A 244,513-nucleotide genomic window follows, 5' to 3' on the forward strand; every position below is an offset into this window, starting at 1 on the left:
ACTTCAACATTTTTTTCTGAATGTAAATTGCTGTAGGCTTTAAAGGATTCCAGATCTCCCTGGGGTAGGTACAAACTATTTTTAAAATGGATTTGATACGACGTCTGTTTTAAAAGTCAATTTGAAACAGAATATGTTTTTGCTAATGGGAGTAAATGGGATTGTGAAACATACGCTGCAGGCCTTTTCTTTTTAAAGTATGTGAGAATGTAAGCAAACAAACAGTAAAAATAATAGCAATACTAATTTAATGTGTATTCCAGTCACTGCGTACACATCCAAGTGTATTGACGTCATGACAGAGACATACCAGGCAGCTGTCTGTAAGTCGCACAAACTCTAGCTGAATTCCATGCTAACAGCAGCCAGTGCATAGCATGGGGGCAGAGAGGGTTCCCTCACGGAAAAGGTTACAAAAACTATTTTATATGCAGATACGCACATATATACATATATATACATACAGACTTTTACATAGATGTATGCACGCGCATCTATATATATATATATACAAATATATGTGAGTGCACACACTTTCTGGACAAGATTTCTACAGTAGATTTCAACTTACCAGCAAAGTGTCAAAATACCAGCTGTTCTCCAGCCACTGATATATTCCCATCTTTAAATGTCTCTCATCTGGGCTCCCAGAGGGCACTGAGCATCCCCAGAGGCACACAGATGCCTCCAGCAGTAAGGTAAGGCAGCGCCTCAGGGAAGTTTGTCATCTCCAAGGAAGGTGGCTCCTGTCTGAGGGAACCCACTGCCTATGGAGTGCAAGAATCCCAGGCTGTCAGTCCTGTGAGATTCCGTCTATTTGCAAAAGACGTCTTTGGCAAAACATGAAAATGAAAATAAAACAAATCCGTGCATTTTAAAATCAGGTAGCAAAACTTCCATTATTTTCAACAGAGACAAGGATTTACCAGTTTTCAAAAAGCCCCATTGGCTGCCTCAGCACAGTGGTGGATGAAAGGGCAAGCAGCAGTTTCCCAGCTGCATGACCTGCTTGCCCTTGTACAGGAACTGGGACGTGTGGAAATTGTAATTTTGTTTGGTGACTGCTTCTGGCTCCATTACCATCCATTCATCCTTTCTCTGCCAGCATCTGCAATCACAGTCTGCCAAACTCAATTCTCTCAAAAACAATTAAAAAAGAATAACATTACCTTTTCTCAAAGAAAAACACACAACAAGGAAAAACAAACAAACAAAACCAAAACAATGAACCAACCAAACAAAAATACACCACAGAGTAAAGAACAAGAGAAAGGAAAAGGGCACTTTAGAATACCTTAGAGAATTAAATTGTCACATTTACTCTGAATCATTTATCTCATAGAAAATACCTACCTGCACTCATCAGCTTGTTCTTTATCCTTGATGCCACTTCTACAAAACTATGCTATAAAACAGTGGGCTTAAAATGGCTGTTTCAATCATGTTTTATGAAACTGCATGAAGCTGTCAATCCACCTGGGTAAATCCCCTTTAAAGAAAAAAAAAAGCAACACAAAAAAAGACAACGTGCCACTATCTTGGAAGAGAAAGGAAAACAAAGCTATGCTTTTAAAATTTTTTCCCCTAATTAAATGCTTTAAATGTCTCCAGTAGGGGTAAGTTTAACACGTTGAAAGCTTTACCTCTGTCCTTACTGCCAGACTCCTGGTAGCTCTTTAGGTCCCACAACTCTTTAGGTACTTCTCAGCTTAGCTAGTGAACTCCCAGAGAGCTTATTTTGACTTGCTTATAATTTCTTAGAAGTGTCCAACATGCAGAAATGGACATCTATCTCCTATTCTAAACCTTCGTTGCAGTGTACGCCAACATGAATAGCGACCTGAATGTCGTTTTGGTTTGTCACCAAATCATTAGAAGTGATGGGAGCTATCACTCTTCTAGTAGCAATGGCAGCATTTAAATGGTAACGGGAGCATATAAGTGAGCAACCAAAGTCTTCCTTTCTTCCCCATCAGAGAATTTTAACCAAAACTGTGGTGCTAATATGTCAGTGTCACAGTGCCTAAACAAGTCTGGGCTCCACCACAGAGCTCCACCATCAGCAGCAGGACAGGAAAAATTCTTCCACTTCTGAAGTGTAAGGGACTGAAGACTGGCAGCACCCCTAATTGCAGGCTGGTACCATGAGTTAACTCTTACTGTCAGTATAGGAGAATTAATAAAGAACCTGATTTTAACGGAACAGACAGGCATTTATGAAACCTATGGTAAACCAGGAAAACATCCCTGTAGGCAGAGCCATCAAGGCTACAAAAATCTGAAAGTAAAATTGGTGTAAATAATTATCTGGAACCAATGAGGCAAGAAAGACAGACAAATACAGTAGGAGAGAATAAAGTACAATTTTAAAACCCAAGCTGCAGGAAGCAAGACACATGAAAGCTAACCATTGCTAGAAAGTACAAGATAAGAGGAACAGTGTTGAAGTGATTCTATTCCAGTAGAAAAAATGGTACTATGAAAAACAGTTAATAAAATCCAGAATATTCATACATTGCTAGTTAATCTAACTTCACTTCTCAACTGTTCTTGTTTTCCATTTTAAATACAACTAAAGAATATTAATATGTAGATTAATCTAATCCTGGAATTAATTTTCATTATAACTGGTGAATATCTGTACAGCAATAATATATTGCTGAAACACACCCTACACTTTCAATTTAATACTGTGAATCCATGAATGCCCCTTTGGACTGAATTAGTGGAACCTTTTAAAAGGTTTATACTCTGACGTCAAGTGCTTCACATAGATGTTTCCAAAGGGAATGCAAAAACCATCAAAGTGAGGTTATCTGTGCTTCATATCCTTACATTTGCTGGCTTACATACCCTCGCTGCCGCACAAGCCTTCGGGACTGTTGTTAACCTGTGCCTAACAGGGCCCAATCTTTCTTACCTTTGTTCATCCTGTCCTGGCAGGCTGAAGAAACATCCTGCCCCTTCTTCTCAGACACGTTGGTCACTCAGGACAAATTCCCACACTCATCTTTTTTCTCCCCTCTCCTTCTTTCCTACTCCTCCACCTGAGATGAAGCCTTTTTGCCTAACCCCTGAATTCTTGAGCAGGTAACAGCTGGTTATTTCTGATGAGCCTCTTGGACATCACGGGGCTCATCCCTGCCTTGCTTCCAGACTGCCTCTCCTGGGGTCCAAACCACAGACCAAGAGCAGTGACCACCACCTCCCAAAGCTGCTGACATCCCCGCGAACCACTTCTTCCCTGTCTCCTCTAAACATTTTCAGTTCCTGCACTGGAAAGATTATAAGCCACATGATCAGCTGGATGTCAAAAATAATAAACTCGTGGATTTGTTGCTACACTCAAAATTGCCCATATCAGCATCTACAGAAAGGAGATACTCATGGTGCTGGGGGCCAGGGCCTTTAGTATCCATTCACATGAAATTCAGGAGCCACAGCAAATGGAGCAAAAAAAAAAAATCTTCTTCCTTGCTGAGACCTCATAAGCGGGAAGGCAAAAAATATTTTCTTCTCTGTGTATCTCAGCAAGATATTGCTGAAGGCATCTGTCTTCTGAGAAGACTCAAAATTAGAAGAGCAAGAAGATGCTGAAGGTCATAGAGGTATTTCTCATATCGCTGAGGCCAGCAGCTCTGCCAAGGAAGATCAAGTCTCAGATTTCTCAGCTGGCAGGGCCAGTGCAACTTCAACACTGTACCTCCATGGTGCTTGTTTTGGTCTCAGCTTTGAGGCACAGAAACCGTTTAGATCCCCCCACAATAAGCTACATTGCACTGAAACTAAATATGCATCTATACACAGTTCATTAGATCACTGTGATGGGAATGTTTAAGAGACTGACAAATCAGGCCGGAGTTAAACTTAAAAAAAAAAAAAGAAAAAAAAGAAAAAAAATTTAAAAAACCAAACAAACAAATCACTACCAGGTTTATTCTTTAACAACTCACTCTTGCTAATGCTATTTTGCTTAAAATTTGGTTACAGGGATTCTGTTTACATGTTTTCCCATGCCTCCTGTCTGTAACTACACAAGTCTCTGTCCATTCAGTGCCAAGTTGCTCACACACCTTTGTAAAATGCTTGAACGTTGTGTCTTGCCATCACATCATCACAAAATACTTATATGCAGTTGTGGATCACACTGTTTTAGAGCACTTATATTTAGGTTCAAAGCAAGCTATTATTAATTATATCCTCATTAGCGCATTTATAATTTATGGACACCACAGACCCCTGCTGGGACTACAGTTTCATTTGCTGGCACTTCTTTGATTTTGTACTATTTCGAGACACAAAAGCTTTCTTATTTTTTTTAATTTCCAGCTTGTAGGCTACTGCTGCATGTGTTGTTTACAGCATATATGCCCTGCAACAAATAGGGGTTTTTTTAAGCCTCTCATTGAGGAAGGTGACAGTCATATGAAAATGGTGTGAGAAATCCACTTTTACAGACAATAAGAGGATTGTCTAGAAAGAGACTAGAGAGACAGAAGTGAAGTGATGGAAAAAGAATCTCAAGGAGCTAGATGAAGTTAGGCAAAAATACAAGTCTAGGACATAAAAGAAAAAAAAGTGGAAGGCAGAAATGGGAAATGTATTTCTCACAAAAGGTAGATGTGGATATCTTACAAGGAAAAATAAAAAAAAAAAATAGAAGGAAAAGTAGGAGAATTCTAGTGAGAATGAATGGTCATGTATCTGAGGCAAAACAGCCTCAGGGAAGGAATAGGGACACAAAAGTCATATTGCTTTAATCATGCTATGTAGTTACACCAGTAAAACCTCCTGAGCATAGACTCAGCAGCGTGTTCGTATCAATAGAGCATACTAGTAAATGAAATGGAAAATCTGCAGGGCAGGAATACAGCTAATAGCAGCAAAGGCAAAGCAACAGTCAGGTTGGAAAAAAAGAGATAAAGAATTGCACATTCTACTCAGCAGTAACAACTGAGCAGCGTTTTAATAGTGCCTCCTGAGTTTTATTGCAGAAAGGATTCACTTCTGCAATCAAACAATAAATTTAGCTTTCAAATAAAGGTTTCCAAATCTTGCATGGTTGCCCCTCATGCCAAGATAGTTCAGGCACAGACTTAGACTGCACACTTTCTGGTACATTTGCCTTGCAGAGAATATTCTCATCAACTTAGGCAATTGCATTTGCCCCTCACACACACTGTTGAGGTTCTGTGGAAAGACTTAAAGTATTGGGCTTCCAACTTTAGTCCTCTTCTCTGCAGTTAAACTCCGGGTCAAAGGCAGATGGCAGGATTACCCACCCGTACACTGTGCTGGGATCCACTGCAGTCAATACTGGACTCTGGGGAGGTAATCCTATATTTTTATATTTCGAACACATTTTCAAGTGCAGTTTTAAATCACACCAACAAGAACAAGGCTGTTGTACAAACTAATCCTCTTTTCTCTTGAGTTTCAGAGCAATTACACTGCATTTGAGGCACCGTGGATTTCAGCAGACTGAACTAGTGACTGGACACCAAAGGCTTCTTGGTAGATCTAATAAGGCAAATAATTCATGCACAGTTGAACAGCAGTTACTGCTACGCTCATCCCTTTCTACCATTAATATTTTTGCAGCTGGCTTGCTTTCTTAGATAGGGGATAATAAAGATTCACATGACAAAGACAAGGGTCTTTATTATTAGTACGCAAAAGCAACCTTCAGTAATGTCTACTGACAGCATGATCATTTAAGTGACTCAGTCTGGTGTCCTTCAGTCGCGGACTCTTGAGGTCCAAGGCTCTCTCTGTAGCAGCAGGGACCACTTCGGCACTAAACACTGATGCTCAGTTAATCCAAGTTCTAATTAATTGGTTTTCTTTTACTGTGTATTCATGTCCAAAAGGGATTTTAATATCAATTTATCACATTTAACAAAGCAGCACAAAGCAGAGTTAGAGCCGTTGTGATTATTGTATTTTTTTTGACAGCGAGTGAACACAGGGCATCCATTTTAATTCTAGTGTGAGCAGGTGCATCACCACAGAGGCCTGTCTTGATGCGGGGATGTGGAGCAAGATCCTGGGTAGGTCAGTCTTAAAGGCTACAGGACTCCACTTCATTGCATTATGTATTCATAAACCCAGTCCAGCAGAGCCAGACACATTCCTACATTACAGAAATTTCCATAATGAGGCATAATCAGTGGAGTTAAACTCATTAACAACAGAGCTAAGTGTATTTTAACACAGTAACAGGTAAGCTAATAATTATTAGAGAAAAGCTACTTCTGGAGACGCAGATTTGTGCTTCCATCAGGCTGCTAACCAGCCATTGTCTCAGCGATATAGATAGAGGGAGGGTTACGTCTCATTCTCTTTGTCTCGAAAAGATGGGTGCTTTATAATACAGGCACAATAGATTTGCCAGCCAGGGTTTCTCTGGGCAGTAAATACAGGCTGATCTTTCTACATTTTGAGTCACAAAGGTGTTACCATTAAGTGTGAGAAAGGTAACCTCTCAGCAGGCTTTATGTGTCAGCTTTCTCTGACCCCTCTTGTGAGTTGCCTATAGACGTCTGTGCAGTCACTTTATGTTAGTGTATTGGCTTGCATCTCATCAGATGAGATCCTAGGTTTCCAGAAAATAAACTAAATTTCAATTCCAGTTGGTAGCTTAGACTTCTAAGTACAATTTCATTTAACACCAGCACAAATTTACGATATTTCAAAGCTATTAGCTTACAGGATAAGATCATTTCTTCTGCTGGAAGACTTGGAAAGGTTCCTTCTCCTTGGAAATAAACAAGAGAGATGAAAAAGCTCTTGCTACATGGGGAGAAAATGAGCATTTTCAACAGGACCACTTTAGGGCTTCAGGTACTTAGCTGAACTAGGTTTAAAAGGTCAGAACATAAAGTTATTTTGGAAAAAAAGGCTGTAGCTTGGTCAGAAGAGTTAGGATTGGACCAAAATACCTCCTAAACAGAGAGTGCACTAAGCTCTGTACATGCTAAAGTACTGCCTCAAAACTATTTACCCAACTCATAGTCACTTGTGTGTATTATACTTACTAGACTTATTTCCAGACTCAAGATGGGCATAGGCTATCAGCCATCCTTGTACCACGGGAATCTCTTGTTCCTCCACAGTTCCTAGGTTTTATTTACCATTTACACTATCCAAACACTAGATGCATGTACAAGAAAGAGATCTAATCCTGCACAAGATTTAATGGGTGACAAGTGAATTCATTGGCTCCTTCTTTGCACAACCACTTACTCCTGCACAAAATCAGTATTAAAACCCACCTAACAGTACTTGCACTGACATAAACAACTGTAACTGCTATTGTACCCTGCAGGCTTTTTGATCATGGCTCAGTTATCCTTTACCTTCCATAACAGTTGTGCATGAGAGAAATTGCCTTAAGAGACACAATTGCTCCAGCTGCTCACAGCCACGAAGCCTCATCCCAGCCTCCACAACCTCTGCAGCAGAGAGCAGGTCCTTCCAGCAGACCAAACGATTCAAATCTTTTATTTCTAGGAAGCAGAGACTAGTGCAGCCAGGACTTTATTGGTGCTTTTCTTGCATCTGTCTTCTCCTGTGAGCTTTTTTTGTGTATGCTGCCTTTTGCTCCTTCGATGGTCCCCTTGGCTGTCCTGAGCAGACATTAAGAACCATCATTGGAGGCAATGACTATAAAGTTTCAGCAATACAGGACAACTCAGTGTGAAATGAAGCTGCTATCAGGAGCCACTGGGATTTGTGACCCCCAGGACGGTTTGGTGGGGGGAGTTGTTTTCATGCTACCAGTCAGAACTGGTTCCTGAGCACCACACCAGTGGCAAAGTCCTCCTTCTTGCTCCATTGCAGCCTGGGAGAATCCATTGCAGAGTCCTAAATCAGATGTCCTGTGAGGGGGAGACACAAAGCCCACCAAAATGCAGGCACAAACGTGTCTCATGTCAGAGTAATGGCTCCATCCCGAAGGGTTATTTTGGCTCATGAATGGGGCTGGAGAAATCCTCTCTCTCTTTCATTGCCTCCCTTGAGCTTTGTCATTCTTCAGTTACCAAAGCAAATGTCACTGCTGTGCTGTTTGAAGCAGCTCTGATTAATTCATCTCCCGATATAATGATGATAAAGCCAACAGAAGTGAAAAGCTCACAACCAGCTGCTAGTCACCAGCTAGAAATGCAGAAAAGAGAGCAGGTCTGACTCTTAACTGCCCTGTTAAATGGCATGGAGATAGCAAACTGAGCACACATTTCTCATTTGCTGCATCAAATCTCTTCCCATCCCTTTCCTTCATCATCCTCTGAATTGTAATGAGACACAGTGTCTTCACTGCTGACTACATCCCGCAATTACAAGACATTTTCCTTTTAAGCACATTGAAGAGCTAAATGTGTATTTATGGTATGCAAGCTACTTTGCCTAGCATTATAGAGGAGAAAACGGTATAAACCCCTTTATGTTCTATCACTGGGGTGTGTTTATCATTCCACAATCAAATGTAATGCAAGTTGGCACCAATTCTACTAAGAATAATAAGCCAAAATGTAATGTGAATACATAAAAAGTGTTGTTGACAGCCTGTTTACAAAATCCAGGAGTTTAATGCAGATTTTGTTTTAGCACAAAACCTATTAACATAATAAGAATACTGTCTGCTTCAGACAGGCTGTTATCCCTAGCTGCACTTTTTTTTGAGGAAGTTGTACATTCTCAGACACACTGAAACTTTGCTTACACAAAGTTCTTGCTGCCTCTAGTCCCATGGATTTCTGAGGATTTTATGAAGGCTTCTGTACCAACTGGTATGGCTGTTCTTCCCATTTCCCAGGACAGATAGATACGTTTATTTTATTAAATGCTTATACTTTGGGTACACATTATCTTGTAACCCTCCAAATTCAGATTTGCATGTGCAAATAGGGTAATTAGATACACATTTCTATGTGTCAGCACATTTTCAGGGACAAACTCACTCTCTTTCTCCAAGTGCTGAGCATCAAAGTAATAGTACCAGCATAAATAATCTTAAATATCCGATCTAAGACACACCTCAGGAAAGCAGTTACTTAAGTGTTTCACCATTCAAGAAGAGCAGAGATGCTTTAAAAAAAAACGCATGTAAATGTTTTATAAATAAAAGTGTTTTCCTGAATTAAGGACTTTTTCTGAAGAACATCTACTTAATATATCAGACTGGGAGAAGCAGCTTCACGAGAATTTTCCTGAGCTTTTTTTCTTTTAATCTGGTGTCTTTATTAATCATTATAACAGAAAACAAAACCCATACATTTGAAATCCAAGGAGGACTGCTGCAGGCAACACTACACAAACAGAATAAATACAGCCATGTATCAAAAAGGTGGTGCATAGGGCCCTGTTTTAGCTGTAAAACACAAAGGAACAAACCAAAGCTTGGGTGTATAACTTTTATTTCAGTGTTCTCCAGCTCCCAAGTGCTTACCTTGCAAATTCTTTTAATGTTTGTCTATGGAACATGCATCCATATTGAATCTTATATCCATCTCAAGAAAAGAAAAAAGTATTGATGTGGTGATTCTTAAATTAGTTCCAGTGAGAAATGCCAAGTTTGATAAATCTTTTACATAGGCAACAAAAAAATCATGTCTAACATGGCCCATAGAAAAAGTATGTAAAATTTAATTATGTTAAGGGAAACTTACAGTAAAATTTAAAAACCACTTATATCGAATGCTAAATCCAAAATATAAATATTTACAAATTTAAATACTTAAATATCTCCTGCCTGTTTATACGCAGAATATATATGTTCTCTGCATTTTTTTGTTATCTAAAGCTATTTACAGTAATGGACCAAAAGAAATCCAGTTTCTGTTGGTACTGTAGAATATTTATATTAATTTTGAGTCCTTACTTTGAAACAAATTTCCAAATCTAACCTGCATTGGAGAAAATCTGAAAATCTGACAACTAACTTATTTTTCCAGTCTGACAGTGGAAATAAGATTACAGTATTTTATTGCACACAGGAAAAAGAAAGAATTTGAAAAGACTGTAGAATCAAGAAATACCAAACTAAAAGTTTTACATTCAAGTTAAAGGCAGCTTCTTTATTCATCTGCTTTATCACACAGTTTTCACTTTCGTGATTACATAATTTTTTCATGGAAAAAATGCAGCCCTCTAGTCGACAACAGCTATGAATAACTGTTTGGCATGTTGCTTTACATCAATTCATGATGTAGCCACACATTATTCATTGAATATTGTTCAAGCTTTTTCCTCATATCAGAATTGCAGATTTCCTCAGAGACATCCTTGCAGAGCTTCACGAACCTCATTCAACTTATTTGCACAAGAATCCTTCAGCTGGATAGACGAAGTGAGACAAAGACGGTTTAAGGAAAAAAAAAGCTGTTTGCTAACTTGCAGTTTGCAACCGTGACTAACCAGCATGTCAGGAAAATCAGGTAGTAAATTCTCAGGTGAAAGCCTTGCTCAGCCTCCAGCGGCGCCCAGATGCAGTAGATGCACTGCAGATACCGTCTTAGGGGTTTTAACTGCCAGCCTAAGCAACGGGTAAGATTTTTCAAAGGCTTATGACAAGGTCAGCTTGGAGGACTTTTCTTATAAGACACCTACAACTATGTCTATGACAGTACCTCATTCTCTGACAAATTTCAAACCCTGAAATCTGCTTCTGAAAATCATGAGAGCACTAAAGATCTTCAGCCAAGAGGATTGTGGGATAAAGTGTTCAATATTCATCTTCCCTTAATCTTGCCCTTGACAAATAACTTGAAGTGTCAATTGGCCTTCTTTACTGGCAACGCTGAAAACTGCCTCTAATGAAAATATTTATTACCTGGAATACATCTTGTCAAGATTTTGCTGGCACTCATCATGCATGTTTTGCATGCACATGCCTTATGTGCTGTGCAGTAGTTGAACAGAGGTCTTTGAGCTCAAGCAAATTACATTTGGACTCTTCGCTGACTTCAGATGGTATGGTACAAAACCTCAGCGTGTTATTCATATTCTTCTTCAGTCTCACATTAATACTTCTTCCCATTTTCACACAGTCAGGACAGAAAAATATCTTCTTCATATATTTTGGCCAGTCAAGTCACACTGCTTGGGCCCAGAGCTGATGGATCTACACGCAAACATTTTGCTCAGAGGTCAGAGTATATGCTCACATTACGCCCAAAATGGTTTTTCCAACCACCTCTTAAAAATGAATATTCAGTCATGTGTTTCCTGAGGTCATAGACTGATCGTTGCCTATGGAAATACACACACCTTTAAGACAGAGAATGTATGAAAGAGATTACATTACCCACAGCTTTAGTCACCACTAAAAATCTGGATCAAAATTAAGTATTTCCATCTACCAATTTAGTTACTCATAATTTATAAACCTAAAAAACCAAAAATTATAGAATACTTCACAGGATTCCATTTCTCAGGAATTCTGGGAGCTTAATAAGTGAATTCACTGTGGCCATCTGAACTCAAAAGTGAATGCAGAAAAAACAAGAAGAAACAAAATACCCTGAAGCATTGGCACTTCTGAGTCAGTTTGAGGAGAATCTAAAGTTTCCAGTTTATGTTCATGAGCCCCAGCAATATCAGACTTCCTGTGATTTTTTATCTCAAATCAATGTCTGTAACTTTTTTCATGACCATTACATGAAATGCACATGAGAACTTATGGGTTGGAAAGTGTAATAGGTAAATAAATAGAAGGATGAAGACAAAAAAGGAGACTGCACTGGTAACTATGCACATCACTGACATTAGGATATTTAGGAAAAAGTAACCCTTTTCCCTATTGTCCTTAACACTGTTTGTTAAGTAAGAGGTTTTTTTCACTCCCCTTTTAAAATTTATTAAGGGTAAGTAGGCACAGGCCATCTGGAGAAAGCAGCTGGAGACAAAATAAAGAAGTTAGGGATTTGTTTGTCAACTAGTGGACTGGAGGAACAGAATGCAAATGACCAAGGAGTAAAGTTCAAAATAGCAGATGTCTAGAAAGACAAAATATCTGCTGTACAATAAATTCAAGAGGGAAAGGGGAGACAAGGGAAGAAGCAGGAAAAAGAGAAAAATCTATAACTCCTGACTGATTGTGCCTCTTGTTTATAGCATGCTGCAGCTCCCTTCCTCGTATTATCTTGCACAGTTAGGGCAGCCCATACATCATGAATAAAGCAATGTCTGTTGATTTTCTTAAAAATAGCAGCAGGTCTTTTGCTCCAGCCAGGATAACAGTAATGATGGCCAAGACTACATCGTGAGGGGGCTTTCTTTCCATTACTGATTCCTTAGGCAAAGCACTAATTGAAACTACTGCTAATAAATCACTGCTGCCTCTCAAAGTTGCAACAGCAGCCTGGGAAAAAAAAAAAAATAAAATAAAATAAAATAAAATAAAAATAGCATGTGATCGACTTTAAACACAGTGCAAAAACGCTTATGCTTCTTATTATTTTGAGTGGCATTGGATATTGCTAATCCCATAATATTATCCCTAATAAGAAATGTGTGAGAAAAGGTTGCTTCTCTCATTCTCTCCCTCTAGAATATCTACAGAGGAAAATTTTAATCCTTCTCTCAATAAATCTCCAACACTTGTTGATTATCTGTTGTCCTTAATAAATCACTCAGATTTTCATATGCTGACTTCATCTGAGGTGGTTAGCACTTATTCTGAATTGCTAGAATTTCCTGTTGTAAATTCACTTCAGAAATATTAATTTAATGCTTCAGCTATTTCATTTTGGTTTCTGGCTTGGTTCCAAATAATTTTCTTAGCTTCCCATTACAACAAAAACAGAGGCTCATGCTTAGAATATTTATTTTCTGTCTGTTTCAGGTGTCACCGATTTTCTGCCATTTGGAACCTATGAATTCTTTAATGGTGGTTAAAGTAAGAAGTAACCATCTGATAGCTGTTATGCTGATGTTTCCACATTTTTAATTAGTATCTTTAAAATAATAAATGGTGTTTGCATCTAACTCTAATTCCCTGCTATTTGATCAACGGTATTTATTTCTTTACAAAGACCAAAGCATCCGTATGGAAAATCTACCCTTTTTAAAGCACTTCAGAAAACTGGGTAAAATCAGGAAACAAACAAACAAATCCATTGACTGTAAAAGGTTACACAGAAATTAGCAAGACAGAAAGAAACAGAAGACTTTTCTTTCTGAATATATACCCATACATTAAATATAGAATCATTCTGAGTCACTGGAGGAAGTCTGCAGTGCAAGATGTCTGAAGAGAGTTTTTGCAAATATTTTGCAAATAACATTTGATTTCTTAGGTGAGACCTTCCTCTTTCTGGGTGGTCAACTTTCATTTCTCACTGTGCCTTTAAAATGTGGTTTCTTAGAAACGACACACTTTATTTTGATCTTTGTTAGGAAAAGCAGAATGACTTTCTAGGACTAGATTTGATGTTAATGCAGACATGGTACAAGAAGCTTTAGTATGGTCTAAAATAAACTTTTATGAGTAGCTATGGAACAATCCATTCAATTAGGCAAGTTTCCTTCTATAGATATGAACTAGAGTTGGCTTACTCCCCAAAGAATAAATCACTATATCTTTTTCAAGACAGTTGGATGTTTCTGAATCTTCCAGTATAATTCAAATATTCTTACAGAAATGAGAAACCCTTTTTCAATTATACCAGAGTAATATCTGCTAGCAAGGTGTTCACAAAGCTCACTGTGCAGTACAGGAAAACATTTCCAGCTTTTAAACTCATTTTGATCTATCTGCAGTAAAGAGAGAGAGTAAATATATCCAGTCCAACAGCTCTTAAAGAAATTAAACTACCACAGGATAAGGGGTATGGCCCTTCCATGGAGCCCTAGAGGGTGTCAGGCTGGCTCTGCAATGGTCAACATACTTTCAGGTGGTCTAGATTTTGAAGTAAAAAGTTAAATGTGAAAGTCCTTGGGTTATTCAGGGTAGCTGAGACAACAGTTAATAGTAAAGAACTACAGAAAACCCTTACAAGAGCAAGTTATTAGGAAAAATTAGCCTGTGACATTCACTGTGGACAGGAATGAAGTAATTTAGACAGAGAAGCTAAAATATCTTTAATTTTATGTAATAAATAATGCAAGTTAATAATTATTACTCAGGAAATGCATCTTGCTATTAGATGTTCTTATATAAAAACACATTTCCCATCTTATTTGTCAATAACAGTCCAAGAATTAGATCTTGACAATTATCAGGAATAAAATGGAAAAGCAGAAGAAATCAGCAGGCTGCTGTGTAAATCCATGGTGCATTTGTGTCTTGGTTAATGTTTATACCTCTCATCCTTTCAACTCAAAAAGGCCATAGCGAAACCTCAGTAATTGAAAAAAGGAATGAGCAAAGATATGAGAGAATTTCCATATAACAAATGAGCAAATAGGCTGTGATCACCAGACTGGAATTAGGTCTATAAAATAATGATTTTGAAAAAGGACGGTTATTCATTATCCCCTTCCAATCAAAGGATTTAGGAAAGGTCTTGGGAGAGTGGTGTCATAGAAATTAAAGTAGCAAAGGGCAAGTTCAAAACAAACAGCTGGAATATTTTTCCCACAGTGTATAGTTTATCTGTGAAACTCCCTGTGACAGGTGTTAAATTTACACAGATTCAGCAAGGAGCTGGCTAAGTTTGTGGAAGGAAAATCCATAGGGTGCAATGCAATATAAAGATACCATCTCTCATTCAAGAAGTGTCTGAGTCACAAAAATCTCTGAAAGTTGGGATAATATTCTGGGAAAACATTATTTTATGTTTACTCTTATGTTCTTCACAGGCACCTACTATGTCCCATTGTCAGAGAGAGATGCTGGGCTGGGCAGATCCTTGGCCACTCTTATTGCTGTTCTTTGCTAGATAGTGCAGTAATTGGTGAAGTTCTAGTATGTCCCTGTTTCTTTCTTTGCTTTCAGTAATTGCCCTGCTAATCTACTGGAGATGGTTTCTTTAAATGGGCTTTGCTTACATCGCCCTGCAGTGTCATAATTTATATATTGTTGTCTGACTGCATTTTACACTATTCACAAAGGGTAAATGAATCTCAGAGTAGTCATATATTTATATTTACTCCATGGCTTAAAACAAATGTCACCCAAAAGGCTAAGGGGATGTCAATGAAAAATGAGAATCCCATCCTCTTGAGATCAGCCATGAGTATCTAAAGATGATACAGTTTTACATAATTTATTACTTAACTAATATTTTGTTCAGCCTTTAAGAGAGAATTTCACTGCAAAAATAAATTCCACCCACTCTTCAAATTCACTCAATTTTTATGAGATTCCATACACTAGTTATGTCACTGTAACTTGTGCCTTTCTGATGTGCAGATTAGGTTGATAACTATAATGGAAGCCAATGAAAAATATACTTCATTACCTTGAAATGATCTGAAGTACCTGGGTAATTTTCATTTTAGCAGATTGTCTGCTAATGTGAGAAACAACAGCAAGAGGCCAGAAAAACATGTTTATCACTGTTATTTTGCTGGTTATTGAACATTAGATTACACTCACGTAGAGACCTGTGCAAACAAACAACTTTATCTTCTTTTTACAATGAAGCAATATAGTTGTTTAAAGAATGAAAGCCAGTTTATTTGAAGGAAATCCTCAGGAAAATAGTATATAATAAAAAACTTCTAGAAGCAGAATGAATTTAGCCTGAAGTTTGGTTGTCTAAAAGTGCGATCAACATGATCTTGTACTCCCTGTGCACTGCTTGCCTTCTTTTGACAGGACAAGTAACATAAGGGGAAGAAAATCTCATTCGAGCCGTGTTGATGTATCATTTCTGAAGCCAGTGAGATCTCTCTCACACCATAGTGCTCCAGAGCATCGGCCAAGATGAGTGAGTGGAAATGAATTGCTGCAATTCTATCTTCCTCCTTCCAGCAAACTGTAAATGCAGACATGCATTTTCATGTCAGCTAATGTGATCATATTGTTAGCATGAGTTTGCTTAGGATTGGCAGGAGGATCAGGTTTTCTTTACGTTTTATACTCCTTTAAAAGAACAATAAAAAAGAATTAGTAAGTTATGCTGTTACAGTCTCATTTTTATACTCCTACAAGCCAACGGTGTTTTAATGGAAGAGAAAAGAAAATAAAAGCTTAAATTGTTTGAGTGAAAAAAAAAAAAGAAAAAAACCCAATCCACTCGAAACAGATAAGAACAAATGTGTTTTATCAGAACCTGATTTTGCATTCTCCAGGGCTTAATGCAACAGCTCTTGCACAATCAGTGACTGTACCAAGATTGCTCCAATGTGAGAAATGCTGAGGGCTAGAAAATATTTTGTGAATATTTTTAACCAGGGCTCAATGCTAAGCTGATTAGCATAAATGTTTCTTTAATTGAAACAGAATTCCATTTATTACAGAGTGAACTGCTCTTACAAAGAAAAAGTCTCCACATTGAGAGTGAGACAGGCCAAATTCAATTTCAGATAAATTGTCTGAAGGAGTATCTTTCAGGCTCACCCATTTGTTTTGTGTTTTAATCCAGACTTGTTGCAGGGATTTGGTTTGGGGCGGTGGGAGGCTGTTTATTTTTTAATATTATATAAAAGTAAGTGTAGGTTATGCTGGTTCTCGGCAGAGGATCTCGTGATCTGCAGCAGGTCACTGTTAGAACAGCCTCAAGGTTTCTCAACAGTGCTGCAAAACTCAGTCCTGTCACAGGAGACTTCACCAATCCAGGGGGCCCAAACATGGATGGGTCTGGAAGTCTCGGTGGGAGGTTTTGGGGCAATGGAGAAGACTCTTCACCTCCCGCTTCCACATGCTTCCTCTGCTACCACTGAATCTACCAGGAGGGGGTGAGATCCAACCTGGCTTTGCGTGGGTGCTGTGACTCATTTCCATTAGCCTTTTAACATCCTATTTCAGAATTAAAAAAAAAAAAAAACACCAGAACTCTATATGAGGGCTAAAACCTGCTTATGAGTAAAATGGGATCTGTGATTAACACACCCTCTCTGGTAGAGATACTGCCTCTTTCTCACCAGGTTATCTTGAGGACTAAGCACAAGTAAAAGCCACATTTGATCATCTTTACTGGCTCCCTGTAATTCAGCCTTGTTCACTTGGGTCACACTCACCAGATTGGCAATTTCTCCGACTCAGGATGAAATAGACCCACCGATAGTTCAGACCACTCCCACAAAGGTATTGAAAGAAGAGGACTGAGACCTTGAATGCCTCACAGGTCTTAACATAATGAGAAGTTTGACCTATTCTGGCAGCCAATTATACAAAACAATATATGTGGTTTAACACATTATTATCGGAGAGAAGGAAATCAAAGCCAAGGTGTGATCTCATTCTTTCATATAGTGTATTAACCCATTAAAAATCTAGAGTACTCCATCACAGAAGTGAATTAATAATTAAATGGAAGATGTCCAGTGCTTTATCACACTTTATGTCCATACTTTGCTAAGAAGAGGGGCATTAGTTTATTCTAAGAAAAAAGGCAGTTTAATGCTGATTAGGAGCCTTAAAACAAAAAAACAAAGCCTACATAGAATGTAATCCCAGTTGCAAAATAATAACTCTTTCCAAAGCACATTTTCAGGAGATGTATTTATTTTTAAATGTAAATAATGATACATCCTTCATAGTGTACAGACTTTCTGCTTAACTGTCTATTATTACAACTTGAATATTAGTTACTTTAATACAAATAGCTAAATACATTGACAAAGACAAATGAAGACCTAAAAAGAAATTACTGAACCTCTGCTATTGTGAATGAGTTTTTCATTTGTGACTATACTCAGATTGTGTCAATACAAACTTTCAGGCACAACATATTCCCTTCTGATGGTGCCTTTTCATCTGCACAATAGTTGTATTAATAATTAAATATATGGATTCTCTTAATTTTGACATTCTAGTTTTGCTGATTGTTCACAAGACAGAAAGTTAAGAATGACCAAACCCGATGCTGATGCTGACAGTCATTTTGATTGATACCATATGTTGGGGCTTTAGACATTTTGTTGCTGTTATATGTGTTCTTAGTGTTCTGATACATAAACTAAATGAAAGAGAAAGCTTCTTTGAGTCTTGAAAGCATTAATTACTATGAGTTCCAACCTACTACGACATGAGCAACAAGAAGATAGCACATCCCGATGGTACAGGACACAATCATCATGGGGAAACCTAACCTGAAACAACAATAAAATAAAGGAAATATCAATAAGGATACAATACTTTGTTCTTCAAGCAATCTATGAAAAGGAAATTTAAGTTATCCTACACATTCCAAGCCTCAAACATGATTATAGCTGTGCCAAAAGCATGGATGTACTGAGAGTATGACAATGTCTAGGAGTCTAATAATATTCAAGCTCACATTTCTATTTCCAGCCTATTTAAGAGTTAAGTGGTCAGAATTAGCACAATTTCGTCGGCTGCAGCGCACCTCTTCCAATTTACTCTCAGCATCTGGCATGCCTTGTTGGTTTTTTTTGATGTTTCCCCATAGACAATATGCAATTATACAGGTAAAATAACAATTCTTACAAATTACACAACATCAGAATATATCATCCAGTGCGTATAACTTCATATTACGTGTATAATCCTGGTATGGCACTTATAACTTAGTCTAAGGCTGAAACTCAATAAATTGTTTCCCCAACAATCTGTAGTGACTTACACCTGGTATTCCTCATCTGTACCTCTCACCAGGTTTAACAGACTTGAATATTGATGGACTGTTGGAAATAAACCACAGACAGCTGTAAAAGTGCTCAAACTTTGCTGTTCTGTTGAAACAGCTGTTTACCTTTCACCACAGATTAACCTTTTCAGACAACATCGAGATTTTATAGCTTTCCTTAGATTGACAAACACAGGCAGCAGAGAGACAACTGGAAAGGATGCTGTGGAGCTGGTCAAGTCCTACTCTGCTAGATTTGTGGGTTTTGCATATGTGTGAGAAGAAGGGAGTTTTCTTAAACTTAAAAGCATTATTGTATGATACTGAGGGAAAGTGAACAACTGCTGTGATCACACTCCTTTGTTTTGTGTTACTAAAATCACAGGGAGAACTCAGATGAGAAATGATCATGCTACAAATAACCCTCCTTACATACTTTCTTTTGCCCAGTTCAGCCAGGAGTTTCCATAAACCTCATTAAAGCATGCAAATGTTCTCTGGAGTACAGCACTTTATTTATTCTCTTCCTTGAAGTAAGACCTGTTTATTACATGTGGGTATACTAGTTGTGCCTTTTTGCCTTGCTTGTTAGGAGCCCTCAGGAAGGTTCCTTGAGCCTGTTCCCTTCTGCCACTGCTGATCAGAGCACTAAGGAAGAGGTGCCCGCTTAGTAGGTGACAGGAGGATAACACCTTCTGAGCTAGGGTGGATGAATAGCTCCTTTCTTTAGGAAGTTACAGCTAGAGGGGACCTCTTGGGGCAGATAAGTCTGGCCTTCACTTTCTTGGGATATGAAACCACTTGTATAAAATGAAAAACTTCTCGATGGCTCACTGCAATCTGTTCTTTCTACCTGCAGCTGCAACATTACTCTGAACCTTGAGATCCTCATATATAATGTTTCTTTCATTGTTGTTTTACTGAAAAGCTGACTGAAGAAGGCATAGACGTGACCAGCAGACTAGAGGTGCTTTCACCTTTAACAGCCATTGGTTCAAGTTACTGACAAGGGAATTATACCAGGAAAAAGGGTCACTGCAAACACAAAATAATCAGCCCTGACCTGTAAAGTTTGCGGGATAATTAGGAAACATATAAAACCTAAAAACGCTAAAAAGAATGTTGAAATTATTTAGTGAAAAGCAAACTTGTCCATAATGCCTGCTTCATGGCCTCTCTTGACCCATTATCAATGTAAGCCTATCTCACATACTGGTAGAAATAGAGGCAAACCAAGAACAAAAGAAAACCTTTGCAAGGCTGGAAATGTACAAAGGGCAAGACTGTCATGGCTGACAGATCATCTCATTTCTGTCTCCTTGACATCACCCTGAAGAAGATGGTGTGTCCCTGTGCCCATGACCAAATATTGTCTGCAAGATCTACCCCAGCAGGACAGTTCCTATGCTTGGCTCCAGAGGTGTTCTCCTCCATCTCTCTGGGAGTTAAGACCTGGTGCGCTGGTCTCTTCTGTTGTTCTGGTAACAGGAATTAGTATCATTATTTTATTTTTCAAAGGCATTTATGTTAGGCTGGTATTTGGAATTGAGAAAAGAGAAAGGGAGAAGAAGAGAGAGGGAAGGGCTCGGCATGTGCAACTGTCGAAAGGTACGAAAAATTGTCAGAAAGGTCCATAAGATTGTCACAGATCTCAAATATTTCCTGAAAAGTCTGAAATGCATTTGGAAGATTTCTTTTTTTTTTTTTTTTTGTTCATATGAATATGTACAAATACGCTGCAGGTAAGTGTTACTTCTTTTCCAGACTGATGGGTCAGATCCTTGGTTTTGAATGACTCATTACTTGAAAGAGCTAAATCATGGTCTTTTTCAACCTAAAGGACTCTGTGATTATTCAGTCATGAAACTATGATCAAGCTGATACTATTGTAAAAGAGCAGAGCATCTCTTGGAATTATATTAGAAAAAAAGCAAAAATAATTAATTAATTTGATGGCTAGCCACCTGCTTCTCAGACCCTTTCTTTCCTTCTCTCAGCAAATCTAATCTCTGATCTCTCCTAATTTCACTAGATAAAAGTGTCCAGATAGGACAAAAAAGCAAAACCAGCAGTGGCTGTAGGAATAAAATAGCATGGCTAAAAAATCCTTTGACATCCTTCAGTATATCTCATTAATGATCCCTGCAGCAGTATCCACATGACAGGCTGGTGAACCGGAGATGGCTGCAAGTCTCATAAGAAAACCGGCTGTAGTTTGACGGAAAATGGAATTTTATTGACCTCACAGCAAACAATGAACTGGTACTGAGAGGAGTGGGGACAGCACAGGTCTTCATCTGTACTGATGCAACCTAACAGATGTCCCTGAAGAACACATAGCAGCTCAGCAGTGAATGGCAATATAATGCCTTTGTAAAGACTGGCAAGGGGAGGGAAGGATCCAAAAAGATTCAAAGACTACTTGACCACTGGAGAGGGAACAGAAAAGCTAGCTCCAGCTTGGAGGAGGTCCCTGCAAGAAAATGGCTGAATTATACAGGGCCACATACAAAGATGCAGGAATTGTGATCCTACCCCAACTATCACTGTGCCAGTCCAATGCACAGCTGGAGCCAGACACAGCGAGCCCAGGGAGGAACCTCATTTCACTTAGTGTGGGTGCTCGCATTGGGCACAACTGCGACACCATGGTTCTCATTGCATGGACAATTACCCCTCAACTTGAGGCCTGAATATCAGGCTCACTGGCCTGAGCACTAATGTAATTGGATCAAATTCAATGTGCAATTTGTGTACCAGAGAGAGGGGAGATAAAGCTCAGTCAGTAAGTATTAGTTACTGCAGAGTTAATCAATTACTTGAGTTGATTCAGTGCGCTATTATGTTATTATACTGCTCGTTGCTTTCCCCCAAAGGAAGATAGAGCTGCGATACAGCCCAGGCCACATACAACATAATGCTTAAGTACATGCGTTTTGTTTAGTTATATCAAATCTAAGAATGCATTTTAAATAATGCAAAAATTACTTCCAGCAACTCTGATTTTCAGCATATTCTCTGGAGTTAAAAAGCACCATGTCATTCTGTTGCTCTTGCCCAGGAAAAAGAACCAACAGAGTTTAGAAGTCACGGAAACCTTTCTTGAGTTAAAACTTCAGATTCATAAAAAACACTAATTAGCATCTTTGCCATTAAAATATATTTTTACATGACCTTGTAACAGCATCTGACATGACATTTTTATGCACAAACTAAGGGAACAGGGCAGATGGATCCTGCACTGGGCAGCCTTTTCTTCCCTCTCCTCGGCAGACAGGGAGTTACACACATACTGCACAGTACAAAAGGTTCATCCCAACTCTCCAGAGTCAGCTCAGGGAGTTTTCACTGCAGTAGAGAAGAAGTGGGGTCAGACGCAAGGAAAGGATGGATGACAGGATCTGGCATTCATCCTACTCTTACCCCCTCCTCTTTGTACTAGAAGCTTATACATAAAGCTACGATCTAAATGAAATCACACAGCTTAAATATACACAACAACCAGATGTTAGTTCAGTGAAAGATAATGAGAGTGTTTCAAGTGAGAGCCCCAGGGATTCGTCTTGGACAAAACTTTACTTATTAATAACTTCAGTGATGCAGCAGTGAAAACCTTGCAAATTGCCCCAGCGCAGGAGAGATGCCAGACTCCATGGAGAACAGAATTCAGCATGTTCTTGACAAATTAAAATGGGAATTTGAAATGAACAAGATGAAACTGTGAAGGTAAGTGTGAAGTATGTATTAGAAGTCAAACATGGGCACAAAAACAGAAAGGAAAGTGAAGCTTTTCACTGGTAATGACCTAGTTATTTCTGATCCTGCCTCTCTGCAAGATTTATGGCCCTATATTTACTTAGAAGAAAAGGAAACTGGTGCATGATTCTTCTGGGAATAAATCCCATTTCTAATGAGTATCTACAGATGTGAATACTACAGTTTTCTTAGGTTATAAATTCATTCAATATTATTTGCTAAACAAGAGCAACAAAGCCTTTGTAGTCTAAATTGTGTTTTCCTGGACAAACTGATTTCCTACAGTACCTTGCAGGTCTATTTTGTGATGCTTCGAGAGCCAGCAGGACCTGAGATGCACAAGACCCAGGTCCAGTGCCCTGTTCTGCCTGATTTGGAACATGACATATGAAACATTCTCTCCCAAAAAACCACACCTACAGGCACTGCCTTCCTTGACAGCTCATAACTTACACAGTCAGGGCATCCTCGGGCAGATCTGTGGAAGAACCATGCCTCCAAGGAAACAGGGAACCTTCAGTGGTTCCTCAGTGGAAAAGCGACAGCAGAAATCTCCCAAGACCAAACCACTGACAGTGAAAAAAGCTTGGTGGTTGTCAGGGGTAAGAGTTAAAAAAGAGTTAAAGCTAACTTCTAATCTGGTTTGTATTTGCAATTTAATGTGCAATTTAATGTATGATTTAAACTCAACTTATAGACTTTTCATCAGACTTAAAATTTTGCTTTTAGTGCTTCATATCAGTTTCGTATTGTGAGTGCTGTAGAAGGTATAACCTTATCTTTGCAGAAAAGGTCCTGGGGGTCCCGATGGACACCAAGTTGGACGTGACCCACATATGCATTCTTGCAGCAAAGAAGGTGAATGGTGTCTTGGGCTGCATTAGGTAAAGTATTGCCAGCAAGTTGAGGGAGGTGATCCTTCCCCTTTACTCAGCACCGGTGAGGCCAAACCTGGAGTGCTGGGTCAAATGTTGGCCTCCCCGGTACAAGAGAAACATGAACATAGTGGAGAGAGTCCAAAAAAGGGCCACAAAGATGATTAAGGGACTGGAACATCTCTCCTATGAGGAAAGGCTGAGAGAGCTGGGACTGTTCAGCCTGGAGAAGGCTCAGGAGGAACTAACCAATGTGTATAAATGTCTGAAGCGGTGCTGTATAGAAGACAGAGCCAGGCCCTTTTTAGTGACAGGACCAGAAGCAAAGGGACTGAACTGAAACACGGAAGGTTCCCTCTGAATATCAAGAAATGCTTTTTTATTGTGATGTTGACTGAGCATTGGCACGGGGGAGATTGTGGAGTCTCCATCCTTGGAGATGCTCTGTGAGCAAGTTCTTTTTATGTAACTCAGCTAGGATTACATAGCGAAGTGAAATCCATTTTCGGGGAAAAAGAAGAGGGGACAAAATTACCTTTATAAATGTAACACTTGCTTCTGAATATTGTATTTTATGAAGTTCTCCATATTTTTCCAGATTTATCCAAAACAATCTATAAATTATTTGTACTAACATTCTTAGATATATAACTCATTTTCTTTGTGATTATTTGCTGTCAAATTCTCCTATGGAGAGATTTTTCTCAAAAGTTTATTTTGACTTTTCATCTCAAATGTTTAAAAAAAACCTCAACAAAACAAAACAAAACCTCAGAATTCCTTGGGAAAAAAAAATAGGTCTATTGATTAATTCCCTACCTTAAAGGAAATATTTTAAATTTGTTGTCTGCCTTACTCTCAAAGCCACTAGGAATTTTCCTCTTGGTCAGTTTCTCTGTTCTTATTATACCTGAGGTCACCTTCCTGCCATCCTATATCTTCTCTCCCTTTCTTTCAATGCAGATTACTTTATGAATCTCCTGTTATTTTGACTGTGTCAACCTTTCTATCATTCCAACTCTGGCATACTGATCCAGTTTACCTGAAAGGAAGGTATGGATTTTACTAAGAAATTTAAGAAAACGGATTCAAAGTGTTTATCACATGCCCATGACACCTGTTGTAGCTCAGAAAACAGGTGGCTAAAACTGCAAGTGATCATTAATGCAAAATTAAATTGCTGTGAATTTCATATAGTCTGGAATTACACAAAAATTACAGTCTGGTTACCTACTAGTTTCCATACACAGGAGTTACTGTGTCATTTAAACCACAGAACAGAACAAAACCTATAATCCTATTTTATTCTGATTGCTAAAATTATAATAATTTCTCCTTATATTCTATCTGTTTTGAGTCTATGCCAAGATTTCCTGTACAGTCACTGCCAGGAGTGAGCCTGAGATAGGTAAAATCAGATCATGAGTGAGAAAAAGGTGTTAGGTTTTGCCTCCCACAGTCTAGAACATCTTCCTGAAGGTGTTTTCCTGTAACCTCAACACTTTTACATGCGGAATGAGCAGCGGGCCTTTCATTGTAAGAGAACAGCTACTCTGTCAGCTCCACCTGGAAGATTCAAATGACTAGATGTCTATCGGAGCTGAAATACAGAACAAGTGACTCTGATAACTATCTAAACCTATACATATATGGTAAGCTAGCAAACTGGATGAAACACCATGAAAAAATGGAATACACATCAATTCTAGTAAAAAAATACTCTGATTATTTAGAAATCATCAAGACACTAGTTATTAGATGACAATAGCATCTGATCTTTCTCTTAAAACTAAACATACAACTCTAATACGAAATGCTGAAATCCTGTAGACAGCCAGGGAAGAACAGAAGCTCAAGTACAGAAACAAACCTGAAAACACAGGCAGAACTAGCAGTGACGTTTTACTGGGAAGGAGCAACATAAGACTGATATATTTGTGGAAGTTATTTTTCTACTATTGTTGTGATGCTAATACCCCTTTAAATGAACAAATCTGTATTAATAATTTGGCAAGCTGTTCAGAACCTTGTACCTAGGTGACAAAGGGGCAAAAATAGTAACTTTCCACATTGGGCCTTAAGGGCCCCATGACCAACATAAATGGCTCACATTTAAAAGAGAAAGAGAATTATTTAAGTCAAGTTCATTGGTGTGACAGGATGTAAAGGAAACTAGATCAAAACCTTTGCACATGTTAAGATGCATTTTACTAAATTTATATAGCTCACTCAAATCGAGATTACCTCGGGCTATAGATTAGGCTTTGATGGGTTATTGCTATAGAGAGACATGCACAAGCCAATGGCCTGAAAAATGTCTTAAATCACTTGTTTAAGCATCAGAATAATTCCACTCTAACTCAGAAAACACATTTAAGTGTTTTGCTGGATCAGGAGTCGAACAGACAAACCAAGCAAACCCCAGATATCTCATCTGTAGTCTCTTTTGGAAGATCTCCAAAGGCAGGAAAGCCAATATAATGATAAGACAGTATGATTCCTCTGTGTAGCCATCTTTGCTTCACTCACAGAAGTTTAGGCTTTTCTCCATCTATTTGCACTATGGTGTGAAACACTTGTCAGGGTCTTCAACAGATAAACTGCAGCTTAAAGTAAAAATTTAGTTACTCTTGACATGAATGATACAATTATCCAAAGCAGCTCACAAGACTGCCTCAAGACAGTATCCCTTTCTACTTGACTACCAATATGGAGAGTGAACCAACCGTGTTTGGACGTGGCAGAGACATCCTTTCCCCAGGAAGGCTTGCACCAACCTTCAGCCAAGGTGAAAGTCAGGAAAAGAGTGAGCAGAGGAAGCTCTTGCATTGAGGATGGCCAACTGAGCCTGCTCTCAAGACTTTCCTTTTCCTAAGATGTGTATAACTGGTATAATCTGTATAACAAGAGAGATAGTACGAGGTGGCCATGGCAACCTAATGCACCCAATTTACTCAGCTGAAACCGATTGTCACAAACTAGTCCATGGATGGAAGGTCATTTGTTCACACTTATGCTTGAAGTGGGATGATCTTTCCTTAGCACCTAGAAGGAAGTAATCTCGTACACTTGGGTACAATGTTCCAGCTTCCAGACAGGCTAACCGAACTCACACTTTGATAGAGAAAGGAGCCTTTGCAAAGTCAAGACTAGACTGTCAGTCCTCGTTCGCATGGGGAACTCTTGCATTCAGACCTTCTGTGCCATTACAGCTTTAAAATACAATTACAGCAATCCAGTTTGAGTGTTGCTAAACCTCTAAAATTATTAACTACTTACAGAAAAGATCTTAGGTTACACTAGTTGCTTTCCAAATTCCAGTCCACTAACTGGAAGGACTGGAATAATTTGGAAACACCTTTCCACTTCGTTGTTCAGAATTTCACTTCAAAGATAATCAATATTTTATTCACTTCTTGTTTGCCTTGTTTGGTTGGTTTTGTTGTTGTTGTTTTGTGGGGTTTTGCTTGGTTGGCTTTGTTTATTTGTTTTTCTAAGCCTCTATGGAAAACAGAAGAAACATATAGCAAAGTAAAACTAAAATTGCGTGGCATTAATGTTTTAGTCACTATATTTTCTGTCGTGCATATGGTCTCTTTAGAGTTAAAAAGGTCCTTCAAGACAGCTTTGAATTTAAGACATTTCCCCTAAGTTTTAGTACTGCTAAAGTGTGCATAGCTCTTTAAATCACAAATTGCTTTAATACCTAATTTTCTCAGTAATTCAATCTCTATAGTCCATTGAAAATAGTATATTGTCTCTTTTTTCCATTAACAGATACTCCCAAGAAACGTACACTATACAACATTAAAGCTCCAAAATGAGTTGTCAAAACTATAGAACTTTATCATCAAAGTAATAACTCCATTCTTCGCCAGGCAGCGTTGTTGTGACTCTTTGAAAAACAGTGCTCTTATACACTCTATGTTGGCAAAAAGGAATATGTCACAGACTGAAATTTAGCTTTGTTTTAGTCAGATGACTTTTCTCCATGCTGCAATGCAACATACTTGATTTTGTTTCTAACATTTGTGCTCCAAAGAGACCAAAGCACCACAATATGGTGTTTATTGTTACTGCCAATGTGCAGCTAGGCAAATTGTTTACCATTATACTTACCAGAGATGAGATAAATTCTGCAAGCTTAAATTTGCACACCAAAAAAATTCTACTAGTAAATTTAGTTTCAATAACTTGGATTCACATGAGTTTCTGGTCCATTAATGACTTTTTTTTTTTTTTTTGCCAAGACTATTTGAGTCCACAAATAGTCCTTAACAATCCATTACCTGGTGCTTTAATATGAAAGTCCTAGAGGCAGAGTAGATTTTCCCTTTATTATTAGGGGAACATATATAGAAAGACTAGTTTCCTTTCTGTCCTACTAAAGAAGTAGGATATGCCATGATAAGGTGTGGCATAAAGATTCAAGATGATCTGCTAGCTATTTTTTCAGTTTATCACAACTTCGTGTCACCTTTGGATCTATTGCCATATATTAGCAATATATTTGCTCTCCACATCCCCCAGGCAGACCCCAAAACAAGTTTTGTCCTCAATTTGTTGCTTCTGTTTTTGTTATGAAACCTTCACACCCTTCTAAAGTCTAGGAAATGCACATACATTACATTGATTCCACTCCTTGGGAAAGCCATACTTATTCCTCTCCTTACACATCTGTGTAATGAGGTGTAGTTGTGAATCTGAGCTTAAGAAGATTAAAATTATCATGATGGCTAGAAGAGAAAATCAGTGAAGTATTTCTTCTCTGACAGTACTTCAAGAGACTCATGTACAGGTTGTGAGTAGAAACCTCAATATTCCTGGTAGTGAATTGTTCTCTTGAATTGTTTGAATGGTTCTGGTACCCATATTCTACTAATGAGATAGATCTATACAAAACTAGTGACACTTACTGTGGAAAAATGAGTGCATTGGGACTGCTGAAACAGGTTTCGCAATGTTTACAGTTAGTGTTTCTGTATTTTATGAAACATTTAACATACTGTGAACTGACTTTTGATGATTATAGGCTTTTTGCTTTACAAAAACAAATCTGAGGCTTATCCACATTTTTGTTAAGATATCCTTTTATAGCTCAAACCTCTCTGTTGTAGAAATGCCTCAAAATAATATTTTGTCTATTTTTGAAACAAAATGTATCTATAAAAAAAGTTAGCCTACATTATTTTTCTACATAGTCCAAGGAAACCAAAGATAATGGATAGGGCAGAAATTAACTGTGATTTCCTTTAGTTCCAAAATGTTTCAAATTAAATTACCTTTACTGACTCTGTATTATCTTGCTTTTTCTCAGTGAAGATTCAGGAATGGAAGTTACCTGAATGTTATTTCCATTAATTTCCTTAATCCCAGTCCCCACAAATGGCATTTTAGGGCACTTTTCTTAGGGTTTGGTTTTGGGTTTGTTTTGGTGTTTCATTTTTTGGTTTGTTTGTTTAATTTCTCTTTTTTTCCCCAATATGCTTTTATTTTGATTAAAGCATGAAATTAAAAAAAATATATATATATTTTACATTAGGGATTAAACAGTGAATTATTTAACAATTTCAGCAGAGCACTGTCAACTATTTTAGAAGCCCTGGACTTTGCTAAAAAGCCAGATTTACGTAAGAAATAATATGTTCCATCCCATTCTCCCTCTCTTTCTCACCACTTTGAGACTCCTATTCATGTGTCATGTAATAATAGAGAACTCATGTACAGCAGTTTACCAGGACAAAGGAGCAATGTAATTGCATTTTGAATTAAAAAGCAGAAGGATGTTTCCTGTGCACTAATGATTATTTTTCATCATGAACTCAACAGACGCCTTCTGATAAAGGGTTACTGATTTTGTAAGGCCAGTAAACTTTCCACCACAAACTCTGTGCTTCAGGCCACTCAGTCTAAGACAAGAAAAGACAGTGGAGATTTTTCCTTCCAGCAGGGTGCACTTGGAGGCTTCTCGCCAGCCCACAATGAGATGCAAACCAAAGGCAAAAAAGGGGGCAGCTGGAACCTCCCAAGCCATCCCTGCCACCACGGTGCACTGCAGTGTACAGGTCTTCCTACCTCAGAAAAGCCCCAGATCTGAGCTCTTATGTGCTCACTATGAGGAAAGCTTTTATTAGTCACAAGTCTAATTTTAAGTGCACTAGAAAACTAAAGTTAAATCAACTGAATTGTATTTCAAGTGCATCAGCTCCTCAGCATGTTAGAGCTCCCAAATACAAAGCATTAGACAAATAAATATTAGACAAACATATTCTTTCAGATATACCAACTTTTCTTAGAGCACTACTTCCTTTGAGCAGTTCTATTTTCAAATGCATTATAATGAAAATAACGTAAACACAAATCCTCCTTTCTTCTGACCATGTTGGGAGACATCATTTAGTAACAGAGGGCAAATCACCTTGCTAGCTCAATTAAAAATATCAAACCATTTGAGAAAATGAAATTTCATAAAGAACTACGATTCTGATGTAATTCCAAATGTCTGTATGATGCTTTAGCAAGCAAACATGAAGCATGAGATCAAGCAAGCTCAAGCTGAGGAGAATTAATATACTCTCTCCAGAGGCTTGTTAGTCATGGTTCATACAGCAAACGTATGAAAGCTTCATCCTTACAGCATTCTCTTAGTTTTCCAGACTTCATGTCTCTTCCTGCCATTTAAGTTAACTCTGTGTTTGGATCTCCTGCAAATTGTTTTTCAAAAAAACGTTTACAGATATAGAATTTCTCCAAGCAAATATTCTCAATCCAACACTTTCTGACTAATTCTGGTAATTGCTAAAGTACCCTTTTGAATTAGAAAATCACATTCTAATTTCAATAATCTTTGAACAAAACTCTTTTTAAGCAACTATAGTGACTGTCTAATCAAATTGAGGATGTTGTAATTAACTGGAAATTTGGCACTTAATGTAATAACTATATGAAACTGCAAAAACTAATAATTTTTTGGATAACAAAAACTGTTTATGCCAGCACATATGACATTACATACATGAGAATTCAAATATATCTTACTCATACAAACAGCTGTACATTAATTTTATATCTTCTCCCAGGTGGAATAAAAACATTAATCATTCCTCCCTGCATCTTCCTAAAGCTGAGTGGCACTTCTGCTTTGCTGCATGCCATTCCCCAATTATTTTTGATGCCATCTCTAATAGAAACTCTACATTCTCTCCTGCATGCTTCATCACAACTATCCTTACCAAGGTAATTCATGTATATGTGAGAAAATAATCTATGTCGTGGGACAAACCTGTACACATTTATATCTGAGCTACTGGCCTTTTTAAGATAGAATTTGTTTTACCTTTATTAATTTTTGTGTTAGGATGAAATTAATCACCTTCTAAAACTTATTTATCTCTATTGACTACAATGAGAGCTGGACATGGAAATAAAGATATCAACACTGCAGAATGGAAAAGTAAGGTGAGATGAACCTTTCCTTTACTGACAAGCAGCTCTATGAGCACTGGAAAATAATGAAGCCTTATTTCCTACCAATTTGTGTCTTGAGTTTGACTGACTTTCTGTCTGAGTAGAAAGCTTTAGCTGAAGCTTTCTTCCATAACTTATAACGACATTCACCTGCATGGATTTTTTTAAGTGTATAAAGAAGTGTGGGCTCAGACTGCACTTTCCCTCACTGGGAATACTAATAGGGTTTCTTTTTCTCTTCCCAGCCACCGACTTTGATGAAAATTCAGGGATTTTAATTATATTTGAGAAATCAAGCCTCCTTTCCCCACCATCCTTTCCCCTGTCAGAAGTGTTTGAAGTTGCTAAGCACATTCAGAAGTTATTAGGTGGGAAACACAGAGACACATTCACAGCAGCATGTTTGCCCAGGAAACCAGATTAAAAGTTGGGTTTTGATGGAACGAGGGGAACAAAAAGCTTTTCAAAAGCATTCTTTTTTTTTTTCCTGAAACGTACTTGTTAGAAGCAGCTAACTGATCCTGAAATGTGCCAGAGGCTTACCGTGATATAACTCAAGAATGATTAGAGAAAAGGATCTAGCTTTGCATGTGCTTACATTATACGGTTCTAGTCTCCAACTTACTATTAGAATGCTTATAGGCGTGGGAAGGTAATGGGAAAGAGAAAGAAATGTGAAGTTATAAGTCAGTATGAATTAGCATACATATTTATATGAAATTTCATGTAATCCCTAAGGAATTGTTAAGTTAAATAAAAAAAACTAAAATTCAGTTAACTTATAAAATAAAAATTATCACAGTCCAATTGTAAATTTCAAGGCAATCTTAACTAGTGGGCTGCTGTTGAGACTCCCACAGTACATATCTTAGACTTTAGTAAGAAATAGAAAAGCGAAATTCCATTTTGCAAAATATTTTAAAACGGCTATATGACTTAATGAATGATGTCTTAAAAAGTTCAAATAAAAGGAGCATTTTAATCAATTTACTATTCAGATGTATACCTACTGAACATGAAAACATTGCTGAAGTAGGGAATAATTTATCATTATTGGTCAAAATGATAATACTTCTGCATGCAGTCTGTTTTCTGAATAGTTAGATTCTGAATACTGTTCAGAAATCTCACAAAGCCAAAAAATAATATTCCAGCAGTGTACCTCATAACTGAAATGTCAAATTATTCTTCCTATGAAGAATAATATATGCCAAAATACAAAGACCAAGTGAACTGCTTGTGTATCTTGGTTGAAATTATTAAACGTGAAAAATGTATTTGAGGGTTTTTTCTAAATGCAACTGCATCATTAGTTTGGATGAAATATATTGTGCCCTGGCAGTTACAATGGAAATAAACAACTTGCACAAGTGTCACTGAAGTAATCTATTTAATTATAAGCTTCAGCACATATTTAGTGTTTCAAATTCTTCTGTGCATTGACATACTAATTGCTCACACTTCAGAATATACACTGACTGCATATACTTTGTGTCAGAACAATATAGTCAGTAGATTTTCTGTGCAATGTTCAAAACATGGGGTAATCTTAGTAACCATTTAAGTGAGAAGATACTTATTCTGCAGTCCGACTAGTACAATGACAGAGCATCAAAGTCTATGTAAACATATGAAGTGATTGTAGATTTAACCAATAGCTTTTTGGATGTCGGTGTACCAGACATAAAGCTTCTTTTCCTTGGTGTGTATGCATATGCATTTACTTCAGGGAAAGGAAATCAGTTTACCCTGTAAGACAAAAAGCCCTGCAGGTCATGTAGCTCTCCTCCAAGTTAGTGTATACATATGTATTAGAAAACAGGATTTTCCTCGACTAAGCTGTAATGTAAATTACTACAGTCAAATGCAGACTTCATTTCGGGCCAGAGCTTGGCCCTCAACCTATTTATTTATTTATTTTTCTTAAGTGAGTGACAGAAACTTTGAAAATACTTTATAATACCAGAGCATTTCAGTTTGTTACCAACAAAATCACTCTCACTAAAGTCCACTCCACGGACCTCTTCAGTGAAACTAGAAGCAATGTTTCTTCCTCGTCCTCCTAGCAGAGTCACTGGCTTTGACACGGCCACCTGTACCATTCTTGACTTTGGAGGCTGCTTCATCTTCCAGCTCTCCTCTGATGTCACTTTGAATGTGTGTCACTGTGTCCCTTTGCTTTTGAGATTCTGTCCTTTACCCTCTTCTCCCTCTTCCTCTGCTTCCCATCTCCAGGTAATTTCACCACAGACTACATTCAAGCCAGCAATGTTCCCTGTGCTGACAATTCACTGATCTCCATCCCTCCAATTAAGCTAACCTCACTCTCTTCAAATCAGAGTTCAGTGCCCTCCTCTGCCAGGTCTTTACTGATGTCTGGCTATCAGTTTATTCTCCATGCCAGCCTGTACGGTTCTCATTTCCCTCCCCCTGCAAATCTTTCCATTTATTTCCTTTTTTCATAGCACTATCATTGTACTCCTTATCCTCAAACATCATTTTAGTCAGCTTGGGTCTACATCGCTGTTAAGAGCTTTACATTCAACCTACATCTCAAACTCTTGCAGATTAGCTCTCTGTAACAGTTCTTTCCTACCTATTCACATAACTAAAATGCTAACCTAGAGCGCTCTCACTTCAGTTTCTCAATGTCCCTTTCTTTCACCTCAAGAAATACCAAGGATTATTCTCTAGCTCCAACAGTTCAATCATTGCAAGACTCTCTTTGCATCCCTCCACTAGTTCTTTTTTGAAGAAAGCAGCAGCTTTGCTAACTTTCATAGACTTGTAAGGTGGGCTGGTTTTGGCTGGGATAGAGTTAATTTTCTTCATAGTAGCTAGTATAGTAATATGGGCCTATGTTTTGGATTTGTGCTGGAAACAGTGTTGATAATAAAGGAATGTTTTGGTAATTACTGAGCAGGGCTTACAGAGAGTCAAGACCTTTTCCATTCCTCACACCACCCCACCAGCAAGGAGACTGGGGGTGCACAAAAGGTTGGGAGGGGACACAGCCAGGCCAGCTGACCCCAACTGACCAAAGGGATATTCCACACCATATGACATGATGCTCAGTATATAAAGCTGGGAGTAGAAGGAGGAAAGGAAGATGTTAAGAGTGATGGTGTTTCTCTTCCCAAGTAACCATTAAATGTGATGGAGCCTGGCTTTCCTGGAGATGGCTGAAAACCTGCCTGCCCATGGGAAGTGGCGAATGAATCCCATGTTTTGCTTTGCTTGCATGCATGGCTTTTGCTTTACCTGTTAAACTGCCTTTATCTCAACCTATGAGTTTTCTCACTTTTACCCTTCGAATTCTTTCCCCCATCTCACCAGGACGAGTGAGTGAGTGTCTGGCTGGTGCCCAGTTGCCAGCTGGGTTAAACCAAGCACAGGGCTTCTGCCACCTCATTAATTCTTTGCTTGGTCACAGTGCAGGGTGTCCAGCTGCATCCTGGTGTCAGTCCTCATCACCATTTGTCATATTTCATGTTAGTACCTCACTCCCATAATGCTTCCCAGCACTGGTAGTGATCCCCTACGATTGTCTGTAAAGTCACCTTGTCAGTATTCCTCCATTACATTTTGCCTTAGCACAACTGGCAGTACACAGTTGTCTTCATTGCAGTTTCAGTATTACATTTCTTTGTGTTTCTCTCTCAGTCGAACTAACATCACCCAACATGGGGTGTCCAAAACTGAGGCATTCTGAACTGGACTGCAGTTATCAGAAAGAGATCGGCACTCATATGCATGCCTGAGCATTGTGATTCCTATATATCTTGCACATTTTTTCCAGTTATACTTAATAAGTCTGAAAAGAATTTACTTCTTTCTACAAATCTTGTCCTTATTATGACCCCAAAACATGTGGCAATGTCTCCCAAGAGTATAAGCACAGGATGACAAGGGAGGTCCTACACGTATAAACACAAATCACAAAAGGTCAATTATTCATGGTCGAAGGGAAGCCACCTTCAGGGACAGGCAGAACTGGTTTTAGGGCATAATAAAGAGAGCAAAGAAGATGTATGTAGTGTATGTAAAACACCATATGTATGTTTAAAATGCAAAGGAGGTAAGAAGAAATTATAAAAGCTCCGATACGAATGATAGCAAATGAAGAGAAGAAAGAAACAGCTCCAGAATGGGATCCCACACATCTGATCAATGCCAATACTTACGTGTTGGCAGGGCCTTCCTCACATTTGGTAGAGAAAGAGCCCTGCTCTCCCGTTTACCTTTCACAAAGTTTTGCTACCACAACTCCATAATCATTTGTAGCATATTATCATTTACTATATAACTAGGCTAAATAAATTATTAATTCTAAGGAGATGTGTTTTCTGCTCCAACCTTCCCATTTGCTACAGTTACTGATATTTTAAGGCCAAGTGAAATTACATGCAGATACAGTATGACATCCATGAGTTTTCTGTTTATATTGACCACACAGGAGGTACAGGGCAGGTTAAACACCTCACTTTAGTAGCCTAAATTAGGCGAGAAGAACCCTACTTTTTGTATTCATTACTGTTGAACAATCCTATACTCAGATTATGTAATCCAAATTGGCTGAACAGGTACCGTGTTTTTGATCAGCCCTTTTACAGCTCCTCTCCTTTTTACTGTGCTGGGCCTTGGCAAGTACTGGGCTCTGTGGTAACAACAGCTGCACTAATCAGCACAACAAACCCATGTGGGGTCGGCAGCTCTGGGTTAAGAACATGCACATGAATGCAATCCTCATGAAACTGCCTGCACAGTAACCCCACCTTGTACTAGCACAGCATAAATCAGAATCACAGTATGTTTCTAAATGAAGCCAAAAGAAGCACTTACGAGAAGAAACACAGTCCTCTCCACAAACTGAGCTGATATCAAAAGAACAACAAAATATTCTGCAATACTGAAAGATTTTGCCTAGACTGTTTCAGTTCACAATCCTGACAACCAAGAGCAATTTAGCTATCAAATATTATGCTAGCCTCAGCAGCTGACAGATAACTCCTACAGTCTGGGGAAGTGAACTTCTGTTACATGAATTTATATACCTGCATCTTATTTGATAATGTATGTTTCTGTGAATTACATTTAAATTAAACGAGCACTGGAAGAAAAAAAGGTGGTATCAGCAACTAACAGACTCAGATGTTACTAGGTTAACCAGGTCATTTTGGTCCCAAAGCTAGACAAACGTCCCGAGAGCCATTTGCTGTTTTACAAGCAGCCCTGTAATCACCTATATGCAATGTACAGTTCCACCTGGCAGAAGACAATATCTTGCGTTAGATTTCTTGTATCACCTCCTAGCTCACCCCACATTACTGAACCATCTCATAAACTCTGTATATAACCCAACAATGCCAACAGTGGCAGCACACAGTCTAAATGTTTGCACTAAGGGAAAAAAGTGCCCTTTCACAGGAAGAGATAGAACAAATGTACAAGAGATCCTGGAAATATCATTAAACTGCAAGGAAAATACTTTTTTCTTGTTCAACACTATCATCAGGGCTCATATTTGCTCCAGAAACGCCTAACCCTTAAAGAGGTATGAGCCACAGCTGAGTATATCAAAAGAGCGTAGTCTGGCCTAGTTCTGCCCTCCCCAAACTCACTGAAGAATGCCCCTTAACTTCAGCTGAGACATATTAGGCCACCAATGTCACACAATGTGCAATCACAGTCCTCACTGCTTTATTTTAAAAAATGAGACAGGATCGGCCTTGGCAATAACAACAAAACCAAACCAGTTCAGCCTCTGATATTTCCATCTGTCTCAGAAACAAGGTTAAAAGCAATGGTGTGTGACATGAACCTCAGCACAATGAATGAAACGGAGCTTCCTCATCACGAGCACGTGTTCCTCTGTGCTTCAGCCGTCCCAGCTCATGGCCCCTACTCCCTGTCATTCACCAGCACACTTAAAGCCTGAGGCTTGCGGGACATTGGTAACAGCTGTCGCCTTAAAATACTTAGCTCAGCCATAGAATCATAGCAGTGTCCTGAAAAAAAACCAAACCAAAACATAACAAAATACCACCATCCCCTCCCCCCCCCAAAAAAAAAACAAAAAGCAAAACCAACAACAACAAAAACGGGTATTCTGTCAGTCTGAGGATTTGTTCCATTGTCTCTGAAGGTGCTTGTGGTGTGTGGATATGCTGTCAGTTTCGGTTTTCCACTCTTTGGCTTATGGGTATTCGTCCCTGGATATACACCAGTTGATGCATGTGCCCTAATCTAAAATCAGTCGGATCATTCCTTTGTCAAGAAAACAATGGCTTTCCCGTTTTCCACATTCTGCCACAGCTGCCATTAAAAGTATGAATTTTTTTTACAGCAAGAAAGTTTTCTTGGGGTATACTTCACCACAGTTACGCTAAAGATCATAGCGCAAGGTGGATGGTGTGGGCAGGGCTGAGATAGCATTACATCTACAAGCAGAGGCACCAGCAGCAGTCTAGTCTCAGCATCATGGAGCTCAACGCATTCCGCTTCATTAGCCATGGAATTGTGATGACACTGCTACAGCTAATCAAAGGCATGAACATCTGCATTACACTGAAGTCACCTGACATGACCTGGACTGTGGGATTCAGCTCCAGATTCAGTCTGCTATAAAGACATCTACATGGGAGGTGGCTCAGTTCTCACTGCAGTCCGTGGGGACCAAGTCAATACAGCAAATGGAAACTGCGGAGGTGTCTGTCTCACCTTGCTCTGTATTTGGTAAGATAAGGAACTTTTTAGAGATAGCCGAAACACCTCTGAGGAGAAAGATTTTTTTTTTTTTTTAATTGTTTAAATAGACTGACAAAGTAAAACTTGGAAGTATTTATTTCAACTTTCCTTATTTTTCTGTAGTTAAATCATGCCTTCCTTCCACTATGACTTTGCATAAAGCTGCATAAAGCACAGGCTATCTCTTTGTAGAAAGCCAGCTTTTGTGGCAGTGAAATTAGAAGATAAGCCAGACAAGTGTATTTTCTCTCACTGTCACCACATCCAAGTGCCCCTGTTATTATCTAAGACTTACTTGCTAAGCAAGCCCATTCATCATTCATCCCTAGAGTAGTAAACAAGTCTTTTAACCCTTTTAAACTTGGATATTTGGGCTCCTTTTAAAGCAAGGACGTATTCATTTTATAACTCTATATATCAGGAGTTTTCTTGTGTTTACTGTGAATTACATACTTCCCGTTCTTCTGTGATATACATGTGTGGCACTTGAGCTGCATGAAGACCAAAGATTTTCTGGTAAATTTTCCCTGGCCTGCTAAATTAATTGTATCTTCATATAAAGTAGCAGGTCCTTGGCCAATTCAAGTAAGTATGTGTATGTTAGTGCAGTTAGAAAAATCATCTGTTAGATGGAAAGACAGTTCCAATCTCAATCACCTAGGCATTATACCTCCTGCATCAAATGTTGAAGGAAAATAAAAAGAAATATCTTCTGAGATAAATCCTGATCCATACTAATAAAAATATTTTTAAAATATGTATTAATTACTTGCTAGCAAAATAGTCCTGTTTTATTTCTAGCTAATGAACTATAAATATGTCCAACAGACCTTACTTTTAATTAGATAAAATGTTTTAAGAAATGAGATGCCAAATTGAAATAATAAAACAATATTGATGTATTGTCTCCAATAGATCCTCTGAGGATACATTCTCCTTCAAAGCCGGTCAAGTAAACAGAGGTTATTGCCAGAACAGATGTTTTCACTTCAGATTACCATTTTTGCAACCCGAAATAGCAGAACACCTAGATAGCAAAACATACTTCGTGGACACTGGTATGTGGAAGACTTCCCAGCTGAAGCAAATTTTAAATACATTTTTAAAAAACAAAATTGGCTGAACAGGCGAACATCACAAATTATGCATGCTAAATTCCAAATTCAAGATTGACTTTATTAAGAGTCAGCAGTAGCCACTGCAGCAATAATATAGAAAGAAACTACTACAGGAGGAAAAAAATTCTCTATTGACTAACAATTTCCTTGTGCTTGTGAAGCATTTTAGGAGGCTATTTGAGGAGACCACAAAGCTAAAATGCTACTGAAGGAATCATTAGACAATTTCTATGCAAAAGCCATGGAAAAAAACATTTCATTGATGTGAGTTTTAATTGAAGCTGAATCCAATCTTCAGGTAAACTATTGTATTGAGAATCGTGATACTTTTGTTACACAAAGATTAGCCAGAATAACAATTGTATTAAAATCGTGCATTAATTCACTTTTTGGTTCTACACTTTTCTGGAATAAAAATAACTTTTTGTGTGTTTACATTGGTCAATAATATTTGAAGATTGCATTAGAATGATTTGAAATCTAAATTATTTCAAAATCAATATGGGTTTGATCTACTTGTTTTTCAATTGAAGTGTTGATTAAAATTTGAAATGCTAACTTTTAATTAAATGCACTATATTAATGTAGAATTACTCTCAGTTACTATGCCTTTCATTGACATATGCACATTCATGCAATAATTCTACTAAAATCGTCAAGATAAATTAATTGTTTTACCCTTTAGCTCTCATGAATCTGAAAGTAGTAAAAGTAATGTCATGCATCCTTATTTCTTTTGTATGTGTGCTATACTAAGAGCTGCTAAAAATTAACTCTATAGATGGTTTACCTAAGGTACAATTTGCATTATTTATCTTTGAGACACAACAGTATAGCATTATTTTTAGTCAGCTGAAAGAAAGAGACTTCTAGAAGGTAATTCTTCCCATCTCAGGATATCCCTTTAAGATGTCAGGACAAGTATTCCCTTTTCCTCTCCACTGATTGCAGATGGAATATAAATGAATAGGTTGAATGAAATAGATTAACTCAGGTGTGATGAGTCACATTTCAAGTCAAGTATCCTAAGAGTTTTCTTGTTTATAAGGAAAATTCTGGAGTTACACAACGCTAGAGAAAAACTATAAGCTCTCTGAGGTGAAGGTTCACCCAAATGGTAACCAAAAAGTCACTAACCAGCCTAAACTTTTTTAAAATACTCATACTCATGAGTTTAGGAGAGATTAGGTATGCAGTTTTTTGTGTTGTGTCTTACTACTCAATATGCACAAGATAGAACAGCCAGCAGACACTGCTCGTGTTGGTAATTCATCTGATTTCCAATTACACTGCAAAGCTGCCACAGCCACAAGGGCACCAGTGGCCACACTGTCCCTGAGCAGCCACCCCGCAGCTCCCGACCCACTCACGGCCCAGGACCCCCTTCCACCTCCCTCCACGGCTCCTCCACCCAGACATTCTTAATGTCAGAAAACCGTGTTGTACATGAGACAGCAGGGTGTTTTAGCAAATGGTGGTTTTTTTTTTTTTAGCAATCATCTGCATTAAGAATTTTAATCATTTTTCTATGTTACAATAGTCCAGAAATCAGCTGCTTTTCTGAAAAGTATTTTTGAAATTTCTACATAAGAAGAAAATTTAAACATTCCCAAACCTGTAATTCTACTCCATCTGCAACAGTAGTTACAAGCAGCATTGTCTTATCATGCTTTTCTTAATTATTTCGGTAATGCTTGTTGATTGTATTTATTAATAGTCATATTCACTGTCTCAAAACTTATGGAGAAGCTGACCACTCATTTTGAATTTTATTCTATCTCTTCCTATCTGCATAGTCATAGAAATTAATCTTTTTTATGGCAGTTTACTCTGTGCATAAAGTGTTGAATAGTTTTAACCTCTAAACTAAGAGAAGACACACTGTCTGTTGCTGAACTTTTTGAGTTTGACATCAATTAGAGTTCTCCCATTAAAAAGGAGTTATTAGAGCAATATGAAGACTTACACAACCTGTCAAAAAGATCTTCCTGTAAAATCTTCAAAAGAAAATCTTTCTTGTCAAACAGGCACAATTTGTGGGTGGGAGGCTTTAACTTCAAAATTAAAGGCCAGAGACCCCAAAGACCCTACTTTGCTCCCTTGTCTGTGACAGATAAAAGCAATTAAAATTAAGTAATAAAATGTGACAGACTGTGTATTATACAGGAATATAGCCATGTTTCTCATCATATTAGCCACTAGGCCAAATAATCCATACGGTGATAAACCTAAAAATGAGACATAATCTAAGATGCCCTTAGACTCACACAGTTTATTTAACTGTATAATATAGAAAATACTATAATTATATTATAGTAAATTAGAAAATATTATATTAATATACTAATGACCACATGCTGGTTGCAATAGTAAATGGAAATAGTGCTTGGAAATATCACTATCAACAACAATCCAAAGTCTTGTGAATTTAAAAAAAAAAGACCACTGATTACAATGATATTTCCCTGAAGCAGTAAAAGCAGAGAACTCCCTGAGCAATAAATCTGTGTTGGCCTGTTCTCCTAGTCACCGCAAATAGCATTTAGTATAAACAGCCTTTATCGATATGTTATATTCAAGAAATACAACAGATATTTTTTATTAAAAAAATCCTGGGTTTTGGCTTTTGCTGTTTTGGAATCGTCTCAAGTTTGTGTTCACTCTCCCTGGTTTGATTATTCATAGCTATACAGCTCAGCTTCTTTCTTTTAACATTTTATTTATCACTATCACCACAGACAGACCTTCTGCTCTTGCTAAGAAAAGCACACTTTTCAGGCTCAAAAAGCTCCTCGTTACACTGGGAGAAGTAAAAATGTAACTCAGTCTATTTCAAAGTGAATCCCCTTCAAGACACACCGTCTCAGTCACAATGAAACGAATCAATAAACAAGGTTCCCATGAATAGTGGGGGAAACATCTGAACATCAGTCAAATCAATTTTTTCAAAGAGTCTGGCCAGCACCTGGGTAAGGCAAATGCTCTCAGTTATTTAACAAACTAAATAACAGTGTTTCAGCACAGCTTCTGAATTTTTTCAACATACATGAATTTAGGCAAAAGGCAACAATTTAGAACCTCCCTAGAAGACACCTTGCAAGAATAAAATGAAAATTGTAAGATCAAGAGAAGCATATGCAGTAGCCACTGTCTTTCTGACGAAGAAATGGGAAAAGAAATGGAAAAAAAACTTAAACATGAAAGTCACAAAATGCACACAGCTGTGAAACTGATGTAAAATGGCAAAAAGGCTTCCAGCAAGTACTGTTCCATACACAAGTTTATACACAGAGAACTTGGAATATTTTACAGGATTACAATTAACTCATTTTTTCTTCTTTATGGGTGGGCTATTTACACTGGCCTGAATGGCCATAACATATGGCTGCCCAAAGGCAGCATCTGACCCGATCACCTGAATGACAGAAAGCACACAACTTGTATGCTTTCAATGAGAGAGAGCCTTGGGATCAGCCATGCCAACCCCAAAGCTAACCTCAGCATGATTAACTACTTCTGGACCAGGTGTCATTCAAGAGCAACTAACGAACCACGAGTGGGCAAATTGTTTAGTTGTCCGTGAACAGGCATTTCAACGTACAGTATCGACTATAAGGACTCAAAAAGATGGATTCCCTCCCAAAAAGTCAGAGGGAGGGGAAAGGGGTTTGTACCTCACTGAAGCACTTATTTACTGTTGGATCAGGCACAGGAGATGGATGACTCCTAGAATAACAATACCATGGAAGGAAAACAACTTGTACTCTAATGAAGAGAATAACATGATTATCTTCTGCCTAAAGAGAGGAGTTTCCAGTGAAAAATAAAGTCAGACTGGACTATTTGAACCCCGATGGTCACAGGGAGACAGTGAGGGGGCACAATAGCTGATGCGATTTCAGAAGCAATCTGTACATTTCAGAAAATTATACTTGCAACAGCATGGACTTGCTCTTTTTTTTAAGGTTTCTGTTCCATTTCTTATCATATTTTACCACTGTAGTTTAAAATACACCAAAGGCTTCCCACACTTGTGGCAAACATCTCATTTTTATAAATATTTTCTAAACCACATTAACTATGATTATGATTTTGCATTATTACATTTTGTCCCCTTGCATAACATACAGCTCTTTTACCACTACACAGCACACAGTTCAATCGGGCACCACATCTGTCAAAAGCAGATCCTTTCCTTTTCCATGCACCACATGAACTGAGATGTCAGCAAGAAGAAATCCAGCCCAATAGTTAGTTCCAAGACATGGTTGAGGAAAGCAGCAAAGATATTCTTCTAATCTTAGCTAGCAAAGCTGGCAATACCAGGTGGGCATGACCATCAGTGAGTGCAGTCACTCTAAAGAGGCTGTAGACACTCTCTCCTGTCTTCTTGCGTGAACCTACTCATGGCTTGTAAGGCACTACCAAACCTTTCATTTAATGAGCTGCAATGAAATATGAATGCTAGACCACAACACCAGCAAAGATATGGACGCGCTAACTCTTGACACATGGCCCACATTCTCGTTAGCACTACTGACATTGATGAATTATCTAGGAAAATAATGCACTGATCTCTTTTAACTACAGAAAACCTCTCTGATTTAATAGGATCCATGGGTTTTTTTAAATTTTTAAATCACAATCATGACAAGCCTAACAGTATAATGGTACATATGACCTTCATTTTGTGCCTTTTAGCATTTAGCGAAAGCATATTTACCTCAATGCAAAGGCAAAAAGGCTCCAAATTAACTCCTGCCTTGATGCGTTAGAAGTTTAATCAACTAAAGAGCCTTCCTATTTTCACTCCAGATGCCCCTAAAACTGGATACACCTATTTTAATTATATCTTATAAAGAACCATGAAATTCTATACATTCAGACACAGTACCACTCAAATTAGCTTTAGAGGATCTAGTAGAAATCAGACTCAATGAAATGAAAAATGAGGTAATTTACTTGCCTTTTAAAAGCTTGCTAGAAAGGTGAATATTCTCAGCTGATTTCAGGCCATATTAGTCGTGGTAAAATATGAATCTTCATGGCCAGACATGTCAGCAAAGAAAGAGTTTTTATTTAAACTCCATCACCTACCAGTGAAAAATTGTTCCCTGCAGAATTTTCTAGTAATTCATTTTTTCAGTTTTTACATGACTAATATGTAAAGAGACACTGAAGAAGCACTACACTATTCTTTGGAGCAGACATTCTGATTTTCAAATTCACTTTTCAGCAGAAATCATAATCTGCTATTAAAATCCTGGGCTTTGCAGATAATTCTAGAATCTTTTCATTAAAATGTTTCTCTTCATTTTAAGAAAAGAAAAGTATGGTGTAAAAGTTTCACCAAACACTTCCCCAAACCTATCTATCTCACCCACCTAAACGTAGACTTTTTCTTCTCTTCAGCTTCCTTTACAGATTATTAGAAAAATAAATACAAAAATACTTGAGTAGTCTAAACAAAAAAGTCTATAAATAAATAATATATTTCTTACTGCAATATTCAGTTATGTAACAACTATCATAGCTCTGTAACTTGAAAGCAGAATTAATTCAGAAAATTTATACAACCTTGTCATATGCAAAAAGTCAGCTATGGAGAAAACAGCATTAAACTAGCACCTAAAGAAAGACAAGATTTTAAATCTTTCACAAATGTTAAGCCAAGGCAAGAATGAACTTCTTCAAAGATATTGTTTAAATCCCCATTTTATAAGAGATCATTTTTAATTCAGGACTTCTCTAAAAAAAAAAATACAATAAATGTGATTTCTTATGTATAAGTTAAAATACAAATCCATAGAGTGAGTTAACTGTGGGTTAGCTACAGGAACCATCCCATCCTGATGCACATCTGCTTTAGCCTGTGTGTTTCAACATTCATCTGTCTGTCAAAACTCATTAAATTTAACAATTCAACACAATGTCAGTAGAGAAGATGGCCAAGAAACATACAGGTGAAGACTATGAAGCTAGGTGTTAATAGCAGTACAAGAAGCCTTGCTCTAGAACGTGAGCAAATGAGTCTCTAAATGAGCTGTGCTCTAGCCATGTGCCAGCTCCAACCTGGAATGGGACCTGAGTGCACAATGACCTCTCTCATTCTTCCTTCTCTATCTTCACCTCTTTACCTCTTCTCCCTCTACTCCCCTCGCCGCCCCACCCCCCAACCCCCCAATGTCTATAGGAAGAAAACATAAATAGGAATGCTAAATTAGAAATGCAGCACATTTGGATCAATTTCTCAAGTTGGAAGACTTAGGGACAAGGAGCTGAGGGTGAAGGGCCATGTTACCGCATATCTGCACCATGCATCTTTAAGTCACTTCAAGTAAAATCACGTTTTTCTCCAAAATTCAAAAAATGACAATTTTGTTCCTTTTTCTAGTTATGCAGCTGCCCTATCATTTCAAAATATGAACCAGACAAGTATGAAGTTTTCGATCAACCCAATTTAACACTTTTGTTTTCTATAACCAGACGCAAAACAAAGTTCATGACAGGAATGCATCTTTTTCTCTTTGCACAGATCCTTATGATGGGTTCTGGTAACAAGACTATCACAGAGTAGTGAACAAGAAAGTCGTCGTTAACTGTGTTGGAAGTTAAAGAAAGCCTGTATATGTTTAAAAGTTGGTGATACCAGCCAGATGTTAGCTAAGCAGATGAATATATTGTTCTTTTATCAAAAATGTGTGATCATTTCTTCAAAATACTTTAGCAAAATACATATTACGAGAAGCAAAAAGGCATTGCTGTTATGTCCTTGCCTTTTCCACTCCAGGGAAAAATCACTAGCATTTTTATGCCGGACTGCCTGAAAGCTGGTTTATGCTTCCAGAATGCGTCAGCATAGCTCTCAGTTTCTTTAATCTCACATTTCCCTTCCTGTTCTCTAGCTTCCACTTGCCATCTCTACTGAACATGAAAACAATGATTGGAGTAGACAAGAAAGGGGTTCATCTTGCCAGATTTTACCTGTGTACAGGTGACAGGCTACCTCTATGCTCAATATAGCTACAAGTATGTGCACAGAGAAAAATCCATTACGTGTATTTTAAATACAAAGCTTGGAAGATAATTCTTTCCAGGTGTACTTAGGCATCTTTTTAATGTAGATTAACACTGTAGAATACTATAGATGAACATAATTATTGAAAGATGACTCCCATCCCAACAGGTTGTATCAGCCTGATGACATAACTAGTGCAGGTGCACTGGAGGGGGAATTTTATGTCTTTTCTTCCATGAAGGGAGACACAATTCAATATCTCTTCAAAAGCCTTTGCATGAAATAGTTTGTATAGAACAGAACTGTACAAATTCAACAGAATATCCATTTTCTGAAATTGCCAAAATATCTAGAAAATATTACTGTTAAAATTATTTTAATTCCAAGTGCTGTTGGGAAGTTATTAGGTATTGATTCAGTTGGTAGCCTCTATTTAGAAAAGATGACCAAGTATCTGTTATAGTCAATGTTACAAAAATATAGAGATATATTACATTTACTACTCTCCACATTGTTCATTGATTGGTTTTTAAATGTTAAATTACTTTGTACTGTTTGTGACTTACAGCACCCATTGCATGCAATTTCTAACAGAATACTCTATAAACATGATCACTCCTATAATCTGCACATCTAGTAGAAGCACTAATGTGATCATAAATTCTCTATTAACAAACCTAATTCTTCCATCCTTACTGAACGCAACTATTATGTTTTTTTGGAATAAACCAGGATCAGTATCCTGCATTTCAGCTAATAATAAAATTTAAATTCCCAGCTGGTTTTAGTGTGATCGAAAACAGTTTTTCTCTCTATGCTCTATTTTATTGTGGGTGTTTATTTTCCTTGCTTACTTTAGTGGTATGTAATGTCAGATATTCTGAAGTCCCAGGAGATTATAATCAGACCTCCTAAATGGACTGCAACACTTCAGAATTTAAAACAAGAACATTTTGGAGCATGAAAAAGTTGATCTGGCTCTTATCTTGATATGGTTTGTTTTTATTATTCAGCTTGCTTTACTTTTTTCTCTAAAAAATGAATTTATATATCTGATAGTCATTCCACAGTCACCTATCTTCATGATATGAGGTTACAATAATTCTACCCACTTGAGGTACTAGCATTCATGCTTGGCCACTCCTGATCCCTACTCAAAATTTATGCCAATAAAAGTTTAATTAGATTTCTTCATGTACTTCATGTATACATATATGCATTGAGTATACAATTCATAATTGTTTTTAAATCATTCTTGGAACCTTTAGTGTGAAAGTCTTAAAAGGAAGGATTTTATGACACATTCTTCAATTAATAATGCTTTGAACAAGTATCATACAAATAGAACATTGTACATTTTTGTTAATTCATATCTTAAGCTAAATAAATGTGTTGCATATATCACATTTTACTATTACTTGTTTCCTTGCTTGAAAATGTCACTTAATGAAATCATGCAGTGTGTCATGGTTTAACCCTAGCTGGCAACTAAGCACCACCCAGACACTTGCTCACTCCCTCCCATCCACGCCCCTGGTGCAATGAGGGAGAGAGTTGGAAGGGTAAAAGACAGAAAACTCATGGGCTGAGATAAAGACAGTTTAATGAGTAAAGCAAAAATCATGCGTGTAAGCAAAGCAAAACAAGGGATTCATTCACCACTTCCCATGGGCAGGCAGGTGTTCAGCCATCTCCAGGAAAGCTGAGCTCCAGCATGCATAATGGTTACTTGGGAACACAAATGCCATCACCCCAAACAAGCCCACTTTTTTCTTCCTCCTCTGATTTATATACTGAGCATGACATCATATGGTATGGAATATCCCCTTTGGCCGCGTGGGGTCAGCTGTCCTGGCTGTGTCCCCTCCCAGCTTCCTGTGCACCTGCATCTCACTTGGCAACAACCAAAACATCAGTTTGTTATCAACGTTGTTCTGATAATAAACCCAAAACACAGTGCTATACCAGCTGTTATGAAGAAAATTAACTCCATCCCAGCTGAAACCAGGACACAGTGCAATAATTAATTGGATATAGGCTATTTTGTTGTCAGTTCTATTACTTGAAAAATACTTGGAACATTTTTAGGTTGTTTTCAGTTTTTTTGGTGGTCTTTTTTTTTTTTTTCAATTATTCAAATAATTTAAATAAGATCAACACAGGAGATCAAACAGTTCAAGCTCTTCTACTTACATGTAAGGCTGAATCAAAATTCCCATTTCAACTCGAACAGATATTTACAAAGAGTTTCTTTCTTATATTGGTACCATTTTGAATACTTATACTGGATATTATTGCATACCACAACAGTCGTGCAAAGTTTCGCTGGAAATACTAAATCGTAATCTTACATTGGTTGAAATGGTAGAAGGTAGTACCACCATCCTGCAGGACTTGGACACACTGGAGGAATGGGAAGACTTATAAAGAATTATTGAATTACAAAATTCAACGAGGGCAAACGTCATGTCCTATCCAGGAGGACAAAAAAGTCCCTGAAACACCACCATCTGGAGACAGAGTCTCCTGGGAGCAGCTCTGCGAGAAAGGCCCTAAGAGCGGTGATCTGCACATAAGCCTGCAGGAACCCCAGCAGCAAAGGCAGCCAACAGCCTCCCTTGGCTGTATGAAGAGTGGAATGGGCCTTAGATCTACGGAAGGGGTTGTTCCCTTCTATGTAGCACTTGTTAGACTATGTCTAAATATCACATTCAGTTTTGGGTCCTCCAACACGTGAAAGACATGGACAAACTGGACAGAGTTGATAGGGGGTCCCCAAGGCAGTGGGGTTTGGAGCATTTGCCCCATGAGGAGAGGCTGAGAGCTGGGCTGAGTCAGCCTACAGAAGAGACAACTACAGGGGCACTAACAGTGCCCCTGGCACCTAAGAGGGGTGACTGAGAAGCTGGGTCCATGCTCCTCAATGCAGCACATGGCAGGAGAGCAAGAGAAAAACAGCACAAGTTTAAACAAAGGGGGAGAAACATTTTCCCCGTGGAGACAGCCAGACAGTGGAGCAAGTTGTCCCAAAAGGTTGTGCTATTTCTATGCAGCCCATAACTGACCCTGCTTTGAGCTCAAGGCTGGACGAGAGACTTCCTAAGGTCCCTTCCAGCTTGAATTTTTCTATGATGCTATGATTAGCAAACAATGTTTGGCAGAGCAGTGTTAATAGCAAGAAATAGATGAAAATGACACTGAATTAGCAGGAATGAACAGGACTACAGCAGTCTAACACATAATCAAGTAGAGACACTTTCATGGCTTTACAGAGCCTAATGTTTTTTGAAAAAAGAGTTATTTTCAATAAGTTGTGTGAATAGGATACACAGTGGGCAGCAAAGAACATTACATTTGTCCTTCCACATACATGAATGACGGTTCTCACAGGAAGCACTGTTTCACAGTCTTTATGGGTTAGTGCAAGGGCGAAAACCATGGACTCCACACAATCCAATGTCAATCAAGCTGAAGCCATTTATTGCTTGTTACAAGTCTCCTTAAGTATCTTGCTGCTTTGTTCACGCACTTACAGGCTGCATATGATTGGATAATAGCTATTGTCCACGCGCTAAAGATCCAAGTGATTGGATCTTGACAGCACGAGCTCTAGCACTCAGCGAAACCTCCCTACAAAATTGCTGACTTGCTGACTCTTGATTTCTTCAGTGGACACACTTCCTCTTGTTCTCGCTCAAGGCTGCTCGAAGTCACGTAGGACACGTAGGCTGCTCAACTCTGCTCTCCTAGTTACACAGGCCTCACAGGCCTACTCAGTTCAGTTCCATATAATGTCCATTAGCTTCAAGAAAATCCCTCAATTCTCCCGCAGGTTAGTGCTCTCAAGCGGATATAAATGGGTTATTCTACTGTAAATATTTTTGCTGTGACTATCTCCCAAGACAAATCCCATGATGAAAATAAATTCTTTCCTAAGCTATTATCAGAAACCAATACTTTTTGACACTTCCAAATTATTGTTACTCACAGAGAAGACAGAGGATATTAATTCAGCTCTTCAGATGGCATATAAAGGGAGAGTAATGACATAAAAATGCAAAACCTGAAAGTATGCACAATGCTTTCAGGATCATGCCCAGCTGACATTACCACTGTAATTTAAATTAGGTCCTTAGGCTCATATCCTGTTCTTCTGGGCAGACTGATTTCCTCATGTATCAAATCATCTCATATTCTTATCCCATTACGTAGAGTTATCCAACCCATTCTTCTCTTACCTGTATATCCCACACCATGATATATTCACAGTCAGCCAAAATTTGCTTGAAATAAAATTAGACTATTTCCCATAACACTCGCTTTCTTTTTGTGTCAAATAGATTCAACATTTATCTGTGATTCTTTTTATCATATCATGCATCACAGACACGCAGCGGTGATTGGCATTGAATTACAATAGGATGAAGGAACATGACTTATTTTATGTTTGAAATACTATCTATCTTTATAAGGTTATAAATGCCTCTCTTAAAGAGAAAATAAAGATCAAGCTGGAAAATTTATTAGCAAGTGAAAAGAAATAATTCAAGCCCCTACAGCAATGAAAACTTCTTATGGTCTGAAACTGGAACCAAATTTTTCATCGGTAACAAAAAGATTTCTGTGAGTCATTTTCATATTTCATAGGGTGGATCGACCTAATGGAATGCTATACTGGAACAAACAAACTCAGAGACAAATTAGTGAAAATTTAAAAACTAACATGAAATGAAGCATCAAGATTAGAAGAGACATCTGCAATGCTATTTCTTTTATCTTTTTCCTCAGGAAAAATAAAGCTCCCCTGATTATTCTACAGTCCTAATCAATATAAAATCACTATGTTAACCTCTGGAAATCATTCAGGCAACAAGAATATACTGTCCTTATCTGACCATTTGCCAAGAGAAATAGTACTGTCCTACATTTGGAAATTTCCTTTATGTTAAGCTCTTATTTATGATTTAATATTTCTCTGATAAGTAGGCTAAAAATCATAATATGCATATTATCTTTCCCTGCCTTCTGCTTATTCATATATGCTGTCCCTGAGTAATTACCTTCATATTATTAACACATTAACACATATTAACACATATTAATACATATTATTGACCCCTAAGTGGTCAAGACTAAAAAGCAACCTGCTCTTTTCTCCAGAGTCCTAATGCTCATTTGTTTGCTCTGATGTTTACCCTTGGTCATGTACAGCAAATATCCCACTGCTCTCTATCGTCTTTTCCAAAACGCACTGACTCACAATTATTTCAGTTTTTATCACTTAAATATTTTTCTTTGTGTTCATCCTCCAATTCACTTACTAGATCACCTAGTACACCAATTCCCTTTTGTTTCTGCCCATTGATGATTTGTTAATTAGAAACACAATGTAGGCAAAGTATAAGAACTTGGTGGAGAGAACAGATACACTCACACTCAGCTAAGTAACATGAAAGCTGAAAGAGACTTGGATTTAACAGTGAATCACAAATAAAACAGGGATTTAAAATGGCCTAGATTAACAATGAAAAAACAAATAGCTCCATATTTTGCATAATCTTACATTTGTAAAATGAGAAAGAAAGTAAGAGGGCTGTGCCTGGAATATTGTGTTCAGCTTTGCCTTCTGCATTACTAGAAGAATAATGAAAAATTAGGGTACATATAAGATTTTTCAGGAGGAAAGATTAAAACACATAAATACAGTTTGATGACTCAGTTTTCATGGTGGAAAAGGAGTGTAATTTGGCTGGACTGACTCCAAAAATGCAAGAGCATCTTTAACCAAATTGATACATCTGAGCTTAAACTTTCGATTTTATTTTTATATTAACATTGCTTTCTCTCCTTTGAATTTGTGGTAGTCCAAATGAATCACACAGTGGCAATTCTTCATTGTTTGCCTACAGATTTCTTGGGCTGGTTAAGCTAAATCCCAGAATGGCTGAGCTTGGAAGGCACCACTGGGGATCACAAGCACCTTGGGGAGCACCACTAGTGCCTGGCCTCCAGCTGGATTTTGTGCTGCAGATCACAGCGCTAAGAACCTCTATCTTCTCCACATCCCTTGTCAGCAGGTCATTTCCCCATTCATTGGCAGGCTCACATGTCCCCTAATCTTCCTTTTGCTGCTAATACACCAGTAGAAACCCCTTTTTGTTGCCCTACCACCACGTATTACAGATTCAAAGGTAAAAATACTTCCATAGTGATAAAGTTTCTTACAGTATTTTTATATTCTAAGGGACATGGGAATCTTTTTATTTTGGAGGAACATAATAAAGTGTCAAGACAAGCTCACAAGGGCCAGAAACAGCAAGCTGATTTTATAGCAACAGAGGGACCTTTTCTCACAGGCAATCTTGCCCTTCCCCTTGTGAGCACTGTTCAGACAGAACTGGTTTCTACATGTGTTGACAGGTAATGTGGGCAAAAGGAACAAGACCTGAATGCATTCTGGGTAAGATACTTGGTGACACTGGCCAGCACACTCACAGCCAGCTATGTATGGTTGGGACCTGGTATCTCCTCAACCAGCAGTGTACTCTGGACACCAGGCTGCCTTATGGTGCTTCAGGGAGGGAGGATGTATGCCTTTCACCGTCCTTTCTCATTGTAATCTTTCCCACCTACATGGCACCCTACTAGGATCTCCTTATAGGTGCTGCATTTCCAGCACATGGGCCTGAGTTGTGTGGATGTTGGGACACCAGGGCTGGCTGTCCTCCCCTTACATCCATCTATACCCAGAAGTCTGGAAGGAGATAAGTGCTCCCAGGTGCTTGGGCAGGTTTCATTCTTGATCTAAGGAAGAAAGCAATTAGATGTGGTTCTGAAGGGTGACCTTCCCCAGGATACTAGATTTCTGATAGACTATAGCATTCATGGTCATTTAGGCATGCACCCCCCTGGCACAGGATTTCTTCTGCTGAAGGCACTACGGATAGTAGCACATCGAGTTGGTCAGACCACAGCTTTTGGGGCAAGTTATGGCACCTGGCCACCTAAGGCTTTGGCTGGGTAGCAGAATAGCACTGTACAACACATCAGCTGGGCTGCCACTGCTCCCTTCTTAAAAAAAAAAGGGCAGAGGAACCTCGAACCACACCAAGTGCCACTGCACAAAGATCCACATGGGAAAGGTCATGAGCCCATCATCCCACTTACAGGACACAGAGACTGGTTCTTGCCTTTTTTTTTTTCTCTCCCTACATGTAGAGTCATCATGATGCCTCTCACCACTAGGCTCCCACACCCTCCAGAGGCTCTTCACCCCTGTTGTGTCAAGGTGTACTCACCAGCCATGCTTAGCAACCCTGCCCAGAGTTTCTCCTCAGACCACCATGTCAAAACATGGTATGCAGATAAGCTGCTTCTAGCAAAGGCCCTTGAGAAGGACAAAACAATGCCAGCTCATGTTGCACCGAAGACACCTCAGCAAAAGTCAGGCAGCAGAGAGCCATCACGTCCAAGAGGTCTGTTAGTTATCATTGTATACTGTGTAAGACTGTACTGCAGGCTCAAAGGTCCTGACAACCAAGACTTTGATTTGGTAGGCATTCTGCCTTTCTAAAGCATATCATCAGAAAACTATGGGTGAAGAGATATACTGTGCTGTGAGCAGCACATGCTCATAGAAATAATTTTAGCAAGAACGCTTCAGACTGTCTTTTTTCTTAACGTTATAATTGGCTCTGGTCTAGATATTCCCGTACGATTAATCATATCAATTATGCAGGTTTGAAGGCTTTGAGGTAAACAATATAAAGGAAAGCTGAGAAACTACAAAATATTGGCTTGAATTTGACAGTATGCTTTTCCCTAAATATGCAGAAAAATAAAAAGGAATTACATTTCAGTTAAACCAACTATATTTTAACTTAATATCTAGTCTCCTATTCGCCAGTTTCCCTTTACACTTTTCAACCACAATCTCAAAAACTGGAGGTGTTTGGAAAAATATTAAACTGTTGTGTGCATTAAGTACCTTAAGTACACCTTGTCCTTTAAATTTCTGCTGATGAATGATCTGCAGAGGAACTTCCATTATTAAACAACCATGATTAATTATTAATTAAACAATTATTAAATAACAACTTGAGCTCTTACTAGCTGCTCATCGCACTTTCACTCACACCTGCTAAACAGTTGGTTGAAAGAAATAATTGCTTCTAGATAAATAATTTTACTCATGGGATCATGGAGTAAAGTTCTACCCATTCTAAACTGGGACATCCCACTTAGATGGAATATCTCTGAAAATGGGCAGATGAGAATATATGTTTAAACTGTATTTAACAACAAAGCAACAATTTAGTATCAATACAGAGCTGAAGATAAGTTTGAGGGTGATAAAGCAGGAATTTCTGAGGCTTTCTTTCTCCTGGGATTCCACTGTGTTCCACCACCTTTATGCATTCTATCCACAGAATGCAAAAATAAAGTGATCTGCCCTCCACACACATTTCATTTGCCAAAAAAAATTAGGAACACGGGTCTATTTTATAGACCCTTTCTCCAGATTTTCTACTTGGAGGATCCATTGTTTGCCTATGCCTAGAGAAATAAAAAGTGTCAGATTTAAGGTGAGAAGCTTAAAATTGTACCTGAAAAACTCCATGAAAGAGAAGCCATAACCATGTTGTTCAGCAATTCCTGCACAAACAACGTTCGCAGATGCTCCAATCAATGTTCCATTACCTGCAGTTCAGAAAATAAATACCAGTTTACAGTTGTGCTCTGTTTGTCACCCATCCTCTGTTTATTCTGCACTAAATTCCCAAGATATACCAGTTAGAAAAGAAAAATCCATTTCTGTTGCATAGGCTTGAAAACATACAGACTGTATCTCCACATCCTATAAAAACTTCACGCTTTGAAATATAAGCCTGGTATCATTCTCTGATTCAACGTAAGTCAGAAAAATAAGGAAGGAATTTAACACCAATCTAGTAGTTGTCAAAATGACACCAGAGACTTGCATTCAGACAAACTTGCTGGTTTTTGGTTTTACAGACACAAAGGTGGCACCAGAAAACATCACCATCTGAAAACAAAGGATGAAATAGTTTGAGGATGCTAAGAAAACTGGATGTCTTTTTTCCTCACACAAACTTAACACTGAGAAACTAGTGACCTTTTTATAGAGAGGGTAACTAATTGCCAAGATTTTTTTTTTTTTAGCAGAAATTTAAAACACAATGAGTGGCACAATGAAGGGGAATGGATCTGTTTCACATCCCTCTGGTAAGGCAAGAGGATCATCACAGATACAAAGTTTTCTTACTAAATTGCAATGGTTCTTTATTACATAAAAGAGTATAACTGCATTCACTGAATTTCACCAAATTATATTATACAGGCCCCCTTAAGAGAAGGGTACACCAAAGGAAAATAATCTGTTGTGTTTATAATGTGCATCTATCCTTTTGGAAGAACTACATGCTTCTCTTTGCTCCTTAGCCTTTTCCTGTGTTTTCTCTAAACTTTTGACAATCTGGCAGAGAAGTCAGGTATTCAGAGCTCAGAAAGACCAACCTATTTTCTATAGCTTTTCCGTGAGTAATACCTCAGACTAAAATGCTGTATACTTGGCTTCCACAAAGCAGACGTCTTCAATAAAAGTTTCTCATCTAAGGCACAACTCAGGAAGTGACAGTGACTCCTACATTTTACTCCTTAACTTAAATTTTGTACAAAAGCAGTAACAATCTAGGAGAAAAATGTGTTTGTACTATGGCAAGTCATCTCTTTTGTCATATACCATGATATCAACAATCCATTATTCTAAGCACAAGTCTTCCTTGACTCCCATTGGCACATACTTACCCTTCTTGTTATGTCCCTGTTAAACACTACAGCTCAGTGGATATTCTTCTGGTCTGACTTTGAGAGAAACAGTTCAGAAGACAAGTAATACTCCAGTTATTTTTTTTGACTTAGTAAATGTTTGAGGTCAGCCAGAGATCAGTTTACCAAAAGACAGGTTAGAATAAAGGTAGGATTATTCCCCTATGTATTCACACATGGCACCCATATGGCCTTCTGCACCTGAAAGTGCACACAAAAAGAGTAAACTTCTAAAAATAATCTTTAAAAATAATAGAACATGCTCAAAGTCAAATAAAATTAAGTGATAGAGTTCAGAAGTAAGGAAAATGAGAGATAAGATGTGATGTGGAAGGAACATTGGGGGAAAAGAGATCTTCCTCTTCCAATAAGAAAAGGAGTAGGAGAGAGAGCTTGATTGAAAATATTTTCAAAGCCATACCAGTGTCAGTGGACCGTCAGACTGACCAGTCAAAAACCTGTATCTCACTATCCACTGACATCAGTATGGTTTGAATTCAAACTGGGAAAGAGCGACAACTTAGAGAAACAACTAAAACTCAAAAATGTGATCAGGAGTTGTTTTTATTTTAAACTTGATTTCATGAAAACCAAAGCTTTCCAAGAAAGAGCCCTCGTGTGACAAAATATTTTTCAAAATTGGCTCCAAAGAGAAAGCATGATTTTTATTTACTCCAGGATGGACAGTTATTATTGACAAAAAATAGGCAGCAAACTGAGATTTTCATCCTGGAGTTGAGATCTAAACATGGATATCTGTTGACTCAGCTGAGTGGCCTAAACAACACCTGTTAGGAATGGGAGACCAGTTTTGGTTTCTCATCAGGAGCCTCAAACAGCTCTTGAGCTGCTCCCACTATGGAATGAGAAAGAACCTGATATCTTGCAGACAATGTGAGATGAGAAAAGCATGCCTCTCCACTCCCTGCATGTCTAAAGATATTAAACTGAACTTGGAACATCACCATTCCTGGTAGGCTCTGGCAGGTGAAAGCCAAGACACAAAGTATGTGGTTTAATGCAAAAACAGAACAAATGAGCACAGCTGATGTTATTAGAGAAGTCAGGCAGGAACACTTAAGGAATTTTCAATTCCAAAACTAATCAGTAGTCTACAGCCTCCAAATATTTCATAAGAGCTTTCTGCTCTACATGTAGCACAATCAGATATCACCATCAGAATAATATTACTGTAGACAAGGAATATAACTCTGGCTTCAAATTAAAGAAACAGGACTGAAACTGCACTTGCCCCATGGCTGTAACTAGATATAGTCAAGATCTCCAAACAGCACATGCTCTCCTATACTGTACATAGGCTATAGTAATGCCTTCACATAATGAAGTATTACAGAAAGAGTTTCTGCTTCAGCAGTGAATTGATTTCCCCAAGTAGATTTCACTTGAGGAGAAATTGTCACCGTAAATGTTATCTGAAAGGAGCAGCATTTATTTTTCATTTGTTCAGAGCATGTGTGCAGTTTAATGAGTTATTGGCTCAGCAGGCTTCAAAGAACTACATGGAAATTAACAGCAGAGGCAAACTTTTGTTTCTCCTCCCAGGAACATCTGTCTGCACGGCAGACATTTAACTCAGGAGTGAAGCAGCAACACTGTGACCTCTGAATCACAGAAAACCCAAGACTAGATTAATGTACATGGAAACCTACAGAACTTAAATTCATTCCAATTAATGCAAATGAAGGATAAGCATTTTCTAGAACTTCACCCAGTCTTGACTTCATCTTTACTTCATCTTCAGTCTTAGGAATAATAAAGCTTTATAAGCATAGCTTGTTTGTATACTCAAAATGTTATAACACATGGGTGAACTGTATTAAAGAACAATGTTGTAATAACCAATCTGTTTTGATGACTCGTATTGAAACTTTTTTTGATGACTCCTACTGTAACTCATCGTTTATCATAAGTCAGATGGTTATTAAGACAACTGGATTCACTACAATTAATTAAATATTGTATTTCTAATATCAATGTTATGTGAGATGTATGAGGTAAGCCATACATTTTATCCTACATATCTATTCTGCCTTTTATTATTTGTAGACTACATGCATTATTGTCAATACTAATAAATCATAAGCATGAAATCAAGAAATACTTTTTTCTTAAAGAAAAACAAACAAACAAAAAACCACCTCACTTTGAAGTACGATCATAGAAAGACACGGACATGCCACCTGAAGTGCTGCTGCTGCTGAGGTTACAGAGAAGAAAATAACAGAGGAATCTTCATGGATCATACTCATTTTTCCACGGACCTGCCCTAGCTTTGCACGATCATTGCAGAAGCACAGTAGAAGGTCTTCTGCTGTTTCTGTCCAGAAGGGTGACATAAAAATATCTTTCTGATATTTCTCAAGGCAAATTACTTTGAATATATTTAGGGAATGTGAAATCAACTCCGCATATAATGAAGTCGTCAACAGTTTTTGTTAAGGATAAATCTATCAAGAAAGGTTCAAAACCAAAACCCACACTTTAAACCATGCCTTTGCATCTCGAGCTAACTTAGAGGTACAAGCAGGATGTTGACAAGGTTTGGTAAGCCTGATCTGATAACTGCAGTGTCCACCAGCCTCGATTCTTCCAGCCTTGTGCTTCCATTTGTAGCTACTTATTCTCAAAGCCGTGTTCAGTTATCACTCTCTGCTGCATCGCTCCTTCAGAGACTGCCAAGTTCAAATCCAGAACCCACACACCACACGTAATGCACCTCCTTGGGCTCAGACAGCCTCTCCCTCAGTAAACAGAGTTTGCCCAGGTGACTATAATCTGAAATGCACTGAAAATCAATACCGGGAGAACTCATTAAGCTTACTAAAGGCAGGGGCTGGGAAAGTGGGGTAGAATCATAGCAAGAAAAGGGAGAGAGTTTGTATCAATAACACGTTTCCTCTCACTTTAAGCCTCATTTTCAGCTCTTGATTTTTGCTTGTCAGCAGCCCATCTATCATATCTAAATACTGTTAGTTCTCAGGACTCCCTTTGGTATTGCCCAATTTTGTTTGCTGAAAAGCAAGCCTAACTCTTGGGTTTGCTGCATTAATATGTTTGCCTGGAGAATCACCTCAAAGTGCCTGGCAGGATTAGTGTTTACTATTCAAAGCACTGAGAAATCAAAGAGAAAGGATTATCACTAATAAAGCTATTTGTCCTAGCATGAGCAGCCTTCATAAACAGTAACTTTCTCAAACATAAAGGTGATAGTGCCTTGTGCAACAGCAAACAAGCTTAAAAGGGGATTGTTTATAGAAAAGTGTTGCTTTGTTGTGAGCATTTCAGACCACTTCTCCTCCATGTGGTCTGGCAGTGGATAATGCTACATTTGTGTTTAACTGAGAGACTTTCTGAGTCTTCCCTGTATCTCTGGCTATCTAATGCAGAACCAAAAGACTACCCTGTTTCCATGTCAACACAAGGCCTGAAAACAGTTTTTCCCTGGCTGTGGACAAACATCTGTGCAAGGACCAGATTTACGCAGGCACAGATGTTTGCAGTGCTTCATCCCAGGCAAGGGTTCTCACTCTGAAACCAGGAGTTTGCTCTGGAGACATAGGGTGAGGATCCTCAGCCCTGCTTTTTGCTGTAATCAAACCATCCCATTACAGTATCAAAGCAAAACTTACTGAAGGAAGCCAGCTTTCTGTCCCTTTTCGAAAGAAAACTCTGTGCAGTCTCCCACATGCTTTAAATCATTAAATAAAGGTAGACTGATTGTGCACCTTCTTTCTATAGCATATTCCACTTCTCTATTTAAAGCACAAACTGAGCAAATGTAACGTTTGGCTACAGAAGTGAACACTGGACAGGGATGGTTTTGGTTAGCCTTACAGGAGACAGCCTTCACAGTTTTCAGAAATTTTCTGTTTCACATAAAACTAATCCAGATTTTCCTCATTAAACAAAGCCATTTATATTCATCTGTTAAATGTACAAGTCTTGAGTGCCTTTTAATAATTTTTATGTGTAAAATTAACGAGCCCTGGATAATCAAACTTTCCAGTCAATAAAGAGCTACAGAATCAAGGTCAATTAAACCATTAACAGTTCCTAAAATAACAAGGAACCACGAGTCATAGACAGTAAGGGGAAGAAGGCATGCATGAATTCATTCAGCATTGTTATAGATTGCAGTCATGTGATATCAACTTTTTAAATTGTATCAATTTGGAAACATTTTGAATGGGATGTTTCTGCACAAATACATACATACAAAGTTTATTGGAAAAAGAAAAAAAATGTGAATCAAAGTTCTGAGTCGAGTCAACTTATTAAAAAAATTCATTGAAGTGTATTCAATCCAACACTTCTAATCAGGTAAACTTTGCCATTTTTTATTACCACTACTACACCACCAGCAAGACAGTTACTGTAAGTATTGCACTATTCAACGCTCATTACTTTCTTTTGCTATAAGAAGAAAAGGTGAGATTTAAATTTGTCACGTTTCTACCACAAGTGTGAAATAAATAAGGCAGGTTGCTGAAGTTCCTGTACTTGCTTTAATGGCATAAAAAAAATCCATAAGCTTCTTTCAAATCCAGACATCTGTAAGAGACAAAATCTGAGGAGAATGACTAAAGACACCTCTCTCCTCAAAGGCAACTTGCACAGTACAAGGGTAAAATAAACTGGTGTAACAAGGGATAGTGTCAGTAGTGTACTCTGACATGCCATTCCCTCATGGCCTGAAACATATATTCAAGTAGGTTCCATTTAGAGCCTTTAATGCTGCACACAAGCCCCAGTTTGCACATTTTCTTATTTCTGATTTTAGATTCAGTGGCTAAAACTGTGTCAGCTCAGTTTCACAGCTTCTCCACGCATGGCACTATTAAGGATCAAATACTGCAAAATAGTATAGACACCTGGCATAAAAGTACATTATTCATCTTTATCATAACTTACTTTGAAGCTGAGCAGAACAAGATGATGTTAATTAAAAATATATATATATATGTCCCTCCATTAAGTTATTTTAGAATGTTAAGCTGCTTTAAATTTAGATTCTGACTTAAATCAAATTGATTTTTGATTGGAGCCTTCCTGTTATTTTTTGCTATGGTTCAGATGCCTTGTTTAAACAGTTTAACAACTCCTGCTACTGTCCATTTTTGGTTTAAGTGTGTTAACCACAACTGTGCTATTTATTAATATTTATAGATAAAATATCTAGGGCATGATTATAACTTTCTTTAGCATCACACAGAGTGTCTGATTCATCAATATAAATCAATATGGATATTGCAGGCTGAGATTTTTTTTCTCTTCTCTGCGGCATCACTCAAGATACAGAAAAGGGGATATTGTCTGGAAAGTGTCTCCAGAGGAAGGAAAGTAGATAGTCCGGTACTATCTTCTGCACTTAAGCATTTTGAAGCTTACTATAGCTTCCCTGTCTTGTTCTGTCTGATAGTCCGAGTGCTACCTTCTAACTGAATATGCCTCTTCCGCTGGCAACAATGCAGAGTCTGTATTCTTGTATTGCAGTGACTCACCAATACAATGTAATGAGTTTGAATGTCCTATATTATTCTGAAAATAGAAGTGAGCAAGGCTTCTAGAAAGAACCTTCTGTAATTTATGATAGACAAATGCACAAAGCAGGTAAACATAATTAAACAAAACTGCACATATGCTTTGTAGGAGTCTCCGATGTCATCTCTGATCATTATGCTATCTCTAATTTGCAGAACTTCATAGTATGCAGTTATTTAACACAGACTGAAAACCATTGATACAAGCATTTCAAATTCATGAGTAAGACAAGAGTTATAATCAAATGATTTTGATGTTTGGTATAAATTATTTTTCTAAATCAATGTAAAATAGAATAGAATTCTACCTATTACAGAAAGCTCTCTTCCTTTCCATTTCAAAATCTAAGATTTACCATCCAAACTATAAATCCTCATCAGTACAGATGAAACAGCATCCTTTACCCCATAAAGTTCATCTTTCATCCTTAATAACATACATACATTTATATATGCATGTCTGCCAAGGTAACTCTTTCCAGCCTTAGAAAAATGTCCTTGCTCAGAAAAATTGATGAGGTTCAATATGCTTTGGGTTTTTTTCCATATTAACCCAGTGTCTTAGAGGCAGGCAAGCAAGTCTCTGATATTGCCTTAACACAGACAAAGGTACGTCTATCAATAGTACACACTCAGTTTTAGCTGTTTTTACATCCTACATTCACAACTTTCTTCTGTTTATCTTCCATGCCACAGAGGATTATCTTTGGGAATCTTAAAGATTAGAGAATCAACTTTAGCTGCGACGGCTCTGGTAATGAGGCTGGTTCTCACACCAAGGACTTTACAGAACTGCTGGGCTTTAAGGATTTCATGGTGAAAAAGTATGAATATGGCCCAGAGTTTGAATGTCATGAAAGAGCTAAGGAAAACAGCAGGTGGATTTTAATATAATGTTACACATTCTGGCTGTTCCAGAAAACTGCAAGAGGACAGTTTCGACACTCAAATATCAATAGAGATAAAAGACTCCTTGTGCTTCTATCTGATGATGTTGTTCTTCATGTTACAACAAAACCCCAAAATTTTCAGTTAACACCTGAATGAGTTCTTCTTTGAGAACAAGCAACTAGAACTGTCATTGAATGGATAGCAACCACTGTTTAAGTCTGTGTTACTTATTCCATCGTTGCAAACATCATAGACACAATGCAAAGAATATTCAGAAAGTCAATCAGATATTTAGTGTAAGACATACAAAATATCTGCTGTATTTTGCTTCTCAATCTGTAGAATTTAGAGGCACTGCTAAAGACTGCACTGAGCTCTTTAGAGAAAAACTGAGAGACATTTCCTAAATTTCCTTGTTTGTTTCGCCTACCATTTAAAGTCAGGAGCAGTAACATCCTTTTCTTTTTGAAAGACCTTAAGTCAATCCCGTTGCCCAAAATACCACTCTTTGATTTGGATTATGAGTTGTATATCCATAGATAAAATATTTATCTAAATCAGGGCTATCTAGCCGACAAGACATAAAACTGAGCCCCAGGATTTCTCATCATTGAAAGACTACAATGGCCTTTAGAAACAATAGGAACTTTCAATATCAGTGACCTGCTTAAATTCAAGCTCACGTAAAGACATTCTCTTCACTAAAACTTTTTCCTACAGATTCAATTACACATTGTATACAACAATTAAGTTCAAAACCAAATCTGAATAGTGGTCCTCTTAAATAACTGCTATATTTTTACTCCGTACATTCCGTTCTTGATAGACTTTTTGAATCTTTCAAATTGAAAATTGTTATACAAATTTAATCTATTGTAACTGTAAAAGAACTTTGAAGGATATACAGTTGTGCTTTTCTCATAGTATTACTTATTCTATATTTTAATACATTTTATGTTTTATTGAAGGCTACCACTTTTCCCTCATATTGCAAAGAAGGAGGGTTAGTTTAGGAATATAAATAATATTTCTAGGTTTATACCTTCATTGTGTCTGGAGCTTTAGAACTAGTTTAGGATTGTATTGAGAAGGATCAGCAGGAATAATAAATCAGTGATACTCCACTGTGCAAGGCCCCGTGTGCATGGGGGACTGAAGGAGGGGTGCCAAGAGACAGAATAGCTATAGTGCTGGACCACTGAGAGAAATCCAACTGTTCAGCTACACTGTGGGTTGCACTCCTTTAATAGCTGTAATTAGCACAGTGTCCTGTGGATAATGGATTTTATTCGCACCTGGATTTTGACCCTGTAAGGTTAGAAGAAAAGAGCCAGCCATCCCCTCCTCCTACCTCCTTTCTTGAAGCAGAGCCTACAACTGAGATTGTGTGGCCAAAATGACACAGCTGTATGCATCCTAGAGATTGCCTCTTTCTGCAAAAGTGTGACAATTATGACTTTCTGGTGTCATCCTCCAGGAAAATATACAGAGAAGAAAAATAGTGAAAAACTATACACTGCAGAATATATCCCCTTTGGACTTCAGTGATAGTCACTGCAGCAGAGATATTTTTTGCACTTTTCTACACTAGCAAGTGAGAACTCAAAAGGTAATGACTTTCAAATATGAACTCAGTCATTTTTTAACTCAAGCTGTTGTTTTGGTTTGGTTTTTTTTCCAAAAAACATACTTTCTATAAATCATAGAAAAAAAAGAAATATATAAAAAGACAAATAAATGCCAACTCTTTAAATGTCAAACATAAAAAGACCCTTCAAATAATACCTTAGCAATAACCTCTTCAGCTCAGTGAAGAATCTAGTTCTACACAGTTGAACGGTCTTAACAGAAGGATTTCTGACTGTGTACTTACACAAATTGAGTTGAATCCTTATTTCCTGTTACTTTAAAACTTATGAACCAATAGAAGCCATGCAACTAAATATCCTCTTGTTCTGAAATTACTGGAGCTAGCAATCTTCATTTATCCTCCAAAATTTTAGGGTAGCATTCCCTAGACACTTTTGGAAGATCTATATACAACTCAGTTTCAAGAGGTGCCATAATTTTGTCATGTACTAGAATAGGAAGCCTTAACAAATAAAGCTTCATTCAATGTCCTCACCCACCAAAGAAATACAGATGCAGATTCATCACAGATTCACCACAGAAAACAAGTGAATTCCTTGTTAATTTCCTTTAGTTTCTTTTAAACTTCCTGTTTTCCTTCCCTTTATGGCCAAAACATAATTGAAATCCTGGCAGATAGTACATAAAAAAAAACTATGAGGAATACGATTTTTCCAGCTAGTACTTAACCTGACCATTAATGTCCAGACAGGTGTGAACTAATTGGGTCATCTGTCATTCAGAAGTCCAAATTCGTTTGACCTGTCTTTGGGCATTCCTCACAGTTGCTGAAGTTCTGCACATGAGGGGCTCTGATGTTCTCTGCAGAGACCATCTGGCATTTTCAGTGGATAAAAAAACCATCTATTTCCTGGACATGCTGGCCTATCCAGCATCAGAGAGCCTGGAGCAGCCAGACTCCTAACTTACCACTCAATTTGAGTTCTTAAAGATAGCTGGGACAAATATAAACCTGAGTTTCCAGAACCAGATGCCCTGAAAAAATTATCACATTTATTTCTTAACTGCATAAGATTGACCTGACCTGAGCAAGAAAACTACTGCCCGAATAGAACTGGCAAATTCAAAGGAAGACCCAAAGATTTCAAAATTGTGACCATCTCATGAGGAATTGTCCATGGCCATCACTGACTGACCCCAGCTTCCTTGACTAAGAGACAGGATTTTTCATCCTTTCTCACTTTCAGAGACACATTTTACAGAGCAAAGAGCTTCTACACAGTGTTCATTTACACCTTATGTCTGAGCCAAATGCCACGAAAGACAGAAATTTGATAGCAGCAGCTCTCTCTTTTGGGAGACACCACTGAAGATGACAACAATGTGGCAGTTATACTGGCAAAGGTCTCTTCATCTTGCTTGAGACTGATCAATCCTTTCATTTCCAGGACAACAGCTAAAGCGGTGAAGGAAAATTACTGTCCTTTCTCATCTTATCATCTTCCAAAGCCATGGCTGCCTGTGCACTTTGTGACAATAGAAAAAAGTAATTGCATCCACTGGAGAATTTTCAGGACAAAATGTTTCATGGCATTTTCCAAGACAGGCGTAAATGGTGACGCTCTCTTCATGGACACATAAGCATACATCAGTGTTTACTCTGAACCACAGAAATGCTACCAAATGACAAGAATTTAAGCTCTGCATTATTTAGTAAACAACTAACCCTGAAATGTGTAGTTATAATGTATTATTTTTTTCAGACTCTTCTGCAAAATGTTTTGTTTGCCAAGTTCCTTTTGTTGCATAAGCAGTCATAAGGTCCAACCTTTTGCCTTAAGCAGCAGGCAGTAATGATATAATTGTCATCTACCCCTACCACAGTGGGATTAGCCTACCTTGAGGATTCTTTCACACCACTTCAGTGCTGACTTTTCTTTTGGAAATAATTTTTAAAGGTCATCAACACTTTCTTTAAAAAAAAAAAAAATCCCTTTTCCCCCCACTTTTGGGGGCTATGAAACCCTTCAAAGCAAAAGTTTTTCTACACTTTCCTTAAAAACAAGCTGCTGTCTATTAGCTTTTAGTTTTGACATGGAAAGTCAGAAGCATATCAATTTTCAGGCCAACACTCCTATGAGACCTTTGCCAGTATAACTCAGCATATGCTCAGCTTTATCGTAATAGAGCAGAGTCTGGAAAGTTTAAGCTTTTGCTAAAAATTATAATAATCTAACTTTTTATCCAAATATTTGTATGGAGCCTATCTGAATACCTGGGCACTTCTTATGGATCTTTAGTGCCTTTAATTAAAATAATTCCCATGGTACTATTTATATTTTTACTTTTGTCTCATACTGCATACACACAGAAGTCACTGTTAAAATCCCAGGACTCCTTCAACAAATTAAATTAAAGTAATTTGGGTTAAGATGATAACTGATACTTTAGGAAAATTGGCTGAGATTTGTAAAGGGTCCAAGGCTGGTGAAGTACCTCCCACTCAGAATATGTCAGCGTAAACTGGCCAACTTTATATTCCTTATGAGGTGTTGTTGTTGTCTTTTTTGTTGTTTTTTTTAATCGGAACGTTTAATGAAATCAGAATATGTTTGGTGATTAGCAAATTGTGAAGAAATATGATGTTTTTGTGGCAAACATCTATACAAAGGTATTCTGATTATTCAGATCACTGGTTTTAAAGAGGAACAGATTAAAGCCACAATATAATGATGAGTAATTATAAGTACAAAAAGATATTCCTCCAATGAACAACTGTTGTTTGATATAAATTGTCCTGCCTTTGCAACATGCTCTTAAAATTCAACCTCTAAATTACATCATTATGATCTTTGTGAGGTATTAAGATCAGTGGTGCTAGCAATCAGTTAGCTAAATAAACAAGCTAGAACTTCTATTACAGGCAAAACTGGTTTTAGTTTTAATCTCTGTAAAGTCAAGGAAACTATGTAGAGGGGCATAGAGGGGGAGAAGGAGTGGACTCATTTCAGAATACTGTTTTTTCCATTTCAACTTTATTTAACCTGGCTACCTAAATATTTGGGGGTCAAGTCACAACCCAACACAATGCAATTAGCATTAAATTTCTCAGTCATTAAAAAAAAAAAAACAAACCCACACTCACAAAAACACACACAAAAAAACTCACACAAAAACCAAAGAAACCACAAACCTTTCTCTCTCATTAAAAACTTACACATTTTAATTGCACTTAGTACACTTGCTGCTTGGAAATGTTGCAACACCTTCATAAGCCACTTGCAGAATGAAAAAAAAAATAAATAAAGTAATCAAGTCTAAACGTTAATTTAAAAACTAATGGATGACTATTCTCCATTATTGTTATAACAAATAGGGAGGAAAACCTGGGTCTACAATATTTACATGGTACACTTTCAGTTAAAAAAAAAAAAAAAAGTAATGAAACCACCTGCTTGTTTTCTGTTAATGCACTGACAATGCAAGAAACCTCAGTTAACACCAAGATAGGTACTAGGAGAATGGCTATTAGCTTTCATTATCAGAGGTACATTTCCCAAAGGCTTCAAAAAGACTTTCCATAGAGTAAGAGGTGCTAAACAGGTGAGCAAATGGATACTCAAACCATTTCTGTAAGTCAGCCAGAAAACCTCCAAGTGACTTCAGCAGACTTTGAATCAAACCTTCAGATCTCAGCTATTATACATTTGCTGCATCTCTGCAAAGAGCAGCGATGGGTCCCTGTTCTGAAAGCTAAATGTGTCTTTGCATTTTCTCTCACAAAACATCAGAACCCTATAAGCACCATCTGCTTTGTGCGTCTGTACTTTATGCAGATGTGGCCTTCAAACACGGAATGCAAAAATCCTATTGTAGCAGCAGGCAGTGGCTCGGATCCTTATTCCGGAGCCCTTTGAAGTCAAAAGAGGCTGGATCAGGCCCTCCCTATGCTTTTGCATAATAAAATCATTGAACCTATTGTGCCAGTTTATACATGCTATAATTGCATATCTATTACCTTGTGTCACCTTTCTCATATAAACTCTTACCTCCAAGGCATGCACCCATGGCCAATGAGAAGATTAATGGTTTCATAGGCAAGTTAACATCAGGATCTTTACTCAGGTTGAGAAGCACAGGAATCTGTGGTTTAAGAAGAAAAGAGATATTCAGGAGATATCCAACCATCAGCACAACATAAATTAAATTCGTTCTAGTAAACAAATTAAACCCCCAGTAAGTTCAAAGAAAAACTTGTGAGTGTTTTGGTTTTTTCTCTCTTTTTTTATTTTACTTAGTATCGTTGCATCATATTCTTAATCTCTGCTCACTTTCCCCCACTGTGCTAGTCTCACAAGCCACAGAGAAGGTATCTGCAATGTTATGTCAAGCCTGACACAGGTACTGCTAACAAAACTGAGGATCTCATTAGGTTATAAGTGCCTCCCATTAGATCCTTCTGGTTCAACAGGGATCTGCAAGTGACTAGAAATCAATTTCCCCTCCATTTCTTGAAACCTAACGGACAGAGCTATATCTCCTCTTCCTGATGGACGCAGCTGTCAGAGATGCCCAGACCTCCATCATCAAGATGCCTGTAGACCATTTGTCCATAACTGAAAAAATCCCAAATGCTAGTTATAATGAAAGTGTCTGATCTGTTAGGGAAAAACTGAGAAAGATCAATGTGGCAGGCTTCTGAATTCATAAGAAGTGCTGAGATATTTTACTTTCTATTTACCAGAGAATGTAGATTTAGCTCATGGGAAAATGTTTGCAAGTTTTATGAGTTTCATTTAATCGTATTAGCAAATAAAATAAAAGAAACCCCCTGAAACATCAAATGAGGCTTGTAGGGAGACATAATAGACTTCATTAGGCAATTGGTATAGAGCCCAAAAATACAGCAGGCAGGTTTTCTAGTAGAACCAGATCTTAGTCAGTAACACCCTTCAAATCTAAACAACTTTCACCTTAATTGGGAAAAACTGGTTTGTGTTCAACTTAATTGTGTAACCACTTGGTTTGAAAGAAAGGTGCAATCAGTACCTGTGGAGAGAATGTCATTAGCAAGGGGAGAGGTGATAATGTTATTAACCTGTTTTTAATGTGTACAGAGGTTTATGGGACCAAAAGGAGACAGAAAGAATAAGTAACCATGGAACAGCAAGAGATCAAGCAGGAAAGGATTTGTGGAAATGACTGGGATATGCCTTAAAATTAATGCTTTTTCAGAATCCAGGATTTTCAGTGGTGAATACAGTGAACAAAAGACTTTTAATCCTTCGATTTGTCATTTGAATATATTTCACAGGTCCGCCTCAAGGGGTATGATTTCAGAGATGAAATAGCTGCTTCCTGAAAAATGTTTGCTCTTTGATGACTGAGTGATGCTCACCTCAACTGACCGTGTGTTCTTTCAGTATGGAGCAATATATAGACTTTATTAAGAACTACAACCCTTTCCTCTTCCCTCCTGAATCCTGTTAATTGATTAAGCTGGATAAGTTAATATTGAAACAATTATTCTTGAATTGTACATTGCCCGAAAATGTCTGTTTCAATTTTAAGGCCTGAAGAAGGTTCAGCATGCCCAACATCTTATCTGTTTTTTTCCATGAAAGTCACAAAAGGTTTAATTTCTCTCACAAACTTTGTTTCTCTCAAACCATCACTGCCAATTCAATTGATACACAATTCAAACTGCAGTTGTATTTATTGCAAAACAATGCCATATTTCAACATAAAACAAAATTTAAACACAAATACTAAAATCACAGGATAAGCCGTCTTGCTCAATCTAAATAAACCATCTTTTCCTGCTATATAATTTTGATCAGAGAACCCAAACCAACTATTTAGTTCCTCAGATTTATTTGCAAGTATCCTGATGCACTACAGTAACTCAATTGTTGCAGGACACAATCCTGAACTGTGCAGACTAGCAAAAGCTTTTTAAATTAGACAACTCCTTGTACAGCACAGAGAAGGTAGTTAGGCAGAGGAGATTAAAATGATAATCCTATTTTCTTGCTGTTGAGATCAGTCCTAAAGCTGGTGCCAACCAGCTCCCAAGTGCAGAGCAAGTAATGCCATTTTCACACCCCACAGGTGAGAACCATGTAGAAAGCAGAGCTTCTACAGCCCTCCAGAAGCCCCCTCCCTAATTACAGTGCTGTGAAGGACAGGAGAAGAGGGAAGCAAAACAGAGATCCCAGGCAGAAAGTCCATGAGGTAATACTCTGTTAGGTATTTGCAGTCCTATATGCATAATACTCCCATCAGAAAATTTGCTTCTCTGTTTAGTGACGGAGCTCAGCGTCAGGAGCTCTCCATGTCCTGTAAATCTGTTCACTGAAGACACAGAAACTGCCTAGAAGAAAGTCGCTGAACAAAGGTTTCAACTCACTGTGTCTTCTTTTAAACACAAAGATACATTGCAACGTACCAAGAGAAGGTGCAATGATGTAATGTGCCTGAATCTTCGTTTCTTAGTTTTTTTAAACCCAGCAAAGTATTTTAGGAGCCCAAATATGCACTTAACTGCATTGGTTTTATTGTTCTCTCCTTGACATAGCATTGTTTTTAGAAATACTGTGAATTCTTTTGAAATGACTTTGTAATAATTAATCATCTGTGTTAAAATTGTCACTAGTGATCTCCTCCTCCTAAGAACATTAACAGGCAGTAGGGCTAGGTCAGGAGTCTCTGCTTCCATAAATGTTGTTTTTTCTGGCAGGGGACAAACATTGAAATGTGTCTTACCAATACACATTTTGGTACACTTAAATTGAATATTCCCCTACTTAAAGGAATTAATCTCTACCAAAGAATAACAGTTATAAGTCATAAAGGGAACCGAAGTCCTACAGACTTCTGACACATGCTTGAAGTTAGATTTAGCATGAAAATACCCTTTGTAAATAAAAGGTATTTCTAACAAGGAATGATTCGCCATAAGTTTCAATTTTGAATACAGGGATGAAAGATGAATGCAAAACATTCAGTTAAATTTCTAGTGTTTCAGAGAGAAATATTTAGTTGATCCATAATGTACACTATTTTTTTTGGCAAACATTATGGATTATCCTGTGTGACAACTGTATGGCACAGTGTCTCCAAAAGTCACTGGTATCTAATTATTTTGGTCTAAAAATAGGCATAATGCAAAGAGGTTGTTCTAATTTCCATCCCAAGAACTCCCCTGCTCCAAAAAATTGAAGAATTAAGAAACAATCACCAGTAAGATGCAAAGCACTTAAAGCCAATGGACATTTATCTGTGCTTGAGCATTTACATTTTAAATATATAAGGAATATGCACAGGCTCAGTTACAAAGGAATCTGCTCTCTGTTTTCCCAAAAATCACCTTTAACATTGTAACATTTGTTTATGCAATTATGTGTTAGGTGTGCTCTACAAATATCTCAAACCTCAGTTTCCTCTACTGTTATAGGTAACCTGAGCACTAAAAAACTAAAGACAGAAATGCAAAATATAAAGAGGTTAGAAGGAAACTTTTCACTGTAGTTTTCAGTGGTTTTGAAAACCTGAATTGATTATAGAATCATGGAATAGTTTCAGTTATAAAGGACCTTCAAAGGTCACCTAATCCAACCCCCTGCAATGAGCAGAGACATCTTCAACTAGATCGGGTTGCTCAGAGCCCCGTCCAGCCTGGCCTGGAATGTCTCCAGGGATGGGGCATCTCCCACCTCTCTGGGCAGCCTGGGCCAGTGTTTCACCACCCTCAGTGTAAAACATTTCTTCCTCATGTCTCGCCTGAATCCCCCTTCTTTTAGTTTAAAACCATTGCCCCTTGTCCTATTTTAACACGTCCTGCTAAAAGGTCTGCCCTCAGCTTTCTTTTAGGCCTCTTTTAAGTACTGAAAGGCCGCAGTAAGGTCTCCCTGAAGCCTTCTCTTCTCCAGGCTGAACAACCACAGCTCCCTCAGCCTGTCCTCATAAGTTCTACAACTCTTTCTGATTCAAGTCGAAGCATTTACAATAGCATCAGAAGCACTCCAAGCTAGGATGCTTTGCCAACTCTGGTATAGTTGGCTGTGATACATATTGCACAAAAATCCTGCCATATTGATTTAATTTATTGGGATGCATATTTTTTCATGGTTGTAAGAACTACTGTCCCTCACCAGAGAGAAAAAGAGAAAAACAAAACAAAACAAAAACCCACACGTTAAAGCTCATGAATCCTCTTGTTTTCTTAATTATTCCCTCTTCGGATTATGTAAACAGCACCCTTATCAATATTAGCGGGAGAATAATAATGTTTTATAAGGAGAATATCTTTTATTTCTTATACTCTTTATTTCAAAAGTCTTACCAGGATAAATCTCTGTTAGATTAGTTTCTAGAAAACTTGCTAATTTTGTTGGAAAGTTTGATACTGAACCACCCCACATTGCTGTTTGATTGACAGGATTTAGACAAAATGAGTAATGTAGCTTAACAGAGCAAAGCCAAATCCTTCTTACGCACTCATCATAAGATTCTCTGTCTCCCAGTATTAAAACAGAAAAATGCAACTGTAAGAAATAATGGTTGTACCCGGAAAAAAGAGAGTGTCTTCAAAGACTTGATACAGAAAGGAAATAGCCTTTAATCTTGAGTCTATATAGGGTGTTATGTGTATTATATATATCTGTAGGATGTAAGCCGATGCATAAAGAACAATTCTAGCACCTACAGATGTTGGCACATTTGTTTATATAACTATTCTAATTGAAATCAAACCTTGTGAAGAAAATGTTTGTTTACACCATGAACTGTGGAAGTACATAAGATATGTTACAAATATAAAAAGAATAAAACCAGAAAGGTATATATTTGGGTGCCCTGGTGACAGAAGATACAGAGAAGGCAGAACTACTGAATGCCTTCTTTGTCTCTGTCTACTCTGCCGGAGGCTGTCCTGAGGAGCCCCGTACCCGTGGGGCCCCAGAAGAAGGCAGAGCAACGGAAGAGTTTGCCTCAGTTGATGAGGACTGGGTTAGGGACCAGTTAAGCAATCTGGACATCCATAAATGCATGGGTCCAGATGGGATGCACCCACGGGTGCTGAGGGAGCTGGCTGAAGTCATTGCTGGACCACTCTCCATCATCTTTGCCAAGTCTTGGGAAACGGGAGAGGTGCCTGAGGACTGGAGGAAAGCAAATGTCACTCTGGTCTTCAAAAAGGGCAAGAAGGAGGACCCGGGCAACTATAGACCGGTCAGCCTCACCTCCATCCCTGGGAAAGTGATGGAACACCTTATCCTTGGTGCCATCTTAAGACATATCAAGGATAAGAGGGTCATTAGAGGCAGTCAACATGGCTTCACCAAGGGGAAGTCGTGTTTGACCAACCTCATAGCCTTTTATGAAGACATAACAAGGTGGATTGATGAAGGCAGAGCGGTGGATATGGTCTACCTTGACTTCAGTAAAGCATTTGACACCGTCTCCCACAGCATCCTCATGGCTAAACTGAGGAAGTGTGGACTGGACAATGGGGTAGTGAGGTGGACCGCAAACTGGCTGAAGGAAAGAAGCCAGAGAGTCGTGGTCAATGGGGTGGAGTCTGGTTGGAGGCCTGTATCTAGTGGAATCCCTCAAGGGTTGGTACTGGGGCCAATATTATTCAATATATTCATCAACGACATGGATGAGGGAATTGAGTGTACTATCAGCAAGTTTGCTGATGACACCAAGCTGGGAGGAGTGGCTGACACGCCAGAAGGCTGTGCTGCCATCCAGCGAGATCTGGACAGGCTAGAGAGTTGGGTGGGGAAAAATTTAATGAAATATAACAAGGGAAAATGTAGTGTCTTACATCTGGGCAGGAACAACCCCAGGTTCCAATATAGGTTGGGGAATGACCTATTAGAGAGCAGTGCAGGGGAAAGGCCCTGGGGGTCCTGGTGGACAGCAGGATGACCATGAGCCAGTATTGTGCCCTTGTGGCCAAGAAGGCCAATGGCATCCTGGGGTGTATTAGAAGGGGGGTGGTTAGTAGGTCGAGAAAGGTTCTCCTTCCCCTCTGCCCTGGTGAGACCTCATCTGGGATATTGTGTCCAGTTCTGGGCCCCTCAGTTCAAGAAGGACAGGGAACTGCTGGAGAGAGTCCAGCGCAGGGCAACAAAGATGATGAAGGGAGTGGAGCATCTCCCTTATGAGGAAAGGCTGAGGGAGCTGGGTCTCTTTAGCTGGGAGAAGAGGAGACTGAGGGGTGACCTCATTAATGTTTATAAATATATAAAGGGTGAGTGTCACGAGGATGGAGCCAGGCTCTTCTCGGTGACGACCAACAGTAAGACAAGGGGTAATGGATTCAAGCTGGAACACAAGAGGTTCCACTTAAATTTGAGAAGAAACTTCTTCTCAGTGAGGGTGACGGAACACTGGAACAGGCTGCCGAGGGAGGTTGTGGAGTCGTCTTCTCTGGAGACATTCAAAACCCACCTGGATGCCTTCCTGTGTAACCTCACCTAGGTGTTCCTGCTCTGGCAGGGGGATTGGACTAGATGATCTTTTGAGGTCCCTTCCAATCCCTAACTTTCTGTGATTCTGTGATTCTGTGATATTTTCATCTTTCACAATGTTTTTAATCTTGAATCAATATTCCAAGCTTTTAAAAATTGAATGAGATTTTATTCCTGTTATAAATTATCCACCTTCCTGAGAAAATCTCATCTATCAAAAATTGATAATAGTAGAAACTAAAAAAATACAATTCTGCAGGACAGTGTATTTCTTCTTCTCCCTCTCAACTCTCTACAATATCCTGAAAATTTAAGCCAGATGAAACAATCAAAAAGAAAGCAAGCTCACATTTTACTTTAAATAACTAAAACTAGCCAAGAATTATATACACCAATTATTACTAAGCTAAATTTCATTAAATACTATTAGTTTTCTCATAACAATCCTTACATTTATATTGAGGCATGTAGTCCTCTTTTGTTAAAAGAGACTGGTGGTGATGTTTGCACATTTCAGTTCGGTTGTCTACTTGACAGAGGAGGTCTACTTGACACTTCCCAAACCTTGTTGCTTCCAGTTTTCTTTGTACAAAAGTGGAACGAAGAGTCTTGAATATTTTGCTTTCACATTTACCTTGGTACATAGACTGCATTCTTTGTAAGTAAAACCATAACCAAAGAGTTGACATTTTCACACCTTGCTGTCACATCCTCTTTTCCAAGACTCCAAACTACCAAAGAACACGTTGAACCAAGACCTTTATCCTCTTCACCTATTTACAACAAAAGCTTCTCATGAGCATGGCATTCCACTAGTCAACGAGATGAAGTAAGTTTTGAACCTATGAAGACCTTCGGAAATACTAATAGAAAATACGATTTAGCTTTACCAGCTGGACCCTGGATATATGGAGAGGACACCAACGAGGAGGTGCGTTAGTCCTTCTCTGTCAGTGAGCATCTCCTCCTGGGATGGCAGGAAACTCATAAGAACAGCAGAGTGAAGGCCTCTCAGCTACTTCTGCTTCCCAAAGATAACACTTGTACAAGTAATCGCATATCTCCATTGTGCAAGAAGAGTAACTTAGACAAGTTCATCCGATACCTATGCAACGCAGAAGGCATCAGCTCATAGTACCCATTTTGTCTATTTGTGCAAAATGACAATTAAACAGCAATTCATGTCTTTATTTTAGGGATTCATGGCTGCTCAACACCAGGGGATTTAACAGCACACTCTTTGCTAAGAACTGCATGTGGTAAAGATGTCTTCTGTGAAAACTGCAGAGAATATGCATTCATAGAAAAAAGCCTATTTGTAGTTTCCCAAATTATTGATGATTGGCTTGTCTTAGCAGACAGCTACGGCCCAGTCACATTTTTGTCAAGCATTTAAATGCACAACATAGAAAACTCCAGTAGGGCAGATAATAAAGAAAGCCTAAAAATAAAGCTGTCACTAAGAATATGAGATACATATGGAATATTCAGTATTGCAAATGAAAAGCCTCTGATAGTTTTAGAGGCAGTAAATATTGGGCAAAAAATATTCCATTTTCTAACAAAGACCTGTGAAAGACTAGGTCACCTTGCCAGCCAGGTGGTTAATGGAAAATGGTTGTCACACTATATTGAGGAAATAGTATTTAAAGTCAGCTAAAATGGGGGTTTACTATGGCTATATTTTTGGTTCTGGTAATAAAAGAAAAATATAAACAGATGGCTCCAGCATACGTGGCTGATAAAACTTGTCAATTAAACTAAATAGCATACTGGTAATAAAATCATGTCACCTAACATTCTAAGGGCAGAAATCCATGCCTATTTAAATGACAATATTAGGAAAGTGCAGGCCTTAAAAATGAATAAGTCTGCCTGTCAAAGTATGTCATTGTGAGTTTAGCCTCTTGGAAAAGGAGGAAAACTATCAGAGCATTAATAGAATGGCAGAGCATCACTACATGATTCACTACATTTATTCTTCCATGAAAGATGGATACTCAACATGAAAAAAACCCTTGCCATTCAAGAATTAAAATGTGTGAGACTTAATTTATTTAATTTATTAATTGTATATGCACAGAGCATTTTGTGGGTGTGTTTTGCAAATCTCAGATATATCTATATATATTAAATCTCCTGCTGGCAACATAGTCTTTTGCACACAGTCAGAGATCGTGGAGTTTGTCATAAAGTATATCTCAAACTCGAAATGTTTTGCCACCGTACATTTTTTACACATTGGCAAAAAATGTTTGATTTTCCTATCATGATTGCTAGGCATGCTTATGCAATGAAGTACAATAAACACTCATATAAACATATGTTTAATTGGGGAGCTGGATCTTTACTCTCCAATGCTTAAAGAGAAGGGAAAAGTCTGGGAATTACAGTTCATCAAGCAAGTTTCAATCTCCTCATCTTGTTTTGTGGCAGTTCATGATCTTTGCATTCAGGACAAATTATGTGAAACGAGCAATTGGAAGATACTCTGAAGACTGTTTTGTCTTTGTGTGGTTCCAATGTTTTTAGTTTAACACAAACAGAATTTCATCAAGACAGAAACAGTAATAGCAATCAACCTATGATGAGCTAAGTGTCCCTAGAAACACATTCTACTGCTTCTTGTACGCAATTATCTTTCTGCAGCATCCTCTGCAGCATAAGATACTTGCTATGTTCTGAGCTCTTTGCAGAGATTTCATTTTATCAACCTCTGTATGTGAATTCCGTATGGTACTGACATTTTTGATGGTGAGGTTATACCAGACTTATCCTTGTCTAGAGCAAAGAAGAATTTTATGAACTACAGTGTTGCACTGAAAAGGTATTTCCAGGGTAAGATGCTTCAAATACTAAGCTAATCTAATTATTGTAATTTCAGAATTTTTTAGTAAGAGAGAGTTCTTCTCCACAATGCTGGTGCTGAAGGCTGCTGGAAAGCATCACTGTGTTCAAAATGTTTAAACACATGAATATTTTGCACCTTAAAACATTTCCATCTTAAAATAACTGAAAATATTTAGGTTTTGTTCTTAAGACTGCAGATAATGTGTTGTGTTTATGTTTTTGGGTAAGCAAGGATTGTAATTTATCTGTGTAGATACTGAGTAATTCTTGAAACTGCTTAGATATTCTTCTAGGGAAGCATTTTCTTTGTATATTTTCTTTACTTCAATTCATAAAACAGTTTGTTTTCCAGAATTATTTGTAATGCTAGCTCACATATATTCATATTCTAATTACCTTTTTAAAATATTGATTTACAGCTTCCACTTTTGACATCCGATTAAGGTAAGAATCAGCAAGCTATACATTTTAATGCTGTCAAATCTGAATCTTAAAATGGACCAGTCAACTTTATATAAACACAGATAAAATGAAATTTTTAGTCTTAAGATCCATTAATTAGACATTCACACTTTCTTCATTTTTATTTTTTCTATACACAAAGCCAGTCATTATGAATCTGATTATCCCACTAGTACAAACAAAGAAGGTGAAATGAAAATTTGGACAACCATCCTTCAACCTGATTTTTTTTTAAAGAAACACGGTATCACAGTTATTAACTTTGACATATATAGTGATAAATAGCCTTTCAAAAACAAATGTTGCTTGTTTTGATAGCAGGAACCGAGTGCCAAAGAAACAAAAATAATTTTAAATGAAAGTTTACACAATGTTATATAAGAACTTGAGACTTTTACTTAGGAATTTTCTGTAAGTGTTTTATAATGTAGAATGACAAAGACCAAAGTATAAGCCCATTCATTGAGCTAGATGTTGCTAGGTCTCAACTTTAGTGTTCCATATAACATATTAACGTCTTAACACCTCAGCTAATGACTGCTTTTGCACAGGTGAGAATATGCCTACATTTTTCTTTCTTCCTGTTCCCCTCTTTGCCTAGTTAAAAAAAAAAAAAAAGTAACTGTCTCTTAGGTTCATCTCAGAACAGAATGAAAAAGATATACATTTTAAATGTCTAATATGTTGGCAAGGATCCTTTCCTGTCCACCTGTATTTCCCTCCACCAAAGATACAAAAGTGGTCTTCAGGCACTCAAAAAATTCCTTTATTTTAGTCTCATTCCCCAAAACATACTCCTTTAAAAGAGAGTTCTTTTCAAAACCTGTAAAAGACCTTTTGGTTAATATGCATGCAGGTTCTTTTTGGTGTTGGTTCAAATCGGTTTTTCATAGACTGGCTGGATATGAGGCAAAACCTTCCAAGCTAAGATTTCTACATTTTTGCTTAATAGTCCTGAAGTGTTTGCTGGGAGGTGACTCATCCTGAACCAGTCTTTCCTTTCATGCCTATTTCTTGCAGTCTGTTGTTGTTAAATCAATATAATTCCACAGGAAACACCACACTAATCAAACCAAAATACCATATTAACATATTATTATAGTGCAGTTGCAAATCTGTCCAACCTGTCATATGCCCGATAAGAAATGTCTTAAACCTTGGTGCAGGTTAATGGTGGACATGACCACCCAATAACAATGGCAGAAAAAATTATACTTAGCTGAAAACAAGCTGTAACAATGAATCATTCCTACAGGATAATGAAGGGATTATTGCACTTTAAACAGAGAACTTGATTGAATAAACCTATCTGATCATGCCCTAATTTGTTATAATTTTATACTTTTCTGATATTAAAACTCAGCTGCTAAGACGCATTTGTTATGCTTAACCTTATTTGCTGGTTTTTAAACTAATTACTTAAGCAAGGTAGCAAGAAAAGGTTTGGGTGTTAAAAAAGCATTAACATACCTACACAGTACATAGAGGGAAAATATTGATAGCAGTGGATAGATAGCAACAGTTTCCATCAAAAAGACAATTTTACTTCTTAGCACGGATGTGGATATAAGAGGGAAAGTGCAAAACCACAGTTAAAACTGCGCCTCTAGTTCCCCAGCTAACTGCAGCTGCTGGCAGCAATGTCCGGCTAGATGCCTAAATGGTACGAATAAGCTTGTAATAATATTCAGTCTCGGGGGAGCAAGTAAACAACAACACAGAAGAGGTGAAAAAAAACCAAATTGTAATCAACAAGCTCAGCTCCCTCGCCAGCACCAGGAGGAGGCTGTGCAGATCCTACCTACCATTGTAGCCGTGAAGGGGATGTTGTCGATCACGGAGGAGGCCAAAGCGGACACCCAGAGCACTAGAATGATGGCCACTGCCAAGCGCTGGTCCTCGGGAACCCCCTGGAATTGAGAGCAGTCAAATTACAACGTTGATGAGATCAGCATTGCTCTGTCCCCACCGCGGCATAATTGCACGTTCTTCACAGTTTTAATTTATCAAAATTTATTACTCCTTCAGGCTCCAAGATAGGAAAAGCATTTTAAAGAAAACAGCCCAACATTCAGTAATACAATTATTGTTCTTTTGCCAAGAAAATTTGATCAAAAAGAAATACAAAGACTGCTATTTCTAATGCTCATACTTGCACATTTCTAATACTCCTACTTGCATTTCACACAAGAAATAAACTGTGCAGCTCTAAATTTTCCCCTTTTACTCTTTATATTTTAGCGGTTTTTTAGACTGCAGAAAAGTTTTCCCTTTTGCATTTGTAGCTATGTTGATTCTGGCTGCGGACAGATATATACATATTAAATATCCCCCGTGCCAAAGTATAACGTGCTTTCTTGATACTGCTGATGTAGGCATGCAATCATTAACATTAAATTCAAAAGGAAAGTATGCATTATTCTACTGGAGTAAAACTATTTTCCCTATGTGTTAAAAAGCTGTAAATGTTTTAAACAAACCTTTATTAACAAAGCTGTCTGCTCTCCTATATAGTCTATTAAGTGCAGATTAGCCAAAGCCTAAAAAAAATAAAAAGACATTGTTATCAACTAGTGAAGTTCCTAATGCAGTTTCTTTTTTTCAGTGGATGTAAGAGAATACAACAATTCTTTCCCATTCACAATTCATTGATATTCATCTCAGGTAGCTTCTATAACAGCTTTGCAAATGGTGGAAATAAAAGACAAAAACAAAATTTGTAGCTAAATTTGCAGAAGTGGGTCAGTTGTACTGGAACGACTGGTGGGATTGCTTAAGAGTGTGGGGCAAAGGCATCAGAGAGTGGCTGAAATTTAGTAACGTTCTTCAGTGGATGCATGTTTTCCTGAACACCTGAACACAACCGGTTTTAAACCAGCTTCCCCAAAGCCACAATATAGATAGAAGTAAATCATGTGTTTAAAACGTCAGATGAAATCTGACCATGCTCAGTCCCAGATGAAGAAAAGAGAAAGCAAAACATATTTTTCTGTTAAACATCTTCCTGAGACCCATTAAAAAAACAAACAAACAAACAAACAAACAAAAAACGAACACCACACACAAACCCATCAACCCATCTGTAAACTAGGCCAGAGATCTTGGGTGAATGGAAATTGGCACAGAAACAGCAGCACCTGAAAGGCAGGAAAATCAGGTCTCTGATCCCCATGTCAGGCAGCCAGACTGAGGCGAGCTCTGTAAGCCTTGGGCCAGGGGACAACCTGAACCAGGTCACTCTGTCCTCCCTGTGAGACTCATTCACATTTTTGTACAGGGTGCTCAGATAGCATCCTGTACAACCATGGTTACTACCACGTGTGAAAAGACATAGCAAGGCTCCAGCCTAGTGGTGGTAACTCTTATCTCTCCTTGGGCAGACAGGAGAATATAAACTGAGAACTCATGCCCTGGGATCTATTCCATCAAACCACAAGGTAAAAGAGGAATTTTAACTCATGAGATCTACACTTTAATACACTTTGATTTTGTATTCTTTTCTTATAAGAGTCCAGAATGAAGTACTATTTCCAGGTTGAATGGGGTACATCTATTTTATCACTTCTCGGTTTCTTAGAGGAAGAAATCACACCATTTTTGGTTCAGCCTGAACCAAGCTGGTTGGCTTGCTTTCATTTTTCTTCTACCATGACAAAGAATCGGTCAGCTGCAATGTCTCGCTTACTGAGTCCATTCCTGCACAGAGCCACAGAAGTCAATATTCACAGCTCCATGTAACACCCACACCTGGCCATCAGACAGAGCCCTTCAGAGACAGCAGTGAAAAAAAAAAAATCATTCAACTCACACACTGTCAAGTTCCATGACAGAGATGAACAAAGATCCTAATAGGCACTGAGTGGTGTGGTATAAGACACAATAATGTCGGAGCAACAAAGGGGCTGCCATTCAGATCGACAGTTCCTGTACCTGCAGCTCATTGAGGCAGCAGCTGAATGCTAGTGGCTTGGGTATCACCACATGTTAAATTTGTCCCAGAAATTATATTTCCTTTAAACAATGCATTGCACAAGAAAAGATAGATCTACACTTAAAAACACAGCATGCAGAAAACAAGTGATAAGGCATTTAGATACACAACCCCCTCCCTTACATAAAAAAAAAAATAAAAAAAAATAAAAAGACATTTCATTTTTTCATTACTTTAACTTCCCAGGAGAAACTTTCCTAAGAAACGAATTCTTGCTGGTAGTTTTAAATTACTGTTTTCATTCTAAGCTGTCTACCTCACTTTACCAATTCAGAGGTTATTACAGGGACTTCTAAAATCTATGTAAAGTCAGTATTTCTAATGAACTGTAATTTTTTTCGGCAATTGCTTTGTGTTCACACTTTAAAATAAACTTTTTAGCACATAGCTGTCAGCAACCAGGGCTCAGAGTTACATTCAGTTAACATTGCTGCCTTATTACTTAATTATCCATTAACACAACATATTACTTGTCAGCAACACTCGAAATTTATTCTGGAATGCAGACATGGTACCACATATTCAGGAGATATTCAGGAAAGAGAGAAGGGAGTGAAAGGCACGCACATGGCTCCTGCAAGACACTCAAGGCTGCCCATCATGTTAGAGATGATGACAGAACTAATCACATAACCAACTTCGGGATGTCTCTACAATATCCAGGCTGATTGCCTGCAAGCACCCAGACAGAAAGTCACTGGTTAGCATCCTGGCACTGGCCTCCTCTGGGTGTAAACCACACAAAGGGCCTCCTGCATATTCCCGTATCTTCTAAGAGGAATAAGTATTATTGCACTAACTTATGCCCTCAAGCATACTAGCTCCTGTCTGACAGCTCAAAATAGAGTTTTACTGCAGAAAAAATAAAGCACCATTTTAGATCAAAGTTTAATTTATGCACGGCAGTTTGCATGAAACCCTCATATGGACGGCATGTCATGATGACTGTTGTAAATACACTCTGCCTGAAGGGATTAAGGTAAAATGTCAATTTTGATAATAAAATTGAACAAGATCCTCTATGCTGTATCCCTGAGAGGCACAGGAACTTATATCACAAAGAGACAGACGGCGAAAGATTTTATAGCCTGTAACAGCCAGTTGTCAACAAGGACTAAAAAGACAGTTGGAAAGACGAGTTACAAGAAGGGCACAATAGAAAACAAGGATTTCTGGCTTTTTCATTGCAAAAGATCTACCAGACCAGACCAATAAGCACTCAAAGGCAGAACCTCCAAGAGTTCCTCCATGGCTCTGGAACTTAATTCAAATTTTCCAAAATGACTTGCAGCCTAAGTCGTACACAGGCTTTTAAATGTGCTTTGTAATAGGAAAGGGAACATTTATAGCAGTAGGAAATAGCTTCATACTGAGAACCATCGAAGATGAAGGATCACCAAGGATGAAGAATATGAGTTGAGGACTCCTGAGTGCCTAGTTCATGGAAAGATTTCTTATTCTTCAATGCATATCTTGGTTTTGACTTGTTTCTTCTTGACATTGTTAACTTAAAGGAAAGAAAAATGCTTTGGTAAGGACTGTCATCTCCTCCTAACCCAAAGGGTAATAGATTCAGACCAAAATTAGCAGCAATGATACTTAGAACATTTTTCTCATTCATTTATGGGGAAAAATTTAGTGTGTCTCACTTTTTTCTTTATTATGTGTACGAGTTTCTTTCACGACCTTAAACTGCTGTTATTCCAAACTATTCACTGGTGACCTGAGAAACCATAAAAATGAAGTTCAGTGAATTACAACAGTCATATTTGAAGTCTGGCAGTCAATGACAAATAAATTCCTATGTGTTTTAATATCTTATTGTGCAGCCACACAGCACCCAAATCAAAACTGTTCAATCCAAGCTAAACCAATAAATACATCAGGGAATGCAACTAATAAACTGTTACAGCAATAGCAGAGAAAAGAAACATGGTTTCAATATGGATTCTCTATGAGAGCTACAAAATGCAAGGATATATAGAGCATGATAGCACAGAGAACTAAAAATTGTCTGTAGTAATGGGTGTACAATAAAGTAATATTTCCTGATTAATTTTAGAACTACTAGCTCTCAAATAAGCTTCTAAATGATAATCAGAGTTTCTATTCATATTCTCAGAGGTTACTAGATTTTGACTTCCACTTTGGCATTAGAGTTGGTTGAATTATTCACTGTTTGTACTTGGTTCGAATTTCATCCCTTTTACTGCTGATGTTTTTTTGTTGGTGGTGGTGTTTTGGTTTGTTTTGGTTTTTTTATAATAGATCCCAGTTTACAAATTCTTGGGCTCCTTGCGATAACTGGGGTTGAGGGTGAGGGAAGGAGGCTGTGCAAACAAGTTTGTTATAGAGGCTTTGCCCAGGCTGTTCACTCAGACAATTCACTAGCCATGGCAGTGCCAGTGGTCACTTGAGTTTTATCAGTGATGTTTCTACAACATAATTACATCACTTAAACCCAATAAAGAACAACTGAAAAACACAAAGCATCTTATGGAATGCACAGAAGCCTAATTGACAACTGAACGTAGGTATTCATACAATTATCCAAATATTCGGGGTAAAAATAAATCCTCTCAGGCTATACAAAGGTTTCAAACAGTAAATAAAACAGGATACAAACATGGATGGACTGTTTCTGATAGTCAAGCAAACAAATGAAAAGAAACTACACAGCAAGATATCCAGGCATTCCGAGTACTGAATATCTTTTTAAATTACAATTGCAAACTGAAATTCAGTTATATTATCCTTTCAAAGCATACTCCCATGAAATCTCTTAGGCCATTTGGTAGCCAGCATGTAGCACACAGCATCAGGAGCGTTTTTCAACTTTGGTTTATTCCTGTTCTTCTATTTTTCCTATGACTTATCTAAGTAATTGCAAAGCAAACACATAAATACTTATAAACTATCTGCACACAAAAACCGCTGACAAATCTGGAAACTAAAATTCCACTTATGGGAAATGATTGTGTCAGATATATTCAGCAAATGAAGCAGAAAGAGAGAGAGAGACCAAGCCTACAGCGAAAAATTAAACCTCAAAGAGGTCCAGCCAGCTTCCACCACTCTGCAATTTCTCTCTGTACTACTATGACTACACTCAATCTTCAATATTCCAGTGGGACTGAATCTGCAGGAGGCCTCTGCCCAGGAATATAATTCACATTTTAAGTCAGTTGTAAGTCTTCAGTCTTTAGAAATCACAGAATCTTACCTCCATGAGAACAAACAATGCTGCAAAGAAAAGGAGGGTCGCCCACTCAACTCTGTTCAATATCATCTCAAAATCATGGATGTCTGCTAGCACTAGCAGCCAAATGGCTCCCAACATGGCAATCCAGCCTACATGAGAAAAAGAAAGAACAACACTTTATAGTACTTCACAGACTTGTTATATACTGCCAACATAAAAGCTACAGTATTGCGATTTTCAAAGATTCTTGCTGTACTTTTGCTCTTATAGTGTAACAGGGAAAGTTCACAGATACTCCAGGATGCATGGTCTCTGTTTGCAAATTAAAATAAATTAGAAAAGGGGGGAGGGGGAAAGAAAAGGCAAATAAGGCATATTTGGGTTACCCCAAATAATCACTGTGTTTGCGTCACAGAGAAACCTTTAGGTGTTTAGGAGGCAGACTGAGGGATTCTGCAGCCCCCAAAAGTCTGGCTGCAGCCCCGCTTGAAGACTTATTGGCTATGTGCATGAGCAGATAAACAGAGGAAAGGAAAATCTCTTTAAAATAGAAGAGGGACTGACTTTAAATAGCAAAATAGGCTCTCTCCAGACAGGTTCCCTCTATACATCCTGAAGTGTTTTAAGGGACATATTTAGGTAACTGATTGAGAGAAAATGCAAATCAAATGCACAATCAGCCAGAGAATGTAATCAGCAAATCTTCCATTCAAGCAAGACTCACTTTCTCTCTGCACAGTTAAAATGCTTTCTGGAGCTGTTTGATTCCTCTGGCACTTTTATCTTAAGCAATAGAATAGTATTTCAGAACGTGAAACAAAAAGATTTGGGGTGGCTTTTTCCTCAGAATGATACTCCCCTTTCTGCCTTTCTTCTCTATTTTTTCCCTTAATAGCAGACAATTTTTTTACATATAAAAACTGACACATGCTTTTAGGTTTTCTTTAATTCATTTAAATAAAGCCTTCCACCTCTTCAAGTTATTTCTCTCTTCGTTGTGGTTATTTCATACATCTCACCCTATTTCATACATTCAGACAGAAGGTGATAGATTCACAGAACTGCAGAAAAAGTGAGGAAGAATAACAATCTCTGCTGGCAAACAACTCTAAGTCACAAACTTATAATCAAATACCAAATGTGAGTTAGGGAGAATATGCCTCTGCTAAAAAGTAGATAGATTAATTAAGTGAGCCCTCTCCAAAAGCCTTCAACAACCATGGTTGTAAGAATATAAGATAGAAGACTGATTCATGTAATTTTAGGCCATTCAACTTACAGTTTATGCATAGTGTTTTTCCATTAATGTAAAAGAAGAAAGTGATCCAAAACCATCCTAGTTTAAAATTAAGCTATATTCCTTTTAAATCCTATTTAAATATAAGATAAATAAAGACAACAAAGGTTCTCACTGTTCATGAAGCTGTAAATATTAACTATTTTCTCTGAAAAATCCTATACAGTGTCACATAAGTATTCCCTAATCAAAGCATGCATCTTGCTCTCTCAAGTACATTTTAGGAGTTTTCAGTGTCAGACTGCACTCTTTAAATGAGAATTTCAGGTGAACTATGACCAGTAAGCAACATCTGCTGAAAATATTGCAGTTCAGTGCAGGCAACCAGACCTGCCCAAACACCAAAACTAGCAGCTCAGGAGTTACTCTGGTTCACCTGTTTGGTAAGGAGAGCTAAACCAGCTACCTTGACACCAGCTCCAGCATTCATGCATTGAGATGGTTTTATTTTCTTCTGCGGTATTTGAGCAGCAGTGGTATCACACTTCTTGCATTGTTTGGCTCCAAAAAACAAACAGCCCTCAGTGACACCAACTCTTCAGCCAATGACCTATTTCTTTTGTCTCAAGCATCTCCAAGTGTCATCTTCTTCCCACTTCAGCTCTGCTATTGATGCCCCTAATTTGCCTTCTGTCCTCTCCGCTTGGCTAAAACCATGTTTTCCAGTAGTACAAACAGCTTCTCCCTTCCCTAGCCCTCTCTCCATGATCCTCCTTCTTGAAAAACTTTGACACGACTGATTGCACTGGTCTTGCCTTTTCCTTGTAAAGCAGCCCTCACAAGAGTTTTTTTCTTCAGCCTGGTCCAAACCTAACCTACAGTGAGATGCTGGGAAATCCTTGTAAGGAAACAGGTATGAAGGACAAGGATATAGTTTTTTGGCAGAAATACCACTATATAGGTAGAAACTTAGCCAAAGCCAAGCAGAGAGCTGAAAACTGAAGGAATTTTGTATGTCAGATTTTTTAACTTCAGTTCCTACATTGCTCCCAATACAAATTTTGAGTATAATCCGATCTGAGTGCCTCACTGGATCCAAAAAGACATGTCTCACAGCCAGCTCTGTTCACTTCCAAAGACAGAAATGCTGCCATGCTGCAAGCTGAGCAAGTCTGTTCCCTGCTTTGGTCACCGTGATCTAATCCAAGCATGTGGTTAAAGATAGCTCATGCATGAGCATCATACTGCAAGCGAGGAGAAGAGCAAAAACCACCAAAGAAGAGAACAGGGTGTGAGTAGCTGGTCTCTCTCACAAATCCCTTCCTAAAGTCCAGCAGGGAGGTAAAGCTGTTCTCCCTTCCTTTCAGGGAAGCCAGGCTCTGAAAGCAAACTGTCCTTTGGCCATCCTTTGCCCTAGGCAATATGAAACGTGGCACAGGCAGGATGAAATCCACCCCATGTCACGGAAGCAGGGAGAGAGATGCCAGGTGCTAGAAAAGGTTCAGTTTGGCTGTATGAGGAAAGCTGGGTGTGGTGCCCTGGGGTAGAGCATGCATGCCCTTCATACTGTTATGGAGTCTCTTTCTTCATGAAAGCTCATTTTTTGGAAAATGAAAGAAGTGCTGGGTCACAACCATCTCAGCCTTCCAAATTTTGTAAGGGGCTAGAGCAGCTGCCCTCCTCTATTCCCAAACATATACCTCAGCCACTTTTGTAGCTTCAGGTACCACAGCCTTGTTTCTCTTCTTTCCAAAGAGCTGCCAGATTTTCCTGTGAAGAATGGCATTTTTACCACCCATTGGAAAGAGATTCCAGGACTGACTGAAGAGTGGTAATATTCCTTACTGCTTAGGATGAATCCTGGATTCTGGCATAAGCTGAAAATCTATGCAGTTTTTTTGTGCACCAGACTCTGGGTATGTGTGTAGCTTGAATGTTCAAATGGTAAATGTCATACAGAGGATCTTTGAGGAAAATGTTCTGAAGGTTCTTGATAATCTCAATCATATCCAAGTCAAATCAGACTTGGCTAAAACAGTTACACACCCTAGGAACAGGACTGCTCCAGGAGTTTCCAAAGTTGCAAAAGAAAGGGAGGAGAGAACTGTCAGTTCATGTCTACCACTGGGAAAAGCACTGGCTAATTTTCTTGTGACTGTCAAGTCTTGGCTGTTCTCTGAATTCCAGCAAAGAACAGTGGGTTCAGCTCTACCTTAAATAAACAAAGATGATAGCAATTCCTATGAGAGCAATACTGCCAGGGGAAGAAGATATGTGCGTATCAGGAGCTCAGCAGCAGAATTTTAATGCTATTTTTTACAAATGTAACTGACAACACTACATTTTGTTACATACACTTTGTATGCAAGTACAACAAAGTGAAGAATTAAAGAACAGCAATTTTCTCAATCGTTCTGGAACAATCTGCGATAATATCTTGCCATTATTTCTACCCCCCGCCTCCAACAAAAACAAATCAACTTGAACATGCTATACAGAGATAACAATTATTAGCTAAAAGTTGAATGGCACAAAAGCTGGATAGAGCCAGGCATTTTCTTGCACCATGAGTGTTATCAGCACTTATTAGCTCCATGTACATGGCTCTGCATGAGAGAACACTGCCCTGCCCTGCAATATTGTTCTCTGAGAATATGGACAGGCAAGGGACATGTCCCCCTGCAGTGCTCTAGCAAGCACAGTTCAAACACGTCAGCTGCCAGTTTTGGCTGAGCAGAGCTTATCTCAGTCTACACACGCAGTCTGTTCAGAGTATATTGGCTTTCCTTGCTATGCCTGCAATGAGGAGATGCAGTTACTCATCTCTAAGAGGGATCCGAGAGGAGAGCAAGGAGGAAGTATCTCAAGGAATTTGGGGCATTTTATGCAACATCTCCATTCATGGTGCCTTGTAGTAGCACAGTTTCACCTCAAGCTCCCTGCAGCTGAACAAGAGTGAAGTTTTCTTCTGAAGCCTGAAGGCCACAGCAGTTAATCTCTGCCATAACTGCTTGACTGACAGCTCTCTGCTGAACTACTTGCCAAAGTTAACTACAAAGTTAAGGAACTCACGACAGCCTGCTTTTCCAAGGGGGCAGCATTTCTAAGGCTTTTCCAAGGCCTTCCTAAGTACGTTCATGACAGCGAACATATTGTGTCAGGGTTTTACGTATTTGGGGAGCTTTGCTTTTGCCCTGGATTCAATTTGAAGCTATTCCTTCCTTTTTGTAGAATTGAAAGAACTAGGATACATTAGAGACTGGCTTCTCTCTTCATTTATTTTCTAGCTTACTGGGCCACAAAAGATAGCCAGGAGGAAGAGAAATCGAAATAATTTCAAAAAATAACTTCTCGTTACTATAGTGAAAGCAAAGTCCATTTCTAGTTCCACAGACCACTTCCTTTACTGCCTTTTACTGCCTCTGTTTCACAACTATTGATGTTCTGGAAATATAACATGGAGAGAAACTGAATCTAAATTCCATTTCTGCACTTATATGGTACCTGTTGAAGATAGTGATGGTTTCTATTTATTTTAGGAAAAATAAGAGGAAATTTTATTATCAAATGCACCTTGAAAATTCATAATGCATTCTTCACACAAAAGATTCCTGTGTCTTCTGCCTGGGATCAGAAAAAAAGGTACAGCAGAAATAGCTTGAGTGCTCTGCCTTTCTTGCACAGTTTACCCAGTAGGGAAAACCATCTTTGGAACAATAAATAGCTCATGATGAGAATACAATTGCAATTCTACTAAAAAAAAAAAAAAAATCCTTATTTTGAAATAATCAGAAGAACTTGAAAATAGAAAACAATCTGATAGAATCAAATAGAAGCCTAGAATATGTGGGAGGAAGGTAGGTGAAAGAGAAAAAAATGAAAGAAAAAAATACTGTATAATCTGTAGACCTTTCAAATGTTCATTACGAAAAATTTATATTCCTTAGTAAAAGTAATTTTGTCTGACCTACTACCAGCTTAAAAGCATAATAAGCTCCCTCCTAACAATGTGAACATGTAGACACTGTATGTTCACCTATGTGCACAGAATTTCAAATAATGTCTTTATGAATACTGAAAGCACACTTAAAATTCACTTTTGTGGAAACTGAAATGGCACTTGAGATATTTGCACTGAAAACCAAAGCCAGGACAACATTGCACCATCTCAGTGCTGGACTAGTCAAAATGTTGTGCTGCTCAAGAAAGACACGCGCAAGAGTACTACATTTGGGCAAGAAGAGTTAACACTGCATAAATCTAAGATGGGAACCAACTGGGTGCCTAACAGTCCTGCAGAAAACACTTGAGAAATACAGTGGATCACAACTAAATCTAGTTGCTCACTGAAATACAGAGTAAGGACAATAAATGGCAAATCCTGTGAAGCAACTTCTGCTCTCTTCATCCCCAGTAAACCCTGAGAAGATATACTTTAAGAAAGATGCGTACTCATTGGAAAATACAACACAAAGAAGTAAGTGCAATCAACAGTCCGAAAAGTTGAGTTTTGAGGAAAAAAAATTAAGAATCCAGGATATTTAGCTCAAAGATAAGCAGATTAAATGGGTCCTAGTAGTCTTTGGGTTTGTACCAAACTGCTCCAGAGGGCAGAGAGCAACCCGCTCAAGGCAGCAGTAGTGGGTGGGACAAGAGGGAGTGAGGAAGAGGTGTAATGGCAGTGAGGAAGGTTCAGGCTACACAGTATTCAGGGTCACATATTCACAGCAGTAGAGAAATGAGTTTTCTGAAAATCAGCTAGACTACTGCCTACCAGATGAAAATATAATACTCCTATCTGCTAACAATGGGATGGATACACTGATTTTTTAGACATGTCACTGAGCAAAGTATGATATTCTTTTTCTGTGATCTTAACAACTCTGTTTGTCAAAATGACCACAGCAACTTTTTGTGAACTGTAGAAACACTTTCAGCCCACAATGTCTACAACAGGCATATGAGCTGAAAATATTTGGCCCTTACCTTTGATTAATTGTTCACACAGCATGTTATTGAACATACAAGGAAGTAAAATCCATCACTGTGTTCCAACAGCTTAATCAGAAGCCTGATAAGTCCACACCCCCTCAAAATTTAGCCTAAGGATCTATGCCAGTCCTTCATATGCTATGGTGTAGTTGTAATGTTACGTAAAGCACACACTCAACTATATTCTTATACATGCATATAGAAAAATTTGGGTGAAAAAGTTAAATCAGAGACATATTTCCAATAGTGTTTGCTCTACTTGTGGAGTATGTTTCATCAGTAGTTCTGAATGTGAATGAAAATGTCCTGTATTTCAGTTTCTGTATGTTTTTGCTGTATTTTATCAGGCATCCCTGAAAATATACATTCTGAAATTGTGCCAAATATTTATAAGTAGTACTTGCTGTCAATTGATAAGCACTGTTTTAGCTTTAATAGTCTTCTTTAATAAAGTTGCCCTCTTACAAAGCAACTTGCTGGGCTTTTGAGCTGTCTCTTTTCATAGGCTTAGTTTCAAAGAAATCACTTTCAGTTATTCTGTGCTGTTTGTAGCACCACAGTTTAAGGTTACTTTCCGGGGACGGTGACACTCCAGGACAGCTTGCACCGCAACAGGAAATTCTTGGTACAATACAGGAGGATTGAAAGAACATGAAAAAAAGTTGGTGGAAACTATAACCCCATGCAAGGCAAAAGAAACAGACGCCTATACTGACCGAAGGTAATTGTGAAGTAAAAACCAGAAGAATAGCATAAAACAAGGATACAAAGGACTATCTACTTTGTAATCACAGATCAGCACATGTGCATTAGGAAAGGATGGGCTGGACTTTGTGGCATAACTCTAATACTGTGAGGTCAGAATGCAGAAAATCACATTCACCTTTGTATTGCTATGTCAACACCAAACTGTGTTATTTCTGCAAACACGATTTCATAGATGAGATAGGATGGCATTCACAATAGAACAATGTGAGAAAGAAACCCTGGTTAGAGGTTGCTATAGCTAGGCACTCTATCTACAGGGAAGATGTGTTGACAGATATAAAGCTGTGTACATTGCACCAATCCATAAGTCTAAAAAATTTACAGAGTTATCCCAGTAAAGGTCACTGCAAAACAACATGCTCCATTGCCATGGCCTCATTGACTTTTGTGAATGAAAAATAATTTCAAAATATGCAAATATCAAGAAAGAGGAAAGGTCAACTTATCTAGAAGTAAGCAATAAAGCGCAAAAACTGCACTAGCAGATACAACTGTTACTGGTTCTTGTTTTTCTCGCATCAAGTATATGGGCAGGTGCAAGCACAGAGGATATTTTCCATGCTTAATTACATGTTTGTAAAGATGACTGTGCAATTTCAAAGGCAGAATTTTTTTAAAACTATCCTAAAAAAAATGAGACTGCAAGGATCATGGAAAACAGATTTCTCTTATTTTCAGGAGCAAAGTGCTGTGCTAAGAAGGAGGAATAACTAAGATCTGGACCAGACTTTCAGAGTCTGAGTCAACATGGACTGCATCAGTTTAGTTCCATTCCAACATTCTCATTATTACAAAATAATTGTCAAATTTATTTTTAACTCATTTTCACATACACTGTACCAGGAATTTTTCCAACATAACTATGAATCAAAGATGTACTAAGTCTCTTAAATACAGTTATGTCCATTCTAATTTTAAAACAACACCTTATATCTTCATGGTGTAACCAAATTTCCATAGCACATACTCAGAGGCCAGCAGGTCAGCCACATGCAGTGCTCTTCTTGACCTCAAGGTAAAAGCACTAGACAACTTAAACGAACACCACTGCATGCCAGAACAGATAAAACAGTAGATGAATGAAGCAAGAGCAGGGAGGCTAAGAGCAATAAATAAGGACATATGTGTCAAACTCCACGGACAGTTGTTGCTGATTCCACCTGGGTAAAGGGGCAGCAGATCAGCCACTGCAAGCACAACTGCAAGGACCTGGAAAGGTCTCCAGAAAGGGTTGAGGTCTTTCAAAGAGGAGTGCCTAAAGGTATGGCTCTAACCTTATTATATTTTACTACATCAGGCTGGACACCCTTGTCAGATGCTACAATTTGCTGATCTGTTTACCATTATCAGGCCAGGAACTAAAGAAAGCACTTTAGTCACAGCAAACAGTGTCACAGCTTTGTGTAGGTGGAGTGTTAATGGAAAACAGTAAGAGAATAAAGAAGTTTCCACAGATAAGAGTGTGTAGGATGAGTACTTGCAGCTAAAAAGGGATGCACAGGTTGATACCAAAGGCCTCAGGTTTATCAGCAACTCAAAAGTGGTTAGTCATGGATGATGAAGCAAAACTTAGAAGATGGTCTAAACCCATTTTTAGGGGTAACAAAAAGCACAAGAAACAAGTACGTAACATACACACAACATACCTCATATGATAAAATTAGGTATAATACAGAGCCAAAGACTCAATTTGAAAAAGCAAGCTGTAAAGCTTTAGAAAATTCATGAAAAAGAGGTCAAGGGGACCCAAGCACAGAGAGGAAGAAACCATCAACATCAACGCTATTCACCTCCTGGTGAAGAGAAGCAAGACACTTCTATCACGCTTATCCCAGAAAAGACCTGAATATATCAACACTTTGTTGTGACTCCTCCCCACCTAAGCCAGTGAAGTTTGGCAACCTGCAGAGTATCAAAGGGTGACCCCAACATCAGAATATAAGGGGGAGATACTGTGACTATTTGGAGCGGGGTTTGTCTTTTTTTTTTTTTTTTTTTTTACAACAGTTTTAACTGCGTATTGTTTGAGTTTTGTATTAACTAGGTAATTTGAACTGTGTTAGTATTCTCTTAAGAGGACTAGAAATATCCATTTGTCATGTTTTGCTTACGCTGATACAACTTTTAATTAGAATAACAATAAATTCTTAGCTCTGGTTATAAGGAATGTTCCCCTTTTTGCCCCCAATATCACAAGCATAACATCACCAATGATATTTTGAAAGCCGGAGCCTGCTGGCATACACAAAGAAGGCATCCCTAATCCAAATGTTTTGGGGACAAAAACCATTTACTTTACTGAAATGTGTGAAGGAGTTTCCAGGCAACCACAGACTATTCAAGCTGATATTTTTAGCTGTATAGAAAAGGCCCGCAAATGTTGCTTCCTAGTCTTTGCATCTGGTTCCTTAACTTATCAAACCAGGTTGGAAAGCTTTGCAAAAAAAAAAAAAAGGGGTTGATAATTCAGTATTATTTGAGCAGTCAATACCTACAAGCTTTCCTCAGCTAAAACTGATTCATATCATAGACCCTGGATAATCTGGAGATAAATGTTAGATTCAGTGGCAAATTAAAGAGCAAATGTGCACTTTTTACACTGATGACACAGTTATATAAGATGTGAAATATAAGTTGTGCTAAATTTAATTATGGGGCTTTTGACATTAAGCCTATGCTTCCTTAAATCTGTCATTCACCAGTTTTTACAGTTCAATAGCTGACTGTCTCACCAGGATTTCCTTTTCTCTTAAGTACTGAACTATTATACACCAGCTTAATTAATTGACCTGTTTTTTTCAAACATTTTATAAAATAACTCCTCAGTGACATCGACTAAAATGAACCTTACTTTTTAACTATTGCACAAATTCACCTGAAACCAAACATTTCCAAAATATGAACAATTTCTCTTTTCCTCCCTCTCTATGACTACAAAGACTTAAATTTTGAGAGCTAAGTTTGTTTATCTCTGCACATATTATTTTATTGCTTGTAAACAGTGTCAGATTTATACAACTCCACCACCATATAGGATAGTAGTTTAACAAAGTTTAATCTATTTATCACTGATAGCAGATGGGAAAAAAAGTTTGAGAATAACCATTTAAAGTGTCAAAAGAAGAGCCTTATGGATGCTTTGACTTTGACACCCCTTTCAGACTAATGGAATCCATCCACACCTTTCTCAGCCCTGTGCTCCTTCTCCATGACTATTTATAAATCTTTTGGTCCTAAGAAGTTCTGGTGCACACTGTCAGGCAGGATCTTTCTCACAGAGCTGTGGGGGAGTGGTTCAAGCTTAAAAACATTTCCACTTTTCTAAAGAAACTTCTTAGCACAAGTTAAAATGCACATACATACTCTATCCCAGGGCACAGATGAAAGCTGGGGGAAAAGCTTATTAGAGTTCATCTTCGGCAGTTTCCTAGGCTGCACATTCAGAACAAACCCACACAGACTACATTTATTTCACTTGTGCAATATTAGTTCTTTTTTAGCTTATAGCATTAAATAATTTAGCCAAAGATCTCTATGTTTAAGGTTTCCATCATTGGATACAGAACTGCTATCTCTCGTGCAAGCTTTTACACAGACTGAAACACAAGAGGTTCCATCTAAACACGAGCAGAAACTTGGTTACTCTGAGGGTGCCAGAGCACTGGAACAGGCTGCCCAGAGAGGTTGTGGAGTCTCCTTCTCTGGAGACGTTCAAACCCGCCTGGACACATTCCTGTGTGATCTGCTCTGGTGACCCTGCTTTAACAGGTGGGTTGGACTAGATGATCTCCAGAGGTCACTTCCAACTCCAACCATTCTGTGATTCTGTGATCCTGTGGATCAGTCTCGAAGTTGTAAGGAATTATCATTGCTGCAGTGAACTCATTGTGGAAAACACTGCAGAAAAGAAAGTTGGTAAATTAGTTATTAAAATATTAGTAGGCTGCAGTAATGGAGGACTAGCTACGTTGTTTCTAAGCCAAGTAAGTAACCATATGGAACTTCTGACATTCTGTGATTCAAGAGCAAATTTAAGTAAGTTTGAGAAGCTCTCTAAGGCAATGCAGCCCTTTCTTCATCACTAAGCAAGCTACCAGACAAGTGTTATTCAGTCCCAACTCTGTTATAACTATTGGTTCACCTAGGTAAATTACGTGTAAGCTGAAAATCATGCACATCCACTTCAACAAATGCAGCAAGAAAATCAAGAGAAATTATATGGGAGAAACTTCAGATCCAGTCCAGTCTCCTGAATTTGAGGTATCACACTTCTCTGCAGGTTAAAGACAAAATTTTTGCTATAATTTGCATAAAATTCTCTGTAGATGTAATTTAGGTTCTTTTTTGTTCTGCTGAAGCCCTTTCCAATTATTTAATATATCTGGTGTATTTCAACAATTTTTCAGTAAATTACGGAAGTTAGTCAGAAAATATGACAACTGGTATACAAAGGAGTGACTATAAACCAGGAGTCTTTTGTATCTACAGCAACTGAAAACTTTTCTCCATTAATTCACCAGCAATAAAATAGAGTCCTGCACATCATGGTCTACCAAAGAAACAGAAGTCAGTTCAAATTTAAAATGAAAACAATTATTTCTCTACTTTTCCACTATTTCAATCACAGTTTTAAAATGTTTCAATTATGCCAGATACAAATGGTTAAGATAAATTGCAAAAAGAGAGTTTCAGATCCTCAAAAGTATCTGCAGCAGAATTTGTAGACCAAGACTGCAGTCAGAAGTTAAACCGCAGTGAATATAGAAGAGAGAGTTTTCCAAGAGAAGCTAGATTTAACTATATAAATGAGGTGTCATCAAACAAGATAACGTAGGATGTTTGCTTCACAGAAGTGATGTAGAGTAGTGACTCACACAGAACTTGTCGTAATGCCCAGAAAGGTGATAGTGATCATGTTAGTTAGTTAAAACAATAAAACCATAACTTTTTTTAAAGTTCATAAGCTTGGGTTTTTTGCTAACACTGCTTTAGTTAATAACATCAACACTGATTTTGGTTAGAAGGGAACCCCCCAAATAACTAATTAGCAAATCAAATGTCTATCTAGCTATCATGTTTTTTCGTATTAATTGTCTACAACCAAAATTTTGTATAGCTTGAGATGATGCCTTCTGGCATATCAAGACTGAAGTGACATAGGGTAAGGCGAATCGTTCCATTAATTTGACCTTTAAAGTAGCTCAGATGAATCACAGGTGTTGATCACCTCTACTGATCATTGACCTCCTCCAGAAATTATTTTAAGGGCCACTGGAGGTGATTAGATTAAACACTGACGTCTGAAGCATCATAGACATCGAAGCACCAAAATAACCAGAATGGAATCAGGTAATAGCGTGAGGACTTAACTACTCTGCAGAAGCAAAAAAAAAAAAACCACCAACCCAAGATAACTCACTCAAGGTTTATGATTTGAAACTCTCAGTCTTCTGCTGGGGCTGGAGCAAATAGCAGTCCTAAATTATAGAAGAATTCAGTGAATCCAAAAATCTCTCCCTTTCACAAATAATTACTTCATCAAAGGAAGATGAGAACAGCCATATATGGTAATACTAAAGATTCACCTAGACATGAGTCCTGTGTCCAACAAGGACAGTAGTAGCAATGATGTGCGAATGAATACACAAATAAAGCAAACATACAATTGCATTTCTACTGGCATAACTTTCCAGCTTCCAGCAGTCTGCAGCCAATATAGAGAGAGTATCTCTGCTCTGAAACCAGCAATATCTCTTTTGTTTGCTCTTGGGTTTGCACCTTGTTTCTTGAAGATGGGAGGAGCAGAGTTTGTGGCAACCCTCTAAAAGGAGGAGAGGACCTTCCCCTACCTCGGAAAGTACTGAGCCTGGCCCTGGGAAACAGATGTCCAGAGGTGGAAGAGAGCAAGAGCGAAGAGGTCTGCAAGGAGCAAGCTGTCTGCGTTGCAGGCAGAGATCACTGAGAGGGGCAAACAAAAGCAGGGCCAGAAAGGTGATGGGTCCCTCTGCGTGGATACCGGAAGGAACTGCACAGAGCTCACAGCAGCTCAGTAACTCATTGAACTGGCTGAAATCAAACCAAAGGGGAAGGACCTGCCCCACAGAAGCAGAAGGACGTAGGATATAAATTGATTCTGTCTATTCCTTCTGACCCAGTGGCTTTGAGCATACTCTATTAAAAATAAAATCTAGTTGATGTTTCGACAAAATCTTGCTTTATTTTACTTGAAAAATCCTTTGTCACTTTTGGGGAATCTCATTACAGTTCCAAGCTCTAGCCATGACTCCCCAGAAGTTAAAGAAAAGATAGGAGTCGGGTACAATCCTCAAAGGGGCTTTACTTCCATCTTTTGTCATCTTTTCTCAGATGCTTTATCAATAAAGTAAAATCCCATGGGGCAGAATGTACTGTAGAAGTTTAAAGTTTTTCGTATCTGTTTATTTAAAGTCTGAGTACTAAGCTTTCATTACCATTGATACTCCATAGGATTAGACTAAATAAATTGATGAACAGATAAAAAAAACTGAATAGGAAAGTGTTCTGCATTTTAAAAGGCAGCTAAGTATGCAAATTTTATTATTTAAATTAAAATGTCAGTTCCCTCAAATTATATTAATGATTCCAAGTTCATAATGGAAAATTTGTATCAAGGCTGGGGACTGATAAAGAATTCAATAATCTTTCTAATTCACTCTACCAAATGCAATTAAAAGTTATTAGATTTCTAACAATTCAGCTTCTATATAAAACATTATTCTGGTACAAAATTAAACACTGAACTATAATCTACTTTCATTTTTATGAGAAAAACACATTGAACAAATTTACCCAAACCATCAGAGTACAAGATGTACTGTATTTTAGGAAATTCATTTCCATGCACTGGAGAACTAAAATCCATAGAGACTCACAGTGACACTACTTCAGTAATAATAAATAAGTGACAGCTATCATCAAGATAGTGGAATTCAGGAGTCACCAATGAGATCTCAGTATAAGTTCACAGGTTCCATTAATTGTTAACAGAAATTACAGATATGCTTTAATAACATTTATTCATCAATCTGGCAGGTTTGCCTTGAATACGGAACAGGGAGAAATTATACAGAACATGTGCAGCCCCTATTTACTTTCAAGGTTGCAGCTGAAGATCAGCTTGTGAATAATAGAAGCCTGCACTGCCAACCATGCCAATTTTTTTTCATTTATTTTATTGATATAAAGTAGGACAAAAAACAATCACCAGTCATTAAGTTTCTTCTAGTATTGACTCCAACTACTTTGTAGTTTCGAAAATACCTTACCAGGAACATATGTAACCAGTACTATATGGTCTTCACTGACTCACCATGGCTTTTCAAAAACCATTATAGATGTTGGGTTTAATTCAAGAAATCCTACATGGTTCAGTGCCTACCTATCTGAGACAGAAAAGTAAGGGTGAAAATTGGTTTCTTAAATTGCCAATGTGAATGCCTTCCTTATGTTCTTAGCCACCATGACTTCAAGTGTCTTCAATTTTTGCATCTTCCTACACCTTAGTAACACTAAACCGTGTCCCTAAGAATCTCGTCTAAATGCCTTTATTGGCTGAAATCTCCCATTTCCATGGCAAATACACAGGCAAGCTATCACAGCAGCTGTGGCACTGTCTAAAACACCAAAGAAAGCCTTGTTGTCATATCCCCTTTCCCAAACTCATATATCTCCAGGGCACCAGGACTTCCACTGCATGCCAACAAGGTCTTGCTGGGTGTATCGACACTGTTAGATGACTACTTACCCTAAGCCCACAGCAAGGTCCTGGTCCCCCAGAGGCCCTATTCTGTAAGTGTCGCTTTGCTCCCAGGCTCTTTTGCATTGACCCAGCTTATTTCATCTGAGAGAAAAATAAACTAAGGTGCAGTTTTGGAGACAATTAATTTCAGGGACCACACCCAAACAGCAACATGGACGAGTCTGAATTAGGTTTGGGTCTCTGTTCTGTACAGTTACTCCAACATTATCCCAGGTGGCTTTATGCATTCAAACTCCATCACACGTACCAAATAATGCAACATATGCCCTCAGCCTCATAATCTTAAAACACAGCTCTTCTAGCCTACAACACTGCCCTCACTGTGAAATTAAAAATTAATTAAGCCATGCATACAATGTCAAGAGTAAACATGTGGCCAGTTGCTGTGCTGTGGAGATATGTTCAGCCTGCTCTGAAGAGACAAGGTCTGAGCAGGGTGGACACAAGCCATCAGGCAGCTCTAAGGCCTGGGGGCTGGGGATCAGTCCCTGGAACAAATGCATTTAGCAGCAAAACTGTGCCTACGAAAACACATTGCTCCGGACACAGTAGCCTATCCTCCCACTAGTGCCAGCAATATGCAACTCTGGTGTTTCCCTAGGTCTCAGCAGAGAGAATAACCTCCTGCTACCAGTACCTTTCTAAGCCAGTCAATACACCAGAAGTGTCAGCAGCAGATATAAAAGGTCTTGTTTACAACTTGATCGCCATTGTACAGCTATAACTAGCGCTATATTGTGCAAAACAAAGATGGATTTCAATGTAGTATCTGTGTAAATGATGATGCAATCAATGTTTTACTGATTATGAGTTACTTTTCTTCAAGACTGTTGCATATTTGAACCACTGGGATGGATGTACATAGTGGGGGAATTCAGATTGCATGAAAAAAACATGAATCTGAAATTCTATAACTTTCAAGTGCTCAGCAGCCAAAAAAATATTTTTAACTTTTTGTAGGGCAATGGACAGGTATGTTTTATGACTCTCATTCAGTTAAATACGAGCTTTAATTTGGTTCTGGTTTTAAGATATGCAGAGCCCGTCCTCATACAAATATACAGCTATTTAAAAACCTGCATGTGTAGGTATATACATAGAAAGTATGCATACAGCTACTTTCATTTGACACATATAACAGTGTCTTCCTGACTTTATTTTGGGAAATATTTTATTCTAGAGATAAAGTAATAGAGACAGGAAGTTATACAAAGAGTTACCTGTAATTAAGAAGTGATGCCAGACTACTTTTTTGTTCTTCCATGGAGTGATTATTTTCTGATCTCCCTAATGCATCTTAGTCATTCACTCAAACCTACAGTGCAATTATGCCAAGGTCAAATTTGCTTATTCTATAATGTTTAGCCAGCTTGTTAGTATTAGGAAGTCAGAAAAATGAAGTCATGAGCACTGTTATTCCTCCTGGGGTGACTGGGACATGACTGCATTTTGAAAACCCATTCTGAGAAACTGTTCTTCTGATTAACCTGATGGGATTGCAAGGCCAGGCACATATGAGAAAGGGCTTTCTGAACAGATCCAGACTCAGAAAAATAAAGTTTGTTTTACTTAGAACAAATCTGTAAAACTTACCAAGATCTAGGTAGATGCCGGGAACAAATGAGTTGAGAAAAAATGTAAGAATAACACATCCCAGCACAGCCAGGCATTTGACGAGAAGAATTTTGTCTGTTATTCTGTGCTGTAGACAGGAAGAAGAAAAATTAACTGTATTACAGAAGGAGCCAACTATTATGCATAGAGCTCACAAACGCATGGGTGAAGTGCAAACTTCTGTTCTTATATTGCATATTCCTCTTCAGCATAAAAGACAGAAATATTTAAATTGAAGCATTTCATGCATACCTAGAAAAACCAGGAATATGTGGCCCAGTGTGACCTAAGAGATACAAGTAGCTAGCACCTGCTGAATAGATTCAGCTGTGTTCAGCTACCCCATCACAACTTCACTTCAGTAGAAGTAGGGTTGAAATGCAATTCCTACTACAGAGGGCACTCTGTGGTTTCATGACCCTGGACTAAATCACCCTTTTTTGCACATATGCCTTGAAAACCTATAGCCTAGCCTAGAGGTCAGATCTTTCACGCCTCCTGTACAACTCTCATGGGCCTGCCAAGCCCATAATCCTTGTGCAGCTTCTGCACCGCCGTGCCCAGCTCCTGCATCCGCATGCCGAGCTCCTCACCCTCCATCATGACTCTGCCTCTCTGCTCTGATCTCACTTTTGCCACCAACCCAGGGAACCACCTCCCAGCCTGAGTCTCTCTCTCATTTCACATAGTTTAAAGCTCTTCTAAAGTACAAGTAAGTCTCTGTTCTTTAAAAAAGTTGTCTTTTATGCAATACCTTGAAAAAGTTGTAAACTCTAATGAGAAATCCTGTTGGTTTTGTTCTGTTCTGGTGTGACATGTAGGACAGTGATGTCCCAATCAAGGACTTGAGCTCCCAAACACAGGTCTGGATTCATTAGTGATGCCAGTGGGGTGAAGAGGATGTGACATTTAGACAATTAAATTTAGGTGAACTTAATCCCACTACAGAGTTTACATCTCATCAGACCCAGCTTCAGCAGAAAGACTTAGGTGGTATTAAAGTGTGCACAGCAAAGAGAACGGTATTTATCTAAGTGGTTTATCTCTACTTGAATAATAAAGCAGGCATGTCATAGACAGCATAGTAAATCAGAGTTGGTATTCGATACATCAGCGGGAGTATACTCTATTGTCATGCATCATGGCTATAAACAACGTATTGACAACTTCTGAGTCTTTCTGGCCACGGATTAAAAATTTAAGATGACATTGCTGGATAATGTATTGATCCTTTAAATTGTATTTTTCTAAGGAACAAAAGTATAAGACCTAACAAAAACTCACAACGTAGTTCAGTAACCCCATCCCACAAAGAAGCCCACCAGTCTGCTTGCTAGTTCTTCTGCTGTCATGAGAGTTATTAAATTTGCATTAGATTCAAAGCACTCTCTCTGTATAAAGGCACAGGCCTGCTCACACGCTGAGAAAAACTGTCATCTACTTACTTTTTTCTGGAGTTCCTGGATATTTGTTTCCCAGTTTCTATCTTCTTGTGAAATTTGCCTGAAAGAAAATGACACCTGCTTTTTTCCAGAGTGAAATTGAAGCTCTGCCAAGAGCATTGGAATAAATCCCTCTCATCACAAATAGATCACCCTTTCCCCCATATGGAGCAACTCATACCACAAAGGAGTCATGGCCTTCTTAGAGCCAGCAGCAAAATTCTTATGAGACTTCACACAAGTGTCCACTTCTATAACACTCTCCAGTAATTCACAAGCCCTTCAATTCATGAAGAATGCAATAGGCTTAGAAGGAGCTGGCCTCCAGAACATGGACCCCAGCACAGGATCTGGATATATGCAATATGTAGTTCCCTTAGTAGTTTCAGGAGTTGATGTATGCCCTGTGGCAATAAAACAAGGGTCATGTGCCAATATCAACAAGTCAGAACACGTATATTTTATATTTCCATTTTATAATGAAGCTTTTAAGATCCAAATAACTTCATCGTGTTATCAGCATAGCCAGCCCTCCAGCAGAAAGCCTTGGGATTCGCAGTTCAGGAGTGCTGTTGTTAACACTAATGAATTTTTACATTGCTCTAAATGTACTGTGCTGGAGGAATCCTGATTTTCAAGATCAAATATACAATTTTTATTTATACTTCAAAAGTATCTTCTTTAGAGTGTCATAAAGTCCAATAATCTGCCATGATCTCTTAAAAAAAAGAGGTAATTTTAAGTAGCCTTTTTGTTTTTAAGTAATAATAGGGTCACTCCACTCAAAGTGCACAATATCGGCAAAAATGATATAAATAAAAACCATCTCATTACTAGAGATGGTTTAAAAAAATCATATATTTACACGTCCTTGTCCATACTGCCTATTTAACATGTTTATTAATAAAAATTAATTATTCGTTTCATTTCAGTCAATCACTTTCAAAGTATTTATTACTGCTATTCTCAGTCATTAAATTTCACAGCATAAGAGTTGTTTTTGCCAGAACATACACAAAATAAGGTTAGAACTTTTGTCAGTCCCATTTATAAAAACTTTTCCTTTTCTATACATGAACAGTTAATTATGCCTACCGTCACGTTCACATCAAAGAATTGATTATGAAATTACTTTAAAATTTGGCAATTCACTAGTGATATATTTTTCAAACTCAACAGTTCACTGAAGAACACTTAAATTTTTCAGTTAAAAAAATACTATTTTACTATGCTGAAGCCACTATTACAAGAAAAAATCTAAATTTTTCTAATGATGTATTTATGATCTTTTTAAATGAAAAACTACCTTAAATTTCTAGGCCTTGAGATATGGGGCACATTGACATATATTTTCCAGGCCTTAGACATCAGTTTCATCCTGAAACACCTTGTGTTTAACTGAGGCTGAGGATGGGTCTTCATGTCTGCCTCAACATGTCTCTGACCAAGAGACAGCTAAAAATATCGGTATCATCCCAGAGAAAATCCCTGAAAGCCTTAACTTTCAGCTCTGCCTAAAATTACTGGAGGTAAGTCCTCAACCCGTTGACCAAACCGAAATATCACCCCTGATGTTAACAAAGCCACATCATCATCCCCAGCTGTAGGCTGAGATGAGGAAGAGCTCCCTGCTTGTGCCTGGGGCTTGTCCCCACCGAGGGTCAGAGCAGGGGAGGTGGGACATGCTGGTCCTTGCTCACCTGTGAAATGTCCTCAGCTTCTTCCTCAGGAGTGTCTCCAGAGTCAGCACCTTCTGCATCAAGAGGCATTTCACAGCAGTCTCCTCTCTGCTGGCTGGGTTAATGCGCTGTGCGGTCAGTCTCCAAACGTAGATCTCATGTTTCAGCTCTAAAAAAGAAGCAAAATCACTTATCTTAAAGCAGGTGTAATTCATATGAAACCAGGGACGCACAAAATATCTGTAATGTGCCCTGGGCTCAAAGCTATTAAAATTATAGGAATGATTGCCTAACGATTTCCCAAGTAGGAAGTTCCTTTTACCATTCATTTTGCAGAGCTCAAGGGAATGGAAAATATATAGAAACATTTCAAAATTTTAAATAAATTAATCTCAAAGTCTTTTTCCAAAGAAAAAGAAGCACTGTCTTCAAACACCTGCAAATGCCTTCCACAAGCTTTAGTGCTGAAACTATATCACATTCATTTTCCATCAGAAAATAAACTGTCAATATACATTGTTATACTGCTAACAAGATACTAATCACTTTGTAGTTAGGAATTACAGCAAATGCTCCTTCACTGTATTCAGAATGGACAACACGATTCCATTCACTCTGTGTTCATACAAGCAATTTTATCAGCGTAAGGCAAAACTAAAATTTAGCACTGTCTCATGGAAGATTGATTAGTAGCATTTTAAAGGTTTCCTAAGAGGATTTAACTCTTGGGCACTGAAAATACCTATAAATACAGCTACCATCACCTATGTGCAGACCTGAATGATATCTGATCCTGTGTAACTTCAGACAGGCTAATTAACACCTGAAATAAGCCTCCAAAATCTTGTCAGGATTTTCAACATGTTTTTTCTCTTGCCAGTATTGTCAAGGCCTTGGAGAATGACTGAAAAGCATGTATTCCCATTCAGGAAGGATCTTAGACTGGGCATGCCAAAAAAAAAAAAAAAAGGTTTGGATTTTCCAGGAAATCATTAAAGAAATAAAAGTAGAATATTCATTCAGAAACTGTCTGCACAAACGCTTCCTGATGAAGCAACAGGGTGTTTCCTCATCCTTCATTTCTGTCACCCAAAATTCATGTCATTGAAGACAATGCATCAAGAATTCATGGCTTTATATCTTAAGATCCCTGTTCAATAAGCGAATTGTTCTTACCCCAAGAAATGGATGTGGAAGTCTTTGCACCATGTAGACAAACTAAGAACATTATTTATTAAAAAAATAAAAAGTAATAACATAAGAAATATTGAAACACAGTTTGACGTAGGCAGTGATACTAACGTTTGCACCTGCAAATCCTTAGTGGTTTGTGGTATCTACTATCAAAAAGAGCACTAAATGTGTTTAGTTCCCCCACTTTCTTTGTGACCGAGTATTTATAAAGATAATACAGTGAATGATGTAAAAATTGACCATAAGAGGGAATTAGACTTGAGAGAAACTCAGATATTTAAAAACAAAAGTCAGCATGTCCAGAGCCTGCATAATTGACACAAAAAAGGGATCTGAACAGCAATTGACTCACATTTTCTATGGTTCATAACCATAGACGAGCACACATCCATCAAAACGGTAATCTTTGCCTGAGCTTTACAGTGCAAGACCAGAAATGTAAATTCACCCTATATAAAGCCCAATGACTAACCCAGGTTACTAAACAACTGATGCCTGGCTAAAGCTTTTTCTCCAAGAAGGGATTCATACCTAAACCACAGATATCAAAGAGGTGCAGAATCTACCACTTTTCTATGTAATATATTTGGTGATTCTTGCCAGGAGCATAATCTGACAGTAAATTACAGTAAAACATGGATAGGTCCTGCTTATCAAAGGATCCATGTGACTTTGTGTGGAGACTCTGTCCTGGCCATCATTTATTTTTCATCATTCATGACAAACACAACAGTATCAGCAGTGATTTTTCCATTCTTTTCCAGAACAAGAAAATGGCAGAGCTTTAGGCCGCAGCTGATCTTCTGATCTTCACTATAGGGGAAAAAAAGGACCACATCAAATGAAACAAAAACAAAACCACTTTTTTTGAGGATTAGAGTGGATGGGAGCTATGCAAAACCACCTAACTTTAGACCACAGGAATTGTGGCTTTTTTTTCTTTAATAAAATGGTGAGATTAAACTTTAAGCCTCTGAATTTGTAAGCAACGTAATTAGTAATTTCTAAAAGAAGTTAGTGACCACATGTTTGGGGTCTGCTTCAGCTCCACAGTTTCTGCTCAATGGAGAAACAAGCTATTTCAATTGGCAACTTCCACATCATGGCATCTACCTTGAAATTGTGATCTGGGAAGTTGCTCATTCCCGTATAGATGAGCAAGAGTAAATGGAGAAACGTCGAAACATGGCTTTCTTGCACATTCTCCTGTGCAACTTCCCAGGCGATTTTTTTTTTCTTTGAAAAAGTTTCCAGAGCTTTTTGGGGTGAAAGAAATATTTCTGTGATCCTACATGCTGCCTTAGCCTGAAAGAGATAGAAACTTTTGTATTTAATATAAGCAGGTGAAGTGGGTGAATCGCCTCAGTAGGGGAATAGTCCTTTCTGTACTGTTTTCTCATACAATTTTCAGGTCAATTGGACTTTGAAACTGTCTGTCATCATCAGCCCAAGAGTGTGTTTTTGTCTTTTTCTCTGGCAAATGCTCATAAAGAATGATTATCCAGTTCACCATCCTGCTTTTTGACAGTTTGTCTTTGCTGCAACACCTTTCCTGATCATGTCTGTTCATCCTGCTAGAGCATTTCATCCCCTCATTTCCAAGTGAAACTTCACCAAGGGTCTTGCTGATGAAGGAAAGTTGAATCTCTCATCATCTAACCAAGATGCAGATCCCCAGCAGGTATTTTTATACAAAGAATCTTTATCTTCTCTCCTTCAGAAAGGGGCAGCTAGTGTCACTGTGTCTGTGCCACAAATAAACCCACAGAGCAGATAGCACTACAAGTTGCATTGCAAATTCTTGTTCCATATCTGAAGTGCCATGGGGCTAATCTCCGGGTTCAGTAAGGTCAGCCTGGTGCTTTCTAGTCTATGTTAAAAAATGTACACTTGTTTTCACATGGTTTTGATCTTGTCTTTATGTACAGCAAGTGCATGCTTGATTGCTTAGTCCTTAGTTTTTTAAAGATCGCAAGGATGTGAACATCCAGCTTTCTGTGGAATTTACTTCAGAGCAGAATGTCCTTTGAAAATCAGAACAGTCGATGCATCTTTTATACTGCGACTCCTGTTGCAGTAGTAATTTGTGAAGAGGTTTTCTAGGTCATCCCACAGAATATTTGTCCTCTTTCTCTTTCATGCGTGCTCTTATTGTAATAGCCCATTATGGCATCAGGTGATGCATGTGCATTAGCAGTAGTTTTTGCTTTGAAGGAAATATAATGCAGGACCCTTGAGGTCAGTGAGAACACTGAACCTGGCCAAAAACCTTTGGGCCTTTCTATACTCCTCCCATTTCAGGTCTGCAAACCCTAGAGTTTGGGAACATCTAATATCTTATGACATGCTGTGTTACACATCATGGACAAGGGCTTAATGCAACTGCAAGGTCTTACAATCACTTTGAAATTATGGCTAAGGCAGCATAAACACAGCATTTGGCTGCCCCTGAATGGGAAGGTCTCACACCCCATTTTCCCATGCCCATACGTTCCTGTCCTCTCCTCAGATGGGATCTAATAGTCATGCTACACCAGGGCGAAGTCACTCCATTCACCCCGTCCAACAAAACCCAGTCTGCAGGTTTTTCACAGAGGTAGCTTCATGGTGGATCAGCCTACTAACCAATTTATCTTACCGTAGCTAGGTCTGTTGCTGATAATTTAAATGGTATGTGTGTTAGGCATGTGTCTTTCATGGCAGTTTATCATTAAAGCAGGTGAATTAACATTTAACTGCAACTGTAGTAACAGTAGTTAAAGCAGTATAAGCAAGACAAAGTTTAGTGTGCAGTGATATGGACTAAAAGAAAACAGGAGAACTGCACCTCGTTTGGGGAATTCAGACCATTATGATATTAAAATCTTTGTGAACATGGTACTGCTCATGAAGCCCACAAGGCAGCATGTCAATATACCTAGCATCTTTATTTCACAAAAATTTTCCTCTTTTCTTTTCCAACAAGAAAAGAAAAAAAAAAAAGGCTTAGTTCTAGGATCACATAAAGGATCAACAAACATGTAAACCCTATGCTGCTAATCTGTTCTGGTTTTGTCATTATCGTATTTTACCATGGAGACCACAGAGAAGATGTCCCAGACCCCCTGAATTTAATGGATTTTCAGCTACTGACCTGAGCTGTGACATTTTAGAAAACATGAAGTTTCATTTAAAAATTTATATTCTTCCTGCAATCTGATAATTAATAGTCAGACTGATTTTTCATTTAAGCACACATTTCCATCCACCTGACTGCCAATAACAAAGACGACATCCTCAAAAACTGACTGTAATTAATTCACAGTTTCATAATTTGAAGAGGACAGTCTTGTTAATTGAAGATACTCAGAAGAGCATGACCAGCCTTGATGAGATAAGAATTATCATAAAATGGCAATTCTTAACTTGCAGTTGTACTAAATACTTTAACTACCTTTCTGCAAGCAACACAAGTTTGCTCTCCTGGGCTGGGACTAACAACATGCAAAGCATGTTCCTCTGAATGCGTTTTTTTCTTTCTCCACATGCTATTGTAGCTTAACTTTTTTTAAGCAAAGCAATTATTTTTCTTAGCTAAATTCTTAGAGCAAGAATACTTCTGTTTAAATGTTAACTGAAAAGCAAATTAAGAACCATGAATTATAGCTTAATCTAGTAATAGTAATATCTATAACCTTTAGTAATTTTTAAAATGCCTGATATATAATTAATTCTCTAAGCATTATTAGACAGTAAGTGTCATCTCCATTTAAAAAGCACAGAAACTAAGTCAGAAAGGTGAAACCCAAGTGTAGAAAGAATTCACCTCAAGTTATATTCCAGCTGAACAACTTAAACCTCTCTCTTAGGAGACAAGCATATGTCTCTAATTAAAGAAGAAAAAAAATGCCTGAGATGTCCTCGTCTTTATTTTTTTAAGTAATCCAGTTTATCAATCATGGATAAAGATAAGCAGGGGCATAAATGATGGAGTGTCTTCAAAAGTGCAATAAAACACACGTTGCCTTATCCAGCTAAACTATTGCTAAGGAATGCAAGAACTCTGCACAATGCTGCAGAAAGCAATATGGAGCATTTATACAAGCCTTCCAACTCAAAGTCTGACAGCTGGGGCCCCGTTTGGTCACCTAATGCCAGTTCAGATGCCCAGCATGGGCTCGCATCCATGGCACAGGATTTACAGGACGTTCTCATCCCTGCAGCAAAGCAGCTGGAGCCCGGGCAGAAAACTGCAAAGCTCAGATGGTGCTACGCACCTAAGTCAACTCCCAGGAGTCTCCTTCTGGGCAAGCTGGGGCAGGCTGCAGCAGCCCCAGGAGTCAGGCTGTTCAAAAAGCTGCAAAACAGCAAGTGTCCTTCTCCTTCAAAATGTAACTGGAATTTTTCCTCGCTGTGCTTAGGGTTTCCCCCCTGTAATTTTAGCTACTGAAAGAATCTACACCACTACAAGCCTACTCTTTGTACTTAGTAAGAGAATAGTCAATTTAATACTTCTACAATGGTCTCGTAACACTCAGATGGAGTAATCTGCAGTTATTAAGGAGGGTTAGATCTCTCAAAACATTTCAGGATGGTTGATTAAAGACATATATAGCTCTTCAGCTGGTTTGTCCCTGAACAAGGGAAGGGATCTCTCTCACGTGACACGGGCTCTGTTCTCAACCCTGGGTAAGTCACACTTAGAGCCACAGAGTTAATTCAGTCCTTGTGGTTTTGTCCCTTAGCTTCCTCTACTGCAGTTCCACATCTTTTAAAAGCAGAAATCTGAGTATTTTTAAGTTTCACATTTGCTCATTAACACTTGCCTAACGTGATCACAATACTCTCTTCTGTTACACTGAGAATGGCACAGGGTCATGAGAAGCAGAGCCAAGTACTTTGAGCATTCATTTACCTAACATTCCAGTGTAGTTTGTTTCAAAAAATTTTCAGGAGGTTTAAAAGCTAGAAAAATAATTCCAGTTTACTCACTATCAAAAAGTTTTAACTCAAACCACCAGACTTACCTATGAAAACCAATTAATTTAGTCCATGTTTTGTGTTAAAGTACAAGTCCCACAACTAAAAATAAAGTCTGTTAAATTCATTATCCTCTGCTCAAAAGTGAATAGATGCATTCTAATCATAAACCATTTTGCACCATATATAACTAATTCTGAGGCCCTTTCAATACCAGCAAAAAAGAAGGGGGAGGAAAAAAAAGCAACCACTTAAACATGGTATTCCCAAAGTCCTATTAATGAAAATAATCATGAAAAGATACAGCTTCAAGACAACAAGTCCCATAATCCAAAAGATAACGCCTCATCTAATGCATTTAATAGGGCAAAATGAAGGGCAAAATAATGAAGCAGACTTCAGACTCACCATATCTTTTAGGAACTGGTTTAAATGTAAAAATGGTGACTAATAACTTCAGCTCCTTTTGATAAATAAAAATGGCAGGAATAATTTAAAAATCTGTCAAGGTTACACATTTATTTGAAACATCATCACAGTGAGAGTGCTCTGCAGCAAGCAGATACTGAGCAGGTGTTAAATTAACTTAAATTGTTTTCTTAAGCTCTGTATATCAGGAAGATCTCGTGAGCTTCAGAGCCATCCAAGTAAAATGAAAAATGCTGTCATAGCTTCACCAAAACACTGTTAATGATAAGACCAGTGTATGTCTATATAATCATCCCACAGCTGTGATATGCACACAAAAATCCAGGGGGCCAAGTACTGCAAAAGAAATAGGAGGTATCACTTCCTAAGTTTGAACCTCCCATCAGTGATTTTTCTATACTGATTTCCTTCCATGAAAAATGTATATAATAAAAATAAGAAGTGCTGCTCTATTGATTCAAAATGCCACTATATTATACTTTCTTTCTGCATAAGACAGGTAAAATAATATTACAGTGGCCTTCTTGTGATGGCTATATTATCAATGCACTAAACAAACGAGACTATCATATTTCCTTATTCTGCAATGTCAGTATAATATTTTCATCAAGAAGACAGATTAACATTTTCCTCTTTCCAAGGAGAATACTCCATCAACTCTAAAGCAGTACAAAGTACATATACAGGATTCGAAACATAAGTGATCCAAAATGTTTAAAAGTATGAAAATCTTGAATCCGTGTAAAGTAAATAACTGCACTTATTTTCATTCCTGATCATTAGAAGACCTATTAGGCCCACAGGAGGGCCACCAAGATGACCAGAGGGCTGGAAAACCTCTCCTATGAGGACAGGCTGAGAGAGCTGGGGTTGTTCAGCCTGGAAAAGGCTCCAGGGAGATCTTATTGCAGCCTTTTGGTACTTAAAAGGGGCCTATAAGAAAGATGGGGACAGACTTTTTAGAAGGGCATGTTATGACAGGACAAAGTGTAATGAGTTTAAACTAAAAGAGGGGAGATTCAGCCAGACACGAGGAAGAAATGTTTTACACTGAGGGTGGTAAAACACTGGCCCAGGTTGCCCAGAGAGGTGGTAGATGCCCCATCCCTGAAGACATTCCAGGCCAGGCTGGACGGGGCTCTGAGCAACCTGATCTAGTTGAAGATGTCCCTGCTCATTGCAGGGGGTTGGACTGGATGACCTTTGAAGGTCCCTTCCTACCCAAACTATTCTATGATTCTATGATTCTGTTGAAGCTGCAAATAATAAAAGATATTTTCCTTAAATTTTCAAGCATAAAACCATGACCCTCGTAGATCCTGATATATTATCCAAAATGGAATATACACAAAGTTTGCAAGGACCATATGACTACCTTGCTCCTTTGAGACTGAAGTCTTCCACTTCCTTAAAATAAAAAACACAATATGTACCAGAAAGTTATGATCTTAGATCCCAAGATAATTTGTAAGAAAGTTGCATCTTTTTGTGTGCTGTCATCCACAGCAAGAGAGTTAAAATATTAACTATTCATTGTTAATGAAGGCGGTGGCAGGGGGAAGCTTTCCTGTACCACATTGTTTTTCATGATCTAAAAATGCTTCCCATATATTCCCAGGATTTTAGCATCTTGGGTGAGGACAGCAATGCATATTGTGAAACTGTCAACCAGATAGAGCTTGGAGTTGAACGCCTGAAAATATCTTGAACTATCCCTTTCTTTGGTCATTATTCTATGCATAATCTGCCTGCTGGTTTTCTCACATGAACCAATTTGCCCACTACTTTCAACAGTTAAATAAAAATCACAGAATCACAGAATGTTAGGGATTGGAAGGGACCTCAAAAGATCATCTAGTCCAAACCCCCTGCCAGAGCAGGAACACCTAGATGAGGTTACACAGGAAGGCGTCCAGGTGGGTTTTGAATTGAACGTCTCCAGAGAAGAAGACTCCACAACCTCCCTGGGCAGCCTGTTCCAGTGTTCCGTCACCCTCACTGAGAAGAAGTTTCTTCTCAAATTTAAGTGGAACCTCTTGTGTTCCAGCTTGAACCCATTACCCCTTGTCTTACTGTTGGTCGTCACCGAGAAGAGCCTGGCTCCATCCTTGTGACACTCACCCTTTAAATATTTATAAACATTAATGAGGTCTCCCCTCAGTCTCCTCCAAGCTAAAGAGACCCAGCTCCCTCAGCCTTTCCTCATAAGGGAGATGCTCCACTCCCTTAATCATCTTTGTTGCCCTGCACTGGACTCTCTCCAGCAGTTCCCTGTCCTTCTTGAACTGAGGCGCCCAGAACTGGACACAATATTCCAGACGAGGTCTCACCAGGACAGAGTAGAGGGGAAGGAGGACCTTTCTCAACCTACTAACCACGCCCTTCTAATACACCCCAGGATGCCATTGGGCTTCTTGGCCACAAGGGCACAGGGCTGGCTCATGGTCATCCTGCTGTCCACCAGGACCCCCAGGTCCCTTTCCCCTACACTGCTCTCTAATAGGTCATTCCCCAACCTATATTGGAACCTGGGGTTGTTCCTGCCCAGATGTAAGACTCTACATTTTCCCTTGTTATATTTCATTAAATTTTTCCCCACCCAACTCTCTAGTCTGTCCAGATCTCGCTGGATGGCAGCACAGCCTTCTGGCGTGTCAGCCACTCCTCCCAGCTTGGTGTCATCAGCAAACTTGCTGATAGTGCACTCAATTCCCTCATCCAAGTCGTTGATGAATATATTGAATAATACTGGTGCCAGTACCAACCCTTGAGGGACTCCACTAGATATAGGCCTCCAACCAGACTCCGCCCCATTGACCATGACTCTCTGGCTTCTTTCCTTCAGCCAGTTTGCGGTCCACCTCACTACCCCATTGTCCAGACCACACTTCCTCAGTTTAGCCATGAGGATGCTGTGGGAGACGGTGTCAAATGCTTTACTGATGTCAAGGTAGACCACATCCACCGCTCTGCCATCATCAATCCACCTTGTTATGTCTTCATAAAAGGCTATGAGGTTGGTCAAACACGACTTCCCCTTGGTGAAGTCATGTTGACTGCCCCTAATGACCCTCTTCTCCTTGATATGTCTTAAGAAGGCACCAAGGATAAGGTGTTCCATCACTTTCCCAGGGATGGAGGTGAGGCTGACCGGTCTATAGTTGCCCGGGTCCTCCTTCTTGCCCTTTTTGAAGACCAGAGTGACATTTGCTTTCCTCCAGTCCTCAGGCACCTCTCCCGTTTCCCATACCTGGCAAAGATGATGGAGAGTGGTCCAGCAATGACTTCAGCCAGCTCCCTCAGCACCCGCGGGTGCATCCCATCTGGACCCATGGATTTATGGATGTCCAGATTGCTTAACTGGTCCCTAACCCAGTCCTCATCAACTGAGGCAAACTCCTCCATTGCCCTGCCTTCCTCTGGGGCCTCAGGGGTACGGGGCTCCTCAGGACAGCCTCCGGCAGAGTAGACAGAGACAAAGAAGGCATTCAGTAACTCTGCCTTCTCTGTATCTTCTGTCACCAGGGCACCCACCCCATTCATCAGTGCGCCTACATTGCCTCTGGTGTTAGTTTTATCTGCCATGTATTTGAAGCAGCTCTTCCTGTTGTCCTTGACCCCTCTCGCCAGGTTTAACTCTAAGGAGGCCTTAGCTTTCCTAGTTGCCTCCCTACATCCTTTAACAACAGCCTTATATTCTTCCCAAGTGGCCAGCCCCTCCTTCCATGATCTCTAAACTCTCCTGTTCCACCTGAGTTTGCCCAGCAGTTCCCTGTTTAACCACGCAGGTCTCCTGGCTCCCTTCCTTGACTTCCTGCGCGTCAGGATGCACTGATCTTGAGCTTGGTAGAAGCAGTCCCTGAAAGTTAACCAACTATCCTGGGCCCCTTTACCTTCAAGCAGCCTTGCCCACGGGATTTCCCCCAGCAATTGTTTGAAAAGGCCAAAGTTGGCCCTGCTGAATCCAGGGTTGCAATTCTGCTTGTTATTCTGCTCCCGCCACATGAGATTCTGAACTCCACCATCTCATGGTCACTGCAGCCAAGGCAGCCCTCCAGCTTTACTGCTTCAACCAGACCCTCCTTGTTAGTGAGGACGAGATCCAGCAGTGCACCTCTCCTAGTCGGCTCTTCCACCATTTGCATCAGAAAGTTATCATCAATGCACTGGAGGAACCTCCTAGACTGAGGCTGGCTGGCTGAGTAGTCCTTCCAGCAAACATCAGGGTAGTTAAAATCCCCCATAACAACCAGAGCCTGTGACTGAGTGTTTTACTGGCAGCTAGTGAAGTACCTACACCAGTACAGATGTACCTCAGGACTGAGACCTATCAATGTACTTAATCCAGCTAGGTACTTGAACCTCACTGATTCTAGCAAAAAATGGTTCCTACGGCTACAAATATGTTAGTAGTTAAAACAGGGCTTAGAACTGTTCCCTGACCCTGAGGAGTGCATATAGCCGTACTGATGCTGCATAACTCCTTACCCTGGGTGGCCTCTGTGCTCCTGTGGTGTCCTTGCGGTCCTGGAGATTAGTATTATTTTATGTGGGCTTTTTTCAATTCAAACAGTTTCAAGCAGCATTGGGGTTGGCTTGCAAGTCATCAGAATAGTTCTTCCCCAGCATTAAACTGAAAGGTTTTACGTCACACTCTAGGGCATGACGTGAGGGCATGCACCACTGTTAGAGGATGCAGAGACCACCCAGACATCCCATGACCTGAGAAAAGAACAAAGCTGTTACCGCCTTAACCATGGCCACCTGCCCTGGGGAGCATTCCCCCAGGCAGGCATCTCAAAGCTGTGACAGGGAAGGGACTTCACATAGGCAAAATAATGACAGCACTGAGCTATACCTTGTGTTCAATTACAATTACAGTTGGTGATACCTATGCTTGTTCAGTCTCGTGCAGCACGAAGTACTATAGCAGACACTATGGGACACAGAGGGGAAAACTCGCTGGACATTAAATGAGTTTTTGAGTTTTACATTTTTTTCTCTCCTGACCTTCACCTTATCTGTGTCATGCTTTGGATGTTTTCACACAAAATGAGGCCCCGTGTGAGCAGAACTTAGCCAAGTCCAGGAACAACGCCTGGACTTCTTGGGTCTGCAGCCACGTCGTCCTGTCAGTTGCACATGCCGGACAACCCTCAGTTATCGCTCCCTGACTTCTTTCCTTTTCTAGACTTTCTACCTTTTCACTGTCAGTTTTGTAGATCTTTTTCTCCTCCTTCTCCCCCATTTCTTCTCTTGGAGAAGCAGCTGTAAAACTCCACATGGAAGAAAGAAACAGACTCACTCACTCATCTGATTACCACATTTCACATCGTGGGAAACAGCACCGTCTTTTTCACACATGACTATGATTGATTAGAAAATTCCTTCTGTTGTATGCTTTACATACTGGCTATCCTACTATCTGTAGCCGTATTTTCCCAGCTACTGCAGACAGTGAGCTACATCAGAGGGAATAACATGCTCCCCCCTCTCCTGGCATCACCACTTCAATGGCGGGTCTCTCGTCCAGCCAGTGAAACAATCAGAAACTGGAGCAAGCAACACAGGAGAAATGGGGACTTGGTGCCAAATCAGTTGTAATGCTGAGAAAGCACTTCCTCTTTGGCAAAAACTGCAGTATTACTACTTGTCACTTGACCATGTGCCACCCACTGACCTGGGGACAGCGAGCTCCTCTAACATCCACATCTCCACAGCTGAGACATAACAGTGAATCACGCTTCTCAGGGACTAAATAATGTATTGTTAACTCTAAGGGAGGTAAAAACTTTGGTTTCAAGTAAGAAAATATTACAGGGGGAAGAAGGAGAACAGCAATCTTAATTCCGCTTCCACTTACATATTACTATTTCTCCCTTACATACTCTTTTGGGAAATGATACGTATACCTTCTAAACCTTCTCAGCTTACTGCCGTAATCCTAGCATCTTTTTCTGCATCACACAGAACAGGGTACAAGTTTATCAGCTGAAAGTGGCACTCAAAAATCTTCAAAATATCACTTCATTCTTAAAAAGAAATTTATTTTTCTCTCATGTCTGAGTTCTTCAGATTCTTTTTTATTCTGCCTCACTTCAAGCTACTGCAGGTATACAGTGGCTCCTGGGGAAGGAACATGCATTTTTTCTGTTGCACAGGTGCTGCAGCTCAGTCTAAAGGCCAATAATTTAAAGACATTGGCAACATACAGAATTGAAATTAATCTGCCAAAGTATCATCAGAATAACAGCATTGCCTGTTCTTAAAATTAGTGCTTATCCATTCTCAATGTGTGTAGTCCAAAGCAATAGAAAAACTTAAAGCACATGGCATACAGTGAAAAAAAATCTGAGGAGAATAATATACCAATTAAGTCTCACGTGTCTTGTTTAATTGCTAACGGGGGGCAGGCTGAGGGAAGGCTGATATTTAGTTGATTAAAACAGCTGCTTCAAACAAGCCATTCAAAGTTATCACAAATTCACGGCAACCTGAAATGGAAGGACACCTGAAAGGACCTTGGAGCACATTCTGCAAATCCAAACCACAACAGCTACCTCCTAGTGGAGCTGTGTTGATCATTATCTGTTCCACTTTAACAGAAAGTTTCAAGAGAAAGACTAGTGCTTTAGCATTTGCTCTAATTGAACAGCTGCTGATTACCTTCACAGCAATGGAGGAGCAGCTGATTATGAGAAAGAACACATGGTATACTGATTGGGAGACTGCTATATCTGAACATACAAGGCTGCGAGTGACAAAGATTACCGAGATGAATTGAGGGAAACGTGCCAGCTCCTTAGAAGTATACAGTGTTTGACTGGCAAAAATATTATGTCAGTAAATAAATTGTACTGTTCAAATTAATAAAAAAAATGTTATGCATACTTGATTTCTTAAAAATAAAAAATACATGCTTTAAAAGTTTATATATGAAAGAAAATATTTTTATTTTCTAAAATGTATATTCACAAAATAATGCTATTATGTCAGAATCAAAATTGTTCACAGTTGGCAGAATAAATTGGACTGTTTGGATATTACTTATCTCAAGACACCTTGCAAGCTGGCACTTTTAAAGAAAATTAAAGTATCTAATAACTCTGGTTATTCATGAAACTGTCCATGAAGCTATGACTTTTATTAGAAAATAAGAAATGAATAAAAGCAATTGAATTCTTTTTAAATAAGAAAGTTAGGAAGTTACTGAAATGTGCTGAATACCAAAGATTTAATAATATACTTCCAGGTAACAAAGAAAAGTAATCATTGTTATAAGGATGCATAATTACAAAGGTTTTTATCTGGGAGGTTTCAAGGGTTCCTTTCCTCCCCAACAAAAAGATAATCTTTTCCACAAAGGATTCTCATTTTTGAGCCCTGTGTAGAACAGGCAGGAACTTGCTCTGTATTTAGCATTTTGATACAGGATTGTAGAACGGTTTGGGTAGAGAGGGACTTTCAAAGGTCATCCAGTCCAACACCCCTGCCATGAGCAGGGACACCTTCAACTAGATCAGGTTGCTCAGAGCCCCATCCAGCCTGGCCTGGAATGTCTCCAGGGATGGGGCACGTACCACCTCTCTGGGCAGCCTGGGCCAGCGTTTTACCACCCTCATTGTAAAAAACGTATTCCTCGTGTCCAGCATTGTTTATATCTGTGGTACAAAGTAAACCCTTTAGTCTCTTGAAGTTCTCCAGAGGCTGCCAGTTGACCTGAAATTATGTACTGTGGAAACATAGGTTTGGAAGAGCCACAGAGGCAAGCTGGAAAGAACTTGGAAAGTTCCTCTACTCTTGATGAAATACCCTTCAGTGATGACAGACCTGGAAAAGATTGCTGAAAAGATACAGTGGAAGAAAGCCAGCAATGAGGGAAAGCACCGGTGTACTTCACCCGTCAGAAGGGAAACCTGGGATATTTCTAAGGCTAGATTGTGAACTCAACACCTTGAGTAAATGTTATCTGTTGTGATGCAGAACACCCCGGTATTCAAGCCTATGGCTATAAATGATGCAAAATATCCCTATAAATTTTGAAAGATATTTAATAATTCATGTCAACACCTCAGCCTTAGCACCGGAAAAACATCCATTTTAAAAAGTCAGAAAATATCACTACTAAAAATAGAATCTAAATTATTAGTTTAAAAAAAATATATCATTCAGAGACTGAAAGGAGAGTGGGTACTTTCATTTGAGGACAACATTGGAATAGGCACTATTCATTTTCTATTTAACGCATATTCAATGTAGTGATAATAAAAATGTTTTCATGCTCACACTCACCAACAATTTCACTTGGTTCCTTATTGTAAAGTTTTTTGTTCCAGTAAAGAAGTCTGAGAAAAGGAAAGGAGACCAGAACAACAAGGCATATACCAACAAACATATGTGCTGTGAAGGCTGCGAAATCCAATCCCTAGAAATATAAATGAAAATCTAAATTAAAAATCAGTTATTTTCCCATATTACCTACAGGGAAAAGTATTCGACTATATGTATTTTAGCAATCAATAATAAATATAAAACAATAAAGTAAGTTCCAAGTATAGCTTATGCTGTATTTTGTCTATTTCTAGGAGATGAGCCACATCACAATTTAATTCAGAGAATTAAAAAATAGAGTTGTGTTATTCTGAAATACATCTAGTGTTTCTGACACAGATAGAAAAACAAAAACCAAACTGAATCATTAACTTTCACTTTCATCACTTAAATCACCATAAATTCATTTTAATTACACTGAGTCACGTAACTAGTTAAATTTTAATGACCAGTTTTTGTTTTAAACTGATGACAACGTAGATTTTTATGACAATTCTATCTGAACCAAGATTTCATCTAAATTCACAAATACTCTTCTACAATAAAAACATATGTCAATACTTCGTTTATTTTTCTGCCTGCTTAATAAATGGGCACATTTATTTACGTTTTGCACAATGAAAACCTTTAGTGAAGGTGTTTTCAAAAAGGTTAGGCAGAATATATTAAAAAGCTACTGTTTTAAGCAATAAGAATGAATAGGGACAACCCACCCTAAAACTTTGAAGTTAGCCATGCTTTGAGTAGGACGTTGGACTCCAGGGCCCCTTTCAATAGAATTATTCTGAGATTCCATATTACACACACTGTAGTGGATCAGAGTTATCCTTTGGGCTGGGATTTTCTGAAATAGTCATGACTTGCCTTTCCAAAAATAAGTTGTACATGAAGCTCCAAGGCCGATCACATTCAGCGACTCCGGCAGCAAGGAACTGTCTTATATTCACAGAGCAGAGGCTGTCTGAACTGGTAAATCCAGCAGAGCAGCCCTCTGACATTTGGAAGAAACCTTGGTCCAAGCCCTGGATAGCTCAGGTTGTCCAAACTGAATTTTCAGAGCATCCACTGATTTCCCAGAGACTCTAGAAAGTCATAGGATCTCCCTGTGACACACCTCTGTGCCTCTGCAAGAATGACAGTGACTTGCCTTTTGCCTAATGCCTGTGTGCTACCTACGAACTTTCTGTAATGCTAAGGCAAATTTTAGAAAGCTATATTGCCTCCTACTGAAAGACTTTATATGGAAATACCCCAGCCAAAATGTCTCTGGTTCAAAAAAGGAAAAGTTTTTCCATTGCACGACAGAGCATAAAAATAATACACAACACAAGAAACTGATTAAAGTCATAAAGAACTTTTGTAGCTAGACAAAGATACTCTTTTGCAAAAAATCCATAGTTTGCAGACAGTTAAATCTCAAACATAAACATGCAGACCTAGGATTAGAATTTGGTTCTATTAAAAATACATATTTCAGCTTCATGAGCTAGATACCATCCTTAGTTGCTATTTAACGGTAGATTCCTTACCTCTTCTACTCTCCAGCCAGTAAAGGTGAAATTCTACACCTGTTCATTCACTGACCTTTCATTATAACCCAGCTACTGCCATTTCTTTCATGAAAGTAGAAAGACGACTCTTCAGGAATTGGAATAAGATTATTTTAAGAATTGGACAGAAAAACGTGATACCACAAAGGACAATAATATACCATCATTCAGTTTGCCTACATAACAGGTCAGCCAGTCAAATGTCTGACATTTCTACAAGAAAGATTTTACAAGTCAATTTTTATATATGCTCAGAAAGATTGGCCTCTGGGTATCAAGCGAGAGATTCAGAGCTATAGGAGACATTTCTATGAATGATGAAATCGACATTCACAACTCTAGGAAAGTTACAAATAGCAATTAAAAAAAAATATATAAGTGAAATTTTGCAAAGGCTCAATGTTTGTAAGACCTGCCCCCAAAGTATATAAATTACATATCCCACATGTCTATTTCCTTAATTTCAGCCATTTTAAATTGCCAATAAATCTAATTTATATATGGATTGCCTCTAAGATTGCAGCCAAAAAGAAAAATCAGAATATTTTAGCCAGAAAAATCAGAATCCTTAAAAACAAGGTGAACCGGTCTTGATTTGGAAATTGCTCAGGTATTGACAATGTGCCATTAAAGAGCTCAGGAAGTATGGAAAATAAGTATTTCATTTTGTATGGTCTCTAAAACCACCTAAGGAGAGATAGAAAGCTGAAAGGAACTAAGCTTTAAAAACATTGAAGCTACAGCAGCATAATAATTATGTCTAAATCTGACTGGAAAACATTTTATCTTCTGAAAAACAAAATGACTGGGAAACAGCTAGTTGAGGAGCGATAAAGGAATTAGAGGTCGTCAGAATATACTTAACCTAGAATTACCAGAATCAGGAAAATCACTTTTGCATTCAACCTAGTCTTAAAAAGAGCAGTGGACATGAAGCTTTTCTTACACTGGCAGCAATGTGCCCATGTCATAAAGAAGGAAGCCAGCTACCAAGTAGAGTATATCAGCAGAAATTCTCTGCAGAGGTACTCAAGTATAAAGCTAATTGCTAATGTAGGAAATAAATTTTAAAAAAAGATAAATACGAACCCAAAGAATCCTTGGAAACTCTCAAATTTAAATATGTGATGTCTCCATCATATGTTAATGGGATTGAGTTTAAGTATATTATTGCAAACAAGCACAAAGATTTACAAAGGCACTTCCTTCTATCTTTTGAATATCACACCATTTTCAGAGAAAAACAATTGTTCTTTCTTACTGAAATGTCACAATGCAGAAGATTCTTGAATAAAAAATAAAGCACAAGAAATGTACTGCCTGAAACTCACAAAACTAATTTCTCTATGAAAACAAAAATTGCATCAACCTAGAAGGCAAACTAAAATGTTGTGGTTAAGGAGGTCTCAGGTTTGACTGATATTTGAAAGGAATTTAAATAAGATGGACATCACAATTCTTTTTTTTAAAAAAAAATCATCTTTAACACAGCTTCATGACCTAAGGGCTGACATAGATGAGCCTTAGAAGTGATTTGGAGACATCAGTACAAGAGAAAAACATTGTTTACTAGATATTTTGGCATCCTATGCAGGACCTCACCCAAACTTTTCAAAGAGTAGCTGGGCTGAGATTCGAGATTTTGCAAAACTTCTCTAATATCACCCTGTTGATCTTCCTTAACTCTGAGAACCCTGGGGGAAAAAAAAAATATGTTGCTCTGCTGCAACTGCAGAACAGCTTTCCAATTCAGCTGAAACAAATTGTTTTCTAACAGGGAGAATGCCTATTTCAGGTACGAGCTTGCATGACAATATTGTCTGTCACAGTGCAAGGCTGGATTCAATTCTCTTCTCATCCCTCACTCTTGGCTTTCTTTCCCATTTCCTTCTTGCATTGATTCACAAGAGGCAGTGAGTGAAAACAAATCCTGACCATCACTAGCCTTGGACAACTTGTACCCTGTTGCCATGAGGAGGCTGAGGACTATTAAGTACACTCTTTTTTATGGCTGCTATCAGAAGGGCTCAGGTGAAAACCAGTTCACTGCCCACCCTGATGCTTTAGGCTGGTTGCTTAGTGCCAGCCTCTCTGCATCACACAAAATATACTTTCAGTGAAGGAAAAGGCAAATTTCACACCAGACATTGTCAAGTAGCTCATAGTCAACTGACAGCCTCTGGAGAACTTCAAGAGACTAAGGGGCTTACTTTGTACCACAGATATAAACAATGCTGGACACGAGGAAAAAGTTTTTTAAAATGAGGGTGGTGGAACACTGGCCCAGGTTGCCCAGAGAGGTGGTAGATGCCCCATCCCTGGAGACATTCCAGGCCAGGCTGGACGGGGCTCTGAGCAACCTGATCTCATTGAAGATGTCCCTGCTCATTGCAGGGGGTTGGACTAGGTGACCTTCGAAGGTCCCTTCCTACCCAAACTGTTTTGTGATTCTATGATGCAGCAGAGGATACTAAGGTGGTGATACAGTTACTTCATCAGTTGTTCCTGGTCCCTTTCCTGCACCCTTGAAAGGGCATGGAACATCTCCACAGAGCCTACATTCATACACTTTGTGGCTGCGGATAACACATTTTGTACTTCCTGAGTTCTCTGCACTGCTGGGGCCAGGATTCAGCATTGTAAAAACACATTAAAGTACTCCACATGCCTGATGCATACAACAAAATGTCTTTTTCATAAAGATTTTCTTTTTCCTGCACAATAGACTGAAATAGAATTGACATGCATAATAGGCAAGAAATACTTTTCTTCCAGGAGATTTCAATCCATCAGATAAATACAATGCATGCTTCAAATGTCCCTTACTTGAGGCTATGCTGATTGTGTTATATTTCTTCTGCTCCCCAGTCAACAGAAAATCTAAAGATTTTGTTTTAGAAAGAAAACAGCCTAAAGGTTCCACTGCCTACCAATTCAGAGCTGAGACAGAGTGGGCATCTTTCCCTGGTTTATAAATTTAAATGCAAAGTCTAATATATTAATTTCATATTTGGAGCAAGTATCATACTGTTTCCCTGAAATACTAAGTTTCTATCATCCTGATTGTTAATTTGTTTTTGCTTTTGGAGGTGTGAAATTAACTTCTAGCAATTCAGACCTTTCCAGAAGAAATCTGACATTTTAGAGCAAAGAGAAAACAAAAATTATAGCTGGATGCAGCAGTTCAGGGAGCAGAAAACACTGTCCTTCTAGCCAGAATGCCCTTTACTTAATATTTTAAAACTAATAAAATGAGGAAGAGCAAGACTAATTTATTATTTCTACACTGGTTTAAACATCCCTTCTAGCTGAGTGACTGAGATCTACGTTGTCTCAGGGGTGACTGCTCATGATGTTGCTGAGCCAAAAATCACGGAAGGTTTAACACAGTTACATGAAGATAATACTTATCTGAGACACAGGCAAACATCCTTTTTTGTCTTGCAATATATTCTTTAATGATTACTACATGCAGAGTTGGGAAAAAACCTGAAATTAGCCATAAACCCATAAATTTTATTTCATATTCCTTACCTAGGATTTAATTTTTTCTTCAGAAAAGGAATCAATGAAATATTGACAGAAAGAACAGGAGTTTTGCAAATTGATTAAAAGTTTCTACAAGCTTGTATCCAGCAAACTCAACAAAAATAGCCTAGTAAACTATGGGAATCCATTTCACAGTCTGCCCGTGCTTGAAATACCTTTATAGATACATACACAGGATTTTCTCTCTTCCATTTTTCAGAATTGTCTACTTTTCTTCATATATTTTTGATACCACAATTTTTCATGAAGTATAATCAATTAAATATTGCATCATGTTAAATTTCAGCACAAAGGCTGGAAGTCTCTGAAAGGCAGAAGAGCAGAACCTGATGGCTGTCCCTTTTCCAGGGAATTCCTTTTAAATGGCAGAAATAAGTGGATGCTGAAACCCTAAGATCCTCAGCAAACATCAGATTAATAGTACAATCTTTATCACATGCTAACAAACACAGTAAATAATCCAGTGGCTAGCACATGCTAAAACTGCCTTTGCTCTTCTCATTTCCTCTTTTAGGCAGATTAAAGCTCAATACACACTCGCACACTATGTTCACACCATTGTTTTGCTCTGGAGACCTATTCACCATGCATTCCCTAAAGAATTTGTAATCACAGCCTAAGCTTAGAGCACAGGCAACTTCTGATTTCAAAGTCATGACTGTAGATACCTGTGACATTCCGAAATATAGTGGACTTAATATTCAAAATTTCAGAAAGCGATGACCATTTTGAATATGTTCATACCCAATCATGCTTATAAAAATTGAGTTCTCAAAGTCTGAAGCACCTATCTCTTCACCATGAAAATATAATTTTGCTAACAATGGCCTGTACTCTGAAGGTAGTAAAAAAATTTTAAAAGTCTTGTATTCACTGAATGAGTTTTCCATTTGTTCTTAATGAAAACTCTTATTTTCCTTCCCTAAAATCACAACATAAATACTATTTTGTGAAACTTCTTCCAAGTCCAAGAACAAGCAAGAGCACAACAAATTTTCCTCTCCTATTATGCAAATGTTCCTCTGGTTCCAGGCATGATGGTAGGGAATATGTCAGTATTATAAATTAACCATTCTTACAAAGAAAAAATCCTTTTGGCATCCATTTGTATCTCAAGACAAAGAATCAGACTTATCCCTACATTTTAATGAGTAAACTGTAACAAAAATCTTATTTATTCAAGCACACTTTGAATAAAATATTCTTAATATGACATGAGTTTTCCCCAGAAGCTGGGGAGAAAAATCTCTCCAGCACTACAGTAAACAAAGACTAAAGCATTTCCAACACTATAACCCAATAACAACACCCAAAGTAACAAGGCTGTACTTCATTTTGTGTTGATTTAAAAACCAAGGTTTCTTAAGAAAGTGTAAATTTGCATAATATCTTACTAGGCTGCTTTTAGAGGTTGATGCACAACAGTAAAACTTTAGGAAAATTGGTAAAATTCTCCTCTTGATCACACCTAATAGAAAAACCCATCACCTACATAGTGCCATATGCTATTCAGCCTCCTATAGGGGAAGTTGTCCAAGAACTTCTGTATTTACTATGCAAAAATAACACTGAAAAGGAAGTGCAGGAGGATGAAAAGGGGAATTTCAATGACCATATCAAGCAGAAAAATTCCCTAGAATGGGAAAAACATGACCATAATGCTAAAAAGAGGTAAAACCCAGGTATTTTCTGTAGAAAGCATCATAACAGATACTATTAAAAATTCTGCATGAAGTGCTGGTTCCACTTTACTGCTTAAACACTTTAAAAAAACAATAACTTTTTCTTGGTACGAACATAGCAGAGATGCTATGCATTTTAGAGGCAGATTTAGGGTCGATCATAAAACCCTTCCTCACATCAGCCTTTGCTAGATGAAGTTTCAGAAACAAGACAACAGTGTCTATGTTTCTTCTCCTGCTGGAGTGGACAGACAAAATTAAGAATCATGCTATCAGTTCAACAGCACAGAGGACAGATTGTCCCGCCCTCAGTCTTTGCTTTATCCAGTTACTCCTGTCAGTGCTCTCCCAGGAAAATCTCCTTTAGAGGGGGTGAGCCCTAAGCAATGAGGACATAAGCCACTCCATGTCACTCAGTCTCAGAGCCAAGTATAGGCCTTTGACCCTCTTGTATTTATATACAGAGATATAACATTTTAGAATATAGGAAAGAAGTAGAAGCCCCATGGTCCTGTGTTGAATCTGATATATTTTCTTACATCCTTATTTCCGTGATGCAACAGAGATCTGAAAACAATCAGGAGTGAAAACATTTGGAAAGTTTTTCTGCTTGTTTCAAACACAGAATTCACTAAAACGTCACATTTGCTAGGATATTTATATAATACATCTCAGTCGTCCTAAAATTACCAATATCTCATTCAAGAGAAACGTAAAATTGTTCCCTTTCCATGTGATTACTTAATTGCTTCCCATGTTTATAGCCACTTCTAAAGGTTCTACAGAGATTATGAGTTTCTGAGAATTTAGGAAAATGACCTGCGTGGCATGTGATCATTATTCTCTTTTAGAAAATATGGTTTAAATAGTTGCATAGATTTCATATTTAAAACTCTAAAATTTAGCTATCAAGTCCTCAGCTAGGAATTTTACAGAGTCTCAAAACTAATTACAGCACATTTCAAATATTTTGAAGGTAAACATTCAATTTATTAAATACTATGACCTTTCAAATACATTTTCCAACCTGGAAAGTCCTTAATTAATTTGAGTGTATTCAGTTAATTAGAAGGCATTCTTTTTTTGTAAGAAATAGAAACATAATTGACTCTAAATAAAAAAAACCTAGAATCTTATACTACAATTCTCTAACCTCACTTGTGCAGGTATTTTCACACTAGCCCATACACTACAATGAATTATTTTAAACTTATATATTTGGGGGGTTTACAACAACTGAACAAAACAGAAAACACATGCCTGGTGTCCTGACAAGACTTGCCTGTTACATTACTGCCCTTCCCATCTTGATGCTTTGTGGTGGTGGTGGTGCAGGGGCAGGAGAGCAGAGATGTCCAGTTCCAGGAGAGGCTGCCCCCTCCATCCCAAGCAGACCGCTCCCTGCTGCCCTCAGCATGCCAGAGATGGGTGACACACCAAGGGATACCAGTGTTGTCCCAAAACCAGGTTTCTTTACCAGTGTGCATACAAATGAGCTAAATTTAGCACACAGAGACGAGATACTGTTTTATTACAGGGTTGTGCAAGTGTGGATGCTGGAATAAAGCCAGCATGCCAGCAAGAAAAGTAAAAGGCATTAATTATATAGAAAATCTTACCACTACAGTCAAATCCTAAAGAGCCAATTGGTTACACATTTGTATATTGCATTACATAATCCTTTTAGCATCTAATGAGCAACATTCGGCTAAAGGACACTTTATCCAACAGTCTTGAGATATATGTTAAAGCAAGACTCAACTAATTGTGCAGGCTTCAAAATGTCTAAAGTTGCAAGGTCAGTAGCGTCTGTAGTTCATGATTAGGTGTTTTGCAAGTCACTCTTATCTTTGTTATATGAGCAGACTGACCTAAAACTGAAAGTATTTATGTATCTTTAGGTCAGCAACTGCAGACAGGATTCATTCTTTTAAGTGATGACAACACTGGGGAGCACAGTGCCAGAGAAAGAAGCAGGTCTTGGTGCCTTCCTGCTCAGGGGTGGCAGGGACAGCTGAAAGCACGGAAAACTCACACAACCAGCTCCATGCAGAAGCTGAAGGCTGCAAACGTGAACACCTGCCAGAAGTGGCTCTGCCCATCCACAGGGCAGAGAGGGCTATGTGGGTGGGAGGAGATGGTGGAACCAGGACGGTTCTGCTGGCAGGAGTCCTGCAGTCGCACCCAGCACCAGCCACCATAGCCTCCCGTTCCCTTTGGCACCAGTCACCCAGCAAAACGACACAATTTTATCTGTAAATAGAAGAGCCAACTGCTGGAAGTTAAAATCTGTCACTGCAGCCTGGGGACACCACAGTGTTGGCAGGAGGTGGGAGGCAGCTGTGGTCTGTGCTGCACAGGAGGAGACCTGCTCTCCTCTCAGCGCCACATCCCCTTGGGCTGCAGCTGAAGGACAAAGTCTCTGCCTGCAGTGGAGATTTGTGTGACGTGTCTACAAGGACAACGCAGCGCCTCATGTTGTGGGGGTTTGTGTATGGACAACTATTTCTGGTTTGAAATTTCTGAAAAGGAATCAAATTGTCTCAATATATTTAACTTTTGAGAGAAAGCCTATTCTGAAACAAACAAACAAAAAAAATCTTGGATTTTTATCTTCATTTTCATATTTCTTTTTTTCCTAAGTTGTTGCCCTCCATTGTTTGGCTTCCTTCTTCCCTTTTCCATTGACAAGTAAACCCTCCTCCCACACTAAAAAAAATAAAAAGGGAAGCTGGTATTCTCAGCCCATATCAAAATGTCTATTCTTCATTGTAATTTTCTCCCCAAAAGATCACTCTGTTCTGTCTGGTCATCCTACTAAGAAAGGAATAGCATAGCAGAAAAAGTGAATTGTGTTGTGTTTATACGGCTGTTCAGAGGAAGAGAAGGTTCAACACTGCATAAGTCAACATGTGTACTTAAATTTAGTAGCCAAACAGCTTGCAACACATACCTTCTTTCTCAGCTCCTCCTTTGAAACAATAATCACATTCGGAGGATCTCCAACAGCTGTGGCAGCCCCCCCAATATTTGTAAAGATTACTTCTGCAATCAGGACATGCCTAGGATCAAGATTAAGTACTTCGCAGAGCCTGTGGCATAAAGAAAATGAAATTAACCTCTTACTCTATGACTAAATTACTTCAAATATGAAAAATTATAAAATTTACAAAATAGTAATTCCACTGAAAAATTACAGGATTTTAAACATTCGTATTTGTGTATGTGTATATTGTTAAAGTTTTAATTGTGCTATATTGTATGTGTTACAGTAATTATAGCAATATAAAGGAAAAAAAAAGGTTTTTTACATTTATAATGCAATAATTAATGGTAACAAAATTGATGCATTCAAAAAGGTATTTCATTAAAAGTAATCAACTATTAAAAGAGTTGGACTACACAGAAAATATCATTTCAAATTTTCAGTGTCATACAACTTTTTAAACCACAGTCTCCAGCTTACACTGACCTATGGAAAACTATGCTGGGCAGCTGCAGGCTCTGCACTCACTGTCAGTTATTAACTTTCATGAGGGGATCAGTGGTAGAGGACTGCACAGGCAACCTATTAGCTATGAACAATCTGTTAGAAACCTCAGCTTTCAGCCTAAGTTCATCCAGTTTATTCTATTGGTATTTTTCCCCTTCTGTAAAAGCTCGATCATGAGTATTTCTATTTGTAATGAAAAAAGAGTAGAAAATACATTTTCTTCGCTATTTAAAAAAATCTCAAAATATTTTAGCAGTTAAAAATATTTAATACTTCTTTAGTAAGATGCTTTTTTAATAAGTAAAATTCTTCTTTAATAAGAACCATCTTAAGTACTCTGGCAAATTCTGGGATTGATTCGGCAACCTCATGATCCATTTCAACTCAGAGTCCACTTACACACAGTAATCTTCACACAGATTTCTTCTTCAACTAGCACAAATTACATTTACGCACGGGTCCGCACAATGCACTCATTTCTGAAGGACACGTTTGACTTTAAACTTGGGCTGTGGTATTAAAGGCTGAAAGTTAAGGTCACACCTAAGCACCCTGAGAATAAGGAACGACTCCTCTGTTCATTTCTTATCAAAATGTTGCTCTGGTGTGTCAGGATGCAATCCATGTTTAAATTATTGTCCCCTCTACCTAATACAGGGTGGGGAGAAGAGTGGGCATCAAGAATGCTTTCTTAGGACTGCTTTCACGTTTCCCTGTAGGAAGAGCTGAGCTTTACTGTTCAGTCTAAGCATGTATTATTAAAGCCTATATTTCAAAGAGGAAAGAGTGTATTGCACAGAAGCTCAACTTGATAGACTTACACTGTCACCAAGAGTGTCATCTTAAATCTCAGAAAAAACACTGTAAGGTGACACATAGATCAGCACGTAAAAACTCCAGAACAAAATAAGTGTGCAAAAATACACTATTTCATCAACAGTATAAAATTATGCTGTTGAAGAGTACTTTCTTGTACTACTGGCCCAATTGTACCAATTGTGGTACAAGACCAAAATCGTACTTGTCATTTTATCTCCATCACACCTTGATTTCTGAGTGTTTCAAAATATAACCTTAGTTTATATTTCACTTTCCCTTAGTGATTCTTTTGATGGGCCTAGTGATAGCCTGAAGAAAGAAAATATGCCAAGAAAGGCCAAGCCTAAATTATAAAACCATCAGAATGTGTTAGCTATTATATATGGTAGGATCAAACCTCTTCGGTTTACTTACCCTAGTTGTATAATTTCCTATGTGAACAACTATTAGCCTTTTCCAGTTCCCAGTTAAAAGTAGTTTGAAAATACACTATAGCTAAAAGGGGGTAGTTATTAATTTTTTTATCAGCTTACAACTAAATGCAGAGTGAAATAAGAATCATGTTTTATGCCTTATTATCAGAAATATAAATCCTTATATTCATAGAGTCAGTAGGATTTTCTGCAAGCTTTATCTCCATGGCAATGACAGCACGGTGCAACCTAGTGAAGCTGTAGACAAGGGCTGAAGACAATGGCAGTAAGATAGAAACAAAAAATTACCCCTAGTATGAAGCTTTTAGAAACAGGCAATTATTTAGTTTTACTAAGCAAGATATTTTTTTATTTTAGCTTTGATATTGATTCAAATACAGATGTTGTTTCCCGCATACTGAATTTCCCCTTCTTCAGTGTTAGAAACTCATTTAGTGTAAAACTAAAGTACTTAGTATACATTTAGTATAAAACTCCAGTACTTAAAGTGTGGCTACAAAGACAGAGACCGTTTCTTCACAAGGAGCTACATGGAAAAGACAAGGGGCATGAGTACAAGTTGCACTGGGAGAGATTTTACCTCAACATCAGAAAAAAAAACAAAATGATGAAAACAATCACTGGAACCACCTGTCCATCAATGAAGGTTTTCAAAATGTGACTGAACAGTGTGCTACATGATCTCATCCAGGCTGCCTTTCCCATGAAATGTTGGACCAGATGATCTTTCAAGGTGCTTTCCAACCTGCGCTGTTCTATGATTCTTTGAAAATCGAGTAAATGCTACAGTAGCTCTGCCTGTGAACAGTAGTTCATGATGCACTGATGTCTGGATTTCAATCTATTCCAAACTATAGATAATTCAAAATATTCTGCAACACAGCTAAAGAAAAGTTGGTGTTTAATAGTTCCAGTGATTTTTACTGCTACAAGTGAAATTATTGATTGGAGTCAGGCAAAGTGATCTCTTTAAAATATAATCTGACAGAAGACAAATGGAGCTTTCACTCATCGGCTGTTTCCCAATGTAGAATAAATTCCACTTGCAAAATTGAGTTTTACTGCTTTACACTACATTTTAAAGAGGAAGCATATCTTAACAGAATTTTGCATACTTTAATGTGATGGTGACTGCAAATATTACATCACTCAGGATAGTTTTAAAAACACACTAGATCTTTCAGAAACTGAACTGGATTTACCAGATTTGCCTGGCCAGGCACAGGTTAAATTTGGGTTAAACAGTAATTTATAATCACACATTGATTAAATGTAGTTGCAAATTATGTGTTATTAATTTACAGATATATGAAGTAATTAACTTCACTGTTCTCTATTAAAAGTTCCAAATATCTAATCTCAAATTGTGGAATTAACCAGTGGCTGTATCAATGTCATGATCCCCATCAGAGTCTCATATTCCAAAACAAAGCCTTGAGTTGAAATCTGGGGATTTTTAAAATTTATTTGTCACTAATATTAGAAGGGATAACAACTTCACTAAAACATAAATTACTATCTAAAATTGTATATCTATATTAGCCAGTAAGGGACATGGCAGCTTTAATTAAAAATTTCTCTCTGCTTACAGGAAAAAAAATTTCATTTGGTGCAATATGCTATTGCAGTTCAGATATGCAGACAAACCAGAAAAGTTAGCTGCTAAGGCAGTACAACAGGCTTCAAATATGCGCTCACTATTAACACAAAGGGAAAGGCAACTGATCCCTTTGAAAATGTTTGTTCTTTACCCTGCTACAATAGGAGTATTTGAAGTTTTGATTTCCATTTAGATGATCAAAAAAAAGTCCAAACAAGCACTATGCACTCATGTCTACTGCTAATTGCTGGCCATAAAACACCAAATCCAAACCCACAACAATAAAGTACCTTATGGTTACTGGAGTAAAGAGCAGCATAGTGGTAACATTGTCCAAAAACGCAGAAAGAATTGCAGCAATGAGGCACAGAAGTGTAATCATGGCCCACACCCTGCCTCTAGAGAATCGATACGCCTAATAAAATCAAACAAATAGAAAAAAATTAAGAGAATGATCAGTCCATCTTAATTTCAAAATATGATAGATAAAACAACTTCATCAAAGATGAGGCAAGAGCGATCTCAGAGCACTTACTACTTCATACACCTCCAACAGCATCCTCTCCAACACTAACTAATTTAGCAAGGAAATACTTTATGGAAGCGGGCAAACATTTATATCGTGCAGAGGAAGAAACAAGTCTGAAGAGGCAACGTGCTGTGTTACCAGGCACGAAGAGGGTCTGTGGCAGGAGCAGGGCTGAGCCCCCACCTTCTGCCTGCAGTCGGGTGGGCTGAGGCAGTTCAGACTTCTCACCTCCTCCACATACTGGGACACCTTCCCCATAGGATAGGGCTGCACAGTCTGAGCATCTATGTATACAGGGGTTGTGTCCATTCATGTTTCTTTCAGGGGTTCTGTGCTCAAAACAGTCCTCCTTGTCACTTCTGTTTTCTTTCTTTCCACCCTTTTTAAAAATATTAAGCTTTGCAGCAGGTGAAGGAATCTCTCATCGTAGCTAGCATTTTGCAACCAACCCATCAGAATTACCCTTTTCATGTAATCTTTGGTTTTGCTACTGTGCAAAGTTCTGTGGCCATTTAGCATGTGTAATTGTAAAGCTAATGATAGTTTCCATACTTCCTCTCTTCCACTATCAGGCATAAATACAGAGTTCAGTTATAGAGGAACTGCAGTCCTGGGGAATTCAGTGAAATAACTCAGCTTTATATTGTCCATGTATTTACGTACCCTGCTGGGGCCTTTGCCTTTCTCCTATAGAAAAAGAATTGCCTTAAAAACTTCCTTTCATCCATAAGAGACTTCTCAAAATTACAAGTTGACGACTCTCCTTTCTAACATTATAAGTACACACTGCCCTAAGAAAGTTTCTTCAAAGAAAGTGCTTGGTGTAATAGATCTGATCAAATACCAACTTAATTAATCCAGTTACAGTTAAGAGTACCACAACAAACCTACCTTTACTGCACAGTAGTCAAAGAATCCAGTCTCTGAAAATATGGCCACCAAAATCATCTACCAAAAGATGAAGGAAAAGATAATATCTTGCAACTGAATTATTACATAAAAACAAAGTGATGTAGTTTGTGATCCTGGCAAAAGTCCTTCTTAACTGACTGTGCTGGTTTGACTGAAAATGAGTTAAAACTTAGAAACCTTCCTTTTCCACAGCTAGCATGGTCATTGTTTGGATTTAGTTTGAGAACGAGAAGGTAACACACAGGGACAGAGTTAATTTTTTAAATCCTGGTCTAAAAGCCAAGGCCTCTGAGCTCTGCCCACAGGTGTGAGGCAGCCAAGAAGGGGGGCATGGATAGGGCAGACCTTGACTGACATCCAGACTGATCAATAAGAGTATTCCACCCCATTAACGTCATGCTTCATATCTAAGAAGAGTCGGGATCTTCCAGCTAGCTCTCTCTGGACAGGTATGGAGACCTGTTCTAGTTCAGCCTTTTGCCATCCTGCCATTCTGCAGAGGCCTCTGGGCCTTTCTGCCCTTGTCTCTCTTTTCTCTCTCCGGAATCGGCTGTTTGGGACCAGGTGCTGCTGCCTGGGACTGGCTGCTCGGTGCGGATGGAGTTTGTGAGGAATTGCATTGACTATCTTTTCTTTTATATTCTATTTTCCATTTTATATATATATTAGTAGTAGTAGCGTATTAGTGTTATTTTTTATTTTATTAAACTGTGTTTATCTCAATCCACAAGTTTCTCCCTTCTCTTTTGATTCTCTCCCTTATATGGGAGTTGGGCGTGGGGAGTGAGCGAGCAGCTATCCTGGTTATATTGCTAGCTCAGATTAAACCATGACACTGACACAGTCCTGAGAATCTGATCACCTTCCTATTAGGATATCCACTATAGCTGCCAAATATCTCTTGTTAATGCATCATATGGTAAAATTTAGTCCTCAACATAAACAGTCTATAAATGTCATACTAGTCTGGTTGAATCTTATCTGTAGTGACTAAGTGCGTATCATACATTAAGTACTCAATGTATTTCCCTTATGTCATTAATCAAGAAAAGCCAATAAGTGTGTTTGCCTTCTGCAGTAATGCTCTACAGAACGCAGAAGACAGCAGTTGCAATATTTACTTGCACTTTCCCACGTATTTGAGAGGTTTCCTGCCCTTCTGGTTTCGCTCCCAACAGATTTTTTTTTTGGCTTTCTTTTTCTGTGGGGAAGGAATTGAGCAGGGAGCAGTGTCAGGAAATCAGAAAAGCTCAGAATGGCAACTAATTGTAATTTTGTCTCTTATGTTGTATATTTTGTGTTAGAGTTTAATAGCACTTGGACAACTCTACCATAAATAGCTCTGGGCAAAGTGATTACAAAAATATATTATTATAATCTAATCAGATATTTCTCCTCCATTTCTGGTTTGCTTTTTTTTTTGGCTCCAAACGTAGCACTAAGAAAAAGAAAATCACTTTTCCAACAGAGTGTGTATGAGGAAGGTTTTGAGTAAACAAAATCAACAAGATAAACGAGAGTGATAATACTTGGCATTTAAACAGGTCTTTCCATTTATAGACCTCAAGGATGTTTTCAGTATGTTATTAACACAATTTTACAAACAAAAAAAATAAAAACGGATCAACATTTTCAAAAGGCTCCTTCAGAGGTCTGATCATCTTCCTTTTTGATAAATCCCTTAAGGCCCACATTTTCATCATAATATGTCTCAGTAAAGTACAATTAACAGGGAAACGTCTCTATATTGAATGTAATTATTTCAGCACATTTAGAGCAAAAGATACATTTTAGTTACCATTCCAAACAGCAATGCCAGTGTCTCATAATCAATCCACTCCACCACTTTGACCATACTTGGCCTCTGCAATCAAAAAATACAATCACCAGTGAATGCCACGAAACACCCAATTTGTGATTAGCTATGAAATATAAACTCCGCTTAATTGAAGAACCATTTAAATAAGCTATGATGGAAATTAATGTGTTCCTACAAGGTACACAAAAAGGACTCTTTATTAGTGCCATTATTACTATTATTATTACTACTTTTGTTATGATTGTTACTAATCTAAAGTACAGCCGGCATCCTAAGCGGGTCATTATTGAAAGCCTGCATTAGGCTATTGGTTTCTCTAGCTGTTCCTTACATAGCTCTACAGAAATAAAAGATAAATGAATTATATGGTACACTTCAGTTTCCCTTTTGGTAAGAGAAGAAAAGCATACTGCTTAACCTGTGAATAAACTGGAGGGAATTTAAAGGAACATAGAAATGATGTGGTGGGCAGTTATGAGAAAAATTGAGTAAATCAATCAGAGGTTTCATTAAATAACAACCAAGTGTAAGCAGGGGGGGAAACAAAAGGATTGGACGGTGTAAGCATGATGTGTAATTATTTAGGATAGTATAAGGCAATGTATTTCCATTTAGGTTTGCTTGGTAACCTAACATTACTGAAAATAACGGTGTTAAAATAACTCTGAATTAAGCTGAAAATGGTTGTACTCAGCTTCCTGCAAATCAGAACAAAATAGCATCTACTGAATTTTTTCTCCTCTTCTTGCCTCTAGCCTAGCCAGACTTGTTTTCCCCAAGATGCTTCCCCTTCCCAATATCTGCCCTAGCATCTCTCTCTTATGAAACACTTCTGTGTCATGTGCCCAACACAACAGTGCAAACACTGAAATTTATGATATCATACCCAAAACCGAAGTGAGCCCTTACAGTTTGTCAACTTACCTCCCCAACAGCAGCTAAGGTGGCTAAAGCTGCCAAAGAGCCCAGCATTGCTGCAAGGGTCCTGTGAACAATCTGCAACAAAGGGCAAGAATTGACCAGAGACACCTTCAGACATCTTACTATTAGAAAGGAGGAGGGAAAAGGATAAAAATTATTGTAGCTGATTCTTTTCTTCGGTTGGTTTGTTTGTTTGTTTAACTTATTCCATCCCACCTCCCTTCAGAAAGACCTGACCAGAGAATGACTGGTTACTTTAACTCACTATAGGATTTCATATTAGGGAGAAAAAAAAGAAAAAAAAAAAAAAAAGGCAGCTATACCTGTGGTAAACCCTACTAGTGGGTCTCAGCTCTGATCTCAAGGCAGAGGTGGGACCTGGACACCAGATTCTCATATCTGCCAGTTGGTGACCCAAGAAGGAAAGAAATTCATCTTTCCTAACTTAAGGATGAAAATGCCCAGTCCTGTTAGCTTCCTTTCACAGCCCATGGGAAGAAGACGAGGTTCCCAGGAGGTGATCCACCTCATTCTTCATAGGTGCTTGTTCTTTTTCTAATGCCTACAAAGCAATTCCCAAGAAAATAGCTCAGTCCTGGGCAGATGAATCCTACAGAGACATACCAGACTTTGAGTTTCCAGGTCCAGTTTGTGGTCTGGGGCAGAGAAGCATCCAGTAAGCCTGCTCGCCTGTTTTCTGTCTCACACACACAGAGTTTTCTTCCTTCATAAAGTGTTTTTTTTACATAGGTGTTTTCTCTGCAAAGTGTTTTGACTTCAAGAAAGCCGTGTACATCAGCTAGAATCTGCTGGACACCTTTGCCACAGTTTCCTTAGTTCCTCAAAAGCTGCTTTCACCCACATATAGACTAACCTCACCTTGAACAGTGCTTCTCCCCCATCTCTAACGTTTCTTTATCATACAAGCAATGCATCTGAAAATAGGATCCAAACCTCTGACCACAACACATTCGTTTAATACTGTAACAATTACTACAGGATATGGACGATTGTTCATGTCTATGTATCTAATGAATAAATTGCAACTCAAATTCTCAAGGAGAAAGTATAAAAGCAAGCATGCCCTGAAAATATGTTTTTTCCTCCAAGTGCTGATTTGTAGTTATTTAATCCACCATGTCTGGAAGATCACAGATTGTGTAAAATAACTCAGTTAAAGTAAGAATCTGATTAACGAAAATCACACTAAAAAAGACTGAATCTAATTAACAGCATTTACTATTAATGTGTTTAAATATTATTCAGACACAAGTGAGAATTATTTCTGAGAAAGAAATAAGGCAGTGTAGAAATATTTCGTTTACTGCTAATTTCATAAGAAAAGTTTTGCTGATACAAAATAATAAGATGTGAACACCTAAAGGCCCAATCGCCTGCCTGTAAAGCAAGATAAAAAAGGAAAGATTTGGCTTTGGTTTTTTTCCTCAAATATGAAATTTTAACAGTAATGCTAAATGACTAAGCAATTTACCAAATCACTAGAAAAATAAATATATAAATTACTAATTTAGGAGGCAAAGGAAAAATCTGTCTTGTTCTCTGATGTTTTTCTTCAAAATGCAGTGGGGTACAATCTATTCGTAGTGACAAAGCAGGAGATCAGACCAAGGTTTTTATGTTTTAATGACCCATGAAGTGCATAGCACAGATTACAGGTTCCACCAGCTCCCACAGAAATGTGTGTGGTAAGTCACGGTTTCATCTTTGACTACCAGCTTCAGAGCATTGATATGAACACAGATGTATGGCCCTTCTGATTCTACAAAAACAGGAGAGATTCGATAATATTCAACAGTTCTTGTGGCTGATGATGGAGGGCAGCAACCAGGTTTTACAGCTCCCTCCAATAAAAGACACGAAGAAAAGATATTGGTTAGGGGAGGAGATCAGCTTCTCACCAGGGCAAAGTAAATTCAAGGAGAAGCTGCTGGGGAATCCTCAGCTGTCCTCAGACTGGAAGCTTTCTCCTCACCTAATCACCATCCATGTTAGACAGCTCTTTTGCAGTTCTCAGAAAGATACCCTGGGTTTTCTGAGATTTGATTTGGTTTAGATTTTTTGTATACTACTACACAAGCACTTTCCCTGTCATCATTGTATACTTAATTGCATGCATCAGGTTGACTGCATTTTCTATTTCCAAGAGTTTGCTGTCACCTATGGGTGAAAATTGCTTTGATTTCTAGAGAAAGATGGGAGGAAATGCTGTACAAATGGAGTCATCTGTCAGTTCCTTCGTGCTGGTGATTTTTTCAAGAAGGATATACAAAAGTATATCCTGAAGAATGAAAAAAGGACTATTCAGGTGCAAGTCTATTATAAAAAACTTGTCAATTGTACAACTCTTCATTCCAGCAAACTAACCAGTTGAAGTTATACAGTAACTTGAAGCCTAGAAAACACACTTCTGTAAACTCTGAGGCATGTAAATATTCAAAAGTTGAGATTTGGGGAAATTTAAGAAATAATGGATTACTCTTTAATTTTCTTTTCATGTTAAGCAAACCCTAAACAGATAATGTATTTGTAAAAGCATTTTTAAAAGTTTACAAATGGAGACATTAAGAGATATAGGTTATAAGCTGTGACATTCTTTGAACCACAGTTCCTACATTTGGAGGGCATTATATTAGGTAAAATTCCATTATTATTCTTTTGGAAAACACTACAGACCTGGTCCAAGCCCTTTTGAAGTCTGGAAGGAGGATGAATATCATTTCAGGATAAATCTCAGAGTGGATCCATAAATAAAAGCTCAGGTACAGAATTGAAAGAGCTCAGAAATAAATTAACACAGAGATTTAACCCCAGGAAAGCCGAGAGCTTTGATGGACTTCTGAATCTAAAGACATTTTGAAAGATGAAGTGAGAAATTATCTGTATTTATTTGATCCTTCTCATGCTTGAGAAAGTGCATACCTTTGTGCATTCTCTTGTAAGCAAAGGCAATTACACTGGAAGAATGAGTTTCTCTTTCAAATAGGAATCATCTATAAGATCACAAATTTGGACTGGCTGCATCAGCCTGACTGGGTAGAGTTTCCATTTTACAAGCTAGGAATGAAAGCAGAAGGAAATGGTGGGCTAAAAGTTACTTCAGTAACAAGAGCTGCTGAACACAGGTACAAGACTCAGCAGAATGTGTCCTCATCAAAGACACTGAAATAGTTGATACCTTTTGTGGATCTTATTACAGTACCTATGTTTTCCTCTCTGTTTCATCTCTCTTTTTGAAAATCTATCTCCCAGCACAGATGACCTCTTGCCTGGACCACTGTTCGACTTCATGGTACTCGTTCCTTTGACAAAAACCATCACTAAATTTTTTTCCATCCAGCACATCTCTTAACAGCTCTTTTTCTGTCCCATCTTTCATTCTCTCTCCAACTTGCTTCTTATCTGCATTTCTATTTCCACCCTCTTGCACATAAATACCTCCTCACATGCGGTCATACTCTCTAGTCCTTCTTATGTTGTCAAAGCCATATGCCAAAGTGACCTTATTTTTTCTTGCTATTTCTTCCATCTCACAATTGGATCCTCACATTTCAATGTAAAATGTAGTTATTATAAAATCTCCTTGCATTATTTCCCTGAAAGGTTTCTTAAAAAAAACAAGCAATGGCCACTGAGACAAAAAGAGGCAGAAAAGACAAGGAAAATACAAAGCTTTTAGGCTATGCATTTTCATGCTAGAGCTCCCCATCCCACAACCCAACTACAAACCTTTCAGGCTCTTCATGGAAGTGGCATTTTCAACATCAACATCGTATTTATTTTTTTCTGAAGAATGTATGGAAGTGCTGACTTAATGAAATAGCAAAGAATGGTGCTTGCCTTTTACAAAGGAAGAGTTATCTCGATACAAACTGTCTCTGAAAACAACGCAGCCCAGATTTCACTCTTTACAATGCACAACTCAGTCATGGAGCTCACTGAGACAGGATACCACTAGGCTGAAAGCTGAAAAGACTTCAAAAAGGGGAATGGATATTTACAGGATTTTGTAAAAGTATTGAAAATACCCAAAACTGCAACAATGGAGGTTATTAAAAATAACATCAATAATGTAGTGTTGGTGATAGCAACATCATAGGTTCATGCCATAGGATCAAATCAGAATAGGAAAATATTAGAAAAACCTTCTATAGCAATTTTTTTTTGTAGTTATCTGTAAAAAGTCTGTCTCATGATTGCTTGCAGTATAATAAACACGTGTTGAACGCCAATTCTGTATGTTACCTCCCATACTCTTAATTAAGGAGTTACTTTTAAGGTAAGAAATGAAAGCAAGCCAAATAACTTATGCCACAAGTCTTTGTGCTTGATATTAATTAAAAATATACATTTCCAGAGCTATAATGCAAACTGGATTTAGACAAGCTAGACCTTCTCCTGATTTACATTTCTTTATCTATCTGAGAGTGCTTTGGAATGTTTGTCCAGAGTTCATCAAATCTTTTGGTAAACTACAACAGCAGCTTTATAAAAGTGATCCAAAATTCCAAACACTTTGTCTTGTACAGGGATCCAGGAGGTAAAAGGAAATTATTTAAAGTCAATTGAATAGTGACATCTATGCTATTTCAGAGCATACATTTCCCAGCTGAAATAAAGGGCATGCATATTTCCAAAATGTGCTTCTGAAGATATTTGATAAATGATACATCATAACAAATATTTTATTTCCACAAGTCCTTCTTTAAAAGTGATAAATGGCAGTTGAAACATGACTGTCAGTGACTTTGATGTAAAGCCTCAAATGCAGCCCCAGTTCATTTCTTATCCATTTTTTCTCCAGTGAAGCCTGTTGCATTAAACTACTTCTTTTACTGAGAAATTAAATTTCATATGATAGAGTGGCAGCATTGCTACACTTCAACTGGAGACAGTAATTCCCAAGCCTGTATGCACATATGGCTTTTATTCATATTCCACCTTCCTCCAGAGTAGCTGAGACCTTCCCTATAAAATCAACAGCCATGTTCCTCTTGGACTCTATAAATTTACTAGTTCAAGTCTCTATTCTCAGGGAATAGGGAGGGGGAGAAGGGGGTAAAATTTGTGTTAGGATAGTTTTTTTCTGACTTTATGTTTTATATATATTCCTTTTTATGTTTTAATAGGGTTTATTGAGTTAAAAGAAGATACCCTCACCAGTGAAAGATGATTTTTTTCAAAGACAAAAAGTTATATTTTCCTAAAGATAACAAAGAAAGTATTAGTCTGACTGCCTCTGGGAAGGTGTTCCTCAGTCGGATCCCTCAATAGACATCTTATCATTTGCCGTCATATACTTCATAAATTTTGGTGTTCTGCGTTGCCTTGCACTATTCCAGCTCTTTTAGCAGGACACAGACAAAACTTCAGTCTTTTATATCATACATATTTGATCCACTTACAGTTCGGATAATTAATGCTAAAGCCTGAAACTGGCACCAGAAGCTGAAATCAAAGCTGAAATTTGCAGAAAAAAAAAATCATAATTTAGCAAACTAACTTAGGTAACTTTTCCTAACTCTGTTAAGAAGCATAACTGAAAATTTGGGCTTATGTTAGGAAAATACGAGGGTTAAAAAAAGGCTTGCAGTACTTTGAACTCTGCCTTGCAGTAGATCCACTTCAAAGCTGAATGGCAACAAATTCTCAATTCATGAAAATTTGCTTTACTTCTGGCAAATTGCACAATTTGGACAGAATATGATCCAATAGACAAGAAATACAGGATATAGTCAGGTACAGATGAGCTCAGAGCAGCAGAAAAGGAAGGTCGATAGAGTCAGACATATTTACTTGATATTCTTCATGCTTGCCTATATTGAAGAGACAGTCTAACCAGTACCAGTTAGTGAAGGCATAGCAACCTATCTGCCTCATTCAGCTGGTGATAGTAGCCGATGCTTTACCCTCCTCCCCTTGGTTTGCTCTCTGCAGGAGCTCTGCAGAAGCAGTTCTGCAGCTTTTTCAGCTGTGGGACATTCTTCCCAGCACACGGGAACCCCTTGCAGGGGATGTGCCTCAACAACTAGTGCAAAATGAATGATAATGGAAAAATTAATTGCCTTAGAATTACTCAGTTAAGCAGTGGCAAGTAAATTCTGTAGGGATTTTAATGAAGCAAAAGGGAGTTGTTTGACATAGTTTAGAAAGTATGACTTATACTGATGCAGTATTTGGCGATGGACTAAAGCAGCTCGAGGCAAGCACATAGGGTACAGCTGCTGAAAGATGATGAGCATGAAGGATCCCAAAGTGACTACAAACATCACAAAAATCAGTTGCGGCAAGAACAGCTATTTTTATGTTTGTCTGCAGATTAGGGCACTATCTATCTGTATTCTATACATGCAGCCATGAGAATCATAAACTAAGACTTTATACTGAGGTTAAATATTTAGAAAATCTTATTATCAGACTCACTATTGTAAGACAAAACAGGGAGGGAGGCAGTGAGGGAGGGAAGGAAGGAAGGAAGGAAGCCAAAGCAACAGCTTATACATTTTTTACAACAATTCAGTAGTGATTCAGTATAATAGCACTACCATATGTATGAAATACGTGTGCAAGGTCAGTAAAGAGCACAGACTAGAGAGGTCTGTGGACCTGGAAACATTAACTGTATATTTTAGTATTAACATGCACTGTTATAAATCTCACACTAAATGGCTGATACCTGTAACTCTGTGAAAATAACATTCGATATACATTCAATAAGCTCTTTTTACAGGCAAATTCTCAACTCTAAAAGACTTGGGTTTTTTAAATAGAAACATTAGATTCTATAGCAAGCCCTGTAACTCCTGAAGAACATCTACACAACCCCAAGGTAAGAAAGCACCGATCTATGACATTCTGTTATAATATTCATTTTCACTCAGAGACCATGCCAAATTACTTGTTCTGATTCAATGTCAATGGAGAAAGTCATGGTATAAACAACCCTGCCTTTAGGGAAAGGCATAGAAGGCAGCAATCTGCCAATTCCTAATGCAACATTTCAAACATAAGATGGCAATACATAAGATAACTATCTTAAATAGAATGTGATTAAAAGTAATGAGGATGGGGGCAACGTGCACAGACTGAAACACAGGAGGTTCCATCTGAATATGAGGAGAAACTTCATTACTCTGAGGGTGCCAGAGCACTGGAACACGCTGCCCAGAGAGGTTGTGGAGTCTCCTTCTCTGCAGATGTTCAAAACCCGCTTGAACACGTTCCTGTGCAATCTGCTCTGGGTGAACCTGCTTTAGCAGGTGGGTTGGGCTACAGGATCTCCCAAGGTCCCTTCCAATTCCAAACATTCTGTGATTCTGTAATACTAGATGGCATCCAACACAATTTAACACCTGTGTTAGTTCACTTTTACCTCTATGTATGGTATGTTGACTGAACAGGCTAAGAAATACACAACAGGGATGTCTTGGGAGTTTTGTCTAGGAAAGATAGCCCTGAAATTCTGTGATTAAGTAACTACATTGAGTGCCACCAGCTAATATCAATTCTTTCTATATGTAAAAACAAATGCATAGCAGGGGCAGGGAGAGTCTTAAGACGACAAAATTATTTTCTGTGAATAAAAGATCTGATTAATTCATTCCCCTTTTCTCTATAGGAAAGCTGTAAGTCAATATTAGATTCTGCAAAGGTCTTTGTTACTCTGTAGCTCTGTAAAAGGCTTAGAGTGAACAATTTGTGCAATTTGCAAACTTTTCACTGTGAGCTTTCTTCCCCCATGACATCACTGCTTACTGTTTGTAGAGAAAACTGGATGGGCTAAATGCTGTATGGGACATTGAATTAACTGGCTCAAAGTAACCCTCGAATGATGGAAGGATAAACATATCCTACTGTATGAGATGAATAAGACTATTGAAATCCTTATATTTTAATGCCTTTCCAACTTGGGGGGAAAAAGCAAAGTTGAAGAAGAGTATAGAGCCAGGAAGGAAGGAGGAAAAAAACATTTGTACAGGTGTTGGCCAGAGGATCCAGAAGAGGGTTTATTTCTATATGATGAGGGTTGAAACAATTGCTTGCCTTCTAAGCTGAATCTGGTTTTGAAATAGCCTCCTACCTCAGAATATTGCTAATAAGAACTAAGCACAAAATGGAATAGTGTCATACCTAGGAAACATTTCTATCATATTGATACAAAAAGAGAGTAGTCTGTCAAAACTATATCATTCCAGCCACAGATGGATGTTTTCCAGCCTCTACCTGTAGGGATGGCTCTAATGTAAGAAAATTATTTTTATACACCTCCAGAAAACAACAGAAAGGGAATATCCAGTAACATACCATAGTTTGAAAGCCCCTCAGAGTCAAATTCTAAAAGTGAGTGGTTTTATTTGCTATGAATTTGGAGGTTTTGTCTTGATGTGAAATTGGACAGAAGCACAGAGAGATAAATGAGCTGATGTTCTGTAAATCAGGGCCTTGAGTCAGGTCAGATTAATAGAAAGGTGAGCCCTGTGGAAAGACAGGATGGTGATCATTTTTATGTGCCAAGGCACCTCACTACTATAATATTTTAGCTACAAAAACATTTGCTCTGTGACTAAAGTAGAGAGATCTGGTCATGAGCCAGTAAAGGACTAATGTCGCTACCTAGAAGATGATACTGCTGACACCTGACTGCTACTGTGGGCTGATATGACCAAAGCCATTGTATATTGACAGGACAGCCTGGCAACAAGCTTTCAGTCTTACAAAAACCTTTTGCAAGGGTCGGTCCAGTCCTCCAGCACCTATGCGAGCAGGCTTTGCTGCCTCCATCCACTCCCCAGGCCTTGATACCATTCCCAATGCACACACTCATTTTTGTGTCCTAAAAGCATTTTTTGTGGGGCCTGAAAGACCCTCATTACATTTGCAGTTTCAGAATGTTTTCTGAAACTGAAAAAGATACCACCATCTCTGTTTCCCTAGTTACCTCAGTATTCTCAAGGCCAGTGAGATTGTGAATTTCTAGTAAAGAAATTACACAGAACAAATCACAAAAGTGAGGGGCAAACCTATTTTACTTACCCTGTGTCAACTTTGTCAACTTTCTTTTAATGTTGTGGTAATAGGACAAATAGGACCATACAGAATTACACCCATGCACCATGAACGACAGTATGGCAAACCACAGCACTTGCATTACCTTTACAGGGAGGTTTCTGCTCTATACAGCAGTTCCTCTGGAGAGTCTTTCTTCCCTGACACCTCTTCTCTTTCTCACTCCAGTTTTGTTCTGTGGGGTTTTTTTTCCCCTCTTTAGATCATGCCATAGCACCTCCAAGCCTACTCCCCACACTCTCTCATGTTTCTTCATTCATTTTGGCCCTTGCTGAAATAAGACATCATTTGAGGCCCCAAAAGAATCTGAGTGGTTCTTGTCCCTGTTTGTGTGCATTAGAAGTGTATGTGTGTTCTAATACGTTGTTAAAATTTTAAGACTTCATTGCTCTCTACCCCTCTGGTTGCCACAGGCAGGGTAGAAGCTGAACAGCAGCATTCAATTAAGCTAATTTAATGTTCTATTGCCTGTCTCAAACAGAAAGGAGAAAAAAAAAAAACACACACAAACCTCTACATAGAGAGTATGCAAGACTGGGCAACACATTTGTGCTTGACAGCCTTTCACAACTTGAACAAAATACAGTTCAAAATTCGTTTTTAAAAACAATAGAAAATAGAAAATGAACATGTGGAAGTGAGTTTTCACACTTAGTGTTGAAAATATGACTCCCATTATTTAAAAAAAATAGTGTTCTGTGAAAAGTGGAGCATGAGTGACAGCATCTTTTAAAGCAGACAATCTTATGGAGTTCTTAGAATAGCAAGCAGCACCATCCAGTGGCAGTTTTTTCCCATTAAGTTCTGTAGTATGTAAATTTGCCTTGATAAAGAAGTACCATAGCATCCAAAAGAAGATATTTTACCTTAAAGCATATATATACAGAGCACAGCCAGACTTCTACCAAGACAGATGAAACAATTAAACAGGCAATAGTCAGCGTAAAACCAATATTCATATTGGATTAATAATACAAAACCGTTGTTACAACATATCAAGCTGAGATCCAGCTGAGGATTTTGCTAGTTATTATGCTGCATTTTTGTTTGAATTTAAACTTATCCTGTCCTTGTTTCACAGCACTCTGTTTCCTTTATACTTCCTTTATTGCAGTTACAGCAGGTAAAAATAACTGTAGCTGGCTCTGTCCTGTTGGAGCCTCCTCATTGACGGCAGTGGCTCTGCTCTACCCAAATCCTGGTACCTCTGGGGTACTAATCCACAGTTCCTGTTAAGAAGCAACTTGTAATGCTCCTGCACAGCTGCTTCAAAGTCATTTTGAGCCTCTGAAAAATGCACAGAGGCCAAAATGCACAGAGGTCATACCTTCCATCTAAATCAGAGAAAGGCAGGGAGTGACTGTAAGCCTTCTCAGTCCATAGTGCTTAATTGCTAGCTCAGTCACAGGCTGTTTTCTCTGGCACAACATCTAGAGTACTGTTTGGTGAATATTTCACTCTAGGGGACAGGCTGGATGGATCATCTGGATCCCCTTGTTCTCCAACACATATCTCAGCAGGCTTTGCTGCCTCCATGTGCCTTGATACTATTCCCAATGCACATCCTCAGTTTATGTTCTAAAAGCATCATTCATGGGAACTGCAAGACTGCCCCCATTTTATTGCACATTTTCAGCTGGGGGAAAAAAAAAGTACACTTTTGAATGGTAATGGTGTTTTAGGGTTATGGGGACTCCAAAGCAGACCCACAACCACATGCTGCCCAGGAAGAATGCGGCTAGCTTGCTCCAGAGGGAGCTAGATTTTTCTTCAAGCTAAGTTTTTCTGCTGGATTTTGTGGTTTAGGCTTCATTACATTGGATTCATGTTCTGTGCAACCCCCAGAGTCACACCATTCATGAATTCTGCCTCACGCTGGGAAGTTCATTCTCCTGGCCCTACCTCTTGGCTTCATTTCTGCCTTGCTGTAAAACACTGCAAATAACCAAGACAATATCAAGGCGGCCTTCTCTCTCCCCTGGTCAGGACCAGTAGTCTAAAGGATGGCTCAGTGTGCAGGAGAGCATCCTTGCCTTGATAGAAGGTGGCCAGCCCACTCAGCAACACTGACTTTCCTGCTCTTTTGCTCGCCCCCCACAAATGAGAGCAGATGAGGGCAAACTTTTGTTCTTGCCCAGTGAGGTATGGCTTAGAGTCTTCACCAAAGAGGATAGATCATTTGTTCTGATGATCTGCCCCTAATTTTCTGCCAACCTCTACCACAGTGTTTTAATTCCTCTTCACAATTTTTCCATTCTTGCACAACTGGAAATAATATCAGCAGGAATATATTCTTTCCCAAAGAGTCTGGGTAGAGGAGCAGCTACTTTTTTTTTTTTTTTTTTTTTACACCTTCTTTTCCAATAAAGGTTATGGATTTTCTTCTGTCCCTTTGCTACCGATCTTTTAGTAGTATTTATGTTGAGGTAGGAACACTCTAATCCACATTCTTCTCTGTCTGTTTTTAAAGGCAGATCAATATGAGAATGGATGGGAAGCAAGAATCCATGCTGAGTAAGCTGATCACTGGTTTCTGTGACTTTCCTAATCAGAAAAATTCTCTGTTAAGAGTAGTCTATTGCCATCACTTAGTATTATGTTTTGTATAGCAGTTAATATTTCTTCTGTTTTTCTAGTCCCTCTCTGAAGCATCATTTTCCATGTGCAAATAAGTAGCCTCATTACTGGAAATAAGCAGCCTCATTACTGGAAATAAGCAAAAACTGGACTGTGTGAACATAGCAGTAATAACAAATATCTGATTTCATTTGTAATAATGCTTCCTGTGAGGAAACATTGGTTCAGCCGGCCCACAATGCTAGAAAAATGGTCAGATTGAAACACATAAAAGTTTTGCTCTCTGCAGCTAATTTCTGCTGGTTAGATGTTATTAACTCAAAGCAGAATGATTTTTAAAGAAATTAAGCTTAAGGGATATTTATTCATAATTTAAGCCCATTAATAATAGAAAATTAACACAGAGAGAAACTGCCACTCTCCATTTCTATTAAAGTAATAAAAACTGTGATTATAAGCCTATGCTTCATGCTAGCAAGAAGCTAGAGTTTTTAAGGCCAGATCTTGCACTTTATAGTATTTGTGTTTTAAGGAGAAATACAGACATGTAAATGTTATTCAAGATGTCAGACCATTAAAATGCCATTTGAAAGATTCTGATGAGATTCTTTCTTAGTACTGCCTGCAAGACAGGATATGACACTAAATGATAACTCCTATAAAAACCCCCATGGAAGCTCTCACAGAATTTCTGATACTTGCTGGTATCACTTTTCCGCCATTTGGTGTGCTATTGGCATCTCTCCCTTTTTTTTTAATTTAATAAAATGAATTTTATTCTGCCTGACTAAATAAAATATTTTATAAAATAGCTTTAAAAAGGCCATTACCTTCATATTTGTTTCTGCTGGCTCATTTAAGTATCATAAACAGCTAACACTCAATTTTAACCCATAACACAAACCAAATATATTATTAAAGGAAAATATTGGATGAGTGCATGCAATAATTCATTCGAATTAATGAGCTTTGTCCTTTGATCATAAATGTTTAACATTCCTCCTTACATACTTCAAACTAATGCAGTTGCGACATAGCTGCAAATATACAGTTAACAATTACTATTAAGAGTTTTATCAACTCAAGAAACTTTTCTAAATACCAATAAAGTTTTATAATACTTACAAGTATTTTAAGATATAGATAGGCAGATAGATTTCTTTTTGGGGTAACTAGTGTATTATCCCATTCTTTGTGTACACAAATACAGGCAAAAGGAGAGAAATCAGAGATATCTTACTGTATTGCAAAGAGGAAACAGTGGGATTTTATCTGCACTGCTTTTCCTTGACTATGCTTTGTCACCAGAAACAGCCATTATTGGATCTGGGTGAAAAGGGTGTAAATAGTCACTTGAGTTACATACACAGAAAAAAGGCTTTGATTTCAATTATTTTTCCAGCAAAGAAGGCAAAAGACAAAATGCACTCTTAGCTGAAAAAACAAAGATGTTTGGAGCAGAAAAGCATAAAAATTGAATTTCTAAGATTTTTTTCTTTGATTTTTTTCAAGTTTTCAGTCAAAAGGGGTACACATTTTGAGGATCAAAACAAAAAAAGTCTATCATCAAATTAATTGTGACCTAATTTAGTTCAGCAACAACAGCATAGAACTCTTGACAACTGCACTTTTTACCGGATGTCCCTGTAGACCAATGTGAAAACATACTTATAGTTCACCTTACCTATGTTCCTCAGTAATCCTGAGGGGTCAGACGGTAGAGCTGAGATCAAAGGTAAATCTAGCATACTTTTTTTTTTAAAACAAACTTTTTTTTAATTTCCTGTGTAGTATATGCTTCCAAGAACAACATGAAATACTTTGTTGTTTTCAACAAGTCTATAAAGTAGATTAATTTAAAAAGACCACAAGAAGAAGAATTTTTTTCTCCTTTCTCCTCTGGGAGAAGGGGAAGGAACAGAAGACTTAAATGTAAAGAGAGAACTGATCAATATTTGAAGAAAAACCAATTTCAAGAGGATGAATGTCTAGTTACTGAAGGAAAGGATGATTACATGGGGAGGAAAAAAAAAAGAAAAAGCTCACAGATTTCAGACAGAAAATGTAACTAAGATGTCCATCTGAAGGGAGTTAAAAGCGATATACCAAAAACTCAAGGGACAGAGTAGGATCATTAAATAAGAAAATATTATTTGTGGTAAGCATAAAAAATAAAGCAGAAATTAAAGAGGAAAGAGAGGCATCTTTTTAAACCAGAAACATATTTGTATTTTATGAATACATAACACATAACCAGTTTCAAATGAAACACTTAAAATAAATGCCAAAATAAATGATGTTCAATACCTCAATGTGTTTTCTGAAGAGTACATCCTGAGTCAATAAGGCTTCACTGACAAGTGCTGGTACTTGACATACATTGGCCTCCTAGAAATTTGATGCCAACAGAGAGGCAAACAGTTGCCTCAAAGCAGAATTTAGTCTGTGTCTTTACAGTGGTGCAAGTTTGGTAACGATGACAGTTTACAGTAAATGCATTTCCTTTTCGAGCTGGAACCTCTTACTTCATCTGCTTTTTCCACTACCTGTATCTGCAGGACGCAAAAGTTCTTGCAGCCTGTTCTCCTGCATGCTCCCTGGTGATTAAGGTAGCAAAGGGCAAGGGGAGAAGGGGAAGGAAGGATTAAAAGATGAGGACAGTGGGGTTGAGGAGGTTGTGGGCAGATGATCTACAGTTCATGTCTGGAGAAAAGGGCTGTGCAGGAAGAGCAAGATTTCACATGGCTCTTATGAGTTTCAAGAGATAAAATGGTTCTTCTTTCTTCATTGTTATAAGAAAATATGTGAAAATATAGCTCTAAAATTTTTTTGCGTGTCCACACTGTCTAAAGTTGAAGCTGTATTGCCAATGAAAATGAATAAAGTACAGGAAGCTAATAAAGACTGATAAAAGATGGGGAGCAGCAACACTGAAAATGAAAATCCATGAGAGATCGCTCCTGCAGCAACACCAATTGATTTCTTTTAACAGTGATAATGGCTAATGGAATAGAGAGTGCAATGTGTTGAGAAAGCAGGACTTCAGGCACTAAAGTTATAAATACTAAACATAAGGTAAGCCACTATTACATATTCTAACAATATTAGCATCCATCTCTTGCAATACATTCATGAGGGAACCAAACAGTCAATTTTTGGTTTTATGACAGTTATTTCTAATTTCCAGCTTATATATTTATAGTTTAAAAATTACTCTGCTTATAGCATTTGTCATTCCTAGAGATGTTATGGAGAAAACAGCTAACATCATGATGAAATAAGTGACTTTCCATGTTTTATAATTCAAAAACTTTTACTTGTAAGTATCTATTTCTACCTTTGAATTTGCAAAAATAATGTTTCTGCCAACAACAGAAAGTTTTCCCTAATCTTTTCACAGAAACAATAAGGTAATGAGTTGGTTTACAGCTCTTTTCTTAGAAACAAAAGAAATCCATGCTTTCCTCGGGTTTGCTTTTCAATTTCAAGTCTCTATTTCATTTGACGCATGAATTGTTCCAAAGCAGCTTTCTAGGATGCAAACATAAAACCGCCTTTTACGTACATTTAAAAACTTGATGTTTTTGCAATTGCTAAAGGCTTGTATTGTTGGGTTTTTTTGAAAATAAAAGCTGCATTTCAGAGTGTTAAGATTTTTTTTGGCACTGTGCTGCATACCTACATATATTTATAATAAAAGCTAGTCCAGTCCCCTTCGACACTTAATATTTTATCTCTTTGCTCATTTATAGAGTACACAGAGGAAGTTTTCATTTCATAAATAAATCACCATTGCTGAACACTGTAATCTAAATGTCTAAAGCATCTGCCATGTTGTCTACACCCATTATTGACACTTGATTACAAGTTGTTCAACTATCTTACCATTTCAAGGGGTAACAGGATGAAAAGCTTAAAATATGTAAGGGATGTGGAAGAAAACTTAGCCTGCCGAATATATTTACTGTGAAGCACCTTGTAGACTTAATAGTGTGGATGCTCACATGAATTTTTTTTAAAAAATTTCCCCCCCATATCTGTTTTGTATTTCATGATAATTAGACAGTGTTTTCAAATTAGACAGTTCAAAGAAGTCAGCTGGAGTCCTATGCTATTGCTGACATGTTTTCCATCCTTCATGATGATGCAAGTTATTTTTGTTGGGTTTGATACCTCAAGGCTTTGGAATGAACTTGCAATATATGTTTAAAGTTCCCTCGCCCTTGACCTCTTCATGTTAATTCAGACTCTATTGCATCTTTAAATAATGCGGTAAAAGAATTTCCAAATGTCACTCATTAAAAAGTGTGCTTAGTTTAATCTTTTAAAACTGCACTAAATGCATAGTTTAAGGTGCCTTGGAGAGGGTAATAACCAAAGCTTTTTTTCTTTTACCTTACCTTAAAAACAATTAACTTAGGTTTTCTGCACCTTTTATAAACCAGATTTATTTTCACTCTCACAGCCAAACTATAATCCTGTTTTAAAATATGGAAACACTAATATGTCCTACTAGAAAAATACACAATATCACTGTAATGTTAACGTAACTTGCCAAAATCAGTTACAATTCAGAACAATTTCCTTGCGCATATCTAATTCATGCCATTAGCAACACTCATGATACAGCAAAGATTCATATACACATTTTAGAAGTATATTAAAGGTAGAATGAAACCCTTCCATGTGCTCCATTTACAGTGTAGGGAGAAAATAAAATCAAAGTACTAAGCATGACTTACTTCCAGTATGATCAGCATGTAGACACCTACTAAGATGATGGATGCAATTGTTACTTGCGCCTCTATATTTGCATGAACGTACTGATGTTTCATGGAGAGAGGAACACTTCTAGGCTCCTGTAGGAAAGCTTGAATGTATATGAAGATGGTACCTCTGGTGAAAGAAAGAGTAGTTTTTCTTATTTCTAGAATGAAATACCGTTAGCTTTATTTATGCATTGTAATTTTCTATTGTTATACCTTTACAATTGCAAGAAACTTTTCAAACATTGTCACTCTATCCCTCTATATAGTATTACTTGGAAAGTAACTCAAGTACAAATCAGCACTGTAAATCCATTTAAAAAGCAACAAGAAGTCATCTTTTCCTGCCCCTCTGAAACAGGCAGAGAAAAATTATTTCTAAAACATCCGTTCCTTCATAGGCAAGTCAACGTAAGCTACTATTTCATATCTCATTCTCTTAGCTGACCTGTTTGGTATCTGAAAGGTTCTAGATGTGATGATTTGCTGATTTCTCCTTGAACTCAAGGGCAGAGACCAGTTGTATACCACCTGCAAGAAAGTCACATTTGGCAATATATGAACAAAAGTCAGTGGAAGTGACATGCCTCTGATCTACTTATTCCTCTTTGTTCTCTCTCCTGTGCATTTAGGAGAATTTTTTTGTGGACAGGACATTACTTACACCAGTCTAAATTACTACACCTGATTAGGTATGTTACAGGTGCTCATGTTGGAGCAAACACATCATCATCCCCTCACTCAATCAATAAATGAGAGATACCTCCAGGAGGGGCTCCAGAAAGTATGATTTGGCATCCCTGCCCTGCATTGACTATAAGGAGCATCTAGGCTCAGAGACAACAATATGGTTCACTCCTAAAGACTGCCTGGGAAGAAAACTAGCATATATAACATGGAAACAATGAGAGGCCCAGGACCAACATTGTACCTCCAGACATTATGAAGAGGACATGGTAGAATTTCAGCAAACAAAAGTTCCAGTTTCCATATCTTCTAGTAAAAAGAAACAAATAATTCTCAGAAAATAAACATTTTCTGAAACTCCCCATTGCTACACACTGACATTCATGCAAGTTTAGCCAAATGTACTCATTGAATCCATTAGTTTCTCCCTTCCGTTTTGATTCTGTCCCCTATTTGGGGTTAGGGGCAGTGAGCAAGCAGCTATCATGGTTATATTGCTAGCTTGGGATAAACAGTGATAAGATGTAAACACGAATACTGTCAGTATTGTTCAGCTGTGCTGTCACTGGTAGAGGCAGGCCATCCTGTCACGTATACAGAATGAGAGGCAGTTGTTTGTACGTCAATGCAATTTATTAGATGATAAGGCTTATTTTTATTTTTCAGTGATATACATGACAGGCTGTATTCACTGAGGGCTCCTTCACTGAGTTGTCTGGGAGAGAACAGCAGAAACTTGTTACAAACAACATCAACATTCAGAAAGCCTTAAGAAAAATAAAGCAAATAAATGTGACATATGTTTGAGGAAATAATGTGCAAAAAATGTGAAAATGTGTTTCAGTGAGTGCAAAAAGGCACTTTACACTTGTTTCTTCCTTCTAAGGCAATCTTTGAAACATTGCCAAATTTAAACACAAGAACTTCCATGCTAAGTGTCAGTCAAGGGGCCTAAGTATTACAAAATTCTGATATAGGAAGCTAAAGGAAGTCTTATAAAGACAAAAGAAAATGTAACTTCCCTCTTATCCTAATAAGTTTTCTAATACTAACATTGACACACTTCACAGCAGGGAAAAGCAGGACCACTTAACCCACACAATGGTGATGGAAATATAAGTGACAAAACACATCTCAGAAAAAGTGAAAGAAAATTTAAAGACCATCACCTGCTGCTGGCGTCTCCTCCTTGGTCCAGGATCTTCAGTCTGAACAACTTGTACTATAATGAATTCCTCTGTTTGCTGATTAACTACATCTGCTACAAATGGGCCTCCTATATCTAACTTCAACAGAGCAGAATCATGAAGATCGGTCAGATTCATAGCTGTTAGTAAAGCTATTAAGGTGTAAATTTCCAGTAAAAATTAGTATAGGCTGTACAAATTCCAGGAAAAAAAAAAAGGCTAGATTAGTCAACTTATATTGAAAAACACACTCTTCAGCTAAAATGCTTAAGAAACTATCAAAATCACAAAATAGATGTCTGTGTCCTCACCAAGTAGCACTGTTTTGTCTGAGTTGCCTAAGGAAAAGGATTTACAGGTTCAGAACAAATACATCTATCCTTTCCTAGTGACTTTTAAGATCACTTGTACTTTCAGCTGAAACTGCAGATGTACCAAAGCTCCAAAAAAAGCACATGGAAATAGACAGAGAAGTAAGGTTCTTTAAGGGGTTGTACTAGATGAAAGGCTGCATCCTTAGCACAGTAATTTAAACATCACAGAATCCATACTGGGGAAAACACTGGAATTTCCAACAACAGGGAAAACTGAACTAGAATCAACATCCTATTCAGGCCAGATGATTTGCTTTTTGGTAAAAATTTAGAACACAAGTTTTCAAACATCTGAAAGACATATTTTCAAGTTCCACTCAGTTGCAGTACTCACAGACTTTCCTCCAACTCTCTCATCTACTTTTTCTTTCTTTCTCGGACATCTAGCATGAGGTGTGGTCAAACTACATTCCTAGGCTCATACAATTGAAAAATCAGCCAACCATGACCCGCAAATCCATTGGCTTGGCTCTATTAGTCCCAATACATGTAGGACTACTTAAGCTTAGTATTGTGATAGTCTACTTCTGCCATGGTTGAGGAAGAAGCATCCCTGTGGGTCTGGGGAAAAGGGAAAGCCTGAGCTTTTAGACCCTTCACAGTCCATTTGTTACTATAAGAGAGCAATATTGTAATTGATTTGCTCTTATCTGTCACCAGATAGAGAGCTAAGGCACCACCACAGAAAAAAAAAAAAAAAAAAAAAACTAAAACAAAACAAAAAAAAACCCACAACAGCAACACCAACTTGATTTTACAGATATACGTTCTGCTGAAATAACACGACTTCATCATATGCTTGATTGTCTTAACAGTTTTAACATCTGACATTTAATTGAGCATACTACAGAGAGAATCTCTTGCAAGAAAATGTACAAGATATATATACACCTACAAGAATGATTTTCCCAGAGAGACATTCTGTTGGCCACAGAACTCAGAGATTTTAACAGCAGAACAAAAACACAGTATACTTAGAGGGGACTCAGGGTGGTATTTTACCCTGCTTCCTAGTAAGCCCTAGTATGGCCATCCATATCCCTAATTGAGAAAGCTTTATGACAATATGCGGGGGTCCTTCATCTTTAAGAGAGTTGTTGCACTTGTCCACATTCCCAGCAGAACTGGTTATAGAAGAGAGGTGTCTCTCACACTGACCCACAAAAGACCCTAGCAGATCTAGCAGCAGGTGAGCAGCCAATATGCTGCAGAGCAATATAAATGTCACCCTGCTCAGCACAGTGAGCTGAGCAGTTGCCACCATTGTCATTCACATGCCATCCATTAAGGCTGAACCTCCCAAGCAGCTCTTTACTTAAAGGAATCACACTGAAAAGGATATTTAAAAAAAAAAACCAACATAGCTGTAACAAGTCAGGAGACCAGTTCCAGTCAGGAGAATTTACACACACAGCCTTTAGCAAGCATAAATACAAATTACAACAGTTCTATTCTGGTTCTGAAGGTTTTAAGTGTGATTTGGCATCACAGATTTCTGTGTCCTAATTAATACATGATATTAATCTCAGCTGGAACTATGGCTATACCTTCAGCTAGAGACATTAATTATACCTTCTAAAAGACCTGCTGACCTGAAGTCATTAACCCAATGATTTGGGACAGCTCTGGACAGTCTGCCTTTTATTAGGAGTGTAGCCAGTAATTAGTGTCTCAAAAAGCTTCAGGTGCATATAATTATGGCAGCTTGCTTTTAAGCAATACTTTTAAAATAAATCCTGTAATTACCTAGATGACACATTCAGGAGCTATTATAAAAGATGCTTTAAATTAAAGGGGGGAAAAATGAAACCTTATTTTCAAGAAGAGTAGTTCTATCCTTCTTTTCCTATAAAGATGAGGATACTTCAGATGTTTTTTCATTCCTTTCTGTGAATTTATAAAACCATCAGAAATAACCTACAAAAATATGTTCTCCTTTGATTGCAAGCAGAACTGAACATTATTTACTGGTCTGCATTGAGGCTCTGAAATCCCATCAGAGTTATCTTTCTCCAAACAATATTAAAAGACTCTGTCATAATTCCATTGTTAGTCTGCAGCAGATCACATGCTATATGAAATGGGGAATCAAAATAAGCCAGGAGAAAGCTTCAGCCATGCTTATATGAATCAAAATGCTTTTTTTTTTTATCAAACTGCTCCTCAGAACATTTTTGTTCTGCCTTATCTTGGTTTCACATTTCCCTTAAACTGCCAGAATGTGATTTCCTCTATATTTCAATCATTCTGATGTGACTAACTTCTGGGAAAATTATCTTTTTTACTTCTAATATCCCCTTTTATTCTGCAACTTAGCCATGCTGGGAGTTTCTGTCTTTTTGGAACCTTTTTTTTTGTTATGTGGCCTCCAGGGTGTGCCTTTAAAGCAAAAAATCTCCCTGGCAAGATTTATAGACAGAGCTGTTATTTTTTTATTTCACTTCAGCTAAGATGCCTCAATTTTATGTAGTTTCATTCTTGAAATTATCTTACTGCTGTGAATTATACTGTCACGGGATTTGGGTTTGTGTATGCTTTGTTCACCATTACCCAGTGGCAGTCTGTATTTGTATCTGGCACCAGGTCGGGTCCGTTGGTCAAAACTAAACCAAGAGCTATTTTTTTCTGATCTGCGTTTTCTGACCAGATGATCCGAGAAGGTGCTGAAGTGTGTGCAGAAGCCTCCTCATATCACTTTACTTTTTAGTAGTTTCTGTAGACAACATGGTAGAATGGGATGCAGTGGCTAAACATCTAAACTGGTATTTCTTCACCACAATTTAGTCTTCTGTACTGTGGACATCTGCATCTGAGTTGGTTACTCCCTTAAAATCAGTGAAAAGAGGTTGCTTTTAAGATGAAAGTCATTACTTTACTTTAGAACACCACACAAAGATGAGAGGAATTGCTCATGAGAAGAATCAGTTCTCTTTGTTACCTACAAAAAGAGCCCAGGATGACTAACTCAGGTGTAGCTGAGATGAGTCACTCCCTAATTACGGAGTCTCTGCTCTACACTCCATCATGCCATTAATTCGGTATGTACAGACCCAGCTGAAAAGCCATGATTGACAGAGATTTTCTGTTATATTTGCATGCAGATGACTGACTTTACACTTGCTTTAACATATACTTGTATCACCTACTATATCTACTGTGAAACATACCTTCAGAATACCTATATCTGTTGATAATTTTCCTTCAAGTTTCTGAGGTGCTTGTACACCTTATCCTGATTTATGACCAGGTCACTCATGCTAGTTTCTCTAGGATGCTACCATTTTAAATAAGTCATCCTGCCTGGGTCTTAGCATTTATTTTTACATATTGTCCTTAACTGAGGTTATTTCTGCATCACTTGGCAATTTTCTCTTTTGATGTCCTGTCCCTGTTTGTAGTTTCTGATGTTGTTTTTATATCATCCCTTCACAGCACACGAAGTTGAACCACATGCTTTTCTATACCTATTGGTTTCTCCATCTGAAGAATGCTCCATAACTTTTTTGCCCTTTCTAGAGTGTCAGCAATCTAGTTCTGTTTTCATCTACATTGGATCCATCCTTTCTCTCTGTGCTCCGTCAGTTATAGAAATTTTGTGAATCCTTAATAAACTCTTTTTCTACCGCCTTTTCTCAATGATGCCTCAAGATTCTGTTTCTTTTCCTGCCTCTGCACATGGTCCTGATCTTCACCCCTCTACTTAGAAGCCTGAACATTGCCTGCAGGCCAAAATGCTTAGAACATTTCCAACAGCATCAACAAACATAAATGATTTTTAAATGTGTTCTGCAGGGGAAAATGGAGGATCGTCTGACAGCAGAGAACTAGAGTCACAAATTTTTAAAAAATTCAAAGGGTAAAAAGAACTAAATAAGTTAGAGAGGTTATTTTATTAAGTTAATTTATGCTCCCTGGGAAAATAACACATTTTAGGACCTCCATGGAAGCTGAAAATCTGCTAAAATCTGACCATATTCTTGGCCTGACAGTCTTTCTATACATGCCTCTGGTTCAGGGAGCAGGAAGGGTGACTTGCAGTGTTACTAATGGTCATGCATGATCACAAGTGTTACTAGTGAGCTTTTCTTGCTCCACGATTAACACAGTTGCACCAATCATTCAAACTCATGTGGCTTCAGTAAGGAATTTGATAATAAGGTCAGCCCGTTTGCCAATCTTATGTCTGCTCGATCTAGAGCCTCCCCATCAACTTCCATATGTGGAATTGTCCTGAATAGTTCCACTGAATCCAAATTAAATGAGAGATCCAGCCTGTGGTCTAAATTTCAACATATAATTGCTATTGAGATACATCTTCTACTTCTGAATTAGAGATCTTAATCTTGGACTGGATGTCATGAAATCCCTCAGAGATACTGAGGAGGGAGATGAGTCAGTGCAAATGGTCGCTGACTAGTCAATTTGATATCTCCAGTTTTGTCTGATTTGGACTGACTGGAGAACCATTCAGCTACAACTTGAGATTATATATTTTCACCATGTCTTGTATGCAAAGAGCAAGTGAGTAAGGAACCCCTCACACTTGGTACTGTGAAAATACATATCTTGCAAAATGTCAGCCCTCACTCCAAAAATTTTACTAAGGAGATGTAAAATATTTAAAGAAAACAATCAGATTCAGGACTGAAATGCTTTAAAATGTATCACAAAAATGCAAGGTCCTTGGCCAGACTCAGAAAGAATTCACAATCCACTCCCCAGTTATTACCAGGTTTCAGGTCCAAGAGAAGGAAGTTCTGACAATCAGTCTGAAAAGGGAAAATGAAATTGCTTCACCTAGACTGATCTAACTTTCCCTCAGCTATAACAGAAACTGGCACAAGTACAGATGTTGCAAGGGAAGAAAATAAGATTGTTGTCGAAACACTTGCCACTGACAGAGTAAAGATGGAAATTCACAGCTCAACCAAGTAGGTATGAGACCCATTGCACAGAAATGAGCTAGATGAAGATTTACCTTTGCTTGCAAAAAGAAAATACTTCTACTATTGAGATGAATAGAAATAGCAGTAATTGTATCAGATAGGGTGAAAGAAAAGAAGGTATTGTATCAGGGAGACAGACACTTCTTTAAATGACAGTGAGGTAGAGAAGAGTTTGATTGCATCATTCCATGAATCCCCATTACTTCTTAACTTCATAAAGCCTAGTTCAATTAAAAAAGTTACTGCACAGTCCTGCTCCAGCTGTCTGTTCCCCATTACTGGAGACAAATCTAAAATTTTGCTTCAATCAGAACAGAAGTTATTAGAAAGAAAGGACCAAACACATAGTAATTTAGCATTTCAGATTATTCAAGTCTGAAAATCTATGTAAGTTGTGGAGAAGAACAAGAATATTTCTCATTCACTTTTTCCTCAATCAGTTGATGAAGAAAAGTTATCTGAAGTTTTGAATGGCCAAACAGTTACATAAAATAAAAATGTTCATGTCTTAGAATAGGTACATGTAACTAAACTAAGAAATGCTGGAATTTATTCAGACTCAATATCTCTTCTTCTGTTTTTATAACCTGCTTTCCAAAGGCACATCATCTGATTAATTATTGATGCTTCCCGCTTAACATACAGCCTTTGATAAAAAGTTCTGAAAATGCTTCAGACATTTACATCAGTAGAGATACTGAATCTTGCTTCCTGCAGAAAAAGGTCCTCTAGCCGGGCTTCAGTATAAACTTACTTCTTTCTAGTGTTGGAGAGATGACTCTTAGAACTTATAAACCAATTAATCTCAAGTGTTGTCAAAAAGGTAGAATATTACCACTATTTTGAAAAACTGTTTTAAACCCACTGAATTTGTATCTGGTGCCGATAGAGAAATCAGTACTAAAAAAATAAACAAATATAGAAAAATATAAAAAAAAATAAATAAAAGCTCAAAAAGCTTCTATTAATTCACAGGAGATGTAAGAGTTGGTTCGAAGAACAGTTTCTGCCTGAACATCGCCGTCATGGACTTGGAGAAAAGATGGATTGATAGAAAGAATTGGACAATGACTTGGAGAGAGGCCTGAAGAAAGGAATTGTGTTACGAAGGTCTGTCCAACCTGGGGACAACAGCTGCTGACCAGAAGATGATTTTCACCTGTTGCCTGAGCCAGACTTGCCCCCTACCTCCTCCCTGTAACAAAGGCCAACGAAGAAGAGCATGCGCAGAGGCTCACCAAGGGTCTTGAGGTCACTCAATGGACCAGTAAGAGATCCCTGAACTGAGGCAACGCAGGCGCAGACGGGTTCTGGCAAGCGAAGCGAGGACTCCTTGGGCCTGCGCAGTTAAGCCTAGATTGCGCAACAAAGGCAGAGATTGGCCTCAATCTATGGGAATGAGGGAGGGTAAAGAAGCATAAAAGACGATTCCCGACAAGACATCATCGAGATCTCCCCACCGAAGGATCCCGGATCACGTCGGAGGACCGGAAGGACTCTTCTCACCAGACCTGAGACCAGAGGGATGCCCTTGGGACTCGTTTGGTGGTAGCTATAATCCTCATTCCCCCCTTTTTCTTTTTACCTTTCCTTTTCTCTCCATCTCTCTCTATCGCGTGTCACTTTATGGGCAAATTAATAAAGCAATAGTGTTTGATTGAGTTATAACCCCTTGGCATTTTGGTTGCCTTAATTTTGCGCTTCAAGACCAAGGTAAACGAACCATCACGAGTCCATCACCGAATGGACTATCACAGAAGACAAGATGTTGTTTTCAGAAACTGCAGCCAGCACAACTCAGTGCTACTTGGCAGGTTTGTATCCATGGGGATGGACAAAGCAAAGAGAGATACAAGTGGGCTAACGAAAAAGAAGTTAATGGGAAAAAAACAAGGAGAGTAAATCCAAGCAAGAGGTAAAGGTATAGAAACAAACAAACAGGACCTAGAGCAAGTGGCAAATGACTGGTTAAGGGATCAGGAGCACAAGTAGTGTTCTCCTCTGTTCCCCTAGTTGGAAGGTATGATGGAGAAAGATACAGAAAGACTCAGCAGATCAATACCTGGCTGCAAGACTGGTGTCACTGGCAGAATTTGGAGTTTTTTGATCATGGGTCAGTTTACATGACACCTGGCCTGCTAGGGACAAATGGGATGCACTTGTCTCAAAGAGAGAAAAGGATCCTTTGACAAGGGTTAGCAGGACTCATTGAGAGAGCTTTAAACTAGATTTGAAAGGGGAAAGGGAGAAAACCAGGTGCAGCAGGGGCAAACTAAAGGGTGGCATGCCGGCATCTGAAGAATGGGGTGCTAGCAAGGCCCTTCAGTCTGCTGTCTCAGTGGAGGTAGGGCATGGAGACCCGTGTGCTAGAAGACACACAAGTGTTACAGATGTGTTAGATGCTGCAGAAGTGCCTGAGAATGACCACAAAGGAATTAGGGCTTCTCACTGGAAAAAGATGGGTGGGATCAATGGCCCAGCTGAAGTGCATCTATACAAACGCACGCAGCATGGGCAACAAACAGGAGGAGCTGGAAGCCATTGTGAGACAGAAAAACTACAACATAGTTACTATCACAGAAACATGGTGGGATGACTCCCACAACTGGAGTGCTGCATTGGGTGGCTATAAATTCTTCAGAAGCGGTAGGTGAGGAAGGAGAGGAGGTGGGATAGCCCTGTTTGTTAAGGATTGTTTTGATTGTCTTGAGCTTGATGAGGGTGATGATAGGGTTGAGTGTTTCTCAATTCTTACCCCATAGAATCAAGGGGAAGACCAACAAGGTGGACATCCTGGTGGGAGTCTGTTACAGACCACCCAACCAGGATGAAGAGGCAGATGAAATATTTTGCAGGCAGCTGGGAGACGTCTCACGATTGCTAGCCCTTGTTCTCGTGTGGGACTTCAACTTACCAGATATCTGCTATAAATACAACACAGCAGAGAGGAAACAGCCTAGGAGGCTCCTGGAGTGTATGGAAGACAACTTCCTGACACAGCTGGTCAGTGAGCCAACGAGGGAAGGTGCTCTACTGGACCTGTTGTTTGTGAACAGAGAAGGACTCATGGGTAATGTGTTGGTTGGAAATTGCCTTGGACATAGTGATCAGGAAATGACTGAGCTTTCTATTCTTGGAGAAGGTGAGCCTAGCTACTGCTATAAAAGGGAAAAAAAATGCTTCTATAAATACATGAGCAACAAAAGGAGGGCTAAGAAGAATCTCCATCCTTCGGCAGATGCGAGGGGAGGAACATAGTGAAAGAGGATGAAGGAAAGGCTGAGGTACTAAATGCCTTCTTTGTGTCAGTCTTTAACAGTAAGACCAGTTGTGCTCCAGGTACACAGCCCCCTGAGCCAGAAGACAGGGACAGGGAGCAGAATGAAGCTCTGATAATCCAAGGGGAAATGCTTAGCGACCTGCTACACCATACACACACAAGTCTATGGGCTCAGATGAGATCCATCCAAGGGTACTGATGGAGCTGGTAAAGGTGATCACCAAGCCACTTTCAATTATTTGTCAGCAGTCCTTGCTAACCAGGGAGGTCCCAGTTGACTGGAAGTTGGCAAACATGATGCCCATCTACAAGAAGGGCCAGAAGGAGGATCCGGGGAATTACAGGCCTGTTAGTCTGACCTCAGTGTCAGGGAAGTCATGGAACAGACCATCCTGTGTGCCATCACGCAGCACATACAAGACAACCAAGTGATCGGGCCCAGTCAGCATGGGTTTATGAAAGGCAGATCCTGCTTGACCAACCTGATCTCCTTTTATGATAAGGTGACACACTTAGTGGATGAGGGAAAGGCTGTGGATGCTGTTTAACTAGAATTATGTAAAGGCTTTGACACCGTATCCCACAGCATTCTTCTGGAGAAGCTGGTGGTGCATGGACTGGATGGGTGTACTCTGTGATGGATAAAGAACTGGCTGGATGGCTGGGCCCAAAGAGTTGTGGTGAACGGAGCCAAACCCAGCTGGCGGCTGGTCATGAGTGGTGTTCCCAAGGGCTCAGTATTGGGGACAGTTGTGTTTGTTCTCTTTATCAATGATCTGGATGAGGGGATGGAGTGCACCCTCATTAAGTCTGCAGATGACACCAAGTTGGCAGGAGTGTTGATCTGCTGGAGGGTAGGAAGGCCATAAAGAGGGATCTAGACCAGCTGGATCATTGGGCTGAGGCCAATTGTATGAGGCTTAACAAGGCCAAGTGCTGGGTCCTGCCCTTGGGTCACAACAACCCCAGGCAGCGCTACAGGCTTGGGGAAGAGTGGCTGGAAAGCTGCCTGGAGGAAAAGGATCTGGGGGTGTTGGTTGGCAGCTGGCTGAACATGAGCCAGCAGTGTGCCCAAGTGGCCAAAAAGGCCAAGAGCATCCTCATTTCCATCAACTATAGTGTAGCCAGCAGGTCTAGGGAGGTGATCATTCCACTGTACTTGGTGCTGGTGAGGCCCCACATTGAATCCTGTGGTCAGTTAAGGGCCCCTCACTACAGTAAAAGAAATTGAGGTGCTGGAGAGAGTTCAGAGGAAGGCAACACAGCTAGTGAAAGATCTGGAGCACAAGTATTACGAGGAGCGGCTGAGGGAACTGGGGCTGTTTAGCCTGGAGAAAAGGAGGCTGAGGGGAGACTTTATCACTCTATACAACTATCTGAAAGGAGGTTGATGCATGGAGGGGATTGGTCTCTTCTCCCAAGTAACAAGCAACAGAATGAGAGGAAATGGCCTCAGTTTGCACCAAGGAAGGTTCAGATTGGATATTAGGAAAAATTTCTTCACTGAAAGGATTAGCAGGCCTTGGAACAGGTTGCTCAGAGAAGTGGTCGAGTCACCATCTCTGGAGATGTTTAAAAGACATATAGATGAGGTTCTCAGGGACACGGTTTAGTTCCTGAGTTAGGTTATGGTTGGACTTGATGATCTTAAGGGTCTCTTCCCACCAAAATGATTCTATGAAAAGTGCTAAAGAGATGCCATTTGAAAAGCGGGTGACCCTCATTCCAGCAGATGCAGGTCTCTCCCAGCAGCCAGACAGAACGTCTTGCCTCCGAGCAATCCTGAGTTCTAATGGGCATGACAGAAAAAAACAAAAATACTTAAGTGACACTAAGATGATGAAGGATATGAAGTCCAAAGGGGATCATACTATTTGATTTTTAAAAATATTTCAGACTTGGTTTTGATTTTTTTCTAGTGTATGCGGACACATTTTATGCATGAGTATACATCGATAACACACACATTAATGTGCATGAGCATTTCGGGAAAGAAATAGAAATGAGAGGAAGGAATTTAAAAAATAAGGAAAAAAAGTATACAGTGTTTAGTACCCATTCAACACTTATTAACAGCTTTTGAGGCATGAGCAAGAGATGAGGTGTTCATTTGCATAATTTAGCATCATATGAGCTGAGAGACTTATTTTCAACCCAAAGCAGTCTCATGTAAGGACCTCTAAGGGTTTTCTGACAAGGACTACTGCAGCACACCTGTCAGCTTACCAGGACATTCTTGTAGACATTCAGAGTGTAGAGCCTAATGTCCACTGGGAATACCACTGTCTGTCAGCCAGCATAAACCACATCTTCAACACTACAATGTCAATGGTTAACAAGACTAGACAAAAATATTAATACTTTACTCACTATGTAACAAAGTAGAGGACAACCATGTGAGCTTAATTCTGTGCAAATGAGGACTGGCAGTGAGATGACATTCAGAATTGCCTGTGCCTTTTCCAAACCTCTTTTAGAAATGCAATATTTCTCCTCGACCCTTCTGCTTGAATTAGTACATCACTTTGAAAACAAAGTATGGCTTTGCTGGGTTGCTTGCCTCTCACATATTTTTCACTAGCTCAGTGACCTCAGATAGGAACACAGGGACAGAACATTCAGTTTTCAACACACATGACACAAACTAAGAAGCTTCAGCTCCAGGTTTGTCAAGTAAGAAAGGGAACTGCTATATTATGACTGTCTGGCAGCTTTTTGGATCAAAACATCCTGATGTGATAGGTAAAATGTGAAATACAGGAAACAGTGCGTCCTTAATTGCACTCAAATCCCAGTCCCACCAGCACTTCCCTGAAACAAGCAAAACGAATAACTGGTTGCAGAGTCAATGTGTAAGATGCAACAGCTATAATTCCAATCCAAAATCTGTGGAAGTAAAGCAAAACCTCAACCTATGCTATGGGAGTGGACTAAAACTCAAACTCAAAGACTTGCTGCCAGTACACCATCATTTGGCAGACTGGGCCATGACAGCCCTCATGCTATTCAGCACCACACATACGTAGAAGATTCCAACAACTGTTCAAGGACACAAATATTGACATGATCAGAATACTGATGGCAGTTTACAGTTGAAGTTGCCACTGGTCCTACTAAATTTTCACTTGCTTTCCTCCAAAAAAGCAGTCTCAACTTTTAATTATAAATGGCCCTCAGGCACTAGACTTTTCTTCTTCATTTACCCTACTAATTGTAGTGTTATATGGTGTCATTATTGGCAACAATGAGAATGCTAATAATCAAATCTATTTAAAATGGACTATCCCTGATTAAAGCCATGAAACTACCCAGTTAAACAGAAAAAAATCATCATTTCAAAAATTAAATCCTACTGCACCTTTTCAAAGCAAGACATCTCTGGAGCTTGTGAAATATATCTATAGGTAAATCACATTCTAGCACTAGTGAAATACGAGCCAAGCAGATTACAGACCAGATTGATTAAACTAGAAATATAGTGGGAACAGGAAATGTAATTTATGTGCAAAACTTTTTGTTTGTTTACTAACTGAATGCTCATCCCTCAAAGACTTTTCACATTCAGATCTGCGTTTACCTGTGATGAATAATTTTTATTTTGGGTTATTCTATTACTTGATCTTTCTGTGGGCTTAAATTCACTATTGAACAATATTGCATGGAAAATTTGTGAAGTAATCTGCATCTCCACTGAAAAATATCTACAGAGCCACAAATCCAGCCATATGGCTGGGCTAAGCTATTCTGGAAACATATCTGTGAATCATCTAGTTTCCTGCTTTTGAAGGAGATCACTGGGCATTATGGTGCAAGTATACACTACAGATGTTAGAGATGACAGTATACAACTGGCCTGGGGTGCAGTTGCTGCAGCCAGGTGCATGTCACAGCCATGGTCTCAGCTATTTGCTGGGCCTTAATCTCACTGGGTCTGCAACCCACTTCCACATTCTTGGCTTCATGTAGACATAGAACACAAGGACTGAACAGATGCCACAAGGTGCCGCAGACAGGTGCCATTCAGCATGACTTGGACAGGGAGCACGACTGTGGCCTGCATCAAAGGACATGTCTACATGCAGCCCAGGGTCTGAGGACGGCCAGTCCACTCAGGGTATAAGATAGAAAACACCCACCCGTTCCAACAGTTTATTAATGGAGTTTCTGCTCTGTTCTTTTTTTTTCAATAAAAGGATACAGAAGCTTTCCAGAGGTGATACAGCCAACATCTGCCAGGACACACCTTGATCTGGATAAATGCCAAATAAAACCTAGGGCAAGGATAAAAACAAAACATGCATTAATAACACAAACTGAAAAATACTTGCTACACTTATCTCAAATATTTAAATAAGACTCATTCAAACTATACATTAAATTGTAAGATTCCCTTCAGTATTTTCAGGTATGTTTCCTCCACAACTGAAAAGAAGCCCTGAGATACTTAACGAAGACAAGTAATATTCTTTCCTTAAGCTTACTGCCGAAGTCACATATCTCTTAGGATAAAGTTGTAATCTTAAGGATCTATCTGGAAAGCAACACCCACACCTGAGGAAATCCAGAGTGTCATCTATTTTGTCTCCAATACAGAAGCTCTGCTTGCCAAAAAAAGGCTCCTCACAGCACCTAACAGGATAAACTCCAACTTTGTGAAATATTTCTCAAGTCTTGCAGTCTACTATTTTGCAGATTTCGAAGATTTTGTTAGAAAAGGGCAGGTGTCTGGCAGCCCTGGTAGGAAGCTGCCCACCTCCCCTTGGCCTTCTGTCTTTCACACCTTGGAGAGCTGCAATTGTTGGTGCCTCCTCCCCAGCAGAGCTTTTCCCATGAACATCCCCCAGGTGTTAGCCAATATGTAAAAGCTCATCCTAAATTCAGCAGGCAACCGTTAGGGACACAGAATTTCGAGTTTAAGCTGCCTCCTCAAACTCAACTGCCTACACTACCACGTAGTCCATTGTGATGGCTAGTACACCAAACAGTGGTCTGATTCAGTGCACTACATGTTATTTTCACTTTTTGCCATCTTGTCGCCACCCTTAAGACATGTTTTTTTTAGCTAAGACCAAATATCACACCTCACTTTGAACTAATCCTAAGAAACTTGAGGAGAAAGGGAGGGATAGAGTTGCAAATTCAGTACTTACAGAGCAGACGACTACAAAGATAAAAAGGCCTGAAACTTTCAGGAATTTTAGACAGCATCTGAAATGTAAGAAACATTTGTTTACTATATGTCTAGATTAAAATAAATCTTTTCTGTTCTCTTAATAGCTCTGGCATTTCGGAAGCGTCATGGTGAGCACTTCTGGGTGGTAATATACTACGTCAGAATATGGACACCACTATGTGGGGTTAGCAGGGGCTTGAGAAGCCTCAATGAAAATAAGGGAATTCTGCCGCACAGAAAGATTTTACCCCTCCAGCTGCAGCATGAGCTAGTGCTGGGACATGGAGCCACTTCTGCACTGCTGCTGCCAGCCCCTGGCAAACCCAGAGCCCCATCAGCTCTCCCTGGTCTCTGCCAGGGAGACAAAGGAGTATTGCCATGGCAGGGAGGTGGCAGAGAGCACAGCTTGTTGCATGGAGGCGTCGTGTCATGAATGACTTCCTCAAATCTAAACTTCTGATATACGATCTGAAAGGTGTTGGGAAAACACAGTTTGAAGTCAAGAACAAGCTTTAAGAATCTCTCGGTTTTAACAGTGTCTCTTTAAAAAAACTGCACGTCATGAGCATCTCTAGACAAACCAACTAGCAAAATTAGACATTTGTTTGCATAGCACAGCTGCACCATTTGAAGGAATGCCCAGTTCTGGAGATTTGATGCCATCAAACTTTCTGAAGCGTCAGAGCTTACAAATGAGTGGTTTAAGCAAGAATAACTCAAAATGCAGATGTTGAAAATGCATGCTCTCAAGTAAGAAATCTTTAAGATTTAGCACTTTTAAATTACCATTTTTTTAATCCTACCATAAAAGGCAACTCTTAACTAATTATATTTTGCTGCCCATCAGTATGTCACAGAGATGTCTTAATTTACAGAACTCTTTTTGGTGTTTTACTCTTATTACAACTTTTCATTAATTGAAGGCACTGATTCTTATCCCATCTTTTTCAAAATTAAGCATTCAAACATTGCTTTTCTGACAGAATGACAAATGTAAGGTTTGATTTAAGTCTGACGACAAGCAAGAAGGAAAATATTTCAAGTTACTAGGATAATTAGTCGAAAAGAAGGGCAATAAATAGTTGCATTGACAGATGCTATAGACCAAAATATTAAAGCAGAGTAGTCTGAAAAGAGTCAGAAATAATTTATAATCACAGTGGAAATAAGTCCCTAAATCAAGTTCATTGACTGAAAACAGCTTGAGGGACTGGATACACATTTTTTAGGAACATTGCTTTCTAAATGTCCCTTTTCTTTAGAATTCTCCAAACAGGCAGAGGAAAAATGGGAGGGGGGGTGAGGGGGGAAGTGGCAGCTAAAGCAGCTAACAAAAATATGTTGCCGCAAACAAAGTGATAAAAAGGGGCTATGATAGCTGATAAAATACATGTGGTAGCAACTTTATGCAAAGTTTGCAGAGCATAAAATTCTAGAGAAGGGAGAGGAAGAGAGGAAGCCAACTAGGTGGCTTCTTCCAGAAATGCCAAGTAGCCCTGCTCTAATGAAAAACAAGGAGGCAGAGAGGGAGAAGAGGGTAATAAAGTCTTGAAGAGAGAGGAATGACAACAAAAGCCATTATCAGCACCCCACAACTTATAACTTCTTTTAGTACTGTGTGATTTGTGGATAATACTTAGTGCCAGCTTAGTCATGTATCCCCTATTCTATTTGTCTGTTCTCTCCATCTCCACGTTATAGTTCTATTTTGGTATTTTTGAGAATTTGTTATGTTATGAATTGTTAAAGCCCAGTCCAGATTGGTTTTGTTTTAATGTACTTGATACTTTGTTTGCTTTTCCAAATCAATAATAATAACTCAAATTATTATTGAAACAAGAAACATCAGTAACTTGATTTTAAGACATAAGAGAAGTCAAAACCCATTAATTAAGTGTTTATAAATTCATAACCACTTGTCTGTAAATAACAGAAACTCATCAAAAGAAGCTGGTTAAATATAATAAAAAAGCTTTTGGGAATGGTTATTTTATTAAATATAGAATTTAGAAAGCTCTTTTCCTCCCATCTGTTTGTTTTCACAGCATTTCATATTAGGGAAGGAGCGCTTTTAACAGCTTACAGTTGAGAAGTGATCAGCCTTCGACTCAGCCATGGTTTGCAATCTGTCTCTTCCTACAGAACTAATCTGGCACAGCGATGTAAGTACAAACTCTGAGTCAAAACCCACACTGATATATGCCTCCAGAGCAATCCCATTTGACTTCAGTTGGAAATGTATGAAGTATAAATCTATGAAGGATTTCATCCCCTGGTCTAAACCAAATGATTTTTAGTCTGATTTGCATGTGGTGTTAGGCAGTTTAGCTCCATTTATTATCTCAGTGGAGTTATGATGATTTATGGCGGCCAAGAAGCTGGCCCCAAATGTACGGCCTGCACTATAGCAATGAAAATATTTCAGGGGAGGGTCTGCCAGAGAAATGCTCTACTCCCCAGATTATAATCCTACGCTGTATTGGAAACAATGGATTCTACACACCCACTCGATGCCTTTGTTCCGTCAAATACCAGGGTAAGCTACCGCGAGCGTGAAGAAAGACGCCTGCCAAACTTCTTCACATCTGCTCATGTTCCACTAATTGCAGCCACTGAAATTCTCCTGCTCCATCTGTTCAGCAGCAATGCAGGAGAGCAGCACTCCACACAATACTGAATGCACAATGAAAGGAGGAGAACAATCGTGAAGTGATGAGCTAAGACAAGGCACAGATTGGGAAAAGAGGCAAGGACATCTCACTGGAAAGGCTCCACAGATCAACTCAGAGACGGGGACATGCAGCGCTGGGCTCCAAGCAAATCTGCAGAGTAGAGGCCAAACCAAACTAGTAAAAAGTATTGAAACTCTGGAAGGGGCAGAGAGAATTAGTATAAAAGTTTAAAGGGTTTGCTAGTTAAATCCCAGGCAAAAATATCCTGAGAAAATTTGAATTTAAGCTCTTATCAGATTGAAATCTTTTAATATATGGACAGACTCAATTTCCTCTATGCCTAAATGAGGTAAAAGACTACTTTGAGGTAAAGCGTGAAATACATTAATGTTCTTAAAGATACAAAAATTCTTGGTTAGATTTTGCATTGTGTGCATTTGAAAAGCTACAATAATAACTACAGGAAGACTGTGTTAGATACATATTTTAATTGAAGTATTTCATAAAAGCAACAAAACACTTAAAAATACATCTGTGGAATCAACCAAGGGCCTTTTAAAAAATGGTTTCAAAGGAATGTTAGAAGCAATATAGGAGGTATTTAATTACAAATTTATAATAGGTGCTATGATTGATGTTTGTAAGAACAAGGGGCTATTGATCATTAGGTAGAGGATACAATCAATTTCACCAGGGTTTATAAACAATGGCAAGATGCAGCCTAAATATGGAGTGTTATTTTATTCATTTGTAGAAAATAAATAACTTTCTAGACATCTATAATCAAAAAATAATCCCTGCAGAATTTTTTTTTAAAAAAAAAAAAAAGAAGAAAAATGGAAAAGGAAATAAATGAATGTTTGAATTCAGACCTCATCTTTGATAAATTGAATTTGACATGAAGGTTGTCCAAGATTTCATATTTCTCAGAGGAAGCAGATCTGGACAAACTTGTCATTTCACTTCCCAGTTGAATCCTTTGCTCAAATTCTGCAGAGCTGTTGTCCCATGAATCATCATCTGTGGTAAAATCTGGATTATGAAGAGCCATGCACTGCAACCTGTCACACATTTTCAGTGAACACAATAAAACAAAACAGTGGTTTATTTCAACAGATAGTAGATTCAACGGATCTTGCATATCCTTATGTTCATTGTGAGAGATTTTAATTGAAAAATTCATAGAAAGAGATTTATTCAGTACAGACTGACCTCCCCTTGGTCACACGGGTGGGTAGACTGTGGAGCAAAAACAAAGACCCCATGACATTTAGGTGCACCTAGGAGAACAAGCTCTCTGATGCACCAGGCAGATGCAATTCAGGATTTGGTGTGTAAGTCCCCTATAAGGACCATGCCTATAGCTCTGCTGCACACAGCCTGCGGTTGCCCACCTTTAGGGCTCTCTCATCACCCTGACCTCAGACCTTACCTCCTTTCCTTCCCCATTTACAGCCCCTTCTTTCCACTCAAGCTCTTCCAGAGTAATTCTCTGCTCACAACCCCTGCCATTCACTCTATTTCCCAGCAGGTTTGGTGTCAGGATATAAAAAGAACCATGCACAATTAAACAGAAGAGAGTTTAGAAAAAAAAATTTAGAGTAAAATGAAAGTAACTCACCCATTTTCCTCTGAGGAAACCTTCAATAGGGGTGTCTTCTCTGTAAAGCCAGTGTTTTTTGACCTTGAGCTGAATAATTTGGAAAAATTGAAGTGATGTCTTTGGAGAGGAAAAAAAAAAAAAAAAACAACAAGGAACAGTAAATCTGCAGCACAATGATTCACTTCGGTTCTATATATTTAGTTCTAAATATTTTGCTACAAGTCCATCTAACTAGTTAAATATCCTTTAAGAATGGTGTTCACCTAAATTAAAGTGTTCATTAAGTTTGAACTATTCATGGTAGTTACTTCCTTATAGTCGTGGGGGGCTCTACTGCATAAAATAAATTTATCTTATCCTAAAAGTGACATCTAAAATAGTCAATTAAATTCCCTCTGGATGCCAGAGGAACAATAGACACCTAACTCGCACACACATGCTTATATTTTAGACACCTAAATTTACAGTGGAACAACCGTGCTGTAATATTAGTGAGGTGAAATTCTTAAGGTAAATAATTACATATATTCATAAAAGTTCACATTAACATACTTCATAAAACATAAAATAATAGGATTACTTCTGTCCCGTAAATGTCATTTGAGACATGGATCACCAGAAATCCAGTAATCTCTACAACAACCTCAGCACTCTTTTATAAGGGAAGAAAGATTTCTCTGAAGTATAAATATTTCATTCTTGCAGCACAATCTCTTCCAGAGAGTTTCTGTCAAGTCTTGGTCCTGGTGCTGCAGATAATTAACAGAGAGTAAGCTACCTCTTGCCATATTGCAGCTTAGCATTGTTCAGAAGCCTTTTGCTAAAATGTAAATATAAAAGCCTAAGAAACAGCTGAAGACAAACACAATCACAGGGGTTTAGCTTTGGGGCAAGCTACTGGGAGAGATTAAATAATCGAGCCATTTTAGAGCACTCCCCAAGACCTGACTCTTCCAGAGACATTTCCCATCAAAACCACCATTATTCAGACATGCTTAGATTTATTCCATTCAAAACTGCACCACTCACCACCAGAAAGTGCCAAAGAAATCTGCTAGACATACAGCCAACATGCAGATCTCAGTACTTTCAGAGATACTTAGAGGAAACATAAAATATCTTCTGCTATTGCTGCACTATGGGGGGAAAAAATTGTAAAACCACAGAAAACTAAATAAATACACAAAGGTGGCTGGCAATTCAATGTTCTAAATGTAAGGCTAGTCCAAAAGAAGAATCTGTGTATGTAACTTTATAACACAATGGAAGACTGTAGAATTCCTTGCAATTTGTAAAGGTATGCATGAACTCCGACTGTGCAAATATAAACCCCTCAGTTAATGCTTCAGCTTGCTTGTTTAGTAGTGTTATCATTCAGAAGCCAGATAAAGAGCAACTGGATATGGTTGTTTCAGCCTTGAGTGGCCACAACACTCACTCAAACTCTGCTGTGAGTACTATATTTGCAGTCTCAACAGAAAAGAATGAATAAGTTAGAGAGACTGAATTATCCAGTACCTCGGGTCAAATGTTGGACAGATTACGATTCAGGTGCTACTTTGCACTTACAGTTCGTCTGTGGAAAGATAATTGCATACTCTGAAGCTATTGAAGTGCTTCCTTTTTCAAAGAGGAGAATATCATTCACACAACAAGTTTAAGTGGAGAAATTCTGGTATTTTGAAGCAAGTGCTATTCTAATCTTATCATAGCCTTAGATGCAAAAGATTGCCCAGAGCTTTTACAAAATGGAATTCATAAGGATAGCAAAAACACTATCAGGACTTGAAATGTGTGCTCACTGAGTACTACTGATATGCTCCTGGCTAATCCCGGCATCTCACTATATTCAAAGTTCGCATCCAAAGGTGACCATTTTAATAAAAATCCTGACAGTGGACCTTGAACTTGCATATACAGAAATTTATCTCGCACAAAGACCAATTAGCTGTTTCTGCTCTTAAACAAAATGATGGCACTTCTTCCACAAAAAAGGCTCCAAATAATGTCTAGTACATGCTGTTCTGGTCTAACCTCACAATGCACACACCATTAACCTTTCCACATTTACTTTTCTTCTTTTCCTCATAGGACATGTGCAAAATCCAAGATTAATAACCAGAAAACTTTCTACAAAAAACTTCCATTTTCTTCTAATTGTTAGAGGTTGATATCTGTACTGATTTGTGTTACATAGGCATACACATCTGCTGACACTTTCCCAACTCAGTAAGTCTTCACCACTGCCATGAGTGACCAGTCTGCAAAGAGTGGTGAAGGGCAGAGCAACCATAGCAATGGCAACCAGAAAGAAAGGATAAAAGTTTGGCGGAAGGTGGTTTAAATGATAGAACCCGAAGTGAAGGATCCAGAAGGCTAGTTAAAGTCATCACCCTCGCCTTCTTTTTGCACACTTGCTTGCCACTTTCAAATGGTAGAGCTTCACAAATTGCCAAGAATGGTCCATACAGTGAAAACGGAAAAGGTCTTCAGATAAAGTGAAAACATTTAGTACATGACAACATCAATATGTAGAGAGTAAAAAGGCATGGACAAGGATAAGCAGCAGGAAACAGCCAGGCTTGACAAAAGAAAAATAATTAGAGAAAAAGCAGAAGAGCCTCAACTCCCCCGTGATGTGATTAATTAGAGAATGAGAGTAGTATAAACAATAAAGCTAATTAAGGCGTAAAAGAATCTTGAAGGCTGAAAGCTCTAGAAAGAAAAGTTGAAAAAACATCAGGAAAAAATAGCATGGATTATAAAAATGAAATTCACCCCTTAATGGAGAGCCTAATGCAAGCCCCTCTGTATCTGTCATACTTCTGCAGAAACACTGTTGGTGTGATTTGGTCATCCTCTTCATCAAAAGACAACAGAGATCAACTGCAAGCAAAACATCAGAAGGCCCAAAGACACCCTGTTACTAGAGGAGCAAGTCCACAATGCTCAAAAATTTTCTCAGCATCATTCTTGTTGCTCCTCAGCCATGGAAATGGATGGCAATTATGACACCGTGTAAATAAGGGAAAGACATCAGTGTGACGCATTTCAAACCTAGGATCAGTTTACAGTTTGAATGTTTCTTCACAATCAACTGGTTAACCCTACATGCTAGAATGGAGTACAGTCTATCTCAGCTGAGCAAATCAGCAACATTACCCAGGAGCTGATCACCAGGTCAGCTCATTAGCCCATGTGGATAGACCCGTTCCCAGGATCAGAAAAACTGGTCTGCATTGATACTATGTGAGGAGCTGATAAACCAGACACCAGTTGTGTGCAGTGTTCTTTTCTCATGATTAAGACTCAAAAATCTTCAGTATTTTATACGTGAAATATGAGAAGAGACATTAAATAATTGCTTTTACATATGTATACATTTGTATGTAGATACATGCATAGATCTTCACAAAACAAATTAACATTCTCATTTCCCTTTCACTCAGAAGTGATGGGAGAAAATTAAAACCAAAAGCTATGGAAAGAAGTGTTTGACAAGGACTTCTTCAAAGACTTACAAAGCACCACTCATACAGAAAGATCCTTGTGGAACTGACATTGGAAAAAAAAGAGCATATCCTGTCTTCTGTAAAACCACAGCTGTGGTCACTTTCATTCCCACATTTGCTACAGCTGGGCATGTGTTTGTTTTTTTTTTTAATTAGGAAAATCTTTCAAACAGAAGATTGTGTTCTTAACCACTTGGCTACTGCTGTGACAGTCGTATATGAAGATTTTGGCTCTCCCTGCAGGAGTACAGGTTTGTTCTGAAGTGTGTATTTTCTGAACTGGTTACTTGCAGTCAAAGTCATACTTTCCCATTGCTAATCTTTCAAGCAATTACAATTTCTGACTGTCTCCATAGCAACCCAGAAGAGGAATCAGCATTGTAGGAGGGCTGTCCACACCCCAGGCGATGGAGCAGGTTCTGCATGTCATGGAGATGCCCATAGATGAAGCTCCAGCTGCCTCACAGCAGCTGGAGAAGGATCTCACCCACAGCATTCACAAATAAAAGGGTCCAAATGCAAGCCCTGGGCATCTATTGCAAAAGTCTCCACAATGTCTTGCTGCGCCACTGCTCCCATGCACGAGCAAGGTTCACAGTATTTTGGTGTCAATTTGCACTTCTCTACAGCTGTACAGCAGAGGTATGACCTGACTCCTACACTCATTTGGGCAGTTTGAGGACAAGCAGGCTTCTCCTGCCCTCCTGGCCACGTGGAAAGGTGCAGGATGAGCAGGAGAGGAAAGGAAGAGATATGAGACACTCCCGGCACACACTGATGGGTTGATGACTCCTTAGACATTATTCAGAGTCGGTGGCTGACGACTGCTGCATGTTCTTCCATTACCTGCAGGTGATACCTTCCAAAGTCTTCAGGGGACTTTAGCTGAAGCCCAAAGAGATAACTCAGTTCCTGCCATTGAGCACTAGACCTGCCTCCTAAGTGCATTTTCAGGCATTTCCTAACGTGTTTACTTGTGCCACTTTCAACAACAGGAAAAGGAAGACTTAGTGGTAGGAACTGCAGTTCAGCAAGAAGCAGCCTTTCAATCCCAAATACACTACAGCAGAGGACACCAAAAGAATCAAAGTCCTACAGGAACCTGGGGAAGAAAAAGACCATACTCATCCTAGTTAGCTGGCAAACATTTAAAATAATCACTGGTTTTGGCTGGAACCTATTATTTAGCCTTGTATTGAAAAGATTAATCATGCCACAAAATGCATTAAGTTTTCATTCCCTATAATAAAAAGCATACATTTTAAACATGAGCTAATATAATGCTTCATCTGCCATACACTAAGTCATGCACGCAACTATCAGTAAAAGAGCTATTTCCATGACAACAGAAAGCAATAATTCTCACTTCCATGGAACGGATTTGGTCAGAATTGAAGAAGAGGTGAATATGAAAGCAAATGTATTGTTCAAGGACATCAACAGTTTTGAACATAACTTATTGGATATTTCACTATATAAAACATTAAAAGCAGAATATCTTCAGGAAAAAGAAAAGTTAGCATTCTTCCCTGAATGTGTAATTGCTAAAACAATTATAAGTGTAAGGTTGCCCCTTAAACAAAAATCCAGGAACACTACTGAGCCAAGAGATTATAACAAATACAATAAAAATTTAAGCCACTTTTTCTAGTGGAGAAGGAGGCCTGCGTAAGAATATGAGAGCTAATTAATCATGCAGGAGACTAATAACAACTGTAAGACTTTAATTTTCTTTTCTACATTCTTATAGGCTAAAACCTAATTTCAGAAGCACCATCTTCCCTGAACAGAGAACATATATACGAATCGTATGTAATGAACTAATTATTCTTATCAGAACTGTAAACAAGCACAATGCAGAAATAAATTGAAAAACAGAGGTTTGAAAATAAATGAATAAATAAGTATAGTTTTTGACTGCACTTGAAACACATTCTTATACCAGATTTGGTATTTGTCAGTTTTAAAGTCCACTTTTGAACAACAGTTACGTGGTACAAACTGTGCTGAGTAACACCATAGCATTCAGCTTTTAAACATTCACTCTGTACTAAGCATCTTTACACATACATCCTTCAACATCACGATATATGTGCCCACACAGAGACACAGCCCGCCGTCATGTTTTTTCCTCAGTGGTAGCACGTCATGGGGGAACAGTTATGACTACTCATCACAAATGAAGTATGGTCAACTGATACACCAAGAGTCAAGGGAAGGATCAAAGACTCAAGAACTCACATCTCTAAACAGGCTCCAGGCGTTTTCTGATGACTGCTTTATGTAGATTCAACTAAATCAGCAAATAACCTCTAGACCCTTTAAAAGCATGCACCATTAAGATGTCAGAAAAATTTAGCTGTGAAAGCATTACTTAATACAGACTCATTTTCTGTTTGACTTTCCTAATTTCCTATTAGACAGGACTGTACAGGATTCCCCAGAGGACCGTGTCACTGGCACTACCTGACAGCAGGACACTGCAAGAGGCACAGCCAACTGGCAGGTCTTCTATTGAGAGGTGTCTGCCATGCCAAGACCCCAGGCAATTAAAGAACATGCTGAAGAAAGATGTAGTGAAACGTGTTCTGAGCTTTTCCAAGTTGGAAATGGTTCCTTAGAAGGACATACACAACATGCCTTCTTCATTCACTTTTGCTGAGTTTGGAGAGTCAACATGTCCTGAAAGAGCATGTGGTAGTGCAGTCTGTCCTCCTTCACTTGTGCAATAGTGTTATTTTAAGAAGCAGGGCATTTTTAAGTTCAGAAATAGCTTGGAAAATACAGTCCTTCATTTATTTCCCTTTTTTTTTAAACAAACCAGTCTTTTTAGGGTCATTGTACTTCCCTGAAAAATGAAATTTTCAGATACTTCTTGGACTTGGTAGCTCCTTTTCCTCAAGAGGGTTTGCCTGCCTCTGTCAGGGGAAGTCTCCATCAAGAAGACGTCAGGATGTGCATAATAACTTAGACACACCAGGACCCCACCGCAGTGTGTGAAGCTAAAAGAAAGTACTTAGTCCTTAAGCTGCCCTAATGCTCCTCTGACTCTCCCTAAGAGTACAAAGCTGTTCACGCATTTTCCGCTCCCGTGTCAGGGTGCCACAAGGGCCGGCTGCCCTGTGGGAGCGAGCCAGGAGCAGAGGGTGGGTGGAGGTCTGCAAGGCCTGTCCCTCCCCAGCCAGGGCCCGTCCCGCAGCATCCAGCAAGGGAACAGGGATAAGATGGGGACCCAGGCAGCCCAAAGCTTTGTGACCACCCAGCAGGGCCATAGTGATGGAGTAGGTCCAAAAAGCCTACTACCCTTTGAGGGACTGATGAATCACACTTAGAAAGCATAGCTGCTGTTTCCTCCCCTCCATTTTCTGCTTCAGCGAAGAAAATTGGAAAGCTGCAGGAGAGAGCATGCAAAAACTGCAGACAGTCTGAAGGAGAAAATACATTTCAGGAGCAGGTGCTGCCAGAACAGTTTAGCTGTCAGTGAGTGCCAGCAAGCTGCATATTTGAAATAGGCAGAAGCAGCCAGTATTGGTAGTGATCCAAATTCCAAAACCCCAGTTTTTCCCTGGATTACACAGATAACATGCTAAGAGGTATTATTCTCAAATGCTGCACAGCATACTGAAAAATGAATCTGCTATAGGGAGGCAATTTATCAGCAACGCTTGGAGCATGGTTGCACTTGTAATAATTCAGCATATTCTGCAAGCCAGGCTTTTAAATGCCAGTGTTTCTCCTTGGCATTCACGATGGGCTTTTAGCTTAAGCGACTCTGATGCTAACTGAATTTATGACAAATAAAGTGAGGTTCACACTTTTTGTTTTTAGTCTGTGAGGCAATTCTAAGAATATTAAAAGTTAAGGAAGTGGTGACAACTTAATGTTTTAATTTTACATTGACCAGACTCTCTTGAAGATGCAATATGGGGCACAGGGATAATGGAAACACAAACAGAAAGATAGATCTGAGAAACAACTGGATGATGTGGCCATCGCTAGAGAAGGTCATTCTTCAGACATTGCAGTGATACAATGTTGTAGTCCCAAAGGTTTGGGGGAATATATGTTGAAGTATGAAGATTCACTTTCAGACTAGCTAAATTTAAGGATGATATAAGAAAAGGAAGCATTATTAAAAAAACAACATTGACCACTTCCCAGATGAGGGAACACTTTCCTACATGATGATGAGATGGGATTATTTTGATTTGATTTTCCTTAATCCAAGCAATATACTGAAAAGCTGTCACATGTGATTATGCTTCTGGCCTTGCATAGTCTTCTAATATGCTCTTACGCCACTCACCACAGTTTTGGAGATTGAAATGAGTCATTAGTGAGCTATACTTAAGGATGAAGTCATGAAAAAGCTGTTTTCTTCTTTTTTGAACATTTATTTAAACATTGTATTTCCTTATGTTTCATTCCAATAATTTGGTGAAAACATTATTTATACCTGCAACTTTTAGAGAAAAAAAAGTAACTTTGTCACTAAAAACAAAGTGTTTCCAGTCCTTACAATTAAAAAAAAAAAAAAAAATCCAGACAGATGTACAAAAAAACCTGATTAACAACATGAAACAATATGCCTGACTTCTGTGCCTGAAGAGATGTTAAAGAAAGGATGAGAAGGAAAGCAGCAGGCCAGTGTACAGCTTAAAAAATTCAAGTCGTCATCAAATTCAGCTTTGTTGTAAAAAAACACATGATGGATCCCAACTATTGTGAGCTTGCTGGAACTCGTATTTTGTTCTTTGGTCACAATGAAATAAAACAAGACGAGCTCAAGAATTCTCATATCTGGTAAACAGTTGGGTTCCCATAAGGTATTGCAATATAACTTGGACAACTTATATGGCTTTTATGTAGATCCTGATGTCAGTGGACCGGACCCAGCAAAAATGCTAAAATTATCTTCAAAGTTGGGCATGAGATGTAGTACTCAGCTTAGGCAAAGAAGAAACAACAGTAAAATTTTAAGATTAAAATTAATTTGTAATGCAACACATAGCTATAATATGCTGAAATAACACTATTAAGTTGACAAAATAATGGGATTTTTTTCACTATAATGGAAGTCCTTTCTTTATATTTAATTTATTAATTATTTTAATTATAATGGAGGTACTAAGATTTCCTTTTCAGCTTCTGGCTGAGCATAAGACACTGAGGTTATTCACGTAACTCTGCCATCTGAAAGTCTGGTCTAGGATAGTTACAGTCACTGGCAGGGGAGAGACCTTTTCAAATCGTTTTCATCCTCACCATCTCTCATGTTGACTATACAAGAAACCTGGAGGGTTAACTCAGAGCTAACAAAAAGACTTTTTCACTAAATAATATATAAGCCTCACACACACACAATGTCTATATTACAGCATAGTTTTTATTTGCTCTTAGATGATATACCTTTCTGGTACAGAAGATTAAAAAAAAATAATAATAATAATTCAGCATTCATTAGGAATACAAACAACTATGAACGAGTCCTTCCAAACATGATTTCCTCATAACTTCCTAACAGGTACCTTCCAATATAGAGTAAATCCACATCAAGCTGTATCAGAGACACAATTTTTTAAAAAAATCCCAGAGGATCAAATTAAAGAAACCAAACAGAATGAAAAGGTAGCTGATAACAATGCAATATTTGCTCTTATATTTGTAGAACATTCAGTGAAACCATTCAAGTGCAGTTTTACCTCACAAAGATGGTCCTCTTCCCTGCAGTTCATTAAGATCATTAAGATCACTGTAACATGTTAACATATGCAGTTTACAAGTCTCAGGAAACTCATTCCACACTACTGTTTTCTGATTTGCTACCAGACGTCTTCTGCCTTGAAAGGTCTCAGATATCTCCAGGTACCTCAAGGTTACAATGTCAGAGAAGGAGCTATCTAATTTATGTTAATAAGCACCTTTAAAACACAGATTTTTGAGTCAATCATAATGGGAGGTGAATTTGAAACACAAGATCTGAGCTCATAAACACATTCAACTGAGATTCTCAAAGAAAATTTAAAAAGGGAGGGGGGAAGAAAAAAATACAGCATCGATTTTAAATAATGCATTCCAAAGAAACTCTGAGAATTTCCTTGTCTCATGCAGAGTAGCATGCAAATTGTATTCAGCAAGCCTCCACCCACAAGTGGGGAAACTGATCACAAAAACACAGAATAATGATGCCATTACAGCTTCCCTTCCTCCTGATTTAAGCTGTAATCCTTCTCCAGGTAAGAACATATTCTTGTGCATGGAAAAGTCAAAAAGCAAAATCATGCCCTTTGGGGCTCAGAAGGAAATTCCTTTTCCTACATGGCAGATGGCTTTGTTCTGGCAACACATTTTAACTATACATCATGTTTCTCTATAGTAATGATGTGCAACTTCCCTCGCAGCCACATAGATGCCAGACTTTCTGCATTCCCTTTGGCCCTATGTAGAGTGACACTTCGGTTACTCCACAGTCTCACAGACGTGCTTTCCTTCCATTTTGCTCCTGACATAACATACTCTTGATGAGAAATTCCATAATATCTGCTATGAATATTCTTAAAAAGAAAAAGAAAACAAAACAAAACAAAATTTTAAAAAAAAAAAAAAAAACACAAACAAAAAAACACAACCACTATCCTAAAGCTAAATAAATCCTAGACATTGATCACCAAAAAAAACCCCAGTAAGATTCTGCTCAGTAGCCATGTGGATAATAAGTCTTTGCATACGCATGAAAATTTCTGGCCATCCAGCCATGAGGTTGCATAAATAAAATCTCATTCTGTGCTCCCAAAGGAAAAGGAAAAAGGAAAAGTGCCAGTGTTGCTAACTTCAAAAAAAAAATTCTTCAGCAAGAGATTATCTGCAGCAAAGGGGCAATCCCATGCTGACATAGCTGCCCATTGTCATCAGCTTCTTTCTGTCTTCTTCCCTTCATTAAAGCTGAAGGCTCCAAGCTGCTATACACAGAGACAGGTGAAAAAACCAGCAGGTCCTTACAAATGAACCCCATTAAAGAAGCAAGACAGATATGACTGTCTCCAAAAGAGAGAGAAGTGAGACGAAGGATCTCTGTTACTGGTCCCACCCTGGCAGTGATGCTGTGGAGCACAGCTAATTTAGATAGTTAAAGACAGAAGAAAGTTTAGAAATGTTTCGTTTCTTCAGGCAGCTATAGGGACTGAATAATCTATTAATTTTCAACCAAAAACACACTAGCATTTTTAAAAGCATGAAAAAACAGGCTTTTCATTTAAAATGACCCAAGGCTTGTCCTTTGTTACATGTCGGACCAGGCAGTTGTGCAGCTATTTGATTTTAAACTGAAACAGATCCAAAAAGTTTACTGCTCTTGAATCAACAGCACCTCCAAAAAACAGAAGCCTGAAGCACACTTCAGATACCTGAAAGTTGGATAAAGTATAGTACTAACAAAACACAGCTTTGCATATATCTTTTGAATAAAACAACTCCAGAAACTGTTGCCAAGATAAACAACCACTGCACTAACAAATGTCTTCAATACAGGAAAACTGAAGGATACTCTGACAATATGGAAAGGCAAAGGAAAAAGTTAAGGGGATGCTCTAGGGGGCAGAACAATAAACAAAATTAAAAAAAAAAAAAAGGAGAACCACTAAAATGACCATAAGCAGACTTTATTCTTATAAGTTAATGTATAAGGTAGCTCTTCTGCACCTCAAGGATCAACACAGAATAATGTTCATTCCTTTACACAAAAATAACATCTTTAAAGCAAAAATAATGGAATCACATTTGAGTCATGGCTCTTAAAGTAGGTTATAATTGCAAAGAAATGTTTTAAAAACAAACTCAAACAAACAAAATGTCTAGGAGAAGCAGAAGTCCACAGCACATTGTCACAAAGAATAAAAAAATTTGTACTACTTAAAGGTTATGCAATGTGAAAGTTAATCAGAACAGTGGAAGAACTAAAGCTACAGGAATTATCTCCTCCAGAAGCATTAGGAAAACGCGTGGGCTGGAGAGAAAAAATATCATGACACATAGCAGAGCTAAAAGAACAGGTTTTAACTTAAGACAAAAACATATAGACATACTAAATTTTAAAAAGGCCAATGATTTAGAAATGAAAGATGAACTCCATCAACATTTGTTCTTCATTGCAAGAGGTATGGGTGCAGTCTCAGCTCTGTAGTATTACTCCAGTTTATATACTAATTTATTTTGGTCAATAACCAAACACTGTAACCTCAATAGGACAAGGTATGCTCCTACTTGCAACTGTCTAGTTAATGAAGGCTAAATGCAATGTAGACCATGGTACTATAAAGACTGCATCCCCAAAGAGATACCTATGCAGCACAGGTAGGATCCTGATGATTACTTCTGCATACAAGTAAATAAATTCCACTATATATAATGAAGCTGGTGTCAATACTTAATTTTATTATCTCAAAGCAGTGTATTTATGACCTAAATCTCTCCAAATTCATACAGTGTTTTACAAGTATGAAGAGACAGAATTCTCTTTTCTGTCTGCTTGAGCCTAAAACCTTTGTTGGATTTATACATCAAGCAAATTAAATGATCGGTTCTAATCTAAATTGCAAATAAATTGTTACATTTGTTGCCTGCTTTTGAGGTGGATTTCTTACGTGTTCTGCCTCACAAACATCAGATTTCCTGCTGAAGGAAAGCATGACAGGTCTAATGACATCAATGGAGCTTTTTCAACTTTTGTTGACAGACCTATAGGTTCGAAATTGTCATTAGCATGATACTCATACATACAAATACTTATGACAATCTATCATTTTTTTCTGCCAAGGGTAGTCTGTCTTCCGTCAAAAGGGCTAGTTGGAATAATTCTGGCCCTGTAATCCTCTTCAGTACTGTTATGAAGAGATTTGTAATGGGTTCACGTTGCCATTTTATTCGTGGTTAAAAATAATAGTTTTCCACATGCTGATGTTCAAAATTTTTACTCTGAAACATTCCTTACAGTTTTGGGTTAGCTTATTTTTGGGCACAAGCTACAATATGTCAAGTAGCTGAAAGCATTGTGTAAAGTTCACAAATTCCACCACTTCTGTGTAGAGCATTTGCTCTTGTTGGCCTGTGCTGAAGAGAACTGGGAGGCACTACGTACAGCACACATTGCAGCTTGGCAAAGAAGCCACGTGCTCCCAATGGATGCAACAAAACTGTGTATTTATATACTACTACGACATAGCCCTGCTCTTTTAACTTGTGCAATTGAAGACACATCAGAGAAAACAGAAGTGCATTTCTTGCTACCCTCAGTTCTCGGTTTACTGTTCCTTTTATCAGATAGATTCACTAAATTCAGGTTCATGCTTTTTCACTGTAAGAGGTTTACATCATGAACCAGCTGTCAATATAAAGAGGATTGCAGCTCACATGTCATTGACATGGATGAGGAGGTGGAGTTGCTCCTATCACTCCCAGAAAGATTATAGACAAAAGAATGTTTGAAGCTGCTTTTATTGCTGTATTTCCTAAGCAGCAGAGAAAATAAATTACATAAGACCAGAGGAGTGGGTGGAGAAATCACTGAGAAATATTTACCTACCCTATTCAAGGAAGTATTGTATTAATCCAGGATTAGACTTCTTGCAATAAATTCATGAATAGCATAGCGCTTCAGTACTTCTGCTGCACTTCTGAAAACTGTGAGCTGCTCGATCTGCCAATCTGTTTTCTATCTCACCCCACTGAGAAAAGATCACATAAAACATGTGCAAAGAAAAAAAAAAACAACCAACAAGTGCATTAATTCTGAACCTACCCAGTTGTGACAGACCTGGCTCCAGCTCACTGCACCGTCCTTGCCTGAGCTCTGACCTGCTGTGGACAGAGCTCTGCATGGTCTCTGACTTGTGCTGATCCATTAGCACAATTATCGCAGGTTGCCCCCGCAGTCCCATTAGCACCTATCAAGCAGAGAATTGCTTGCCTGGTCACTGTCTGTGGCATTTCAGTGACTCATTTATCAGCTTTTGCTGTATTTCAGAGAGTAAATCACTTGAGCTCCTTATGAATAGCAGGTTTTTTTAAAAAGCCATATGATTTGCCAGACTACAGACTGTGACCCTATTTTTTTCTAATTCACTGGCTAATTTCTTCCGTCTGCATTAATCTATTTTTCCATCAACTACATTCAATTTAACATGAACTTCAGTTCTTAAATGTATGACCATCACTATCCTGGAAATGTTTGCTGTGGCTAAGGAATGATTTCCAGTACTTCTAACACAAGAAGACAAAGCACTCTGATGCTAATTAATTCTAATGGAAGAGGCATTTAAAGTGTCAGGTAGAATGGAACACATCTCTATCACCAAGCAGAACCGCACTCTAAAACATCTGCTCCTAGCAGTAAACTATGAAAAAATAAAGGAAGGGAAGGTTTCTTTCTGTACCTCTTGCAGAGTGGGATTGTTTTATTTTTGGAGGGATCATGGCCATCCATGTTTTTATCTTGCCAATATGTCTTATTTTTGTTTGGAAGACCAAGCCGTAAGCACTCACCAGTGCAAGGCTTTCAAGCATAAGCAAGGAGAGCCATTAACTATGGCTTGCTTCAAGGTCTGGGACTGACAGTTTCACACTCTTTTGTTAACTGCAGCTTTGGGTGGAGCTAGGATTTCTTTATCCTAACTGAGGACTGATCGTATCAGAGTCTGACTTACAACCACAATATTAACTTTTATCCAGTTCACTCCATAGCTCACTACATCCCAGCCTCACACTGTGTTTCATGCTGTATTTCAGCTTCACCCAGCATCCCTCTGTAGCCACTTGGAAGGGTTTCCGTTCATCCTTCTTACTATTCTTACAGTCTCTGCATTTTACTGATATCTCTCCTTCCAGGTGCTTCTCCTCCCACAAGTGCCTCAGAGTCCTCTCTCCCCTGTCCATTCTCAGCAGCAGCTCTCCAGTAGCCTGAGGAGAGGATGAGGCAATATTTTATATTTTAGGGTTAACTAATTTCTCACCTGACTATCCTTACTACTAGGAAAGACAGTATCCCGAAAACCCTTCCTCTCCTCTTTCTTAAGGCCCTTACATTTTCAGCAAAATAGAAGGAAGAGCAATAGGAAGAGATAAACAAAACCATGCAAATTATCAAGAAATTTACTTAGAAAATAAAATATCCAAGTTACAGTTCCTCTTCCAATGGATGTTTCATTATTTAGAGGCAGAAAAGTGATACACTGAACGACCAGAAACAAAAACAAGAGTGCCTTGGAGCCTGATGGCCCCTACACTTACTCAAGAGTTAGGAGGTATGTGACCAAGGTGGGAATTGTACATCCACCTCCTACATCTGATGTAAACTAATTGAACAGGACATTCACAGTAAGAGAGCGGCACCAACATTGCTTCTTTTTTGATCGGATTGTGAAACCAAGCTGTCCTTGTCCTGAGCTCTGTCCTCTTTTCCTCCTATGCTCTGCAAAGTTCATGGGCTCCCGACCCACCCTCAGGCTCAGTGAGGTCCAAGTCTTAGTGCAGAATAGTCCAAACTTACTGTGAAACATCAGCTTCCTCTCCATGTCTCCCTTCCTCAACTATTTTTGGCTGCATTTTCAGGTTTTGTCTTGCTCAGTCCTTCAAGCGCAGGGCCTGGGCCCATGGAAAAGTTTATCACGCAGACTGTTTATTGCCCAACAGCAGTGCCGCAGTGGTTGTCTCTTCACATGTCCAGCTGATGCAGCGATACATGTGGGGGCTCTGCATTTCCAATACTTTTTTTTAATTCTCCCCAGTGAAGACTCAACTGTTCTTCCCCACATTAAGATTTTGCACACCTACATGGCCGAAAGCTGGAGACAAAGCTGAATTCTTATTAATTAGTATAATTTGACCACTTGCTAGTGCAAAGTTCTGATTCCCACAAATTATTCAGTATGTCAGAGCTGCCACCCGCACACAGGCACATCGGCTGGGAATGAAGCACAGGGAACAGTTTTTCAAAGAAAAAGCTTCATTGAGGGACACTGAGACATTTACTTCATCTTACATTGACAGCTACTCCTCACGTCAGCTGTTTAAGCCCCATGCATGCCCTCCTGCTCAACTGTGACTGCCTCTGTGCGACACATTTCTTTTCAAAGTCTGGCTGTCTAGTGGGCTTAACCCTTCAACCTTATAATGTAAAAAAATCATTGCTGACATTAAAAGCCCTCCTCCATTTAAATAGAGGTTTACACAAGGAAACAGCTGTCCAACCCCAAAGAGGATTGAAACTTGTATGTTACTGGCATCTTTCCACAATTGGCCTAAGAGGTCTAATGAAGACGAACCCCACATAACCATATTATTAACCATTAGGAAGAGAGCAGCTGCTTGCAAAATTCAACAGTTTTGTGCAATGTCACAGGGACTCAATTGAACAATTGATGTTTCTAGGTTGGTACAGTGCAACTTTTTCACTGAGCGCTGAGTTCAGTTTTTAGCCTGACAGTGATAAAAGTGGGAAGCAGTTAATTAATGCCCCATAATTCTTTCAACAGAGCACTTAAAAGCAAAAATTAATAGTGCTGGATTTTTGTTTACCAAAATGTCTTGTCAGAATCAAAGAGCATTTGAGTAGCTACTAGGGGGTGCTATGGTTTTGGTCTGCCGATGACAGAACAGAAATTGTAGCACATGACCGAGCTGAGACATTGTGAATAATTATAAGAAATAAGCACTGAGTTGATGAATAATACACAGCAAAAGAGAAATTAAATAACTCCAAAACCAGGGAAATTTATCATGAGTGAGGTCTGTGTCGTGTTTCATTAACAGCAAAAACTGTTAAAACACATCTTTTGCTCAAATGTAGCCAAACAGTCTCCTTAAGTTATACCATACAACCACATTTCTGTCTTCCTTCGTTTACCATGCCAAGACGCATTTTTCCAGGCAATGTGGAACAGCAAGTTAGAAGTGAGCAGCAGAACATTCCAATAATGTATTTATTTGCCTATTGTGCATAACATCATTGTCTTTCTGTTATAATTCCTACTTTTCAAGCTAAAGGTTTGCCAGATCTGCTTATTGCTTGTTTTGAGTTTTTCAGGTTTTGAACGGTATTTTGTGATGTAGTAGGGACAACAGCAGGGAGGTCTAATCTGAGCTAAGAGAGTGTCAGCAGTCTCATGCCCCTACAGTTTGCTTATGATAAGCTGTGTTGCGGCCACATGCCCCCATGTTAGCAACAAAAGCTTGAGAGTGTATGTTTGAAACCAAATAAACCGAATAAAATCAATTAGCAAAGCCATGAATTTAAAACTTCTTTAATATTATTTGTTCACCGCGGTGTCACAGCACTTAAAGATCCTCACAGGTAATCAAAACTCAGAAACATTCACTATAGATGAGAAATTGAAAGAAAGCCAGAAGCAGCAAGCAAGATCACCAGAAGCCACACAGGACTGATGAATGTGGCAGTTTGCTGTGAAGTCATCTATCTGTCCCGGACTCTTCTTGCATGATTGACACAAAAAATCAGAATGATTCCTATACAAACATGCGATTATGATGTGAAAATGACCAATTTCCTTGTTTGACTGTTGAACAGAAGATCATTCCATTTTATTCTAATAGCCAAAGATCAAAATTAGTCTTAGGACACACAAAAAATATGTTTTGAATGTTTCTGAGCTGTTTTTTTCCTCAGTCTTTTTCCCTTGTTAGAAGATGCTTTTAAATTGTCACATAAATTTTACTTATTTAGACAGTAACCATGTCTTCTTGACATCTAATTCTAAGTCTCATAAATGTCCTTTAAAAGCAGCAATACATCAACATAATTAAAAATCAAGATTGAGATTTGTAATCCCTCACTGCTAAAGACATAAATTCACTTTCACATTGACTTTTCACTATACAATAGCTTAGCCTCTCCCAGCTTCTTCAACTAACAGGAAATACAATTGCAGTCTTTCTATCGTATTGCTGCAAACTTAAAATTCAATAGACATTTTTACCTCACTGACCTTCTCATTGCAAACCAATCTCCTTGCTGACCCTGGGACCACAGATTCAGGGCAAAGGAAGAGTTGGATTTGGTTGATTGTTTTTACTTTTTCTTACATAAGTGAGCATTACGTAAGTGAAACTGAGGGACAGGGAAAATGCTGAGAGAAATAGTTTTGCTTGATGAAATACAAATTCAAGCAGATTCAAAAAAAGAGATTATTTTTTTTTTATCCCAGATATGAATCTTCTTAATGAGGCACAGAGATGAAAGAAAAGTACTTCCAAGGACTATCATATTATACGACCAGCAAATTCCAGGGCCAAATATATTCAAACATAACTTCAGTGGAGTAATGCTAGGGCTCAATTTCACCACCTTCCTTTCACAGTTCTTATGAAAAGTTCACAACACAATGAATGCACAACTGCCAACCTTTTTTTTTCTCTAAGTAGATAATGTTATTATCTGACCACCTAAAGGAGGTACAGCCAAAAATTACCTCAAAGAAAGAAAGGGACCAAAAGGGCACAGAGAAATGAATGCCACAGGGCCCAGTTATTCTATCGCCCCACTCTTCTACCACCTTCTACCACTTTTATATTTCAGTGAATGCCCTTCTTTGTTCAATAACAGAGTTTTAAATAGCAACACAAAGTAATTGGTTACATGGGATTAAGAATTACTATTCATCCCATTTCTATGGATGGCCTTTGACCCTCACTAACTCCTAAGCCAAAAACAGCTGATTTCTCCCCCTTCCTGTGGATCACAAAGGAGGATTTCAGATTTGGTTGATATAAGTACAGCTCATTAGGCTTTTTCCATAGAAGTAGCACTGACGATGATGAGATCAAGGCAACCAAGATGCCTTTTCTGTAGCCACATCCAGTACAGGCAGAGACATGATGGAAGGAAGCAGCCTGCACTTTTGGAGATGTCAGGGCTGACCTGAAGAGCATTGCCCATGCTGCCACCAAGCAGCATAAAATATTCCAATGTGGCTTGGACCAATGTTTTTTGACTACAAAAGCCAGCTACGTGTAACTGTAGTAAAGAAGAGCCTGGTCAATCCACTGTTTAAAGGCTGAGGAGAATGAAAGAAGTGCAAAATCAAAATCCAGACTTCACTGCCATTTTACAGCAATTATAAACTTACATTTCCAATGGCCCAAACTACACCACAACGCAGTGTAAACACACACCTAGGCCAGGTGCACTCCCACTGAACATCACTGGAGATCATTCATAGCCCACTTCAGAGAGGCAAGCCTGCATGAAACATACTGAAGGCAGTATGTTTCTCACAAGAAGGATGACAAGCTTATTCCAGGGGGAAGGATGCTCTGGAAAGATAAAGTCATTGGTGTGACCACTGTGGATGGTCCAGACCTCCTCACAGAGAGCCCAGGGAGCCTAAGTAAAAGCTGGAGTCAGAACGTGCTGTTCTTCAATACATGAAGTAAATGAGACCTGTTGCAGAGGGTCCAGAGGAGGCCTCTCCTATGAGGAAAGGCTGAAAGAGTCAAGGTTGTTCAGCCTGGAGAAGAGGAGGGTCTGGGGAGACCTTAGTGTGGTCATTCAGTACTTAAAAGGGACCTATAAGAAAGATGGAGACACTTTTTAGCAGAGCCTGTTACAATAGGACAGGTGGCAATGGTTTTAAAGTAAAAGAGGGGAGATTCAGGCCAGACATGGGGAAGAAATGTTTTACACTGAGGGTGGTGAATACTGGCCCAGGCTGCCCAGAGAGGTGGTAGATGCCCCATCCCTGGAGACATTCCAGGCCAGGCTGGACGGGGCTCTGAGCAACCTGATCTAGTTGAAGATGTCCCTGCTCATTGTTAGGCTGGATGACCTTTGAAGGTCCCTTCCAACCCAAACTCTTCTATGATAAGACATTTTGAGAGGCAGGCAGCCTGTCAGATATGCAAACCAGCCAAAAATTATCTGCAGGATTGTGCTGCAGTGAATTGGAAAAGTTCAGTCCAGGATAGGGTAGACATCTATGTCCCTGAGAAAAGGGCCCCACTTAATACAGGAACACTTTCTTAAAGGTAATTTTAGCAACTGAGATAAATCTCTTGTTCTGTTAAATAGATTCTTTGGAAAGTCTTGTTTCAGCGTACATTTGAACGATTTAGAGAACCGGAGAATCTTACCCCTGAAAGACAGTTCAGCAATTTAAGTTGAGTAGATGCATTAAAACAAACGGTACAGACATGTCAATTTTGTGAACCTCTTTATAGGGAAAAAAAAAAAAAAAAGATTTAGTCTCCTCTTTTTTATCATTAGTAGTTTTCTCTACAAGCAAAAGAACAGTTTACATTAAAACCTAATTCTCATTCTAATGAAACTAATCAAAAAAATCCTGATTCTGCAAAGGTTTATCCATGTTTTTATCTGCATTCTGTTGAGCAGCCCCAATGATTTAAGGGTAATTACTCATACTAGAGGGATTTCACAGACCACATCAATATTTCAGCTGCACCTAATGTACATTGGCTAAAATACATGCTAAGAAGAGCCAGATAAGATTCATCTCCATTGAAAAAAAATCAATACTGGAGGAGCAAGAAAGGTAAAGATCAACAAGGAGAAATTTCAGCAGATCTTTTCCTGAGCCCTAATATATTGCTAAGATTAGATACCTATTTGTCTGTAAGGGAGCATGGGGGTTGCTCTTTAATTGTACATCTATTCCTAAATCATACACAGTGACTACATTTTACTCAACAGGAAAACAGTGTTATCAAAAGACCTGAAGCTATCTCCTGCACTTGCAGGAAGGTGGGCTCTCCCATGATTTAGTATTTTTCATCTCTGACACCTGTGACCATGATTTCCAAACTGTGGTTCATAGGTTCACAGCAAAGTGCTTATCACCAGTATACACATTCCAATCACTCACTGGAAAATAACAGAGAGAACTTTAGCCACAAGGGGAAGAGCTGGTCCATGAGAACACAACTGTGTTTTTTGTTCTGTACCAAGATAGTTAACTGGACAGTAAATAGCACCAGTAAACACAACTGTAGCAAAACATATATGTGAATACACAAAAGAAAAACCTTGTCTCCAGATGCACCCAGTCCTTCCCTTCCCCTGCCTTCCTCCCATCCTCACATATATGTTGTACTTACTGTGCTCTTTAAAAACAAGACGACACTAACTCACCCCTGCCACATGCTGAACTGAAGAACTTTTACAAGATTTTATTCCATTGGTATAACTCTTAGTCAACACAACAAATCCTCAAATCCGCAAAAAATCATTTCTAAAGGATTTATATGGCTTTTGTGGTCAAGCTGTCAATTTGATTATATTTTTAATATTCGGAAAGCATAGCTATAATTATTTCCAGTTCTCACTCTGATAGAAATACTGTCAGATGCACATAAAACCTTGACTTTGTTTGCTGTAGACTTAGAGGGCACACTTACACTGCAGATAAGGAGTGCAGTAAATTTCATCCTACTGGCCTGGCTCCCCCTTGTCCAGATCAGGGAACTTACCAAAATGCCCCAAATCTCCTTTCCTCCCAGTGAAAGCAGATTTCATTCTAACTGATATGCAGGGGCACCGGACAGACCTCAGCCCTGCTCAGCAATGCAGGGATGTGATGACTATGGTCAGGACTGTAGGGAGCCCCCAGGACTGCACCTCGCACCTGACATGAACAGCTATGGAGAACCACAAGAAGACGAGAGAGGAAGGAGAGAGACAAATAAAAAGAAAATTCTGTTCTTTGGATAAAAAGCCTAGCTGACTACAGGTAAGACTTACCCAGGATTCTGATCTGTATTACACTTCTGTTCCACTGTAATTACATAATTAAATAAATTGTATATTTATGTTTATTTAATTTTAATTAGTTTTTTTAAATCTGATTTAGATATTAAACTACTTTGAAATCTACCCTGTTCTTCCTGATTTGCAGCAGTGAAACGAGTTACCAGCATCAGGTTCTGGAGACTGTGCTGACACTCTACTTCACCCAAGGCAGCGTTTTAAGGCCTGTGCTCTGCAGGACCTTGCATTAGGTACAGTGTTGTTCTCACTTTAGGCTCTGTCAAGTGACCTTTACAAACTGTCAAAACTACCCAGAACTGTTGACAGTCCACCCTGGCTGCCCTCCACATGCTGCTGCTTGTGTAAAGTTTGCTCCATCCTGTTACCAAAAGGATTTAACATCGCGAATGTGTGAATAATTAAGGCTGAAAAAAACAGCTGAAATATTCTGGAGTCCATAAAATATTCCTGAACACTTATAAATAGAATTGTTGATGTTGCATCTGTTGCAACAGGAAAGACTAGCACCTCCACCCCCAAATCTGTACCTTTCCTGATGCAAGAGAGGATGCACAAGGAGCACACATTCGTTGCACACTTGATATGTGGTGTGTCAGCTGCCACAGTTGCATTATTAGTGCAATTTTACTGTTCTCATTCAGCCACAGTGATTCAGTTTACAGCCTTATGATGCATTTTTCTGAAAGAGGTGAGGGGTGGGACATGAAAACTCTTTTATCTCTGTGTTTTGTGACACAAAGTAAGGAAGAAAAGCCATGTGTCTGATCTTGAAAACACAACAAAACTGGCCCATGGCTGCTATTAAAGCTGAGATTAGTTCAGAAATCCAGTGATCCATGATCTCTCATGGCAATTTAGACTGCTCTGATGTCCCATTAAGCTTCCTGTTCTCTATGTGGGAGAAACAACTATCGCTTAATGAACGTATGTATCTCCTCTGCAAGGAAATAAAACTTAATTTGGATTAGGAGAAAAAATATTCTGTTTGTCCTTATTCTTACCTTCCCTGCATAGAGACAGGAGTGAAGTCCTTCCCCAGAGCAATGCAGCCATCGTCCCCTATTGCTGTTTTTTCACACAGGGTCTGTGACTCTCCAAGGCTCGCCACCATGCCATGATACTCTTTTAACAGCTGCAGCTCTTTGCAACTTCTGGTCATCGGTTTGGCTGACACCGTTGCAGATAAACTGGTTTGATGTAAAGATGGCTGATTTAGCTCCATCTCTTGTCGTCTAGAAATTGTAGTGTCATCTCTGCTATCCAAGTACATCTGTCCCTGGGGGGTGTTCTCCTAAAGAAAGTGAAAACAAATATATTAGGACTGAATTGAATTGACTCAATGTTTACTTCAGTACAAGCGTGTTAAAAATGCCGAGTAGAAGATTTTTTTGTGCACCTTTGGATATTTCTCTTGTTGGCTTATTTCCACCAGGAATAATTCCAACATTTTAAACCTCTTTGCAACTTCAAAATTAGCCACTAAAAAAAGAGAAATACATAAAGCAGTGGATCTTTGACTTTTTCCATGTCTACCATTTTTTTCTTCTACAAATTTCCCAGGAACTTGTATTTACCTATCTCACAGAATAAGCGAAAATCATCTCTGCATCAGACATGCAAGTGCAAGGTGCAGTACATCTTCCCAGCTTATAGAATCATAGAATCATTCCGGTTGGAAAAGACCTTTAAGATCACCTAGTCCAACTGTTAACCTGGCACTGTCAAGCCCACCACTAAACCATGTCCCTAAGCACCACAATTACATGTCTTTTAAACACTTCCAGGGATGGTGAATCTATCACTTCCCTGGGCAGCCTGTTCTAATGCTTCACAACCCTTTCTGTGAATAATTTTTTCCTAATATCCAATCTGAACCTCTCCTGGCACAACTTGAGGCCATTCCCTCTTGTCCTATCTCTTGTTACTTGGGAAAAGAGACCAACACCCACCTCACTACAACCTCCTTCCAGGTAGTTGCAGACAGTGATAAGGTCTCCCCTCAGCCTCCTTTTCTCCAGGCTAAACACCTCCAGTTCTCTCAGCTGCTCCTCATCAGACTTGTGCTCCAGACCCTTCACCAGCTTTACTGCTCTTCTTTGGACATGCTCCAGCACCTCGATGCCTTTCTCATAGTGAGAGGCACAAAACTAACATCACTGCTTTACCACCTCACTCAGCTTTTCTCCAGTGGCTGGAGTGGCAGCAGCCCCGCCAAAGCCATCACTCTCCTCCTAGCCCATGGGTTCCTTCAGAAAGCCACTGTCACCCTGAAGCTCTGCCGTAGCTGATGGCCCCTCATTAAGCAGAGCAGATATTCAAATTTTATGAAGACAGCGTGCCATTTCAGCAGTTGCCAGTGGCATTTATGAAATGTGAATCAAACCTTGATGAAAATTAGGTTCTATTATATGATTATTAATGGTGATTATAATAAAACTTAGTGCATAACAGTCAAAAGGCTTTTATGCTTTCAACATTAAATTTCAGCGTGAAAAGTTATAAAAAACACTTAATAATCCTACCAAGTGCACAAATCAGACAGGAAGACCAAGTTAAAGATCAGCCTGTCTTAAACACACGCTGTGGAGTCTAATCACAGGAATATTTCAGACTAAAGTGCTGAAGTCACTGCAAAGGACAGCATGAGCTCAGGAAATGGGCCCTTCAGCCTCCAACATCCCCATGGTTGGGGAGAGCAGCCTTGTTGGAGCACGTACGTGTTCCTCCCTGCAGAGATCTCCACACAGGACACACCGGTAGACCTGCAGGGCTTTGGGGCAAAAATAGCATCAGTAATAGCGAATAGGCTCTGCTTTGGTCCCAGCAAGAAAAATCACTAAAAACAGAAATAACAAAAAGCTAACTACATTTTGAGCTCTCCCAGCCTTAGAGGTTAGAAGGGAATGGAGGGTCCTGAAAGAAAAGTCTGAACATACAAGTCACTACAAATGCAGATCTTGGCTCCAAGCAAAGGCAGGCTTGCTAGCCAAATCTAAACCAGAATTTTCCTAGGTGGCATTTCCTTGTCCAACAGGGCGACCGAACAGGGCACTAGATAATCCCATCTAGGCTCCCTTTCCTGTGAAAAGTTGGACCAAATGGTCTTCCAAGGTCCTTTCCAACCTGAGCTGCTCTATGACTCTATGATTAGCAGCCTGGACAACATCAACATGAATAAGCTTTTCCTTACTTGCTTTTTCTTGGTTTTCCTGAAAGGAAGAAAAAGTAAAAGAAAGGTAGGGAGAGTGTGGTGAATTACTGAAAGGTAGCAGCTACCGGCTTCACATGGCTCCCATTTTTTAACGTGGCTGGCATACATCAAGAAACACTGAAGACATTTCAGTTTTCAATGGATAATACCTCTCCCCTAGATATTTTCCTAAAGGGACAAGCCCTGTCATCATGCAGTGTAAGGAGCACAAGCATGGCTGTTGCAATACCAAGCACACTGTCACTGACCTGGTCCAGGGCTCCTCCACAGCCTGGAAGGCACTGAATTTTGGTGATCCAAAACAAATCCTGAGTGAGAGTCCTGGAAAATCAGGCTTGCCACTCCTGCACCGTGGGATCTGAGGCTTCCCTTCCCTAACAGATAACTCTGAAGTGCAAATACTTCCAACTCCAAACAGAAAAGATAATTGCTCATCTTCAATTTCACCTTATATGTTTACATGCTGGTTTTATTAAGATACTCTGTAAATCATAATTGAGATATCTGCCCACTTATTCCATTTTTCGTAACATTTGCTTTGTTTGAGCACCTGCTGTGAAAATACACGATTTTTAAATTATTTCAGGCTGTGGAAACATGAGCAGTAAACCTAGAGCAACTCAGGCTGTACTAGTTTTTAAAAGACGAGAACCTGGACACAACCTCTAAAATTGATCCTGACTCACCCTAAAAGTGGGAATTTTTTATCTTGAGGTAAGTAAGGACTAAATTAGTCAGGCTCTCATATGTATAAAGCCTTAGCATGAAAGACATGTATTTTCAGAATTAACATCAGTGAAAAAATAAGAGAATAACAAGGACAAGAAGCCTGAGAGAAAATCTGATGCCTGGATACAAAACCATAAACCACATTATTGCACATTCACAAAAGCTTTGCAAAAAATAAAATAATATAGCATCATTTTGCCACAAGAGACAGGTTTGATGGTGATTACCTACGTAGCTAAAACATTGCTAAGGCAACTATCACCATGGTATCTAAGCTTCTAAGACATCAGTGCATTTACCATTCAAGAAATTCTCAAATGATCACATTTCTCTGTAGTTATTTTTCTTTGCTTTTATTTCATCTTCCTTTTTCTTACCCTGCAATCCCTCCATCAGCCATGAGACATAGATGAGATGTTATCATGTGAAGCTGAGGAGAGAATCTAGCCAAGGAAAGTTCCTTTGGGGTTCATCTCTCTGAAGCCATGCACCAGGAAGGGTTTTTTAGCCACAGCAACCACAAATCCAGAGTTTGGCTATAAAAGCGCTAATGCAGTATTTAAGTCAAGTTTGTTATCCCTTTTCATCCTTTTCATCCCTTTCGTCCCAGTCCAAGCAGCTGAACATTGGCTTTTAAATTACTAGTGCAGAATTCTTCAACTTTTCAGGTGCTAATAAGATCAATAGGCTAAGTGATTTTATTTAAGGGGTTTTGTGTAGCCTGCTTTTTGTTTGCAAAACAAGATGCTGAAGGCAAATGATGTAGCTGATGATACGCCGTCATTTTAAAGATTATTTTCCTGAGTATTGGTAAGCACAGCATTGCATTTTTGCAATAAAAAAATGAAGCAGAATTTGATCTTAGAGGCCATTAGGCTAAACAATATCACATCTGCTCCTGGTAATACTCATAAATAGCATGTTTCCTGTCTTGTGCATCTTATTGTCCATCAAAGCCTGTCTGGAAAGCAAGACTGGAACAAACATTACCTCTGCACTGTCACCTTCCCATCACCAGGCAGAAACCCAAATTCTAAAATGTTACTAGCTGAAGAGGGAGGGTGCAGTGCTGCTGAGGGGAGCATGCCCACACACCTGCTTTACTCAAAGGAAGGAGAATGTGGCTCTTGAAGCAACACTCATGATCAGCCCCCAGATCCTGCATATCTCCCAAGGAAATTTCAAGGCAAATCTGACCTGCCTGAGAAGTCCCTCTATAGCACCTGAAACTAAATAAACTTGTCTCCCTGACTGCTCTTTCAGTGTGCCCCTGCACCAGGAACACTGCAGAGGCCACGGGTGTGAGATGCTGTGAGGAAGCTTGCTCAGCCTCTCACTGACAGAGTACGCCAAGGCAGACGTGTCACCGAGGCACCCTTCCATATATGCGTCTCTCTCCAGATCTACGTCTCTCAACAGCTGCCCCATAAGTCAGGCAGGTGATGTCATATTGGCCTCCTGCGGCAAAGACACCTTAAAATGGTCTCAGCAGCAGGGAGGAGAGTCATTATTCTTAGCCTGTCACCTGGAGAAACAGAGCAGGGCTTCAGCACTATATCTCAGAAATCCTCCCATTGCAGGCTTGTCCTTGCATGGCCATTGTCACACGTATCCCTGACCCTGCCATCCTGGGGACAGTGGAGAACCGTTCCCAGGACTGGCAGATGAAAACTCAGCTGTAAACCTATCCCTAGAGCTGCACTCTAAAAACAAAACACCACACACACACGCGCTCTTACACTACCACTGCCAAAAAAACCCACTTGTTTATTTATTTTGAGTGAAGGAAGGGTGCTGCAATGTCTCATACTGTGATGTGCAAGCAGGAATTCTCAGTGCTTCTTAGTTGGTATGTTTTCTCTTATAAATAGAAAGTGCTTCTAGCTGTAGGAAGGAGGTAAGACTGGTTTGGAGATACAGGGAGTAACAAATCACTTCTACATCCAGGATTTCGCAATATGTTCCAGTGCAGCTGTTTACCACGAAAAAAAAAATGCCTATCCTACATACAGGATCCCCATTATCCCATAGAGACGTGTTAAGGATTGCACAGAATGCTGCTGCGCAGAGCAGCCTTCCCTTGCATGACCAAGTGGGAAGACAACAGAGCATGGGCTGCAGGGCACAGTAGATTGTCACTACTGACTCTTCCATGTTTTGGCATCATCTTTCCTCCCCACCTATAAGCAACAAGAGGAATGATGTGGATAAACCTTTATGATAATGCACCACCTATACAAGTAAGACTGCCTGAGAATCATGTCTAAGATGAGTAAGATTCCTTACTTGAATTCTTGGCCCAGGGCTGCAGGGAGGGCTATTTGGCAGGTGGAAGCAGGGTGATGGGCTATAAGCAGCTTTGTCTCCATTGGCCTGCCCAAGAAGTAATTGCTTCAAATTGTTCCCATGAGAGTTGTTCCCAGGTAGTGACTCGCAGACACAATGAACCATTAAAGCCCAGATACCTTATATCCTCTCTCATCAGGTTGTAAAGCACTTAAAATACCACAATTACAAACTGGCAGAACTTCACAACTTCCAGCAAGTTCCTGCATTCCCTTAGTCAAGAGGAGGGTTTCTGCCTGAGAACAATGTGCTTTACTAATCTTTGCACTACATAGCCAGATCTGCTGGAGGTGGGGCAGCATGGACCCAGTTACCATGGCCTCATGTTTTATGTTGTCAATCTGGAATGGGCACTCATGTGTCAGGAAAGTGAGAAAGGGCTCCAATACCTTGCAGGAATTCAGCAGAAGCCCCTAAACTTTGGGGCAAGATGGTCTCTGCTGCCTCTTTGGTGGCTTTCTGCAGCTGGGAGGCAGCCTGTGCTGGTGCACAGCTCTTAACAGATGTCCCAGCTCAGCAAGAGCTCTGACACCTTGCTGTCCAGACCCTGCTGCTTGGACCTTGCTGCTCAGACCTTACAGCTATGGTGAGGCAGGAGCTCTGGTGCACACACAAGACCTTGACTTTGTTAGTGCCTGGGCTGGTTATCTCCCCCACTGCTCACAGAGCTCAACAGGGCTGATGGGGATCCAGCACCACAGCTTAACCTGAGGACTCTGAGCTTAACAGGACACAGGAAAAACCTTGCTGTGCTCAGAGTCAAAACACAGTCTTTGCAAACGGTGAAGTCCCCAGTCTCCTCTGCACTCAGCTGATGCTGCTGCAATCAAGCAGTTGCTGTTCCTGGAGACATGACCTTGTGTCCTGGGGACTAATGTTCACTAGACACCCACGGAGCTCAGAGGAGATGTGGGAGTGGAGGCCTTGCAGGATGGAGGTCCATCTCTGCAGTGAGGTGGTGGCTGGGCTAGAAAGTCCTTGGTGGGGAAGGGAATGGGCAAACCGTGCTGGGAGGTCTGCACCAGGGGAATGGTGAGGGAAACTCTGGACATGGTGGTGACAGCAACTGGTCATGATTATGATGGTCGTGATAGAGGGGGCTACCCAGGGGACAAGCTTATTGTACAGACGTGATTGAAACAGCTTAAGAGGGGAGACCATTTGTGGGCCATGAGACAAAAGTTGTGGAGAAAACACTTGCAGGGAGTGAACCAAAAAAAAAAGAATTTAAAAAAAATCCAGACTTTGTGTTATTTTCCTTTCTGAAGTGCACCTCCACAGACAGTTGCATCAGTGCAACTCCCTAGGCAGCAAATCACAGCATAGGTGCAAAAGCAAGCAGCCAAGGTGGGACCTCCTTGCAAAAAGAAAAAGTGCTGTTTGATTGCATCCCAAGAAAGCACAAAACCATCAGGCTGCACTGAGTAAGAAAAGGAGCTGAGAAGTGAGTATGACAAGGAAGTATGCCGGACCAGATGTAACAGAGAGATAAAATAGTGTTGACAGATGTGGCAACCCCTTTAAAAACCATCCTGCCAGCAAAACATCAAAGGAAGAGTGTGTCTTTCCTGGGTCGCATCTCAGCACCTGTGTCAGCAGGAGAGGCTTCATGCGTGATTCCCAGGCACACAGAGCTGTGACAACGGGACTCTGCCTTTCCTGGGACGCTTTTGGGGTAGTTCTGCGGGGCAACACTAAACACAGAACCATAAAATCATGGAATCATAGAATGGTTTGTGTTGCAAGAGACATTAATCATCCAGTTCCACTGTCCCCCACCACAGGCAGGGACACCTTCCTCTAGACCAGGTTGCTCAAAGCCCCATCCAGCCTGGCCTTGTAACACTCCCAAGGATGGGGCATCCACATCTTCTCTGGACACCCTCACCACCTTCATGGTGAAGAGTTTCTTCCTTGTATCTAATCTAAATCTACTCTCAGTTTAAAGCCATTGCCCCTCGTGCTATCACTAGGTGCCCTCGTAGAAATTCCCTCTCCAGCTTGCTTGCAGGTCCTCCTCAGGTACTGGAAGGCTGCTGTAAGCTGTCCCCGGAGCCTTCTCTTCTCCAGGCTGAACAACCCCAACTCTCTCTGTCCCCATGAACATCAGCAGAAGAGTTTCAGTGCCGCCGAGGGCCTCGGGCATTCACTGGAAGCGGCCGCAGCCTGGCGCTTAGACGGGAACAGGCTGACCCCTGCTGGCAGCCTGGCCGCCGCTCAGAAACGGGTTTTCCCCGGGAGAAAAAAAACCACCAACGACAAAACCCCCGCCACTTACAGGAAAGCCCATTTTTAAAGCTGGGTGTCAGAGGGCGATGCGCAGGCTTTGCCCGTCAGCTGCAGGGAGTGGGGCCTGGCCACCGCCGGGTGTCCGCCGGCAGTTCCTGCGGCAGCGTTCGCCCGCTCGTACGTGGATAAAACATCTGTCATCGGTCACCAGACACTGCTTCTGCACGCAGGGGGTTGATCTGCTAGGGCAGTCCTTCATGCACAGTCGCGATAGGAAGTGATTTATATGTATCTTAATCAATAGCAATGGGTCTTTCACATGCCACCGTGGTCAGGCCAGATGGATGAGCTTGTCAGAACAAACACAGTTTAGGGAGTCTTATCTGGTTCAACCAAATCACAGAATGGCATTGACAAGAGAGTCCCGTCATCATCCAGGCCAGTAAGTGATCATCCTGTCTGAGAGATTAAATTTCCCTGAAAACATTACCCTATGCAAAAGGTCCCCATAAATTAGAGGTTTTTTATAGAAAACACATTGTCTCTGAATGTCTGTGTGCCAATGCCCCACTCTTGCTCAGTGTTTAGTCTAAAGAGTTGGTTTGGGGAGCCTTTTAAAAGGAGTCTTTGCTGAAAGAAGAATGTGAGCGAAGAGCTATCAGCTTGGTCATTAGGAGCAAGAAGCACTGGAGGCACAGTGATAATCAAACAGGCCAGCTACCAGAAAAAAAAAAATCCAAATAGAACAGTAATATTTTTTTTACTTTCTTATTGCACCTTCAAAGAGGTCATTTCAAAGCACATTCACATGAATAGACAGACTTTTAAAGTATTTAAGCAGACACAGATAACTAAGTTGCAATACACCGAAAGTTTAGCCCCCTCTACCACCACCTTTATGTCCTAGGTCCCTGTAGAGCCCATAGAGAGAGGCAGACACTGACCACCAGGCCCCCATCCAGCACATGCTACAGTGGACCCCTGAGACAGGGTCAATGCACCATGCTCTGGACGTGCCTGCACTTCCCCCTGACTACCAAGGGACCTGGGCTGACAGAGAGGTCTACTGCAAAAAGTAATGCTGCACAGTTACTGGGATTAACGCCGGGGCTTGGCCATTTGAAGACTTACTTAATGCAGTTGCATCACTGAACCAGTCCACACTCTGAGGCAGGTTTCTTGCTTTACCAGCTGCACAAGCAAACGGGGTGGGAGGGGTGAACGTCAATATTAATACGACAAGCCACTGAACAACTTATTCAGCCAATGCTACTTGAGCATGACAGTTGCACCATCTGTGCACAGGGCCGGTGAGCCACCCTCAGTGGAACCAAAATGGGGCCCACAACTTAGAAAAACAGAATATAAAAGCAGCTAAGTACTAAGTAGCTAAATACTAAGTTTATAAGCCCAGAGATGCAGAGGGCTGTGTTAGAAGCAGGCTGTATCAGAAGGAAAATGGTGTAACTTTGAAATAGACTTTTTTTTATTTAGGTCTTAGTTAGGGGGTGGGTGAAAGAAAGAGACCCTAAAAGAGACTGCAAAACATAGCTGGAGATCATTCAGCATATGCAGCTTGCTCTGATTAAGAGATGCTGAGAAACCAGGCAGGTTTGAAGGGAAAAACAGCCTCGTTCCTGTCATGACCGAAGTGTTAACACAGATAGGTTTTTCTTCTCTCCTTAAGCTATGTCAGTTGCTTTTTATGTCATAATGTTTCTGCATTCTCTTAAAAATGAGATCAACAGCAAATGCCATGTGTCAAGAAAGCTAAATGGCCTGCTGAGATGCCCAAGGCCTTTGATGGCACCTCTGTGCAGGAACGTGAAATTATTCACACTGATGAGTAAAACTCCAGCAGTACAGCCTTGCTAGAGGACTTTTGAGAGCTTGGTACTTCTCTGTTGTACTTTCAGAACCCATCATTACATGGTCATGGGAAAGCAATGAAATTTCACATTCTCAGATCATGTTGAAGATCTTCTGTGCGTAACTGCTGGGGTCTCAAGGTAGAGTCACAAAAGCCCAAACCTGCAGCCTCTGTGACTAGTCTTGGGTTTCCCCAGCTTCTGCAAGTGAAGGCAGCACAGGATGACAGCAACCCAGGCAGAAAAAGCTGTTAGGAAAGAGTATTCTGAAATCTTACATGTTTTCCAATGGGTTTTTATTGATTATTACAGATTGCTGGAGTTGTTATTTTTAGTTTAGGTTCTTTATCTTTCAGACATGTCAGGCTAAGTACATAGCAGTGTTCTATTCAGTTATTTGGTGCTTAAAAAGGTCTTTATCGCTTGCTATTTTAGTAATGAGCAGGACAGGAGGAAGGAGTTGATTAATTGACAATATATTTTTAAATAATTAAAATAAGCCTGGCTAGTTTCATTTAAAAAAAAAGAAAAAAATCAGGTTGCCAAGTGGAAAAGGAACACCAATATCAGAGATTGGGGTTTTTTTGGTTTATGCCCATACCCTACTAATAAATGTTACAAGTTCTGAACAGATTATTCTACACACTTTCAAGCTGAACACCAAACTCCCCTAAAACAAAACACAGAAAAAATGTGTTATTGCCACCTGAATGACATATCTAGATGATGATTGTTATTCCCACAATGTCAATCGCTCTTACGTCTAACTTGATAAAATGCAGGTGCTTGAAACTGCCACAGCAGCTAGAATACTGAAATGCAATAAGTGTTCATGTCACATTTCTCCTGTCCGCTGTTAGCCTAAATTTACTTCATAGAAAAGACGATGATAAGGAGTCTCTTTGCACAAAGGAATTAGAGCCTCCATATGCCTTGGCAGCTGTACCATGGAAAAAGATAATACCAACAGATGCAGAAGAGCAGAGTTCATTATATTGCTGGTTTCACCTTTCTTCCAAACATGCAGCAAAGCAGGAAAAAATAGATCTTTTTCCTACAGAACCCAAGTGCAAATTGAGGTAGCAGTGAGATAGACTTAACAGTTTTTAGCTGGTCTCTTTGTCCTAGTATCATCAGATTGGAGTTTCGTTTAGGAAACACCTTTGGTGCAGCAATTATTTCAACTGGCAAGCAAAGCAGCGTAGTATACATGATTATACTTTTCAAAATGACTTTAGATTTTTCATAGCCTGCTAATATGGCTGGAGTTTTTACTTCACTACAGGTAAAAATAACCACTACACGATTTGTTGACACTGGCCATAACACATCCAAGATAATTAAACCAAAGAGGGGACATTAAGGGAGCTAGTTAAGTATTTTCTATAGATCCATTCACATATTCATGCTCAAAAAAGTTGGAGTTTCTGTTTGCTTTTAAAAATATTTTTTTATTTATTTTTAAAAAGTGTTTCCTTCCTCTACTAAATGGTTTCATGGATACATTCAGAAATTAATCACCACTACAGGACAAAACTATTCCTGTTTTACAGAGCAATGAATGCAAAAATAATACTCTTCTGAGACAGCTACGGCAAACAGCAAAGTATTCCAGGACCCAGACAGTGGCCCTGTAAATGGGCATAGTTATACTGATTTCAGGCATTGTTAGAACTTATTCTTCTTTCCAGACAACCAAAGTCAAAGTTTTGCTTTGATTTTAGCAGAGGCAGGGTCGGACCTGATTAAGCTAATAAGCCTCAGTTTGGATTAGAAATTTCAGTGCTATTCTAATAACCTGCTCTGGTATGAATTAAAAACTGACTGAGCCTACACCAAGAAAGCACGGGTGGAAATAAAACCAGACATATTTAGAACTTTCTTTTCTGGATTTGGGTACTCCATTAGTACCCTACTGCTGTACACAACTTTTTACCTGCCTCACGTTGCGAATGAGCCTGCTTTTAAGTACAGTCATACTTCTCAGATGCAAACAATCATGCACTAGAAGGAAACACAGCATCTTCAATGAAACCTGGTATTTCCACGCTGTTGATGCCACTGGTTCATGTTATAGTCCTGACAAATTCGTTAACTTCTCTCTCAGCTTTAAAAACCAAGAGGCCAAAAGCACATGCTATGGGATGTAGATTTGTGGAGCTGGCAGCTTTCTGCAGTGTTAAAGCTTACAAAAATCCAAATCCAAGCTAAAATGTATGGAATGTGAGCCTCACCTCGGGCCTTTATCCAAAATTCACCAAGGCTACTGAGAGTCCTTCCACTGACTTCACTAGGCTTTGGACCAAGCCCTTTAAAGACGTAAAATAGGCTTGAAATGCTTAGCTTGTGAGAGAGATTTGGTTACAAATAGAAATTGCCCAAATCCATGACTCTGAGGGGAACACTGAACTTTGCAACCTCGGGGCCAAAAGGTCAAAATCACACAGAGAGACTGCAGCCACCATAGTGGCAAGTCAGTGCCAGGGACACGGGCAGAGGAAAGGCAGGAAGAGAAGGACACCACACCAGTCCCAGTCCCCAGCAGAAGAGATCTATGCATAGCAATGCTGTGGCTGATGCATTTCCATTTTCTTGCACTGGTCCCTGGAGTCCACAGGGTTTCCTCCTCCTGCAGCTATGGCAGGCACTCTTTTCTTGTTGGTGGGAATGAAATTATCAATAATTTTATTTAGATGTCCCCAGGAAGAAGATATTTCAAATACAGCACAGAAATAGAGCCTCCCTACCACAATAAAAAGGAAGAGCAATAAAGTCTCCAAAATGATTAAGCAACATAAATGTTCCAGCAACTGGGGATTGCTTTAAGTGTTTAAGAGAAGGGGGTGAAGCCACAGCCTAGTGGCTGTCACAAGGAAACCAGAGACGGGATTTCTGTTCCCTGATTTATTGTCTGTTTAAGCTTTTCTCAGGGCTAAGGTGTGCATTGTCTGCTCAATAACGTTTGTCCAGTGGGTTTCATTCAGTAAAGCTGTAAATTATTTTGAGGTTTTGAGGAAACACTTTATAGTAGTAACAGCAGCCGCCTTTGCTCATCGAAATGCTTTGACTCTGCCTAAGAGTACACCTGAGTATGTTTCACTGAAAGGGGGAGAGAGAGTGGCCTCTCTGCTCCAATTATCTTAAACAGACCATCCCTGATGAATGATTACGTTCGTTGGCACTGGCAGAAGACAGTACCTTCCTGGGCAGAAAGTTCACTGCACAGAAGAGTCATTAGTGAGCTCCTGTGTGAATCCCTCCAAGTCTCCAGAAGGTCTGCAGCAAGAATGCATTTCTGAAACAGCTGCTTAAAGATCTGAGGGAAACTTGGCTGGAAGAATAGCCACATGATCCTCCAGCCCCTTGAGTATTTTTGGCTCTCAAGCACTAAGTCCAACGTGACATGACAGCTTTATACAATCAAAAACTCACCATTGACCAACAGAGCAACGCGACATCATGATGGTCAAACAGAGGGGAGGAGGGAGATGTGCACCCACCTTTCCCTTTCTTTCTTTATTCTCATTCAAAGTTTTTTAGCCTTTAACAACTCAGATGAAAGAGAAGACTTCACACGGTGACTTTGGTTGTCCTGCCGGTCAGCACGCTGGGTGTGAGCGAGCTGCCCCAAGCGTGTGTGAGCATCGTGCTCACTTTGTGCCAGGGCAGACCCATGGGCACAGCCAGCTCTGAGCTTTCAAAAAGTTTGGATGTGTCTGTTTCATCTCTAGCTCTAGCCCTCCATCATCACACTATCCCTTTAGAAATCCCTACTGAAGAATGTGAAGCCACTGAAAAATACAATTTGCAGGTCTCAGAGCTCAACAGAAGGCTGGAAGAAACTATCACCTTGTTGTGTGACAATTGGCTCCATTCTGCTCTTGATTCCTATCCTTATGTTCTGGAGATGACACCCTATTCCCACTGTGGGACACAGGTACAAATAAGAAGGGGAAAGAAGACAGAACTGTTGGGCTTGACACTCACACTTCCCCCTGCCATAAAGCTAGAGCAAGATACATTTGCACCCACTCTAAAACCTCTTTTCACAGCCAAAGCAGTGTAAATGAATGCTGGGGTTGGTGGGAATAAGAGCTATTATCTTCAAAGAGATAACTTGACCTGTCTAAACTTCACAGACATTTTGCTGAAATACAGAATTCTCTCTACCCCAATACAGTTTGGAAATCTCACCCTAGCAGTCATAAGAAAGTGGAAGACAATGCCTAGATAATTTCACACATCCCAAAGTCTTTAATCATGGATTGTACTTCAGGAAACATATTATTCACATATGTATGAACTTCATATCAAAGTGCAGACATTTGTTTCTTTTGCTTCATGCAAGGTAACCACTAGATTATGGATAATTGTTAAATAAAATAGTCTTCATTTATCAAAGTTCACAAATGTTACAGCAGGAATAGTTCCAAGTTAACAGAGTAACAAAAAATTCTAAGTTATTAACTTCCTCTGACATTCAAGTAGTCTGTATTTTAAAGCTAAATATCAGTTATTGGAAAGTAAATCAAGTTTCTCTGATACTCAGAGTTGTAGCTTAGCAAAATCCAAAAAGAGTTACATCTATTCCATTCAACTTTTTCCAAAGTATTCGTGAAATGTGTTGCATTCTATATTTTAAACATTTTTTCTGACATATGGGACTTTAAAGCAGTCTGTCGGTGGAGGCAGAATAATCTGTTTACCAAAAAAGAATAATTAGTTTCTCCTCTGTTTCATTAAAGCCAAAAAGTTGGACCTCTGGGTTGGTTTCTAGAGCAGAGAGTAAGTGGCTAAACAAAACCAATCCACATGAAGAGGGGAAAAGGTGTCTATAATCTGTGAATGACTGATAAATATATATAAAGCATTTGTAAAAGAATGCATAACTTTTTCCCTTTCAAAATGTAAAGAAAAACAGTAACAGTTGCTTAGCCCAAGTATTGCATTGCCTTGACCTGGTGTGAGAAGTTTCTCTTTGAAAATACAGACACCTTTAGCTTAGGGTTATATGCCCTAAAATTATTGAGATATCTTTTGTTTCATGGACAACATTGCCATTTGTATTTTTTATAATTATAAACTGGTGTTAAGGCAGTCATCTGGGCCCATTCAGAACAAGCATCTCTGCAAACAGATCTATGCAAATAATAGGTCTAGGAACAAGAAATGCAGCCTATTTACAGAAAATGAAGCTACATAGGAATGAGCCATGGCCCTGCAAAATGCTCCAGCGTTAAACAGACAAAGACAGACTGCAATCTCCTGCACCACGTAGCAAAAAGGAAAAATGTAATCCTTGAAGGTGTAAGTCCAAATAGTGGGTAGGAACAGAGATTGGTGTTTTTCCTCCATGTAAGAATTTGTTACCCACCAAATGCTGAGTACAGTGCAGGGGCTCTCCTTTTGGAAAGGGATTTGGAAGAACGGAGGCAGTGCAGAAAAAAGACATAACAAAAATTATTCAAGGGCTGGAGAAATGCCCTACTGCAAGAGAGACCAAAGAGACCAAACAAAACTTGGAGCAATGACTCAGTTACTGGCCCACCGTCACAGACGGAAAACATCTGGTATTAGAACGCTCTTGAAGTGAGTGGACATGGCATGACACGAACTGATGGCTGGAAGGTGAAGCCAGATAAATTCAAACAGGAAACACAGCACAATTTTTATGACTTTTTTTTTTTTTATAATTAACTACTGAAACAAACTACTGAGGACAGCAACCTGGACAGCAATCTGGCAATGTCTTCTTGACTAGAGTTATCACTGGGATATACGCTTAGATGAGGCATGCACTCGGAAAACCGGCCAAGATGTGCAAATGTGCGATAAAAGCATGAGAGTTGGAGTCAAGAGTTCCCATTGAGCTCCAAGTGCTATGGAAGTCTGGCTGTACAAACTTCATTTCAGTCCATGTTCTCAAAATCATTTGGGCTTAATTTTTCAGCTCAGGAAATAAATCAGTGTCAATATCAACAGAAATTTTTTAGATCTTGTCTTTACAGATCTTTGATAACAGCCAGGTAAAATGGAAATTATTACCACAGTAGAAAAAAATGTTTCAAGAATCCTTACAGCAATCTGTTCCTTTTGGACCCATAAAGCCTTTAGGAGGCTAAGAGGGGGGAGGCAGCAGGGGGAAGGCATGTAGTTACTGAGATTTTTTGTACATTTTCATGCTTAAAAAGCAATGCTTCTGACAGCAATTTTCATTGAACACTGTTATTTGTGGAGCCACTTCAGCAGTGAAATAGGAAGCTGTAATCACACTCCACATGCTTTGGCAGCCTTTGACATGGGCAGGATGTCTGAGATGTACTGTACTCAGACTTTTTCCTTTCTTAATAACAATAAAAAAGAAAATAAAAATCTGCCTTCAGAGCTTCCATATAAAAGGGGAGAACTCATCAGCTGAGAGACATACAAAACGCAAAGAGCTCATTGTGCTTTTGCTATGAAGATTCTGAGTTTAGCCAGACGTTGTATTTTAATTGGATTTTTCCAGCAGTAAGAGCAGAAAACTCTCAAAACAAAGCCTCTAAGGGAAGAGAAGAAGTGATTCTGATTTTTCTCTTTGAGCTCTCCAAGGGGAGCTCAGCGGGGCCAGTGGGACTCACAGTCACTTGCCTCAGGTAGCTGCACTGCTGGGAAGAAGCTTCGCTTCTCCAGGCGAGCTCCTGGTCCTCAGAGCCCGAGAAATGAACACTGAGTGGCTTTGCTTCCTTTTAACACTCCAAATACGGGTAAAAAGCTCAGAACAGACTGCTGTCTCACATAATTATCTGACACACACCATACAATAATTCAGATTGGAAAGGACCTGTAGTGTTCTTCTAGTCCAAACCCTGCCCAAACCAAAGCTAATACCAAAATGAATCCAGGTTCCTCAGGGCCTTGTCCAGCCAGGTTTTGAATATTTCCCAGGATGGAGATTTCCCAGCCTTACTCTGCCTGTTGCAGTGTTAACCCACTCTCAGCTTGAGAAAAAGAATTCCTTACATACAATTAGAGTTTTTCTTATTGTAGCTTGTGTCTGTCACCTCTTGCTTTTTACCATGCACCTCTGAGAAGAGCCCTGCTCCATCTCTTCTATAACCACCTTTGATTGTTGAAAACAGCACTAAGATCCCGCCAAAGCCTTCTCTTTGCCAGGCCCTCCCAAGAGAGACAGAGATCATAAACTCAAAAGCCTTCACATCACGCTTTTCACATCGCCAATACCTGCATGAGAAATGAACATCAACCAGCATGTGCAGTCTGAGGAAGTGAGGGCAGGGGCTTAAATTGGAGCCCTACCTGCCCAAACATGTCATCTCTGGTCAGTGCTGCTAAAATCTTGGGTAGCCCCAAGAAAACCTTTTAAAACCTCTGTCTCAGATTTCCTGCATCCAAACACTGCATCAATAAACTTCATCTCATCAGACGTTTGAAATTTGTTGTCATTTGAGATTAAAACATTTGAGATTAAGCCACAGCAGTATTGCAAGTCCATCAGCAGCAATGTTGTCTGTGATCAGCCAGGCAAAAAGTAAAATATTCTGTTGTAAACTGAAAGCATATCCCTAGTACACTTACTCCCCTTTGCACCAAGCACATAACGCAGAGTCAGGACTGCCAGTCCAGCAGTAGCTCCATTCCTTCCTGCTCTAAGCCCAAGGGATTTTGTACAGGGTAAATGGCTTCATGCTGTCAGAGGGTTTTGTAGGACTCAGAACTTTTCTTTCTAGCTGATCAGAGAAATAAACTACAGGAAAATATGTTACTGAGGACAATGTCAGACTTGCTGTGCTGTTATCCATAAAAAATGCATATCCAGAAACATTTGCGTAAGAGTCGGAGCACAAAATCATGTCCATCACAACAACTAACAGGTAGTGGCTGCCTCCTGACTGATTAGCATCTGAAGCTAGTAAAGGAGGAATTGTGAGCTGTGTGATGACAGTCTGTGGATGAGAACATACAAGCACATTATCACCGCGAACCTGGGAACGTGGTGACGGTGTGCTGGCTCTGCCCCCAGTGCTGCCCCTCTGACCATCCTCACCGGGACCTCTGTGTCAGACCTGGAGATGGGTAACCACAGGGGCACCTACTGCAAAACATCAGACACATTCCGTGTCACACAGTAACTCTTCCTCCAATAACTTCTTTGGGTGTTCATATCCCAGAGCTGCTTCAGGAAAATACTTCAGGTGAAACCTTCCTTTCCTTGAAATGAGAATAAATTTGACCCTGTTGAAGTCAGTGGCAAATATTTCCTTCTTCATACCCCTGGCAAAACAGAAAAATCTACACTTCTTAAATCAAAATGAAGCGGTCCGTGGCTTCATAGTTTCAGCCAGACTGCAATGACTTAACTTCATTGTGGTTCCTACATGCATGCAAATGAACTGGTTTACTATAATTTAATTTAGAGCATTCAAGTTAGCGAAGCTGAAGCACATTATATTGTGACAGATTTGAGACTTAAGCCCACTTAAGCTATAAACACTAAGATATACGAAAGAGATGCAAAGAAATGCTATGAGGAACAGTGAGAGGGAATGAACAAGAAAGTCACTGCTGACATCCTCAGTCATAAAATCTTCAATACATGCAGGAGTTTCATCAGGACCTTGAACATGTCACCTAGGATGATTTCCTTACAGATACTTACCCACATACACTGGGTTCTAGCACTCAAACAGCCTGTATGTCCAAGACAAGAAAAGGGCCATGTAATGAAATCTGATGCACAGAAAATGTTAGCAGAAAGTGGTATTCACAGCGAATTATGACCACGCAGCCTTTATAAAGGTATACAGTCTGAAGTTATAACCTTCATATATTGGGCACTCATGGGTGTTAGAGTGTGTGTACACAACACCAAAGACATTCTATGCCAGCCAAATACAGGTGATTGAGTGACACACTGCAAAAATTAGTACGTACCTTCTAAAAAATTCCTTGAAAGCAGAAAAAAGAGTGTGCACGGATTGTTCCCTGATACATTAGGTCCCTGTTCAACCACACACCAAGTTAGGTGTGATTGTATGTGAAGTTACTCTAGTTCTTTGATGGCCAGATACCATTTAGATTCTTGACAAAGAGATTTTCTGGCCTCTAGCTAAAGCATCCAGTGCTCCTTCAAAGCATAGTTTGCCTGGTAAAGGTATTTCAGAGATTTTGCTTTTCTATTAGGAGTTGAAACATAACTGCATTTGAGTGCATTACACACAGTCAGTTTAAAAGAGAAGAAAAAGCACCTGTCAACATGGCCAAAGAGAGATATTAGAGAACTGCCCTAACAAAGAGAGAAACACAACATTTGTCCTGGGCTGGAAAAATGCCAGGAGAAGACAGGAACAGAAGCACATTATGATATCTCATATATCACCCTGCACTGACCGGTACCCTGAAAAGTAATGAAAGAAGACAAAAGTACTTCCTAAGCTGTCTGTGGCGACACCTGTGTTAGTAAGTAGCATGGTGGAATATGAAAATGTGTGCAAAAATAATGAGCAACCACGTCCCAAAGAGAAAAACCACAAACTTATAGCTGTAACCACCATTTGTTAAGAACACCTGAACAACTGCCTCCAAGGAGGGACTGAGGCAAAGCATTCTCTTCACCAGGGCAAATCCAGATAAAATTTTCATGGATGGCATGAAAAAGTTCACTGCTTAATGGGTCTTAGGAGCTAACAAGGATGCTGCACAGAAAATGTCAAGAAGAAAAAGAAGGAAATTCATTACCACACAGTGCTTAAAAAAAGCCATTAGAGTATTCATTGATATCAAAGACCATATTATTCACTGAAATTACTCAGCTTCCCTCTTCAGGAGAAAAATGCTCCAGCATTGTACAATGTTTGGGAGGGAAGGAGTATCTCCTAACAGCCCAACAGTCCCTCTCTATGAAATGCTAACCCATCAGGGATCACCAAGGATACAGACACAAAGTATCACAGAATCACAGAATCACAGAATGTTAGGGATTGGAAGGGACCTTGAAAGATCATCTAGTTCAATCCCCCCGCCGGAGCAGGAACACCTAGATGAGGTTACACAGGAATGTGTCCAGGTGGGTTTTGAATGTCTCTAAAGAAGGAGACTCCACAACCTCCCTGGGCAGCCTGTTCCAGTGTTCTGGCACCCTCACTGTGAAGACGTTTAAGTGGAACTTCCTGTGTTCCAGTTTGCACCCAGTACCCCTTGTCTTACCATTTGTTGTCACTGAGAAGAGCCTGGCTCCATCCTCCTGACACTCACCCTTTATATATTTATAAACATTAATGAGGTCACCCCTCAGTCTCCTCTTCTCCAAACTAAAGACACCCAGCTCCCTCAGCCTTTCCTCATAAGGGAGATGCTCCACTCCCTTAATCATCTTTGTGGCCCTGCGCTGGAGTCTCTCCAGCAGTTCCCTATCCTTCTTGAACTGAGGGGCCCAGAACTGGACACAATATTCCAGATGTGGTCTCACCAGGGCAGGGTAGAGGGGGAGGAGAACCTCTCTCGACCTACTGAGCACCCCCCCTTCTAATACACCCCAGGATGCCATTGGCCTTCCTGGCCACAAGGGCACAGTGCTGGCTCATGGTCATCCTGCTGTCCACCAGGACCCCCAGGTCCCTTTCCCCTACACTGCTCTCTAAATGGTCATTCCCCAACCTATATTGGAACCTGGGGTTTTCCTACCCAGATGCAAGACTTTATATTTGCCCTTGTTATATTTCATTAAATTTTTCCCCACCCAACTCTCCAGCCTGTCCAGATCTCGCTGGATGGCAGCACAGCCTTCTGGTGTGTCAGCCACTCCTCCCAGTTTGGTGTGATCAAAAAACTTGCTGATAGTGCACTCTATTCCCTCATCCAAGTCATTGATGAATATATTGAATAGTATTGGTCCCAGAACTGACCCTTGAGGCACTCCACTAGATACAGGACTCCAACCAGACTCTGCCCCATTGACCATGACCCTCTGGCTTCTTTCCTTCAGCCAGTTCACAGTCCACCTCACTACCTGATCGTCCAGTCCACACTTCCTCAGTTTAGCCATGAGGATGCTGTGGGAGACTGTGTCAAATGCTTTACTGAATTCAAGGTAGACCACATCCACTGGTCTGCCACCCTCTATCCACCTCGTTATGTGTTCATAAAATGCTATGAGGTTGGTCAAGCACAACTTCCTCTTGGTGAAGCCATGATGTAACAGCCGTTACATTATTAAAGTAAATAAATGTTCTAATTGTAAGTGGTTATGTGCGCTTATTAATGTACTTTTTCAAAGAAGATGCTGCTTTCATTCTAAATTCACGTTTACTTGTTTTAATCTCCTTTCATTTCCTGTTTTTCACTTTTATTCAGCTAGGAAAATTGCTAGGAGGCAGGCACAAGCATGATGTGCTAGCTGCTGCCCAAACTTATATGTGCAATGAAAAGTCTGCAGCTTAACAAAACAGTAAATACAACATAACACAAGAAACTCTCCTTTCATTCTCTTCTTCGGTTGAAGTCAGTGTTTGCAGAGACATTTATTCCATAAAACATATACATTAGGTTGTAAGACTGTCATTAAGATACATGATCACGTTAGGATGTGGTCTTTGGAGGAAGAACCACAGTGCTGCTGTTCAAACACAGCAAGACTAAGGTTAAGGCACAGCTCAGCAAATCTGTTCAAGGCCGCGCTTCCAGATGGGCCATCCCATGGTAGCTCAGAGCTACTCTCCCTCACCTCAAGTCCCATGTCCTGCCTTCCCCAGTCTCCAAGGAATTGCACCTCCTGAGCAGGTGATGGTAGCTTTGTTCTCCATGGCCCTTGTTGGGCTTCCACAGCATGAACTGGTCCAGCCACTTTTTGAACCCATGAAAATGTCAAGTATTCAAAAATTCATGTTGCAAAGAGCTCCTGGCCCGTGACACTTCATTGCAAATGATATTTTATTAGAAGAAGATTTTTACTGGACAACTGCGGACATTCTGGTTAAATCCAGACTGAAAGAGGGACCCTGAAGCATCAAAAAGACCAAGGGGTCATTGGGAATAAAGAGGAGCTGGATTAAAATCTGTGGTCTAAAACAAGTTTTCATCTGAATGTCCCACCAGCCCAGCATTTGACCTGACTTTGGGTATTCTGCTGCTCATATCTACCAGTACAAGCTGTTGGAGCTGCACCGGTTTCTACAAACTGGTTGACTACACCAGTTCCTATCTATCCCTTGGGTCATGGAAAAGAAGACTGGGCAGCCTGTGGTCAGGGCACTCAGTTCCTGTGGGTAAGATGCAGCTTGAAGCTTCTTTCCTTGCCAGAAGATCTGAAACCACCTAAAGCCCCACTGTGAAGGAGAACACAGGATCAAGAACAATCCCGCTTGGGAGTGACCTCTGCAGATTGCCTAGTCCAGCCTCTGCTCAAACGAGGCCTGGCTTCAAAGCTGGGTGAGGTAGATAATAGATGAAGGTGCTATCAGCCGGTGTACCCACAGTAATCCAGCATTTGGGCCAGGCACTCCCTGAGTACATGAACCCACTGTGAGAGGGGAGTGGGCTCCCAGTAGACCATGGGTTATGGCCCGTGGGAGACACAGATGTGGAGTTTGTGTCTCCTATGGTCAAGCTCATCAGTGCAACCACCAGGCTGTCCTTAGGGAGTCTTCATCTGCCTCTTATTCCTGAATTCTTTATTTCATCTCAACATCAATGGTAAATGTTTCAAAGTGTCACAGTTTCTGTGGACCAGACACCTAATTCTCTATCTGGAAGGGCATAGGTAGAATTGGGTATCTCCCTATTCATCCATAAGGTGAGGTGTCAAAACTAATTTAGGTCCTTCTTTTACCAACGCACTTCTGAAAAGTTTATCCTCCACCCTACCCTCACAAGCCAACACCTGAAACTACACCAGAGGCTGGGCCCCAGCCTGCCCAGAAGGATGTTAAAAGGGGCTTATAAGAAAGAAGAGGACAGACTTTTTAGCAGGGCTTGTTGCAACAGGACAAGGGGCAATGGTTTTAAACTAAAAGAGGAGAGATTCAGGCTAGACATGAAGGAAAAAAATTTTACAGTGACGGTGGTGAATACTGGTCCAGGCTGCCCAGAGAGGTGGTAGATGCCCCATCCCTGGAGACATTCCAGGCCAGGCTGGACGGGGCTCTGAGCAACCTGATCTCATTGAAGATGTCCCTGCTCACTGCAGGGGGGTTGGACTAGATGGCCTTTGAAGGTCCTTCCTATCACAAACTATTCTATCATTCTATGTTTGCTTAAAACAAGCTGGCGATGCCCGTAGCAAACCGTACCAGGCAAGGGTCAGGCCCCAGTGCACATGACAGTAGCAAGAGCATTTGGCTGACGCTCGCATCTCAGCTGACCGGCCCGACCATTATGTAAAATTCCTCAGACAGCGACGAGGAATTCCCGATTAGACACAGACGGTGTGAGGAGCAGCTGGATGCAAAACCCACTGCAGGAGGAGGTGAGGATTTATGAATAAAACCCCATTTCCTACACCAATCTGCACCGACTCCCTGCTCTACCAGAGCCTCCCTCCAGCTGCTGCATGAAGGGTCATCCATGGACAGCAAGTTTGCCAATCTCCAGCTCAGATGAGAGATAATTGTCCACTACTGACAATAGTCAAGCACTTCTTCTCCTATGCTTCTGAGCTTCTTAGTGCAATGCACCACAAAAAATAATTTCAATGGGAAATTGTATCTTCAGGGTGAAACAACAGTTTGTATATTAAATGAGCCCCATTTGGTGTGCTATAAAATTTTAAAGTAAACCAAGCAAGGGCTTACAGGCACAAAACTGTCAATTTTGAAAAAAAAAGTGTTAGCAGTTATAAAAGCAAGTATAAAATGCCAGCACGAAAGATTAAGGGCCTCTTGCTTTCAATGGACTGTAACAGATTGAGTTTATTGTTGAAAAAGTCAGGTCCTTGTCTGAAGCTTGAGCCATGTTTGAGAGTATTTAAGGCTCTCCTAGTAAGTTTCTTTGTCCTTATTAGTGAGTGTGTCCAGCTGCTTCATTTCCTACAGAAGCACTGCTGAAGTGTCTCTGCCTCTCCCTCACCCATCAATTTTCAGGAGCTTTAGCTTTAGGGCACACAGCTGTCTCATCCACATTTACCCCAAGGCTCGCTTCATCTTTTTTTTACAATTTTTCCAGTGCTATTTGTATTCAAGGCCCTGTAATTAGCTCAGTGCCCTTCACAACTGCCAGGTAAAATTCTCCCTGCTATTGATGAGACAGAACAAGAAATTTTCATTACCTAACCAGGAAATTAGAAGATAATTAATAGAGGTTTATGAAGGTGCATTGTGTCTTTGGAAAGGTAAAAGAAAACATATTGCCAGAGCTACTAAACAGGTTGAAACTATTCTTGCTTTAAATAGCCCCCATAACCAGAAATCTTCCTGCATACATACCTAAATACAAATGGCAAATATTCAAAAGTGCTTTATGGTATCAACATTACTGATGATAAATGACAAATATTTCTGCCTACAGAACTCTGGTTAGCTTGATTTAAAAAATTTTCTAAATTATTCATCTATCATGAGATCTCCACAGTGTTGTGAAATTTGCAGCAGCTTCTATAACATGAATTCTACCAGGAACTGAAATTAAGTCTTCTTGCAAAGAGCAACCATGACCAAAATTAACAGACACTGTTTGCAAAGATCACTCACTAGAGACAGATGTGCAAACACTGAAATGGCTCCTTCATAATCATACAATTATTGGCTGATGTCTCTACAGACAAAGAGATATTGCCTCAACTATGCCTATGACTATAGGTTATAATTAATGTCGGACATAGGAGAGGTTGTAGTTTAAGAGTGGTAGTAGTTTGAGACTAGTGCTAGATCCTGAACAGCTGCAACATCTCCCCAGTTTGTTTCTTTTGGCATTTTTCACCTTGAACACTGCCCCGTTCCCAAGAACATGGAAAAAAAAAACTTAAATTGTGGGGCTTATGTGATGACCTAAATACAGTTTCCATCAAGCATTTTAACCAATCCAGGTGTTCTGCTCAAAAACCAAACTACAAACTTATAAACCTACAAACACATAGCAAAAATACATTTCTAGGACAAGCAATTACAAAATGTTGCATTTCATTACTTCTCTGAAGCTCTTTCAGAGGGAAAAATCACCCATAAACACCCTTTGGGGCTGTTCAAGGAATAGGGAAGGGTGCCACATGTCACACTTACATTTCTGCTTTGATTTAGTTTCAAACAAACTCCCTTCCAGAAAACTTCCCTCATCCCCACTGAAGCAGCTCCCTCACTGTGCAGCTGGAAGAGGCCCTTTGCTGCGCTCACCCTGCTGCTGCTCCTCGCACAGACCTACATACACCCCAGCTGTGCCTTGTGCCTCCTGGGGCAGCTGCTTCCCTGTGCAGTGATTAACAAATCCACGCTAATCACAAATCCCAAACAAGTCATGTAACTGTATTGGCTTTCCGCCACTGGACTGGGAGGGAAATGTATGCTTCAGGTCCTTCTGGTCTGATAACAGGTAAATAAAAATGAGATTTTTAACAAATGATCTCATGAATAATGGAAGAGAAAACGCCTCACAGTTCAATGCAAGGCCTGAGACTAGAGCAAGTCTCTGGCTTTGGGGCAGCCCCAGAGCACCCCCAGCACGAGCAAGTCTCTCCCTGTGATATATGACTAAACATTTCTCAGGGGCCATTATTTCAGCCAGGGAACAGTGATGGCACCAACTCTAATCCTGATGGAGAAGAGCTCTGTGTGAACAACCTCTGTGAGGCTGCTGAGAACTGCAGCCCTGCTGTGGCAGTAGTTGAATGAGGCACGACCTCATTCCCCAAATCCAGACCTCCCGTGGCTGAGCTGCAAGCTGCAACACCACAGCAATATTAGCAGAAAGTTTTGTTGGGGCTAAGCAGAACTCAATAGCTGGGAACTAGGGGGAGGAGGGCGGTAAGAAAGAATAAAAAACAAACAAACAAAAAACCACAATGACCAACAAACAAAAATACCCCTGCTGTCCCTTTGCGTGAAGCAACCAGAGAGATCATAGCCCAATCTATTGAAAAAGAATAATCAATGCTGTTGTCAATTTTGAAATCACAAATTATAAGGCTCATCATGCCAAGATGCTTTATTTAACTAAAACAGAAATGTAGCAGGTCGATTTTTTATGTCAAATTAAACTAATAACTGTAATGATACAGGTAAAACAGGTGAAGTTCTCTGCTGCAAGCAGTTCATGTCAGAGAAGAGAAATGGTTAAGGGAGACCTCAAGCATAGCATCCCACGAGAGTAAAAGAAGTCATGTGTTTATGCAAACTAGTAAAAGTCAATGAGCACCAAATGAGAACTCTACAGTGTTGAGCCTGCTGATGCTTCCTCTGAAGTGACATATGACCATGGAAGAAGATAAGGGTACCTGCTGTCAATGAGGGGGGAGGCTGGAAAATGGCAAGCAGACAAAAAAACCTGTGGACGGATGCCTACATACCATTGTCCCATGTCCCATAGCTAGTGAGAGTCTTTTATGAGAATTCAATAGCCCCTGGATCAGGTACCTTTTGCACCAGAGCCCCAGAAATCCCCACTGTGCCTGATGCTACCAATTATCAAAGTCCTTTCTTTGGTACTTATTTTATTCTTTTTTATAGGCTCCTGAAATACCACAGATCTGGTACCTAAACCTACTGAATGCTGCAGAAGGATTTCTGTCAGCCTAAGTCTTCTCTCAATAGGTGTCATGAAAATGGCTTCAAAACGAGGTAATGTGTGCTAGAAAATTTCATCAATCAACCAGAAGATCCTGTACCCTGCATAGAAGCAGGTGTATCCACTCATTTCCTGAACAGGAATGCAACTTTCATTCCAGGCTATTATTTTTCCTTTGAAAAGACTTTTTCTGCCCTTTTCAACAGGAAAATGCTGGGTGCGGTTATATTCCCGCAGAGATCAAGAATTTCAATATTTTCAACAAGATCACAGGTCTAGGATCAGGGCTAAAACATGGAAATGCAAAGAACATGAAAGCCCAAATGTTGATTTATGGCTGAATACAGCATCTTCCATGCATCTTGGAGTGAAAGGATGGTTTTGGCCGCACTATGTAGCTCTTCTAATGAACACAGAATGTTTTCTTTCTTCTCTCAGGCAAATTAAAATATCAGTGGGTTCATTCCTCTTTCTTGTTTCATCTGTTCCTAGCTGGACACGCATATTTTAGAGTGGGTGATGATCCTACCGTGACCACATTTAAAAAGCAAACATCTGCCAACCATTACCACACTGTGGTTTCTGAGATAATGCTCCATTTGTTCCCACTCAGAGCAGTGACACACACAGTGTGTGCCTGTCAGAAAATAGTAGGATTATTGCAGTGTTCTAGCTTCATTGACGAAAAATTACAGGAAAGGTCACCCAACCTTTGGTACACAGATTTCAGTCATTTTCTTTTGTAAGTAGGGCAGGCTGATGGGACTTTGTAAAGCTCTTGAAGAAGAAACTGAGTCATCACTGTATTGATATGCAAAATTTCTTGCACTGTTAACACAATGTGGTAATATTTGCTCTTGTCTCGATTTCAGATTTTTTTTCCCTTCATTTTTAATTGAATGAAATATCCTGAACTGAATACAGTTGCTACCCTTCCCTTGGCTATGTGGCTATTCTGCAAAAGTAATTTACCAACACTCCAGCAGTTTAATCTATTCTGTGAGAGTAACAATGGCCAAATCTTAACAGTAAGAACCTGAAGGCTTTCTGCTGTAACAGGATTTAGCAATAACTTTTAATTGGCAGTTCAAAGTTAATCCTCAGGAGAAAATGCGATCTGGCAAAAGCACCCAGTCACAGAAAGAAAAAAAAAAATTCATTAGACTGTGGGGGGTTTTCTCAGTATTTCTACAGCTATTGTTATTGGGAAGCATTATAGAAATAATTGTGGCATTGTCTCAGACTAACAAGGCTCTTCTTACGTGATACGTTTTATCCCTTTTGTACTTTTTTCTCTATCAATGAAAAAGAGGCCAAAAGTTTAAATATGTCAGTTTTCCTGGTAGGTCATAGCTTTATTTAACACACCTTCTGAAGGGAAAATCATATGCAAATCCCATAGACTAACACTCTGCTCTTGCCTTTTTGTCCCTCGACATCAGTTTCACACGGCCTCAAGACTAAATATTTCTTCTGTTCCTACTCAGATAGCATCCCCAAAGGCTTGTGGTGAGGAATCATTTCTCCTCCTAGATTTAGCTGCAGGAAAAGCCAGAAAAATCTCCTCATTAACTTGTCGGGATCTGTTCAGCTCTAAATGTCAGCAATTCTGACATCCGCGGTTTCCCTTCTTTGTTCCAGTGATGTTTAAGACTAACTCAGGGTGACCTGCTTAACTCAGAAGAAAGCAAATGGATGCTTCAACAGGCAACTGATGAGGTCCAATTTAGCCTCCCACCAATGGATCAAAGTCTGCATTGAAAACTAAGCTTTCAGCAACAATTCAGGAGCTGCCCTCATGAAGGTGCCAGGAATTCTGATGGCAGCATGTGAGAACACCAGCTTTTTTGGTGAGAGTTCAGGCAGCAAATAAGCATCTGTTTTCCATCTATGACTATATTAAGAAATAAAAAAAAAAACCCTACACATCAGCTGAACCACATCTGTTGAAAGCAGCAGCTCTTCAACATCTGTCTTATATGAATAATAGATTTTATTCTTAAATATATATATATGAGTATTGCCCCCCCACACCTCCCTGCAAATGTAGCTACATTGAAGTAAGAGGTCTCCTTGACCTCTTGCCTTAAGTTTCATTGAAAACCAAACATTCACAGCTAATTTGGAACATCTCAAGCTCTTGGGAATTGGGACAGTTTCACCCTCTTCCTCCTGCAGCAAATGCAGGGCTGTGCAGAACAGAGCAGCCCATTGTCGATCAGCAGACTGCTCTCTGGCTGGCAGACTGCTCTAGCAAGATGATTGGAAAAATCACAACAGCTTGCTACAAATACAGCCAAGATGAGTAAAATCCATGAAAAGCAATGCTTCAGAGAAGTAATGGCAGCATATACCTGTTTCATTCATTATTCATGAAATCAGTTTACCTGAGACATGTATTCACTCCCCAACATGAATGTGTTATCTCAACACGCAAAACTAAACATAGATTTTAAACATGAAGGTTCATGTTTTGCAGACCATCTAGCCCAAAAAGTAAGCCTGAACTACTTCACTTACACATAAAGAAGACGCACAAAAAAAACCAAAAACAAAAACAACACATTAAAAATCACAGTAATTTTGAGTACCTAAAGAATCTACAATCTAAAGAAAGTTCAGTCTTTTATATATTTAATATTCAGGGGAAAGTTAATGTTTGACACCATGTAAAGGTAAAAGAAAATGTAGGTAAAAGAAAAAGTAAGTAAAAGAACTATTGAATATTATAGTATATACCTTATGTGGCTCACTGATGTTTTAAAATGCCGAATGCTCAGGTACATATAAATGCTGTCCAGAGACTCTGCACTATTCGCAAAGTTTGAATAACTTTTAATATGTAATATTTTATTGCACATATTAAAACTCTTCCTCTCAAAATAACAGAACTGCATTAAACTATTCCAGAAAACATTTATTGTAGAAAAAATGCATTTTACCTGCTTTTCTGAAGATTTCTTGAAGTGGTTCTTTTGTTTGAAAATGAAAATCTCTAAAATGAAAAAAAAAAAAGAAGATGTACAGATGTTAAAAATAGAAGAACTGGTTCATCTGAGGAATCTGCAAGATGTCTGGTGTTTTCCAAATGGAGAGTTTATTTGGATAAATGACTTTGTTGCTGTGGAATTCAGCTCAGCAATTTGTAGTAAGCATCTCTGGATGGGGAGAGAGTGACATTGCATCCTGTGCACACTCATAAATGAAGCAGGAATTCCCAGATTTGCCATCATGTGATTTCAGTGTGGAACGAGCACTCGACTTACTCTCAGCACCCGTTACTCTCTGCCCAAACACAGCTCTTCCCAAGCCCGAGGTAGTTGTAACAAGTGGCAAAGAAAGAAGGAGTACACAAACCACGCTTAGCTTCACTGAGCAGGCACTTCACGTGCTGCCCTGAGCTTGGGCAGAAGGCACGAGAAGAACAGGGCAAAAGTACCATTGTTAAGCTGCCACAGAAGTTATACAAGAGCAGCTTTAACAGTTCTTGCTGTGAAAAACTGGTCGTATATGAAAGCTGGGAGAAAAAGTAAATTCTCTTTTTCTGCCTTCAGAAAGTACTGAAAAGATTATCCTGACAAACATTCTCATTCTTTATACTGGAATTCCAAAGATTTACGAATTACACTGCAGTACTCAATGCAATGTTAATTAAGCACTACAACAGCCAAACTGTTTTTGCCTGTATCAGAAAAAAGCTGATAAAAGATAATATAATCTACACTCTCTATACAGTGTGAACTGCCAACTGGAGAAACGGATGCTGCATTAATATGACAGTTACAAGCAGAATATCACAAAAGAAAACAATAAAAAATTCATTCTTCACAAAGAGAATGACGCTATTGACATTTTGCTTTGAAGAACTGCATTGAGTAGTAATGATGGTTTCTGCAAGCTGAGTCTTCCTAAAGAAGCAATTACTCTTGAAAGACAAGTAACCATTTTTGACCTAAGACTCAAGGCAGAGCTGAGCACTTCCAGCTCCCTCAGGATTATCCATGAGTTCATCAATAGTTATCTGCAATGTTCTCATTTGGTGTGCATCATGGATGTACATCCATGGCTTGTCTGTTCTCTCTTGCTGCTGGGGACAAGTGCTTACTATACAAGTCTAGTGAGGAAATGCGATAAGGTGAACCATTATGCAATTTCTATTAAAATGTTCCATTTGCTGGAGGTACTTAATCACCCAAAAGTGTGGTTTTCAATGTTGGTTTGTAGTTTTATTTAAGGTTGTAGAGCACATATGATGGATTCTCTTTTCTTGTAAAATAAGTTCCAGTTTAATCTGATTGTCTACAAACACCAAGGTGACAATATCTTAGGCTCTAGGAAGTTATTTACACCCCCGTAACACAAGAAGTACCCAGTCAAGTTTTGAGAATGCAAATCTATTTATACCTATCCCCAGGATCACAGGACAGCTATTCCCTGACTGCTCTAGTGCGGCAATAGACCTGCCAGCATCAGATGGGCCTTTTTAGAGTCATAGAATCATAGAATGTCCTGAGTTGAAGGGACCCCCAAGAATCACCGAGTCCAACTCCTGTCCCTGCACAGGACAACCCCACAGTTCACGCCGTGTGTCTGAGGCCTTGTCCAGTCTCTGCTTGAACACTGTCAGGCTTGGGGCCGTGACACCTCCCTGGGGAGCCTGTTCCAGTGTCCACCACCCTCTGGGGGAAGAACCTTTTCCTCATGTCCAACCTGAACCTCCCTGGCACATCTTCCTGCCATTCCCTGGGGTTCTGTTGTTGGTCACCAGAGAGAAGAGCTCAGCGCCTGCCCCTCCTCCTCCCCTTGTGAGGCAGCTGCAGCCCCATGAGGTCTCCCCTCAGGCTCCTCTTCTCCAGGCTGAACAAACCCCGTGACTTTACCGCTTCTCACACGGCTTCCCCTCCAAACCCTTCACCAACTTCGTGTCCCTCTTCTGGACACTCTCTAGTAGCTTTATACCTTTTTATCCTGTGGCTCCCAGAGCTGCACACAGCGCTCCAGGTGAGGCCGCACCAGCGCAGAGCAGAGCGGGACAATCACCTCCCTGCCCGGCTGGCAACGCTGTGCTGGATGCACCCAGGACACGGGTGGCCCTCTGGGCTGCCAGGGACGCTGTTGGCTCATGTTCAACATGCTGTCGACCAGAACCCCCAGGTCCCCCTCAGCAGAGCTGCCCTCCAGCATCTCGTCCCCAGTCTGTATGTACAGCCAGGGTTGCCATGTCCCAGGCACAAAATCTTGCACTTGCCCTTGTTGAACTTCGTGTGAATGGTGATTGCCCAGTTCTCCAATTTGTCCAGATCCCTCTGCAGGGCCCCTCTGGCCTCGAGAGTGTTGACAGCTCCTCCCTATTTTTTGTTATTGGCAAACTTACTTAGTACTCCCTCAAGTCCTGTGTCCAAGTCATTTATGAAGACATTGAAGAGCACTGACCCTAAGATGGATCCCTCCAGAACCCCACTTGTCGCCAGCCCGACATAACCCAATTTACTAGAATGCTTTGAGCCAGTTGCTCACTCCCTGCATTGTGTGTTTACTCAGCTGTATGCTGGACATCTGTGAGAGACAGTATTGAAGGCTTTACCGAAATCCAAAAAGATCACATCGACAGGCTTCCCTTGGTAAACCAGGTGGGTAACCTTGTCATAGAACGAAATTAATTTGGTCAAGTAGGACTTTCCTCTCATTAACCCATGCTGGATGTGAGCAATGACTGCGTTGTAGTTCAGGTATTTTTCAATAACTCACAGAATAATCTTCTCCATGATTTTGCCAGGCACAGAAGTAAGACTGACACAGAAAATATCATTTCCATGAAAATATTCATTTACAGATAGAGTATAAACATACATGTGCACTCCCATACAATTTTATGAAGACAAGTGAATCCAATTCTCTTTTCAAAGATTATTCTGATACAAAAGAAAAGAATCCCTTTACTAAGATAAATTATTTACCTCCAACTTTATAGTCATCTATTTGTGTTTCTCTTGTTTGGACACTTCAGCCATGGCTGAGAACCCCAAAGTAGGACATGCTGTAAAAACACAGAAAGATATTAAATTTCCCTCTATACAGATGATATACAACACAGAAGACAACAAACAGGATAAGGAGAGAGTAAGACATTGCTGATCTGCATAGTAATGGTAGTGTTTCAAGAGAGCACACATCAAAGAGATGCAGGTTATCCTATTTGCCACAATAGTTCATCAAACTTTCATGTCCTCATTTAACCAGTGCTACATCACTGGGATTGCCATACTAACAGTGGAAGGCCAGGCAGAAATCCCAAGCTGAAAGAAATGCTTCCTGTGAAGTTTATACGTTAAATAGGCAACTTCATGCACTCTAGTGAAATGGGAAATTAAAGTCATCCTTTTGCATCTGTTTCTTTTAAACCTTTAGCTGGACACCTAGCACTAGAAGTGAGGGTATTTCCTGGTAAATGTAGAAAAAAACTAAAATCTGCATATAAATGTGTGATAATTTGTAGGCCGCTGTGCACAGAGAAACTACAAGTTCCTGCTGGTGCCATGGACTCGCTGTGCTCTTCCAGGCTTTCTGAAGCTGTGTGGGCCACTGGGTTGGAAGGAGCTGCAGCATTTCCCTCCCAGGTGATTAAAAGCCTGGAAGAGTCAAGTCTACCCAAATGAGTGCAATGAAGAGATTAACTGAAGTGATTCTCACCAATCTGCAGAAGCATAGAATCATAGAATCATTTTGGTCAGAAAAGACCTTTAAGATCATAGAATCATAGAATAGTTCAGGTTGGAAGGGACCTTCAAAGGTCATCTAGTCCAACCCCCTGCAATGAGCAGGGACATCTTCAACTAGATCAGGTTGCTCAGAGCCCCGTCCAGCCTGGCCTGGAATGTCTCCAGGGATGGGGCATCTGCCACCTCTCTGGGCAGCCTGGGGCAGTGTTTCACCACCCTCAGTGTAAAAAATTTCTTGCTCACATTGAGCCTGATCATCAAGTCTACCTGTTAACCTAACACTATCAAGTCTACCGCTAAACCATGTCCTTTAGAACCTCATCTATGTGTCTTTTAAACAACCCCAGGGTTGGTGAATCCACCACTTCCCTGGGCAGCCTGTTCTAACACCTGACAACCCTTTCCATGAAGAAATTTTTCCTAATATCCAATCTAAACCTCTCCTGGTGCAACTTGAGGCCACTTCCTCTTGTCCTGTCATTTGCTACTTGGAGAAGAGACCAACAGTCTCCATGCTACAACCTCCTTTCAGGTAGTTGCAGACAGCGATCAGGTCTCCCCTCAGCCTCCTTTTCTCCAGGCTAAATAGCCCCAGTTCCCTCAGCCGCTCCTCATCAGACTTGTGCTCCAGGCCCCTCACCAGCTTTGTTGCTCTTTTTTGGACACGCTCCAGCACATCACGGTTTTTCTTGTAGTGAAGGCAGAAAAAAGTTGTCCAGCATCAAAAATAGGAGCTAAGGTACCCTTAGGGAAAATAGATAAAGGCAAACTCAGGACATTCAGGATGCATAGGACAAAACAAAAATGGGAAGCAGATGAGCACCTTATAGTAGGAAGGGGTTTTCAGAAGTAGATTAGCTGCAGATGCTGTGCAAACAGCAGCTGAGCAGACCTGAAAGACTCCATTGTTCAGAAGAAGACACCAGATGCACTTCATTGGCCTGAGTTATGTCCTGAGAAACTGGGCCCTGATATCTGAGCGAGAACAAGAAATGGGAGGAAAATGCATCTGGGGTCTTCCTAGATCCAGGAAGGAAGGACAATAGGAACTTCAGCAAAAGTGTACAAAAGCAGGCAGGGCTCACCTCCCAGAGCTGTAGGGCCAAAAACCAGGTCCTGACCACAGCTGTGATACAATGAAACACAAATTGCGGGAATGGCTTTATGGGTGCTAAACATGCAGGTATCGATGCAGAAGCTGGAGAATAAAGGCTGAATCAATACATTGAGTCCAGTCAGCTGTTTAAAAAGTCTGTTCCTAGCAAGAAAATCAAAGGATGGTTGAGAGAAAGAGGCAGAGGGGAGAATATGACCAGTAGACAGTTGGGTCAGACAGGCTTACAAATTAATTTTAGAAAGCAAGGTGTCATTAAGAAGATCCAGATGAACACTGGAAGGCTGGAGGAGGCTCAGGCTGTCAGGAGTGAATAGGACGCTGAAAGCCACAGTCCATCACACATGTGGATAATGGAGTTGGCAGAAACACTCCAAATTAATGGCAGATTATTGGCGCTTGAAATGCCTTGGTCTTTGTCACACTCATCTGTGCATTTGTGATGTTCTTATTAATTCCAGGAATACACTGGGCATAGGAAATGTGAAAGCTGAGGGTGCAATGTTGTTGGATTTGCTTATATTGCTAGTACAAATGATTTGGCTTCCCTAATTATTTTATTAAATCTAAGAAAAAAAATAGCAAAGCAACATCATATAATTGCACTAGAGAAAGTGGTGCTCAGCATATGCTTCAAATCTCTGAAAAGAATGCATTCAGCATGCCACTGATGTGCTATGTGGAACATTGTACCTTGTTCTTGCAGAAGAATCTGCAATTGGAACAAAAAGATATGCAAAAAACACTAGTAAATTATGAAATCACATGTAGATATCTTGCACATCACTGCAGAGAGAAAGCTGTGATGTGGCTCAGCTTGGTTTATGTTCTCACGTCCATAAGCATGTACAGTGAAACAGGAACTAACCGGGGTCTGGACTCAAACTGCTCGTTTTTCCAATACTGAGTTTTGAAACTTCTCAGTTTCCATGGATTAAAACTGACCAGAGCTGGGCAGCAAACCAGGCTTGGTGCTGGATTCATTATCTGTTTTTTCAGAGTAAAACCAGGGTTTCCAACGCCCCCTATAAAGGTTTTTATGGAGAAAATTATCATGAACTTCTGGTTTTGGAGTTAAGATAAATAAATAAATAGATAAATAAATAAGAACATAGCCCATGTATTCTGAACAAGTCCTCACTGTAGAGCTAGAGGAAAGACTCGTTTGTCAGTAGGGAATAAATAATGTGCCTGCAAACAGGCTGGCTGTTGTGTGAAGCTCACATAGCTCAGACCAACAGAGAGGGACTTTTGCATTCCTGATGGATTTTCCAGGCAGGAGATCGCAGCCTGCCCAACCCCAGGGGTTAGGGGCAGAGAGGGGCAGCAGGGAAGACCGCTGGGCTGCCCTCCACCCATGGAAGGATTGACTCCAACACTCACCACCTCATCCTCTCCCACTGCAGTCTTTTCGCTGTGTGAAAGGTGGGGGTCTAGCCTGACCGCTCTCCTGCGCTTCAAATGAAGATACAGACACCTCTAATGGACAAATCATCCCAGCCTGAAGTCGGGAGGGATTCATGCTGGCAAACGTGAGGTGTCTACATAAAAGCCACAGATCTAAATTCCCACTTGTAGTCCCCTGGAGGTGCAGGGTCAATGCAGTCACCAGGGTGAGAAAGGGACACCCCAACCACAGCCAGGTGTCCACTTCAGGATGAGATTAAAAACTCTTCAGAATGTATCCGCATCCCAAAATAGGAGAATAGGCACATCCACCCTAAATGATTTTATGATTCTGTGAGTTCACATGTGGACACCTTCATGTTAGACACCTAGATTTAAGAGGGATGAAGCTCTTGGGGGACGGTTTAGTGGTTACCCAGAGAGACATGTCTACATCTCACAGAATCACAGAATCACAGAATGTTAGGGATTGGAAGGGACCTCAAAAGATCATCTAGTCCAATCCCCCTGCCAGAGCAGGAGCACCTAGATGAGGCTACACAGGAATGTGTCCAGGCGGGTTTTGAATGTCTCCAGAGAAGGAGAACTCCACAACCTCCCTCGGCAGCCTGTTCCAGTGTTCTGTCACCCTCACTGAGAAGAAGTTTCTTCTCAAATTTAAGTGGAACCTCTTGTGTTCCAGCTTGAACCCGTTATCCCTTGTCTTACTGTTGGTTGTCACCAAGAAGAGCCTGGCTCCATCCTCCTGACACCCACCCTTTATATATTTATAAACATTGATGAGGTCAGCCCTCAGTCTCCTCTTCTCCCAGCTAAAGAGACCCAGCTCCCTCAGCCTTTCCTCATAAGGGAGATGCTCCACTCCCTTCATCATCTTTGTTGCCCTGCGCTGGACTCTCCCCAGCAGTTCCCTGTCCTTCTTGAACTGAGGCACCCAGAACTGGACACAATATTCCAGATGAGGTCTCACCAGGGCAGAGTAGAGGGGAAGGAGAACCTCTCTCGACCTACTAACCACCCCCCTTCTAATACACCCCAGGATGCCATTGGCCTTCCTGGCCACAAGGGGACAGGGCTGGCTCATGGTCATCCTGCTGTCCACCAGGACCCCCAGGTCCCTTTCCCCTACACTGCTCTCTAAATGGTCATTCCCCAACCTATATTGGAACCTGGGGTTGTTCCTGCCCAGATGTAAGACTCTACATTTTCCCTTGTTATATTTCATTAAATTTTTCCCCGCCCAACTCTCCAGCCTGTCCAGATCTCGCTGGATGGCAGCACAGCCTTCTGGCATGTCAACCACTCCTCCCAGTTTGGTGTGATCAAAAAACTTGCTGATAGTACACTCAATTCCCTCATCCAAGTCGTTGATGAGTATATTGAATAGTACTGGTCCCAGAACTGACCCCTGGGGCACTCCACTAGATACAGGACTCCAACCAGACTCCGCCCCATTGACCACGACTCTCTGGCTTCTCTCCTTCAGCCAGTTCCCAGTCCACCTCACTACCTGATCGTCCAGACCACACTTCCTCAGTTTAGCTGTGAGGATGCTGTGGGAGACAGTGTCAAATGCTTTGCTGAAGTCAAGGTAGACCACATCCACCGCTCTGCCATCATCAATCAACCTTATTATGTCTTCATAAAAGGCTATGAGGTTGGTCAAGCATGACTTCCCCTTGGTGAAGCCATGTTGACTGCCCCTAATGACCCTCTTATCCTTGATATGTCTTAAGATGGCACCAAGGACAAGGTGTTCCATCACTTTCCCAGGGATGGAGGTGAGGCTGACCGGTCTATAGTTGCCCGGGTCCTCCTTCTTGCCCTTTTTGAAGACCAGAGTGACATTTGCTTTCCTCCAGTCCTCAGGCACCTCTCCCGTTTCCCAAGACTTGGCAAAGATGATGGAGAGCGGTCCAGCAATGACTTCAGCCAGCTCCCTCAGCACCCGCGGGTGCATCCCATCTGGACCCATGGATTTATGGATGTCCAGATTGCTTAACTGGTCCCTAACCCAGTCCTCATCAACTGAGGCAAACTCCTCCCTTGCCCTGCCTTCCTCTGGGGCCTCAGGGGTACGGAGCTCCTCAGGACAGCCTCCGGCAGAGTAGACAGAGACAAAGAAGGCATTCAGTAATTCTGCCTTCTCTGTATCTTCTGTCACCAGGGCACCCACCCCATTCATCAGCGGGCCTACATTGCCTCTGGTGTTAGTTTTATCTGCCATGTATTTGAAGAAGCTCTTTCTGTTGTCCTTGACCCCTCTTGCCAGGTTTAACTCTAAGGAGGCCTTAGCTTTCCTAGTTGCCTCCCTACATCCTCTGACAACAGCCTTATATTCTTCCCAAATGGCCAGCCCCTCCTTCCATGATCTGTAAACTCTCCTGTTCCACCTGAGCTTGCCCAGCAGTTCCCTGTTTAACCACGCAGGTCTCCTGGCTCCCCTCCTTGACTTCCTGCGCGTCGGGATGCTCTGATCTTGAGCTTGGTAGAAGCAGTCCCTGAATGCTAACCAACTATCCTGGGCCCCTTTACCTTCAAGCAGCCTTGCCCACGGGATTTCCCCCAGCAATTGTTTGAACAGGCCAAAGTTGGCCCTGCTGAAGTCCAGGGTTGCAGTTCTGCTTGTTATTCTGCTCCCGCCACACGAGATCCTGAACTCCACCATTTCATGGTCGCTGCAACCAAGGCAGCCCTCCACCTTTACTGCTTCAACCAGACCCTCCTTGTTAGCGAGGACGAGATCCAGCAGTGCACCTCTCCTAGTCAGCTCCTCCACCATTTGCATCAGAAAGTTATCGTCAATGCACTGGAGGAACCTCCTAGACTGATGCTGGCTGGCTGAGTAGTCCTTCCAGCAAACATCAGGGTAGTTAAAATCCCCCATAACAATCTCCTGCACAATGAATGTGAAGAGGGAGATGTCTTTGTAAGGGATCTTTCTAACCAGGAATGTTTTGATTCCCCTAAAGCAGGTGTCCACATTCACCACCCTGCAGCTGCATCCCCATGTTCCCTAGAGCTGCGCTGAGCAAATGCATACCAGGCTCAGACAAGTCTGAGTCCAGCTGTGCCTGGCCTCTTTCCTCATTTGCCCCATCTGTTCCTTTCTCCTCTAGTTGTAATTTTTCTACTTGTATGCGCTTGGCACTTCCTCTTGTTTCCTACCCCTCTGAGGGCCCGTCTGCAACAAAGATGAGATCTGCAGAGCAGAAGGATGGTGAGAGGAGTGGAAGTGAGTAGAACTGGTGAAAAATACAGGGACAGAAAAGTCCATTTGCTCAACACCAACCTGAAATAGTATAACTTTTTTTCAGAAAGGAAAGCAGAAATGTAAAAGACATGGGAGAGATGGGGGAAATCTGGTCTACATCTGCAAACCATCCAGCTGTAGTGAGCCTGACAACTGGTTGCTGGTTGGCTTCCTCTGCAGTTACTGAACGGGAACAGTACAGTTAATAGTTGGATGTTGATTTGCCATCTTGAACTGACCAGCCAAGAAGCCTGTGCTGATATATGCCAGGGCTGACGAAAATCAACTCAGTTAACCAGTGAACTTAAATGAAAGATTCACTTTCTGGAGTACGTGGGAAGAAGCGTTTGCTCCAGGTAGGCGTCCAGCAAGGAAAACCAAAGGAAATCCATCTCTAGGAGCCAACACCATGATATTTTTCTTTCAGGATGAGGCTAAGACAGTACCTGTGGTCCTGTCATTCAGTCCCCAATGATATTAAACAAACCTACCCTGCACTCTATAGGGACTCTGCTACTGGAGGTCTCTGAGTGTTTCGTATCAAGCTACAGGTTTGTCACACTGGACAGCCCAGCACCAAGTGTGCCTCACCAGCAACACGGGGGTCTGCATGGAAGGGCAGAGCACCCACAAACTTCCAATCCTTGCTCACAGCACGCTGCCGGCAAGGACACAGGCGCGCATCCCAGCCCTGCCGTCTGTGCCGGCATCCGCCGTGAAAGGCTCCACGCAGCAGGTCATGGGATGCATTTGGAGAGGACTGCGGATAACAAAGGTACCCTTTCAGCCCAGGGGCCTCCCTGAAAGGTGGCATTCACTGCCTGATCGGCACTGCTCCCGCTCCCAGCCACAGCCCCCGGCCGTCGCAGCCGTGCCACATGCCAAACGCTGCCCGTCGTCACAGGCCAGGGAGCTGGTGGACACCTGTACCTCCCTTCAGTGGACCAGGGACAGAAGAACAGCATCCAAGTGATACACAAAGGGCTACTAGGGCCATTACGTGACTCTCTGTATTAGAAGACATGATTCCAAGAGCAGACGCCCTTTTATGCATGAGCACATACGTCAAAACAAGCATGAGACAGTACTCGTTGCACAAAAGGAGCTTCATATTCAAAAGTCATCCCATATTCGTAGGGTTTATCATAACTCAGCTGAGGCAGTTACAAAGATAAATCTTTGTTTGTGCAGATCTCTCATCTACATAGAGAAAAAAATACTGAGTAGGTCCAAATTCTAATCCCTCTGCACCATGTACGCCCTTCTCCACTTCCCCACCCTGCACTGGTCTGGAGTGGAGTGAGAAAAATAATTGATCCAGAATAGTTACGCTGGTGTCTGTGCGGAGGCAAACCTCAGTTTTAAATAGGGTTATGGGCCATTATTTCGGTGTGTGAGGCAGAGCAGAGAATATGTCTCTAGCAGACACGAAACTAATTTGCTTAAACTGGGAAGTTTTCTGAATTTTTCATAAAAGAAGGAATTCGACTGCTATGATTTTTCAGTAAGTTTAATAGTGGTTCATAAGGTTTTTTCTTCCCATCAAAGCTACATATTCCTCTCCCATTTTTTGTCCACATTTGACTATATTAATAATATTACATAATGATAATTAATGATACATACTTTATATACGATTCTGCTAAGAAAGTTGTAATGTTATTACACATTACCTAACGTGTCCCAGCCCCATTTCACAGAATCTGTCATGTTAGTCTCATTGAGCAGAAACATCTCCACTTCTGCAGGGTTTCACTCAACATTTGCCAAATTGGTGAAAATAATTTTCTTTCCAGGCTCTTTAAAACATAGCTGGCTCCCATAAGCTCACCTATAAGAACCTCACCATAAATCCTCATCTCCACACTGGACTTGGACAGAGGAGAGGTGTATTTCACAAGACACTGTTTCATCTCACTTTGCAGTTTTTGTTTCTGACTTTTTACTCTCCATGGGAAAGAAGTGTTTGTGACCTTGGGAGTGACACAGATGTCTCATTAACATCAACGGGGCTGTTAAAAGGCCCAGAGCCAGTAATGCCCACTGGCTTTTTTTGGCTTCTCCTTTTCTATCTGTTATATTGCTTTTTTTGTCAGTCACAGACTTCGTGAGGTCTCATCAAGAGTTAACTCATCATGGGTGACGTGGGTGTTTCACCTCTTTAAGGGTCTAGTGTCCTGTAAGAGAAAACTGCAGGATTATAATGACAATTTAGTAAAAACTCTGTTTACTGATGTAATTCCATCAGACCAAAAGCCATACTAAGAGGAGACCAACTCTGCACCCATCACCAGGGGCATCCTCCAGTGACCATCACTGACCTCAGGTTTCTGAGTTACATGCAAGTGCTCATCCTTGACGGGTGAATCTTGCCACACAGGGTTCTGAGGGCTGTTCAACTCTGGCAACCCCAAGTCTACCTCAGTGGTAGGAAAGCATCATTTCACTTCATGACAATACATACCTCACCAGATGAAAGACCTCCATCAGGCAAAATCCCACCCTCACATATTACAATATAGTCCCTTCTCAGAGCAGTTTCTCATCCCTAACATGGCTTTTCAGACTAGTTGATGTTTAACGCAGAGCAGATACCTCGCAACCGTTCCCAACACAGGAGCAGCATAGTTACGATGGTATTAGGTGCTGCTGTCTTCTTCAGGAAAGAGACGAGTTACTGAAAACTCATGAAGTGACTCCAAGACCAACCACATCAGTAAATAAGAACTCAGTAGCTGTGATCCACCTCTTTCCTAAAAGCAGTAGGAAAGCTGGATCTAGGTTCTTGATGGGTGGAGGGGGCACTGACTATTCCTGCAAACACAACTGCCTCAAAGCAGTTTTGAGACCACAAAGTAACCTGAATTTTCCAGAGGTGCCACAGAGCACATGTTTTACCATCTCCCATAAGGCCTTAGCAGCAATTGTCACCACTCTGTAAGAGATGAGAAGGTGACAAGACAGTTTGTACCACTCCCGAGCAGAACGAAACAGCTTATACAGTTGTCTTTCAAATTAAACAGCCTGTAAGCAAATTCTAGCTAGGGATTTTGTCCTTCCTTCCAAGGCTTGCGTAAATGGATATCCCAAAAGCATACTTTGAGTATGTGAGCCATTTCTGCGGCCAGCTACTGTAAAGAAATACTTGCTCAAGCTGTTTTCCATTAGTCGCCTCTACATTCTCTAGTTTTTACATGTTTGGAAAACAATACCCAGAGCAACATTAGTGTATAAACATGTAAGGGCAATCTTACTTGCATTTCTTGGCTGCGGTTATGCCTACCACATCCTTCCCAACTCTTGTGACATGGTGTGACACCAGTAAGCACAATTACCTTTTGTCTGCTCTTTCCTTTTCCCACTCAGTTCTCACCACTTTGAGGCTATTTTCAGGGACACAGCTATGTACATTTTAGCAGACTGGTGAGCATCGGTGCTGTTTGTCCTTTCTCCCTTTTTGGGATGGCAGCCTTTTCTAGGCAGGATGAGCCAATTCTCTGCAGTGCACCACCTGGCAAGAATTAAGCCTTGGTCCCATCAAAGAAATGTGTGCAGCGCTCCTACAAGATTGCTTTTATCAATGCAGCCTATGTGTTCAAATGGCCTTTCTGTACAAGGCAGGAACTTTGATCTGCTGACTTCTGGTCCTGTGCCTTAACCACAGAAGAAGCTTGAAAGTCTCCCACAGGCTTCTCCTTCTGGTCATGTCTATACACGGGTATTTTAACACCACTGCAGACTACCTGGGACCAAAGCAAGACCATCTTGGAAGCAAACATCAAAATGGTATTGAAATCCTGCAGCATGTAGGCAGGTCAAACCCAGGGACTGAAGCCAAAAGTTATTTCACCTGGAGCCAAGACTATTGACGTCATCTGGAGTCATAGCTGCCTGTTCTTATGAAGAATTTTATAGCAAACACATTTCTTATTCCCAGGGGTTTTCCTCCCCTGATACATATAATGTCTAATATTGGTCTTCTGACAGTGCACAAAAATGGTCAAATAGACTACTGCCTTTCCAAACAGTTGCCATTTTCACAACAAACAATTTGGATTTGTGCATAACGACTAGAAAGACAAATTTCCTGGCCACAGGATGGCATTCCCACTGAAGTGGCCAAGGCCCACAATAGAAAATTTGTGTCACCTTCATGCTGGCTCCAGGACAGACAATAAGTAACACTACAGTGAGCTTAATAACATCTACTTTGTGTGTAATCATTTGAGCAAGTTTGAACTAGTTTAACGAGTCTATACAACATTCAGTTACCCATGCCATGGGGCCATGGCACTTTTGATCTGACAATAAAAGCCTTGAAGTGGTACTTCCAGGCCCTTGACCCGACCATGGCGGGTTATCCCAGCAAAGGAGCCAGTTAGGATGCAAACACTGAGTCTGCAAATAGGATCAAGACGAAAGGCTTCCAGATATTTGCAGTGTCATGCGACTGCTAAAGAGGAACAGTAAGAAGGACTCAAGGGCAGGGCTGGCTTAGCAGTGCTTGTTGTCCCTCATCCTCCTCTTACTGGCACAGTGCAATTGGTTGTGGAACCACCTAATAAACCAGAGAAAGGAAATGATCGCACTGATAAACAGCCACCAACAGCTTTCAAGTGGGAGCTGAGGAGGGAGTCACTCCTGGCCATAAACCAGAAACGCCACTACTCTGGGGTGCTATGAGAACTTGGCTCACCTGGGGTGGAGGAGACCGCTCATCCCACCACACCAGGCTCAGCCAGAGTGGTGGCATTTGCTCCCTGCAGATGTGCGGCTCTGGCTGGAGCTGCAGGAAGGCATAGGAGGACTCTGGCAGCTCAGAACAAGAGACTGTCTCTATCCTAAATGATAAGCAAGCCCTGATGGGGTCAGGGAGAGCTGTATAAGTAGAGCTGCTGTCTCATTAAGGAAGCTGTTGTTGAAAAAGAAAGGATCCTGTTGAACCAGTGCAGGTCTGTGCTAGAAAAGCAGGCAGCTTCAGTGTCTTCACTCTTAGTAACTGATAAAGATTTCAAGGATCTTGTCTACAGTAAGTCTGGATATCTCAAGGCACCTTGGTTAGAACATAATGGACAGGGCACCATTGCAGAGTCTGTTCTACTTCCTAGAAATTAATTTTTAGAGAAGCTAGTAATGACCTTTTCGCTCTCTACAACTACCTGAAAAGAGGTCATAGCATGGAGGGTGTTGGTCTCTTTTCCCAAGAAGCAAGAGACAGGACTAAAAGAAAGCCTCATGTCGTACCAGGGGAGGTTTAGATATGATATAAGGAAAAAACTATTCACAGAAAGGGTTGTCAGGCATTGGAACAGGCTGCCCAGGGACATGGTTGAGTCACCATCCCTGGAGGTGTTTAGCAGATGCATAGATGAGGTTTTTAGGAAGACAGTTTAGAGGTGGACTTGACAGTGTTAGAGTAATTGCTGGACTCAATGATCTTGAGAGTCTCTTCCAACCAAAATGATTCTTTCGTTCTATGAATAGACCATTGCAGGAGTAATAAATAAGCTGAGACGACTCAAGAAATCAGTTTGGGCAGCTGCCTGACTGCGGGTAGATCAAGTATTGTCAGGTCATCACCAAGAGATGTCTAACAAGGTTTTAAATACTCTTATTATCAAAATTCATGATGTGCCTAGGCTGGGCATTCGAGTGCTTAAACGTCTCTCAGGTTAGAAAGTGTGAGGCGTGGGATGGGGTATCATGTACCTCTGCTGTAAGGAAACTCTTTCTTCTGAGCCTGCTTTGGAGAACTGTGGACAACAGGTCATTTCTTTTTTTTTTTTTATCCCAATGTTTTACACAGTGAAAGATTTACGATAGTGTTTTTATCTAGCTTTTCTGCATCAGACATTCACACTCTTTTCAACCTCTCCTTCATGTCTGTTTTCTAATACTGCCAGAGATGTGCTTCCCTTCGTACTTCCTCCAGGGAGGATGTCTGTGTTTTAGGGAGTACTCCAGACAAGGCTTTATTCATTATCAGGTTAAAATGGACTTTCTGCCTCTGAATGCCAACGAAACTCCCCTGGGAGGACGCTTGTTCCTTTTGTAACGACTTGTCATTGCTGAATTGTTCGGTCTGTGGTCCTCACACCCTTTTGTCCACTAGCATTGCCTCATCAAGAAATTCTTACAGTGTTGTTTGGCCCTGCCGCAAATTATTACATACACTCTTGACTTCTTCATGAAGCTGCAGGCCACAGCTTCATTTACATGCATCACGTACCTAGAAAAGCCAGGATCCAGTAACCACGTATGAATTGCCAGTATAGCCCAGTCCCAATACAGAAAATTTTGTCCACTACACCTACAGGTGGAGACCATTGGAAAAAGCTCAAAGTCTGTCAGATCTCACACAAATGCTGCCGGTATGGGCCTACCCTCAGCTATGGCTGGAGATCCTGCAGCCTGTCCTCACAGCTTTCACCTCTGCAGGAAGGGGCTTGGTCTTGTTACATGAGAGCCAACTCGTTAGCCTCCTTCCTGCAGGCGATTCCCTCTCCAAGCACACATTCAATCCAACGGCCACATCTGTGCCTCTCTACACGTCTTACAGCTGTTTACACAGTCCTTGTCAGGCACACACCAACACTGTAAAACTGTTCTCGAAGTGAACATTTCATCGTGGTGGGTAGAAAGCTGCTTCTTCACATGCTTGCCATAAGTTCAGATGTTTGGATGTCCACATCTCCATGGCTCAGTGATCACCTCTAGGTAGGGCACCGTGCAGCTAATTCCTCAGCCACACAGCCAACTAACAAATCATGTCTGACCATGATTGCAAGGGAATGTGGGAAGAGAGTGTCTGCTCCTTTGAGCGTATCTGGTCAAAGGAGCCACAAACAAGAACAGAGAGAGACAAACCTGACTGGCACATGATGAGGGAGATGAGGATGAGAACAAACCACATCAGTCACGGAAACTGGTAAGGATGTGTGGAGCGTGGGAACGCTTATTTTATCGGTCAGGAGGATAAGGAAAGGGAGGGAGACAAACACACAGAGCCCTGGAACCTGAACAATTAGCATTAAACACAATAACCAAAAGCAAAGCTGGCCGGTCACAGTAACTGGTGGGCTAGCAAGAACCCGCAGGCAAACTGGGACTTTGCAATGTGTAGGGATGCAACCCAGAGGGTCCAGGGTGCAACCCAGAGGGTCTAGGATGCTGGAGGGAGTGGCTGGGACTGTGCCTGCTGGAGAAGGGAAGGGGAGCAGGGAGGGACAGACAGAAAAGGGTATAAAAGGGGCCAGTCTGGCTTTGTCTGGTTGAGCCCACCACCTGACCACCACTGCCTGTTCAGTCTTCTTACAACTTATTAAATCTTTTATTAACTATCGCTGCACGATCGCAGTCTCATGTGTATGTGTGCTGGAAGGACCAAGCGCTGGCTACTGCTGGGACCCGTGTGAGTGAAAACTGTGCCAGATACTGGTGCAAGTGGGGCCTTGGCATCAGCTACTGGAGCAGGTGGGTCTTTAAGCCCTGGCTACTGGGGTGGGAACAGTGCATCTGTGACCAGCCATGTCCGTGTCTTCTGTGTCTGAGTCTGGGACACTGGCTGAACCTGCAAAGGGGAAAGCAGCAGCCACATCACTCAGCCTGGGCAGAGACCCCATGGTGGGCTCCAGGAGCTGTGCAGGAGGGGTCCCCGGCTGGAGGAGGCAGCCACACTCTAATAGCCCCGAATACTGTAACAGCCATAAAACATCCCACCAAATTCCTGTCATTCTGCCAAGGTCCCAACAGGACCAACATGCTCCCAGATAGCTGACTCCTAAACTGCACCAGCCCCTGTGTGGTCTATTTTCCTCCTCCAGTATTTGCAGTATGGTCCTTCACGCAAGTCTGTGCTACTAATTTAAGTCATTTTATTGCAGTGACAGAGCCAACATGACTGTTCCCTGGGTACCACCAGGCTCAATCCCCCATCTCTCCTATTGGCGTTGGTGACTCATTGTACAGTAGATCCACATCTGCAACTCAAATGGCTTCCTTCAAAATTGTTTTCCAGTTTAGGAGGGACCTTAACACTTTGCATGCAGCTTTACCTTCATCTCCTTTAAGAGGTCTTCTTATTTTATTTCTAAAGAACATTACAAAGGAATGGAGAGTATCAAAAGCCATAATAAAGCAAACCTGCCTCATCTGTCAACTACTAAATCGAACTATTAGGATGGTTTCATAATTCGAGGTTGATAAATCTCATGTTCATGCCACAAATGTCAAGCATATCAGAACAAACGTTAGAAAAATTATCACTTTGAAATTATGGAGAGACCTTGCTCAAAACAGATAAATTTCTGAAGCTGAAGAGCATCTTTTCTTCAAAATAGTGGTGAAATACTTTACATGGAAGGATTAATTCAGAAGTCTGGCTTCTAGGAAAACAAATCACAGCTTCATCTACTTGGTCATTCTTTAATTTCTCCCCTTTTGGACCTTTGCAATGGCATGCTGGTTTTAGAAGCAGCATTAACTGTCACATCTTGGCCGCAGGTCAAACTCTTCCTAAGGAGTGAGACAGGAGAGCAGCCTCCCATGGCTGCAAGCACCTATTTTAGTGGATTTTGATTTTATACTTCTTTGTATTTTCTTTTCATATGAGCTGCTGCTAACCAGGATGACAAGCTCTGCCAGCCACCAAGACAGAACCACATTGGCACTCATCACAGTGAATACGGTGTAGTCTTACCTTGGACTTTTATCTTACAGAGGTGCTGTACTCCATCCCTATTAAGTCTTATCATTAGTAGCAAGTATGCACAAGTGCTCAATAAGAATGTAATTTCTTTTCACTCAGTGCTGACACATTTACAAAAGAGACCTTCAGACCATACTAGAGGGTACCAGAGGATTTGGTATTATATCGTGTGCATGATATCCTCCACATCCTCCAAACAAACTTCTCAAAATGCTTCTGCCAAAATCTTTCTTGGGTCACGATGCCGGCGCACTGCACCCAACCTCGCTGGAGATGAAGGATGACCAGAGTCAGGAAACAACTGAGTCAATTCTACTCTGTGTTTCTGTGAGATCTTGGCACAATCCCACTCGCTGGCCATCGGATGACTAAATGCAAAGCTGAAGAACTGTGCCTTGTGGACATACCCTCAACATTCACATGTGAGACAAACACACGAATCAGCACAATCTTTTCCAAGCATTAGGAGCACCAATTCATAAGTAGTTTCTGTGTCACATTCGCAGTTGTGTTGCTTTGCTGCAGTTTTCACTTATGGTAAGGGCATGACTCCACAATAGAATAACTCTTACACCATCTCACTTCCTTGGACCCAAGCTGAGTAAAAGAACCACGCTGGCATGTTCTAGTTAACACCACAATTTTTAACTGCAAGATTCATCTGGAGATTAACCTTGAAAGGCAACATCTACAGGAAACTACGTATCTGTAAATTTTCTTTAAACTAAAAGGCAACAAAGAGTAATTTGGAGCATGGGAAGGGATTTTTTTCTCTCGGTCTTCTGCATTTTCATGACGGTAAAGCTTTATAATAAATCAAACCATCACTTCAGTTTTACAGGGAAGTAACATGTGAAGAAGGGAATGGAGCACTAGAAATCCATTCCCCATTTGCAAGATTGAGTCCTTTTCCTTCTCTGACTGAAAATTTGCATCTAAAAGCCAATTAAGAGCAAATGCCATTTTTTGACCACTTGAAACAACGGCTTTTCAAGAATGACAACTGGCTACTCAGAAATGCTGTAAGTCAGGCCACAGATGACAACACATTTCACATTGTAAAAGGGCATCTGATGCTCCTCTGCTACTATGGGAAAGTAAAGGAGGAGGCTTAAAAAACATCTTTTACACCGCTCACTTATTAACAAAGCAAACTGCTTCCTTACAAAAAGAGCATTTCCATTTTGCTTTTCTTAGAAGAAAACCTTTTTTTAATTCCAAAGCAAGTTATAAACTTCTCCATATTATAGTAGTTCATATGGTGTTTGGAATTCAAGAACAGCTATGGAACTTGGTCTCGGTCCTTGTGCTGGTGGCATTTGGGCATGACTCACCCATCACATCTCCTGAAAAGATGACCACAGGATCTCTTTGATCAAGCTGGATGCCTACAGGGCTCTGATGTTACCATGGCAAAGGGCAGCACACAACCACATCAACACTTCTGTACGAGGTTCTCCACTTCCTTCCTCAGGAGACACTCGATTTACCAGCAAAGATAAAAGAGGTTGATTAAGGGGTTTGGGTCTTGCACCTTTTTTAGACTCAAAGAAACCTCAGTGGTTTTCAACAGCAGACAGAGAAAATCTGAAAGACAAAGGAGAGGTCTGAATTCTGGAGTCTCCAGTGAGACAGAGGACCAGGACAGGAACATTCACCGCAAGAGATCTCCTGCATGAAATAGAGGCCTCTAAAGCTCATGAATTTCGAAACTCCGACGTCTTAACAACAAATAGGTACTTTCACCACTACTTTGAAATACCAAGTATGTCTCCGGAAAACTGATTTCAAGACCACAGATCATATTTAAATTTACAGAAGTTAGAACAGAAGTCAAATGCACATACTGGAAAACATGTATCAACTCTGAGTTGTAAATATTCACATATACCTCAGCTAATAATTAGTGAAGAAATGGTATGACATCACCTTCTACCGGATATTAAAATAAAATATTAGTGCCTTGGCACAACTAAATCTTATTTTCCTACTTCGAAAAACTAATGCATACACTGTGTCGTTAACACATAACATCTGCCTGAATGCCACTTATCTCAATGAGTTATTCAAACAGGCTACTCTGGACACAGAGTTTCATGATGAAGCCTTGTAAAATGATCTATTTTTCTCAGAGACAATATGTTGTACGGGTGTCATCACATTCTTCTACTCACATTCAGGTACCTGAAGACATCTGTCCCTTAAAGGCAATTTTTTTTTCCCAGGTGTCCAAGAACAAATTTACATTTACTGACAACAGTAACATT

The 244,513-nt window shown here is 39.6% G+C and overlaps 1 protein-coding gene across 1 annotated transcript; it reads right to left on the reverse strand.

Annotated features, from left to right (window-relative positions):
- Positions 1-18,113: 18,113 nt before the first annotated feature.
- Positions 18,114-195,226, reverse strand: OCA2 (OCA2 melanosomal transmembrane protein). The gene is made up of 23 exons (XM_065653528.1): positions 194,958-195,226; positions 172,675-172,773; positions 171,926-172,114; positions 168,359-168,416; positions 167,407-167,479; positions 154,591-154,748; positions 153,183-153,265; positions 152,711-152,864; positions 136,311-136,382; positions 135,366-135,431; positions 133,547-133,603; positions 132,417-132,541; positions 128,734-128,872; positions 118,961-119,093; positions 104,108-104,255; positions 102,411-102,468; positions 100,945-101,053; positions 84,578-84,705; positions 79,844-79,903; positions 79,169-79,273; positions 67,620-67,713; positions 54,286-54,379; positions 18,114-18,201 (listed from the first exon to the last, which is right to left on the reverse strand). The coding sequence occupies exons 1-23, from the start codon at positions 195,224-195,226 to the stop codon at positions 18,114-18,116; spliced, it is 2,559 nt and encodes an 852-aa protein (XP_065509600.1).
- Between the last annotated feature and the right edge of the window lie 49,287 nt (positions 195,227-244,513).

The sequence above is a fragment of the Caloenas nicobarica genome, chromosome 1 (assembly GCF_036013445.1).
Source record: "Caloenas nicobarica isolate bCalNic1 chromosome 1, bCalNic1.hap1, whole genome shotgun sequence".
NCBI lineage: Eukaryota > Metazoa > Chordata > Aves > Columbiformes > Columbidae > Caloenas > Caloenas nicobarica.

Coding starts and splice junctions, on each gene's coding strand:
- OCA2 (XM_065653528.1), bottom strand. CDS start 195,226: ATGTACTTGGATAGCAGAGATGACACTACAATTTCTAGACGACAAGAG. Junction 152,865..153,182: donor ACCTTTCAGATACCAAACAG/GTCAGCTAAGAG, acceptor TTCTTTCACCAG/AGGTACCATCTTCATATACA. Junction 79,274..79,843: donor AGACAGCTTTGTTAATAAAG/GTTTGTTTAAAA, acceptor TCTCAATTCCAG/GGGGTTCCCGAGGACCAGCG.